The 286,221-nt window shown below is 43.3% G+C and overlaps 4 protein-coding genes across 8 annotated transcripts in view; 2 read left to right on the top strand and 2 right to left on the bottom strand.

Moving 5' to 3' along the window:
* LOC109647737 (rho GTPase-activating protein 7) overlaps window positions 1-17,054 on the bottom strand; it is a 49,887-nt gene extending 32,833 nt beyond the window's left edge. For both annotated transcript variants that reach the window (XM_069510185.1, XM_069510186.1), the window contains exon 1: window positions 16,896-17,054. In XM_069510185.1, coding sequence (XP_069366286.1) covers window positions 16,896-17,004 — 109 coding nt within the window. In that variant the 5' untranslated portion in view covers window positions 17,005-17,054. The remainder of the gene's footprint in view (window positions 1-16,895) is intronic.
* Window positions 17,055-34,322: 17,268 nt separating this feature from the next.
* LOC138404862 (uro-adherence factor A-like) lies at window positions 34,323-39,950 on the top strand. The gene is made up of 2 exons (XM_069510184.1): window positions 34,323-34,872; window positions 35,016-39,950. Exons 1-2 carry the CDS (start codon window positions 34,505-34,507, stop codon window positions 39,619-39,621), a joined length of 4,974 nt encoding a protein of 1,657 aa, XP_069366285.1. The 5' UTR covers window positions 34,323-34,504; the 3' UTR covers window positions 39,622-39,950.
* Window positions 39,951-44,074: 4,124 nt separating this feature from the next.
* LOC138404863 (fap1 adhesin-like) lies at window positions 44,075-46,990 on the top strand. The gene is made up of 2 exons (XM_069510189.1): window positions 44,075-44,649; window positions 44,795-46,990. Exons 1-2 carry the CDS (start codon window positions 44,282-44,284, stop codon window positions 46,683-46,685), a joined length of 2,259 nt encoding a protein of 752 aa, XP_069366290.1. The 5' UTR covers window positions 44,075-44,281; the 3' UTR covers window positions 46,686-46,990.
* Window positions 46,991-52,168: 5,178 nt separating this feature from the next.
* On the bottom strand, window positions 52,169-241,191 carry sgcd (sarcoglycan, delta (dystrophin-associated glycoprotein)). 4 transcript variants are annotated; one of them, XM_069510192.1, is made up of 10 exons: window positions 240,497-241,191; window positions 182,607-182,705; window positions 161,980-162,041; window positions 123,083-123,268; window positions 98,421-98,522; window positions 88,791-88,878; window positions 86,767-86,886; window positions 61,892-61,964; window positions 55,837-55,960; window positions 52,169-54,012 (listed from the first exon to the last, which is right to left on the bottom strand). In XM_069510192.1, exons 4-10 carry the CDS (start codon window positions 123,266-123,268, stop codon window positions 53,827-53,829), a joined length of 879 nt encoding a protein of 292 aa, XP_069366293.1. In that variant the 5' UTR covers window positions 161,980-162,041; window positions 182,607-182,705; window positions 240,497-241,191; the 3' UTR covers window positions 52,169-53,826. The 4 variants fall into 4 exon arrangements, with proteins under 4 accessions (XP_069366293.1, XP_069366294.1, XP_069366295.1 ...); XM_069510193.1 differs by lacking the exons at window positions 161,980-162,041; window positions 182,607-182,705; window positions 240,497-241,191 and adding exons at window positions 140,430-140,507; window positions 140,835-141,148; XM_069510194.1 differs by lacking the exons at window positions 161,980-162,041; window positions 182,607-182,705; window positions 240,497-241,191 and adding an exon at window positions 156,016-156,158.
* Between the last annotated feature and the right edge of the window lie 45,030 nt (window positions 241,192-286,221).

Genomic DNA, 286,221 nt, shown 5'->3' with positions numbered 1-286,221 from the left:
GCATGTGACAGCTAGCTTCTTTTTTTTTGCTAGCATCTTCCATTCTCGTAGCTAAACAACGTAACAGTTCGGACTCAGCTCAAAGACAGACTATAAAGTCAGCTCCCAAAAGTGAAGCCAAAGGATCTTGATCGTCCCCTGGTGTCTGGCTGCAGTAATGGTTTTAGAGGTGGCGTCGTTCACAAGTCTTTACTCTGCTCGATGTGGATCCACATCTGTCTCCTCACTTTCCCCTCAGACACAAAAACAGCTGCAGGCGACAAACCGTCCACTCACATCTGAAAAGTTTATTGTCGGACTCTAAAACAGTTCCAGACTGAGCTGCTGCCGATGAGCTCAGCCGCTGCACCGGTGGCATGAAGTGAGAGAACAAGTGATTCCTCTCCTGTGACCTTCAGAGAGACAGAATCAATGATAAAGATCTTAAAAGATCAGGAAACAGAGTATTTAGATTTGAAAAATATGTTTTAAAAATCAGCAATAAATTAAATCCTGTTGATGGAACGAGTGAAAAAAACATCTGAACGTGACGAGTATTGTTTTCTCTGTTGACTCTTTTGTTTGTTTGATTTACAACCTATTTCCTCGTGAGAAGAATCTTCTCTCTCTGGTAAAAGTTTGAGACGGATGTGAGACGTCTGCTGAGCATCATGGGAAATAAGATAATATCATCAGCGTGAAAAGTAAATATTATGTTGAGTAAAGATTTATGAAGAAAAAGATTCAGACTATTAAGAAATGTAACAGCTCATTAATAATTCATTGACCGCTCCTCGATTTTTCAGCCTCTGTGTTTTCTGGGGAGCGGCCCCTTTTTTCAAGGCTGTTATTTCTTTTATCATAAATCTCCATGTTGAGTTTGCGGCTCAGAGCGAGCAGCTGAACAGCAGCTGAACATCCTCCTCCTGCAAAGGGAAAACAACTGATTCATTCATGGCCGGGAGGCAATCGCTGTCAGAACTACAGAGCTGCTAATTTTGTCTTACTGACACACAAGCTCCTGCGGCTCACTCCCACTCCGCAAACTTCTGCAGTGCAGAGAAACAATGAAATTATTGCTTTATCCTTCAACTTTGCAACTATTTCATCGTGGGACCCCAAGAAATATGTTGTTGTTGTATTACTCCAGGACTAAACAGAATTAAATCATATTTTAACTTTCCTCCTCAGGGTTCCCTGAAGTAGCCATGCGTGCTGCTCTGGGTTCTGGGGATGTAACAGCAGTCAGTCCAACATTTAGAACTTTCTCCTCTGATGTAATTTATTCAAAAACAATTTTCTCACTCAACACCCAGATGAATATGTAGAATTAAATGTTAATATTAACACTGAACAGTTCAATTTTTTCAGTGACTGTTATCTAAAGATTATCAATCAGATGTGAAGGGTCGTTGTCACTGACGAACAAACAGAATCATCATCTGTCGCCTATTTTATTTCATTATTTGGGTTTTGACACATTTGCTGAATGTTTTCAGTCCAGAGACTTTAAATGAACATGGATTCAAACTGAGGCTCCAGGAAGACAAATGAATTCAGAAGTGTCTGAAACCTCTAGTGTCACGTTTTCTTCAATACACGATGTTCATTTTGTAAATTCTGATCATTTAGAGTCAAATAGACCAGAGAGCCGCGGATGTGCTGTGGCCTGGATACCACAGTGTGATTGACAGCTGGCACCGTCCAATCAGTGCACCTCGCAGGTGTAGGTGTCAGTGTCAGGTTGTGTTTTGTCGTCTCTTCTATACATCATATAATAATTATCTGTCTAATCTATGGAAACGATTAATACTTCACAGAGCAGTCACATCCAAACTGAACGTCTCCAAAAACAAGCTGCTCGAAGACAAAATGAGCTTTTACGAACAAATGAGCAGACGGCTGAGACAGAAGAATGAACACATTTAAAAATGTCTGATGTGCAGAGAGCAGACCAGCGACCGCTCTTTCAGTGACAACAATAAAACGGCAGGATGTTACAGAGCTCGTTCCCACATTCCAACATCACAGCCATCGACGGGGAGCAGCTCATAAAGAAGTGAAAGCTGCATCAAAAATCAATGGTCAAGAGCTGCCAGGCCTCTGTGACATTTATAAGATCCGCCTGCACAGGACGACTCTGAAAATAATCAGTGACCCCTGAACTTTTTGTTCCCCATCAAGAGCCGAACCGCTCGTTTCTGTAATGGAACGAAGCCTGAGGCAGCGAGGGCCTTTAACATCATCAGCTCAGTCCACGGACTCACATTAACTGTCTCCTGCTGGTTTTATTTATGCTCCTGGTACTTTTACTTACTCTGTCGGAGAGAAACAACACTGGGAACAAGATTATTTTTAGAGTGAAGGAACCAAACATCCCATAAACCATTGCAAATGATCCCTTTGCTCTCGCTTCCAGCTTCTTCTTCTCGACTTTAACCTTTTTGTTGATATAGTGTTGTAATATGACTCAGTTTGTATCTCGTATGTTTGTATATAGTGTTTTCACATAGTGTGTAGTGTAGTAACAATATGATCCGAGCTCTACCAATCACAGACGTCGCTACTACACCTGGGGATTGTGGGTAGTGTAGTACTTCTCCTTGACATTGTGAATAAAACACATTTTTTAAAAACATATTTATATAATAAATCCTACGCATACTTCAGTCGGTTGGAGCAGGTGGAGACGTGTCGTCCATCTTTAGGAATCAACTCGTTATACGTGGATTCATTTTTGTTATTTCTGAATAACAGTTTTCCAAAAGTTCCCCGAAAAGTAAGAAAACTCCTCCAGCAACAAGTTTCCAGCAACAAAAACAAACTGTGCCTCCGAGGTTGAAAAAACGACTCATACATATAATTTACTTTACAAACCAGCAGGACTTTAAATTTGATCCTGAGACGGTGAGCTCCCTCCGAGCACCGAGCTCGACACAAACAGTTTGTTTTTCAGTCTCCTGCGTCGCCCCGCTCGTCCCGTCCACCCCGCAGCGCCCACAGAGGATCTGAGACGCCACATCACGATGTAATGAGAGGCAGGACTCACCTCGGACGTCCCTGTCATTCTCACTTACAGCAAAATACTGCTCAGTGTAAGAATACATGTTTGTGTTATTCATCATGTCCAGAGCAGGAGAGAAATCAGTGATGTTAGAAACCAGAAACCAGGGAGGTCATGAGTCTGGGGCCGCGTCACATGTGGATATTTGTCTTCATAAAAAGTGATGTTACCACCTGCAGGCAGCGTCTCACACTGAGCTGGACGAGGAGCTCTTTCTGTTTTCTGTCCTGACGTTAACCCGGCGAGACACTGTGATTCCAGGAGTCATCGTCAGTTCAGGCCGTTACCGACACCAGAACAACATCAAGAAACAATCCAGGCCTGATAACCGAGGACACGGAGCTCAAAGTGCGTGTTTGTCCTCAATTACGACGCTTGTTATGTTAGAGACAAACTCCTGAAGGTGAAGGACGATGCTCATCCTTCAGCGAACAATATCATCACACGTGGACAGAAGTATGTGGACACACAACACAGGTCCAGATCTGTGGAAAAGGTTTTAAATCAAAACATCAAGTGTTTTACTCCAAGTTATATTTTTCATGCATATATTTGGTGGTTTCGTTGTGTTCGTATAAAAGTTTTACTCAGACTAAATATTCTAACTGATGCAACCACACTGAAGCATTTGGTTCCTGTTCTCCAGCGATGTCTGGAAGCTGCAGCGAGACGATGCTGATTCAGGTGGAGCACCGGCAGCACAGAGACAAACCAGTGAGAAGAGCTGGGTCAGGAGCGCCTCTGTGGACGACGTCTCACTGGAGTCAACAAGTTCCTGTTTGAGTGACGTGGTCAGAGGAAGGAGGGAGACGGTTTTAAACTTTAAGCGTCAGCAACTAAAAGTTATTTGAAGAACCCAGAGTCTGGTTTTCACTGTGAGTTTGGATAAACATCTGATTTTAAAGGAGCAAAACGGTAAAAACCTGAGAAAAAAAGTCGAAGACGAGAGGAAAAGTCAGAGAGATAGAGGTAAATGTGAACTGAGATAAAAACGTCTCATGAGGTCACCTCTGGAGACGCTCGGCTCCTCTCACACCGCCTGCTGCAGCTCTGCCTTCACACAATAACAAACTCACTACACATCATACTCTAACAGCTACATTCAGTCATTTTATTTTGAAATTCTCCATCAATTGTTGGATCCATAGAAACGTCTGAGTGTGGAAATGTGAACAGTTGCTCTGTGATGAGATGAGATTGTTCACGCCAGCGATGCAGCGTCGCATTTATTATTATTATTGTCAACGTCTCAATTTGGAACAAAACTATGAAGCAATTTCCCCCCCGAGTGAAAAGAGAGTCACTGAACAGGATCCAAGACGAGCTGAACTCACACCAGGCTACCGAGTAATCACAAATACACACATCTGCATGTTGTTAACTGTATTATCATGAACACACACACACACACACACAGGGTCATGTTTGAGGTCATGTTTTCGTGAGGTGTTTAGCAGGATAACTCTGAATATGTTATTTACAGTGACTCGGTTCTCGTTGCAGCTTTTCCTCCTCGTTCAATCAGATTCATCCTGATAAATGATTTATTGATGACAACAGGGATCTCACTGGATCTCAAATATTCACATCAACAGGCTCAACAAGACCTCGTCGACAAAAAGAGCATCACAGCGCTTCCAAACCTGCAGGAGGAGAAAAAAACTCCTGAAATCAACAGGAACTTTCAACCAAACTTCTCATGAGCAGATTCTGGCTCCACCAGGGAAAAGTCTAAGTAATGAGGCTCCGCGACGCCGACAGCTCGACTTCACTTTGCTCCTCACGTCCCCGGAGTCTCACATTTAGTCAACTAACTGCAAATGGAAAACAGGCTAACTGCAAATTGAATGTCGCCTGACGGAGGGGTCGAGTGTGAGCGACGGTAAGAGTAGCAGGTTAAACCCCCCCCAATCCATCTCCTCTTAAAGTTCACGATATGGGAATAATCTGTGTGTGTGTGTGTGTGTGTGTGTGTTCTTGAGATTTTAAATAACACCAGAGTGACACATCTTTATTTTTCTTTCTTCCTTGTGGCTCAGATGGTTCATTAGAGGTGAGTCTGCAACACTATGAGTGTGTGTGTGTGTGTGTGTGTGTGTGTGTGTGAGAGAGTGTTTGGCTGCAGTGCGTTGTGTGTGTCCATCCCCTCCCCTGGCAGATATGGAGCCTCTTGGCTGGATTCTCTCTCTTCTTCTCTCCCCACATCTCAATCCCCTGCAGGCCTGTTGTAGCAAACCACAACAAACAACACACACACACACACACACACACACACACACACACACACACACACACACACACACACACACACACACACACACACACACACACACTTCAAAACAAACCCATAAAACAACATCTGATCATTACCACACACACACACATCTCGTTGTGTTGTTAATAAAGCCGTTGTGAAGTCGTGTTGGTTTTCACACACTCTTCTGTCAACATAACAGAACTACAGATCTATGGAACCTCCCAGGGCTGCAGGTGGGCACCCTGGGGGTCTTCCAGGGGCCCCCCAGGGTGCCCACTTCAAAATGAGAAATGACGCAGGATGGAACATTGTCTTCCCGTCCACCAAAATATTCTGGACTCAAACTCGTGATGACGTCATGCGGAGTCTGTGTGAGGTCCTGGAGTGATGGGTGGATGAAGAACAGAGGGTGATGTGGGTGATAAAAGTGAGATGCTCCAGCGACTCGGCAGCATCACTGGCTCTGCATCCAACACCCCCCCCCTCTAACCCCCACGCCCACTCTTTCCTCCTCCCCTGCCGAGAGGAACAGCGCCGGCGCTGCATCTCCCGCTTTATCAGCAGCGACCACATTCATGCTGCATTAAGATGAATCGGTGGAGGGGTCCGCAGACGCCATGACGAGCGGCGGCAGCCAACAGCGCAGCAGGAGACGAGTAATCCGCAGCCTCCAGTGTCGCACGACTCGGAAAAGAGCAACCACACCGGGATTAATGTGGGTGCCAGATTCTCCGGTTTACAGATACAGTCGTTCAACACCATCTTCTCTGTGGCTTTAATCCTTCTCCATTCTCAACACAGATAAATAAAAACAACGACTTCTTCTCCTTCATCAAGGAAATACACAAATTAATACGAGAGCAGAGACGATGTTCTGCTGAGAATCATCAAAATACTTCACCTGAGCTCAGGTCTGTTCACAAATGCTAGAATGGAAATGGGCCGCAGCTCGTAGGAGTTGAAAAAGACTCGTGGTTAACGTTTGCTGAAAGTGAACGTTTGCTGAAAGTGAACGTTAGCGCTGCGTGTTTGTGTTTGTACCGTCACTGTGGAACTGCCACACACTGAATCCTCTTCAGTTTCCACTGGTGCACATTTAACACAGCGGCTCCACTTTCCTCACGTTTAAACTGCAGCAGCACAATCGATACACTCTCACAGCACAAATGATCGTGATGGTCACCTGCAGTGATATTTTTGCTCAGCCCTACAGGAGAGAGCTCTGACATAAGAGTAAGAATGTGACTCGACCCGTGTCGAGGAATCGACACAGCTGGCCTCAGACAGGTAGACGACGGCGTCCTCCAGGTAAGTGACGACCTTACAACCCCTCGCAGCAGCTCTGACCAATCGTCTGCTGGCTTCAGAGTAAACTCATTATCGCAGACGGATGATTTGTAAAATCCGGAGTTACAAAGCAGCAGGTTTGTGATTGAGAAGGGAGAGCGATGTAATGGAGGAAATGATCATCTGTCTTCTTTAACATTAAGGAGGGAACATATACAGAGAAGAAAGGTTTAATCAGGACACTGTGGGACAGACAGAGCTGTTACCAAGATTTATAAAGCAATCTGCATAATGTCTTTTTAAAGGACCATACCGCTGCTTTCTGCATGATTTAGCAAAATAACTTCTCATAACGGAAAACCATTTTCAAGACACTTTCTGGACAGATTTTACAGCTTTCAGGTCGACACTGATTTTCATCATATTTAGAGCAAACGTTTCAACCCCTGATTCCCGGAATAACGGTGCAAGACACTAGTGACCCCCGTTTATCTGCCGAGTCGGTTGAAGCAGAAAAACTATATTGATTTGAGCAACGTGCACAATACGAAGTGATTCATGACTCAAAGATGATCGTCATCATACTCAGGTACAATCAAACTGTAAAATGGTTTGAGGAGAGGAGACGGGCATCGATCTCACTACCTCTCACATGCTAAACGAGCACTGTGAGCTCATTCCCCATTAATGTCAGTGGTAGCAACTATTCCCGTTTCCTCCTGTGACACAGGATTCTAAATACACAGTAAATAGTAACAATTAAAAATACCACGAAAACCAATGTTTGCTTTGCAGTGAAGTACTGAGGCAGCGGAGGAGACGCCACAGATGAAATTAGCTCGAACCTTAAAATAAACACCTTTTTAACGCTGTCCCTGATCTGTCAGAATCACCTCAGGGGGGAATTGAGACTAAAATATAGATTTTCTAATAGTTTAATAAATTCTTTATTCCTGAGAATCACCTCATGACCCCTGCTTGGTGTCATGTGTCACGACCCCTAGTTTGGGAAACAGCTCGAAGTGAAAAGTGAATTGAATTACTTCATAGTTACTTTTCTCCCACAAGATTCGTAAAAATTCTAAATAAATGTAGTCTCTTGAAAAATGACGGATTGATAAGACGCCCTTGTTAAAGGTGTCTGATTTCAAAGGTCGTCATAGAAATCGAAAGCGTCTCAAACCAGTCGACCTCCGGAGGAACGACGCCGGGTAAAGCTTTTGTTTTGAAGGTGCCAGGTTCAGGAGGGAATATTCATCCAGACACAAACACGAGCGTCGACGTTTGTCTTCGCCCGATGGGACGAGTCCTTTTAGGGCCAAAAAGCTTCAGGCTCTTTGACGTGAGCAACTGTACTCGAGAAATTCCTTAACAACAGGGCTGGCAGGCAGGCACACACACACACACACACACACACACACACACACACACAGACGCAGAGTGAATATAGACGCTCACTTACTGCTTCTCGGAGCCGTTTAGCAGCTGCTCATCAGTTAGCGGTTTGTGAACGAGGCCATAAAAGCCAACAGGAGTCTGTGATGTGATGATGGGACTGACGGAGACTCAGGCAGGTACGAGCTTCAGTCACAGTGAAGATGCTCCTCAAGGGGCTGAAGCTTCAACAGTTACTGTGCAAAAACTACACAAGAGTGTGGAGTCACACCCTGGTTTTACTTTTACAATGTTTATAGGGGAATTAAATGGAATTAAATATGTGTTTCCGTCCAATCAGAATGTAAATAGTTGTTTATTTAATGCATCTAGCAGAGCTACAGGAATCTGTTCAGTGGAGGACAAACAGACACAGATGAAAACATAATGTCCTTGGAGGACGTCGATGATTCCTAAGACGTCTTTATCAAACACTTGTGACAAAGAACCTGAGGTTTGATCATCTATAGTTTAACCATCGACTTTATTATAAATAAAATATTAAAGATAACAAATCATTTTTAATTCTCATATTTCTGCCAATATATCCTCCATGTTTTACTCCTTAGCATTGGTATCCATAGTGGTTAATAATATTCACACATGTATATAATGTTCATATTGAGGTTGTAATATTCGTATATACGCATCACCAGCTTTCTCTTTCTGCCATCTGGTGCTGAGCAGGTTCTGTCCCTCCGGCCGCATTATTCTGTCTGAACGGGTCCAAGAAAACTAACTAAGCCTGACCCCCGAAACCGACAGACAATCTGTGTTGAGTCCAAACTTGACCCAAGTTTGAATCTCATTTGAAATGTTCGTCTGGTTCACACAGAACTCGTTTCTGTCACAGATTCTTTATTGATGGTGAAACAGAAAACCAACGAGATGAAAGACTGAAACTCTTCATCGTGGAGTCAAATGATGTCAAAATATTGATCCGTTCAGTTTTAACAGTCCCGTCTTGATTCTGCCTCGTTTGAGTCGTTATCAGTCGACGTTCAACACAATGAGACTCCTCCTCCTTCGCTCTATAGTTCGTTAACCGCTCTGCTATCTGTGTCTTATACATTTTTCATGTCCTCTGTCTGCCGCTCTGATTGGTCGCTGAAATGTGGATAAACTGCAAATGAAAACATCTCGTCACTCACGAGCTCCACTGCGCTGAAATTATGGGTATTTTGGGATTTGATTGTTCACCGGCCCGTCGGTAATGGGTTTCAGGAGCCGGGGCTAACCTCATTTTGCTGCTACATTCAGCACCAGTGTCTTTGGGTAAAAAGCATCGACATCGTGCTTAAAACATAAAAATGCAAATGACATTTCTCTCAGTACATCTCTGGTGCAGGCTCCAAGGGTTCTGGGTCATTCTGGGATTTACTTCTGCTCATTATGTGAGTCAGGAATCGATTCTTGCAGCGAAAAAGACTGTCGGTCGTCCAACATTTCTAAAAGTTCCCTTCCCACTTTGGCACCGGGGGGAAAAACAAGCGAGTGTGAGGCTGTGGCTCATACATGTATTCATGTGTTGTAAATGTGCAGTGAAGTGAGGGTGTTTATCTCTGCGGAGGTTCCCGCTCACTGATGCACATCTCTCTGCACCGCTGCAGGATTTACATGTTTACAGGGCGCTAGTCTGTCACGGTACGACTCCAGCGCAGGTATTACTCAGGATTATTTGATCAGACGTCGACTTACATGTGTGCGAACAGGAAGGGCATCAAATGTGTATGATGTTCAGCATCAACAATGTAGAAGAGACGGGGAGATGGAGAGAGACTGAGTTTGTTTGGAGGAAACTTAGAACTGTGTTGTTAATAATTACACCGTCAGTTGACATCTGGGCTCCAGAAATTATCTCCACCATCAGTCTCTGGTGTTTGTGTTTCAGAGTGTGAGGCCCGTGTTTTCCTCACTGACGTCGCCACCCATAGAGCCATGATGCAAACAGTCCTTTCTTGAACAGGCTGCTGGGCGCCAGAGGAGCCGATTATCTGCCCAAATAATCCTGATGTGTGAGAGTTTACAAAATAATCGTGATGCTACCGATTGAAAACCTCCCTGATCTCGAATCAGCTCTGACAGAAACCAGCAACAGCCAATGAGAGCGAGCTGACCGGGGAGCGGCACCAACCAGATGTAGCGTACTTGTACAGCTGCGACAAAAACCAACACTTATTTCAAACTCCCCTCCATCTCAATGCAAAATACATAAACCAATTCTGCTCTCAGCCATTATTTCATACAAACACTTTTTACACAACGTCGTCCTCCTCCATGTTTGTTTTTCTTCTGAAGTCACTCGTGTCTAAAACCTAATGAAAACACTGAAGAAGTAAAATACTAAGAACTTCTGTGAGATTCTGTGAAATCGTTTCTGGTCTGACATTCTGTCCAAATCGTCTCGTGTTTGACGATCATAAGCTTTTAAATCTAATCCGTCCTTATGTCTGTGGGCTCCCTCGTTTTTGAACGTCAAGAGTTGAAAATCCTCACGTGTGCAGCAGCGTTACACAAACAAAGCAGCGGAAGATAAACAGACATGTCTCAACATCAACCTCTGTTCAAGCATCATTCATACGACAACATATGAAGCTGCACTCGTTCGAAATTTCGACTTCTTCTCCATTAACTGCTCAACTTTTCCTCCACCTGGAAAAAGCCTTTCTCGACCGCCATGTTCCAATAAAGACCGAGCAGATGCTGAGATCGGACACATTCCGTGAGTCGACTGTTGGGACGAGGTGAAGATTCTCAGTCTGCTGCGCTCGGATAAGAAAGACCAGAGCATCTGTGATGTGAAGCACTTGATGAGATTTTGGTCACAATCAATTCTGGAAAGAGACGAAGGTGAAAATCCACAGTTTGGACTTTTTCTGATGAAATTCTTCGCGGTCACGTCCACTGACGAGTGTCACTGTCAGTCTGAGACTTTGAACAGACACAACAATACGAGCAGGTGTCACCTTTAAATGAACACGACGGAACTTTTTAATCAGCAGCTTGATTAAAGTGAGTCTGATGTGTGAGTGTGAACATGGAGAACGTTTCCTCCTTCGCTGCCTGAGCGTCTGTTCTCTGTAACGCTGCTGAGTGGGTTCATCTCCTGTGAGAAGAAGTGACTGAGAGTTTGTCACAATCAGCTCCAGTTGAAGAGTGAAGCTGAACTGTGATCAGTTCAAAACACTGAGAAGTTTATCTCCAATATTCAGCAGGAAACTTTAAAACATGAAGCAGAGGATCATGGGTAATATCCAGCGTTCAGTTGTGTGTTTTTCCCTGTTATGTGTTTTTTGATTGATTATGATGAAAGACACCAATAACAACCAATTCAACCTCCGCTCAAAGAAAAGTTTTAGAGAAACCAACTTCAAACCTAATTAAATCTAGTATTGTTAATATTGAAAGTTGAAAAAGTTTGTTTTTCTGGAGTGGGACTGAAGCTGCTGTGTAAACATACCAACCAACAGAGGAGGAAATGAGGTCTGCTCGACGCTGAGCGAGACGACACTGCTCCTGTCTCACATTGTCCCAAACAATGTGTTCCCTCGGTCTTTATCATGTGTCGTCCTATACCAGATTGGAAAAGTAGCAAGAACGAAGTAAACAGCCACTTTTTTCTGTTCCTGGGTAAATGTTCAGGAAAGTTATTCAGCCACAGAAAATCAAATGATAATCCAGTGGAGTTGTCTCAGATTTGAGAATGGACACACACGCTGGAGGAAACAGCTGTCTGTCAAACACTGAGGAGGAAGCTGCTTCTCACTTTGTCTCTTTTACATCAGATGTGAACAGAAACTTCTGCAAACATGAAAACATCGACACAAATGATGAGTTAGTTTCTTCAGGGGCCTCCAGCAGGAAGAGAATGATTAAAACAACACGAGCCGTTTGGTTCACAGGTTAAAATGTTTCTGAGACAAAAAGTGATAATGTTTTGAAATGAAGATGATTTGAAACCATCGTGGTTCAGTTTGATCCACCTCTCGGTCCGTTGGTCTGAGGAACCTTCACACCTGATAATAAAAAGTTTGAAGGTCTGAAACAAACCAGGTGTGAAAGACGTCCCCAGAGAAACTCCTGGACAAGCTTTATTTTAACCACGTGAGCTACAGCCTGAACATGTGCCTGGACCTCGACCTGGATAAGTTATGAAAATGGACAGATAAACAATTCAGCGACTGGTGAAACGTCCCAGATTGTGACTAGAAATGAAAGCTGAACAGTTTATAGTTCTAAAGTTTCCTTGCTGCTAAGACTTTTCTGGGGTCTGAGTCTGTGATTGGTGCAAAAACCATGAAGGTTCACTCGATGCTAACAAGCTCCTGAACGTCAAACTGAGCCACTTTCTGACGGATCAGCTGCAGCGTTAGAGACCCGCATCGTTTCTCATCTAGAAAGTCAGTCGTTCTCATTCTGGACAGGAAGACCTACTTCCTCCTTTTTCTCCATCTTCTCCCACTCACAGATTGCATCTTCAGTAATCAAACAATTCCTGATAAAAATGATTTAGGTAGGCGGTAAAGATATTCATGGATTCTGAAAGAATGTGTGCAGCAGGAAACGGCACAGTATTTAAATATTCTCTTTTCTGAAGCTGAGAAACCTGAAATTTGAGTCTTTTACTTTTATTTATTTTTATATGTTTTTCTTCTTCAGCCAGGAAGTTTCTTGCACATCTGGAAAGTTTTTTTTTTTTTTTTTTTTTTTAGTGTAATGCGTTAATCAGAAAAGTAGAACTGCCTCACACACAAACACACTTTACTCCCCTGAGCCTGTCGCATGAATACAGTCAGAGAACAAACAGAGTGGGAGGAAGGGTGGGTGGGGGGGGTGAAGAGAGCGAAGAAAGGGGGAGGATGAGAGGTTGTTAAAGGAAGAGAGGATGAGGTAATAGTTCTGATGAAATCCAGGCACCTGTGACGAGAGGGAAACAGCAGGGAGGTGATTAAACCTCCATGTTAAATGGGGCCAACGCCTCAGATTGTTCTGCACACACTTCAGTCAAATCTTAAAAGAGACATAAGATGTGTTTTCATTTGTTTCTTTCCTCTGTAGTGTTTTTTTGTGAATATAAAAGTTCTACAGAGTTAAAAAGTAAAAATGTCTGAAGTCTGTGGTGAAGGGAGCTGCTCCACTGACGCTCCTGAGACACATCGTCAGTCGCCCGACCCTCTGCGTCTGTGTGTGAGTTTGTGTTTGTGTCATCCTCTTTCTAGCAAAGCTGCAGAGACATGCAGAGGAAAAGTGTTTTTTTCACACTCTCATTCCTATTGTGTGTGTGTGTGTATGTGTGTGTGTGTGTGGGCAACAGTGTGTGTGTGTGTGTGTGTGTTGGCTGTTTATTTTGGTCTCTGCAGATTCAACAACAGCTTCACATCGATTCTCTCCGTCACATTCAGCTCTGAGCCTCGTTCTCATTTTATCATGTTTATTTCGTTATCTTTACTAAAATAACCCTTTTGTTTATGTGGATGAACAGAAGTCACTTTCAAAACAAAAACACTGACAGGAAATTAAGCACTTTCCGTTTTCAGCTCTCCAGTTTACTTCTGCTGGAGTCACTTCAAATCTTTAAATGAATCTCTCCTTCCAGTGTTGGTAAACACATACAATTCTAATTAAAAGCTAAACAACATTTTTTAAATATAAAAAGCCATAAAAGTCAAAGTGAACTTTGTCCTGTTTCTGTAGTAATAATTAATTAAACCACTAAAAAATAAATTGAGTTTGCTGTGAAAAAGTCTATTTCTGAATCTATATTTATTTATTTGTGTATTTCCATATTTATTTATCTATTCACTCATTTATACAATTATTATTGTTTTTTAGAGAGCACCTGCTGCTCTGTTCACAAAAAACATTAGGAGGGAGAGAGGAGCAGAGACATATTTATATTTCGAGATATTTTGTGAACAAGAATAGGACGGACAGACAACCCGGAGACATAATGTCTCCAACCATTCAGACTCTTGCCGCCACAGAGGCATTAAAGTGTCGTCACTGGAGGATCTTCTCTCTAGGAGAGTTTAAAGAGTTCATCAAAATGTAATTTTCAGTTGTTCATCATCTGCACGCAACCCACCACTGATCTCCACCTCTGGTTCAATCCCCATTTGCATCTGACGTTTGAATTTCTGCCGGACGTCATTGTTTCGTATCGATGACGTGTGCGTCCAGAGGAAAAACTTACAGCACAGTTTACAGAGTGCGTCTGGCAGAGAGAGTGTTTGGAAGACGATGCCTGTGAGGCCTGAACGGACGACCATATTTGGGTGGTGAGTTATGACAACTTTTTAGCTGCGGCGTAAATATTAGGACGGGCTAATGAGGATGGGGGCGGAGAGGAGAGGGTCCCGTGGTGGTGAGCCGGCGTGTGATGAGAGGAACGTGGGGGACAATGTGAGACGTAGGAGAGCAGCGACTCACTTCACACAGGAAGGAAGAAGATGACGATCACGGTCTGCCTCCAGAGAAAGTCTGAGATATGATGTAAACAGAAATTGAACTGAGTCACTGCGTTTCTTTCTCTTATATGTGGATAAGCATCATCACCATAGACCATAAATAAATAAAGACGGACGACTGATCTCCACTTCTTCCCACTGCACAAAATCAAAGCTAAAATAACTGGTACAGGCACGCTGCCACCTTCCGTTGGTAAAATCAAGTTTGGTTCCAGAAGTAAAAAATCTCATTCATTATTTCAAGAGACATTTTGATTATCAGCCATAATATTTTAACCATCCAAGGTAGACTCCCCACACAAGATTGTAAAACAAAGTTATAAGTCTGGATGATATCAACTGCATTTTCTTTTTCCTGCAATGTCAAGGACAAGTACTGCACTACCCACAATCCTCAGGTGTAAAAGCACAGGTCTGATTGATGGAGATTGCTGCTGCCATGAAAATGTTTACCACAACCACGAAATAATGTCTGCTACGATTTGATTGTAGCGTTATTGCGCTAGTTTACTACATTATTTAAAATGCACCAACTACAATATATTACAACACTAAATTAACAACAAGGTTAAATTAAAGAAGGAGCAGCAGGAATGACGGCACGTGGTCGGTTCCCTCCTCTTTGCCACATCTGGACCACGAGTAAACCATAGCAATACCAAGTGTCCACCACAGGGGGCCTGAGTATGTTTTGTCCATATTCACCAATGATCACATCCATTTTGTCCCGGCCACATAACTCCAGAAGTGTGACATCATTGCTAAGACTGTCACATCGTTTCACCCTTAAATTAATTATGTTCACAGTCTTGTATCTTTGCATTTTGTTTGCTTTCCAAAATTATTTTGCATCAAATGTTTGTCACCATTCAACGATTCCAGGATTAAAGAAAAATAATTTTCAGAAATGTCATCGGAGGAAATGAAGGAGAAATGTACCTCCTGAACCTGTCGTTCTAAAAGTCACTATCACGCTGTGCAAGTAGGATCCTGAAAAGTTTATTCAGATTTCAAATTTTCACATCACCCCTGCAGTTCATATAAAAATCCACATGCTGCTGTTTCTAGAGGTTTCAGTGACGTCACTTCACACCTCCCCCACTTTACATTCACACCATTCCTCAGCATTCGGCCACAGGAGGTGGAGGTGAGGGTCACCTTTAAATTTTCTCCACCAGTCAAACACACACAAACACACACCACACATCTACCACTTCAGGAAAATAAACCAGCCTCAGTCCGTTTTCTCACCACAGCTCTGAGTTCCCGGGCGAATCTGTTAAAACACTCTTGGTGTTAATGGTGATGAAACCCTGCCAGACGCCTGCTGAGGAGGTTCAGCACCGTGAAGCTCTGGGACCCTTTGACCTCTCAGATGGAGGGAAAGTTCACAGTGTGGAGAATGAGATGGATTCCCTGGAAATCTAAAACCAAGGACGCTGTTTAGTCAACATGCAAGTGACCTTCAGCGTTGGAAAACAGTCCCAGCTAGCGGCTCACATGGTAGTGGTTTCCAGGTCAATGTACAGGTCGTAAATGTGTTTGGTTCTTGTCCAATCTGACAACAAGGAGGAGACGGGGTTTATGACCTACCCTGCACGTTTATCTACCTACAAATTCTACAAACATCTGTGTGTCTGTGTGTTGAACCTTCCATCGTTACCACTTCATTCTTGACATGCGTTTTGTAATTTGCCAGAGAAAGTGCTGTAATGAGTTTGATGCTATCTGGAGGGGTCAGTGGGGGCGGGGCTCTCTGTCTTCCTCTAGGTCCTAAGGAAAACCACAGCAGCGGTTATTTCACCATATTGGACAAATAAACACAGACGGACTGGGATGCTGATCTCCTCACAAAATTCATAAAAGAACTTTGGCCTGAAGATTTTGTCGGTTGTTTAACTCTGAAAGAGTCAACATGTGATGTATGAAAAAATAACATCAGTAAACAATTCAAACTTATATATAAAAAACACACGTGAAGAGTAATCAAGAAAATTCAGTTTCATTTGATGAAAAACAGTGACGATCAAATCTTCAGTGCAAATCAACCAGGTAGGATGAACACAAAGTTTTCTAACTTCACTCTGCACACAAACTATGAGAAGTGACAGAATACTGTAGAAGAGTTTGAGGACAACTCACTAATGACGAGGAATCATTCTGAAGCATTAACACAGTACAAGAGAACACAAAATTACACACACACACACACACACAGGGACTGAACTAGAATAACCGCTAAACAATTTCTCAACACCACCTCCAGAAAATTCAATTTCCTAATATTGGCACTGGTAACAATTTTTGGAACAGAGATCTCTCTTCCTGAATAACAACTTTTTAAAACAACCGTTTCCTCCACTGATGCTGCTGTAACAAACTAAATAATCTCATCATCCCTACTCACCCCACAGCCGCTGCTCCCTCACGCCCCTCCAGAACACATCCCAAGCCTTGTTGGTGGAGTCTTTCACGTGCTCGCTGAACGATCTCCGCAGTGGAGCTTTCACCGCCATATTCCACACGTTCAACACATATCCTCAAACCTGCCTCTCTGCAGAGCTTCTGACCCATGTGCGCAGAGAGTTTCTATGACGGCTCACACTGAGGAAGGAGGAGGAAGAAGAGGAGGCAGGACGGCTGATGCAAAGAGTCTGTGTGTAATTTGTCCTCTTGCTCCCAACGCCTCCCTCCTCAGAAAACTCGGCTGCACATGTGTATGAAGAAGAGTAAGAAAAAGAAAATGTGTGTGAAGCCTCTAACTGTTGATCTCTGTAAAACATCCATCCATCTGGGTCTGGACTCTCTGCCAAAAGTTGTTCATATGTGACTCTTGATGTTTTAAATTAAAGGATTAAAACGTATAGATTTTTAACTTAGTAAGTTGTTTTTTTTGTCCGCTGCCCCTCCACATCCTGTTGTCCTCTCTACATCGTTTCATTCAGTTTGACTCTAATGATGATGGAGCGGCTGTTATCAGACGTTTATCTGGGCAGTAGAAACAGTTTCAGCGTCTCTGGTCACCTGAGAGATCATTTGGACTAATTTTCATTTCATCAGCAGACTTTCTGTTAACTGAAACTGTCAATTTGAGTTTTCACTTCTAACGTCTTCTAATCTGAACGATGGCAACAGAAACCAAATTGTACAAGTGTGGTCCCCGAAGTCATTTAGTCAGTGAACTCATTTACATCCATTTACTGTAAATAAAGACGGAAAACATGACGGCTCTAGAAAGCCTGGGTTGCTAGATCGCCCCCTGGTGGTTGAATAGGTCATAACTGAGACTGACACTCGACTGGTCGAGGGCCATATTCACCATATATGGTATCGGCTGGACCTCGATACCTTAGCTGAAAATGACATCATCGGCACAAGATGGCAGCGTTCGTACCTGATTTTGGCTTCATTTCTGGACAGGAGATGGAGATGTGTCATCCATCTTTATTTACAGTCTGTGGTCAGAGAGCTTGTGGGTCTATTGCTGGTCATTCAGTGGTGAAACTGCGCCCCCTAGTGTTATAACCACAATGTCACTGAGCTTTAACTTTAAGAGGAAAATGTTAATTTGTGCTAAACTTCACACAAAGTTTGAAAAAAATCTGAAAACATGTGTTCACATTGGAAAGAACCTACTCCCCACCCGACGGTGGAGTTATTCATTGAAAAACAATTGAAAGCTCTGAAATCATATGTCCGCCGAAGCTTGAGACCTTCTCTGCGTAAAGTATCTGTCAGAATGAAAGTTGACATTTCATCTCGCTCCTGCAGATTTAAAAAATACCAAAGAGACGTTTGCGTCCTCAAATGTTTCAGAACAAAACTGTTTAAACAGCAGCACAACCTCTGTTGATTCAATGCAAAACCTTTTATCGTCACCGTGACTGAGGCCTGAGATCCCCAACGACAGCCTCTTATAATATTTCCGACAGGAAGCAGCGCCTCCTCCTCTGCAGGGAGGGCGACGCGAGACGTCTTCTGGCACATTTGTTTACCCTTCAAACACGACCTGAATTAGTTGCACTCCCAGAGCTTTTCTAAAAGCAGGTGATTAAATATCGCTCGGCACACAACACTGTGAATGTGGAGCGGAGGTGAAACACCAGGCGCCCGACAAACAGAAACACAGCTCGTGATGAAGCATTTTTAAGAATCTGACAGATGCAAACATTGGACTCACATTTTCAGATCCTCGCTCGGTGACGGAGTGACAGGTTTGGCAGCTGCAGGACTCGACTGAGCAGCTTCAGGACTCAATGATGATCTGCCAAAGCACAGAGACACAGTCAAATTAAAGAGATGTTCATGCGTTCAGGCCAGAGGAGGTAAAGTACCTCAGTTGTTTTCAGACAGGAACTCAACTGAAGTCTGCACATATACATCATGTCCTGCCTCCTGCTGCTCAGGCTCCACCTCTCGTCTGAATGTTTCCCACATTTTCTTACGGTTGTGAACGAGTATGACCTTGACACCAATTTTTTCAAACCTTATTTCCAGAAAATGAATTTTTTCTACTCAGCTCAGTATCAGTTCTGGATCCATTAATGTCACTGGACATTAACATTTTTCAATGTTGAATTCCAACACAGTTTTGTGACGGTTTTGTTTCTCTGTTTATTTCCCACTGTGAAAACAATTACAACTGATGAGAATTCAAGCTGAACGACTTGGCTCCAATTCATTTTCTTTAAGATATCAGAGCTTTTACAATAAACTCCTGCGTCAGGCTTCATGAGATAACATGAATAGCCTGAAGAAATGCCGGCGTCAGACGCTCGATATTAAAAGATTTGACGTGATCAGCACAGACTGCAGAATGAAAACCAGGAAGAAAATAACAACAAAGAAATTGTATTAAACCAGAGGCTTTGGGGGAAACAGAGTTGGAATGAAAGTAATGACACCACGCTGTGAATTTGACCTTAATCTCTGGATGTGGAGCCTGATGTGCTTCTGCAGGCAAACTGAGGCCTGATGCTGCATAATGCAAAACACCTTCAGCCATTGTTTTCTAACACCCACAGATTTGCTGTCATGCTTCATATTAACACAGTTTGATGCAGCTCTACCTTCACCTGGAGCGACCTGGCGATCACGTGGTGTGACCTTCAATTCATGATCCTGTAAAGAAAACACCTGCAACATCTGTAAGTCGAGCCCGCCGGCCCTTCAGATATCGACCTCAGATGAAGATGACTGTACTGCAGCTCGACTCGTCTCAACGTTTGATCTGGATCTCTTTCATCACATGACCTCAAAACCACAGATCAAAGCTACCTGCGGCTGAGTGTAACAACCAATCATCACCTGTGTCCATCAGATATCTGGGAACCCGCCGTTCGACTTTTCAGCAGCTGCACGAATCTTTCGGATCCGTTTAGACGTGGAAAATGTCGACAAAACTATGAAAAGCCTGTGAGGATCAAAGACACACTGATCCCTGTGTGTGTGCTGCTCGACAGAAAGTTTCACACACTTTATAACACCTTAGAAAACACACACACACACACACACACACACACACACACACACACACACACACACAGAGCTGTCAATGCTCAGTCGTGATCAAAGCCTGAACATCTTATCAATCTGATCAGGATTTTCTGCTGCAGCTAAAATAATCACATTTAAAAGAGGCAGTATGGGGAGAAAATAGAAACTTAGATATGTGGGAAAAGAAAATCATTTCATGCAGGAGTGGCCGGGCAGATATTTACCTGGGGCCCCAAGCTGAGAGACGGGCCCCTGAGAACAGCTGATTCTGTTAAATTCTATGGTCGGCTCCAACAACACTGTGGTCAGACATTCCCTAATGACGCCCAATGTCTGGGACCCCCAAAGAACCTTAAAACTTCCCCCACTATAAAAGAAAGTTTGAAACCACTCATCTGCTGCTGATAAATAATCAATAAATACTGTTTACATCCATTAAATTAAATCTGTCTTGCATCTTGAATTGAACAGTTTCTGAAGCATTAAACCAAAAAGTGCACAACAGCCTGCTCCACCGCTCACCAGGAAGAAATCAAAAACAAAATTCATTTCAACATTTCAAAAGGAAGTTTTGTTTGCAGAAAATTACGTTGGATACAAGGTCACAGTTTCTCAGACACTCTTACTATAACCAGAACATGAAAACCACACAAACATACATCTCTATACAAACATGATCAACCGTGATCCCTAAAATGTTATCAAACCCTATAAAAATGTAACTGAGGCAAAAACTTAGTTCTAAATAACTATAAAGAAAAAGAAAACCAAAATACAGCCAAATTTATAGAACTTAAATCAAGTGGTAAAGTTGGTTCCCCAGTGAAACATGTTTCCCTAATGAGTTCAGATTAAACAGATGTTGGTATAAACTGGTTTCCTTAACATCTGTCCACACATCTGTCCTCTGACCTCACCACTTTAAAGCTGCACACACTTCCTGTTCGAGCTCAAAGCTTTGCTGATATTCTGTGATGTGTTTTTTTTTCTTTCAATCACAATCAATCTGAAGTGAGTCCCAGCTGTCAATCATGACGTCTCATTCTGTTTCATATCATCAAATAATTAATTCAAATTATTTTTATGAACTAATAACTAATTAAAACCAAACTTATCAGAAATATTAACACTTGATGTTTACTTTCAAACACATACTTTAACATGGAGGTGTGGCTTATGACCTAAATTGCAAGGGAGCTATCAGGTTTTATTTACGTTCTATGGTTTGAATTTAAAAACGATTTGAGGGATGAGAAGAGATAAATAACAATAACAAGAATAATAATGATAAGAACATAAATAATAATAATAAATAATAATTCACCTTCTCAGCTCCCCCTAGTAGAGGATGGGGTTGTTCCCCTCCTCTATACTGAACAGCCTCTATTCCAGCTGGAGAAAGTGGAGGGAGGAAAATCTAGAGAGGATTAATAAAAAGATAGATCTTAACTTTCTGTTCAAACCAACATGTACTGACGTGCTGAACACAGCTGAGTCAAACTGTTGAAGTAAACTCACAACCAGCCACCTCCTCGTCTCACTTGATTGACAGTCCTGACTCGCCTGCACACGGGGGACGGACAGGAAGTGTTGTCTGGATCGATACTAAATACAGTTCATCCTCCCATCAGTCTGAAGGCCAGCAACACAACAGAGGTAAACTGCAAACACAAACGTGACAAACAGTGACATATGACACACATGTAGTCTAGAGTTAAGTTGAGCAGTTTTCTCAGATTCATCTGATTCTTTACATTATTCCCTTCTCAAACACACACACACACACACACACACACAATCACACACCTCTCAGGGACGATCTCCAGGTATGGGAAGTGTTTTCTGCAACAGCCTGACAGCGCCTGTTTTATTTTTCTGCCTTCACTCTCCACACTACTTTATTTTGAAATCCATCACGTCTCTTCCTGTTGTTTCGCCATGACGATGCGCATTGTCGAGAGGTGGGGGGCGGGCTGGGGTCCGGGGATGATGTCGTGATGTCGACCTTAGGACCTCAGGAAACTGGGATCCACATCAAATGGACTTCAGCACGAATAAACCCTCACACTCATCCCTTCAACTGCTGAGATTACATCTGACAAAGGTAAACACACAAACACACACACACACAAACACACGCACACACACACTTCAGTGCAGGTCTAAAAACAGCATGTGCTGTAAATTTCAAACACCTCCACCACCGTCAGGCAGAGTTCTTCATGCACCTTCTCATTCTGGAGTCCACACATTTCCAAACGTCCACTTGGGGTATTGGACCCTCTGTTGTCTGCTCAGCCCGTTTGCTCCCTGTAGCGTCGGAACCTTCGGCCCAGCAGAGGGGCCTGCTGGAGCTCTGCAGGAAGCTGGAAAGTGTCTACAAAGTGATTTCAGCTCAAACGCTCGGCCTAAAATAAACCGTCCTCATTAGCAAAATGATCCTGAGATTATTCTCTCCAGGCCAGAGACACAGGTAGAGACGTTTGAAGAAGAATGACAAACAAAGGAGGATAGCACGAGGATAAATCCCAGACAGAAAAAGTGGGTCAGGAGTCTGGACAGGGAGAAAAGAACTTCTTAAATGATGGAGAAAGTAAAACACACACATCTTCAACATCTCAGTTTCGTTTCAGCCTCTGTTTATAATTTACAACACGCTGGCTGTTTTTTCTTCTCGTGTTTTCTTTTGTTTCGTTTCAACCAAATAATGTTTTTTATAACCGAACCCCCCTCAGCAGTGGTGATGACTCCCAAGATGCACGGCGCTCATCAAAACTGAAAATTGTTTTTGTGACACAAATTTTAATCAGGAAGCTGCTGCTCTAGAAGTTTTTTTCCTGCACGTTGATGAAACACGTGACAGCAGAGCAGTGGTGATCACTGCTGAGATGGTGATGAAGCTCAGTTACTGTTTCTGCAGGTAAACACAAGAAATGTTTTACAATAACAGACAAACTTTTATTTTGAGACATTAGCAAATATTTCAGTTTGAAAATCCTTTTAAAGGTCGAGCGTGGAGGATTGAAGAGGAAAAATAAAGTAGCATGATATTCATGCACATACGTATACACACACGACGCAATACTGCCCTAAAAGTAATCTTCATCTCCCCCTGGTGGCTGGCTGCAGTATAGGTCAAAAAACCCACCTCCTCCATGTCAGCAGATGGGACATGGGCCAAAGTACAAAAATCAAAGTAGACGTTAAATACTTTTTTGTCAGAGATGTTTCTGTCATTTCAGGTCGTTCTCATCTCACCGATGTTTGTTCAAGTGTTTCTGATCAGTTTCGTTTGATTAGTTAGTAATTAACAGCTGAGACTGACTCCTGATTGGTCAAGAGTGATTGAGTGCTGCGTTGAAGAAGAATTAAAGTGTATAACTTGACCTCACTGTTATTTTCCGGATGCTCATTACAGCACATTGTGTAACTCAGGTTTGTATCCACTGACCCATTTTATCTCTCTGTGACTCATGTGTGGGCACCACAGTCACTGGAGCAGTCTGCTCTGTCCTCCCCCTTCCTCCCTCGTCCTCCCCCTCTCATTACCCACATTCCCCCGAGCTGACGTCTCCTGCTGTTGTGTAACATCCATCGCCTCACAGAGGCCGGCTCGCTGCAGGGTCCTGACAGGTAAACTCCCCAGACGACTATTTGCCTCCTCTGGCAGAAATTAATCCCACGCTCTGCTCGTAAAAATAAAAAATAAAGCAAATAGCTCCTCAGTGTGGAAGCTGTTAGGTCCGGAGGAGACGAGCAGACTTAAAGTGACATTCCACCATAAAAATCTCTTTTCAATGTCTGAAGCTCACCATGTGTGGATTCTTCCTGCAGCTTTAGAAGGTGGAGAAACTCGGCTTCTTTGAGGAGACGGCAGAAATTTAAGGCAGTTGTGGCTCCAGACTTCTCAAACCAGTCCTGTAACATAAACCACTCATTTGTCATCATATTGAACATTTAGGGAATGAGTTTAAGGACGTCTCACACTCCTTGTTTGGTTCAGAATTTCAGATGCTTCAGTTTAGTCTGAACCTAAATATCAGGTGTGAGTGGTTCCTCGGACCACGGTCCAGACCAACGCACCAAAATGTAGTTGGACGAGTCATTTAAAATCAGAGTCTATGTAGAGCTTGCCGTCAGGCCAGTGTGGAGTTTGCATGTTGTCCCCATGTTTGCTCTGGTTTTTTTTCCTCCCAAAGTCCGAACACATGCAGGTCATGTTAATTGGCGACTCTAGGTGGGTGTGAATGTGAGCGTGAATGATTTTAATACACTGCCCATACCCTGCGTCTCGCCCGATATCATCCAGGATCTCTCCATCCCCCCTGCGACCCAGAAAGAATAAGTGTTATAGATAATGGATGGATGTAAACAAAGCAGCTGTAGAAAAAAGGACGTTTCACCGGCTCGGTCCACAGTGATATTTTCAGAGAGCTCATCAGTGCTGTGTGCACCTGTGCTGCTGTTGCCTCCAGGCGTGCTGAGCATCTGAAAGTTTTCAAGCCACAAGGTCAGACAGGCAGTGGCAGCGTAAAGACAGCTCCTGCACACACAACACAGATGAGGGAGGCTTAAATTATTCAAGAGTGGACAAAAATCCAGACCTGGTAACTTTTCAGTGTGAAAGGGAAGACTCGTCTGTCAGCACAGTCCCTCGGGTTCACAGACACAAACACTCTTCACAGTCTGAACGGCCAAGCTGAGTTTACTGTCGGAAAAAGACAACGCCGGTCGTATGAGAAGACAAACTGCGCCAAAAGAAATTCATCTGACCAAGCGAGGACAGAAACACAGTGGGAACGGCAGAGGTTTAGATCTACCAAAGTAGTCAGACTCAATTTAGTTTAACGGCTTCATTGAGGGTTAAAATAAGAGTCAAAGATGCTGCACAGAAAAAGAGTGCTATCAAACTGAACTAGGGGAATTGGGGAAGCCGTGGGTCAAGGGGAGGGTTAATTTGGACGTACACTGTACAATTTCTGAGAAGGGAGACTCAGGGGTGCTGGAGAAGATTGGCAGGAAGAGGTTGAACGGTTGCTCACACCTACAGCAGATGACAATGCCTCCACTACACAATTCTTGCACTCGTCAACAAAATTTGAAACTGGACAAAAGCCTCAGATGGATCTAGGATGGATCTAAATTCAGGGGGCAAAATTTACACAGAGTGGCCAGTATATCCCTTGTTTAGTGTTAGCTCTATTACTTTCAGCAGAGAGGCACTTCACCAAAGGTCAGAAAATAAAAACTCTTTACAAACGGTCATGTTTATAGTTAGTATTGTTAATAACTTCCTATTTTTCTAAAGATTACTGACAGGTACTACAGGGGCCAATCTGACTGGCATTCAATGGTCACTGGTCGATTTTTATATGTGAACTGTTCAAAAACATGATTCCGGAGCTTCGCCTACATCCTTGTTTAAAGTCTATGGTCTGGAAGGACCAGGACGTCGTCAGAAGTGGCCACTTCATACTTCCTATCTAACAGGATGTTTGTGCGTCGTTAACCAGAGTTCAGCTAATGAGCCGATAATTTCCAGTGATATCTTAACTCACAGCTAGTTAGAAACTCTTCACACTCTCAGCCTCAGAAAGTCCAAAATAGAAATGCTGCTTCAGACATTTTTTCTGGCGTAAAGACAACGGTTCTTGGTCAGTCACTGAATAATGAATGGGTTGTGGCAGGACACACTCTGCGGCTCAGACAAACACGCATCATTACGACAGGTTCACTGAGCCTCAGAATCTCTGTGTTCGTAGGCGGGATCATTAAAATGCTGACGCTCTGCAGGTTGTCTCTTTGAATAGCAGCATGTTACTGTGAGCTCAGAGCTGCAGCTTGTTGTCTCCAGATGTGGAGGTTTATTTGTTTTGGAGCCACATGTATTTACAGTTTATAATCCAGCTTTAGATAAACTGAGCTATAATTCTGAAGAGGTTTTAATGAAGTGGTGGGAAAAGCGTGTCCAGGGTCTTTGGGGGCAACAGGCAAAAGCGGCCTATGGGGCCCTCACTTGAACCAAACCCAAATCGCACATTGGGGCAAGTGATGATGATCTGCTGCTAGGTCTAGTTAAAGGAAGGGTTGGTCATTTGTCTCTGGAACATTTTTTATCTCATTGTCAAGGATGTCGATTTGACGAGAGGGCCGATGGGAGTGCTTTTGATTTTCCAGAATCACCAACTGCACTTCAAGATCATCTGGAGTATTTAGTTGACGTATATGTCCAGTTTTCCCCAGGTTTTCAGAGGGTTAAAGGCCAATGATGTCAGAACATTCCAGATTGTATTCACAGAAATTATTTTTACTGAATTTTGTCCAAGTATAATTAATGTTGACATGACCTGTATTTGTTGTAAAACGTCCCCAGAAACGATGTCACGTGAAATTTAGAGGTCATAACAAACATATTCCTCCGTATATCTGAGCATGAACACGGACCATAGACGTGTAATTGGTGCTGTTTATGCTCCACACAGTTTTTAATAGATGATTTGATGGTGGCAGACTGATGCCATAGGTCAACGTCAGCACCTGCAGGAATATGGAAACTCATAATCGCTGCTGCACCATTGTTTGTTTCCTCGGCACCGTCACTCGCAGCTTCTTCATTAGCTCTCGGCAGCGTCGTCACATGCACCAGGTTTTTTTTTCTATTTACATAGCAGTTTCAATGAATAATAATGAGAGCTGTTGTTGTTGCTCTGTTTGCTGATGACCTTCTCACTCTCTCCTCACACACATTGTACTCTGCCCCAACAGAAATAAGTTGCGTCCGTACACACGAGCCATCAGCAGTTTTAATGCAAACTTAATGGGCTTTCCTGCATTTGACATACACCGCCGCTCGCTGTCGCCGTCATTACAACACGGCAGATGTACAACATACATACATTAAGGAGATGAGTGCCGTTTGTGTAGAGCGCACACAGCGACACACTCTCACACTCAATGTGACCCTTGTTCACACACTTGTCAATAACAGCATATGGCTCCACACAAAGAGACGACGCTAAAACATCCCTGAAATCCTGAGAGGAGACAGAGATGATGGTTTATGGATACACTTCAACAGAAACGCTGCTCGTGCACAAGAGCAAATCCTGGTTGAGATAGAGCGTGAGGCGGAAAACACCCAGTTTCACATCCCACCCTGACGTTCAAAACTACAGGCCAATTCCAGTCTCCAGCCTCACAGTCCGATGACCTGCAGATCGTTTACCTTCATCGTAACGGTGAGAGGGTCGGCTGTGTAAGATCGGACTGTCGATGACCTTGCTGTCAGAGAGGCACAAGTATCAGGATTATTTTCCTCTTTCTCTGAACTGAGTTGGAACAAATAGGAACTGTCCACTGAACTTGATTCAAGTGTATCATAATTGTCTATATTGTGGTTTGAGGTTTAACAGTGTTTCATTTTGTCTTCTGTTTAGAAATTGTGTAATTGTTTCCTTACTCGTGAAAGGAAAAGAAAAGAGTGAAAATAAGACATGACCTCTGGAGGATGTCTGGAGAATTGGGTCTGGACTTTCAACAAAGTAGCTGAAAAAGCGAGGTGTTCACAACAACAGAAATATCTGGAGTGTTCAGGTGAGGGGTGGAGCTGTTGCTGTGCCTCGGTGCATGCCATAATGATTTTAATAAACTATTTGCAAGTAATACTGCTACAGCTAAACCTCAAAGGATTTAACGGGCATCACCGAGACATTTAATGGCTCACATGCTTTGTCTGCCCTCCCTGTGGACGCCTGCGGAGCTGACAGTCACTCTTTTGACAAACAGTTTGTGCTAATTGCAACCTCACAAATACAAAAACAAACCACATGCAGACATGTTAAAAAGAGAAGTTCAAACAGTCCTGAGAGAGCTGCATATTTCATGAGCTGCTCATATCAAACAGTGGGTGGTCGGAGGAGCAGCTGAGCAGATACAAGGTTGTGTTTTTACAGTGGTGATGAATGGAGCGCAGACATGCTCAGAACAGGACTGAATTGATGAATAATAACTAAAACCAGCCCCTGTGGTCCTCTGTGTTCCCTAAAGGCTGCAGTTTAAACATCATTAGCTTGAATAAATAGCTGCTGAACTTGAAGCCCTCGCTTCTGTCGGACCCAGATCTGCAGAGTGTAAACGTTGAGCTGGAAACAGACGTAGCTTCCTTCTCTGCAGTGAGGACGTTCAAGACGGATGTAAAACACCTTAAAACTAGAAGCAGGAGCAGAGCTGAGTCACATCCACTGAAGACTAGTATCATCATGAACACACCCAAGAAAGAGCAGAAAAACAAAACAAACTATTATCGCTCACTTATGTCTTGATTCTGACCATAACTAAAGCTACATTTGGTCTTAGCACTTCATCCTTTTATTTCACAGCAGAAGTACCATCGTTCCACATGGCTAAACAACCCAGAAGTTAAGAGATATGAATTTCTCATATAAGAAAACCAGAGTATCAGTCGTCTTCCTCGTAAACTGTAGGCCTGTTTCAAGTCAAAAAAACAATAGAAATTGAGGAGAAGACACGAGGGTTTAACAGGATGAGATTTTTCCATCTGATCTGCGGCACAGTTCCATTTAAGGTGCTGTTACCGAAACGTCCAATGACCAAACTGCTTGTGATTTACGTGCAATGGTTCTCTATGTGTTTTCTGCTGTGTCAAGCGAACAAAGCAGGGTCAATGATTCCAATGATTGTGAGGACAGACTGTGAGTCTGAAACCTTTAAATACATTTGATAGAGTAACTCAAGCCCCGAAAAACAAGTTGAGAGAAGAGAACCATCAATCTCTCTGCACCAAGATTTAAACCGCTACCTCCTTGCACTTTATTTACTCAACATGTTTGAAACTCTTACAGTACACAGAGGGAACAGATCAATGCAGCTTAGTAACCGATGGAAACGCCGGTGCAGGAAAGAGGAAATTGTTCTTCCTCTCGCATCCTTGGCCGCTGGCTGTTCCTTGCTGATTTTGGACGATGAGATTTCTCAATTAGGTCGTTTCAGAGCTGATTATTTATCTGGCTACATGATGTGATTCAGCTAATTAGAGCACGTCTCACCACTTTTCTCTTCACCTCCCGCTCTCATCTTTCCAACACTCATCTGTTAATCCTGTTCCCTGCTCCGTCCTTCTCTTCTCTTATGTCTTCATAAATAAAACTGAAACTGTCTCTATGGCTCTGTCTAGAGATAACAGATGAAACATACTTTCTTTACTTAATATTTAGGGTTTAACTCTCCTGAGTAACAAGAAATCCCACAATGAGGTGAACAGAGCAGCTGAAATAGTTATATGAAAATTTTAATATGATTTCGCCACACAACAAGACGTTTCTGGGTTCACACCATGGACTGTAAATAAAGTTGGCCAATGCATTTCCACTTGCTTCTATTGCTTCTATCCATCTATATTCTGGATACAGATGCCACATCTTGCACTCTTGACATAATTTTGAGTCTGCACAGGACTGATTACGGTGTGCAGCCCCCGTATGGACGTCCTGTAAGTGTTTGACCAATCACATGTCAGTCTGAAGTGTCAATCATGACAACCTGCTTTTTAAAAAACATTAACTGACTAATTAGAACTACTTTGATTTTGTTTGAGGTTGTCCCATCTGCTATGACCTATACTGCAGCCAGCCACCAGGGGCAGTCGAGACACCAGGCTTCACTATTAGGTGCTTTCATGTCGTCCATCTTTATTTGCTGTCTATGATTAACACCTGTCAGTAAAATTTGTTTTGTATGCGAATCTGATTTTAATCTGATTTAATTTACACCTGGTGCAAACATGCATCTGCACCAGGGCGTGATAGAATGCTGCAACAGAATCAAATCCAGATGATGGATTAGTAAAACATAAATTTGGTATAAAAAGTAATAAAGCAATACATAGACAGAGTAAAAAGTAACAGGGGAAATAGAGATGTTTTTCTGGTTGTTTGTGTTTGTTCCCTCAGAGCTGAGCACGCTTGTTGATGAGATTTATCGTTGTCATGAGCTGATGACAGCGAGTATGACGGGACGGGCTATAAAGGATTATTACACCAAGATGAAAAACATTGTCTGAATGAATTGAAACCATAGAGACTCAATGTGGAGGAAGCAAAAGAACTTCCACAAATCTCTGACAGAAATCTTTACATCTTGCTCGGCCTCAAACGTTTGGACAGTGATGTTACCTGAAAATTCAAAAGATTGTGGGTCCTGAGAAAGATGTAGTATGTTTTTATTTATTTATTCCAGAGCGGAGTCTTTCAGTCTGAGACAAGAGCTGTGTTTCAATTCAGGGGTCCACATCTTTCAAATGCTGCATTTTAAGACCAATTAAGGGATTTGCTTGTACAGTTTAATCGCTGGTGGTCTACATCGGATGTAAAAACTTTTCAAGAGCTGTGTGATGTAGAGGTTCAACTTTCAAACTGTGTCAGATAATATTGCTACTTACATAAATGAAAAAAAAACTTAAAATGGAAGCTGTAGTTTTTTTAATTTGAAGCCGCGCCAAAGACACGCTGGTAAATGAAATCTCACAGTTTTCGCAAAATTCATCATTATTGTCTTGACATTGTTGTGGCCAATGGACTAGGACAAGTACATCAAAGTGTAAGACAGGTAAAAATCAGGACATTTCCTGTTGCCACCAGGGGGCGCTGTGATTTTAGGACAATATCTCTGTGTATATGTCATCAGACAGGAACTCTTGTTATATATGTGAAGTTTGGAGTGGATTGGACTATGTATGTCTGAGATACAACAACCTCCTGTTTTGATAGCGAGTGGTTTAAATTTGCCAGCAATTGTGACAAAAACTCAAACTTTTTTTAACTTTCACTTTCCAGTGTTAAGATGACATTGTATTTGAAGTTGATCTGATAAAATCACTAGGAGGAGTTCGTTACCATACAACATTTGTAAATCGGCAAAAAATGACCAACAAATTGTAGTCAAGGATAATGGAGTAGATGTCTTGGAGACATTTTTGTTTAATGGTCATGATACATGTGTATACCGACTTTCCTAAAGATCTGTGAAACCAGACTGATGGGCTGCGTTTAAGGGGGCACAGTAGAGCTTTTTTGTAACGCACATTTCAAATTACTACAGAATGCGAAAATTTCGAACAAGTTTTTGAGCATGTATAGGCCCTCAAAACCACAATTAATATGCCTGAATTATGATTATAATCAAGGCAGTTCTAATCAAAAGTCCCCCTCAATTCTCTATTTGTTCTAATTCTCTGTTTAAGTTCCAAAGCACATTTCAAAGAACTGAAGGTTTTTGAAGAGTTGAAAACTCTCCCCATTTATTCAAAAAAGAATAATTCTAGGAAGATCTTATTTAAAAAAAGGTTTATATTGATCAAAAAGCTGAGACAAATCATTTGAACATCGACCTCCTGACACAAAAGTAAGTTCATGCTGGAGTCCAAGTGATTCTATCTACCAAAGTTGAAGAAATTCCCTCAAGGCATTCTGGAGAAATTGTGTTCATGAGAATAGGATGGACAACCCCAAAATAGTGCCTCAGTCCACTGACTGTCTCCTTCTTCTTAGTTTGGTTAATTGGCAGGTGGTAACCAACATCAAGAAGCATTACCACCATCCACTGTATCTCTTACTACCCTTTGTGACAAATGTGATAAAGGTAGTTGACCACTTCCTCCTCTTCCCCTTGGTCCATTGTCAGGTGACAACCAATCCCAGGGTGCACCACTGCAGTCTTTGATGATGCAGGCTAAGATCAATGACACATTATAGAATTTCATCTCATTTGAATCAAATGCTTGTTTGAACTGATGTTCTAATATAAAAAAATCCTTTAATGTTGATTATCACCTACTAAGAAGAAGAAACGAATTCAAAGCAATCGCCTGAAGTTCGTAACCTAACAGTTCAGCCCACTGAAGAAGAGATAATCATGGCAAACGAGATAAATGACCCAAATGAGAACCAGCAGCTGTCACAGTATCTGAAAACCCTAGATGAACTGAAGGAGAGGGAAAGTGATGAGAAAGTTAGACAAGAGCTGCAGATGATTAAGCACTTATTAATAGTAGGCTATAGATGCATTATCAAGCAAATAAAGTGTGATGCCTGCATTGGAATCTGTCAGCAGAACACAAGGCGTGAGCAAACATTGGAGGAAACAAATATTGTGGCGTCACAGGCAAAGGAGAATGCAGATGAAGTCACACAGTTCAATGTGGAAAATCGAATTCCGAGCTCCAAAACAGATTCATCTGATTCTTATAACACTGACAAGTCAGTTTACTCTCTAGAGTCAGATGAGTACGACACTCCGGAAAAAGTCAATCAGGACCTTAGGAAGAATGTGGCAGAGAAGGCGGCAGAAATTGCTACGCTCATGATTGAGGCCTCTAAGATGAAGAAGTCTCTGCTGAGTCTTCAGATGGATCAGACAACACTTAAGGAAAGCTTCAAGGAAGTGAAAGCACAACTAGAGCCAGAGACCAGGTCAAATATTGCATTGCGCTCAAAGATCCAGCAGCTTAAAGAATTATTAGAGAGCAGCCAGAGCACAGGACAATATAAATGCCAGAAGTGTCTGGAGGAGGAATCAAGCACTGTAACATCACCTGAGCCTCCACAGGTGAGCTGTGGAGGCACCGATGAGCCTGAGGAAAAGAAGAAGAAGAAGAAGAAGAAAAAGAAGAATTTGTTGAGTAGGATTATTGACTATTTCCCTTCTGTTTGAGAGGGTGGGACATGTTAAAGCTGCTTTTAGTGATATTGTCTCAGTTATAATAATTTTTTTAGTGATTATTATCTCTCTCTATATTTATTAATTTAATTTGAAGACTACCTTGGTTGCAGCCACCTAAGCATGGTTGTCTGGCTTACTTATCACATTGCATCCTGCTTGCTGATTTTTCTTTTATATTTACTTTTCTTACTTTGCTTTGAAAGCACTTTGTAAACTTGTGCTTTATGAAGAAAGTTTTTTTTATTATTATGGTAAAGGTAAGGCTTTATGTTTTTTTGTGTGTCAACAACATGTCAAAAAACATAATGATCACTGTGGCATTTTTCACATTCACCTTCTTAATGTCTATAGTCATAATAATAAAAAAACAATAACAATACGTTAGCATGTCAAAGTTTTGTTAAAGTTTTTTAATGAATGAATGAATTATTGTCTAGCTGTTGGCAGCTGATGGTGGATGATGATGGTGGATTGTGATCTCTACTGACTGTTCGACAAGACTGCTTCTCAGACAATATGTTTCATCAGATATTCTACCATTGCTACAATAACTCCTCAATTAATTTGTCACTTCTGTATTTGATATGATGCCAGTTGCTTTATAAGGTTGAAAACATAAGGCGGATTTCATTATGTGTATAATCGTGTGGTTACGTAATTAGCATTTTCCTATTGTTGTTGTCACATACACATGACTTCACTGTAGATTATCAAATAATCTTCAATTTAGATTATCAAATAATCTTTACTGTAGATTATCAAGTATAGTAAAAGCCCAGAAAATGTATTTTACACAATAAAGGCCATTTAAAAAAATTAAGACTCATGGGTCATGTATGCCTTAAGCATCTTGCTCTACAAGCAATGTTTTCTCCACTTATTAGGTCTTTGGGTCAGAGAGGCTTCACATGTATCTCATCCAATTAGGCTAATTAAAGGTAAATGCATTGTAACGATGTACAACAAACAAAAAACTATCTTTAGCACTTCCACAAATTAAATAATATACTGAAACAAGTATACAATACTAAAAACACAGAATAGGACAAGGACACTTAAAAAAACACAAGATAAATAGGTAGATAAGATGCAGTGGCAAGGTGCAGATGGTAATAGTACTGATGATATGATGGTAATGTTATTGTTACTAAACAGTAAATAATAATAGTACAGTATATATATTATAATATATATACATAATACCAGTATATAATAATAATAATAATAATAAGTATATAGTATTAATGGCAGGAACAGTATATAATAATAATAATATACACATAGAAATGTGTCATATATTCAGCCTGTGCTAGGTGTGCATACGTACATAACTGCAATATATAATATGTACACATGTATAAATATATGTATATATATACACAACCCCGGGGGGCCCCGATGTTACTGATCAGAGGATCAGACACACAGTTCTGTGATCTCATTTTTGTAAAGCTTCCTCCAAAGCTGTTGTCATAGCAACTGAGAGAATATTTAAAATATGTCATGTAGCTTGTTAAAGGACACGGTAATATAAGTTGTCCTTTGATCCTTTGTTGCTTTAAAAGAGACTGTGGTTCCTTTAAAATCTAAATTACTTAGACACAGTGATAGACAGTGCTCAGACACTCCTTTGATCCTGTCCTTTGCTGGAACAGTATATACAGAGATTCCATCCACCATTAAATCTTACTCCACTCATTGTATTATTGAGGACAAGACAACGTAGGATAACAACTACGGAATTACAGATATTAATTACAGCATATTACCACATACGGAACAAATATGACTGACAATAACATGGATTCATATAGAGAACAGATGTACTCTCTTGTCTCCAGCATCATGGAACAGGCAGAGGTGGACATTAATGACCTCAGACGGGCAATCTCCGGCTGGAATGCAGAGGAACGTGCCATGTCTAACGTTCCTTATGATGAGTCCACACTTGGTCCTGTCACACTACAGAAGGTGGATGAATACCTGGAGAGTTTTTTTGAGAAGCGGCGAATGTCTGCTGAGCCTCGTGGGAGGTTGCAAGTTGACGAAGATGCCACACAACGTAGTCAATCTGCCACAGTCCAGACATTGAACCTGACTTCCTCTGCCATAGCTCCTGTGATAAGAAGATTCTTCGACAATCTCACAGAGGAGTGAGTGTTTTTTTCTCCCCATTGAAACTCTAAAAAAACTTATGTATTTTGTTTTGCATTATTCATATTTGTAATTATTACAATAATTAATTGGAATGTAATTAGTGTCCCTGTTTAAACCTTTGTTTCTGTTTATTTTTTAGGCAATGGAGAGAACTAAGTGAAGGAGAGTACAATGTAGATATGAAGGAGTTGCTGATTTCTATGTGTGTGGATGTGATGAGTGTTATCTCAGAATCAGTCATCAGAACCACTTTACAGTCAAAACCATGCAGGACCTCTCCTGCTATGTCACAGAAAGATGAAGATGACCCAGCCAGGGATGACAACAGTATCTCTGGGCTGACGGCATCCTCATCCTTCTCCACAGGATCAGAGAAGAGCATGAAGGAAGTTTCCTCTACTGACTTAGAAGGCTCTCAGGACTGTAAGAAACTTTCAAGTTCAGATAAGGAGGACATGAAGGAATTAGGTGGAGCGGATGAGAAAGAAATGCTGGTTGCGGGTGTGGTGGAGTTTCTCATGAAGAAAGATTCGCTTAGAACCTATTTATTTTCTTCCAAAATGTTATCCAACACTTCCAGCAACTTAACACCAGAGAGACCCTCTTCTTCTAACAGTGAGATAAAAAACAAAGTGGAAATCTGTCTCAGTCAGGCTTTCTGTGATGTCATCGGTGAAGATATCCCTGGGAGGATTTCACCTGAATTCACAGAGGCCATAGTGACTGAGGTAATTGATATGGTCAACCCGGCCCTTTCCATGGTCACACAACAGTCACTGGATACAGAATCGTTAAGTACCCTCGATCTTCCCAGCATCCAGGTGTCAAGGGTCAGAGCAGCCAAGACCCTGGCAGGTGCTATTTTGACCATGCAATCCTACCTCACAGGAGGAGGCCATGAAATCATGAGAAGGTTTATTTCACAAGGGAGTGAAAACATCAGTATCTCTGAGACAGAAGCCTATTCCAGCCCCTCATCAGAGGAGATAAGTGAGGCAGTTTCCTCTGAAATCTTAGATGACATTTCAGAAGAGGTTGAGGCAGACAACAGTGAAACAGCTCCAGATTTCCATGAGCAGATGAGGCTTGATGGGGCTGAAGAGAAAGACGAGGAGGCAAAACCGGGTAGCACCTCTCCTCCAATGTCAGAGGAGGATGGAGATGACTCAGATGGGGAAAACATCAGTATCCCTGAGACGGAGGCCTATTCCAGCCCCTCTAAAGCATCAGAGGAGATAAGTGAGGCAGTTTCCTCTGAATCGTCAGCTGACATTTCAGAAGAGGATGAGGCAGACAACAGTGAAACAGCTCCAGATTTCCATGAACAGATGAGTCTTGATGGGGCTGAAGAGAAGGACGAGGAGGCAAAACCGGATAGCAGCTCTCCTCCAATGCTGGAAGAGGATGGAGAGGACTCAGAAAGGGAAAACATCATTATCACCGAGGCAAATTCCGATTCCAGCTCCACTACAGGATCTGAGAAGATAAGGACGGCAGTTTGCTGTGCAACCTCATACGCCATCTCAAAAATGTTTGGGTTAGACAACAGTGAAACATCTTCAGATTCCGATGAACAGATGAATCTTGATGGGGCTGAAGAGAAGGACGAGGAGGCAAAACTGGATAGCACCTCTCCTCCAATGTCAGAGGAGGATGGAAATAAGTCAGATGGGGAAAACATTGATATCCCTGAGACAACGGCCTATTCCAGCCCCTGTCAAGCATCAGAGGAGATAAGGGCGGCAGTCTTATCTGGAACCCTAGATGACATTTCAGAAGGGGTTGAGGCAGACAACAGTGAAACAGCTCCAGAATTTCATGAGCAGATGAGTGTTGATGGAGCTGAAGAGAAGGACGAGGAGGCAAAACTGGATAGCACCTCTCCTCCAATATCAGAGGAGGATGGAGATGACTCAGATGGGGAAAACATTGATATCCCTGAGACGGAGGCCTATTCCAGCCCCTCTAAAGCATCAGAGGAGATAAGGGAGCCAGATTCCTCTGCAATCTCAGGTGACATTACAGAAATGTCAGAGGCAAACAGCATTGAAACAGCTCCAGATTACCATGAGCAGATGAGGCTTGATGGGGCTGAAGAGAAGGACGAGGAGGCACAACTGGGTAGCACCTCTCCTCCAATGTTGGAGGATGGAGATGACTCAGACGGGGAAAACATCAGTATCCCTGAGACAGAGGCCTATTCCAGCCCCTCTAAAGCTTCAGAGGAGATAAGGGAGCCAGATTCCTCTGAAACCTTAGATGACATTTCAGAAGAGGTTGAGGAAGACAACAGACAAACAGCTCCAGATTTCCATGAGCTGATGAGTCTTGATGGGGCTGAAGGGAAGGACGAGGAGGCAAAACCAGATAGCACCTCTCCTCCAATGTTGGAGGAAGATGGATATGACTCAGATGGGAAAAACATCGGTATCCCTGAGACAGAGGCCTATTCCAGCCCTTCTAAAGCATCAGAGGAGATAAGAGAGCCAGATACCTCTGGAACCTTAGATGACATATCAGAAGAGGTTGAGGCAGACAACAGTGAAACAGCTCCAGATTTCCATGATCTGATGAGTCTTGATGGGGCTGAAGAGAAGGACGAGGAGGCAAAACCAGATAGCACCTCTCCTCCAATGTCAGAGGAGGATGGAGATGACTCAGATGGGGAAAACATCAGTATCCCTGAGACAGAGGCCTATTCCAGCCCCTCTAAAGCATCAGAGGAGATAAGGGAGCCAGATTCCTCTGAAACCTTAGATGACATTTCAGAAGAGGTTGAGGAAGACAACAGACAAACAGCTCCAGATTTCCATGAGCTGATGAGTCTTGATGGGGCTGAAGGGAAGGACGAGGAGGCAAAACTGGGTAGCACCTCTCCTCCAATGTCAGAGGAGGATGGAGATGACTCAGACGGGGAAAACATCAGTATCCCTGAGACAGAGGCCTATTCCAGCCCCTCTAAAGCATCAGAGGAGATAAGGGAGCCAGATTCCTCTGAAACCTTAGATGACATTTCAGAAGAGGTTGTTGTGGCAGACAACAGTGAAACAGCTCCAGATTCCCATGGGCTGACGAGTCTTGATGGGGCTGAAGAGAAGGATGAGGTGGCAAAACTGGGTAGCACCTCTCCTCCAATGTTGGAGGATGGAGATGACTCAGACGGGGAAAACCTCAGTATCCCTGAGACAGAGGCCCATTCCAGCCCCTCTAAAGCATCAGAGGAGATAAGGGAGCCAGATTCCTCTGAAACCTTAGATGACATTTCAGAAAAGGTTGAGACAGACAACAGTGAAACAGCTCCAGATTTCCATGAGCTGATGAGTCTTGAAGGGGCTGAAGAGAAAGATGAGGAGGCAAAACTGGGTAGCACCTCTCCTCCAATGTCAGAGGAGGATGGGGATGACTCAGACGGGGAAAACATCAGTATCCCTGAGACGGAGGCCTATTCCAGCCCCTCTAAAGCATCAGAGGAGATAAGGGAGCCAGATTCCTCTGAAACCTTAGATGACATTTCAGAAAAGGTTGAGACAGACAACAGTGAAACAGCTCCAGATTTCCATGAGCTGATGAGTCTTGAAGGGGCTGAAGAGAAAGATGAGGAGGCACAACTGGGTAGCACCTCTCCTCCAATGTCAGAGGAGGATGGAGATGACTCAGACGGGGAAAACCTCAGTATCCCTGAGACGGAGGCCTATTCCAGCCCCTCTAAAGCATCAGAGGAGATAAGGGAGCCAGATTCCTCTGAAACCTTAGATGACATTTCAGAAGACGTTGAGGTAGACAACAGTGAAACAGTTCCAGATTTCCATGAACAGATGAATCTTGAAGGGGCTGAAGAGAAAGACGAGGAGGCAAAACTGGGTAGCACCTCTCCTCCAATGTCAGAGGAGGATGGAGATGACTCAGACGGGGAAAACATCAGTATCCCTGAGACGGAGGCCTATTCCAGCCCCTCTAAAGCATCAGAGGAGATAAGGGAGCCAGATTCCTCTGAAACCTTGGATGACATTTCAGAAGTGGTTGAGGCATACAACAGTGAAACAGCTCCAGATTTCCATGAGCAGATGAGTCTTGAAGGGGCTGAAGAGAAAGACAAGGAGGCAAAACTGGGTAGCACCTCTTCTCCAATGTCAGAGGAGGATGGAGATGACTCAGACGGGGAAAACATCAGTATCCCTGAGACGGAGGCCTATTCCAGCCCCTCTAAAGCATCAGAGGAGATAAGGGAGCCAGATTCCTCTGAAACCTTAGATGACATTTCAGAAGACGTTGAGGTAGACAACAGTGAAACAGCTCCAGATTTCCATGAACAGATAAATCTTGAAGGGGCTGAAGAGAAAGACGAGGAGGCAAAACTGGGTAGCACCTCTCCTCCAATGTCAGAGGAGGATGGAGATGACTCAGATTGGGAAAAAATCAGTATCCCTGAGACGGAGGCCTATTCCAGCCCCTCTAAAGCATCAGAGGAGATAAGGGAGCCAGATACCTCTGCTGCTGCCTCTGAGAAGACCCATGGTGTGACTTCAAGGATTAGTTCAACATCAGAGTCTTTAGAAAATAAGGAGAATCAGGAATTAAGTGAAGGAGTGGACGATCAAGATTTTAGGGAAAGGATGATTCATCTGTCTGTAAATGTGATGAATAAGATCGTCAATGAATTATCAAATAGCGCTTCTTCAGAGTCAATCTTGAAGTTAAGCAACATTTCCAGAACTTCCCCGGGAACCTCTTCTTTTAGGAAGTAGGTAAACGATGTTGTCAACTGTGTCACTTCCACAGACGCACAACACTGATTGGACACAGGATCCTCCACCAGAAAGGACCCACCCTTCCTGACTATCAAAGTGATCAAGAGGTCTAACGACTCTGGAAATACTCTCTTCTCCTTCTTCTTCTTCTTCTTCTTTTTTCTGGGGGGAAAGTAAGGACATCTCTCTCTCTCTCTGTCTTTCTTTTTACTTCTGTATTTCAGTTATATTCCCTCTCTGCACTCCTGAAATAGATACAAAAAGCTACCTTTGCAGACACTCTGTAGAACAAAAAAGTTGCAGAAATAAATGAGGAATTGAAAATACCGCCAGTGAATTTTGTGTCCTGCTTTCAAATGTAATATTCTGCTGAAAGGAGCATTGGCTGCTGGGAGAAAATGATGTTATGTGTCCATTTGTAATTATAGTGAACAGCAGGGAAGGTGTTAGAGGAGAATGAGCTCAGTCTGTGGAGGCTGGAGTGGGATCACCAGGAGAGATGAAAAAAAATGAGATTTGGTTGTGTGTGAGTGAAATCATCAAACACACTTAAGGCAGCGTGAGACTCAATGCGTAATCGTAGATTTATTTCATTGTGTGTCCCTGTGAGACAAACACATCCGCCTTGAAAGCCAAAAAGCACCAGGAACTTTTTTTCTTCAAAGAACTAAAAGGTTCCTTCTGAGCGGTAGAAAATTAGAGGCATTTAACATGCAGTTCACTTCCAGTCAGGCAGGTGTCAGTAATGCACCTGACTAAACAATAACAACAATGACTGTTCTGCTGTGAGAACAAGTAAAAATCATAAGTAAAAATCATGAATATAAAGTCCAGGGCTTCATGGTTGCTTATTCTGTTTTGTGCTCAATTCTATGATTCTATGTCGACGTGTTGAAGCCATAGATGCTAAATAAAAATAGACGGCTCGTCTCCACTTCCTGCCGTTGTACAAAACTAGTTGAAATTGCCGCCGTATATGGAGGAGGCAGGGTTAATGACCAATGCTGTAGCCAGTAGATGATTTCTGGATATCAACTGTTAGAAATAGAACATATAGGCATGAGTGACATCTTCATCAGTGTCTTTATGTGGCTCCACTTTTTCCATCCTGAGATATTTGTGTTGTATTTGTTTATTGCATTTTTGCATCTGTCATGTGTAAGAAACACCATCAACACGCCCGCTCACTCATGTGATGACGATCTTCTGCTGTGCTCTCACATAGGCTCACTCCGGAGATTTTAGGGGAGCTGGTAGGAGGAACTCCAAAAAGTCTGGAGTAAGTAAGCAAACAAACAAAAGGTTCTGCAAAAAAAAACTACTAGGGACGGACTTACTGAGTTGTGCATTACATTTTTTGGAAAAACTTCTATATCAGAAAACTCAGACAGTTTGCATCTGTGAATAAAAGTGAAGAGATCCATTTATATTGTTCCTGAGTTGAGGGATTGCAGATAGGTTGAAAGCTTTGTTTTGCCCTTGCAGGAAGCCGATGATGAATGTTTCACTTCCCTTTCATTGCTTAATGTTGTAACAGCTCAGTTAATGGATGTTTTAAAAGGCTTATTAAATGATGGATTTTTTTCCCTCCTGATCACAACTCAAAGCTGTACATCTGTTGTCTTTAATCTCCAGGTTTGAATTTTTCTCTGTGTGTTTGTCTGAAACCTGCAGGTTTGTCAAAGATCAGAAACTTTTGATACTCCTGCACCAAATCATCGACACGGCCTTGGAAAAACAAAGCAAAGCGACAGTGGCTTGACTTCCTTGGTGCTCTAAAAAGTCAGGTCACTGATTGTGTGATCAATGAGGCATAAACTGGCACTTCTGTCTCCAACCAGCCGTTTGTTCTGCTAACGACAGAATGAAATTAGGTCTCCCACATGCCGCCACCGGATGCAGCAAGCTCCAGAAAATACTAAAGAAAGACAAAAGATAATTTAGCCAACTGCTGGTTTGGAAGAGACACCACAGAGATTTCTTATGAAGCTGCATGAGTCATGAAAACAATCTGGCTAACATAAAAAACAAGTCACCAATATCACAGTGTGCTCAGCAAATTACTTTCAGCCAATTAGAAGCACAATACTCATCATCACAGACAGAATTCTTCTACAGGATTTAACAAATTGCAGGTTTAACACCTCAGAAGTGTGATGGGCCACAGATAGATGATCAGACCACACACAAGGCCTGATGGGAAACAAATAAAACTTAACAAACAAGCAGGAAAATACTGCTTGCCATGATATGAGAAATCTTGATTTTAGTCCTGTAAGAAATGGCTTAATCAGTCATTTACTCCCTACACTGACGTCAGGTTGATGACTGGTGCTCGGGCTTGTAATGAATATTCGCTATTTTGCAAATATGCTTGCCGAGGCTTTAAATTGAGAAGATCATCACTCATGACAAACACTGGACCCTCTGGGGAAATGACTCATCTATAACAATGGACTCGAGATTTTCATAACGTGCACAATCACAGTTTCATGATTCGGACACACAACTAAACCAGCTTGCGTGCTAGCGTGCCATGCTAGCTGTCAACGCAATGCTACCTATACTACCACAGCGAGAACAACATGATACAATGGGACCCAGTGTTGGGAGTAATGCGTTATGAAAGTAACGAAAGAAACGCGTTATCGTAATATATTACATTTAGGCAGTAACGGAGTAATATAACGCGTTTCCAACTATATTTTGGTAATATTATTTCAGTTACCTAGTCCGGTAACGCGTTACAATCCGAGCTGTCACACAGTTAATATTTTGGTGGAAACTCTCCTGAGTAACAAGAAATCCCACAATGAGGTGAACAGAGCAGCTGAAATAGTTATATGAAAATTTTAATATGATTTCGCCACACAACAAGACGTTTCTGATTTCACACCATGGACTGTAAATAAAGTTGTCCAATGCATTTCCACTTGCTTCTATTGCTTCTATCCATCTATATTCTGGATACAGACGCCTCATCTTGCACTCTTGACATAATTTTGAGTCTGCACAGGACTGATTATGGTGTGCAGCCCCCGTACGGACGTCCTGTAAGTGTTTGACCAATCACATGTCAGTCTGAAGTGTCAATCATGACAACCTGCTTTTTTAAAAACATTAACTGACTAATTAGAACTACTTTTTACAAATTTTGTTTGAGTTTGTCCCATCTGCTATGACCTATACTGCAGCCAGCCACCAGGGGCGGTCGAGACACCTGGCTTCACTATGAGTTGCTTTCATGTCGTCCATCTTTATTTGCTGTCTATGATTAACACCTGTCAGTAAAATTTGTTTTGTATGCGAATCTGACTTTAATCTGATTTAATTTACACCTGGTGCAAACATGCATCTGCACCAGGGTGTGATAGAATGCTGCAACAGAATCAAATCCAGATGATGGATTAGTAAAACATAAATTTGGTATAAAAAGTTCTAAAGCAATACATAGACAGAGTAAAAAGTAACAGGGGAAATAGAGATTTTTTTCTGGTTGTTTGTGTTTGTTCCCTCAGAGCTGAGCACGCTTGTTGATGAGATTTATTGTTGTCACGAGCTGATGACAGCGAGTTTGACGGGACGGGCTATAAAGGATTATTACACCAAGATGAAAAACATCATCTGAATGAATTGAAACCATGGAGACTCAATGAGGAGGAAGCAAAAGAACTTCCACAAATCTCTGACAGAAATCTTTACATCTTACTCGGCCTCAAACGTTTGGACAGTGATGTTACCTGAAAATTCAAAAGATTGTGGGTCCTGAGAAAGATGTAGTATGTTTTTTTTTATTTATTCCAGAGCGGAGTCTTTCAGTCTGAGACAAGAGCTGTGTTTCAATTCAGGGGTCCACATCTTTCAAATGCTGCATTTTAAGACTAATTAAGGGATTTGCTTGTACAGTTTAATCGCTGGTGGTCTACATCGGATGTAAAAACTTTTCAAGAGCTGTGTGATGTAGAGGTTCAACTTTCAAACTGTGTCTGATAATATTGCTACTTACATAAATGAAAAAAAACTTAAAATGGAAGCTGTAGTTTTTTTAATTTGAAGCCGCGCCAAAGACACGCTGGTAAATGAAATCTCACAGTTTTCGCAAAATTCATCATTATTTTCTTGAGGCCCTTCTCACAAAGTTTTACATTGTTGTGGCCAATGGACTAGGTCAAGTACATCAAAGTGTAAGACAGGTAAAAATCAGGACATTTCCTGTTGCCACCAGGGGGCGCTGTGATTGTAGGACAATATCTCTGTGTATATGTCATCAGACTGGGACTCTTGTTATATATGTGAAGTTTGGTAATCTCATTTCTGTAAAGCTTCCTCCAAAGCTGTTGTCATAGCAACTGAGAGAATGTTTAAAATATGTCATGTAGCTTGTTAAAGGACACGGTAATATAAGTTGTCCTTTGATTCTTTGTTGCTTTAAAAGAGACTGTGGTTCCTTTAAAATCTAAATTACTTAGACACAGTGATAGACACAGTGCTTAGACACTCCTTTGATCCTGTCCTTTGCTGGAACAGTATATACAGAGATTCCATCCCCCATTAAATCTTAGTCCACTCATTGTATTATTGAGGACAAGACAACGTAGGACAACAACTACGGAACTACAGATATTAATTACAGCATATTACCACATACGGAACAAATATGACTGACAATAACATGGATACAGATAGAGAACAGATGTACTCTCTTGTCTCCAGCATCATGGAACAGGCAGAGATGAACATTAATAACCTCAAACAGGAAATCTCCGGCTGGAATGCAGAGGAACGTGCCATGTCTAACGTTCGTTATGATGACTCCACACTTGGTCCTGTCACACTACAGAAGGTGGATGAATACCTGGAGAGTTTTTTTGCGAAGCGGCGAATGTCGCCTGAGCCTCGTTGGAGGTTGCAAGTTGACGAAGATGCCACAAAACATAGTCAATCTGCCACAGTCCAGACATTGAACCTGACTTCCTCTGCCATAGCTCCTGTGATAAGAAGATTCTTCGACAATCTCACAGAGAAGTGAGTGTTTTTTTTTCTCCCCATTGAAACTCTAAAAAAACTTATGTATTTTGTTTTGCATTATTCATATTTGTAATTATTACAATAATTATTTGGAATGTAATTAGTGTCCCTGTTTAAACCTTTGTTTCTGTTTATTTTTTAGGCAATGGAGAGAACTAAGTGAAGGAGAGTACAATGTAGATATGAAGGAGTTGCTGATTTCTATGTGTGTGGATGTGATGAGTGTTATCTCAGAATCAGTCATCAGAACCACTTTACAGTCAAAACCATGCAGGACCTCTCCTGCTATGTCACAGAAAGATGAAGATGACCCAGCCAGGGATGACAACAGTATCTCTGGGCTGATGGCATCCTCATGCTTCTCCACAGGATCAGAGAAGAGCATGAAGGAAGTTTCCTCTACTGACTTCGAAGGCTCTCAGGACTGTAAGATCTCTGGTCTTATTTTCAGGAAACTTTCAAGTTCAGATAAGGAGGACATGAAGGAATTAGGTGGAGCGGATAAGAAAGAAGCACTGGTTGCGGGTGTGGTGGATTTCCTCATGAATAAGAATTCGCTTAGAACCTATTTACTGTCATTCACGAAGTTATCCAACACTTCCAGCAACTTAACACCAGAGAGACCCTCTTCTTCTAACAGTGAGATAAAAAACAAAGTGGAAATCTGCCTCAGTCAGGCTTTCTGTGATGTCATCGGTGAAGATATCCCTGGGAGGATTTCACCTGAATTCACAGAGGCCCTAGTGACTGAGGTAATTGATATGGTCAACCCGGCCCTTTCCATGGTCACACAACAGTCACTGGATACAGAATCGTTAAGTACCCTCGCTCTTCCCAGCATCCAAGTGTCAAGGGTCAGAGCAGCCAAGATCCTGGCAGGTGCTATTTTGACCATGCAATCCTACCTCACAGGAGGAGGCCATGAAATCATGAGAAGGTTTATTTCACAAGGGAGTGAAAACATCAGTGTCTCTGAGACAGAAGCCTATTCCAGCCCCTCATCAGAGGATATAAGTGAGGCAGTTTCCTCTGAATCGTCAGATGACATTTCAGAAGAGGATGAGGAAGACAACAGTGAAACAGCTCCAGATTTCCATGAGCAGATGAGGCTTGATGGGGCTGAACAGACGGACGAGGAGGCAAAACCGGGTAGCACCTCTCCTCCAATGTCAGAGGAGGATGGAGATGACTCAGATGGGGAAGACATCAGTATCTCTGAGATAGAGGCCTATTCCAGCCCCTCTAAAGCATCAGAGGAGATAAGGGAGGCAGTTTCCTCTGAATCGTCAGATGACATTTCAGAAGAGGATGAGGCAGACAACAGTGAAACAGCTCCAGATTTCTATGAGCAGATGAGTCTTGATGGGGCTGAAGAGAAGGACGAGGAGGCACAACTGGGTAGCAGCTCTACTCCAATGTCAGAGGAGGATGGAGATGACTCAGAAAGGGAAAACATGATTATTGCTGAGGCAAATTCTGATTCCAGCTCCTCTACAGAATCAGAGGAGATAAGGGCGGCAGTTTGCTGTGCAACCTCATACGCCATCGCAAAAATGTTTGGGGCAGACAACAGTGAAACATCTTCAGATTTCGATGAACAGATGAATCTTGAAGGGGCTGAAGAGAAGGACGAGGAGGCAAAACTGGTTAGCACCTCTCCTCCAATGTCAGAGGAGGATGGAGATGACTCAGACGGGGAAAACATTGATATCCCTGAGACAGAGGCCTATTCCAGCCCCTCTAAAGCATCAGAGGAGATAAGGGAGCCAGATACCTCTGCTGCTGCCTCTGAGAAGACCAATGGTGTTACTTCAAGGATTAGTTCAACATCAGAGTCTTTAGAAAATGAGGACAATCAGGAATTAAGTGAAGGAGTGGTCGATCAAGATTTTAGGGAAAGGATGATTCATCTGTCTTTAAATATGATGAATAAGATCATCAATGAATTTTCAAAAAGCGCTTCTTCAGAGTCAATCGTGAAGTTAAGCAACATTTCCAGAACTTCCCCGAGGACCTCTTCTTTTAGGAAGTAGGTAAATGATTTCGTCAACTGTGTCACTTCCACAGAAGCACAACATTGATTGGACACAGGATTCTCCACCAGAGAGGACCCACCCTTCCTGACTACCAAAGTGATGAAGAGGTCTAACGACTCTGGAAAAACTCTCTTCTTCTCCTTCTTCTTCTTCTTCTTCTTCTTCTTCTTTTTTCTGGGGGGAAAGTAAGGACATACTTCCATATTTCAGTTATGTTCTCCCTCTGCACTCATGAAAAAGCTGCCTTTGCAGACACTCTGTAGAACAAAAAAGTTGCAGAAATAAATGAGCAATTAAAAATACCGCCAGTGAATTTTGTGTCCTGCTTTCAAATGTAATATTCTGCTGAAAGAAGCATTGGCTGCTGGGAGAAAATGATGTTATGTGTCCATTTGTAATTATAGAGAACAGCAGGGAAGGTGTGAGGACTTACTGAGTTGTGTGTAATATTTTTGGGAAAAACATCTATATCAGAAAACTCAGATAATTTGCATCTGGGAATAAAAGTGAAGAGATCGATTTATATTGTTCCTGAGTTGAGAAATTGCAGATAGGTTGAAAGCTTAGTTTCGCCCTTGCGGGAAGCCGATGATAACTGTTGTAACAGCTCAGTTCATGGATGTTTTTAAAAGCACATTAAATGATGGGAATTTTGCAGCAAGCTCCAGAAAATACTAAAGAAAGACGAAAGATAATTTAACCGAATGGAGTCTAGAAAATGCCTGCCCTCAAATTTCTTTCTTTCTTCATTTAATGATCAGGGATATATCATGCAAATAACTTCTATGTTTTCAAGGTTTGATTTTTGACTCAGGGATACAAATTAGATTTTTTCAAGCTTTATTTATTTATTTATATTTATCATAAGTTAAAGTTTTGCACTTTATTTATTCTTTTTTGTTTAATCAAGAGGATGGAGAAACCTTAAGTTAAATGTGAAAGTGATGTTTTTCCCTTAATCCCAAAGGGATTTTTCTTTTTTTGTTTACAACAAGATAGCATGGAGCAAAGCCAGGTGGCAAGACTTCATTGATTTTTCTTTATATTAATCCCTTGAGGGATTTTTTGTTTAATAAAGAGCAAGGTTTGTACTCTCATCCCAATGGGGAAATTATTTGCAAAATGTTCAATAAAAAAATTAAAATTTGAAATAATTTCTTCGCCTTTTGTCATTTCACAAAAAAAAATGTTAATCGTAAATAGGGTTTTGAAAGAAGAAAATCGGCATTTTATTTTTGGGCAAAATTTAACAGCCCTACTTTCAGCCAATTAGAAGCACAAAACTCATCGTCGCAGACAAAATTCTTCTACAGGATTTAACAAATTGCAGGTTTAACACCTCAGAAGTGTGATGGGCCACAGATTTATGATCAGACCACACACAAGGCCTGATGGGAAACAAATAGAACTTAACAAACAAGCTGGAAAATACTGCTTGCCATGATATGAGAAATCTAAAGTGATTTTAGTCCTGTAAGAAATGGCTTAATAAGTCATTAACTCCCCTACACTGACGTCAGGATGATGACTGGTGCTCGGCCTGTAATGAATACTTGCTATTTTGCAAATCTGCGTGCCGAGGCTTTAAATTGAGAAGATCATCACTCATGACAAACACTGGACACTGTGGGGAAATGACTCATCTATAACAATGAACTTGAGATTTTCATAACGTCCACAGCCATGCTAGCTGTCAATGCAGTGCTAAAGAAAAGTACATGGTAACTTAAATCCACTCCAACAGCGAGACCAACATGATACAATGGGACCACAGTACGGTTTGGGAACTCATGATGTCATCGCAAGTGTTTCGGTTAAAGTAGTAGTCAACGTACTAATCTACCTTCCTACAACAAAGTCATATATGAAACATTTCACCTTTTAGGAAATGTTTACGCTTGTCTCTAAATAACGGTCAACTCCATATTAGTGCGCTTTTAACAAGTGTCTGCATTTTTATGTAGTTTTTATATCTGAGAATCCCTAAATAAAACGAAACTTACACTTGAACAAAAACTACTGAATCATGGTTTGGAAAAAGCGTGTTTTGTTTTTTTTGGTGGTCCTATCCCATCTGCTAACATGAGATGCTGTTTATGAGCTATACTGCAGGAAGCCACTAGGGGGTGATCGACATGTTTTGACCACTTTTTTACAGTCATGTACACAAAAACATATTTACTAGACGTTTTTTAATGAGCCACCATGTAAAAATGTGTGTTTATATCAGTAGGTCAGTTTTTTTACTTTGAGCAGAGCCATGCTAGCTGTTTCCCTCTCTTTATGTGCTCTGCTAAGCTAAGCTGAGGCCTAACATTTATTTTGTCTTGGATATTCTACAGAACTTGGGTCCAAAGTCTCTGTAAGAAGACCACATCCTGTCTAACCACCCATAATACTTAATAAAGTTGTGATTCAACCAGCGAGTGTTTGATTACTGTCAGTTTTCATGGATTAACGTGTTTAACAAGCTGCATTTTTTATAAGAAATCTGATTTCATTGTGTTCACCAGAGACATTTTAAAACCAGACGTAAATAAATGTCCTCTAAATCACATCGGGACACAGTGTTGAGATGAATGTCGGCTGATATTAAAAGGCTCCTTTGTCTCTCTCTGTTTCCAGGAAACCTCGGCGGGGCTCATCAGTCTCAGCACCATCTCTTCCCAACTCCACTCCTTTTCCCTCCATTTGTATCATCATCATATTCTAGATCATCTCACACGGAGAATCTCCGTGTTCGTCACGTGTGAAGCGCAAACTTACCTGAATATTCCCCCTGAATGACAGTGTGCTATGTGGCTATGTTCACACAGCAGTGAGCAGATTAGCGGCTCATTAGCTAACTGACTGTATATTTACATCACAACTTCCTGATAGTAGCTATTAGCTTAGCTTCTAGGCTATGTTCACACAGCAGTGAGCAGATTAGCGGCTCATTAGCTAACTGACTGTATATTTACATCACAACTTCCCGATAGTAGCTATAAGCTTAGCTTCTAGGCTATGTTCACACAGCAGTGAGCAGATTAGCGGCTCATTAGCTAACTGACTGTATATTTACATCACAACTTCCCGATAGTAGCTATTAGCTTAGCTTCTAGGCTATGTTCAGACAGCAGTGAGCAGATTAGCGGCTCATTAGCTAACTGACTGGATATTTACATCACAACATTCTAATAGTTTCTCCACATGAATTCCTGAAATCAACCAAAACGCAGTGAACTCACCTGAATAATCCTCGTCTTCAGAAGAGCTCAGTGGAGTCGGAGCCATCAGGAGTCTGTCAGCTAGTTTACAGCTTCTTCACTTTGTGAGTCCATCATCACAAACTGTTGCTCTGTGTGTTACTCTGTGTGTTGCTCTGTGTGTTACTCTGGATTTTTCTCCAATGAGGATAAATCATAGACTGATATAATATATATATATATATAAACCAGATAATAATAAAGAAGAAGTATTATAAGTCGGCCCGGCACAGAAGCCACACCCTGGCCCCGCCCCCGTTGTTTGTCTGGTCAGGCAGGATCCAACAACCACTGCGGTCACTTTGAACAACGCCTTTTTATTTTGGCATCTTTGAAAACTACTCCACGAGCGGCAGTTTCAGACTGAAGAATGGAGAAAAATGTGAGTGTCCAGGATGGATGAGAAACCTCAGTGTGTAAGGGAAAAAAAAAAAAGGAAGCACAGAGAAACTCAGAGTGAAGAACGCACAGGGTTGGAAGAAACGTTTACAGAACGTGATCCGGTCGATGTTACTGATCGAGAAGCTGCATGATCAGAAGTATCAAATGTCATTTTGACTCCAAAATATGCAGAGAAATTCTGAATAAATTTGTATTCATAAAATTTGCAATTATCTTTATTTCAAATAAGTGTTATTTATAAATGTAGAATCGATGATAATATTCATTATTCTTATGTCAAAGTAATGCTTTACAGAAATATTTGAGTCCAGTCGACGATGTTGTTCTGATCATTCATCTGATTATTCATCATTTTGTTTTGTAGTATTGTGGATTTCTTCGTGTGTATTTTGCTTAGTTGATAATTGCAGATTTTTACCTCTTCAACCCTGTGCATCATCTCCTATGTGACTTTTTGTAATATACTCTTTTTAGTTTCACTTGCTGCGTTTGTTTCTCTGAGAATCATTCAACACGTTCTGTGGAGCAGAAGAACAAAAACAAAAGAGTTCACTCATAGTAGCACAACGTAGACACAGCACACTCGGAGAGAATGCAAAGACCTCGGGCCCGACACCACGACGACAACAGAACAGAAAGGAAGCAGGTTTGTGTTTGTATGAAACATCTGAGCTCAGCAGGAGGGACGAGTACAGGGAGGAAGCATAAAACAAACCCAGCTTCTTCTCCACCGACAAACATTGTATACATCGCTGTACATGCTAAATCAATGAATATCCTCTAACTGTATTTTTTATAACCTTTTTGTACAAAAACACATACTGATGTACATCATAGAAAAGGATTTCATTGTTGTAAAAGAGCAGTGTTTCTCTTTCGTCGGAGCGTATTGTCTGACGTGTGGTTTTGTGTACAATATTTACATATACAACTGTATAAAAAGATTTATTTCTCCTGTGAACATATATTCCAAAAACAAAAAGCATCAGATAGGTTCAATTAGTTTTGAAATATCTCTGAAAGTCCTTCAATATACAGTGAGTGAGGCGCAGAGAGGCAGCAAGAAACTTGGTGCACCTGACTCTGGAAAAGGATGTGACACTTTAAGGTGGTCAGCACCACCTTGGTCAAAAACATCTAATTTTTTACAGGTGTTATATTTATATATATTTCTCAAAGATAAAAACGTTTAATTTGGCTCCATTATAATGATAATTCACCATCTTCACATGGCCGCAATGTCCCATGATGTCACATTCAGGGTGCTTTGATTTTAGGAGTTGAAATTCGACCAGTCGTTATTTTTTCACGTTACCTGAAGAGACGTGCACGGTAAAATTTCTGATTGATAGCGTTACATTGGAAAAATAATTCAAGTCTGAAATATCGATGCACTCCTTGGAAACATTAAACTAAGCATGAAGGTAAAATTAACTAATTGTAAACAAGCTAGCAAAGTAACTGTCAACCCCAGAAATATTAAGTAACGTCATGTGACTTTATGCTCACTGGAACATATTTCCATGTAACGTTAATACCGATGATGTCATGTTTACTTTGCTCATCGGAAGAGTCTATTCAAACACCCCCCTCTAGTGGTATTTCTGACTTTGGATTTTTCGTTGGATTAATAAATCTAATATTTTAAATCTTATATCTCTAACATTTAGAGATGATGTATATTTGCTGCTGAAATACGTGGCTTAATCACTTTTCAAATATGTTAACAAGACCCTTGACCGAGTAGTTTGAGTTGTTCAAACAGAATTAAAGAAAAAATCATATTCAAGTCATGCTTTAGTCACCAGAATCGCGGGGAACTAAAAGACATGTTTTTGTGCCAGTTGATTTTTATTCAGCAGTGATCAGACCCATCGGCGCCTGTTCAACTCCACAGGATCACGTGTTAACAGCAACACATACATGTTGCCACACAGGATATTTGCTGATGAAAAATAAGCAGCGCAACAAACTGGGCAAACTCGGGTGGTGAATTCAAAAGAGGAAAGTTTCACATTGTTTTTCCAGAATCAGCTGCTGACAGCAGGAGATGGAAGCTACAGTCAGATGTGGTTGAAGGTCTTTGCATTCGCACAGAAGGAGAGACGACTGAAACGAGGATGAGACTGAAATCAGAGATCATGTTACTCGCTGATGCCAAAGAAAGTCTGTGTGATGTGCTTCTTCTTGCCACAAGTGCATCGACATAAGGCACAGGCACAGTTCCCCTCTTTCAACAGAGTGGCTCGCATTAGTGTGTGATTTTTGAAAAATGTCCCAGTGCAAGAAATTAGTAAGGTGACCATCGCCCAGGTCCGAGCAGCGTTCTCCGTGGGTGTCGCCGAGTTTGTATAATTTTCTTCGTTGTCAGGACGGTGATGCTGATTTGTCAGGAGGACACACGGACGGAAGAACAAAACGTCAACACCATCTTAGTCACTGGAGTTTGTTTGAAGTCAGTGGTGCCATGTTCATGTCATATCACAAGAAACAAAGGTAAAGACCCACTGAACGTTTTCAAGTTTTAAATTTGAAATTGAGTGGCTTCTCAAGGCATTATGGGATAGCAGAGTGCGGGGGACTGACCATCGCTGTGTCTCGATTCAGTGGCTGCATCGTTCGGCGGATGCATTTGAAGACCAATATACTTTCCCATCCTCCAAATGCTTTTCAATTTAAATAATTCCCCTGATGCTAATTTAATGATTCAAGGTAAATGTGATATGATGTGACCATGGCATCGTCAGTTTTCAGCCTAATAATAAATAATGCATTTTCCTTCTGTCTCACATTAAAAAAGAATGAAAAGAAGAAGAGGAGGAGGAGAAAGGAGGAGGAGGTGATCACCCTAATGATTCTGGTACTGAAAACTTCTTGAGGGAGAAAAAGGGAACAGATCAGTGTCTTCTAGGTTTCACCAGGAGTGTGAGTGTGAGTGTGTGTGACCATATCTGTTGTGTGTGTATATGCATGTCTGTCAGCTTTGTATGTGTCATGTATGACTGTTTGAGTCAGACCGATATCGTCCTTGATCACATGATCACTGTATTTTCGTATTAAAAAAGTTGTTAAAACCTGTAATGTTTCCCTCATCTTCAGTTTAAAAGTCTTATCTGTTCTGATTTAGTGTGTGTACAAAGAGCTGAGACGTTAATGAGACTTGGAGGAGAGTTTTAATGTCCCATGATGCTCTGAACGCCGTTTCAAAGACTCATATAAAATATTTTTAGCAGTGAAATATTGGCACAAAGTTGAAAATGTTCAGTTGTGGTTCTTTAAAACGGTTCAGTTGAGCCTAAACATCAGTCTGAGTTGTTGTGATTGTAGCATGAGTGCGTCGGTGTATCTGTGTCGGTACAGTATCTGTGATTGTTCATCCATCAGCTCTGGAAGTCTCTGCATGTGTCTGTGTTTGCTTTGAATCAGTCCGAGAGGCAGGCGATACGTGTGCGTCTGTCTGTCCTTCAGGATACCTCTGTGTTTCAGTCCTAGAGGCAGACGTTGTTGCTGATCTGGCAGGTGGATCCGGTGCCGGCCTGGGAGAGGAATAGCCTCCCGTTGGGGCAAACGCAGACCTCGTAGACAGTCTGCCTGGTCCCAGAGGACGAGGAGCTGGTGGAGGCCTTCCCCTCCGGCAGCCGCATCAGGCGGATCCTGCGAGCGTCCAGAGAAATCTGAGGGGTGAGACAAAGTGGACAAGAGCAGGATCATTTAGGACTGACGCAGAAAGTAGAAGGAGAGAAATGATAACGCAAGTATTTGTTGTGCTTGTCAAGGACGGAGTGATGGCACTTGGGTGGTCCACTCCTGTTTTGCCAGATGTGGGACATAAGTAAGCCATAGCATAGTTTGACCAATGGACGACAGTAAAGGAGAATGTGATTGTAAATATACGAATTGACCTTCATGAGCTTAACGGCCTAATTTTTGACCACACAGCGTCACATCAGCCACTTTCACTGGACTCAACTGAATCCAAGGGCACCTTCCTGCCTCCTTCTCTTCGTCCAGCTCACATCAGCAGCCTGTCTTAATGTATGAAACTGTTTTTCTTTTTTGTGAGAAACTTTTAAACACTTTCTTCTGGCTAATCCTGCTGCGTTGATTTGAACAGATCTGACATGACACGACTGGTGCAACCTAAGGAGGAAATCCTTTTATCAGCGCAGCCGAGTGTGGTGAATGTGAGGACTGATGCGCGTAACGAATCAGGGGATGGTTGGAGGAATTCAGGAGCGGGGAGGAAGAGGATGAAAGAAGGAAAGAGGATGAGGAGTGGATGAGCAAACCAAGGGAGAAAAGAAAGTAAATAAGCAAAGTTGGAGACAGAAAGAGGACAGAGGAGGGAGGAGGCTAAAGAATGGAAAAGATGGAGGGAGCAGTTGTTAAGGCGAACATGTAAAAGGCTTGAAGAGGAATTAGTGAGTGAAAGGAGGACAGACGGAGAAAAACAATCCTCATCTGTTCTCTGTCTTCCTGCGTCTCTGACAGATTCTGGTGGACGGCCAGTGTGTGGGGAGGCCGTCACCAGCCGACAGCAGAACTGCTGCTCTGTGTTTGGCTGACGGAACGAGCTATTGTTTGGATTGTTGTTTGCTAAAAATACGTTTGGACGGCAGACACGGTGAATTTGAGATGGAGCTCCATCAGCCCAGTATGGCCGCAGGACAAGAAAAGTTAATTTTTCCGCCAGTGAACAGAGTGGGAGGTTTTTTATTTGTGCAGGAAGCATGTCTGAAATAACACAACTGCTTCTAATGAAGAGAGTTAATTCTGAAGAGCCCTCGTTTCTATTTTAACCAAATTTAGCTCATTCTGCTTCAACACTCAAATAAACAACTTAATGAAGGGTTGGATGTAAAAACTATTCGATTACACATTTTCTAAAAACATCTATCAGAAATAAATAAATAAATATGGAGAGCGGCTGATTCGTGATGAGCTTCGGAGACAGAGCGAGAGTCAATTAAAAAACGAAGGAGAATCACTGCCCCTCCTCCACCAACCAGAGCAGTTGCAGTCTGTACAGACTTTTATTTCAGGACTCATATGAAGTCAGCGTGAAGTTTGAAGAAATTCTCTGAAGACAGACGTGACCTATTGTCTTCAAGAGGACACCTCAACTTTGACCTTTGACCAGCAAACTCTCATCTGGTCGTGCTTGAGTTGAAGTGGGCATTTGTACCAACTTTGAGATTCCCTCAAAGTGATGTTGAGATGGTTTGTAAGGCCGTGACCTTTGACTCTGACCAGTTTGTGTTACATTTGAGGAAATTCCCTGATGGCGTTCTTGACATATGGTTTTAACTTGGGCTCATATAGACGAACAACCCGAAAACATAACATCTCTGGCCACTGGCTGTTGAAGGTGTGGAGGAATAAAAATAATTTTCTGAATAATAAGACTTCTTAGATAATGTTGTTATGATCAAATCTATGAACATAATTTGGGCCAGAAAGCTGAATTAACCAGTTTGTGCTGTTGGTTGAAGACGCACCTCTCCATCTTTGGACTCCAGTCGTAGTTCGTTCCTGCAGATGGCCTGGATGTCTCCGGCCTCGGCCAGGATCTGGATTCCTTTAGGAGCTTCCATTATCAGGGAGCGAGTTGGAGACTCCAGCCTGGAAACAGAACACAGACAGAGCAGCTGTGTCAGCGATCACTGCTTTTACCAGACGTTTGGATGAAAGTAGAAAAACTACAAGACATCAAATGAAAGAAGAGGTTTTGGCTGTGGACACACTCAGTGTTTTTCTGCATGATGATCCTTAAAAAGACAAGTTGATTTCATTTCCTTGTTTTCACCAGTAACAAAAAGCTCCACTGTTTTTAGATCCATGATCACCTCAACAGAAACACCTGATAAATACACTTTCCACTTTTCCCACAGTTGAAAAAAACCCTACACCCACTAACGTCTGGCTGTCGTCTGCAGTGGGAATGGATTCGATCAGAATTCACTGCGCAGGAGACGCAGGTTTTTAAAGTGAGCACCCGAGAAAATACGTCAAGTATCAACACGTAAAACGTAAACATGTCGTCACAAACACAGACAGGAACACACACACACACACACACTTCAGGGCCCACCACCATGACCGGAGCGTAAATTAAGCCGATCAGACTTTGGAACACTACCTCCCAACTTTATCTGCTCACAAACGTCTGTACGAGGATTAAAAACCAGCCCACTGCTCTTCACATCTTCACCTCCACCGGACGATCTTTGCCGGAAGCAGGTGTCAGAATGCTTCAGTGGATCCAGACTTGAGGTCTCTGTAGACGTCCTGTCTCCCTGTCACTGCGGCGGCTGTGTGCAAAATACATGATATTGTCTCCGCAGGGTTTTCGTTGACGTCACACACACAGAACTTTCATTCTGAGGGAGGTGAAGATATTAACGGTCCCGACAGACAACATCTTCAGTGTCTGAGGATGCTTCGGTTCATAAAGTCTTTTTTCTGGAAGGTTTTGATTTTTTATTTGTTTGTAACAAAGATGATTTTATTCTCATCAGTTTATACAAATGTCCTGACTTGATTCTTCAGTATCAATGTTTTACTTCACAAATAAAAACAAGGACCATCTTCTCTTCGTTTTTCTGGAACATGATGAATCTAGAGCTGCAGCCGAGTTGAGTGATAGATTATTACAAACTGTATCAGCCTGTAAAACACTCTGAGAGATTCAGGCCAGCACTAAATATTTAATGATAAACAACCATTTGCATAACTTATTTATAACCGTCGTTAATTAACTAGCCGGAGTAGTTTTTTTCTAAACGGACTCCGGCTTCTTTGCTAATTTACAAGAACAAATAAAATATGATCTCAGTCACATGTTGGTCTTTGCTTTCTTTGAAACACTTAATCTCCAATATTCCAGTCGACAGCATCAATGAACCACGTCACAACAGACACAGACCCAGAGTACGAGCAGCTGGAATGAGCGTAGACGCCTGATTGGTCGAGTACTCCAGCGTTTTATATCCACTGGTTAATCTGAAATAGCTTCGGTCGCACTAAATTTCGGTGCGTTGGTCTGGACCCTGGTCAGAGGAACCTTTCACACCTGATACATAGGTTCAGTTAAAAAGTCTGAGAAGGTGTGAGAACCTTCATCTTAGCAGCCTCTGACCCGGTGCGTCTTTTTATTGGAGGACAGTCTCGGTCAGTCAGATCGTAGAGGACAGACGGGAACCTCTAAACATTGTTTGGTTAAAAGACCGAATGAATGAAATGTTTCAGTGAAGCCTGTTAATCCCACAGAGTGAAATAAAGGCTGGAAACTTTACAATTAGACGGTTCTGGGTCAAACGATTCTGGAGGAAACAACAGGAAAAGCAGATTTTTAGATTTGATGGCTTTTGTTCGAGGTTCCAAACAAAGAGGAAGAATTTTCTCCGATGTTGTAACTCTAACTTTTCTGTGGTTGTGGATGAGAAGTGTTGCATCACTCCTTCACTCGGCCTCCCTCCTCTTTCATCCTCCCTCGTTCTCTCAGGTTTGCTCCGCAGGGAGTCGGCCGATGAAATATTTCTCTCACATGGTTAAATCATTTCAATTTTTCCTCTTTGCTGCAGCTTTGTCTCATGTTCTTTTGACTTTTCTTTTACACTCATACTTAGACACGTTGTTGAATTTAAAAGCAAAGCATGTCTGTATTAAAGTTTTCTTTCCATTAATGTTGTAATATATTTACGCACTTTAACCTTGTGTCTACCTGTTTTAACATCATATCCCTTTGTCTATTTTCGTCTTTGCTTTTTATTTTTGATCTTTTTTCCAATGTCGTCACACATTGCTTTTACTGCAGCCACGGCCTCATTTCCCCTCAGCAATCAATAAAGTTTCGTCGTCTCGCTCTTGTTCTCTCTTCCTCTTCTTTACATCCTCTTATCCCCTCTCCTTTTCTTGGCAGAGCTTCATATCTACAGCTGGAGTCAGAGGTTAATAACTTTTCATGCGTCGTCCTCGTGTCGTCTGCCTTCGGTAAACACTGGAGTTTTTTGACACGACAGAATTTGTGAGCTTGCTCACCCTGAAACCTTTGAGCAGCTTTCTCTACTTTCCCGTCTGCGTGTGACTCCTTCGACCTTGACGACGGCGCCTTCTTTCAACTATTTGCCACTTTCTTTTCCAAACCGTGTGAACAGAGTGCAGAACGTTATAAATACATAAACTATGGAGAGCTGAAATAGGCTCCTGTCGTGCCACGCAGCAAATCATAGGTTAAATGGCAATCTCGGCCCGCGCGGGTGAAGCTGATTGCTGTGAGCGTCCTGGCGGACGACCTGTAGTTCAGCTAGGGAACACGCCATCCTCTCAATTACAGGGAGCAGTGTGAGCTGGAGGACGAGGGCCGAGCAGGGGGAGAAGAAAGGAGCAGCTGTGACATTAGAGACGACAGAAAGAAGAGGAGGATGAACAGAACCCGAGAGAAGATGGTTTGTTACTAAGATAATTTTCCACCTGTTATTTATGCTTTTTATTTCTGATGACGCTCGGAGGTGCAGGGAGGGAGATCGGCCATCTTGAGTGGTGATCTCTTTTGTTCTGATGCCGCAGCTTTGTTTTTTATTTGGTTTCTGCTCATGTGGACCTTCGCAGTTCCATGTTTGAATAGTTGAAAAGCAAAGATTAAAATCTGAGATTAATGTAACGTGAAAGAAACAAAGAGGACAAGGACAATGAAGAGAAGAGGACAAGATGAAGAGGATGGTGTGAGACAAAGAAGATGAAGAGGATGGTGTTGGGCTGATGTTATCTGGTTTCTTACTAATAGTATAAGAACATGAAGTAGTACTATTACTAATACTCATAGCATTAAAAGTAAAAACAGCAGCACATCTGTTGTAGGAATGATTTTATAGGAACATGCAGAGGAACAAGAGAAAAGATCTCGGTGGAGCAGCTTCATTGTTCTCAGTTGTGTAACATGTTGTTGACATTTCGCTCGTGTTGGATCATTCTGAGCTTCGTCTCCTGCTGTGCGAGTCCGACAGATTCAATCTCAGCACCTCAGATTGTAGAAGCGCTTAGAAACACAAAGAGAGAATCTAATGTGAGTCTATCAAACTTTTCATGAGGGGGGAAACTTTCAGCTCCTGCAGGAAGTGAGGAACACTTCACTTCTCATTTCACTTTAAAAAAAAAAAAAGATGTTTCAGCTCCTTCATCCTTCACATACTGATTCCTGGTATCTCTGCTCTGACTTGTTTGGGACACGATTTTGTGTGTGTGTGTGTGTGTGTGTGTGTGTGTGTGTGTGTGTGTATCTCAGCTCGTTTGTATTGCACAAGTTAATTATTCATCTTGAGTTAATTGAGCTGGTTTTTTCTGATCATAAAGGTTGATTCTTCTTCGATTGTCCTCGATGACGATGACTGATCACACTGTGTGTCAGGATTTGAGTTATTTGGTTCATTTGAATCAAACCTGATTCAGGCTCGTTGCAGAGCTTGGTGAGGATTTAAAAACCAAGTCAGGGAAAGTCCGGGCGTTAAAGCTCAGGTTACATCAGTCCCTATATCCAGGTTGCAAGCAGCTGTGTGTGTTCAGGCACTTCACTCCCTCACAGATGTTTCCAGTTGTTCTGGTTGATTAAACGTCTGCTGAGGTGGAAGGTGGGCGGATCAGAGCTGGGATTTATCTCAGGTTATGCTGACGTCAATACACTGCAGAGCGAGGGAGCTGTCAATAAAACACACCCTGTTGCCGCCCACTAAGTCCTGCGGAGCGAACTAATCAGAGCAGAGGTGTGAGTTAGGATCTCAGACAAACACACCGACTCTACAGACATGTTGTGTATGTCAGTCACGATCAGTGTTGTTGTTTACAGCTCGTCCACACCGGCGTCGGCCTTCATCACCAAAACATCTGGAACCTCCTCGTCTTCTACATGTACGGCTCCTCTTCTTCATCCTGAGACATTTGTGTTCTTCCAGTTTCACGTCCGTCACTCTGACATTTTACCAAGAGGCTGCGGGAAAAGTTCCAGAGCAACTGACTCGCACATTTGTGTCCTCACATACAGAACATGTCAGGAACATGTCAGGAACATGTCAGGAACATGTGTAGACTTCAGTATGCGTGTGAAAACAGCTCATGTTTACATTTCCGAACGAAAAGTGTCTCAGATTGATTTCATGCATTTCCCCCTCGTCTTCCTCCTACATGTATTTCTTGGCTCATTTGAAATGAGTGAAGCTGAATATAAAAGGATGAAGAACTGAAAAAAGACGTGTTTTAACTGCAGCAGCTTCTGTTTTCAAAACGCCCAAAGTCCGTCTACAAACAGATGCTGTTTCACCTGAATACACATCCTCCTCCTCCTCTTTCTCCTCCTCCTTCTCCTCACATCTTTCCGTTGTTTCGTTTGATGTCTGTTCAGCCAAATCTTTGCTCTCTGTCCTTCCTCTCTCGTCTTACGCCTCCTCCCTTGTTCATTTCCCTACGACACAGGAGGAGCTGCTCTGAGGTTTTGCTGATTTGTAGACGGAGAGAGAGGGACTGATGAAGAGGAGGGTGAAGATGAGGAGGCGTAATGCATCTATTGGCAAAAGATGGAGCCAGTAATCTCAGACGTCGCTGGACGGACGAGTTAATTACCCATGAGACATTGCTCTTTCCACCACTTTATAGATTTACATTCTCTTCACCAGCGGAAGGTGCTGGGACAAATGTTTAATTCCATCAAGGCGTTCCTGAGATATCGTGCACGACGGACAGGCGACCTGGAAACCTTCTGTCTCTACAGGACATAATAAATCTCATCGGGTCTAAATATTTTGATTTGGAAACAGTACAAACTTTTCCTTTGGGCCAAATTATATCAAGAAAAAAAGAGCCAATAAATACATTTGACGAATCCATTAGTGAAGCGTCAGTGATTCAGCAGTTAGTCACACATCATAAATTTAAATATTGGCCCAATAATGTAAATGTTTCCATGATTAGAGCTGAAAATTAGACTCAAACTGTTTGTGTGAAAAAGACACAGAGATTTTTATACTTTAATTTAATTAAATCTGTAAAGCAGAAAAAAAATAAACTGAATATTTATTTTAAATCACGACACCGGACTGAACCCTGGAAAATAAAAACCTGCTGAAGCAGAAAAATAAGAGAAAGTCAAGTTGTTTCATCTGCAGGTTTTTTGCATTTGTTTTAATTCTGTCAATTAAGTGTTTTCGTCGCCTGAGCTACTGTTTAATATGGATTTTAATCAGCTCAGTAGATAAACAGGTCGGAGGCTGCAACCAAGTTATGGAATATTTAAGATTTTTAATCTAAGTCTTATTATTTTCCTGATTTACTGGCTTAAAGAATAAACGTATTATTAATTTAATAGCGAGTAAACATTCAGAGTGTGTTCATGTTGTGTGTGAGGTGATTTGTTGGTTTAAGTGTTTTATTGCATCACATTAAAATTGTATTTATGAGCTGCACATGTGATCGTGAAGGCTCAGTCTATGAACACTACACATGTGCATGGCCTCACACAGAACCTGTGTGTTCACTGCACACGTGTGTTAACAGAATAAAACTCACCGCAGCTCTTTGGACGGCTCGGCTCTGACGTGCGGCGTCTCCACTGATTTGCTGAACACGGCTCCTTCAGCCCCTGAAATCACAGAAACACAGTCAGACGGGAGGCGTGTGCGTGCGTGTGTGTGTGTGTGTGTGTGTGAAACCACAAACCCCTTCTGTCTGATCAATGAACATAATCTCTGAGTCTCAGCTGATCTATACAGCTCCAGTCAGCGAGCACAGCCGCTCCTCAGCCTCATCGATAACACGTTTAATGAGCAAGGACACACAGATGGAATATAATGAGGCCGTTTTTAAATTAACAATTGTATTTTAATCACTTTAAACCTGCAGCTCAGAACAATGACACAAAAACATGAAGTGAAAAATAAGCTCTGTGGGTTTTTTGTGCCAGAAAACATCTTTAAACATTGAAACCAGCTCCTGTTCACACTGAGTCTCAGTCAACTTTAACTCACTGATCAAAAGTTCCAGCAACAGCTCAAAGAACGACAATCAGACAACAGCAATGAGAGGACGAGCTTCTTTAACCCAGAAAACAGACGATGGCGTTCACACTTTATTACTGAAGTTCAAACACAGACTGTGTTTACAGAAATTGTTTTCAAGTGAACTCCTGCTGTGTCACAGTTCTGATAAATAAACTGCAGCCTCTGTTTCCATGTCAACTAAAAATGGGTCAAATCTCATCGACAGGATCCCGACGTCAAAATGAACAATGCAGAAGCTCTAATTTATTTTCAGACTAAACTAAAAAAATCTGGATAACTCAACATAGATTAAAATATCAAAGTAAGACCAAACAGTAACGAAGTGGACGGAAACACGATGTGAAACCCGCAGAGCAGCTCTCGTTATTTAAATCCCTGTCTTCACAGAAAAACTCATCATTTACGTTGAAGCCAGGTGGACGGAGACAGGACGAGGGGGACACAAATTAAACAGAGTTTAATGCTCGACTCTCCCTGACGTCTGGAGATGTGCTTCCTCCCGGGAGCAGGACACAGCGCCACCTGTCTGAAAGTCACAGATTAATTATCTCTATGTGAAGTGGAACTCCGTCTGGTCCACGTGGGATAAATAACTCTTCTCCTACTGACGACTGCAGGTGGAGACACTTCTCTTCTCCTTGTTCTTTTTTTTAGACTGAGGTCGTTGAAGTTTTACTTTCTTAAAAACACACATCAACAATCACCGAATAAAGTACAAGTACACTGTATCTCAGTAGAACTCATATTCAGGTTTGTGCGGTCGTAGCTCAAAGATTATTGAGGAAACATAAATTGCTGATTCTCTGGTGAATCCCTGACAGTTCTGAAGGAGACACCATGAGAGAGATTATGACAGATAGAGTGTCGGCGTTATTCATACGCGTGTCCTGCATTCGTGATCATCTCTGGAAAACATATTTTCATTCATTCACGAGGAACAACTGTCTTATTTTCTTTTTAATCAAGTCACAGCAAAACTGTAACATGAGTCAGATTTATGGCTTTTAGTTTTAAACATCAATAATTCAAGCAATTACACAAACCAGATTTTCTCTGTCCTCACAGCCGGACACAACTTGTACCCTCTTTATGAAGTATGTAGCTGTAGCCCTGTTCGTTTAAGTCTTAGGTGAGGACGTCGTGATACTTTAACTCTCAGGCAGGTACATGAAGAGGTAGTTGGGAAAGAACAGGTCAAAGGGAATCAAACAGAGCTCACAGAGACAAAGATCTGTCCACTGGACGGGCACAGACGGACGGTAAATATCCTGTGGGCTGAGGGGACGAGGGGAACAGGTGTGTGATCGGTCGGGGAGGATTGTGGTGATCGAGGACAGTTGAGCTGTTTGGTGGAAATCGGAGGAAACTCTGAGGACTTCTGGTGTGATCGTCCAAAATAAACAGAGATTAAACTCCCGTCACAATCCTCCCGGCTGCCGAGTTCCCTCGGAGAGCGGAGACTCCTCCAGCAAATCTAACACAACACTTTGATCGTACATATCAAGGCTCTCGCCATTTATAGCAGAGAGAAGAACTGTTCTTGTTAGATCAGGTATTCACTCACTGTTCGGTACTGTACGGTGTAAATTCACTGTGCTGCATTTAAATGTATCCACACACGTTCTACATCATGCATGAATATTTATGTCACGTTTTCCCCCCCCGTCACATATGAGCTGGATCAGCATGTGCCCTCCGCTCCGCTCACTGTAACTAATTTACTGTAAACTGCATAATGCAGCCTGCACACTGTGTGAAGTGACGATAGCTAGCAAACGCTAATAGACGAAGTCCGGCTGGAAGCAATTAACCACCACTGACACGTGCATCTCCATATTCAGCACCACTATAATCCACAGACGTCAAGGAGCACACGACCAGAACCTGTGAGTTCTGCGGGTGGAGGCTCTTCTGCTGCGATGTGTGAAATCACGAGCGCTGATTGGACGTCTCACCCACTCTCACCCTGTCAGAGAATATCCCTCTCACACTGGAGTTAGATTTTAAATGATTCTGTGATGTTCATCGTGTTCTGCAGTTTCTGGTCATGACTTGTAATTTTCCGTCACTGCGTGTTCCCACTTTTCTTCCGTCTCTCAACGACCTCGACTGGCGATTAACTACATTTCCCAGACGGACTCTGAGAACTCGTCGACTTTATGACACAGAAACAGAAACAGAAGAATGAAGCAAGTATGAATGTGTCCGATCTCTAAATCTTTAAAATAACAATATGACTGGAGCATCTACGCCCCCTAGTGGATTCATTTTACTTTAATATTAAAGACTTTCAGTTTTTTAACTTCATAGTATGTGAATGTTTAATGTTTAGCATGTGAGCATGTTAATGTACGTGCATGTTGATTGGTACGTTAACACTGAGCTTCCTCATGTGCACGTGCCTCTAACACTTTAAACAAGTGAGCAGTCAGCCTGATCTGTATTTGAATTAAAGGAGGATAAGTGAGTAAGTAAGGATCATTAAAGTTAATATCTATAGTAAAATATATTCATGGTTTCTTGTTGTCCTGTTGACGCCACCCTCCTCCCCCGCAGATCCACTGAAGGACTCTACATTATGTTCGGTGAGACGGGAACACCGAGTTCTTTCAGAGTCTCATCTTCACACTTTTCAAACACAGCAAAACTTTTGCACTTTTGGGTCCAGTCATCACAACTAAACTCCTGGAGGTGACTCTGCAATATCCTGAAGACAAAGAGAGCTGCCTCCCAAGGCCCCGCAGGACCACCAAGTTAAATGTTCACCCATTTCATATTTTTCTCTCTCTGCCCCCTATTATCCCTCTCCCTCATTCCATAATTTGATCGCTCTCATTTTCTCGGCTGCAGACGGTGTAATATTCTTCTCTTTCAGTTTTTCAGTCAGACTGGAGGTGTAGCCAGCAGCCCTCTCTAATAAATAGCCAGCACTACCTGCTGAGACCCTTTGGCCTTTCTCCTCCTGAATGCTTTACGGAAAGCAGCGGCTTTTCAACGAGGAGCGATTCTCCACCTCAACAGTAAGTTTCGTCTGTCAAACAATATATATATATATATATATATATATATATATATATATATATGCAAGCAGCGGATTAGAGAGAGTAAAGCAAGAGGAGCAAGATCAAAGTGAGAAAAGAAGAAAGAGGGAGCGAGAAGGAGGGATGGAGAAAAGGAGGTAGAAAGCAGGTGATGGAGCAGGTCAGAAAAAATAAAAAGATGTAGCCCGGTGACACGTACAGCATGCGGCCGGCGGATTACAGCCTGGAGCAACGTGACAAGCCACCGACAATCTCCGCACACTGCAGGTGAATTTAAATCATTCGCCCGGGGTCGGATCGCTTCCTTCTTCTTCTTTTTTTTTTTTGCCTCCTGCCTAAATATGCTGACAGAGCGCAGAGACGCTCTGCCAGAGTGACAGTGATCGGCGAGAGACATTTTAACAACGCCGCTGTGGCTCCGGTGATACACAGCAGCCGTCCACGGTGTCATCTGCAGTGTGCGTCCCGGCCTGAGACGACTGACAAGCTGTCATCCCGGCTGGAACAACAGGGAAACAAGGAGGCGTGTATCTTGGAGGGCACTGCTGGAGGTTTGGCTGATTACAGAGCGATGTCTGATTCTGATCAACTGTCCGAATCCTAACAGGAGAGTTTGTCAGGACTCGTTGGAGCGAGGACCCGGGTCGAGATGTTGGTTTACAGACGCGAGGGGAGGTTTTATTCTAACAGCAGATTAACGCCTGTCTGCTCACCACAGGTTAACATGTGAGGCTGCGCTGAAGGGATCTGACTCCAGATCTGTGTTTGTCCTTCATGCTCTAAAAACAAGTAACACGACTGTAAATAAAGATGGAGAACACGTCTCCGCTTCCTCCCATTAACCACAAATGAAACCAGTCATCTTCCTCATTTGAAGACATGAGAACAATGAATGTCTCAGTCTGAGTCTCTGGACATTTTCTGGATCTTTTCCTGCAGCTTCCTGGTAAAACAAGACGTCCACGTGGAAAGACGAGGAGGTTCCAGATGTTTTGGTGATGAGGGCCGACGCCGGTGTGGACGAGCTGTAAGCAACAACACTGATCTTTACACAGCAGAGTCATCATGTCCCGCCTCCTGCTGCTCTACAGGCTCCGCCCATCGCACGAGCTGCGTACACACAGCCTCTGAACCAAATATAAAGTCACATGCAGACATCTTCATTCACATTATATCATTAGATTGTTTGTTTTGCTGTCACAGTTCTGAGAAGCATCTTTAACACACACGATTAAAGTCTGCGTCAGCGTGTGACCTTCTGAATAATGAAACGCTCTGTGACAATGGAAGGACTGAGCGAAGAAGCTTCGTGTGTCTCTGATGACGAGTGACGGAGATATGGAGAGACGGAGAGGAGGTGTGGTGGAGAGACGGAGAGATGGAGAGACGGAGAGATGGAGAGACGGAGAGACGGAGAGACGGAGAGACGGAGAGGAGGTGTGGTGGACATGATGATGATGATCTCCTCATGGAGTCACTTTAATCAGCTGACTGATTACCTTAGAGTTCTGAAGAGTGATGATGATGATGATGATGATGATGATGACTGTGTGTGTGTGTGTGTTTCACTTTTAGTTTTTATTCGCTTCATATTTTTTATATTTCCTGAAACCTAAGTATTACTATTATGCTTAAGTGCTGCATGTTACTTATTATTACTTTTGACTCTTGCTGCTGTAATATTGCAAATTTCCCCATTGTGGGACTGATAAAGGATTATTTTATCTTATCTTACATTCGTCTAATCATAGGGATGAAAAAACATGTTTTGTTGTACTTTCATGTACAAAAACTAACGTCCTACCAGTGATCACATATTACTAGTGACTAAATCATATGTTGCTGTTTCTGTTGAGTTTATGAATGAAGTAGAAACTTGAATCTTAAACTCACCTCTGCTATAATGTCTATTATAATAATTCTATAATTAATAATCACATACGTGTTATATTATCACTCAAACCACGTGTTGATAGTTTGAGCTGTTCAATCATAACACGCTTGACCACCGACTTCACCTCCACACGTGTCATCGTTAATGTCACATGACGCTCAACACGTGGTCACAATGATGTCGTGCATTACATCACACTGAGTTTCAATATGTGCTACTGTTTAAAAACTGTGCGTCTGTATCTGGGATGTTTTAGATTCTTTACGATGTTTCAGTGAACGTCTGAAAACAGCCGAACATCTATTTTTCTTTCAGTTTCCGTGTCTTTACTTTTCCTCTGCATGCGTCCACTCATCATCCCTGTGAATCCCCGGTGGCAGTAATGCTGATCAAATCGCAGAGAGGGAAATACAAATCATCGGCCGCTCTCACAGGAGACACAGACAGAAAGGACGAGCTGATGCAGTCGAGATGACAGCGTGGACACAGGGGTGAGGGACAGGACGTTCAAGTGAGACAGACGGAAGCAGCTGAATGCATTTAACAGAGTTTTGAAAGGCCTGTCTCTCTGTCCATCTCTGTCCTGTCTGTCTGTCTCTCTGTCCATCTCTGTCCTGCCTGCCTGTCTGTCTGTCTGTCTGTCTGTCTGTCTGTCTGTCAGTCAGTCAGTCAGTCAGTTACGAGCTGGCAGCCTGCAGGGCGTCAGTAATGAAGTCCTGAGCCTCTAATTGGAACGAATGATAGTGAGCAGGACGTTTGATATTCCTCTGCAAATAGGCCTGGAGGGGACATCCACTTGAAGTGTTGGGCCAAGCTGATTAGCCAGGCAGTGTGTGTGTGTGTGTGTGTGTGTGTGTGTGTGTGTGTGTGTGTGTGTTGAACTCAGTTCAGTCCTTTGCTCTTTGTGTGTCCTCAAACCAACATGTGCGTGTGATTGTGTGAGCGCTCGCAGCGAACATGTTTTTAACGAGTGTTTCTCTCTGACGAAGACATCAACACACTTTGCAGAATCAGAATCAAGGAGTCGTGTGAAACAAACAGATGAACGATGTCGTCATTTCTAAGAATATGTTTTTAATTGCTGTGTACGACCTGGCCAAAAGTATGTGGACACCGTCGACCATTTTCTTTGTGGGATTCTGACGGGGACGTTTCTCATCTTCTAATCATCTGAGATTCATGAATATTGTTTTTGTGACACCTTCTACTCTCTAACACTGTAAATAGATTAGGACGATTCGTCTCCACTTCCTCCAGGTCAACAAATACGAAGCTTAAATCTCCATCAGGACTCAGTCTCAGCTGTCAATCATGACGCTCCGCCCGTTTTTATATCATCAAATAAAAACTTATCAGAAACATGAAAACTAATTAAAATTACAGAAATCATTCTTGGGAAAAGATAAATTTACACTTATTTCAGTTTGATCCACGTCCCATCTGCTAACAAGGAGAATTTAAAACTATATTATACTACAATACTGCAGCCAGCCACCAGGGGGCGACCCAGCTGAGTTCAGCCAAAACATAAATCACATGATCCAGTGGATAACGTCTCGTCACAAAGAGTCGGTTAAACCAACTGAAGACTTTCACAGAGTTAAACAGGATCCTGCGTCAGAATCTATTTGCGGTCGAGAGGAAGTCGAAGCTTCTGCGAACAATTTGATCAAAACTGAGATTTTTTTTTAAAAAACAGTCCAAAGCAGGAACTCCACATAATCAGAGTTTGATGAGCGGGAACGAAAACGAGGCTCTTAACATGTTTAATCAGAATCTAACTTCACATCAGTGACTTCGTCAGGTTGATTAAAACTGATATAAAACCTTTAGAAAACGTTTCCGTCGTGCACAGAAAAACAAGCGACAGTAATTTGACAGTGAAGTAGAGCAGGGAGAGGTTGATGAAAGGTGCGTTCAGGTCTCGGAGGTGTAATTCCCACCTCATCTTATAATGAAGTATTATACTTTAATGTTATAGCCCATTAACTATGACTGGTATATACTTTGCATCAGCACCGAACCATTCTGCAAAGCAAACTGAACTTTAGATTGATTTTCTTCCCTTGAGGCAGCGGCTCGTTTTCATTCTTGTCACTTCAGAGTGAAAATCAACTCGCAGACATTTGAATAATTAAAACAGTCACAGTTGAACATTGAGCTTCTGTTATTTTTCTGTATTTTTGTTTCATGTTTATGCGTCTGAAGCTGCACTCGCGTTTCCAAAATGATTTTTTTTTTTATAAAATCAATTTAAAAAAAATGTGTTGTGAATTCTAAACACTTCTACTTGTGCATTAAATTCAAAGTGTAAACGACTTGTTTGGATTCAAAATACACATCGGACCATTTGACGTAGTTCGCCTCTCGACCAAACCAGAATGTGACGTGGTTTGTTTACAAAAATGAGAAAAACATTCCAACAAATAACGTCTCGTTTGCATGAACGCACACTTCAGGACTCTGAGTGACAGGAAACAGACAAAAGAGTGAAACACAAGTTTTCATCTGGGAAAAAAAAAGCTGCGTCACATGACACTTGATGAAACTATGATGTCCGACTGTGTGGACGGTAAAAACTTTACGGACGAGGCGAGCGACGCTGAACACAGCTAGTCAGAAGATGTGTTATGTTTTTATGAGAAGTGTATTAAGACATTTGTTATTGACTCTGTGGTCAAATTAGAATCATTTCTTCACACGACAGTGACGACAACGAAACTCTTCAGATTCTTCAGAACGTTTTTTGTCTCTCGTCTGAAATGCTCCTTTAGTTCTGGACTGACGGGAAGTTTGGGTTTGTTCAGATTTGGAAGAGACGTTTTGATGAAATGTCTTTGAGAGATGATCAAATTACGTTTGACAAATCACTTCTGAAGTGTTGGTTCTGATTCATCATGACTCCTGGGTGGATTAGGAATTTGATATTTCCCCCTGAGGCCTGAGGACACCTTGGGATCACCCAGGAGGAGCCGGAGAGCTTCTCTGGGGAGACGAACATCTGGAACACCCTGATTAACCTGCTGCCGACATGGATGGGGGGGGGAGGAAATGGTTGGAAGTACTTCCAGATACAGTAAATCCAAACAGATGCCTCTGAGATGTCTCGTCTCAATCCAAACGGCTCGTGCAGCTCAGGAGCCTGAGAAACAGATCGTGATCAGATTATTCAGAACCTCCGGAGGTGGTTTCGGGCAGATTCTCGCCAGATGTTAGATTCTGAAGAAGTGCATCTGTCTGATACGTGAGAGCGGAGACAACATCCTGTGCTAATGAAACGATCAGTTCGGTTTGAATTGTAATGATGATGTAAGACGTCGTGACTGACAGCTGAGGCTGACTCATGATTGGTCGAGAGCGTGTGTGTGGGTGGGACCTCGATACCTCAGCTCCACCCGACGATCACTAGTCCGAGATGGTAACGTTCGCATCCGGGACATTTGTACAGTCTGTGAGATTCAGACGAGTGTGTTTATCGAGCCACGAGACAGATGTGATGACTGAAACATCTGTACGTGCGTTTGCGCTCGATTTGACGGCCTCTCAGGTCCGAGACGGAGCGGCGTTAATGGTCACAGAGGGGGAGGGGGGAACTGCTTGTGCTTCTTGACTCTGCTGTAATCAGCCCTCAGTCGATGAGGAGCCTACAGACTCCGATCGATAAAGCCCACCTGCATTTAGACGCCGCTCAGCACCTCCACGCTCTCTGTCCTCCACTCCTCCGTCCCTCTCTCTCTCTCTATTTGACTCACAAACGAGTGTAAACCGGAGATCGATAGAAACTCATAAAAACTGATCCCGGGTTTTATTCCGACTTCCTCCAGTCAAAATATTATTTCTTCTCCTCTGTAAAGATTTCATCTGTTTCCAAATGTGACCTTCGATGACAGTCTTACTTTCTTCCTCTTTTTCTTTCGCCTCCCTTCTTTTCTTTTCTCTTTCTATTACCTCTTTTCTCTTTCTATTACCTCCTCACTTTCTCTCACTCCAACCTTGTGATTCACAAATTTTACTTCCTCTCTACATTTTCTTTTTCTTATTTAGTCCTTTTCACGCTTCCACTCTTTCCTCCTCTTTTCATCTTGCCTTTAACACTTCCTCTCCTCTCTCTCCTGCATCAGCTTGTGATTCCATCCCTCCTTTCCCTCCACCACCTCCTGCCTTAAATCCCCTCTTTATTTCCAGGGGTGTTTCCTCACCTCTCTCCTCGGTTCCCATTCATGCTTTCGCACCTTCTCCTTTTCTCTTTCCTCCTTTCTTCCCTTCCTCATCTCTCAGTTCCTCACCTCTTCCTGTCGTCTTTCCCTCATTTTCATTATTTATGCTTTTCTTTCCACCTCCTCTCATCTTTAGTCAGTTGTCCATCTCTTCCTCTTTCTCACTCCTCCTACCATCTTCTCGTGTCCTCATCCATCCCATCTTTCTTCGCTTCCCTCTTGCCTTCATCCTGTACCTCTCCTTTCCTCAATCATTCCTCGTGCCCTCCTCTCATTTTATCTCCTCCCTCATCACGTCTTTATTTCTTTCTTTGCACATTTACTTCTCTCCTCCCTCCTTAATGGTTTCCTTCACCTTGTCACCCTCTCCCTTCTTTTATATTCCTTTTTCTTTTTACTCCCTTGTTTCCTTCCTTTCCCTTCCCTCAGACTTTTATCTCTCATCCACATTCCTTTATTTATTTTGCATCCTCCTCTATCCCCCTTCTTTTACGTCACCTTTCCTTTTCCTTCCTTTCTTTCCGTCTTCCCTTGCTCTCCTCCCTCTCTCTGTTTTTTTTGTCATCCATGTCTCCCTCTGATCTTCTGAAGCGCGCAGGAGGATGAATCAGCTGTTCGGCCTTGTGAAGACTCACTTAGCTGTATTTCATGTCAGTGGGCGAGCGCTACTGATAAAGAACAGATTGAGAGGGTAGGAGAGAGAGAGAGAAAATGGGGGCGGAGAGAGAAAAAATGGTGGATAAAGAAAAACGCCCCGAGTGAGGTGAGTAAATAAAAGAAGAGAAATTGAAGAGGAAAGATTAGACGTCTTTATAAACTCTACAAACTGAGAGTTCACACTTTCAGCCCATCTGCTGCCGAGACGTTATTCTGCTTTTCTAGACCTAAGCCGTTTGGTGGCAGCGAGTTACGGGCATTATGGGAAAAAAAGAGTATTATGGGACCTGCAGACATATTACTGAGCTGGGGAGAGGAGGGGGGGGGGGGGGCATGCTTCTGCTGAGCCGTCACACAAATCCCACCTTTCCCAGGGTTTACTGAACGTATGTAGTGTGAGCTCCTGCAGACGTCAAGCACCGCAGTCACATACTAATACACAGAGTGAAATACTGCAGCGCCCTGAGATCCAGTGATTTATTGCTCGCTGGGTCTCGGGGCACAAATGGCCGTGGAAGTTTAGAAAACGCCTGTATTATTAAAAATGAAGGGGGGGGGGTGGGGGAAAGGTGCTGACGATAATGTTTGAATATCACCGGGTTTCAATTCTCCGCTGATTGATGGAGCGCCCGCTCGCTCGTAGGACGCCGTTGACGTAATTCATGGACGTGTGTGAAAAATGAGAGAAAGTGATGTTTGATCAGAAAACAACGAGGACGCAGCCTGAAGCTGGAACAGATCCGAACCAAAAAATTAACTATGCCAACGTGTGTTCATCTGTATAAAATACTACAAATATTTGAGCTCACCATTAAAACCTGTTTTACATTTTGATGCATGAGCCTGTAAATAACGACGCATCTCCACATCCTCACCTTGAACAAAAACAAAGCTGGAACATTACGAATATGGACGTCGCCATCTTTTTGAACTTGGTGAACAGGAAGCAGTAGAAAACGTTTTCAGAGGTTTTGTACGTTACTTCCTCATGACATCATAAACCAACTATAGACTCACATAAGATACGACAACTTTAAGCTGCGATTCTTAAACACAAGGTCACAATTACCGCCACACAAACCAATTATTCACATAGTGACGTTCTGGTCTCCAGGCAGCTGCAGTTTCAGTTTCTATTTTTCTATCAGTTCTATAACCAAACCAACCATCTGCTGCAAAAACTCTCCTCTGGGAAAATGTACTGGGCCATTAAGACCAAAACTACCAGCACCTTAAAGGCCTCTTCACAAGGGCTGACACACACACACACACACAGACACACACACACACAGTACATGTTACTGTAAATCGTTTTGCAGCACCGTCAGCACAACTCTGCCGCTGTTTTACTTTGACGAGGACGTAAAGATAAAAAGCAGCGCTCACATTAAACTCACGTGATGATTTCTCGTGACGATACAAACTGTGACTTTGTGTTCGCACACTCACAACCTGTCAATTTCAAACGGCATCCGGAGTTAAACGATCTGAAAAGAAGGAAGAGTGCGAGGAAACGTCTCCTGCAGCCGCATCAGGAACGTGGAAAATGTCCAGAGAATTCTCAGTGAGTGAGTGAACGTACTGAAGATCTGCTGCCGCTTCACATGAGAAACACAAACTACACAGAAGGTCCAGACAATATTCACCAGAGTTCACGTCCGAAAATGATCATTTAGAAATGTAACTTATTTTTGTGGTTTCTTCCACAGAAAAAGAACATTTCAGGAGCCCGTAAAAACCTATTTCCCCTCTATTGGTTGCAGCTCTTAATTAAATACAAAGAGTCCCATTAGGCCTCAGGTCACCTCCTGTGAGCGTCTGCTGAAGAGGCAGGAGGAGGAGGAGGAGGTTTAATGCCTGCTGCCCTCCGTCTGCCTGCGGAGCATCTTCATCCATTTACCAACAAAATGACAAACATTTGTGTCTGAGGAGGCAACGAGAGTGAAAGTAAATAACTTCAGGTCAGAATCCAGACGTACGACCTTCACTTCAGTTTCACAGACCTGCCCCTCTATCTGCACCTCCACACAAAATCCTCCTCAACACATTTCCCTTCCCTTCTTCCTCCCTCCTCTCTCCATCTGTTTGTCTCCCTCCTCTTCAGTTCTTTTTCTCAGTGCACTGATTTACTTTCAATCACCCTGGTGGTTAAACCCAGAAGAGAAAAGCAGGAGGATGAAGGTGAAACGTACGAGGGTCCGTCTGGGACTGGACGAGGCCTGGGGGAGGTGTCAAACCGTGCGGTGGGGGGGCTGGGGTGTTCAGGCTTAGATTGCACATTATCATGAAATATATTTAGCCGTCCTCCATCTCATTACAGCGGGTCAAAGAGAGCTGGAGGAGGATCTGGGCAGAACAAAGCAAAATGAGCCACTGGACACATTTAACACGGGGGGTGGGCTGACGGGGGGTGGGGGGTGGGTGGCGGACCAGGAGCCTGCAGCCGAACAGACAATTAAACTGAAAAGACAAAAATGTCTCGTTACTACATGAGGACAATGAGATTTTTTAATTTAAGAGCCTCCTCGTGTTCAGGAATCTTTCAGCAGACTAGTCTGAAGCAAATTAACCAAACTGCTTACTTCATGTCCCATGTACATTATTTTATTTGCCAGTAAAACACAGAGGAGAAAGTCAAACTCACAAAAAGCACGATGTATCAACGCGCACTTTGTCTACAAGACATTTTGATCTTAATTTCCGTGCATCTGAAAACTTGGCCTGGATCCACGGTGAATTTTCCCTCATTTACTTCTGGTGACGTCCTCCCTGCGTTCCCCTCCCGTTCCATCAGTGCCTGTTATAATGGTAATGAGCGAACCATATGGCAGACACAAGCACAAATGAGGGCAAATGACAACTAGCAGAGTGAGTACACACACACACACACACACACACACAAAAAGATCCATCCTGACAATTAGAACACGATGTGTCTCGTGTTCGTCATGTTCGTGTTGGTCCGCGTCGCGTGTGCGTTCATCAGCTCCTCTGCAGCTGCTCCGAGTGAAAGCTGAGAAACAAACGGACGTGGAAGAGAAAAGCGAGGAGCTCATTCAGGACTCACTTGATTTGATCTAGTGAAATAAATGACGGTTTTAAAAGGTTCCGCAGAGGTGGAATAAAAAGACTGATGGAAACAGACCCTGATGAAGTGAGTTAGTTTGGCTGCTTCAGGCCTCGACTCCACCGCAGGAGCCAATAACTACAAAATAAAAATCAACAGGGTGAAACCGTGTAAATCAAACAACACATGGTTCGTGTGAGTCGGAGAAGGAAACTGTATGTTAGCGTTTAAAGAATCCTCGTTACTGCTTCAGCTCCATGACGCAGCTGTCACATGAAAATGATCCGAAGTTGAGTTCAAACCTCTGCTCCGCCGTCAGTCTCCCGATCAAACCACATTTAAACTCAAACTCCAGATTTTAATTGAGATTCAAAACATCAGAGTAATGAGAACTACCAAAACTTTATTAAACTTCCTTTAGTTTGGTCGATACTGCAGCCAACCACCAGGGGGCAATCCAGATGTTCTGGCTTATATTTTGGGGTGATGTCATGTCGTCCATCTTTACATATATATTGAAATGTACATTTACTCTGAGTAAGTGTTTCTGTGTTTGTGAATCTGGATCCTTCATGTGAGGGAGCGACCAGAGAAACGTCCCGGTACATAAGATGAGAGTGAAAGTCACCTCAGAGTCAGTTCTTCCATCGGTGACGACAGGACGCCATCATGGCTGTTGGTTATGCCTCCATGTTATGACGACATTAGCGCTAACTGCAGTCGCCTCTCAAACAGATGGTCCGTTAGGTGTTGAGGAGGATAAAGACAGAGAGCTCTGCTGCTTACGGGACGCTGCCTGTCACTGATGCACATCTGCCTTTGGAAAACAAACCACGGCTGCAGGGATCTTTGCAAACGGCTTCACCACGGCTCTGGAACGCACTTTTTTGTTTGTCAGGACGCGGCGCCGGCTGCAGGCGCCCAGAGCGCACCGAACGAGAGCGAGCGAGCCTTCCCTCCGCCACGCTTGGAATCTAATCCGGCTTCATGACCGCTGAGGCCTGGATTTATGTCAGCAATGAAACTGCGGGAGATGTCCTCGAACCCTGAGGCCGGTCAGGTGTGAGGTGCACAAACTGCAGCTACAGTACATACGTGGAGGAGAAACTTGTGCCTCAGGGAGCAGTGAAGTGAGTCTATAAAATAATATAGTTCCCTTCAAGATAAAGGTCTTCACTCAGTTCTGAGGGACAAAGACTGGACGTAACTCAGGTCTTGTTCCTGTTTTCACAAGGTAAGGACAAATTATTTAAGGGAAGAGTTCATGGTCTAACAGGACAAATCATTTTTGGATTTTAATCTCAATCAGTGCGCACCCTAGTGGAGACAGATGGATAACGACGTGTCTGTTCAGGGACCAATTAGAATTCACTGCAAAGAATAAATCTGCCCGATCTGATTTTATCAAAAAACAAGACGGATTACGTTGAAACTTACACAGATCTCAGTTTATCTCTGTTTAAAATCCAACACACACACACACACACACACAGTTTAATGGACTCTTCATCATCTCCTTAACGTGGGCAGCTGACAGGAATCCAATGGCCACTCGTACACCAGCACATTCTCTATACACTCCAGATAAAACCATGAATTGCAGACCGCCTCCTTGAATAAATTCCTCGGTGTGAAGCCCCTCCCTCCTCTCGCTGTAACTCTGGAGAGTCTTTTATGGTCTTATTACGGCTTAACGGCGTCCACTCGGAGCCGGACGTAAAAGCCCGGGGAGTCGGAGGCTGTCGAGAGGATTTACGATCGCAACAGGTTTGACGAAACATAAAGACGAAGATCAGTTCCACGAGGAGACTGACATTTTCTCAAGAGCTGAACGTTTCCTGTTTGTGACGCACTAACTGAGCCCAAACAGTCGAGTGACGCTGCACCATCCCTCCGCCGCTACAATGGAAGGTCGTCATGGACGCCACATCGTGCTGCCGTCGCTGCCACTGTCAGTCAGTTGTGCTAAAATCGTTATTGCAATTAAAAACAACTAAACTTTTATCGGTCTTGACAGATGAGTGGGTCTAAAGTTAAAGCTCTGACATATGTCTCCTGCTCGCTGCCGCCTCAGAGCTGCCACTCAAACTCTGTAAATTCAAATATTGGAGAGCGATTCCCAGAAATCTTTTTTTAACCGCTCAGCGTGAATCAGCAAACAAACCTGAAGCGCTGCCAATTATTACAGGTTAGATTTATAGTCATGTTTGTTTGCACAGCGGGGGGGGGGGGGATTCTGTTGCTCGTTAATGGACACAAAGATCCAGAGCTGCAGACAAATTGCTTCATTTTAGTAAATAATAAAACAGGAAAGTCAGAGCGGAGTGGTGGTGAGGATTAATTATTAATACTTTATTAATGGATTCACACTCAAACCTTCAGATTTAGAAACAAACATGGAATGGGTCGTGACCTCATGTCCTGTTTTGGTGTTAGAGTCTTGAATGTGTAAATTGCTCCGGCAGCCGTCGCTTCACTTTTAATATCTCATTTCCCCAGAAAAAGAAAAAAAAACACATTCCACTTCTCCCCCGCTGCCTGAGGATGTTTAATTCATTCTCACCTGCGGCCCGACCCAGGGCGAGACTCTGGGTTAGGATGAATTCCAAATCCTACACCAAGTCTTAGAGTGCCCTTGACTGCGTAGTGGTCCTTGGGGTTGGAATCTTTACCCAGGACATCGCAGTATTCATTAAGTGCATTCTGGGACTTTTCACTCTGCATCTGAAAATGCTGCCTTTAGAGGACGAGCCTCCCTCGATCCCAGAGACACTCGAACACAAAACTGAGGAGCAGGACCAAGAGTTTCTTCAACCCAGGGCAAAAGAGACAATTGTCTCAATGGGCTCAATTGGCTTGGTTTTACTCGCTGGCTTCAAAAAATTGTGACTGCGATCTTTGTAGCCGTTTACTCTCTCGCTCTCTCTCTCTCTCTTCCGTCCCTTCCTCCCTGTCTGTCTTCAATGAAAAATGATCCGGTACATGAAAAAAGGAAAAGGCATTAAAAGTCCTCACAGGCAGTTCTGAGAAAAGGAACTCTCCCAAGGGCAAACGTTTCAAACGAGGCTTCATAACATCCGAGCCGACCCTGGAGCCAAAAGGCTGATGCAAGCTACAGGCAGTAGCTTCGGGCTACCGAGGGTCCACAGGGCGAAGACAGAGGCGGAATAATACCAGCTCCGTCTCAGCAGCTGAGAGGACAACATCAAAACACAAACACACTCTCATTACAAAACAGAAAGGGCGAAGCGGGTCAGGCCTCCTGGAGCCAACGTGCAGAGGGCGGCTGATCTCCGAGCCCTTTTCGGCCGTGACCCGGTGATCAAGAGTCCGGTGGAGGCTTTACTCACAGTGGCTGAAGTTCGGAGCTGGTTAAATAATGACAGAATAAATCAGAGCCTGAAGACCAGCAAGCCGAGGTCAAAGGTGCAGGTTTAATAATCCCAGAACTCAACTGGAGGGCGCCGCTGAGTTCTGCTTGTTAGTAGATGGTTTTTAAAACTTTCCAATTAACTTCCTGAAGCTTCGCTCTCTGTCTGACGAGGGCTTTTATGACGTCTTCTTCTTTTCTCGGTGATAGATTTAGCTTTGCCGGGCCGTGACCCCAATGATCGCACAAATTCAGGTGCTGGACTCGTTCAATGACGCTTGAACAGGTGAACGTTAATGAGCTGAGCTCAAAATGATTTGCCCTCAGAGTTCACAGCTTCAGCCCCAGAGCTTATTCATGTCCCTGCAGAACTTCAGGCTTTAGAGCAAAGAATGAACACGGTAGAGAAAAGGTTGGAATATTGTTTTGTTCTCATTTTGCTCTTCAGTGCGAATACGTGGAAGAGGAAGCTGCCGCTGTTCGTTTTCGTATCGTAAACTCCTCAGTGGACGTGATGGAGGCGGTGCCACAGGCTGCCACCTAGAGGCTCCAGGCTGCCAGTGCTACTACGAAGATCCTCCACCTTCAGAGTTTCAAGTATCTTTCAGATTCATACACACTCAACCCACAGGCTTTAAAAAAGACGGACTTCATTTCATATTCTCATAGCGTGGGTGTATGCTAATGTATTTATATACAGTACAAGTACACAGAGTATTACTCCTCAGCTGTAAAATGAAAACAATTGTCTAATGAGTAAATGGGAGTTAATTTATACAGTTTATTTATATTTAAGTGTGTAAATGCTTTGTCCTGCGGATATATGTGCAAGTGAAGTATCTGTACTTTCACTCTCGAGTCGTTAGTTAATATTTAATGAGTTTTTTTCAGTTTGGAGTGTTACATTATACAAAGAGGTTGTTAAAGACTTATGAGTTTGGCACAGTTCCGTCCATCTGCCATCTGAAGCTCTGACTCTGCCCCTGATCCCACATTCAGGGGATCATCCTCAGACGAGTCTCTGAAGGACCAGAGATGCAGATGTTGCCTCAGTGCACGTGAGTTAAACTGCTGCTGTAATCTGGCAGCAAGTCCTGGACAATGGAGGAACTGAGTTTTTATTAAGAAAAGAATCCGTTAAAAATGAGAATGTGGAAAATCTGCACGAGATAATGTTGATGCTTTAATGAAAATGTTAAAGGAGAACTCCAGCGATCAGGGTTCGTCCTGGAGCGACTCACCACTCTTTCTCCTCCTGGCCATAATTTCCAGTTCCCTGATTTCAGGTGGCATCGAAATATACACCCTGAAATAAATATCGGGACTATCATGTAAAAATGAATGATCTGCATCTGTGGAGAGGATATTTTATCTTTTGTACGACGGGAAGGTGAAGCTGCGTCGTCCATCTGATGATTCTCAAAATAAAGTTGCATAGAAAAGTTTGTAATGGCGTTAGCAGCTAACGCAACTTTCTGTGACAAAGAATAATCCAATGAAACGACGACTGACTAGCAGAGCGTTTCACTTCATCGTTAATTAAAGCAGAGACGGACAAAGAAGAAATGACGCAATTAAAAAGGCGAACCAAAATTCTACGTCCTGACATCTTGAATAAAACTGTGGTTTTGTTGTTGGAAACATTTTAGAGGATGTAATTACACACGTCAACAAAGTATATAAGAAAGGTCAGGTAGTTTTTAATGTCGGATCAAACCGCTTCTTCTTCTGTTTTCACCTCGACATGTGTAACATCCTGAAGCTGAATGTGTTTCGAGGTTGTAAATTGTAAATGTGACTGCGCTGATAGTGTTTTTTTCAGCTGCCGGGCTCTGATCTCAGTCGAACACAGAAGACAAAGTATTTCCACCGTGAGCAGGATTCATATGTGAACAAGAAAGAAAACATGAAAATGTTTTTTTCTCCTGCGATGCTTTCCTGTGATCACGCAGCCATCTTTGATTTGACTCCTCGGAACATGAAAGAGACGGAGCGGCGTGATGCGCAGAGGTAATAACTTAGTGAGAGCAGCTGCTGATAGCACGTCACATACAGACGAGGAAGAAAAGGAGGAAGACCAACTACAATTAACTCTTCTCCCCTCACTGCTCACTATCTCCCCCTACTGTCACCTCTTCACAATCATCAGGGGCCGAATTCAAACCGAACGAGTCCAGAGTCAATGGGACGTAAATTGAGGTAAATGAAAAGAGGATAATTAGAATCAAGGGCAGAATAAAAAGTATTGTTATCGGCTCAGTTTGAGTGATCTGGTTTCCAAACACAGAAGGATTACATGAGCTCGAAGGGTTTTAGTTTTTGATTCATGAGCAAATGTACCTTCAACTCTGATGAGTTCACTTCTCATCTCAGGCTAATTAGTTTTACTCCTAAAGGTTTGAGATCATTACTCCGTGTTTCAGCTCGTCGGGCGGCCGGAGGTCTGGAAAAACCTGCTGCCGGGCGAGAAAGTTAAATTCATTTACAGCTCATCTGCACCGGCTGATGTATTTTTTAAGAAACCTACAATAACGTTCACGTCGAAGGTTTCAACAAGGTTTTCATGGTCAATATTTGCATTTTCTCTTCTGGCAACGAGAAATGTCGAACCTTTGTTTCTGTGTTTAGTCGGTGAAGCTGTTTCTTGATCGTGGTGACAATCGTTTCTCAAGAGCTTCAGCCACTGGTGCGTTCAGTTATTAACTCTCATCTATCAATGTCAGTGGTGACTTGTAATGCTGTATGTATGCCGGAAACCCCGCCTCCTCCATGTTAGTAGAACTAACAAAAACAAAGCACATGTGTAGATTCTGAAATGTAAAGTTTGTGTAGCGGCGGAAAATCTAAAAGTTTCAGGGGCCAAAATCATTTTCAACAACAGGAGGAAGCAGCGATGTCCCTAGTCGATTTCTTTACAGTGTGAAATGCAACTGCTGCATTTTACAGACAAGCAGTAATTGTGTGAATAATAACCGTGAATAGCACAACAGCGCCTCCTGGAGATCAGGTCAGGGATGTGTTTGTGACTCTGTAACTTTGAGACCAAGTCACTTCAGCTGTTTGAAATGAACCAAACCCTGACCTGTGAGTGAACTGCTCTGTTTGTAAAGCATCGACTCGGTTTATCGTTCGGACACAAGGACGCCTCCGCTCCAGCAACACAAGAGATTCAAGTCATAACTATATGCTACGTGCACGTGTTTATCTGTGCATGTGATGTCCAACACACACGAGTGAAACAACAGCTGTTAAAGTGCAGATTAGACCTGAGGACGAGCTGCAGTCTCTTCCCTCGTCTCTTTGACGTATGACGGCACAGCGGAGGATCATAAAGCCGCCACATGTCATTACCAAAGCCATCGTTCCTTCCCCGCCAATAAAATACATAATTATACCCTGCATATAACTTTAATTGGCCCAACTGAGGTCATTGGAAATCCATGATACTGCTATCATTGGCTTCATTATGGCTCCTACGGCTATTTACAGTCCAGTCAGACACGGCGGCCGGCTCCCGGCAGACAGGCGGTAAATGGGAACACAAACAGGGGGAATGTGATGATGGGCGGAGTCAAATCGAAGCTGGAATACTTTCTGTTGTGGTTCGACCAACGCAGACGATCAGAGAATTGTCACGTCCAGTTTGGTTTTGTTTTTAATTTCGTAACGATGCTCGTGGGGATTTTAAACGCGTCGGAACAATTCGGAAAGTTTACGAGTTGCAAATGTCATCACTTATAAACCAATTAACATAACTGTACAATCGTCAAATGTTTTATTTTTATCTTTTGCAAACTGAGCATTTATCTCTCACAAGCACAAACACCACATTTCAGTCAATAGAGATGTTCTTATGATTAACGTCCACATTTGAAATGTTTTTTCTTTGCTCTTCATTATTATGCAAATATGTTAAAGTATCTCACAAATAAGCACAACACGTGTTGTTTAAACTCTAAATCATATATTTTGTTTTTTAATCCCGAGGGCTAAGATTTAATCAGGGTTTTAAAAAATGAAATTGCTCATTATGCCATTAAACGTATAATTTAAAAGTCATCATGTCCAGGTGAGTCCCACTGAGATTTTCAAGACTGAAAAATATAAAAATGAAAACAATATATAAAAACTTTAACGAAAAGAAAACTATCTTGAATAATACAAGAGGAGTAATTCTTAGCATTGATTATAATAATATAAAAACCTGTAGTCAGATCTGCATTATAAGCAGCAGCAAAAATAACTGTTTTGTTATTGTCTAATAATTGTTGTAAATACTTCGAGTCTATTCATCAGAATCCCGGAGTGAATTCATAAAACATTTTAATAGAACGTCGTGTAAATGTTCTCTCTCTGATGGACGTGAGCTGAGTAAGAAGCGAGCGGCAGCGGGGCGGTCACTGTCACGGGCCTGTAAGTCACCGGGTCAGCTGATCTCCCCTCAACATATTTTCCTGTGAGCCGCTCACACACCAGCCTGGAATCAAACCTTGCTTCCTAAATAAGCGCTGCTCAGCCATGCGATGTGTTCATGCTGTTTTCCCCTCAGAGCTCCGGAGGAAAGTGCAGAGCGGCCGCCCCGGCGCTGATAAATACAGTAGACGGCTTATGGCAGAGAGCCGACGAGGCCGGGGGTATTTAAACTTTTAGAGGCAGCGAGCGGAGACGTGTCACCTTGGTGCTCGGGATCAGAGTCGAGTTCACAGTCCTGCGTCCACGGCCGAGTATCGTACAGAGCAATCTGTCCATGTACCCGAAGTGACTGCTTCCTCTGTGGCTGCCCCCCCTCTGGATTCCTAGTGTCAACACAACCGACTCAACTCAGCTTTTCTGACTCAAATATTCAAAAACAGCCGCACACAGAAACCTCCTGGTTTAACAAGCGGCGGCATGAAGACCCATCAACCCCGATTCTTTCAGGAATCACAGACCAGATCTCCTTGACATGTCCGTTAACCCCTGACTGAGGAACCCTGTGGATTTCTGTGACGTCCACATTTTCCCGTCAACACCTTCCAGGCGTCCAAGTGAGGATTTAATGGACACATTAATGCTCCCAGAGGATGAACTCTGACCTCTGTGCTCGCGCCCCCATCAGGAAATAACATCTGCTTCAATCTTCCACCGTCACGAGGCAGATTGCCATGAAATCTGAAGCCAGGAACCAAACTGTGAGCGGACATTAAGAAAATCAGATGGGCCGTCCTCCAAGAGCCTTAAGTGCAGCATTTTAACACAAACACAACAGAATCCTCAGAAACTCCTGATGGAGGACGACACTGTGATCCACACACACACACACAGACACACACACACACACACAGCTGGCAGACACAACGGCAGCAAAGTCAAACAAGTCGCACAACAAACACAGATGCACAGGAAACAAAGACAGCAGGAAAAAAAAAAAAAAGGGGGGCTCAGCCGCCAAATCAGCACAAATCTCTTCACTGATTCAGCTGCACAGTAAAACACGTGACGCACAATCGACTGAAACAGACCGAACAGCAGAGACAAGGGCCGCAAACACAAAAACACAACTCATGACACATTCAGCGTTTGTAAGCTTGAAACAAAAAGACTCCAATCAAAGAGCGCTTTGGTTGGTTGGTTTGTTTGTTTGTTTGTCTGCAGGATTACGTCGATTACCAGAAACAGAACTTGTTCAATTTCAGTGTCTTTACTAATTATTCGTAAATCCATGTTTTCAAACCATCGATTGATTCATTCAGAGTCTGAGTGTGATTCTGTGTTTTTATAAGTTGTGGGTTTTTTACCATCGACCTGCCAGAGGCTGCAGATGTAAACTAGCATACGTGGCTAAATCTGGCACATTTACAGGTAGGACTTCAGATCACGTGTTAATTAACGAGCAACATCACTTTTCAATTAATAAACGTTTCGGATGAATCAGTCTCAGGAGGCGGTTTCCCGGAATTTTCACTTTCTTGACAATGTGACATCATTTATTGCCATTTTCATTGAATTCTCAGAGAAAAATTAATGGATCTGATTAAATAAATGATTGATGATGATGAAGATGATGATGATGACGTCACCATCTTTATTTACTAACAAACACTGCGACTAAAACTGCTCCTCTCTGCTAAACCACCGTGGACACCACCCGTCCTCTCCACCTGACTCCCTCACCTCCCTCCCCCTCTGTGTCTCGCCCACTCTGCCGCGGAGGGCGACAGCATGAACTCAGACTCACTGAAGCTGGAGAGGACGTAAATGAATGTAGACGAGGATGAGGACTAATTTGCTGGAGCAGAGGACGTCGGCTCTGAAAGGTTTGAGTCAGAGAGGAGTGAGAGGGAGGGAGGGAGGGAGAGAGAGCACCCATGGGAGCTGTGATGTGGAAACACAGGGCTCAGTCAAGAGGGAGACACTTCAGACCTCTGTTTATCTCATAACCAGACTGAATGGATGGACTGATGAACGGGTGGGCGGGTGGATGAGTGATGTGAACGATGGCAGATGGAGAGATAATGGTGAGGGACGTGAGAACGGAGAGAAGACATGTGAGGAGGGAGGGAGGAAAGAAAGGGGGTAAAATAAGAGACGGAGAGGAAATGAAAGAAAAGGAGCGAGCAGAAAATACGAGCGTGTTATTTTGATATGGAGCCGATTCTGTGATATTTAACGTCTTCATTCCGCTCAGCGTTGTTAGCTCCCTGCTAATTATCCTGCTCCGGAGAAAATACATAAACAAGCGATGATTAAATCTGTCCTCGTGTGCACCGTCAGCACTTTTCTCTAAACCTAATTAACATGGAGGAGTGTGTCTTTACTGGTGCTGCTGGACGGACTCCAGCCACATGATGCATGAGACTTTCAACAAGTTCGAGATAAGAGTTTTCAGAGCGTAATGAAGGAAATCTAAGATCTGGGTCAAGTCCCACAGATGAGAAGGAACATCAGAGTCTCACAGGATTAGTGACACTTCATCATATCGATATGAAATAATGAATAATGAGAAGAAATACAATTTAAACCTGTTCAAACCCATTTAAAACCAAGTGCCCAGAATAATGTAACACAATTTAAACTTGTAGAACTTTGTATTTTTATCACTGAGAAAGATCCACGTGTACGTTTTTATTAACTCGTTACCTCTTCGCCACAGAGGTTACGTTTGTCTTTTAATCAGCACGATTAAGCAAAAACTACGGGACGGATGTGATTTTTCGTCGCTCTCAAGCCGAGAGATTCTGATTGACAGGTTCACGAACTGAAGAGCAAACGCAGCTGAATCTCTGAGGCTTGTTTGTGTGGACGGTAAAAACTTTATGGGCGAATAAACGAGTGGGCGAGTGAGAGATTTAGTTTCATTATAAAACCGTGGCGGGATCTTTTAGAACATGGCGGCTGTCACAGGTGAGATCATTAATGAAACACTTTTGAGTTTGACGACATTAAAAGGGGCGGAGTCTGACTCATGATTGGACGCGTCCCATTTCTGATTTCCCATCAGACCTTGCCCTGGGTCTTTATCATCAGTCCGCAGGCACGAGAAGGTTTTTAATTTCACGCGGCTGCTTTGTGTATGTTTTGCGTTCATGTTTTCGCGGTGGACTGATTTGGTGTCACAGGGAACGATCCGCGGCAGTGACGTGACTCAGAGGCGGAGCGGCCGCCGCTGCAGCCAGAACTGCTCTGTCACTTCTTATCTCCCGTCACCGGCACCGAACTCACTGGTCTAAGGACGACATGTCACCTTCTCCCTGTCGAGTCCTGTGGGCAAATACCAGCTCTCCTCCAGCTTGTCATTTTCCTCCCTCGTACACGAGCTCCACCCGCACAGATCTGCTCTCCTGCTTATGATGCTAATGTAAGCACTGCTCTCTGCTGCTTTGCATTTACTGTATGTCAGCCTGACACATCACACATCAGCTCAGCTACAGACGTGTGGTGTGTTCAGCTGCAGCTGGAATCTGCAAAGTGACAAATTTCCATTTGGTGAAATGGACAAATGTGAGTTTAAATCACATTAAAACAACTTTCACTTCACCACAGAGAATCTTCATCAAAAAAACTAAGCAAAGCCGACGTCACAAATCTTCAGCTCAGAGAACAAGACGTCCTCAGTCACACACACACACACACACAGTGGAGGTCGGCCGGTCACTCACCCATCACTCTGAGCCGCTCGGCGCCCACCACCACCTCCTGCTCGTCAGCGGAGAAGAGGAGTTTCCCAGCGGTGGATTTGACTTCAAACATCTTGCCCTGCGCTTTAAATCCGTTGGATCCTGGAGCGAACACACACAGCGAAAGAGGGAGGAGACATCAAAGAGGAGCGAGCGGAGGCCCGAGCTGATTTCTTACTGAATCAACTCCTGATATGTGAAAATGTGTCCAGGACCTGATGACATTTTAAAATTAATGCTCCGAGTTTACATAAACCATCACATGTTAATTCTTTCTGAAGAAGTGAAGGGGGATAATAACATCAAGTGAGAGTTACATTAAAGAACCAGATATCACGTGTTATGGTGTTTTATTATAAAACAGATTCAGGTTTCAACTCATTTTATCAGAACATTAAATTCCATATTTACACGTCCAGTGACATCATCGTTTTATTGTTTCTGTGACTGATTCTTGTTTTGGTCCCAACAATCTCCTGAAATCTAAAAAAAACACTTTGATATTTTCACTATTTATCGACAGAATCATTCAATTATCCTGATGAAACAATCGTTATATTTAAGGGACTGAGGGATGATGTGAAATTATTCAAATGGGACCTTTCATGCAGGTGATCAACAACATGATGATAAGAAAAAAACCACAAGAGCAAAGAAACAATTAGAATTTAAAAACTATTTGAGCCTAAAGTAGTAAAATCAAGAAGATAAATAAATGAATGAACAGCAAAATAAAAAGTGATTATTACAAAATAAGAAGGGTTAATAATAAAATGGGTGAATATAATATAAAAACAGAAGACAATAAAAATAATAAAAAATAGAGTTAAATAAAAACTGTGAGATAAAAGAGAAATAGTAAGAATAATTAAAAGTAGTTAATGATAAAATACGTGTATGACGTCAGTCAACACGTCTGACTCAAGTTACTGAGACACTGAGAGAAACTTGTGGAGAACCTGCAGCTGTCCGTCCAGATGTGACCCGAGGTTTTCACTGTTTCTCTGAACGTCAGCAGGAAACACTGGAGCTGCCACGACTGTGACAAACAAGTGAATCAAAATGAAGACAGGTCCCTTCCACTCAAATTGCTTTGTCTCACACAACGGCCGAAAAAACACCCGGCGCCCGAGGGGCTGACTGATCGACGGACGCACAATGGATCCTGTCATTTTGCGCCTGAGACGAAAACCGGCGCCGCTGAGGAACGTCGGAGCAGACGTCCTCCTGCATGTCGGGGTTTAACATGAGAGACACTTCCTGTGTTTACAGACAGTGAGTTTCATTCAGACTGTCGTCGCTATCAGAGACTGACGGGAGGAGTGAAGACAAGAAGAAGAAGAAGAAGAAGAAGATGGAAGCAGAGAATTCATCATGTCCAGAGTTTCATTCTGGAAAGTCTTTTAAATCTTTGTTCAGGACTCGTTCACACCTGGTTTGTTTCAGACCAGAAGAGGAGTTCTGGTTCTGGATCAAACTGAACCATGGTTCTGTTGGTTCACAGTGAAAACACTTTGTTGGACCAATCACAGGAAGTAGAGACACATTAAACCATAGAAGAAGAAGAAGAGGAGGAAGCAGCGGCAGATATAATGTTTGAACCACGAGGACGTTCATCTGTCAGACAAACTTCTTCAGTCCCTAAATTCCAATGTGAAACTAAAACCACCCAGATAAAATGAAACTATGAACAAACACGTGAAGCTTCACACTTTCAAATGAAAACGTTCTAAATCAGAACTGAAATAAAATCTTTAATTCTTTATTCTTTAAAAAAAGAAGATTTGTTTCAAAGGTCAAGAAAATGAAGAACGCGTGTGAGGGAAACTCTGGGACGATGGTTTGTAAAAGAAAAACAGAAAACCTCTCTGAATAATTGAGCAGATGCTTTTCTACACGTGTTGCAGCCGATGTCGTCAGTGTTGTTGCTTCTGATGTTTGTGAGGGATGAAAACATGACGCGGATCAAAAGCGAACGTGAACAAGCACATGAAAGTGTTTCTCACCTGTGACGAGCTGCGTGAGGAGCTGGTTGTTGCTGCCCAAGATGTTGACCGACACGTTTCTGGACGACTGCAGGAACAGCGGGCGGCCCTGTGGACACACAGAGCGCCGTCTTGTTACGTCAACTGTTGTGTTTTTATGTTTTAGAACAAGAGAGAAACACGACTCACAATAAACCCAAGAGTTTATACTTTAAATGTTTTAATGCACTCCTCAATATTGAGATTTCTTTTTCAGGTTAGTGGAAATTTAACATCTCAAATATATTTTAGTTTTTTATTTCACCTCGATTTGTCTGTTTGCATCTGCAGATTTAATCACAACAGAAGTTTTAAAGGTCGTTTTGTTTTGTTTAATCCCTCGAGACAGATTTCACGACTTCAGTTTAACCTTCACCAAACCTTCCAGTTTTATTCCTGTTTATACTCGGAAGGTTTTTACTTCACACTCGGATTTATGAAAGATTTTATTCCCACAAACATGGAGAGAATCACATGTTGTAGATGCTGTTGATTTTGTGATTATTCAGAAAATAAAAACGAGACATGAAAAGATCCCGTCTGATAAAACCTTTAAGTTTAAATACGTCAGCAACATGAGACAAGATTTGTTTAACCATGTTCAGATTCCACAAAACTTGATAATAGATTATTTATCAAATTATTTATTAAAGACAAACTGTACGTGATGGATGGAGACCACGAGTGTGATTTGGTTTTTAAAAATTCACTGATCGAAAAGAAACCAGGAACATGATGACATGTACGACTCTACCTCAAAACACACACACACACACACACACACACACAGACACACACACACACACACACACACACACACACACACACACACACACACACACACACACAGCTCTGATGGCTTTGATGGCTCTGATGGCTCTGATGGCTCTGATTGGCTTTAATGTTGAACATTATATATACATGAGACCGCAGCTTCTTACTCACATCATTTCCAACTGGTCAGCGTGTGGCTAACCATTGTGAGTAGGAAAAGACTTCAGCTAGCAACAAACAGCTAAGATTGCTCCTGATTCAAACTGATTGTCATGGCCAACAACGGAGGAACCACCGAACCTAAGGTTCACTACAACTGCAAGGATTGCCGGAAATTTCAACGAGATGTCAAATATCTTGAACATCTGTTGGACAACGAGAGGGTCCGCGGTCGCGAACAACGAAAGTGGAGACTCACTCTTTGCGAGGCGCTAGATGAGGCCAATGCAAAGTTGGCCAAACGGCAACCTCATGAAGAAAACAACTGCGACAGGCATGAAGATACATGGCAGCCTGAGGAGGGTGACTTCAGTGAGGAAATGCACCAGTCTGAGGTTTGGGACGAAGACAACGAAGCCCTCAGCACTGCAGAGGTCCTCACTGAGACCACCATGCAGAACCAGGAGACCGACCTCCAAAGATGTTACAAGGAGCTGCAGGAGGCTCATAGAATCAACCAGCAGAGGTTTGCTGTGGAGCTGCAGGCTGAGAGGAGCAAGAATGAGGCTCTCATACATGAACTGGAGAAATTGCAAGCTTCAAACAATGAGATGAGTGACAAGTATGAAGTTGACCACCTCCGAGCCAAGCAGCAGATCATCAACATGACGACTGAGCTTAAAGAAGCAGGAAAGTCTAAGATTGACGCCTTGCAGGCTAAGCAGAACCTTGTCCGTGCACGAATGATGGAGGAGATGAAATGTCTCCAAAAAAATGCTGCAGAGGAGAAAATGCTTCTGCAGAAAGAAGTGGAGGAGCTGAATTCTCAACTCTCACTGATGGAGAGAGAGAATGAAGCTCACACAATCAACCAGCAGAAGTTAGCTGTTGATCTGCAGGCTGAGAGGAGCAACACTGAGGCTCTCCTGGATGAATTGGAGAAACTGAGAGCTTCGAACAATGTGATGAGAGAAAAGTTTTTAGCTGACCAACTCTTAGCCAAGCAGCAGGTCACCAACATGACGAGTGAGTTTGAGAAAGCAGTCAAGTCTCAGGCTGAGCAGAAACTCGTCCATAAACGGATCATGAAAGAGATGAGATGTCTCCAAAAAAATGCTGCAGAGGAGAAAATCCTTCTGCAGAAAGAAGTGGAGGAGCTGAATTCTCAACTCTCACTGATGGAGAGAGAGAATGAAGCTCACACAATCAACCAGCAGAGGTTAGCTGTTGATCTGCAGGCTGAGAGGAGCAACACTGAGGCTCTCCTGGATGAATTGGAGAAACTGAGAGCTTCGAACAATGTGATGAGTGAAAAGTTTTTAGCTGACGAACTCTTAGCCAAGCAGCAGGTCACCCACATGACGACTGAATTTGAGAAAGCAGTCAAGTCTCAGGTGGAAACCTGCCAGGCTGAGCAGAACCTCGTCCATAAACGGATCATGGAAGAGATTAGATGTCTCTGCCAAAATGTTGCAGAGGAGAAAATGCTTCTGCAGAAAGAAGTGGAGGAGCTGAATTCTCAACTCTCACTGGAGGAGAGAGAGGATGTCAAGCATCAGGAGTGGCAGAAGGAAAAGGAGGAGGAGAAGCAAGAGGAGAAAGAGGGGGAGGAAGAGCAGGAGAAGCAGAAGAAGGAGGAGTCCCCCTCTGATGCTCTCCCTGCTCCAGAACCTGTGGAGACTGAGGTGTCTGACGAGACGCCCAAAAAGAAGAAGTGTTCCATCTGGAAAAAAATCAGACGGTGTCTGGGACTGAGGAGGAGGAAGCAATAAGACACTGCAGCTAACAACTGATTCACAGCTGATACTTGTTCACCTGTGCTCCTCCTGCATGAAATCATGTCTGAGAGGAGGAAATGAAAATGTTATATAATGTATATGTGATGTTATGTATATATGTAATATGATGTTCACAAATATTAAACATTGTATTATCTCATCCATATATATTTTGCTTCATTTATTAACAGTTCATTTGTTTTTCAGTCAGGTTTTCAACCTAAACTTATCTTAACATAAACCTGAACTTCAACCCAACCTCACAGACTTAGGTCCTCACAAAAGCAGCAATACCTGGACTACACACACACACACACACACACATACACACACACACACACACACACAAATAGTCTCACACACACACACACACACACACACACACACACACACACACACACATGGCTTTGATGGCTCTGATGGCTTTGATGGATCTGATGGCTCTGATTGGCTCTGATGGCTCTGATGGCTCTGATGGCTCTGATTGGCTCTGATGGCTCTGATTGGCTCTGATTGGCTTTAATGTTGAACATTATATATACATGAGACTGCAGCTTCTTACTCACATCATTTCCAACTGGTCAGCGTGTGGCTAATCATTGTGAGTAGGAAAAGACTTCAGCTAGCAACAAACAGCTAAGATTGCTCCTGATTCAAACTGATTGTCATGGCCAACAACGGAGGAACCACCGAACCTAAAGTTCACTACAACTGCAAGGATTGCCGGAAATTTCAACGAGATGTCAAATATCTTGAACATCTGTTGGACAACGAGAGGGCCCGCGGTCGCCAACAACGACAGTGGAGACTCACTCTTTGCGAGGCGCTAGATGAGGCCAATGCAAAGTTGGCCAAACAGCAACCTCGGGAAGAAAACAACTGCGGCAGGCATGAAGATACATGGCAGCCTGAGGAGGGTGACTTCAATGAGGAAATGCACCAGTCTGAGGTTTGGGACGAAGACAAGGAAGCCCTCAGCACCGCAGAGATCCTCACTGAGACCACCATGCAGAACCAGGAGACCGACCTCCAAAGATGTTACAAGGAGCTGCAGGAGGCTCATAGAACCAACCAGCAGAGGTTTGCTGTGGAGCTGCAGGCTGAGAGGAGCAAGAATGAGGCTCTCATACATGAACTGGAGAAATTGCAAGCTTCAAACAATGAGATGAGTGAAAAGTATGAAGTTGACCACCTCCGAGCCAAGCAGCAGATCATCAACATGACGACTGAGCTTAAAGAAGCAGCAAAGTCTAAGATTGACGCCTTGCAGGCTAAGCAAAACCTTGTCCGTGCACGAATGATGGAGGAGATGAAATGTCTCCAAAAAAATGCTGCAGAGGAGAAAATGCTTCTGCAGAAAGAAGTGGAGGAGCTGAATTCTCAACTCTCACTGATGGAGAGAGAGAATGAAGCTCACACAATCAACCAGCAGAAGTTAGCTGTTGATCTGCAGTCTGAGAGGAGCAACACTGAGGCTCTCCTGGATGAATTGGAGAAACTGAGAGCTTCGAACAATGAGATGAGTGAAACGTTTTTAGCTGACCAACTCTTAGCCAAGCAGCAGGTCACCCACATGACGAGTGAGTTTGAGAAAGCAGTCAAGTCTCAGGCTGAGCAGAAACTCGTCCATAAACGGATCATGGAGGAGATGAGATGTCTCCAAAAAAATGCTGCAGAGGAGAAAATGCTTCTGCAGAAAGAAGTGGAGGAGCTGAATTCTCAACTCTCACTGATGGAGAGAGAGAATGAAGCTCATGCGATCAACCAGCAGAGGTTAGCTGTTGATCTGCAGGCTGAGAGGAGCAACACTAAGGCTCTCCTGGGTGAATTGGAGAAACTGAGAGCTTCGAACAATGAGATGAGTGAGAAGTTTTTAGCTGACCAACTCTTAGCCAAGCAGCAGGTCACCCACATGACGAGTGAGTTTGAGAAAGCAGTCAAGTCTCAGGCTGAGCAGAACCTCGTCCATAAACGGATCATGGAAGAGATGAGATGTCTCCGCCAAAATGTTGCAGAGGAGAAAATGCTTCTGCAGAAAGAAGTGGAGGAAATGACTTCTCAACTCTCACTGGAGGAGAGAGAGGATGTCAAGCATCAGGAGTGGCAGAAGGAAAAGGAGGAGGAGAAGCAAGAGGAGAAAGAGGGGGAGGAAGAGCAGGAGAAGCAGAAGAAGGAGGAGTCCCCCTCTGATGCTCTCCCTGCTCCAGAACCTGTGGAGACTGAGGTGTCTGACGAGACGCCCAAAAAGAAGAAGTGTTCCATCTGGAAAAAAATCAGACGGTGTCTGGGACTGAGGAGGAGGAAGCAATAAGACACTGCACCTAACAACTGATTCACAGCTGATACTTGTTCACCTGTGCTCCTCCTGCATGAAATCATGTCTGAGAGGAGGAAATGAAAATGTTATATAATGTATATGTGATGTTATGTATATATGTAATATGATGTTCACAAATATTAAACATTGTATTATCTCATCCATATATATTTTGCTTCATTTATTAACAGTTCATTTGTTTTTCAGTCAGGTTTTCAACCTAAACTTATCTTAACATAAACCTGAACTTTAACCCAACCTCACAGACTTAGGTCCTCACAAAAGCAGCAATACCTGGATACACACAAACACACACACACACACTTAGACTTAAGCCTACCGCTCTGTTCGCAAACTTCCATTTCCCAGAGTGCCCTGCACCGATGTGAAATGCCGATCACGTCGGACACTCTGCTCTTTCTGTGCCCGACTAATCTTCATGCCTCAGTCAACTTCTTAATTAGAGATAACGGCCTGACCATTGTGGCGCTGTGGCGGCCGAGGGGGGGACTCTCCTCGTGTGTATATTACTGATAACATTATGGCTCTCGACAAACTTACTGCAGTTCCCACAGTAAACTCAGGGAATGTGTGATACACAAGCAGGAAGTGATTACAATAACAACGAGCTGTGAACTGAAGAAGTTTGAGACACAAAGAAGAGACGATAAACCGACTGTGGAACGTCAAGGTGTGTGTGTGTGTGTGTGTGTGTGTGTGTGTGTGTGTGTGTGTGTGTGTGTGTGTGTGTGTGTGTGTGTGTGTCATCAGGATGACACATTAAATACTAAACATCTTTCAGGACTTGCTGAAGGACGGAAAATTATTTTTATTATTTCTTTTAAATCACTTTCTTGACGGAGCATCGTTTGACATTTGCACTGATTTCCCAGGGAATGAATGATAATGATGATAATAATGATGAATTGTATTTCATAGAACATTACAATATGAAACAAAAGGAGAGGATGGTGAATATGCTTCCTTTTACATTTGAAGGTTTTCAGATCAGGAGACATAAACACCAGCTTCAGATCCACGTAACAGTTTCATTAATCATCAGTTCAGAAGTAAAACCATGGATCTTGAGATAAGAGGATTTCCGTTTATGACTCCGTCAGTTACTTGTTCCTCCGTCCATTGTCCTCCACCGATCAGAGGTTGGGTCACGGCAGCTGCAGACTCAGCAGGTTGTTCTACACGTTCCTCTTCCTATGGAGCGTTCCAGCTCCTCCTGAGGGATCCAGAGGCCTCTCCCAGGCCGGGTGGGATTTATAATCCCTCCAACAAGTTCTGGATCGACCCCGGAGTCTTCGCCTGGTTGGACGGATCCTGATAAGACGTCTGAACCACCTCCACAAGATCGTTGAACACACAGAAGCAGCTCCACTCAGAACTCCTCCTCCATCTTTAAGACTTGTATCCCCGTTCTTTGGGTCACTAACCAGAGGCTCCGTCTCCCCCGAGCCCTGAGAGAGCGATCCACCGTCTCCAGCAGAGAATCGCAGCCTCGGCCTTGAAGGTGCTGATCCAGTTAATTAGCCAGAGACCCTGATGAACAGAGGGAGTCTGGACACCGAGCCGCAGATTTACTTTGATAAAAGCAGTTTCTGAGCGAGCTGCTGAAAACCTCCTCTGGCTCAACTTACCGAGCTTTAATTCAAAGAGTGAGATGTCGGAGCCTCTGGAGCTCGGCTCTGCCCCCAGGACATATTTCTATAACCAGCTCCGATCCGGGTCTCTAACTCCTCTTCTCTCTCTCTCTCTCCCCGTGTGAGAGGCGTCCTGCTGGGAGTAATATGTTCGGCCGCATCAGTAACGAATGGAAGAGCGAGGCCGAGCGGATCAGAGGCATCACACTCGACAACAAACTAAACACGTGTACTCGACACAAACAGCCCCACAGGGCAGCGGCAGGAGCTGCAGTCTCAAGAGGCTGCAGCCGGAAGACGGAGCGAGGAGCTGCTGCGCTCAGAGGTGACGGATTCACAGCTCGAACCTTGAAGAATATCATCACGAGTCTCAACGCGCTGCCTCAGACTCAGAATTCTCCTCAGGAGACTTTATCTTTTTATGTTTTTAATTTGCTTCGCCAAGGACGATTCCTCCGAAACCACCGAATGGATTTCAAACTGTAAACAAAGATGTCATCTCCACTTCCTGCTTCTGAACAACAGTGAACGCCATCTTACAGTCTGTGCCTTTGTGGACAAATGGATGCAGCAAAAAAAAAAAATCTTCTCATTGAATTTTTATGTGAAATAAACTTTCTCACACGAGGCTTGTTTTTCCTCCAGCCGAGCGGAGCCTCCGTTCTTCTGGTCAGTTCCTCGGTCGTCTGTGTTCCAGCAGCTCCTCTTGAAGATCCTTCTGTTGTTTCTGGAGAGTTCATCAGAGAAGAGCTTCCCTGTAGCTTTCGTTGGATCCCAGTTGGCTGGTTTTTAACTGTGTCACTGGAGGACGCTCATTGAAGCCGAGTCTTGTCGAGTTTGTGCACTCGTGAGAATCTGGAATAAGCTTCAAACGTCTCTTATCCAGAAACATTTAACGGAATTTCTGTTGAGCTGAATTGACCGAATGAAAAAACTTTAAACCTTTTGACTTTGACTCACAGCTTCCTTCATATCGCTCACAGAGAAATGGTTCTAATTTTATTTTAACATTTGTGATGTGATGACTAACGACTCAAACACCAAAGAAAAAACTGTCTGACCTCGTAAGATGTTTTGAAAAACTTGTTTCAATTAGAATTTGACTTTAACAGTTTTAATCTCTCATAAAACTGTTGATTTTTACATTAATGAGCAAAAGCTGGAAAAACAAAATTCTCTTTGATCTGGATTAAAGACGACGAGTTTACACAAAAAGTTCAAACTTCAAATCTCCTTTAATTAGGATCTGAGATTTAACACAACATGTGTTTGTTCGTTACAACATGACACAAAAACACTTTTGATTCCCAGTAAACTTTTCTTTTGCAGCAGATTTATGAATTTTAAATCTCTCTCTGTCTCTTTTCACTAATTTCTCAAAGAATAATTCACGGATCCGTCTCTTGCTTTGAAGGGGACTGATATTTATGAGTGTGTGAAGTTTCACGCAGACTGACCTGGCGTAGGTGTGTTGTGTTTTTATTTGATTTTGCCTGACTGAGGATTCTGTGCTGATCTGGATATATGTCAACACACGGATGTGCAGCGTGTGGGCGGAGGTTTGCGCTCTCCGAGTGCTCTTCTACTTTATGATTGTTGTTCTAGTTTTATTTCATTTTAATCATCACGCTCTTTTTCGTCCTCCCTCTGTGAGGCAGCCTCAGAAGATTCTGTACAAAGTAAAAGATCGTTATTACTGTTGTTGATGTATGTTGCATTTTGACGTCATTATAATAAAAGTAGGATTGTGTTTTCGTGGCCGTGACATCACGGCATCGACATGCTTGCGCTCGTTTGAGTCGACGTTGAACTCGGCCGCCTCCTGCCTGTCAAAACATCCCATCTCTCTCATTCGAATTCAGTCCTCCTGCATCTGTCTTCCTGTCTCCATCTCAATTACTGCCTCCTCTCCCTCATCTCTCCTCCCCTCCTGCTCTCTTGCTCCTTCTCTTCGCTCCTCATCCCTCATCCTCCCTCTCGGCTCACGTAAGGTCCCAGACAGAAGAGATAAAGCTCGCCGCTCCCTCGCATTATCCGACTCTGCGTCCTCTACCTGCGAGCAGCTGTTATTACTGCGACGCTACAAGAGACGCAGGGAGAGAGAGAGTTGCTTTATCGTGGCCATCTCTCCGTTTGGCTGACAACTCTGGGCTCGGTTCCTCCTCCTGCAGTCGTTGGACGGCTGGAAGCTGCTCTGAATGTTAAATTGTGAGCAGGACGTACCTGGGGACCTCAGACAGACATTACGCTCAGATCAGTAAACCCCCAGAAGGTCTGAGGGAGGAAAAGTGAAGTTGTGGCTGCGAGCAGCTCACTGGAGAGTGCATGTTAATGAGAGTACGAGGCTGCGGGCTGTTGTACGCGTTCGTTTCCCGCTGAGACCATCTGCTCTGGAACAGGTGCAGCCACGAGGATGTACAGCGTTTATCCCGATGACGGCTTTTCCTGCTTTGTCACGACATGAAATTACAAGACATGACGATTGTTGTTAGGATGTAACGTGACACGTAATGACATGACAGACGTGATGTCATGATTTGTCCCGATGGTGGCGTGGTGACTGCAGGAAGCTGCTCAGTGAGACACTTTATTTCAGTTTATAATTTACATTTAAAGTGTATATTTTATTATATATATATTCACTAGAGTTAGATTTCATGTTCAAGAGGTCAAAAACATGGTGGGGCCCCTGTGACCTTGACCTTTGACCTTTGACCACAAAGAGACGACTCTTCTTCCTCCTCGTCATCAAACTTTATGTTCCTTATTTCACTGGGATTAAAAATCACTGCTGATGTTATGACAGGTTGGATTTTGTCTCTTCTCATTATATTGTGTGTCAGTGTAAGATGAACACAGCGGGTGTCGTGTGTGTGTGTGTGTGTGTGTGAATGAGTCAGTTAGTTTGTGTGTCTGTCGTTGTGCGACTCACTGGTTTGGACTGGATTTCTTTGGCATAGAGAGGTTGGAGGAACTCGGAGTCTCCCTCCAGTTTCAGGCCCTTCTCTGTGATTCGGAGGTTCCCCATTCCATCCTGTGAGGAACACACACACACACACACACACACACACACACACACACACACACACACACACACACACACACAGAGTTAGTTTCATATGCACGTAAACACAAAGGCAACAACTCGAAGGATTTTCCAGTTTTTCTGCATCGTTACGTAACATGATTTGATTTAAATAACGATTTCACACACCTGCAGTGTGTGTGTGTGTGTGTGTGTGTGTGTGTGTGTGTGTGAGAGGAAATATTAACCTTATAATCACACACACACACACACACACACACACACACTTAATCAGATGCTCTAATCTCTTAATCTCCTGTTTAATGCAGTGACTGAGGTTCATACTTGACTCCAGCTTCAGTTTTACAAACGGCTTCATTGGCAAACATGTCGTGTTAGTTTAAATGGAAACTGTTTTCCATCATGAAACAGAGAATGTGTTGTACAGAATATCAAAACTGTTTTCAGTAAATCTTCATCATCAGCACGGAGCTGCTTCATCGTTCTGTGAACATGTGACTCAGATCTCTGTGAGATCAATTCTTCAGTTTAAATGAGACGTGTTCTGTTTATCAGTTGAGTTTAACTCGTGTCATTACTGAAAATGTTTACATGCTGGAATGTTTCATTCATTAAATATCAACAACATTAAACTTATCTGTGAATCCTGAAATGCCACAAAGTGAACTGAGCTCATTAAAACAGCTTCACGAAGCCAAAAGTAACAGCGACTGTGACCTTTGACCCTCAACCACCAACATCCAATCGGCCCGTCTCTGATTCCCTCGAGGCGATCTGGAGATATCGTGTTCACACGTGAGACCGAAAAAACGAAGCCTCCAGCCACTAGGTGTCACCAGAGTGGAGACATAAACACACGCAACACTTTCCTCTCACTGTCAATTGCTGCAGAGAAGAAGAAAAACCCAAACAGAACCTGGATTCAAACCAAAAACACTCTTGCCATGAGGTGACCCACTGTACCACCTCGCCGCCCTGATATCATCCACAGTCTTAGATTTGAATGTCACCTTCCTCGGGAGTCTTGTTTTCAAACATGAACCTCTGCAGAAGCCAAAAATCCTTTTAAACTCGTTTTCAACTCAAACGCTGTGTTTGTTAAATTAAATTATTTTCAGCCGACAGCAGGAACAGAAGATTCCTTCGTTTAAAGATCACAGCAGCGACTCCGAGGCCTGAACGGTGGATTTGTGACTGAAATTCCTCGGCAGTGAAGACGCTTCTCTTGTGTTTCACGTTCTTCGTTATTTCATGATTATTTCATCCTATGAAAACATGCGACCGCAGCGTCAGAGCTGCTGCAGCCGAGTAACAGACGACTCCAGCGTCTCTGTCTGTGTGAGAGGAGAATCCACCGTGACGCGCTCAGTCATTATATATATTACATGAGATCACCTGCTGGATGTTTCCACAGATAAGAGACGAGTCAGAAACAGAGCGAAGGAGAATCCGTCCGTTTATCTGCCTGTTTGATCTCCTCCTGCAAAGACTTTTTTTTTGTTTTTTTTGTTTTCCCGCCGTCGTTTGATCCCTCGGGCTCCGACGAGCAAATGGAGATCAAGACCCCTCCAAATCACAAAGTAACCGAGGATGGGTTTCAAGCCTCCTCCATGTAATCCCTCCCCCCACTGTGTATAACATATTAAAATTCTAGGGCTGTTATGGCAGCGGGGGGTTGAGTCGCGGACGTGCCGCGCCTGTGAATCACCCTCAGGTGGAAGTCGGGCCCGTCAGCGACTTCAGACCTTATTCTGAGTCAATTTCCGACTTTTTGATGACGAAAAGCGACTGTAAGAAACGAGAACCATATTTCAGCGCCGCTCTCAGGTCGTCGTAGACAGACTGATTTCTCTCGGAGGCGCCGGCTGATACATGCAGTCCATCTTCTCTGGAATATACAGTACACACCGAGTGAATCCTCCCGCCGGCTACTTCATATCTTCGTCTGGATTATTGCTGAGGATGCGTAATGGCTGAAAAGTTATGTTGTGCGCCTCAGTCCATATCTTTCCCTCCGCGTTTCACCCCCCCCCCCCCGAGGAGATAAGTCACTTACAAAGGAGCAAAGTTTTAGAAATTCAGCTCATGTGGCCTGAAATTCAAACCTAAATTGGTTCCATTCCATAAAAAGAATTTACCGACAGCGGAGAAAGTGTTATAATGGAATAATGTGAATCCATTAAGAGACAGATTTAAGTTTCTCTAACAGAAGAGACAAGAAAACCTCGTTGTGAGGTTCGTCAGCGACGGAGGCGAAGGAATTTAATAAACGAGTGTGAAATGAAGCTGAATGTTACAGAAACATCGTCAGGTTGAGTAACTGGATGAAAACTGAAGCTGATCTCAGATCTGTGTTAATAAGAATCAGTGACGGATACTTGAAATGAAGATGCAGCACGAGAGAGACGAGAGACCAGAGCTTCATGTGATATATTATATTCATCTTCAGTTGTTCCCCAAAGGAATAAAATTCATTTGAAAATTATTGATCGGCGACGCACTGATGATCACAGAGTCTTAATTTACACAGACCACATGTCTCGTTCATGCTGCTAATTGGTTTGAAACCGGTTTAACAAAACATAAACTTCCTAAAACTAAATGTTTAAACTAAATGTAAGTAAATGTAAGCCTCTGATCTTGTTTAAATTGATTAAAAAAAAAAAAAGATTGGTTATTAACGATGGTTTTTAATCAAAAATCAATTGGATCAACAAATTTAAACTTAGAAAAAAGCTTCAAATTGAGTTAAAAACTGATTTAAACTGGTTCAGAGAAACAGAGACATTTTATATTGAGACACAAACTTCCTCCAGTTGTGTTTTCATGAAGGTTGTTGGTGTGTGTGTGTGTGTGTGTGTGTGTGTGTGTGTGAAGAGTTGCGATCGATAAAACCAAAACAAAGCACTTTATAAACGCAGTTGATTTCTATATAAATTCAGTCCATTCACTGCCCACTACAGTAAACTGATGTGTCGAGGGCTTGAATGAGTGAGCGAGCTGCTGAGCCGAGTTTGAATGAGTCAGCACCGACGAGAGTGGAGCAGATAGTTTGTCACCGCCCGGCTGCCACATGCAGTAACGGCAGAAACGAGCGCTCCTTTATTTCTATTGTGTTAAGATTCCTCGTGTTTACGTGAGATGAGAGATGAAGGGAAAAGTTGGAAGAAAATATTTAATCGTTCTTCAACATAACATCGACAGCAGACGTCAATAAAAGAACAATTTCACTGCAGCAACTGAAAGAGCACGAGACGTGTGTGTGTGTGTGTGTGTGTGTGTTCTTTTCTAGTCCAAATTCTCTTCTTTTCATTCTCTGCAATGAGCGTCGAGCTGCAGCCGGCACAGCGAAGCGAGACGAGCGTCCATGAATAATTCAGGGCGACTCTCTCCAGGACGGAGGCCTCTGAACACTCAGGTGTTTCTCTTCACCTCCACTCTGGCCTCTCTTCTCCTCTTCCTTCCTCCCTTCTCTCCCTCTGTTTTTCATGTCCTTAAAGACCTCTCGCTTGTTCCATCCTCCCTCGCTGATCAACCTCTTAGATTCCTCTTATCTCATTATCTTTTTCTTTTCCCTCTCTACGTTCATTTGCTCTCGTTTACATATTTTCTTTTTTGTCTCAGCACCACGGACAGAGACACGGAGACGGTAAAATAAAGATGGACGACATGACGCCTCCCTGAAAGCGAAGCCGATCATGGTCGCCCCCTGGTGTCTGGCTGCAGTACATCTTCTCCATGTTAGCAGATGGGACATGCACCCAACCAAAAAATGACGACGTCATAGTTTACTTCACACGTGTTCAATGATCACGTGACAGAAACAACAACAATGTAAACGGTGGCTATTTACTGGTTTCGTTTAACAACGCTAGGTCTAATTACAAGTTAGCGGCTACATGTAGCATCACTGCTCTACATTACGGACACTCACAGACGTGGGCCTTCCTCTCTGGTATTTAAAGGAGCTTTGATGCAGACTTTATCGCCACCTACTGGCCCGGAACACTTTCGTTGTAGCGTTTGTTCAGGTGGAGAGAGATATTTTCTTTAACAGGCTGGAAAATATCAGTTTAAAAAAAAAAAAATCTGCAGTTTAGTAGAAAAGTTCTGTGGAGTGCCCTCTGGTGGAATTATGTCTCCGGCCTTAAACCACTTGAACGCCTCATAAATCTTGTGTTTAACTTCCTGTGTTGGAAATATTGTTCGGTTCACTTCAGAATAAATGATGAATCCTGAATCCTCTCTGAAGCTCAGATATACCCCCCCCCTCCCCCCACACTTTAATCCATCTCTCTCTCTCTCTCTCTCTCTCCTTTCTCTCTCTCTCTCCACAGCGTTCGCTCCAACAAGGACTAAATTGATCTACACTCGACGCCAGCGTTGCCTCCACTGTCACTGCTGTGTTAGCTTGATAGTTATTGAGAATTTATTGTGTTTGTGTGTACTTTGGGCTTTGTGAGTGTGTGTATTTGCTCGATGTGTGTGTGTGTGTGTGTATGTGGGACTGGCTGCTCTGTTTACCTGGCAGTTTGTGTGTGTTTGTGTGTTTGTGTGTTTGAGCAAAGGAGAAAACGTCTGTCTTGTAAATAACATTTGTTCCTTTGGTTCCCTCTGTTATTCTGCTGATTTATTTGGCCCAGCTGTGCTATGGTGTGTTTGTGTGTGAGTGTGAGTGAGAGTGTGTGAGAGTGTGTTTGTGTGTGAGAGTGTGTGAGAGTGTGTGAGAGTGTGTTTGTGTGTGAGAGTGTGTGTGTGTGAGTGGGGGGTGAGTGTGGCAGATATCAGTACTGCCGTGGATCTGTGAATCACCTCTCTCGTATCAGTCATCTCATCCATATCCATCTCTGTTTCTCTATCTACACCCCCCCCCCCCACCCCCACCCTACTCATCGTCCGCCTCCGTCCCCTTTTCTGAAGTCGACGTCTTCAGAGAGCTGCGAGTCGCCGCTGTCAATAACGCGGAGCTCCCGGCCCATTATTGAGCGTCTGCATCGATATGCATCAAGCCGCCACCCGAGGCTAAAGCAAATATAGACGTCTTGACGCCGGGTGGAAAATATCAGAGTCAGACTGTTGCATAGCAGACACCTCATCATCGTCTGCTCGGGGGGGAAAGGTAAAATCTGTGCTTGTATCCTCCCACACTGAAGTGATCCTGGGACGAACACGTGTCACTGAGGTTTTACACTTTAAACATAAACTTCATGGTTGATAACTTTAAATAGAAAGAGAACTCAGGTACATGAGAATCTTTGTTTTACATCAAATCTAAACATGAGTTTCTTTTTCTGTGAAATAAAAGTTTTCATTTTGCAAGATCAACGTCTGTGCATTAATCGTCAGGGTGTTTTTGGCTAATTGACAAATCTAATGTTAAATCCATGTCCCTTTGTTTTCTGATTTTCATATTTCTATCATATAAGAAAATAACGGTGGAGACGGAGCTGCAGCTGGGACACCGACCATGAAGAACAAAACATCCCATGATGCTCTGCAACGGACATAAACTTTCCAAGAAGATAAAGCTGCAACTTGACACTTTCACGACCTCCAGACGCTCAGTGGTCTACAAACCAAATCAGAGGCCGAGTCTGAACGACCCTGCGTCCAGGTGTAAATCCTTCAGAGCACGCTCAGAGTAAATGTTTCCTTTGGGTTTAGCAGAACTTAATCAGTCAAGTGATGATTCTGACGCGTCCTGATGGACGAATCACAACGACGAGACCTGAGGAGGCTGTAAACAACACATGCTAATATTCTAATGATAATACTGACGAGTCCATAAACAGCCAAACGTTCATTTCCTCTGATAAACGAGAGGAAATTCAGGAGGTGGAGGTGAAGAAGTGTCACCGACTTTGATTCACAATTAAAGATGCTGTTTCTTTCCTCTATGTTATAAAGTTTTTGGGATTTTAAAGTTCTGCGAAGTCAAACCTCTGTTAAAATGCTGCCTCCTCAAAGTCAGTTTTCATAATTAGACGACTGTGATGACTTTAACCATAAAACCAAAACAGCTTTTTGTTTTAAGATTTAAAGTCTCGTGTGAGGAGACACATGTTTCTTTCTTTTACTTTGTTCCGTCGGTTAGTTTGTGCATGTAAAAGTTCTAGAAAGTTCAAAAGTCATGAAAAAGCATGAAAACATTTCACGATCGTATCACTCTGAACCATCACCACAGACACATGCACACGGGTTCTTAAAGCTGGAAGCTCCGCCTGTTTCTACCCAAGATTCTCTCGTCAGACCACAAACAAGATCCTGTGATCAGAACAATCTGAACGAGGTTAAAATTCAACCCACCGAGGACTCGGAGACGAAACTGACCCAGAACTGAGTGTGAAACTATTCAGGACGATCAAGAGCTGCAGTCGTCCGCTGCATCTAAAGGACTTCAGACAATCCCGGGTCGGACTGGGACACAGGACCGGACAGACACTGTGGTGGTTTGGAGTAAAAACCTGAAAATGAGTCTCCACCACGAAGATGTCAAACGTGTCATCACTGTCGTCTCTGTGCGACATCCAGCGACCGTCTTTGTCGGGGGATTCAATTTGGCAGAGTCAGCTACCATGACCACGTCACAATCAGGGAATATGAATTGTAAATAATACAGCATTGCGGATTACCACATTAAATTACAGCCCGGGTAAATCTCAGCCTCCAGGCAGCTCAACCATTTCAGCTCCTTCCAGCTCACGTCAGCAAATAATGACGAGCGGCTCAGAGGTTGAACCGAGCTGCTGCGTGTTTTCCACAGGTAAACACGCAGCAGCTCCGCTCTCGTCGTTTATCAGCGTCTGCGTTTCAAATGCAGATGACTACACGGGAGAGCTCCGCGTTTAGCACAGAGCACTCAGAGAGAACGTGCAGCAACATCGAGTCCTGCAATCTATTCTCTCTCCCATGATGCAACACTGAACGCTCTTACAATCAGCCTCCATCGGCCCTGTGCGGCTGCCAGAACCCCAAAAAATGGCCGAACTCCAAACTAATACATTTTCCAATTGATCCATTTGATAACAGGAACAACAACAAGAAGAAAAAACTTTTCCCCGTCGTCCCAAAGCAGCAACTCTGAGAGTCCGCTCTCGCTCCACAGGTGAAAGCTGCAGCGTCATGTAGCAGAACCCTGTGATGGCTATCAGCGGAATTGGCTCTGAGATTGCTCTTCACAGCGAACCCCCCGCTCCTCTGATTGAGGCCCTCGACGCAGCGCCGCATCATCCATCAATGGGATGGGAGAGCAGATGTGGAGGGAGAAGGGGGTTTGGAGGAGGGAGAACATGAGAATGAAGGATGAAACAAAGGAGAGAAGGAGCGAGGGAGGAGGAGGAGGTGTCAATGAAGAGCAAACAGATGTACACACAGAGAGCAAGAGAAGCGTAAAGAGAAAATGAGACGAAAGAACACGACCGAAGAGTGAAGAGAGGAGAAGAGAAAAGAGGAGAGGGAAGAAGAGAACGTAGAGAAACATCGATCAGAGAGTTCAGGTCCAAACTGATGTGGATCATTTAAAAAAGATTATTTCTCAGTTCGGGTGAAACCTTCACTTTAAGAACCCAGAGTTGATCTCAAACACTTTGCAGGTATGATCCTGAAAAGACTGATGTCACATCAGAGTCTGGAAGGTTTGAAAAACTCATTAAAAAAATCTGTCTGTCTGTGGTTTAACTATTTTATTATGTTTTAATTATTTTTAAATAGATCGATTTTTATATATCTGGGGAAACAATTTATCATCAGAGTTCTCGGTGTTCAGAGTTTTATTTCAGGACTTCGTAAAAGTCTCGGTTGCACTTGGCTGCGGTCCTCCCTCCCTGAATTTATCTTTTCCACCAACACGAGCACATTATCTTGAACTGTCTCCAGCATTTCAGACAAATATGAAATATTTGTTCATAACCAAAAGTTCTCAGCAGAAACCAAAACATTAGGTCTTAAAATGCAGACCACGAAAACATCGGAGTCTCCATTTTCGTCTTGTGTTCCTCGTGAGCGAACTGTGTTGGATTCACAAAACTGAAACGTACAGAACTCCAGCAAACTTAATGATCCGAGAATCAAAAAGCACACGAACATAAACTTTAAATCAGGAACCAAATATCTGGTTGAGATGTATGTCTCCGTGGCTCCCCCTTCAGGTGATGAGTCAGTTTGATTTCTTCTCATTAAAAGATGAAGAAGAACAACAGCAGCAGGTTTCACTGTTGTTCTCTGTTCAGAGACTCCATCTCTTCCTCCTGAGCCTGCAGCTGCTTAATGTCAGTGTCACAGGTCGATAGATTTCCTATTAAATTTCATCTTCATCTGGGACAGACGCCGCCGCCCCCGGAGGCCGGCGGCAGCGCGGCATCAAGGTCTTCACGCCGGCAGTGATTGACGTGTGAGAACAGCAGCCCGCAGCCTCACTGAGCTGGATGAGAGACACGGAGGAGTGTCAGGTTGTGTGAGGGTTTAAATGTCGGTCTGTAAATGTCTGCAGGTGACGACGAAGGAATCGGATCAGTTTGTGATTGTGTGAATGATACGGAGCAAATACTGAATATATAGATATACTACATGTACATATACTACATTTGTAGTCACTTTGTAGTTTGGCTCTTTTGAAGGTAATGAACTGACATGACTCGTTCTGGGTTTGTTCCCTCGTGGTCGATGCACTTATTTTAAGGATTGGATGAAAGCATCAGCTAAATGAAAAATAATGTAAACAAACTAATCTTGTGTTTATTTTCCTGCAGAAAACTCTTCCAGGCTTTCAGGACAAAATAAAAGACAGAAATCACCTTGTGCACAGGAAATAACAGATTTCTTTTAAGTGTGTTCAGTCATTACCGTGCAGCTCTCCGTGTGGATTTTACTCTGAAGGTCACTTTGTGTTTTACATTTCATTACTCAGCTCAAAGTAAATACAGTGTCAGAGTGAGCTGGGTTCAAAAACCAAAGAAGAAGAAGAAGAGATCAAATAACGAAGCGAGGGTGAGAAAACTGTGTCACAATCCTCGCATGCACACGCACGATAAATTGTGACAGTGGTCAGATTGGTGCAATCATCTCCTGATTATAAAGTAATTACCGAGGACTCATTACGTGCTAATTGTTTTTTATGGTTGTTGGAGCGGCTTCGTGCTGAAACAAGTCACAGTCACATCTGACCGCTGCAGCACGAGGCGAGAAACGTGTTCACATCCTGTTCCGAAGAAAAAACTAAATGGAAAAACACGTACAAATTTAAATTGGCCACTCAGGGTCTGTCGATCGAAAACAACAACAAAAGACTCCGATTGATGACGCAGCGAGGGATCATGGGAGTTTTCGCAAACGTTGCAGATGAAAATCGGCATCATCATGTTCATTGATGAGCTAACGTAAAGAATAATCGTGATGGTGACGAGAGGTTCACAAATCAACGAAACATAAAACCCAGGTTGTTTCATATTTCATTGTTGATATTATAAAATGCTGCAATCCATATTTCAGCACCTAAAGGGATTAACTCCGATCTGTTGATTCACGTTTATTCTGTAGTTTGATGTTTGTACTTTTTGCAGCGATGCAATGACGTAAACTTAAGAAACTGTAAAGATGCATTAGCTGTTTGTAATATTTAAACATTTTTCAGATGCTTAATCTTCAGTTTTCTAGAACAAAGAAAGTGAATATTGGATTTTTTTTTCTGAACTTGATTTAAAACAAAACATGCAGCTTGAACTCCGCAGCTCTAATTCACTGGGAAGATTCCTGGATCGAGGTGTGGAACCAAACTGCATCTAACACTGAGCCAAGTCCATCCAGGGCACTTGAAGACCACGAGACGAGACTGAGAGGTCTGGAGGAAAGAGAAGAAGTGGCCCCTGAGTTCAAAGCATCTAATTCAGCACAGTTTTAGTCCTTCCTCAATCTCTCTGACAAAACTGTGCAGGTATCGAACTTCACCTCGTCGACACCCTGAGCCGAAGAACAAAACACAGCTCAGTCTTTGATCTACGCCTCCTCGACTCCTTTCTTCTTTGGATGAGACTTTTTAAATGAGGTCTTTGTGCAGCGCTCGGAGCCTCAGACAACTTCCAAGTGGTCTTCAATAAAAATGCCGCCCTCCTCTGCACCGTGTGGAAATTTACTGCGCACAAACTTTCCCCGGATCGCCCAGGATGAACGACCTCGTCTTCAAGGCACGAACACAGACGCCCGGTCGGTCTCAGTTTCAGAAAGTCCAGAAAGTCACAGACGGGACAATCTGACTGAAGTTTTAGTTTTTACATCCGGGTATCAGACCACCGTGACGTCAGCCTCACTTTGCAATGCGTCAAGCGCCATCTTGGTTTTTTGAAAGCAGAAATATAGTTCTAGTTTCTTCTTCTTCTTCTTACACGTTATGTTTTCTCAGCCACACGATCACAGTTGAAAGTTTGTTTAAAAGGCTGAAAAATAGACGACTAGATAAGAAACCGCCTTTAAATCTGAAGGATCTGGATTTTCTTCACACTCCTTCAGATATGTCCCATTTATTTCAATAACATCCATTTATCATTTTCTGGGCGATTAGTTAAAGTTTCCCATCGTCCCACCAAGTTCTGTAGAAATGTGCTCAGTGGTTTTTGCGTCGCGTTGCGTTCTCACTCTTCTCTGGATGAATGAAGTTAAACAGCGGAGAGAAAACAAAATGTCGTCGTCTTCAAGCGGAAGAAACGAATGTCTTCATCACAGCTCACATCTGAGGGAGAGGAAGAGGAGAAATATTCACTGTGTCCACCTGTTTACGTATTCATGTGTTTATACCCATCATCCCTGTGGACTGATTTACCATGTGGCTCCGCAGTAACACATTTATTTCTAGATGGAAAATACACACATGGGCCATATTTCTTGTATTTTCCTTTTGAAGTGCCAACGAGTTAAGTCCACTTTCCTCCCTCGCTTCATTTTAATATATTTTTTTCCATGAGTCTGAAATGTGTAGGTTATGCATGAAAAATATTTTCCTGGCAGCTACTTTCCCCTCAGTTCGGCGCGCCGGGTTAAGCGGTGAATTGTGTGCACGCTCTCCCAGTGTTATCGGCCATCCCATCCCCCGACTGAAAAACGTCCGTCAGTGTGGCTGGAAGTTGTCGGATTTATCTGCCACCTCTGCCTTTTGATCTCTACCTTATGGGGCTTTACTGAATGAAGCGGAGTGATGCATAAACACAACGCTGCACAGCAGAGGAGAGAACACAGACACACACACACACACACACACACACAGAGGAAGCACAAGCGCACATACACTCACAATATAGTCAACACACATATCCAGGAATACACACACTAACCTCAACCTTCCGTCCAGAATAAATGTATCATCCATCCATCAGACCTCCAGTATAATACACATATCCATCCATCCTTCACCCCCCCACCCCCCCACCCAGTATAAATATACATCCCTCCAGGATAAAGGGGAGAAGAAGTTGCAAGACGCCATCAAAGTTCACTGACGGCTGCGTAACTGTGAAACGTTTCTTCATAACCACTTTTTTCGAAGGTGGACGCTGTAAAACCAAAGACCCAGAGGACCCTGCGGAGGACAGACACTCTCACAGCGGGACGCTCTGTTTCAGAACAGGCTGGAATCCACTGATTTCCTCTAAACTATATATTTCCCTCCTGAACCTGACCACTTAGACATTTTGTCATTGACTCAGACTCCAGTTCCTCTGACGGCGCCTCCTGTTGAGCGAAGCACAAAAACGGCGCAGTCGTCTCCTGCTGGTCCCGACATCATAGCTGTCCGTCCAAGTGAGTATTGATCTCCACAGCGGGCTGAAGGAAAGACGGTGAAACAAGATCGCAACTGTGACACGAGGACATCGGACCGACAGAGACGAGATTCCTCTGTCAAGAGTTCCTCACTGCTGCATGGACGACAGAGCAGTTTGTGTACAGGCCACAATATATGTACTATGTTTGTGTACAGGCCACAATATATGTACTATGTTTGTGTACAGGCCACAATATATGTACTATGATTGTGTACAGGCCACTATATATGTACTATGATTGTGTACAGGCCACTATATATGTACTATGATTGTGTACAGGCCACTATATATGTACTATGTTTGTGTACAGGCCACTATATATGTACTATGATTGTGTACAGGCCACTATATATGTACTATGATTGTGTACAGGTCACTATATATGTACTATGATTGTGTACAGGCCACTATATATGTACTATGTTTGTCCAACTAGTGTTTCCGGATTATAATAAAGGTTTTCACACAACATAAAACATATTTTTTGAACTATTCTTTCATTTCAGAGCTGTGAACAACGCTCTCCATTAAAGGTTGATCAAATATTTCTCACTCTCTCTTTTTCTTCTTCTTCTTCAAATCCTCTCTGGTTGAAAAACCATGAATATCTAGAGAGAGCTCCATCTTACAGCTGCTAACGCCTCATGTAGTTGTTGCCACGTCAAGCTATGAATGTTTCAATGTTTTTAAGTTCCGTGCATTTTCTTGTTGCTCTGTTTAAAAAAAAAAAATCATTGCACAACTAAAAGGAATGGAAACAGAAAAAGAACAAACCTCCCATTAAGAGTAAAGAGCGCCGGAGTCATCAGGGAGCACAACACGGCTTCAAAGAACCTGACCTTCTTCTTTCCTCTGCTCTTTATTCATCTTTAAATCTCTTCAGACTCACTTAATGACTCTTAATCTCTTGCTTTCCCACTTCTTTCCTCCTTCTTTTCAAGCTCCCTCTCTCCTTCACTCCTTCGCCCTTTCCCTTTCTTCTTTTTGCCCTCTACTTCTAATTCTCCCATTTTCCCTTCTTCTTCTTCTCCTCCTCCACTTCCGTTCATCTTCATGTCAAAAATATTAATCGATAAGAAGATGGATGTCCGCTCTGCAAAAAGAGCATCAGTGAGGTTTCCAGAGATCAGAGCGCTCGTCTGTTCCCCAGAAGCTCGAGCGTCTTCAATCCTGAAACTCTCCCTAACTTCTGTTGACGAACACAATTGAACCCTTTCACATCATCAAACAAAAAAATGAGCTGAACAAAGCGTATTCTTTGAACCACAACCTCACAGGCTGATGTAACCACATCATCGCCCGGGAAGCGAAAACACCAAACAGCTGCAACCCAGTGAAACAGAGGAACCTTTTGAAGTGTAATGATGGAGAGGAGACGACGTCAGAGGAGACGACGTCGGAGAGTCGCGTCCTTGGAGTCTGCGTCCATGACTTTGCAAATTCAAGTGTTAAGACCGGATTCATCTGAGGAACTTTTTCACTGAGCCCAGAACTTGGTTTGACTCCCTGAGGAAAGTTTTACCTCGAAACGCATCAAACTTTAGGTCTAATAAGATCAATTATCTGTATCTCAAGCTTGTGTTCATGTATTTTGTACGAGAACAGGTTTTCAAAGTCGTGATTTCCAGCGGCTGCAGAAAGTCGGTGACACAGGTTGACCAATCGAGTCTGACGTGATTCCGCATGTGGTCGTTCATGTGTTCACGTGTCATCGTCGTGTCAGGAGCGGCGGTGAAGGACCTCGGTCAAGGACACGGCAGCGGCAGTAATTATGGGAGCAATTTTCCTCTCTGACATCAGCTGATTGATGCCTCATTAGCCCAGTGTGTGTGTGTGTGTGTGTGTGTGTGTGTGTTTTGTGAGTATTACAACACTAAGATCAACTTGTAAACACCAAAGTACAACAAAGTATTTGTCAGTTAACCTTTCAAGCAGAACATGTTTTTTTCTTTCAGTGTCTTTTTCATTCATTGTTGATTTCAGGCCCAATAAAGTTTTAGAGGCAGAGCGACGGATGAATCATTTCTTTGTTTGAAAAACTTTCAAACGCTCGATGAGGTTTGATGCGTTGTCAGATGTTGAACTCGTCCTGAACCCACCGCAGCTTTGCTCTAAGAACGTCTGCAGTCAGCTGCTGGACTCGGACCTGGAGGTAGATGTAACCCACTTAGACACACAACTCGTACTCAGACTCATCCGTCATGAACACCGACAGGACGGGCGAACACTCAATAAAGGGAAGAAAGTGGAGGGAAGTTTCCAGAGTTTCTGAACAAACTTTTCAGGAGACGTCAGCGAAAACATTTTACTCTCCTGGTCACTGCAAATAATGATTGCTGACGTACCTGCACCCATCGGCCGGGACAAGCTGTCAAACTCAATCCACTCTAAATGATCATGACTGATAAATGAACATCAGCTGTGTTGACGACGAGACAAAAACTCCTGAGGAGAATGTTTACTGACGTTATGAAGTGGAGACATTTTCTATAGACTTCTATAGTCGCCCCCTGCTGGTCATTACACAGAAGACAGGTTTCCATATTGGCTCCACTTTCTGGACATGTAGCGTATGAGATATATTTATGCTCTGTTTACGTACAGCGGCAGTGAAAACACGTCATCTTCATTCACAGTTGATGGTTGCAGCAGCGAGAAAAGACGCTGACGTGTGAGTCACTGTGACGTAGTTCAGGCTCAAACCTTCTCGATTTCTCCTCCATCTGTTCCACTTGGTTCGTGAATGTTCTGCACGGAGCCTCGTAGATATCAGGGGACGTTATTTCCTCTTTGGTGACCATGAATTACTCGGACTCATTTTGTATTTGGAATGCGTGAAGCCTCACATTAACAATTCCTTCACACCGCACACTGTGAATGCTCACACAACGCAGGCTGCATGTTAACATCACCCACACGCTCTTATTCTAATTTAAACAGTGGGCTGATTGTTTAACATATTACTCGTCTCAGGACATTATGCTGATCATAATGTGCTGCTGCCGGACAGATTATACGACGGTTTGAAACCTCTGTGGCTCGTTCCCACAGTGTTTCAGTCTAATCTGTCCGGACATGATTTCTTTTACGGCAGGTTGGTAATTATACTTCCAGGAAAGTTCACATTTACATGCACTGTTGCAGAGGGTGTAACGTTTAATCTCTTTACGCTGCGTTAGGCAGGTAGGATTTATCAGGTTGCACGGAGGGACAGCGCTCTGCAAGTATCCTCAACCAATCACGTCAGTCTGTGATTTCACTGACGAGTCTCCTCCGTGTGTCTGAATGTGTGTTGATCATCCGAGTGAAATCAAACCCTGAGCAGACGAGCGCAGTGATTGTCGACCGACGTCATCAGGACACAAGACGACACTGATTTCTGCTGATGACACCAAGAGTTGGATCAATGAAGAACCTGATGAGCCGCAGCAATAAACCAAAACTGTGGAAAACTGTCGGATGTGCATGTTGTTCAAGTGGTGAAGAAATAAAATGATGAGGAACAACGTTAAATCACATCAAAACGTTTTGAGAAAAATGTTCATATCCCAAAACCAAAGAAATACGAGTTAAGAAATATGTTTCTATATATTTAAAACATTTTTAATCAACATGTTTACTGAGCAAAATGTATTAAAACATGTCACATGTTTGTATTGTGTTTATTTCTAACAGTTTCAGTATCGTTCCGGTTCACTGTAAAATCTGTGGTTACGTCAGGTTTTAGAGACATGAAGCTTTTGAATACTGAAAGTCAAGAATACCACGGACTTGTGAACACGGTAAAAAGTCAGAATCTTCTCCGCCCCCCCACAGTCAAATGTTTTTAATTCCTCACCCACGTCCTCCTGTTGTCGGCCACATTGTCCACTGAGCCTTCTCTTGATTGAAAGTGTAAAATGTGTATTATAACTTTAATGTGTTGAAATTTCAAAACTTATTTCACATTCAGCAAATGAACTGAACTCATGAAACCCAATTACTGTGATATACACCAGTAAAAAGTACAAATCTCCATTTTGTTTGTTTCATTAACCCCCCTCCCCTGATTGTTAATTTGTGGACATTTAACAGCGGGACAAAAAAAATCAAATATTTCCACAGCTAAATTTGAAATGTCCCTGACAGCGAGATCATCGACTGTGACTCTGCATGTTGCAGTGTTTTTATCTCATCATGTTTTGTAATTATGCGTCTTGTTGGACGCCTTGCAGCAAACTAATTTTCCCATTAGGGACAATAAAATGTTGAGGTTGAGCTTTATAAGTCGTCCCCTGAGCGCTGGATTCATGAAGTTAACAGACTCTGCCTCAAATGTAATTAGTGTCTTCGGCTGTAACTCCATTTCACAGCTCCGAAATGCGCCGCGCGCCGATTGTCCCGCGCTCATTATTCCTTTCATTCTGCTGAAATGAATTGCAATGTGAACTCTGGAAACAGACTGCTGATGGTGTCCCTGTCCCTCCGTCTCCTCCCCCCGGCTCTTTCTTCCATCTCTCTCTCTCTCTCTGTTGACCTTTCAGTAAAAGGCTGTTGGAGGTACGCAGCTTTAATTGTCCCCAATGAGAGCCAGTAACTCCCATCTCATCAACAGCGAGGGGTTTAATGTCGCCAGCAGCCAATTCTGCATTCTGTCGGCCGGTGGCTGGATCGAGTTGTTTGGACGCTTCGGACTAATTCACGGGGGATGAAGATGGACCTGAATGAGAAAAACTGTCGGAGCTTTAACCGATGATCCCTCTTTCTTGTCTTTACCTCGGCCAGAGAAGGAATGTTTCCACCCTGTCCTGTTTGTCAGCAGCAAAAACTATATATCACCACGAAACTGACGGACGGATGGAACATGGGTCAGGACAGATCTCATTTCATTTTGGGGCCGATCCAGTTATTTTTTTTAATCCTTTTCTTTAACGTTTGCGAGATGCACTCTGCTGAGAGCCACTCTGTTTATCCGCGCCGAGGAAGTTATGTTTTCATTTTGTTTCTCTGATAGTTGGCACGATTACACAAAAAACGCAGAACAGATTTCCACACGACTTGGTGGAAGGGTGCATTATGGGTGAGGGAGGAGCCTGTGCACTTTTGGTGTGGATCCAAATAAAAGGGAAGATCGGGGAATCTTCTTCAATCCGCGGCAGCAGCGAGGGTGCACCTGCTCAAATGTCGCTCTCATGACAGATTCTACGCAGACTGAAGTGTGAAGGACGAGTTGTGGCATCAGAGAGGAAACTTCATCGACGCCGCTTGTAAGTAAACACACAACCGCAGCTGAAACTATGACGTCTGCGTGGACGGGAACAACTGTGAGGAGGCAACTGTGAGGAGTTATGCAGAAAAGTCAAATTAATGACCTTTTGTGATATTTTCAGGTAATTGAAACAGAACTAATTAAATAAAAAGGTGAGGAAATGAGTTTGCGAATTCAAACACGGCAGAAAAAGCCTGATCGATGACCCCGTCTTTGAATCCTGGTTATTTCATGGAGTCAAGATGACGACTTCTTCAGAGAAGAGATCCACAACTATGCAGGAAAATAAAAGTTTTCTCTTCCTGCCACGAACACGTCAACTTTTCTCAAGGTCACTGTGATGGATGTGAAGTGTTCCGCTGACCTCATTAAAGCATCACTGATCCACCTCTGCTTTCTTATTTACTTGTTTAGACATTAAATGAACTACAGGTTTACACGGCGTCATCAGGGTGACTTCATTAGCAGCTCGTCCAAAAGACATTTCATTTACGAACAGATAAAACCAAGAAGCAAGTTTAAGAAGGTGCTGATGTTAATTAATAGAACTAATTAATGTCGGTGTTAAAACCCACACATTTGGAGGAGTAAAAAACAAACCTGGTATAACTAAGTATAAAATTAATTTACAGTTTTCCATGTTCCTGTTTATCCACAGTCATTTTCTTTTCTAACATTCATTCCTGCTCTGTTCCGTCCAACGTGTCGTCCTCCTGCTTGTGGTCGTCCATCAAACTAATGTGAGGGAGAGATGATGAGTTGATGAACTGGACACTTGTTTCGAACCGGCCCCGCAGCCTCTTAAATTCAACCAAGCTGCACAGAATCGCACACGCTCACAAAGTGCGTCTCAGTTCATCGTGCGGAGGCTGCACTTGAAGCCCGACCGCATCACAGCGGCACAACTCGTCCGCTCCATTTCAAACGCAGCTGAAAAACACGTCCGTCCCTCTGAACCAACTGAGGATGGAACCTGTCGATCCTTCTGAGGTCAACATGTCTCCTCATGACAATAAGATATCGTCGACATCGTCATCATCATCATCAGCTTCTTCCTTCACCTTCTGTCTCTCAAACCACTCCCACTTCTCCACGAGTGAAAACCACAGGTTTCTTTCAGCAGCTCATCACCGTTGCTCGGAGGACGACAGGCTGCAATCAGAGGGAAGATTACTGCTTCTTTTCCACAGCAGAGCCGACGACGTGTATCCGTCTTCAGACGCACGGAGACGCAAAGTGAAATCTGCTAAAAAGGAAAGTCCCCCAGGTTTCCATGAAACGAACTAAATAAAGAAGAATCAGACTGAAGTAGTTTAAAAATCAATACCCCTGCTTTTTGGGGGAAATGCTGCCTCCTGAATTTCATCATTCATAATCTGGAAAAAACTCAACTCGATGACTTTCACAACAAATCAAGTTATTCTCAGGAACGATTTCCAAGTTTGGGTTGAAACCCCAATTTCCCTTCACTTGAAGGAGACATATGGTGTTTCTGCTTTTATTGAGAATGTAAAAGTTAAAAAGTCTGGGAGCTTCTCTCCACAACAAAAAAACAAAAAAGGGTCTTAAAGAGACAGGAGCTAAAACCAAGAGTTTGAGACAGAGGCTGAAGAGAGGAGCTGCAGCGACGGACAGGACGAGGACAGAGATGTTATCTGAACATTAAACATTTTCAAATTAATAAAACTCATTAAATCTATGGACCTGAATATAAATCTATAAAAGGAAAAGCCCCCCCACAGGTGAAACAAGCAAAGTGATGCCTTCAACAGATTCATTTGCAATATGCAATTTAACATATCCTCATATATAAATATATATAAATATTCATGACTTGTGACGACAGCATTAATAAACTTCTTTAATATTCTGACTGCACAGCAGGGAAACATCACGATCTGGACTGACCCCGTGGGATTGAACGCTGGTCTCTGGTGTAGTGTTGATTCTGAGCTTTGTGCGCCCACCACCCACCCCCCGACCGCCTCCTGGTTCCCGGCAGCTGCTAATAAATTTAACGCTTCAGTCATTCAAACGATACGTTGCCTCGGAACATCTGCTGCTGCACGCCACTGATTGTGTTTTTTTATTATTAGTGTGGAATCATAAGTTGTGGGACACGAGGTTTGGAGTGAAAAGAGAGAAACAATGCTAACAGTTTGCTTCCCGGACACTTTAAACAGTCTCACCCTGAGGTTAATGGAAAATGACACCGTTTTAAGGCTGAGTGAAGACTCTCCGGCTGCCACCGCTCCGCAACGGCCCAAATCACTCCATCCCATAAAGCAGCACAACAACAAGCTCCACAGCTCTTTATATGACAGGCCACATTTAGCTCAGCCCTACGAGCGAGCGAGGACCAGACACCGGCGGCGCTGCGCGTGAGCTATAAATACGGGTGGTGCTGCTGGCTCAGATTACAGGAGGAGGAAACCTAACTCACTGTTTATAGAACAAACCTCAGCTCTTATATCAAACTGCGTCTCGTCACATAAAGGCTCCGAGATGCTTCACGTTCTGACTCGTATAAGATTTGCCCTTCAAGAGCCGCTGCTGTCGACTTCAGGCCTGTTAACTTTTTCTCCATCTCCATTCTGACACTTCTGTTCTCACATTCGCTATTTTGAGTTCATGAGTACGTCTGCACTGTTACGACCGTGGACTCGCAGTTTAGTTTTCTGAGATACGCCGATAAGGCTCAGTCTACTTCCTATCTAATGTTAAATAAGACTTAATGTGCAGTAAAGCGACTCGTCTCTTTTTCTTCCAGCCTTCATGAAATGTCAGATGACGTAACACAGATTCATCAAGTAGCTGCAAATTAAGGCCCCAAATCCCCGGTGACGTCTGATTTGAGTTCTTAGGTCGTGACTCATTGCTGCGGGTATATTTAACATCCCTATATTTAGTCCGGGTTCGTTTTCAGCGTTATTTCTATGAGAGGTCGGAAAGAGAAGCTGAGGAGATCTCGAAAACCTGCACAGATAAAATGAATGTATTTCTGCAGAGGGAAGCAGGAAAAACACAGTTTTGACCATTAAACTCTGTGAATGTCGAGCACATCGTGACCTCCCAGGCTCTAAAGTACAACCTCACATCGTCAGCGGTTAAGAATCAGACCTCACCGTGACCTCGCCGAAATTTCCACGCTGGAATACAAACCAGGAAACACTCGTCTGGAGGCTGTCGGGCGAACTGGCGAGTGCTGGAGTGTTGGCTGAAGAGGGGAAGGTCAAACGCCCCCTAAGGGCCCGGAGAGGAAGAGCTGCTGGCCCTGTCCGGCCCCGGTTAGCTGCGCTCCCTCCTGGGATCCTCTCACTCGCCTCCCATCCTCGACCTGTGGGTTCGGGCTCCGTCTCCCAGGAGCAGGGATCCGTTTCACGCAGTCACAACAGTTCACCTCACTTAAAGTAGAAGCTGTGGTTGGATCCCAGGTGGAGGAAATGGACTCCCCCCCCCCCCCCGTCATTAATCTCCTCCTGGCAGCACAGAGGGGACGGACTGTCCCTGTTGTTGTTGTGTGTCCTGTTAAATTGCTCCGCAGCAACAAAGTTCACTCCCATCACTTCACATAATGAAGTTTAGTTCCTTCACTGTGTCGCCTCGATGATTAATGTCCAGATTAAAGTCTCCTACATGTTTTAAATATTATCTGGAAATTCACCTTTTTTAGGTTTTCGGTGAAAGTTTGAATATCTTGGAGGAAGTTTGAATTGTTTTAATCGATTGACTGAAAGTGAAGTGCGTCTTTCTCCCTTTGTGTCCTCACATCAAGGAACAAGTCGTCAAATTAACTGTGGAGAAAGTCCTGAATGATTCCTACAGAAACTCCGGTTAGCATCTGTGTGCACACATGACGTGTTCAGGTGCCATCTAACGTGTAAAACAACGCGTGGGGCCGTGTTTATAGGCGTGTTTATGGGCGTGTTCAACACAATAACACGGGAGCCTGACTGATTCAAACAGAACTACACCTGTTCTGTGTTCAGATGCAGTGCCCCCCCCCCCCCCCTCACTGACTCAATCAATACATGTAATTAGGTTTTTAAAGGGAACACATGAGTCCAGAGTGAGGTGATGTTACTTCTGACTCCAGGTTCAGCAGAAGTTCGGCTAATCAGGAGGAACGCTGACACTTAACAATATTCAACTCTCTCTTTACAACACTTCCTTCCTTCCTGCAGGGAGCTTCTTTTTAAACTGGCAAATGGGCCTGGTTCACTGGAGTGGAAGGACCCGGGCACGGAGGGAGGCGGGGCGGTGGTTAATGCATCACTCTCCCGTTTTACTCATTACCGCGGCGACTGTGGAGCAGCATGTACACGAGGTGCAGCCGCTTTAATCTGCATCAATCTGAGGAAAAAACCAGCCCACCGCCAAACTCTGCAGGGACAAGTCTATTTAACGTGATGGGGGGAGCTGCAGACACACACACACAAACACACACAGAGCTCGGAGACACTTTAACTCCTCTGTTCATTTCTGATGCAGCGCGGACGCCACGGTGCAGAGTTAACTTCAGGAGGTGGTCGTTCTGAATCAAGCCTGATCCCAAGCAGAAGCACTTTAACCCTTTGTTGTAAAGTGCAAACTGCGGCAATATGTCGATGTCTTGTTGTAGACGAGGGCGGTAGTCGACCAAATACACACAAACTAGATTTATCTCACAAAGCGAAGGCCGGCGGTACACACTGCTTTTCAACCACGTGTACACATGGCCAAGCGGCTGTGTCACAATTACGATTGTTCACGTACTTGCTGAGGTTCATGTTCCTGGATGATTCCAGAGTCGTCTCACAGAACTCAGACTAAAGATCTGACTCAGACGATCCCTCGGCCACTTCTGGATTTGCGTACGGTTATTATGACGATGATGCTTGATGACTTCATATAAATACACGTCTGCAGTTTCCCTATTCAAGATGTCGTCTTATGGTCACGAAATGTTTTCTTGATGAGAGTAAAATCATCACATTGTAAAGTTCTCCATCTTCTCGTCCCTCTCACGCACCAGTTCTGTGTTTTTTTTTTGAATTCGTGTTTTGAAGGAGGATGACCAACATGTTCAAAGAGTGACAGAGGAGGAGACGTCAGGGAGGCAACACGAGCTGAACATGGGCGGAGCTGGGGGAGGAAGGAGGTGCGTCCTCTCTCTCTCCGTCGGCTTTGATTTGTCTTCCTTCCTTTTCAAACACATCTACCAAACACTTTTCCTCTCCCACAGTCTGCAGGCAGACACATTAGGAACATTAGAACGCTGCGAGCGCTGTGCTCTGTCAGAACACACGGCTCAGCATCTGAGGAGCCGCTCTCTGATTTATGTAGATCTCATATTAAAGCCTCGCTGTGAAGCAGACCTCATGTATTATTCACCGCAACCAGCACGTGCTCGTGTTTTTATGTGAGTGTGTGTTGCATCTGACTCATCAGACACAGTGGATTACTGAGCAGAGGTTCGGAGGGAGCAGTGGAAGTAAAAGTAGGAAGACGTTCATGTTGGAAGCAGAAGTGCAGGAGGAATCATTTGATCACAGACGTCTTCATCTTTAACGGAACGTTCGTGTTAGTTTTATGGACGTAAATGTCTGTTTTGCTCGTTCGTTGCTCATCAACTGAAGAATTAAACCGACTGAATCCACCAGTTCATAAAATCTCAAACACCTGAGGTCCGATGCATGAAACATGAGAAACATGATGAAACATGAGAAACATGATGAAACATGAGAAAAATGACAAACATGAGAAACATGATGAAACATGAGAAACATGATGAAACATGAGAAAAATGACAAACATGAGAAACATGAGAAACATGATGAAACATGAGAAACATGAGAAACATGAGAAACATGATGAAACATGATGAAACATGATGAAACATGATGAAACATGAGAAACATGAGAAACATGATGACGGATGTAAATGAACGACAGTAACGACTGCCTCAGCACCAACCTCCAGTATATACAGTACCTACTGTATATACTGTATATACAGTATCTAGAGTACCTCCTACAGTATCTACTGTATCTACAGTACCTACAGTATCTATAATACCATATAAAGTATCTACAGTACCTACAGTATCTATAGTACCATATAAAGTATCTACAGTACCTGCAGTATATACAGTAGCTACACTTTATAAAGAATCTACAGTATGTACAGTATATACAGTATATAAATAATCTATAGTATTTACAGTATAAACAGTACCTACAGTATATAAATAATCTACAGTACCTACAGTATCTATAGTACCATATAAAGTATCTACAGTACCTGCAGTATATACAGTAGCTACACTTTATAAAGAATCTACAGTATGTACAGTATCTATAGTATATACATAATCTATAGTATTTACAGTACCTACAGTATATAAATAATCTACAGTACCTACAGTATGTACAGAAACCATCTCAACATGTTTCTTCTCCTGGTGATTTCCATTCTTCACACATTTAGGAACAGTTATAATAAAATATTGTAGTTACTCGTAGTTACAGAGATAAACTTTAAAATAAGAAATAAAAACATCATCCTCACGATTCACAGATTCTTTGACCCTGAGGAGATTGTGACAGATTCACTCAGCTCCACTTTCAGATTCATCCTGTAACTGTGCTGTTGAGCGACGACGTGCTCTTTCGGGAATCTCTCAGCAGTTGTTGTTGTTGGTGTGAGTTCATTCGATGTTTCATCAGAAGAAGCTCAACCGTTTGTCCGGACTGAGTTTGATCACGGAAGCCGACAGGAGGAGACACAGTGAATCTGACTGATCCTCCTGCTCCTCTGTGACACTTCAGGCTGGAGGAGGCGAAACGCTTCAGTGGACGTTGTAAAGAATAGAGTGAAGCTCAGGTCGCATTCTTCTGTCTGAACCCGTCCGGACCAGAAAGAAAAGTAACCGAGCCCGATAAGTTTGTGTTTCCCCGTCCCTCACACTCAGGATTATTGCTTTCCACAGATTCCCTGAGCTACTTTTCTCTTTGTGCAATACTCTGACGCTGCTGTAACTCAATCATTTCCCAGTTTAGGATCAATAAAGTACATCTATCTATCTATCTATCTATCTATCTATCTATCTATCTATCTATCTATCCATCTATCCATCTATCTATCTATCTATCTATCTATCTATCTATCTGTCTATCATTCTGTCTAATCCTGTATTTAAAGATTTCACACAGCATTGATCAGGGGATTTTTCCTCCAACTTGCAAATCAGGCTTTAAGAAACAAAGTGTTTGAAACCTTTAAGAACCAAACTTCCACAAACGGAAGCAAACATCAGCAGGAAACGACGTCAAACTCCAAAGTGAGGAGAAACAAACCTCAGCTCCAACCAGAGGAATCTGAGTATCGAGCGTGAATGTTAAACTTAATTCCTCCGCCTCTCTCCCGTGAAACACAACAACACAACTAAAATGTGTGAGATCGACATGGTGACTCCGTCAGCGGCAGAGAAAAGAGGAAGCAGCGGACTTACTATGGTGAAGTTCATGACCTTGAGGATCCAGATAGTCAGCGCCAAGTTGATGAGGATCAGGATCATCAGCAGCAGGACGAAGAAGTAAAGGCAGCGTTTCCTCCAGCCGTATATTCCCACTTTGTACACTTGTGGTTTCTCTGAACTCTGGACATTGTTCCTATGAGTGCACTGTTCCTGGGTCATCTGAGAGGAGACAGAGAGAAGCAGCGTTATGATTGTGGCTCCAGGGAAACGTCTGGATGTTACTTGCTTCATCTTTCAGACACGTTTGGTTTGAGCGACTGTATTATCTGATTGTACTCTTCTGACTGTCTGACTGGGCACTCGCTCCCTCCGGGCTGCTGTTCAGCTACAGGGCATGTGCATGAAGTTACTTTATTTATTTTTTAAAGCAAACAGAGCAGAGCAGCTGATTTACATGATATCAGTAACGTCACCAGACATTTTCCCGTGTTTGGTTCAGACCCTCAGACTTTTCCTTGAGTTAATCTGCTGGAATAAAAATGTTCTCAACTCGAACAGACGAGAAGCGTCAGTCTGGTTGGAGGTGAAGTGGGTGAGGGGGAGAGGCCTCCTTTACCTGCCGCCCCCCCCGTCACACATCCAGACTGTACGTAACACGACTGAGCAGCTCTCCACACTCATGACGATCAAACACTTTGACACATATTCTCTGTTTTGCTTTGTCATGAGGTTCTGACGATGCAGATTTGCATCTCGATGGTTTTAACATGACGCGTTTTGACTGTGACCTGGTTTCAGTCCTGTGTGTGTGTGTGTGTGTGTGTGTGTGTGTGTGTGTGTGTGTCTTTTGTTGTTGAGCTTTGTCAAAGAAAAAAAAATCCTGTTTCTTCATGACAAACAAATTCTTATTTAAATTAGACGATTAGGTTTTAAAGGCTTTAGGACTTTCCACAGTTGTCGCCCGGCTTATCGCGGCTTTGGGTCTTTGCACCTTTAATGCTACTGTGCCCTTGTATAGCAGGTTTCCATTTAAAATGACGACCAGCAGCACACACATCTCCTTATCTCTCTGTAGCTGCATGAACGAACAGGGGGTTAGAGACAGGAAACAATCAGAGAAAGGCTGAAGGATTGAGAGCGGGGGAAATCACAGAGTCTAGAAAAACAGAGAGAAGACGACGGGAAGTTTTAGCATCTCATGTTTGAGGTTTTTCCACAGATTCAAGAGACAGATGACGGAATACTTTTTAATTTATTGATTAATTCATAACAAAAATAATCTGGAAAAGGTTTTTTAGCAAGAAAATGTGAAACTGGAAGAAAACAAATATCTCAATTCGATTAAGAGATGGTGGGGGGGGGGTCCCAGCCAGAAAAATAGAAACAAAAGCAAATGCCATAAAAACTTTCTAAAACAAACTCTGGAGACGAAGCTCTTCATTTCTCGTTCTGTCTCAGACTTTTAGGAAACATGGTATAAAAGTGTCTCAGAGGAAAAATAATCACTCCCGTGGTCTTTATTTACGCTCACTGCTCCGACTCCCCTCTTTTCTATCAGCCTGAACCTCACAAAGATGTTTCCTCTTCATCTCCTGTCAAACACAAATGAAAATCCAAACACAGCCCAGGACATCTCCATGTTTCTGCTGACAGAGTCTCCCCTGCAGCTCCTCAGCCTCTCTCACACCGTATCTTTCAGTTAGTGTGTAATGTGTGTGTGTGTGTGTGTGTGTGCTTGTCAACAGCGATTGGCTTTGGTGGTCCGACGTGCACGAGACAGTAAATTGCATTTTTCCAGAGTTATTAGCCGTTATTATGGCGGGAAGCGAACAATGCCTCCTCGTCTTCGCGGCCAGACAATTAGAATCATCATTAATCGGCACTATCAGCAGATCAATGGGGCAGAGGGGTATAATAGAGTTATAGACCACTTATGGGGCAATCAATCAATGTGATTGCTAACTAAGCTGTGTTTCATTGTGCCGGAGCTGAGTGGCTGGTCACAGGCTCAACAGTCCTGTAGTGGAGTATGTGTGAGGAATGTTTATGGCGTGTTATTTGTCCCGCTCACGTGCCTCGTCTCTTCTAATCACTTCCTGTACGGAGGCTCTGCAGCTGCATCGTGAATCTCAGAGCATCAGCGATGGACTGAATAAACAAGAGAAACAGCCGGAGCACATGGCTGTGGTTATTATTGTTACCTGCAACCTGTGAGCTTATGATGTCACTGTGACGCGTGTTGGTTCACTTTGCCGCAGCGACCAATCAGCTGCAGCGATCGCCGCAGATTAAGAAAACGCAACTTCAGAAAATAAACTGAATCCATTTGACGTTTGGATCACATGTTGAGAGAAGGTTCTTCAGTCTGAATAAAGATGGACGGCATGACAGCGTCACCTTGGTCGCCCCCTGGTGGCGTGCTGCAGTCTAGCTCATAAACCCCGCCTCCTCCACATGCAAACGAAAAACGTCTTTGACTTCACATCAAGTCAATTATTCTCAAATATGACGTTCATCATTCCAGTGACATTAATCTGTTACGTTTGGTTTTAATTTGTTCTGTGACGATATTAAATCAGGCTGAGACAACATGATTGACAGCTGAGACTGATGCACGATTGGTCGAGTGTGTGCGTCTGCAGGAGCTGGGCGTCGCCATCTCTCACTTTTGACATAATCTGAAGCCGGGGCTTGTGCAGGATTGATCGTCAGTCACAGGTCCCTTCGATATATGTGCTCGACCAATCAGGAGTCAGTCTCAGCTGTCAATCATGGCGTCTCAGCCTGTCTTTAGATCATCATATAACCTGATCCTGCTTCACGCTGTCCGTCCCTCAACCACCCGATAGAACAGAGCGTCCCGAATGTGGTCGTGAGTCGCGGCCGACACGCTGCGTTCAAACCTCGTCCAATCACAGGATCCGGTTCAGCTGACAGAGCTGCTCTGACATTTGTTTACACCAAGAAGCTTGATTATGAAAAAAGATTCAAACTCTGACAGGCAGGTTTTCCATTTCCTCTCTACCAGATTTGTTTTTTCTTCTTCTCTCGTCTGCTGTGACAGCCTCAGATAGCTGACCCCCGAAACCGATATGAAACTGCAACTTCAAAATGAAACAGATCATGTCGGGAAAAATTCGCTAAGCCGGCGGGGCAGAGAAAATTTAAAGAAGTCACGGAACATTAAAGTCGTGAGACGGAGGTTCGGAGAGAAAAGCAAAGAGTGAAAAGAAAAGTGAAGTGAGGTTAAAACTCTAAATACAATTATACTTATTTAATTATTAGTTCGTTAGTTATTAGTAATTAACAGTGTGAGAAATGATTTCTGTTTGAGTCGTCACCTTTTCAGTTGTCCCCTGTAAACTCGGGCAGGTGGGAACCAAAAGTGAGAGGAATGTAAAATTCTAAAAAAACCAAAAACTAAATACCAAAACAAATTGAAAATAGTTTTAAAAGTTTTATAAATGTAGTTTGTTTGATTTGTGTTTATATTTTGTAGTCTTACACATACAGTGTTTTACATTATGGATCCACTCCCCCTCACAAAGTGCATCACAAACAAAATGAATGTTGTGTAGTAGTGAAATATAATATAACTGCTCTTCCTCAGCCACCGCTCACACACACAGACGACTGACGAAGTGTGTGTGTGTGTGTGTGTGTGTGTGTGTGTGTGTGTGTGTGTGTGTGTGTGTGTGTGTGTGTGTGTGCAGAAAGCAGAATCGAGATGAAGGGAGGAGGAAAAGTGGCAAATTGGAGGCAAATCAAATCATTGGCCTTTGAGTCTTTTTCCCTCCACAGCTGCTTTTGTTCAGCCAACTATTCACCGAGAGCCCGAAGAAAAGCAGACGGTCCAAAAACAAAGTCTGTCTCTGATTAGAGAGAGAAATGAGCTTTTACAAAATGTTATTGGTTATTCCCGCTGCCAAATAGCCAGGCAGCTCCCCATTAGCACGTTTATGGACAACATGTGGATCGGTACCAGGACCCGACGGCTACTGCCAATGGATACGCCATTACCGCGAGTCGTACGACTTCCAAATGTATGAGTACACAAGATGGCCGACAGCCAGAGGCGCTTTAACGGCCGGTGCAGTTTGTGGGTAAACAGGCATGTGGAGAAATGTGACCGAACATCTCCCTGACTTCTTCTGGTTGAGGGTGATTGAACATAATCTCCATTAGCTGCTGCTCGCGTTCAGCCATTAGCTCTTCTCTAAATGGTTGTAATGTGAACATCGTCCATTCAAAGCCTCTGTTTGTGTTTCTCTGTCCCGTCTTCATGTGTATTGCTTTTCTCTAATGCACCGAGCTCCCACCACAGCCATTAAGCAGCACTGAAGAAATCCAGCGGCCACTGTCCTGAATTGCTCCCCACCGCTCTTCTGTCGCTATTAACTGTCCCGCTCCCTCGTCTGGAGAGCCCTCGCAGCAATTCTTCCTTTTTTCACTGCGCAGCTGAAGCCCAGTTTTATTTTGTTCTCTTCATGACTCTCGGCAGCAGAAACAACAGAGAGGATCAGTGATGCAGCGCAGGCCGCTGGAATCTGACGAAACGCTGATGAAAAATAGACTCTGCACAAAACCCACCACGTTTGTCTTCACATCCATTCACCAGAAGTGTCGACAACATCTCATCAAAGAACAAACTCATATTTAGTTTTAAAGCTTCTGTAGCTACTTCTACCTTTTTATCTTTATTTAAAGTCTTTACAAGGAATTTTTCATGTTCGTTGATTTTAGCCACCGTGGACAGAAGTGGGGCTTCCACCGTCTCCTGTCGTAAAAAACACACACAGCTGTTTGCAGGATAGTAACGAGGTAATGATTACAATTCGTGAATACCTCCCGTCAATACACCAAAGTGAAAAAGAAGAAGGAAGAGGGAGTATGTTACACTATCTGAGGGAGACAGGATTGGATAGAAAGATTTAATATGGCCTAAATAACTCTCTGCCATCCATCATTAGACCAAACGAAGAAGGAGAAGCTGCGAAATATCAAATATGAACCGTGAAGGAATAGGAGGCAGACCCAGTGGATGGTTGTGGTGCACCTCGGTGTTGATAACCATCGTCCAATAAACCGAACTAAGAACAACACCAATTTAAAAAATCTTTGTTTTACGCATAATTATCATTTTCCCAAAAAAGTATATTAAAAAAAAAAAAGAAATAAATCATCTCGAAGGCAAATAGATTATTTTGAAAACATTACAAGCTCTAAAAGCTTTTTGAAATTAAACTAAACACTGATGGACACAGTTTAAATGCAGCTTCATTGTTCCTGCACCTCTGTCACTGAGATGAACACTCGCGTGTTTATCGTTCTCTGTAACTACACAGTTATTCGAGTGTTATTCTGAATTGCTCTGGCTCTTCTCCTCATTAACAGCGGGGCCGCGCTCTCAGCTCGGTGTCGTGTGCTGCAGCTGCTTTCTGTTCGTTACGGACGAGACGTGTGCAGTTCACACTTACAGACACTGGAGAGGTCAAAGAATCACCGTCGACAGTTTAATGAATCTGCTCCGGATCTGACGACGCTGCGTCCCAACGATTATTAATTCTGAAATACTGACGTCGGACCTGGACACTTTTCTTCCTGTTTTCCTGCAGAACATTTCTTTTTATTCTCCTGTGTTTATGTAAAAAGTTGATTTACATGCACAGGATGAGGGATAACTGTTGGAGCCTGTGTGACACACGATGGAGTTTAAAGCTGCTCTGTCACTGCTCTATGAAATCCAACATTCAGGGTCTTTTATCATAAAGAAGAATTCTGGTTTGGTGCAACTCAAGTCTACACTTCATTTGTTTTTATAAAGCATGGATTGATTTGGGTCTCGCAGCCCCTGGTCTAGTCTCAAGTGGGCAGCTCAGAGTTCTGGTGTGAACGCGCTGAGGATGGATTTGAGATCCAATCACACTCAAGTGGTCTGAGACGTAAACTTGGTGGAATGAACAAATTAAATTTGAGTGGATTCAGGATCATTTCTTACCAATTTCTCTGAGAGTAATTCTCGGATGTTCCAACATAGAAGAGAAGTGATATCTGTGAGTGTTTGTGATGTGGTGCAGCTTGATTGAATTTAAGGGGACAACTGGGCCTTAGTGGAGACATGAGCTCTACTGAGTGACATTCTACTTTCTCATTTATTTTTATTAATGCATATATACACTCAGCTCTTGTAGTTCTAGTTTTATTGCCACAGGCCTTTAATAGTTCGGATTCCCATCAGCTGCTATGATGCAACAGCTTCTATTCCTGGGCTCCATGTTAAACATGTATGAATACACATACTGTCAAATACAGACACCACCCCCAACTCAAATTAAAATGTTTGAACGTGATATAAATATTATCAGAACCAGGTGGGACCTTGGTCTGGATCCTCATCACACATCTACCTTCTCTGCACTAAGCCTGTAAACCCTGAGGCGATGCTTAGCAAGCGTAATTGACTTAATCTTTAATGTCACCAGAGCGAACTGGCTCCTCTGTTTGCACGACTTTATTATCGGGTGAAAAAGGCTCAATGACACTGGATTTAAAGGGAGCGGGACCACAGAGGGCGTCATCGCAGAGAGAAAAATACACCTGAACGCATCACTTTCAGCTGGAGAGACGACGGGGGAGTGACAGCGCTGAGCTCCGAGCCCGGATCGGCACCCTGCGGTGATTAAGAAGCGTCGGACTTCAACCAGGCACAAAAAAAAAACCCTCCAGAGCTTACTCAGAGAGGCAGGAGAGATGAAGAGGGTTTAAGCATTAAGGACAAGGATGGTAGGGGGTGTAGTATGAAGGGAGCTGAGGACTGAGGGGGTGGAGACAGGAAGCCATGGCAGAATCTGGACACAGTATGGAAGCAATCGCTCTTCTCAGCGTAAAGAGGCTTCAACGTTCGCAAAATATATTCTGTCACATGAGAAACATGTAAATTCTCTTTGGATGAACAAGCTACAGAAGACGACTCTGTCTTTGTGCCATGGGACGATATCCTGCTGGAAGTTGCACTAAAAGGAAGCACATAGTCAACAATATGGAACCAGGCTGTGGTGTTCAAACGAGAAATGTTAAAAAAATGCCTCCAAAGTTTGACAGGAAAACGTTCACCACACCACCGCCAGCAAAAACCGCTGATCCAAGCCCGGTGAGCTCCAAGGACCCGTTCTGGTGATGTGTAATTCTGAGCATCACCAGAAATCCAAAAGACAAGGGCAGTCTTCAACTTCTTTTCCACAGCTACAGAACATACTGTCATTCAGATTCCACAGCAGCAATTAAAAACTGGGAAAAGCAAAAACTAGTAGCTACTCCTACTTCAGTAGTTTTTGCTTTTCCCAGTTGACAACTCAACTCAAACCAACCAACAGGACGGGGTGTCAACATAACCTCCTTATATCAACGGTGACCATTTGTTTCACTCAGCAAACAAACAAACTTTCTTACTTTGCTCCAGTTATGTATCATTGGTCATTAGAGGTAATAAGCAGCTGTTCTAACAACCTATAGGGGGCGTTTCCTCCTTTGAGTCATCCGATGGCCCCACGAACACTTCACGAACACTTCACGTCAGCTTGTTCATTTTAAAAGAGCTGAATCTGTAGTTTTTGTATAATCCTGAAAACAGCGTATCTCTGGCTTGTGTAATTAAATCCCTGTGTGGTCTTGTAACATGATTCACTGCTGTGGTCTGAACTGAAAATTATTTCCTACCCTGAAAACAGTGATAGCGGGACGTCCACGGATTTTGACACACGAGTTCAGTGGTCCAAACCGCTGAACCATAACGAGCCGTCACTCCTGAAGTTACTTATGTTGAGTTAGTGAAGTTCTTAATGGCTTTTTAATAGACTTTTGTTTCTGTAAAATATAGAGTAAAAGCAGGAGAAGCCTGTTTCCATCGTCACAGGACATTCCTCTTATGTAAATTGCTTTTCTTGGTGAATTTATGGAAGCGTTCATCACGATCCGTCACTCGACTCTTTCCCTTTAAAGTGTCTTGTAAAACCCACACGGCCGGGCACCATGTGAGAAAACACACTTAAATCAATCAGTCCACCAGTCGGTCTCATTAAAGGATTCGGTTATCCGTCATTACTCAAGAGGAAATTAAAAAAAGAAGAAGTTAAAGATCTCCAAATGCTTAAATCAGCTGGTGAGAGAAGAGGGACGGAGGCTTTCCGAATGTGTCGGAGGACGAAACAGAGAGACTGAATGTTTGTGTGAGAGATGTAGAGCGTCCTCTTAGATCAGACCCAACACAGTGACAGGTCAGCGCTGTGCCGCTCGCCTTTATCCCAGCAGAGAGACACTGATGCTAAATTGCCTGTCTCTTTCCCTTGCTCTCTCTCTTTTTCGCCCTCTCTCTCTGTTTTCTGCTCTCTCCTCTCTCCATCTCCCTTTATCTCCCTCACCCCCCCCCCCCCCTCCTCTGCTATGAGAGAGGCTAACAGCTTAATCATAATTGTGTCATGAACCATAAACACTCATACGCTCGGCGGTGGACGAAGCCCCGGGGGGGGGGAACTAATGGTGCTGAATAATAACAACCATAACTTTATTTGCAGAGTGTTTCTGTTCAGAACTTTTCACAGATAATTTCTGTTCACATACAATTAAGATGATAAATACATTTTTTTTTTTTTTTTTTAAATCTAGATTTTCTGTAATTTTTCTTTACACAGATTGCTTGGAAGCAAAAGTTAAAAAAACATGACTCACTGAATTAAACTAAATTAAAACAGGAACATTAACAGGTCCTGATATTCGAGTGGTTATAAAAACACGTTAGCATCAGCGGCTCTATCAGAAAGTTTAGTGTCACACGTCTTTCCTTGATGTGTTGATTCCAGTGATTCAACACACGTTAGGTTTTCTCTCGTTCGACTGTTCATGTGTCTGATAAGTTCGGTTTGGTTTCGGTGAGACTGATAAAGTGCTGACTAATGATAAAGCTTCTTTGCAGTGATTCTGATCTTTATGTTTTGCTATAATAAATTCATTAAAACCCACAAGTTGCAGTTTCTTCTTAAATCAACACGACAATGAAAAGAGACGTCTCCTATTCTCTGAACTCAAGGAAGCACCAAACAATGTTGGGCCTAAACCAAATCAAGACTTTCCCCTAACTGTGTGTTTAGAGTTTATACATCTTATAGGTCACCTCTGTCTTTTTAATAAGCGCAGCCTGAATTTTTAAAAGTGCTATTTTTTTCTTGCAATATTGACAGAAAACCTAATTTGCAAACACTCTCTGTTTTTCAATGTGGGTTTATAGACAAACAGAACCGGGATTTAAAGGCTGAGGGATTGTTTTCGGTTCGAACCCCCTGCTGAGCTCAGGAGAAGTATAGAGGCACGCAGCAAACACAACACTCGCACTTCCAAGGATCCGTCTCCAGAACGCTGCCTCAGGCTGTGAGATTAATATTTATTTACTGTGGTTTTGGAAGGAGAAGTTGTATGCCATCTTGCTGAGCCACTGAAAATCCACAAGCTTCCTCTGAAAAATCCCCCACGAACTCGTCCAATAGGCAGAGAGATCCAGCCAAGGGACGGGCAGCTAAGCCAGTAGTAGGGTTCTGATATTTTCTGGATCCCCGTCAATCCCTGTGTAATACCAAGGAAACACTGAGAAGTGCCGGAGAGCGAGGCAGCGGAGCAGCGTCCTCGTTTTCTCTGAGCCAACAGCTCTTTTTTCCAGGATGTAGTTTTAGTCGTGTTGAAGTGGGACACAGCTTTTACTTGAAACAGGGCCTGCATCACGGTGGTGTCCAGAAAAACGACTTATAAGCTCAGAATAAAGAGTCTGAATTTATCAAGTAACCAGTGAAAATTACTTGAAGATGCTGCAACTCAAACACAATTGATTTCACTCGATAAGGAAAGTTAATAGAAGCGAAGTGCATTAAAAGATGTAGATATTGTTTCTTCCTCGATATAATCTTATATATTCAACAGGAACCGTTTCTTTTTTCCCTGTTTGGAAACTGTTGCGTATCACAGATTATAATGAGAACAGAACGACGTCAGGGGCAGTTTCCTCTTTCCCTTCTTGCTGACTGTTCGTTCACAACCACATGAAGAAGCTAACTGTCCCCCAGGTGTTTTAAAAGTTTACCTTGTGTTTCTTGGTGATTTGATTTACATGAACTAATTTGATTTACGCCACTAAATTTTACTAAGACGTGTTCTGCATTATTTATTGTAGCCCCGCATGAAATCCTCTCCTGTACAAAAACATCTTGTTTTACGAGCTTAATTACTTAAGTGCATCTTGTGCTCACATGGTGCATATTTCTAAATATTTAATGTGTTTAATTTAATTAACTGCAAAAGCAAAGGAGAAGGTCATTTTAGCGAAGCTTAAAGATCCTGGTTGGTCTCTGGATGTGTCGTCATATTTTGATGGTAAATTTCACCTAAAGAGGTTTTTTTCTTGAACAAAGTTTGTCTCTTCTTGTTTCATCAATCATTCATTTCTGTATCACTGAGACGTGCATCCTCAACCATCTACTGATCCAAACATCTACTGATCCAAACATCTACTGATCCAAACATCTACTGATCCAAACATCTACTGATCCAAACATCTACTGATCCAAACTACTACTGATCCAACCAGCTACTGATCCAACCATCTACTGATCCAAACTACTACTGATCCAAACATCTACTGATCCAAACATCTACTGATCCAAACTACTACTGATCCAAACATCTACTGATCCAAACATCTACTGATCCAAACTACTACTGATCCAACCATCTACTGATCCAAACTACTACTGATCCAAACTACTACTGATCCAAACATCTACTGATCCAAACTACTACTGATCCAACCAACTACTGATCCAACCATCTACTGATCCAACCATCTACTGATCCAAACTACTACTGATCCAACCAACTACTGATCCAAACTACTACTGATCCAAACATCTACTGATCCAAACTACTACTGATCCAAACTACTACTGATCCAAACATCTACTGATCCAAACTACTACTGATCCAAACATCTACTGATCCAACCAACTGCTCAGCTCACTCTGACATTTTACAGATGTTTTCAAAGAAGTTTCCAAACATCAGTGCAGGTCTGAGAACATCTCATGTGAACTTCTGAAGAGTAAATAATTCATTGATTTCAGACACTGAGCTCCACTGCTGGAATGTGAAAGCTCCTCCTCCTCCCTCCTGCAGTCACGACAGAAAAAAACTTTTATAATGACAGACCTCATGGTCCCCGATTCATTCAACAGAAGAATGAGTCTGAGCTGAAACTCTAACTATCGACCAGCATCAACCTTCCCTGTGCCTGCTGCACAGAAGCTCATTTCATTTATTTTTCAAGAGCACTTTTATCCAAAGTGCTACACAGCGACAAGGGTCCTTCGGTTTGTGGCACAAGTGGCAGCAAATAAAGAACCGACTGAACCCGCAGCGCGAACAGCAGCAAAGAGGAGGAACTCAGTGCACGATGGAGGGAGTGTGACGCTCGGGAAAAGAGAGGAACAAAAATGAAAGATGGAAAAGAACAATGGAAGAATGATAATGATAATCCTATCATGAAATAAACACACAGTTAGAGTGTTTTCAGGGGTGACGAGTGTCCTTCAGGATCTCAGGACGTCTTTAGATGAAGGTGAGATACTGGAGCCGTGGAAGTTACCACCCAGGGTGAGCGTCTGTTCTATTTTTAACCATTAGACGACACCGGGTCAAAGGTTCGGACACCTCTTGACGTGGGATTGGAAACCAAGTGTGAGGATTTGTCTGCTAACTTTGAAGCTCTGGAGTTGAAATGTGGAGCGAGAGAATGAAATCCGAACCCTTTGTCTCTGTGATGATCGTCTTCGGGTCAAATTGAACCTGTTTGCATGTTTTTGATGTTTTGAACAACATTCAGATTTGCTCTCTGTCGTATTTGGGAGTTGCTTATTCAAAGAAATCCACGGTGCTCGAATAAAAACATGTAATAATGATAAAACCCCACATCAGCCGGAATTTAAACACGTTGATGTGGGTTCAGTGATAACTTCTAATGCATTGGGAGATAATGTCGTTCTAATGATGAAGGTTTATACAGTTGTTCTGTATCACGGAGTCGAGCCAGCAGCGCATCGTCATCAGCATATTGTCGGACCAAGGTCAGACTGTGCTGAGCTGCAGCTTGTGTAACTACACGTTCGTGCGGAGGTCAGAATAACTCAGCACCATAACGACCAATTCTCTTGTCGAAGTATTGATATTTTTTATGTAATGTGTTATTTCACTCGGGATTAAACCTGGTTTGCAATAATCTCCTCGTCCGTCAGGTCACGAGCCGACTGACTGATGGAGGCTTTGACTTCTCTCTGCACTTGAAAGACGCTGTTTCCTGTAAACATCTGTGCTATTTACTGCTCAACACGCTCATCCACCGCGCCGTTATAGGTGCTCAGCTGCAACTGTCCGTCTTCTCTCATGCACATTCCACGTTCATCTGTATGCACGCCGCTGGGTTGTTTGGAAGTCTGGGACTATTTAGAACAACAATTTTTATGGTAAGTGCCAATCGGTCATGCCGGAGTCTCTCAGGGACGTGATGGTTTAAAAAAAAAAAGAAAAGAATAACAGGGTAAATACACAAAAGGAAGAAACTGAGAAATGAGAGACAAAAGTGGAAGAGACAGAAAGACCGCAGATATGTTGAAGGAAAGTAGAAGAGTAAAAGAATGGAGAGAAGAGAGCGAGGAAACAGAGGAAGATAACCCAGGAGATGAAGTGAAGGAGATAGTCTGTGTGTTAGGGAGGAAAGTGGAGGAACAAGGAAATCTTAACCTTGAGAGGAGGTGGAACAAAAAGGAAAAGGTTCAGATTGATCCTAACAGATAATATTCAGATTTCCTTTGTGCATTGTAAGAGGAGATTGCTGTAAATTCCTCCATTTGAAACATTTAGAGACTTTTTATTGTTTTAAATGCTGCAAACAAACTTAATAACATTTCAGGAAACACTGATTTCTAGAAAAATCAATCAATTTTCTGAAATGGTTCTGAATTCTGCCCCTCGTGGCTCCGTAATCCTGTTTAAAAACACTTCAAGTAAAATGAGCCTCAATTCAGCCAATCACAGAAACAGTGTTTGCTTATGACCTCAATCCATTAAATTAGAGCTGATATCATCTGAGTAAAACTTTAACTGCCACCGTGATCGTTTCCACTTGTTCAGAATAAATTCATTGATAAACAAATCAAGCTGCACAACCTGCAGCAGAACGTGTGTTCACACAGAGCAGATTGAAACACACATTCATCTGGACGTCAACTGTGGAAATAGATTTTTTTATTGTGTGTCAATAACGATCCTTTGACACAGGAAGACAAGAAGTTGATTGCTGAGAGTTTGAACTTTACAGAACTCAATTATCAGAACTGAGAGGGAAGCGAACGCTCAGAGAGATTTGTTTTTCTAAAATACAGAAACGTGATTTGTTTTATTTGTGGTTGCAATCATTGAACAATCAGCGAGGCAATAGAACAGGAACCAACGAATCAACACCTCAAGACAAAGAAATCAAAGCGCGGCTTCCAGTACAGAATCAGTTCTTATTGAATTCATTCTGAGTCAGAGTGCACATTTACAGCAGAAGCAGTGATTGACCCCTGGCTCTAATTATATTTGTCTCAGTTTAGTCGACTCTGAGGCAGAGGAGCTGTAATGATGTGAAATGACAGCGAGAAGAACTTTCCCCCTTAATTGACCTGCCTGATGTCTGGATCACACGTCAACAGAAAATAAATACTGAGCGGACTGTGATGGATGGACCCGCGGGTGTCCGCTCCGTTTTTCAGATGCAGCTCATTACTTGGAAAAGAAAACAGATGCAGACAGAATTGAGCAAACACACACGTTTGTGCGTCTCCGTCGATAAAATTTCAGCATCTCTCTCTCCACCTTAAGGGTCTTTAACAAATCCCTCCGGTTCTCAGCACTCAGGCGGAGTTTACCCTCCAGCAAAATGGCCACAAACATGGAAATGACTTTGCCGAGCGAAAGTGGTAAGAGCTCGGCTTCGCTCGACTCCTGCTCTGACGTCTAATCCCCAAATTATCACTCGCTCAGCAAATCCCCCCTCTTCCTCTCCTGCATCACTTTCCTCCCTCTTTTCACCTCCTCTCCTCAAACTCATCTGCCTCTCATTCGTCCTCCCTCCTCCCGGAGCTTTGCCACCGTCTGTCTGAAGGAGGGTGGAGATAAAATGAATAATAGAAACACGGCATGGAGGAAGATTTGATCTGTAAAATAAATCCCCTGCAAAGATCACAGCTGTTTCATTGAATGTCATTATGACTCAGCTTTAAAGTGTTAGCCTCAAATGAAGAATATAACAACACAAACTTTTCTGAAGAGGTAAAGGAAGAGTTGAGGAAACTAGGATGAAGGTGAAGGGGAGGGATCACAGAGGTTGCGGGGGGGGGGGGGGGGGGGGTTGTAGTTTGTGGCATATAAATATAAAATGTCTTCTGTAAAATTAGTTTTAAATTAAGATGGCCGACGTCCCTTCTGCTTCCTCCTGATGTCCAGAAATAAATTCAAAACGCTGCCATCTTGTGCCAAAGACCTGATTTAGAGTCGATCGTGAAGACGGAGACGCAGCATCAAGAAAAACTCACTAACAACAATTTACATCAGTAGCTTCAGTGCCAACAAACACAAGAGCAGAAACAACAATTCACAGGATGTTAACAGGGAACCACTGCAGATACAGGAAGGAGACAGTCCTCACCAGGAAGTAGTCCTGGTTCACAACCACAACCAAATACTGGGCTTAAATAAAGCAGCTGCACATTTTCACTTCTTCTCAATGATCGTTCGTCTTTTACTACATCGTCTTCTCTTCTTTCACTTTCTGTCCCTCCCTCCCTTTTGGTAACGCCTCACGCTCCTTGCTCTCTAAAACTACAACGTTGTTTGTCATGAAATTTTAAAACTGTTTTAAAATAATCATCATCATCTGGAGGAAAACCTTGGTGATGCTTTAACCACAGCCCGCTGCTCTGTCGGCCTGGTGTTCAGCAGCGCAGCTAGAAGTTACTTGGTGGTTTTGTGCTCAGTGTTGATCTGATGAGGAACAAACTCGTCCTCCGGAGCTCGTGTGCAAAACTGCTGCGGCTGCAAAGACGTGTTGGAAAAGGATAAAATCTCAAGAGTCTCTATGTGAACAGGGGACAGACTCTGCTGATGTGTCGCGAGAGAGTCAGAGAGAGTCAGAGAGTCTCAGAGAGTCGGAGAGAGTCAGAGAGAGTCTCAGAGTCAGAGAGAGTCTCAGAGTCAGAGAGAGTCACAGAGTCAGAGAGAGTCAGAGAGAGTCACAGAGTCAGAGAGAGTCAGAGAGTCTCAGAGAGTCGGAGAGAGTCAGAGAGAGTCTCAGAGTCAGAGAGAGTCTCAGAGTCAGAGAGAGTCACAGAGTCAGAGAGAGTCAGAGAGAGTCAGAGAGTCGGAGAGAGTCAGAGAGAGTCAGAGAGTCAGAGAGAGTCAGAGAGTCGGAGAGAGTCAGAGAGAGTCAGAGAGTCACAATATCAGAGTCAGAGAGAGTCAGAGTGAGAGAGAGTCACAGAATCAGAGAGTCGGAGAGAGTCAGAGAGAGTCAGAGAGTCACAATATCAGAGTCAGAGAGAGTCAGAGTGAGAGAGAGTCACAGAATCAGAGAGTCACAGAATCAGAGAGTCAGAGAGAGTCTCAGAGTCAGAGTCTCAGAGAGTCAGAGTCTCAGAGTCTCAGAGTCAGAGAGTCTCAGAATCAGAGAGAGTCACAGAGTCAGAGAGTCACAGAATCAGAGAGTCAGAGAGAGTCTCAGAGTCAGAGTCTCAGAGAGTCAGAGTCTCAGAGTCTCAGAGTCAGAGAGTCTCAGAATCAGAGAGAGTCACAGAGTCAGAGAGTCAGAGTCTCAGAGTCAGAGAGTCTCAGAATCAGAGAGAGTCAGAGAGAGTCAGAGTCTCAGAGTCATAGTCAACATGTCTGAACTGAACCAGTGTTTAATGAAACCAACATTAAAACACAGCTGACGCCTGCAGGTTTTAGAAAAACCAAGGATCCTGAAAATGTAGTTTTAACTTCACCTGGACGAGCGTTTGTGTGTCAGCGTTTGTGTATCAATGTTTGTGTATCAATCTTTGTGTGTCAGTAATAATCTCCGTTTGGACTAACGCTGCACGTCACATGAACATTCCCGTACACTGGTCATGTCGTGTAAACAGGAAGTAGATTACCTGATAAACAGTTGGTTGCTTAGTCACAGAAAACAATGTCAATGTCAACAATGTAGAATCTGAGAATTACTTCAGCAGAATTCACTCTCGTGTATTTTCATGTGTTTGAAGTGAGAATCGCTGCTCGTGAATGTGTCGCTGTTGTATTTGTAGGTTTGACTGCTCTGAGCTAACAGACACTCGGACTCACAGAAGAGACAGTGAGTCGGGGGGGTAGGGAAGGTCGGGGGAATATTTCAGCTCCTAAAATAAGCATGTGGAGCGACAGCTGCCGTGTGTCCTGCAGCAGGTGGGCTGCGTTACATGTCAGTCACAGTGGAGGGAAATGGGCCGAGGAGTTTTCCTGGCGGCCGAGGCATCTTCAGAGAAATGTGGTGAATGTGTAAACATGTGAGTGGCTAAAAATATCTGCTGGACGCTCACAGGAAACAACAGCATCTGTGAATTTCTATTGTCTCCTCCCGTTGCTAATTAACTAAGAAAAAACAAAGCTCATCTGAGTGAACTCGTGAAACTCGAACTCACTGCTGCAACATCTGTTTTATTATAAAACCAACAGATTTAAAAATGAGATTTGCAGCTTTGTGCTATTATAATATTTGATTATTGTTAAAAAGCTCCTGATCCATGAACACTGAATGAGTCCTGACAAGGAGACGCTGACTGGAAGAACAACTCCCATCATCCTGTGCTGCTCCACCACGAATGAAAGTTACACGTTCTGTGAAGTGTAAAGAACTATAAAAACTTTATATGTTAGAGTATTTGTACTGAAAGTGTATCGTACTAAACTGCCGCTACTTTTAAAGACTTTTAAACAATGTCCAGTCTAACAGTCCAGTCTAACAAACCTTCACTGCTGCTTTAAAATAAGAAATTACTCATTGAGCTCCTCAGACACAGAAGCTAAAATAAGCCCCCCCCATCACATAGTCTGCAGCCGCTGACCCCTCCCACCGGGGGCAGTATCACACTCCTCCTCCACACTGGAACCTCGTCCGTCCACACTCGGCTTCTTGTTACTTATTTATAGCAGCTTGTTTCCCACAGGGACAAAGTAATTGAAACCAAATGTGTTGCCGGGACTGATTCGGGGGAAGTGGGGCGGTCAACCCAACCTTCTTCTTCTTCTTCTGTGTACACAAACCAAACGTTGTGCAGGGAGGCAGCGGGAGACTCTCAGTAATTCACTGTTCCTGCAATTTCACAACAATTTCATTACTGGAGGCAAAATGAAAAAAGAAAAGTTCCTGAGCTTCATTTCTGCACAACTTTCTCAGTTCACAAGAAATAAATGAATTGAACTGCTCCGGTCTCTGGGGCTACGAACGTGTAAAGTGGGTTTAATGGGTTTTTTCTTTGCTCGCCTTCCTCAGAGAAAACCAACAGAAAAAACTAAATCCTCTTCCAAAAGAATCTAAAAGAGGAGGAAGCTTTAATGTGCTCCACCTCCAGAAGGAATGAAACAGCTCAGGCCACCAGCAGCGTTAATGAGTCCAAACCTTCAGCAAATCCAAACTCACCATGTTTGCTTTCTTGTTCCCTCCTTATTTCTCTCTCTGCCTCCCGGTGAGCTCGGCACAGAGTGGAGTGGTGTCAGGCGGATGAAACAGGGATTGAGTTGTTTCTGAGACGCTGCGTGAGGCCTTCACTGACCAGCTCAAAGTCACTCTCTCTCCCCACTCTCCCCTCCCTGCTGCCTCGCTCCCTCGTCAGCTTTTCCAATAACAAAGTGCTCCCCGCCTCTTTTGGTCGAGACCCTGAGTTGCGGCTGTTTCCTGGACGCCTGGTGGACTCCTGTGACCCGGCTGCTGTCTTCCCTCCCTTCCTGCCACATTTAGAACCACAGACACATGTGGGCCTCTGGTTTGAAGTTTGAAGAGGCGGGACTTGCCTGAGAGTGTTGTGTTGTCATGACAACCCCTCCTTTTCCTTTTTTTTTTTTTTTCCAGCTGTTTGAGTCCGGCCCCGCTGCAGGGTTATTAGCATGTGGGGGCGTGTTTGGATATATTTACTTTTTCCATATGTGCAGTCGCCTGGATCTGTTGTGAGAACAGAGTTTCATTCAACAGTTTTTCAAATGAAGGGATTTTTTAATATTAGTATGTTTGTTTTTTCTTGTTTCCTTGATTCAAATATTCAGAAAGGTTCTTATTATTATGACATTATTAGAATTTTATCCGACTTGTTTGTTTTTATGAGTTTCTTGAAGGAACTAACATCAGCAGCTGTATTTTATTAAGTTTAGAATAAGAACTTGTTGCGTGCGTCAATACAGTTATTCTCATTACTTTCTATTCAGATCTATCGCTCTCAAACACAGACTGTATATAAGATGGATGACATGACAGCCCCTGGTGGCTGACTGCAGTAGCCTTTAAGTCATTAACCCAGCCTCCTCCCTGGTGGGACAAGAACCAAAATAAATAAATCAAAGTACTGTGGTACTAGTACAGTACTTTGTCTTATAACATGATTACAAAGGCGAGCCAACTAACCTGCTAACGATAATGTCAAATACCATAAATGGTCAGTGTTGATTTATAGTGAGAAAACCTTTATGCAAGCCAACAACAACAATAATAATTATTTTTATACATACATACATATCACCTTTATTTTTATCTTTTCCACCAAACGTTTGCTTAAAACTGTTCAATCTCCTTCCATTAAAAACGTCTGAAGCACTTAACCTCCTCTAACCGACATTTAACCCAAACAGCTCTTTTCTTTTTCTGCCTCCATCCATGTCTCCACTATCTCCTGCTTCAGACGCTTGTTTAAAGATCTGTCTGTTATGAAATCTTCTGCCTCTCCTCCCTCCACCACATCCGTTACGAGACGTAGCCTCCTTTTGTGCCTCTTCTCTTCACCACAAGTCTATTAGGGATTTCCCTTTTTATTTATTGATTAATACATCATCAAGTGGAGCTGCAGCCGCAGCCCGGGGGACAACAGAGAGTTTACGCTGGTGTCTGCGGCCTTCGTCCCCGCCGGCTTATTTAACATTCAGGACCTGCCTCATCCATTAAGAAACGTTGGCCATTATTCTTTTTTGTTCTAGCGTTGCTGGTGACGGAGCGGCTGCATTTTCAGTGTCTCACGTGGGATTGAAAAACAAAGACTCAGAATCAAATGAATGTTTTAATTTGAAATCTGCAGCTTAACCTGTTTTTGAGGATATAAAAAGGAAGTTGAACCTCTTTAGTAAAAAAAAAGATGCCGTGCACCTCGCTTTCTTCTTATCAAACGCACGGCGCTGAGAAACTGCTGGATGTAGCATCAAAGCACGGAGCCTCCCGCTAACCTACAAAAATCAGCCTCACCACAAACAAGCAGGCAGAGAGAATGGGATCAGTGTGGCTGTGAAGAGACGGAGGAAGAGTCGGGAGGAAGAGAGAGAGAAGAAAAGAAAGTGGAGCTTTGTGCGAGGAGCTTTCAGAGGCTTTTTCCTCCCTCGCCGACGTCGACGTGGAGGAATTTGCATTCTCTAAATTGCTCCCCGTCTTTCTGCCTCACACGTTCACCCACAGCTCTCTCACGCTCACATGCTTCGACTGATTGACTGATTCTCTTCCACCGTTTCAAAGCAAACGGAGCGAACATTTAAATAAATAAACACAACAAGCAGTCAGAGATTATCCAGACCCTTCACCTTGTTTGAGATTTTCTTGTGTTGCAGCCTTGTGCTAAAATAAATAGTTTCCGGAAGGACGACCACATCTGAACATCACGTTTAGGACAGAACCTGCGTTAAAAACTTTCAGGGAAATCTATTTAGTAGTTTGTTTTTTATTTAATCAGTTGAAAACTGTTACGCAAAGGTAATAATGAGACCGCTGTGGTTCTTTTCTTTGCTTCCCCAGTATCGGTGCCTCGACATATATATATACGAAGAACAAATGCTAACTTAATATTAGAAATGTGAGCTGAATCTCTGTGAGGGAAGCAGCAGCACAACTAAGAAAACATTCCTCCAACAAGAAGCTGAAGCAACGAGCTCTAAAACAGTTCCACAGATAAAAACTGGACAGGCAGGATTTATTGCAGGGCAGCTGTATTACACTAGACACTGGTAACTTAGTGTACTCTGGAAAGATAAGAAGCACAAACAGCTTCAGTATCAGAGCAACGCTCGGGACGCTGGAGTAAGAAGGTGCAGAGTCGAAATCCCTAAAGAGTCAAAAGGTTAAAATAAAAATATTTAGAGATAATGTACTGGAGTAAAGTACAAGTTCGACCTCTCAGTACTGCGTGTGACTGTTCACTGATATGATCCGGGTGTTGTACAAGAACACAACGTTTTCTATAAGTTTTTATTTTACTCAAATCACACGATCCGATTGCTGTGTTGTGATCTCGACATCTTTGAGAAGTTGAATCCTCCGGTTTGTTGTAAATAAAGAAGGACGACATGACGGCTCCATAAAAATGGATCATCTTGATCACCCCCTGGTGGCTGACTGCAGTATGGGTCATAAGCCCCCCACCCCCCCAATGTTAGTTCAGGAACGTCCAGCTCTCTATCTTTATCCATCACACTCAGGTCGACAGCTGCAGTATGTGCAATGAAGTACATTTACTGAAGTACTCCAAATACAAAGTGTAGTATTCTTCATTTAAATAAACTTTATATTTCTGCCTTTCAGACGGAAATATATTCATTTTCGAATCCAACCTTTCATGTCCAGTGGAAACCACATCCTCCATCTGCCAGGTTTTAAAATGTGAACGGCTGTGAAGAACCAAACACTCTGTTTCCTTTTTATCGTGTTTCTTATACAACATAAACTTTTTAAAATCCTTTCTGATCATCTGGGAAAATACAATCAGGGCTGTGTAGTTTTAGCTCTAAGTTGTAGACGTGTGGTTGCGTGAGTGTGAAGCTACAGATGATTTTATGGCGACATGATGCTGTAGATAAAACTACCCCGACTTACTACAGTCGTCTATAGAAAGTAGTTAAAACTCTCTCGAGCTGAAAATGTGTACAGCAGTAAAATGCATCATATACATTAATGCTGCAGGAACACTACTCCAAAAACATCCCGTGTAGTAGTAAAACACAGACTGATACCATTTTACTGCACAATGAGGATTTTACTTTTATTTTTTAGTTAGTTTTTGAATTTACTGAATACAAATGTGAATGTTTACGCTAAAATATATGTATTTATTTTTGATGAAAAGGATTACATGCGTCCAACAGCCTCTACCAGGCACATGTCATCCAAAATACACAAACAGCACTAATTATATTTTCACTGCATGGTATTGGTACTTTTACTTGAGTATCTGAATACTTTATATTCCGACTCCTGTTGTGAGATCATTTAAACGCTTCCACCTTTTCATGTTTAATTCATCAAATTAGATCATTTCTGCTGCGGAGAACCGCTTGAATAACAAATAACCAATCTGTCTGTTTTTTCTGTCAGCCAGTAAATCCATGTGTCTCGCTGTGTGTTAGTGTGTCTGTCTGTGTGTGTGTGTGTGTGTGTGTGTCTCTGATTGGATGTTGGACACTACACACGACTCTCTGTTTGTCCATCATTCAAGCGTCTGTCAGTTTCTTCCTCCGTCTGTCTGCGTGTCTCTGGGTGCGTCCCGGTCTAATACATAATGAATGTTATTGTTGTTTTTTTGTTGTGTGAGTCGTCCTCAGACAGAAACCCCCCCCCCCCCCCCCCCCGACCTGCCTCTCATCCATGTGTCTGCATCACTCCCAGCATGCTTCACTCTGCGGATGAAAACCAGCCAATTACACTCCTGCGATTCAGAGCCAAACGCAGGCAGACGTGGTCGAACATGTTTAATGAAGAAGCTTCACCTCGTTAGAAACTGTTAATCGATCGTAACGATCACTTTCACCTAAATCACCGCGTCGGTAGCAACTGACGATCGAACTATCAACACAGACACACAGACACATCGACCAGACGTCAGTGAACCTGCGTCCAAAGACCACTCCCTCTTTTCTCATGCGTTATGATATTAAGTTTAATTTCTGCCCAAAAGTTAAATGTTCCGTGATCTTCAACCTTCTTTTAATTGTTTCTAATGTTTGCCTGTAGTTCTTCATGTTTATCTTGTAAAACAGTTTGTTCTCTAAAATAAATATTATAATTCTTGATGTGTGTTTAGATGTTTAACATGAACATTTCCTCCAGCGAGATACAAAAAGGGTCTGAAACCGAAAATACCAACAGACATGAATATTTAAAAATCGACCTAAATATGCATCTGCACAAGTGTGATGTTGGAATAAAATGTTGTTGAACATTTAAATCAAAACTAGAATCATGAATGTTGCTGCTTCTTTAAATATGACGACGTTACACAGACTCCTCCAACGCACGTCCATCATTTCTATTGGTTTTAAAAAGCAGCTGTTACAGATGTTGAATTTATCAGTGGGGACTTTCTTCCTTTTCTCTCGTCTCTGATTCTCCAGCGTCCTCAGTTCTGCTGACTCAGCTGTAAAACACCAGCAATTAAATGAGTCGGTATTTTCTGCCCCAGTTTCACTGTTAATGAATCATTTAGAAAATCACCACAAAACACGAGTCTACGATTCTCCTGAAGGAAAACAAACCTGTACGAACATTTCTCACCAGTTTCCCTCTTTTAAAAACTTTTGTATTCTTGATGTTTATTTATTAATGGTGGTGTATTATTAACAGTGGGTATGGATATAATATACTGTTCCTCCCTCAGGTTTCATGGTTCTACGCTCTGCTGTGTTTCCTCTTCCTCCTCTTCTTCCTCTTTGCCCGGAGCCACGTCGTTCTTTATCTGAGGAGGTGAGCTCAGTTAAATCACAGCGATCTGAAATCACTATCCACCAATCAAACTGTCAGTCACCTCCAGCCGAGCACGTAGGTTCCTTATTTTCCTTCCTTCCTTTTTTTTTTCTCATGTTCTTTTTCATTTTTTACTTACTTCCACCCCTTCCATTTCCTTTCTTATTTCCTCCCCTCCTTCCTTCCTTCCTTCCACATCCCCATCCTGCCAAATTTCCTTCCTAGCCTTATGTTTCTTCCTTCCTTATTTCCATCTGTAGTTCATCCCTTATTTCATTCCTGCCTTCACTCCTCATTTCCCTTTCTTCATCCCTTCCTTTATCCTTCATTTCCTTCCTCCCTTTCTTCCCTCCTTCCACAGTCCATCCCCATTTCCTTCCTTCCTCGTACAGTTCCTTCCTTATTTACCTTTTATTCCCTTCCCTCGTTATATCCTTCCTTGTTTTATTCCTTCCCTCTGAGTCATTCACCTTCAGCTTCCTCCATCACTGTGATTTATAAATATATTTGAAATTGGAGGGAATAGCTTTTATCTTTATCGCAGCTCAATAAAAACTATTCTCATCCATTCTCACAAAACCTTCGCTGTGTGCAACAAAACACCGGGTGAGTCACATTTTAGTGAATTGCGTCAGTAAAGTCTCTGCACATGCATTTTTAACGAGGTCCAATGGCCTTTTGGCTGGATGTGCAGTTTAAGCTGAAATAGTGAGTAAGTCATCATAATAAGGTTTATTAAGGTCCCGGAGAGCAGCCGCAGATACACTCACCCACAAGGTGAGTCCGCCTTTACAATAAAGCTCCATCGTGTGGAGCTGAGGAATCTGAACAGACTCTGAACTAAAAGAGTTCAGGCTCAACTCAGCTGCAACAAATGTGCATTTAGCTTAAATATGGGACCAGATCCCATTAAACTCTCGTTAGCTGCAGAGCTGTGATGAGCTCAGAGACATTTCACTGCTGCAGGACGAGGCTGGAGAGGAAAGACCTCAGAGAAATAAAGGAACCGTCATCAGGAAGTTTCCTCACGACTCCGATGTCCAGAACAAATGTATGAATTTCAACCCGCGTGCACGTCACACGTCTGATTTCCCAGCAACACTAGCCTATCGCTCCTGGCTTTGCTAACACACATTAGCTTTGAAACACGACGAGTCTAAAACATCGATGGTCTCTGCATCGGTTTAAAGTATGTAAACTACTTTAAATTCATCCTACATAGACAAACAAACCGTTTTACGAGGACGCTCAACAAGAAGTCCAGAAAATTCACAGTGGACGTGTTGATGAGGTCTCTAACACGTGACGGACGTGAAACTGGAAGAATCCAAATATCTCAGGATGAAGAAGAGGAGCCGTAGAAGACGAAGACAAAGACATCTGCTTGGAAAGACGAGGAGATTTGTCAAACTCCTGCTTCTTCTTCAAATGTGAAAAAAAACTGCTTTTAAACTGATTTTGGACCAGATTTGAATTTCTTAAGAATTCAATCAATCACATTTTATTTGTTTAGTCGATATTCACAAATCACAATTAGCCTCTCAGATCTTAACGAGGTGCAACATCGTCTGTTCGCCGGCCACATTATCATCAACCTGAAGGACAGACATGTTCATTACATCCTTGTTCTCGTGGACTCGAACTAACAAACAGGCCTCGTGTTTGTGGAACCTTCAGTTCTCCAGAGTTTGGGAGTCTGGGGAAGTTTTGACATGTGGGACCGGAGATCTGAATGAGAGGAGACGAGGTGCACATATCAACGAGCTCAGCAGGTTAATGATCGCTGCGCCTCCGCCAGGCTCCGACCATCTGCTGGGCTTGTAACGGAAGCTGTTCCTGCTCCTCACAGATGAAGCTACAGAGGAGGTTGGAGGTAATTTGACGGCACAGTGGCCAAGAGGTGGGAATCTGGTGGAGAAGCTGATTAGCTGTGAGTGTGTGTGTGTGTGTGTGGTACTTAAGATATGAGCTACAGGCGACAGTGATGCTAACGACGACATGTTTTCTCCTCTTGCTGAGCTCAAGCTGCCAGCCTGACAGACAGCAGGTCTGTACGTCCTGATGGTAACCAAGACACGGAGGAGACAGAACCTCGGCACAGTAAACACAGAGTTCAAACGAGGGACGGCAGAGTCAGGAAACTGAAGCTGATTATTCTAGAGTTACTTCAGGTGTTGACTTCCACCGACTGTTTTTCCCCTGAATGTCTCCTGAAACTGAAGCTGAGAAAACTTGTGCCCGTAAAGTTTTGGATTTGAAAAGAGACAGTCCTTGAAGTCAGACCCAATAAATACACACAAACTATTGTTCAATCTGTAAACTAAAGGTTTTCATTTCAAACATAAACTATATTCAACTGCAAATTAGGGCTGTCAGAACATTTGTCGTGGCAAAAATAATTCTCAACAATAATTGAGATATGAATGTTAATATTAGTGAATCAGAGGAGCAGGTTAAATTCAGGGTTTCTGTGGAATTAAACTTAAAAACCTTTTATTCTCAGAACATGACTACAGCTTTTTATTAAATCGTCTGTCTGAAGAAAACAGGCGGGAATTCATCAAACTAACGAACTGACTGTTTTTAATCCTACAGTAGATGTTAAACTCCGGAGCAGGAGGAGCAGCTGCTGAGTTTCTCCATCGGTCCGTTTCATTCACTCTCCTGTGGCCGTTCCATCCACGTTGTTTGAACAGAGACAGAAGAGAAACATATTGCTCCTGTTATTCTCTGGCGTTTGGTTTTTCCATAGAAGGCAGCGATTGTGCTTCCGTTGGAGCGCGGTGATGTAGATGATGGCTCTGGCAGGCGGCAGACAGCCCCTGCTCTGATGAGCTAACACTCGGCTGGAGGAGAATGGGACGGGGAAAAAAGGCATGAAAAATGATTCAGCGTTTAGCGTCGCTTGGCACCGGCGCCGCGGGTTCACTGAGTCAGAAACGAAGAGGCTGTCTTTGTGGGGTGTGACTGTCACCGCCGGATGACGGATTACATTCCAGGTCCTGAGGGAAGAGCACGAGGATGAGATAATGGTCATGAAATAAAAGTCTCCCAGACAGACAGAACGTAAAAACGACCCGTTTAAAGTGAAATATTCTGCAACACAACAAAAACTCTCAGCAGCCTTTGAGCAAAATGTTCAGTTTCACCCTCACGTCCTCGACTGCTTTGTCCCTGAAAGGTTTTGTCTCCGAAATGTCGTATCGATCCGTCGGCAAATCTTTTTTGGTTTGAAACGTCACAGCTCTGCACCTCGAGGGAACAAGACGACAACTTGGCCTGAAGACGTCAATAAGAAGGACAAACAGCATCCTCTCCCTGAGACACGAGAGCCGTTCATTCCCTCGTCTCGTTGTTTGGTCATCTGAAGGGATTTCTACCTTCAAATCAACGGAATTCAATGATGTGATTCAAAGAGCAGGTGTTGGAGAGAAACCCCTGATGATCCGTCGTCTACGCACGTTCAGAAAATGTCTGAAACCAGAACTGGTCCTGAAGCTAAACTGAGAAATGTGTTCAGATAATCAGTGCACAGCCAATCCTGAATAATCCAGGATCCAGACCATTGAGTTTCAGATCAGAGCTGCAGGACGACGCTGCCGAAAATCACAAGATTTACAAGCTTTCAAATGTTCGGACAAAAAAAATAAACCTTCAAAAAGTTCAACTGTCAGAACTTTTTTGGGGAAAACTGCTTTTTGTTGTTTAAAGTTTAAAATCTACAGATGGAGCAACCGTCATGAGACATTAGTGTAAATAGAATAATTATAATTATCTTATTCATAGAACTCTTTAAATTATATAAAAAACGCTGTAGACAGAAGAAAAATACCAAATAATGTCAAACACTAAAAGCCTTAAACCACAATATGTACATTTATAATTTAAAGCATTAGCTTATATGTCTTTTCTTTTACACGACTGCTTAAATAAACTTTATAATCCATTAGCAAAGTTTACCTAAAGTGCAAAAGCAGGAGGAGAAGCTTTTATGGATCTGGAGCCGCTGCATATCAATTATGTTCCATCAAGGGCGACCGAGACAGAGAGCACTTTCCAAAACAACGCAGGAAGTTCTCAGCGTGAAAGCTCCAGGCGACTAAATTGTCGTCAAACTACGACTCAGAGGAACCTTCACATGACGCAGAGTGACACTGACAATTGTCACAGTTTGTCTGGATCAGGAAAGTAAGGAGGTGGAAGGACGAGAGAGCAAAAAGCACGAAAAAACAGAGAAACCTTTTTGTCACAGGTCGACAGAAACATGCAGCGGAGTCTTTACCGCAGCGAGAGGAAAAGCAAAAGTAACGTTTCTGTGTTTCTGTGCAGCAAATGCAAGGAGACACTGAATTAGACATGAAGACGAGGACAACAACTGTCGGTAGAAACTGACTCGATTCTTTCTGAGCATTTTGCCTTTGGCTAGATATTCCACCTCTTACGGAACACAGTGTTCCACAACAGACGCGTAAACGGCACAATTTCTCATTTCTCACATTTATTCTTCTCCACGGCACACAAGAGCAGGGTGGGGGGGGGGGGGGGGGGGTCTGGATAAGGTCAGCGGAAGACGCGTTCTGACGTGAGGGAATCAAACAGTTACACGATGAGGTGAACGTCCATGATGCAGATTTAAAGAGAAATGAATGATGTCAATTTTGAGAAACCTCTGCAGGTTGTTCTCTGCAGGGATTGGTCGACCTCCGCTCGTCCTTTACCTGGACACGAGACGTGCACTGTGTCTCTAGACGTGCACTGTGTCATCTCAGAACTTTTAAAACCTTTAGAACAGACGGAGGAAACAAACACACGTGTCCTTTAAACAACACTTCAGCTTCTCATTTAGCGTCAAGGATCAGACTCAGTCGATTCAAAGCAAAGTAATCTTTACTTCAGACCAGGAGTAAACTTTTACATCTTCTATTTCTGAGTCGCTTCATGTCTCAGGCAGCGTTTCCATAGTAGATGATACAATTGGAATGAACAACACATTTTACGTCCGTGTTGTCTCATTTTCAGAGATCGATTCTAATTTTCTGATTCAGAAATAAAAGAGTTGCTGAAAACAAATGTGTTTTGCAGCTGGTGCTCGTCAGTAGAAATGACCACAGCAGCCGACGAGTTAGAAACAATATTATCTTGAGATTCAAATCTGTCTTTTTTTTCTTTTGTGCCATGTGGACGTGTTCACTCACTCGGTTTGGTGTTTGAATCCAGACGATGACCTGACTGAAGCACATTTTCCATTTACAACAATCGAAAAAGAAATGACCTGAGATGACCCTTCAGCCAAATGGTCCAGAACACACACACAGAGAGAGACAGACACACAAAGACACACACACACACACAGTGTCTCCATCTGCCCATCTGCCCATTAATTCTCCTCAAACTCCTAAATCATTCCTTCAAAAGCGATTTCTGAGGACTAATCCACAATCTAAGGATCTTCTCCTTCTTTTTTGCTTCCAAATGCAAATGGAAATCCTTGTTCTGCAGCGGCTTATTGAACGGCTTAGAGAGGAGGCCGCTGCTTCTCATCCATTTCTTGCACAAAGACAGCTGAGCGAGGACTCCATCCATCGCTGGCGAGTCCTCACACGACCCAGAGACGCTCGTTTCTCAACTGACGCTGAAGCCCGGAGAGGAATCGTTAAAACAACACATCGTCTTCTACAGCCGCAGAAAACCCGGATCATCTCCTCACGAGTTGGACCACAGAAGTCCTATTTCCTACAAACATGGCGGCCGGCAGCAATATTCTTCCTTCCTCGGTCTCCGCAGCAGCTAATGGTGACTTGTACCATCAAGTGTAATGCCGCTGGTTAAAGGTGCAGGCGTCGCTCAGATAATTCTTCCCACCACTTTTACAGCCTCCATAAAGCAGAGTGCTTAACGCTTCGGCCAAAGACTTGATGTTTTCGGTGGCGTTCATTTGTCAGCAGGATATTCCAGAAACCTGTTAGCAGATGTTAATTAAAGCTGGAGGAAGGCCGGGACATGGGCCAACGGACAAGTGATTAGTTTCTGGTCCAGATCCATAAAAAATATCAGTGAGCACTTCAACGTGGAGCGTTACTGAGATTTTGTCATTTTTAAAAAAAATCCAGAACATGGGTCTGATGACTGTTCGTCCGTTGAACGTAAATAAAGATGGACACGTCTCTACTTCCTCTTGTTGTGCAAAGGTTAGGCTAAAATATCGAGCGTCTTCATTCAGACAGTGGACAAGAGTTTTTTTTTTTTTTTCCTGTTGTGCACGAGATCGTTTGAAAACTTAAACGAGATAAAACCCACATCCTGAGTTTGGATTTCAGAAGTTTCGACTTCAGATCACTTTTGTCTTGAGCTCAGCTTGTTCCCCTGCGTCCCACAATCACAGAAAAATAACTTCAGGACTCGTTTCTTCCGGAGCTGAGGAACGCAGTGAATGCATTCGGTTACACTGGGCTGACGTGAACGGAGTCAAATGGAATCAAACGGGCCCGACCGGGGTTGGAGTAAACTCAAGTGCCATTGAGTTTCCCGTCTATTGAGATGAACGTAACATGGAGAGAGTTCAGACCTGTGCTGCTGGCTGCTGATAAGCTGCTCGCTCCGTGTGTAAGCTTTATATCTGCTGTTTGATCAGTGTTGTCGGGGGGTTGTTGCCACTGAATGTCAGACACTTCCACGCGCTGCAGATGCCAACTGAGCGACGACGTGTCAGCGGCTGGCAGTCGACCATCGGAGATGTGAGAGTGGAACGTGTGCGAGTGTGAGCGAGGGAGCATCTATCACAGGGGGAGAGAGAGAGAGAGAGACGAGGGAATGACGAGGTCTGCACCCCCGAGTGTCGAGTGTGAACACAATACTTTCACACCCAGTGAGCAATAAAACTCCATCACACTTGGAACTCTTCAGGTACGAGCACAGAGCGTGAGTAAAGAGAGGTTCATCTGTTCAGTTCAGGTAAATATAGAGCAACTGAACGAGGATCAGGAATCAGGAAGACACACGGTTATCTCCTATAAAGTGGGAAACAACAAATCAAATTCATTTACAAAGAAAACTCGTCAAACACATTCGTCCGTCGTGTCGCTTTAAATTCACCACATCTGGATTTTCATTTCTCTGCATAGAGTCGATTATATTCCTGATTTATCTTCGATAAACACTTTCAGGAAGTAAATTCGAGGTTTGCATGGACCTGGACTTTCACACAATGATCCTGAAAGTTCTCCTTCAAACCAGCGTCACAGAGCTTTTAGTTCCTCTAGCGTCAGTAACGCTTTCATATTCTGTCTCGTCAGGATTCTGAAGGCGAGCAGTGCTGTCCACGTACTTTTGGCCTCATGGAGCTCATCATAGATTATTTAGAATGTTCTAATACGTCTGAATATTTAAAGGAGAGCGTGTGAACATTGAGGTCAGAGTTAGGTTAAGTTTCCACACTGAATGGAAGTCAACGCTGCGTCCTCACAAGAACAGCTGTGTGTGTGTGTGTGTGTGTGTGTGTGTGTGTGTGTGTGTTTGTGCGTAAAGTAACATCGTCTCCATTCATCCCAATAAAAGCTTCAGTCGTGTCACAAATCTCCTAGCAACCTCCTCCTGGAGTCATCGAGGAGCCTGGGTTAAGAATCTGCTCCAATTAAGAAAAGTCACAGCTGCCAATCAGAGCTCAGCCGAGAGGTTAATGACTAAAGTGAACTTGTTCTCGAATCTTTAAGTGAGAAACAAACAACGGAGGGATTGTGGATGTGATTCAGTTAAGGAATAAAACTAAAGAGTACAAAAAACCTTCCAGCAGATACAAAACAAAGGCTGATGAACGACAAGCAAGAGGAATCCACGTCCAAATACTTGACGAGTGAAGAGAGACAGTGAGTTTTAACAGATCAGTGAAGGACAGAGAGACGAGCTCCAGAGACAGAAACGACAGGTAAAGACTGTTTGAACTTCACGACCTGAGAAACTTAGACTAACAGACATTTTCTACCATTATCAGATTTTTTGGGAAATTTCAATTGACTTGTTTTTCCACAGGTGATTTGACAAAACAACTTTTTAAATGTGTTGCAGCAGGAGGACGTTTCAGCTGAAGACACAAACAAACATTTGTGTCCGACGTTTGATCGCCCGCTGACTCAATTTGCCAAAAAAAAAAAACCCTTCTTCTTTATGTCGATTCTTTCAGCTGTAGGATTTAATCTTTTCAGGTTTGTCTCTGCACAGTCGCTGCCCGAAGCCGCAAATTGATCCTGAAGACAAACGTTACCATCAAACCCTGAGTGACTTCGGCCGCTGTCAGAAGATCATCGTGTTCTGAAATAAAACAAACGCTCTGGATTTCAGGAAGAACTTTTCAAAGTGACCATTTTCAACCTGAGGTCTAAAAAGCACGTGGATGTTTAATCATTAACTAAACCAAAACCAAAAACGGTTTCGGACCCTGCAGAGTCCAGGTATCGCAGGAACGGAGAAAATAGTTTGGGAAAATCTCGATTATGACGCCGAGACCTTTAAAGGGGCGATTACACAAACGATGTCACCAGTACAACCAGCGGAACTTGGATTGGGGATATTTAAGCTTTTTGTGCAACATAAATCAACACAAGTTCACGTTTTGTGTGAACACTTGATCTCACAAAGCACAGGCAGCGCTCTGGAACTCTCAGCTACGTATTACACAACTGTGGAAAATGTCCTCGCAGACCAACACACACACAAACACACAAACACACACACACACACACAAACACACACTTAGCATCCAGAGATATTACAAGACAATGGATGTAGTGATCAAACAGCTGCTCCTGTGGGAAGAATAGAAGGAGACATTGTGCAGTCAGAGTGAGACGCACACGCACACACACACAAACACACACAGACAGACACACACAAACACACTCTCTCCAGCGGCCTCATTACCGATATCATATAAATACACAGCCTGGGACCTCGATTTGTTCAATAATTCAGCTTATGCTTCTCCGCCCAAGGCAAGTCTGGAGGAAGGTGTTCGTACAGAGCGGAGACCACAAATCCACAAAGTGTGTGTGTGTGTGTGTGTGTGTGTGTGTGTGTGAGTAATAGAGTTGGGCACTCAGATGAATACATCACAATTCACCGCTGGACTAAATCCGCTGCTGATGAAAATTCCCTTGATTACTCAGATTTTTAAAGGAGCTGGATATTTGTCAGCGCACTCGACTGTGACACACTGACGAACTGTGATGAGCCGATAATTCAACAGAAACAAACAGTGATAATAATAAATGTTATTCATATTGAGCTTGTGACTCGCAGAAACAGGAGATGCATTATTTAGGAACATTGAGACGTATACATTCAACAGCACTGAGCCCATAAATACGCGAGTAGATACCAGGAGAGGGAGGAAGTCCTCAGCTATAAATAAAGTGAGGCTAAAGAGGAAGTTCAGGCTGCGTGAAGAAAACGATGCGTTCATCAAATATGATGAAGTGAGAATAAACTGTGTTTACGTGAAATGTCAATAAAAGTTCACGTGGAAATTATGAAACAAACTCTTTTTAGGTTTATAACGTTATGAAGGAAATCTAAAACTCGTTATTATAAGAGAAGCATAGTGACGGCCATCTTGTAACGTTGAGTTCTCGGCCGCAGTAGATTTTGTTTGTGGAACACTGAGGGAAGAGTTGTTCCAGACACAAGGGGCAGTAATTTAAAAAGCTCTGGTTCAGTTTGTAATTCTTCTGATCGGATTAACTTTAAAGTACATGAATCATTTTGTGGAGCAGGAAACTTTTAAAGTTGAGCAAATCTCATCTTTATGAGTAATTCACCTGAACTCTTTTTGCTCTGGTTTGGTCTCCACCGAGAGCGTGAGGAGGAAACACGGAGAAGAGGCCCACATGGTTAAATAAAAGATTCTTACTCGGAGATGATTCAGGCAGCAGATCAGAGTCCTGAGAAGAGTCCACGAGGCCGGGACGAGGCAAGAACCAGAAACACCAAGAACACAAAGAAACTTCGTACACGAGGAGAAAACACGACAAACACACTCCGACAACTGGGAGATACGAGGGGTTTCTGATGGGGAAGTGCAGGGACACAACTGGTCAGGTGCAGGTGAGTCTTAATCATGTGACCAGGAAGTAGGTTAGCGACATCACCAGAATAAAACAGGAAGCCCAATAAAGAAACTTTACACGAAAAGATCCTCAGAGTCAAACCAAAACTATGAGCTAAAAAAAAGTTTCAAAGAATCTGGAAAACAAGCTTCAAGAATCTAAATCACGATTAGACAAAGATTTATTGTGAAAATATATATTATTAATGAAGTTGACAAAATACTTTCTTTTTACAAACTAGTAAATGAACACATCAGCTTTTAGAGGCTGGAGTGAGCCCAGATGTTCTGAAAACTGAGGAAGAGGAGGAGGAAGAGTAAGATAGAACACGATGAAGACATTCAAGATCCTGCCAAAGGTGATAAGTTTATTTTAGCATCTGCACTTTAGTGTTTAGTTGTTTTTTTTACGAGGAAACAGGACATATCTGTTTGTCTCTCTCTGTGTGTGTGTGTGTGAATTTAAAGTTGTACAGTGTTTTGTTTCTTTTTGCAGAGTTTAGAAGCACACGTGAATAATTCATAATCTTTATCGACCTCTGTCAGGGACCAGCAGGGACTGCAGCAGCAGCAGCAGCAGCAGCAGCAGCAGCAGCAGCAGCATCAACTGAATATGAAGCTCAGCTCGTACTTTACCTCCTCAGCTCCTCGTCATCCTCTCCAGCTCCTCAGATGTAAATACTCACATCTGTCGCTCCCACAGCGAGAACGATCCGGCTCAAACTTCGGAATGATCTCACTAACGGTGAGTCGTACACCTACGTGCTGCTGAACGGCTCAGAACCAGAACCAGGAAAAGTAATATTAAAGAAAATGGGAGGTTGAACGACCTTTGACCCGAATCAACCGTGAGTCAAGTGAACATCTGTAGAAATCATCTCCAGGTGTTCTCTGACCTCGATCCTCAAACCTCCGTGTCCACGTCTGTGTCACGTGACGGCGCCGACAGAGACGACGCGGATGCTCTCGTCGATGGAGCGTCTTGTTCGATGATGCTTCAGGATCATCAAGAGCCGCCGACCAGGAAACGTGGAGATAAAAAGAGTCTGAAATCTTTCATGCGGCGCGATCAACTTTACATCCATCCATCTTTTAAGCTGCGGGCAGGTTCATTGCTTTGGTCCTTTGTCGGCTCGCAGCGGCCCTGCCGGCCGCTCCTCGCTTATTCTGGCTTCACTTCCTCCCTCGCTCCTTCGCTTTCATTCGTCACCATCAGGAGTCGCCCTCTTCTCCTCTTTCCTCCATTTGTTCCCCTCTCTTCTCTTTTTCATCGTACCTGTCATCACTCTTTCTCTTTCCATCAGATTCTTTCTCCTCATCTTCCTCACTGCCTGCCTCTTCCTCCACCTCTTCCTTTCCCTCCCGTTCTCTCGCTGATTTGCTTCCTGTCTTCTCCCTCCCTAATTTGCTTCACCTCCTCTCTTTGTTTCTCTCTGTCCTTCACCACCCTCCCCCTTTTTAATCTTCCACGTCTCCCCTCTCGTCTCCCACACCTTCTCCTCACTCCCTTTGTGTATTCCAGGCGACGACACGTCCAATAGGAAGAGTTAGAGATGGTGACAGACTTCGGTCGACAGTAAATCCCCCGCTGACCTCCCACCGCATTTAAATTCTCTAATCTAGTCACTAAAGGAACAAGGCGATGAGCTGGTGCCTTATGGGAAAGGTCAAATTGTTAAATAACCACCCTCCACCCACCCGCTCGTCCCTCGCCGCTGCTCGCCGCTCTGTAAAAATCCTGTGTCATTGCACCCGTGTCTGGAGGTCACTGTACTCCGCAGCGCGACCTCACAAGTTTTGTGTAGCATTTAATTGGCATCGCGGCGGCCCGGCACATATGGGCCTATTATCATAAGGCCTCATGGGATGTTTCCTGCAGCCATTATTCCGTGGGAAGTGACAGGGAACGTTTTAAAATGCCAACAGGATTTCTCTGTGGCTGCTCACTCAGGCCGGAGATGAGCTGATGAGGTTTGTTGGTTATTTTTAACAGCGTTTGTGTTTCTCAGCGACGGCAGAGGAGGAGAAGAGGGACGAGGACGACGAGGTGCGAAGACGAGCGTCCTTATTCTCTTATTCCCTCCTGCTACACTCACAGCACGTTTCTGAAAAGTCTGAATGAAGTGAAAATATCTAATACAATATATAAGTCACGAAAACGTTATTTAGATTTTCAAAAACTCGTGAAGATGTAAAACGGAGCGTTTGGGATTCGATGACGTCACAGTTTCACATATTTCCTCTGTTTCATTGTGTAACAACAACATCGGTTTCTCTACGCGTGATTAGAGATTCGCTCATACAACATTCACAGATGTCCGCCTCGGAAATATTACTGAGAACCACAGCGTCCCTCTCTGGTATTTGTCGGAGTCTGAACCGAACCCAGCAGGTGAGTGACAGAGGGTGAAAACTGTCTCTGTGTCATCGTGAGACGAGAGACGTCTCATCGGCCGTCGTCTTTTTGAGATTCTTTGGTCCGACCTCGACGTTGCTTTAAACCTAAACCAACCTCCTCGCCACCACTTTCACTTTCACTTCACATCCTCGTGTCAGACGTGTTTAAGCTCCGTGTCTCTGCCGCTCTGGAAAATATGAAGATTTAAAAACAAAATGTTAAATCTCTAGATCGGAGCATCAGACTCAGACTGGAACATTCACCACAATAATTATCACCTGTTTAATCCTCGTGAGAACACGTCAACTGTAAAAAACATAAATCCAGCACAGATGGAAACTCCTCCTGGGGTGAGTCACAGTTTTCTTCTCGTTTTATTTAATTTCCACTAAATCGAAATTCAGGCAACAATTTAAAAAAGGAAACGACGGAATTATTCAGTGTTTAGATTTTAAATGGTTCATCATCATCGTCCGTCACTGTGAGTGTCTTTGTTTGACCTCCGTGTGTCCTGCATCTCTTTTGTCTCTTTCTTCATATTTCATTTGTCTCTCTCTCTTTTACGTTCCCTCGCTCCTGTGCCCCCCCCCCCTCTCCACCTTAGCCTCTCTCTGCCTCACTTCCTGTTTCGCTGGCACCATTAACAGGCTTTTTCCAAAGTGGCCTTCAGAAGCAGCTGGATCGCCGCCGGGATCCTCCGGAGATGTGCCAGGTCGTCATATGCGCCTCTCCACTTCATCCTCCTCCTCCTCCTCCTCCTCCTCCCACCTCTGCTTCTCCTCCTCTACACATTTTAATCTCTTTTTTTTTTTTCCTCCCTCCTTCGCTCGGCCCACTTCTTCACTTATCTCCCCACTTCACTCTTCTGCATCTGTGCATCCTCTCGTCCAGCTCCCGTCCTGTCGCCTCTCGCTGCTCCTTTTCTCCACAATCCATCATGCTGTAAAACCACTCTTCAATCTCTCCTGACCATCACGCTATCACAAACCAAATTGGGATTTCATGAAGATAAACTGTTGCACCTCCGTCCTCGCTGCTCCTGCCTGTAACTTCTCTCTGACCTGTTTTTATCCACGTGTTTCTCCCCGAGGAGGAAAACAAAATACCACTGTTGTCCGACATTAAAGAACTGGGTCTTTACTCGCTCGTTTACTTTTTTTAATCAGGTCCTTTTTGGCTTCAGCACTCGATTAACTTCAGCTTCTTCTTCTGCTCGTCCATTCGTCCACCTGTTTCTCGCCCTTCATGAGTTTATCTGGGTCGGACCAGGTTTTGCGTCAGGTCTGTCCTCAGGTTCTCTCGTTCGTTGTCTCTCTCTTTTAAAAATACATCATGAACATCAGCTGCAGGCCTCCAGTGGAGTTTTAATGCTTCAGATTCTGAAGTGAATCGTTTGTTTAATTCATCACATTTCTCTGTTGATTCACTCGTGATGATGAAAACTTTACATTCTGAAAACAACCGTCTGTTTTCACTGCGTCTGGAGATTTGTTCGAGTCTGTGAAACAAAGTGATGTTGAAGTTTTCTGGATGTTTTATCAGCTGAAAGTCTGAACTGAGCTTCATGTGTTTGTCGATCTGGTTAGTTTTGGTTTCACTTTGTAATTTGTGAAAAACACAACAGACACTTCTGGTCATGGTTTTATGTGTAGTAGTAGTAGTAGTAGTAGTAGTAGTAGTAGTAGTAGTAGTAGTAGTAGTACTTTGCCCACCCTGCAGGTTTCTGTTTAGTTTTTGTCTTTTAAAAAATATGAAAATAACAAATCCTCAAAACGAAAATTAACAGATCCTGTCTCTCACGTGTCGCTGCCTCATTCATATGTGAACAAATCTGTTATTTCACTGCAAAAAACAGTTCAGAGCTTGTTTCATGTATTTTTTTTTTTCTCTTTAGTTGTTAGAGATCCTGAAAAATTCTCCTCGGACAAAAATGCACCGAGAGAAAAGCTGCCGTGTGTTTGCCTCTCCGTGCGTCACATTCATTCTGAGACGTTTCCTGGCAGGAGAAATGTCACGAACACTCCCCCAAAGAAACATGTTTACTTCAGCGAGGGAATCAAACATCCTCGGCTTCATGCATCAACCTGCAGCTCGTGCTCTGTGGTGTCATCGCTGCCGGGTCGTGTGTTTGTCTGGTAATCAGTGACCTCAGGCCCACATGCAGTCTGTCCGTCAGAGTCCGGGTCCCTCCCAGCTGTTCCCTTTTCACTGCTCTTCTTTGTTCTTCTCTCTTTTTACCTTCTCTTTGTTCAGGATCATTATCTGACACCAGACAGTCACACGAGTTCAGCAGGTTGGGACTCACTTCATCCCTCAGTGTTAAAAAATTCATATTCTCAGATTTTTAAGAAAAGTGCGGAACCGGAAGAAGCTTCTTGCTGGAAAACACAGGGTCAACTTCCTGTGAGAGTAAAGCTTAAAATAAAGAGCGTCTGCATGTGCAAAGTTTTACACAAACTTCAACATACATTCACACGTCGGCTGAATTTTAAATGCAGAAGTTGAAGAAGTGTTTTCATCCCCGGGGAGAATGATTTTCCAGGTTTTGGGAAAAATAAACATCTAAAGAAAAGTATTTTCAGGTCTGTCGCTGCATGTGTGCAGCTGAACACACGTATAGTTCTGGATATGAATGTAAATGAGAATTTAAATAAAGTTGTTTGTCAAAATGACCCAGATTTGTGTGAGAGATGTAAACGCAGAATCTTTGAGTCTCTCAGATAGAAGATTTAACTTCAGGGTTAAAAAATAACAACCAGGTCCTTCAGTGTGTCACGTTCTTCAGAGTGTAACCGTGAGCGCTCACTTTCAAAACGTCTCCTCGGGGCGCCGGAGAGGTCACCTGGTCGAGCTGCCACCGTGACGCTCCACAGGCCGCGGTTCATTCTGTGCGTCCCTCTCTCTCTCCTCCTCTCTCACTCGATCGGTCACGTCGCAGCTTAAAATAATAAAACATTGCTCCGGTTCAGGAAATCAATTCCTCTTTAATTTTCTCCACTGACATTTCAGACAGTCCTGATTAAAAAAAGTTAAATCCAGGAGCCCTAACCTGAATCTGCGTTCATTTTCAAATCTATGCTGAACGAAACCTCCAGTGTGTGTGTGTGTGTGTGTGTGTGTGTGTGTGTGTGTGTTGGCGGAGTATATAGGTGTGTCTTAGCCCCGCCTTCTTCAGGTATTCTTTGAATTTTCACAAAAACAAGAAAAAGTTCCTTCACGGTGAAGTAAACGATGTGACCTCTCTCCGACAAAGTACACAACCAAACATGCACAGAAAGCTTAATGCATGCAGATAAGAGTATTACACACACACACACACACACACACACACACACACACACACACACACACACACACACACACACACTTACCTCAGTGTATGAGTGTGCTGATTCAGAGTTTCTGACAGGGTCCGGGGGATTTCTCTGACCACCTGAGAGGAGGAGGTAGAAAGACAGGGTCAGCATGTGAGGGACGGCTCGTCTCTAAGCTGATCATCTCCTCGCAGGCCCACATCATTATTTCCCAAGTTTGTCCAATTAGCTGATGCGGGATCACACATCTCCTACAGTCATCGCTTTCATTACGAAGAGAAAAGGCAGAACCGCGAAGGGCCGAGGGACCGGATCAGCAGAATTCCCCCCCAAAAAAATCCCTCACAAGTGAAGTTTGTTTGAGCTCAGGAGACGGTTTCTAGTCTCCCAGCGCTCGTTTCAGCCCAACTTGTGCTGCTGTGTGGACTTTTCTTGTGTTTTCACGTTAAATCACTGGGCGGCGTTTAGCAGCGTCTGCAGCCGGCGGCTGAATATTAAAAAAAGTGACATCATGCAGCTTTATTGAGTAAAAATAACACTGATAAACACTTTCATTAAAACTCTTTATGAGGTAAACTGTTATTGTTGTGCCGCCGGTTCTAACGGACGGGATGAGGTGAAACAGGAAATGTGAGGAGCTGAAATAAAGGAACGTCAGAGTCTCTGGTGATTTCAGTTCTGTCAACACAAGAGAAAAGGGAATAAGTGACTTAATGACTTGGACGATGCTTCGATCTAAATTCTCTGTGAAACAGCTCCAGCTCTAATATCCGGCGTCCACAGCTTCTTATGTCATTAGACAAGAAATGAAGCACCGAGCGCTGACTGCAGCAGTTTCCTGACTTTCCACTCAACTTCCCTCAACTTTACACAACTTTGTTTTGCCCCAAATTATAAACCAGAATCACACAAAGTTATTTTTTTTTCTCTCCTCACTGCTCAAACTAGATGTAAACATAAAAACCTGCGCTGCCATAAAGCAGAGTGTAATGACGCCCAGCGGGAGCTGGCAGACGAGGCATCGGGGCCTCGACAGGTGCCAGAAGACGATCGATGGGATCGATGTCCTGTTGAGACCGATGCAGACGTATAATGTTAGAGCTGAGAATTAACCTGTAGAGCTGATGCAGTTTCACAGAGCAGAGTCTTTCTGACAGGTTGTGCTATTCAACTATTTAAAAAAATCCAGATTAAATACTTCCACGAGGAGTCTTCACCCCCGTTCATGTGTTCGTTTGCAGGATTATGTAAAAACCTCTGAAGGTATTTTTATGAAACTTGGTGGAAGGATGAGAAATGGGTCAAGAAAAAACCCACTAGAATTCAGGCCTCGAACAAACTCTCCCTGAACTTGGTTCCAGCTCTAAACTCAACTACATGTTCAATATTAACAAGCATTGAATAAACAGGCGACGCTGGGACTCATCAACATACGTGACGTTGTCGATCACAACAACTGGATGTGTCCACATTTACAGATCTCCTGGTTCCATATCCTCACAACGACTCCTCGCTGAAACTAAAAGCTTTCCTCTGCCGCTGCCCACAAACTGTGGAACAGCTTCACGTTCATGAAATTACAAAACGTCACTGAGTGACTGTGGTTTTGTATTTTTTTCCGTGATCACGTGTTGAAGTGACAAATATAATCATTCTTCTCATAAACGACTCATTCAGATGTTGTATTTGTAATTTAAAGTCCAAGCAGCGGTTCTGTGGTGCGATGACACTAAAGCTGCCAAAACATTTACCTTCAGTAAATCCAGTGTCAGCGGATGCAGAGCCTGTTATTGACACGGCGACACACCTTGATTGAGTCTTTAATGATCCGCCTTTAGGTCGGGGAATAAAAATACTGTTGGAGGAGTTAGCGGCTCAGTGGAGAGGAGCCACGCAGCATATGGAGGTTTAAAAAATGTGGGCGAATCAGCAGCTTTTACTTAACGGCAACTCGTGAAAACACTTTGAGTCTTAGTGGGTGTGAAAGGAGGCGACTGTGTGGATTTGGAAACTTTAAACTCTGCTCATGAAAATATTACGAGATGATGTAAAACAGTGTGTTCTGCTCGTTGTGTCCAGTTTTCTGTCACACAGTTAATAAAGGCTGTGGATCCAACGTCACAGAACAAAACCCTTTTACAATTATTCTACTATAATTAAAATTAACATTTCCCACTTTTAAGTCTATTATGATTTAGTACCTATGCTCGCGGATGTTATTTGCAACCTGACACAGTTTAAGAAAATGCAATTTATATCTACCGTTGTTTTAGTAATTGCTGTTAAAAGCTGCGTTGATTGAACTGTTCATTTAAAACCTGGTCCCTGAGGTGGAAACACACAGTTCCTGGAAACGGTTCCTGCTTCCTGGAAACGGTTCCTGCCGCTCTAGACTGAACTATTCACAACGAGCATCGGTGTGAGAGCAACAAGTGGGTTTTACCTTCGACTGCACAGTGACTCACTTACTTCCTGTTCATTCAGAGGAAACTTTCTTCACCTCGACTCTGAGAGCAAACAGAAGCAGGAACCAGAAGTGATAATGTCACTGCTCGTTAAACAGGAACTTTCTCACAGTCATTAGAGCCACAACAGCAGCTGCTGCCACAACAATGTCAGGACCTGCCACGTTTGACACTTTCAGTCGCAGCTCCAGCTCATCGCCATCTCCACCCCCGACTTCTTTCATTTTCAGAAAACAGCCTGTTTCCCTGCGTTCGTCTCGTGATCGGATCGATGTCACTCTTTTCTTTTTACACTTTTCAAGAATACGCCGTCCATTACACAGGCCTCCGCCCAATTAGAGCAGGGACGTGAGTTAACGAGCGGGTCGGAGCAGGTTAATGAAGGGCGACGCTGAGCTGCTGAGAGCCGAAATTAAAAAACTCTACCCCCCCCCCCCCCCCTCCCCCGTCCCAGTGAAGTTTCTTTGGACGCTGCTCCCCCCCGCTGTTTTCATGTTAGTGATGTTTTGTGTTTGTGCCATCACAAATTATCACAAAGCGCCGGGCGGCTGCTGTGAGAGAGTGACGAGTCGTGTTTTATAGGCCGCCGTCAGCCCGCGGCTGCCGCAGCCTCCTCCTGCACACGACTTTACTTCCACCGTTTCATGCAAAGAAAATTAAATAACCCAGTTACAGCAGGAGGAGGCGAAGAGGCAGAAAGGAGCCAGAGCTGCTCAGAATAATTACTAATGGACGTGTTTATTGGAGAATTTTACGACTTTTACAAGTGATCCAATGGTTGTTTATCAGTTTAAAAGCGTCACCGCCTTGAGATGGTTTATTATTCTGAAAACACACAGTTTCTCACTGTCCTGTGTGTGTGTGTATACAAAACACCTAATTTTACTATCATGCAACTGCAGAAAACTGCCTGTGGTGTTTCCTCATACACTTTATTTATTGGCTTATTTATCGACTGTCAGTTTCAGCCCAGGGGGAAAATTTACCTCGTGATAAAAGTCAAACACGACGACGACACAGAGGAAACACGCAGAAGACGACGACACATACAAAAACATCTGGATGAGACTGCATGGAAATTATTATTTATGATATTTGTCATCACATCACATCTGCTGTGTCTCTCTGAGCCGTCTCACATCTGTACTCTGTGGCTGGAACGTTTGTTTCTATATTCAGGTGCAGATTTATTAAAAGGTCATGAGGTCGGATTAAGAGAAATGAATTAAAATCATTTTTTTATTCTCTCTTGTTTTCTCCCTAATTTAGTTATTTAAAATAAAAGTTCACTAAGAACAAGTACACTGGTCTTAACTTATAATATTTTGTTATATCTCAGGATGAAGAAGAGGAGGCGTACACGTAGAAGACGAAGACGTCCACTTGGAAAGACGAGGAGATTCCAGAGCTTTAGGTCAAAAGCACAAGATGGCGGACAGGAAGTGGAGACACGTTTATTTACAGTGAACCTACTGAACTTTTAGCTAATGATCCTTTTAAATTTAAATATCAACGCGTGGCAGCTTTCTCTTCTCGCATCGTATTTGCATGTTATAAAAGCAGCTTTAAATCCCACCTGCTCGTGTTTTTTCCTGAAAGTGAAAAGCTTCGTTGAGTTTTCGGAATCTGCCAAACATGTAAAACCAGAGTCTGACGATGCGCTGTTTGTCTTTTGATCTTTGGCATCTCTGCATCCGGACTCAGGTTTCTCAGTGATCAAAGTAACCTTCAGAAAGAGCTGCGGCGCTGGTTTGTAGCTGTTAGTAAGAGTGTGTTGTTCGCTGCGTGTCAGATCAGGGTCAGGGAAAACAACTCAAGAGAAACATCCGCAAATCCTCACACTCTCATGACAAGAACAAAAAACAGCTGCACAACAGAAACAAACCAAACAAGCAAAAAGAGCAAATGTTTCCAGTGAGAGACGGCGTCTGTCGGGGGGGTTGTAATTCTAACTGACACATGATTGTTCAACCTAAAAAAGAAGAAAAAGAAGAAGCAGAACTCCGACTCTTTGGGGAGGAGGAAGGCTTCAATTTCCTCAGAAGCTGCCGGCGCCGCAGAAGGACTCAGAAAACTCCAAACTCTGGAAATGTTTTGCGGGAACGCGGCCGAGAAATGAGCTGGAAACCAATCGAGCTGAAGAGGAGAGGTGAGGCGCTCACCTGGAGGGACGCCTGATACCAGAGACGGAAAAATTCACCTAGCAAGAAAACCTGGTCATCATTTTTTCTCTTTTCATATTCACACTTTGAAGTTCTCCTTCCTCTGAGGAGATGAGGTCGATAACGTTGATGGAAACCGACGCTGCAGGACGGATCTTTGTTTCATTTTCAGACAAACTTTCACTGAGAGTTTGAATTAAATCTGTGTGAGGAGAAGACAGAGGAGGAAAGAGGAGGAGGGAAATGAAAAGACTGAGGGGAAAGAAAAAGAAGAAGCCTTGGAAAGGAAATGAAATTATTGTTTGTTGTCGTCTTAACTGATAAACATAAATCAGCAGTGACGCCATGTTCTCTGACACTTCCTGTGTTTTCACGTCTGACCTGATTTCCCTTCAAACTCTCAAGTCTTCTCACAGTTTTTCTCCTCGTCCTCCCTCACATTTCCATCTAAACCTTTATTTCTTTCTCTCCCATCCTCCATTTCTGGGTCACTCTCTCTTTCTCTGTTTCAGTTCTGTCTTCTCTCTCTCTTTCTATTCATCTCTCACTCCAGCTAAGAAAGATTAAAGTGGAGGCAGAAGTCGTGTGTTAATGACCATCAGCTCATCCCGTGCTGGCAGCTCCACCATCTGCACCACCTACCTGCTTAATTAGTCCAGAGGCCAATGAACCCGACACACACACACACACACACACACACACACACACACACACACATCATGTAGCGAGGATAGAGGACGTTGCTGTGCAGTGGACAAGCGAAAGAAAATCCATGAATTCAGTTTTCCCTTGACCTTTAGCTGAAAATGGAAATACTTGTTAAAGAAAGAGGACATGTCAACATCTTACTGATCGTGTGTTTGCTCCGCTGCATGTGTGTTCGTGTGCATGTGCAGGGGCGGGGGATCGAGTGCATCTCACTTATTCACTGTGCAAAAGGTCGTGAGTCTGTTCGACTGCTCGGGGTAGAAGGATCTACCTGTGGGAGTTTCTCCTTTGGGTTATTAGAACTCAATCACCTGGTGAATCACCAACATATTAGAGTCGAAATGTATTTTTGTCGTTTCTGTGGCAGGAAATGTTCCCAGAGAAAATCACTGTTATCACGTCGGCAGTAAGCAAATACTTGTAGATTAGTTTTTTTTGCTCGGTCCCCTAACACCAGTGTCTTTTCCACCCTGGTGCACATATTAACTTTCCCAATTCATGCACCACAGTCTGAGGACTAGATCCAGGTAGACTGCAGAGCCCAAACCCAAATTTATAGATCTACAGATTTCTTATTTGTGTCTTAACCGTTGCATCGTTGTTCTGAGTCTCTGCACATGTGCACAGCCGCCAGTGTATCCAACTTGTCGGCCGTTTCACCGGTGCTCAATGCATCCTGGGATAGGTTGGCCTGACTAAGATCCACCCGTTCTTCAGGGCTCAGGAATGGAGGGACTCATTTGTCGTCTGTATTTAAAGAAGCTTTCACGGAATGGAACAACCTCATCGTGTCACTGTGACACAATCTGTCCTCAAATGCAGCCTCTGAAAAATGTGGCCACAGCTAAAGTGAATATAACAACAGAAGCATAGCGACCTGGAAAGACTCGTGGTCCAGCAAAGGTTAAACAAAGTTTGACAAAAGATTAACCTCAGAGTTCCTCAAGCTTCTCACCCACAAACACTCTCACAGGCTCATGAGTCAGCGTCCGCTGGCAGAATGAAGGCTGGTGATCCCCTGAGCGAGAGGAAGGAATGTAACAACTGAGAGATGATGGAGGGCGAGACAGGAACGATGAGCGGAAAGACAATGGGAGGAGGCTGGAAAATGAAATGATGAGCAGTGGGAATGGAAGAGACGTAAGTGGAGCGAGCGGAGCGAGAAGGAAATGGAGGAGCTTCTCAGTTTCTTCCTCTGAGGAGATTTACGGGAAAAAAAAAAAAAAAAAGCTGCAGCTCCAATCAGTCCCAATCCAGTGCTAATCCCTGCATGGCATTGTGGGTAAGTTACAGTGTGTAGGTGGATGAGACAACGCTCCCCCCCCCCACAGTGACCTTTAAGATGTGCTGTTCTGATCTGTCATGGCATTTCCTGTCTGACAGCATCTGTTCACCGTGTAACTGAGAGAATATTCTGGAGTCGCAGGTTCAGCGGCGTTGACAGACAGAAGGTCGACGGGAGCTTGCGCTTCATACTTCCTGTCTGCAGGTGAGAGGACGAGATGTAAACAACTCTTCAACCCTACAACTTCAGCCAACTGCACACACTGCTGCTCCTCAGTGCTACAGCTAGTGCTAAGTACTGCAGTACTGTTACTGCTTTGACTGGGGCTAATACTACTGCTACTGCAAACTATTACTGCTACTTTGATTCACTGTTGCTGCTGTTAACCTTTTTGATTATTGTTATTGCTAACTTGTGCCTCGATGCTATTGCTAACTCCTTTTGCTTAAGGACTCTTGCTCCTGCTAACTGCTGTTTCCATAGTTAAATACTAACTTCTTTTGTTACTACCTACAGCTATCACTACTAATTGCTTTACCTGGTGCCAACCATTGCTACTGCTACCTGCGGCCAATTAACTCCGCTGCTACCGCTAACTGCTCTTCGGAACCCTTGCAACTGCTAACATCTAATGCTATAGCTAAACACCACTATTGCTGTTTGATAACTGCTTTAGCTGGTGCTAACGGCTACAGCTAACTGCTGTTGTTGCCATCACTATAGCTACACATTACTGCTGTACCTCACTACTGATGCTGCCAACTGCTAGCACCGTTGCTGCTGTTAACCTTCGAAGCTAACCACTTTCAACTACTTGCCATTAACTACAGTGCTGTTGCTAAAGCTAACCACAACCGCTGCATTAATGTTCTGACTCCTGGTCTCACTAAAGACTGCTAACTTCTATAATTGATGTCAATTAACTACTATTTCTTTATTGCCCGTTGGCACATGCTGCTGTCAACCACTGCTGATGTGTTTGATGCTGCTAATTACCGTTGTTGCAGCCAATCATTAATTCTTTATTACAAGCTGAAAAGCACACCCTGGCTGCTGACATAAATGCGCTGCACTACAAAAGAGGACAGGACACTGTCTCTGGATCCCTCCACTGTTGAACTACCAGACCGAGTATCTCAGGCATCCACAGTCCGAGGCTTAAAGGCCCAGTGAAAGAGACGAAGTTGACCAGAACAGCCTCGTCTGGCCTTGCATCCTTCTGCAGGGGTGTTGCCATCGATTTAATTTCATTGGCAGAACATTCACAACAAGAAGACAAGTCATGTTATGCGTATCATTATTCATTGTACTTTTAATGTTGATTTCAGACTTAATATTCAGGAATAGCAAACAAAGTCAAGTAAAGCGAGTGACATTCAGTAAAGGTCACAAACTGGATGTGACTCCACAACCAAAATGAAGCTGCAAGGAGGATTCAAGATCACCCGTATTGATTACTTGTTTTAAATCAACTGGAGTGGTGGAGACGTCAATGTAGGGTCCAAAGGACAATGAAGGACAATTCATTCCCTGAAACAGAAACAATACTGTATTCCTAATGTTTTTACGACTGTATATATTCGGGGATAGTGAAACATACTGTGCAGTTGGTACTCCCAGGCTTGGCAAGCTCGCTTTTCCTTCTGGTATCGCTGAAGCCAAAACGAGGTCTGCCTGCTCTGCGTTCTGGGGTTTGCATTCCTGTGAATGCAAGTTATTTTGGATGCCAACATTTATCTCTTGGAAAGAAATATTTGAAATGAATGCTTGTGGAGCTCGGGCTGCAGCGAGTGTTCGGGTATTAGAGTGTTATCTGGGTTTAAAATACATCCAGGGGGGGACCCAGGGCAGCTGCAGCAGAGCGGGGGGGTGGGTGGGGGGTAGTTACTGCGGGACAGATAAATGTTTAAAATGCTGACAAAATGTTATTTGTTGACATTTACCCACAGAGGGCCCCAGATGTTTCACACATGAGAGGGTCGCATTCAACAGATTTGTGACTGGTGCCAAAGAGAGAGGAAAAAGTGATTAAAATACTGTCTTCAGCAAAGGGCACAGGCCAATGTTCCAGAGACCTGCAGCTAGTGCACATGAAACCAAACCAATTATTCCTGCCAACAGCCAGTCTCATATGAACAATGGAATATACAGAACAAGAGGATTGCAAATAAATCCAAGAAGAAATGTCCAGACAAGTGGTCACAAAGAACAACAACGTGTTCTCACTTAACTATTCTGTCTCACTATTTCTGTTTGGAAGGGGACAACACATCAGCAGTGACCAACACGTCTGTCCTTTTTACAGACGTGTTGGTCAGGGAACACAGATGTGGTCGGTGGTAGTTCAGAACCAATGAGGGGCGTAAAGATTCAATGTCTTTAAAACAAACCGTGTACGCGGGTGTGTACAGTCTTAGGGTTATTTTCCATCATGAGATAATTAAACTTTTATGAGTGTCATGGACCAGAATGGACACGTGATGTTTTGAAGACAATTACTTGTTTTATCTATTGTTTTACTTTCCCAAATTTGAAATAAAAGAATAATTTGGTGATTTACGACCATTTCGTATGAGATTCTATTGTGGTTTCGGTCTTGGTTTCAGAATGGTTACACCCTGACGAGCTGTTATTGTATATTAGTAACAGATTTATTAACGGCTTGTGGTTATGATCTGCAAAGTCGGGAAGACGGCGTGATTAAGAGTTAAACTGTAAGAGCGCTGCTGCTAGGCAACACCAACATGGACACTTATATCAATGTTACCGTCGGCGTCTAAGAGCCACAGAGGCAAACAATTCAACACGTTAGCAGGCGCGCAATTCAAGACATAATGGCCGAGGTAAAAGATGAAAACATTTGATGAGAGCTGTCATAAAATTATGATTAAAAACAATAAAATAAACTTCCACGGTCTCCGACACATGTCAGCAAAGCACATCACGACTTGTGAACGTGGTCGTATTTGATGAAATGGTAAAGTGCTTGCAGAGCTACATTAGAAGAATTCTCTTTCACCAGTTTCTGAGGGAAATATCTGAGTGTTTAGCAGCTTAACGCTCAATATTTGCCACCAAATAGTCTCTAACTGTGTCTGAATCTTCTTGGTGCTGATGGTTCAGTGGATTTAACAGATCTCAACATAATCAATATATGATTATACTTCACACATCACAGCGGAAACACTGGACACAATTCTACTTAACAATCCAGTGAGACGTCGAGTGAAAACATGATCAATGTTAAAAGTGGCCTGAGAGTCATTTGTGACAGAGACCGATCTGCTGCAGACGGAAAATGGAAAAAGAGTGAAAAGTAACAAAGCAGCCGAGTGAAAGTAGAAAAGAGCGTAAACGCTGGATGGAGTGAGAGAGACAGCAGAAGAATGAGTGATGAAGTTAAGAGGAAGAAAGCAGAGAAGATCACAAATGATAGCGAAAGCACAACAAAGAACCCAACCCTGCTGCAGGGGTTTCTGGGAAAAAAAAACGCATCAATATTCTCTTTCTTTTCTCCCCCTCCACCTCTCTTTCTTCCTCCTCTCCATCCTTCATCCTCGGGATGTTTTTCTGACTGCGAGCTCGGAGGATTTTATCATTCTTCTCCCCGAGGGACTTATTCCAGTTTAAAATCATTGATACTGATTACCCCGGGCCCTGTCGTATTGATTTTTGAGATTTGTTGTTGGCCGACTCCCTAGCAGAGGTCCCTGGCCCCTGTGTCCACGAGCTGGCAGTCATTTGTTAAACACTCGCCCCGTCTGACAAGGGACAGGCCGATCTATGGGCCAACACACACACACACACACACAGGTTGTACATAAACAAACTGGACTCACAGAATGTGAGCGGTTTGATAGATGTGTTGATCTATTCTATAAGTTGGTTTACAACATTTAAGGTTCTAGTGGTGACACAGCAAGTTGACGTGACTTCACAGAGACAAAGTTTAACCCTGAACTCTGTGACAGAGGCTGAGTAAGACTCCAGGAGACTTCGGACAGCGTCTCACGAGTCGGTTGTCGCGTTAATTGAAAAATTCCATCAAGTATTTGTGGACAAGCAACACGAGGAGATGATGACAAGGCAGCTTGAATGTAACTGGAGTGACTGGCCCTCAGTAGAGCAGGTTCCTCCAGCCAGGATCAGCCCCTTGATCCAGATCAACACCAAACTCCGGGGATGAAACTAAACCTCACTGGCAGAGGCAATTCTGTTTCTCGCACCATATCAGGAATAAACTAGCAAACAGCCTAGTGAGGACTCAAAGTATCGTACATTTACTAATTGGACAAAAATAGTTACCGTAGTTTTTCTTTGCCCCAGCAGTCGTTCGTACCTGCAGACAATTTGAAATTTTAAAACAGAGAGAAGACGTTGCAGCAGCAGCCACTGAAGCCCTGTTTTCTCCTGTTATTACCCAACTCAGTGAGTTCTCCTCACTATTTGACCTTCATGCACGGATCAGTGAAACCAGGCCAGCTCCCTTCGCTCGTTACTTCTTCCTCGCTGCTGAAGGAGATGCAGAGGAAGGAGAGCGGAGTAAAGCAGAGAGGAGCGTTTGTTTCACAGTCAAACGAGGTTAGAATCGACCACATATCCTGAGTACGTTTACCTCGAGCTGTGTCTCGGCTCAAGGGCTGGATCCACCAGAATAAGGATGAAGGAGGGTCCTTCAGACGACGAGAACGCTCCATCACGTCTGCCCCTCACCCCTGAACTGGTGCTGCATTCAAGTGCATTCATGTTTGTCATCAGGCAGTTTTCCTCCAGTGGCCAACGAATCATAAACACGAGTAGTAAAGTGACAAGGTCCGGTACGAGCTGTGAGGATTTCTTTAAGCACATGATGGACATGTTATGTCCTCGTAAAAAGGGGACAGCATTGAACTAAGACCCTGTTCAGACCTGGTAATAACATCCGTCCTGAGACACATCTGTATTAGACTGAAACAACATCACTGAGCCTCAGCAAAGACAACTTTTTGAGATCTCCTTTAAATTCTACGATTGACTGAAACCACACCCTGATCAGAAACCTGCTAACGAGGCCCCGTGCAGCTAACACTTCCAGAAACTTAGCAGGTGAAGACCAGAACGTGTAAATGTGTATGATGAGCCTGGACTGGTGGCCCGAGTTTGCACTAAAACTAAACTACTTTACTATCGGGCCCCAAGGCCTGTTTAGCATTGGGCCCCCAAAGTCCCTTGAAACACAGTTGGACAGATCCCTCATTGCGATACAACTGGTATTTACATTGAGAGATACTGTAGATTAATAATGATTAGAGCACAGCTTTGTGAGTAATAAAAACCAACTGCTGTTGTATATTTAATGTGTATTAATATTTGATTGTGTTTCTTTGTTGTGGCTGTCAGATTAGAGAGCGGAGGAAAATGCAGTCATTAGGAATAGTTCAGTGTTTTTCAGCTTTTGCACACGAGTGTGTTTCTGGACACACACGACAGCTGAGGGGCCGAGAGCGTCGTGATGCAGAGGTCGAACCTCAAACGTGTTTCAGTCTCAGCGACGAGCACAGTGTTGGAACACGTGTGCAGGGTGCAGAGTGGACGGCCTCATGGTGCCTGAGCAGAGAGTTAAACAGGCTGTAACAGATGCACAGGGTTTGTTCAGAGTCGTCATCGTGATGCTGATGTGCTGTGCGAGGTCAGAGGAGCAGAAAGGGACTCTCCTGGGAGCAGCGTGACCTAAACCGCCCGCATCACACCACAACCTGCATGACTAATGAAAAACAAGAATAACGAGCCAGGTCTTCCGAGTACCCAGCAGGCATCTGGTGCGAGACCGCGTGGGGCCGGTGTTCAGGGGGTGACACCGAGAAATAATGATAATACGAGGTTTTATTTTTTTAATAATTTAACATTTCTATTGTTAAAAGGTGGAAAATGAGTTCAGTTCATGTCACATCACTGATCTGGGATTCTGGGTCACGTCTCCATCTGTGACTGTGCAGTTTTTAGACAAATGAATAATTTCCCACAGGCACCTGAAGGCACCATCAACAAGGATTTTTGTCCATGAACCAAACGGCTGCTCAGGAAGACGACGCCTCATCATCCACGGTTTTTAAAGCAGGTTTTTAAATCTGTAAAAGTGATGAATGCACTGAGGAAAACCAAAGCTTCTGCTGTTGGGTTGATTTCTGTTCATCTGCTGTAACGCTCGTTATTTTAACCATATTAAGAATTTTTTTGTGAGACATTTGCAGGTTTCTGAAAACAAAATGCTTCGTCTTTACCAATTATGATATTTTTATGATCCGCAGTAAAAGTTTCCATCTTTTTTAGAGATAAGACGACGCAGGGAACAACACATTTTCTGTGTTAACATTAAAACTGAATGTTTAGAGGAGCGAAGCTGTGACTGAGCTCGTCTCTTTAAGTGATGTGAAAGTTTTGTCTTCACTTACGTTGACGGATGATCAGCCTGATGAGGATGTGAACGAGATCATCATGTTTATTGGTAATTTAGCAGTTTTACAGTTTTAATGAAAAACATTCTTGATGAAACGAAAAGAACTGAGATGAATCCGTCCCAGTGAATAAATGATCCTTTCACCCAGGTGAAATAATGAGTTGTTGTGTTTGTGCATGAATCATCAGATATCGCTCATATCACATAAGTCTGAAATATATTATTAAAGTTCCAGTCTGCATTTACAACGATGACGGGACATTGAACAATCTGAGGACGTCCAATTATCTGCAACATTATTATATAGTTTTATCAAGTCTGATCTGAGTCATTCATGATTTAACCAGCACTAATGTCCTGACGTGTTCCTGACGTGTTCCTGACGTGTTCCTGACGTGTTCCTGACGTGTTCTAGAGGTTCTCCATGTGAGAACAAATGTCTCTTTACCTGCAGCCTCCGAGAAAAATATCTGGACAATGTCAGACTGAGGATAAAGCAGGAAAATGTCTGGAGCCACTTCAGCTTCAATTTTCCAGAGTTCATGTCCCAAAACAGCTTAAAGCCGTTTGCGCTCTAAAATTCAAACTTCCGGCTTCAGCTTCAGTCTGAATGTAGCTTGAATAACTGCAGCTAAAGTGAGAGCTCAAGATTTCTTTGTTGCTTTTGTGGCGTCAGAAACACAGAATCAGACTCAAAGTCTATTCATCACTGATGATGGTGAAATATTCTGCTGGATCAAAAGAACGTCGTCAAGAGTGAATATTGTCTGAATGTCTGTGTGACAAAGGGACAGAAGTTGGTAAAGAGACGCGACGGAGGACAAAGGAGAGAGACGTGCTGACAGACAAAGACAGAAAGATAATAAGAGTGAAACAGAAAGAAGCTGAAGCTTTGTCCTCTTTTTACATCATGATAACGATCCCACGCTTCTGTGAAAGACATCAGTGACGTTAACACTGAGATACAGATGTCAAAGGATTTCAAGTGGGTTTTTGGTTTTGTATTTTTTGGATCAGAATCTCACTCAGAACTGAATCTGCCTCTAAAGCATTGTCCTCCGTCACAGGAACGTGTCATCGGGCAGCGTGTCAGTCATTTATTTTACTTTTAAATAAAAAGAATCTGTTATTTACCGAAGAGTTTATGTGTATTTCTCTCCGGATGCTCATTCTCTTCATTTCATTTCATTTCCATGTCGTTAACGCAAAACAGTAATAAAAAAACACCTCCTCTGTGAATGAAACCTGTTTCTTCTCCTGCGTCTTCGATTATGATCAAATCAGTGACAAGAGAAGATTTGAACAGAATTTGAACGTGTTTGCATGTGTTGACTTCTGCAGGAAATCTAGAGGCTAAGCTGCTCAGGCTGGTGGTATGAAGACATCTTTGTTCCGTGCACTGTGGCCGATGTGATCAGCCCACATGACATTTCTATGACCTCATTTACTCCTGAAATGCATTTCCACCCCCAACTGGAGAGAAGCTCACAAGCGTTTTTTTTTCAAGATAAACCATTTTGGGTTTATCGTTTCTCGCTTAGAAATCGTTTCAGAATCAATCGTCTTCGCACTGAAACTCACGAGTCGACCTCAGCTCACCCGTGAAGCTGCAGTTTGACATGTCCAGCGCCATCTTGTCTTTTTGGAACCAGAAGTAACCATATTTGGAGGAGGAGGGGGCGGAGCCTGACTGACTGCTGTATCCCTTTACCGTTAATTTGGATGCAGATATTCACGTGTTCATGAAATCGTCATCCTGCAGACGAATGGAGATGAAGAGTCGATTGCGGACATCATCAGATCCCTCGGATGTTCTTGAATCTGTTCACAACTGTCAGCATCATGTGACTAAGTTTGAAAGTTAATCTGAGCAGTTCAGTTGTCACAGTGGACCGTGTTCGGCCGACAGCACATTTGTCATCGTGGCGTGTGGCCATGCGGCCTCAGACGCCCTGATGGATTGTGGGACAGAAGGCCACGATGGTGGTCTGGGATCCAGGCTCTGCATCCCCCCCACCTCTTTTTTCTTTCCTCTTCTTCTCGTCTTCCTCCCCTGAACTGGGCCGAGAGCAACATGGGCCTCCGCTCTTTTCTGTCAACCTCCTTCTGCCCTGAACGCTGTCGATCAGAAACCCTCTTTTCTCGTCTTACTTCCCTCGTCTCTCCGCAAGTCTAACAAATGAATCTAACAATAATCCAATTACATTTTCTTGCAGAAAAGATTCAGTGCATCATAAAGTCTCATATTCACCGCGTCACTAAGCTCCTGGTTTTTGGATTCCTCAAGAAGAAAAACCCGAAAAGCGAATAAAAAAGTTAAAATCAAAGAAAACTCCAAACTATGGGTGTTTTGACTCTTAAACTGCAGCTCAGTGAATCTACATCAGAAATACTCTAACATTAAAAAACGGATATTTTTCCTCAGGCTCAATCAGTTTCCCTGGAAACATCCAAGAAGCTGTACAGATAAACACTGTCAGTGGGTCTGAGATACAGAGACGCTGGTGAACCGACGCCAGCTCGTTGAAAACCTGTTCAAACTGGAGCAATTCTCCAAACGGCCTTGTTCTGATTTTACACAGTTAAAGTGGTTCCAGAAGTGAAACATTTATATTTAAAGGAGACATATGATTTTTCCCACGTTTCTTTCCTCTGGCGGGTTATTCACGTTTAAAGAGAAGCCGTTACACACCTTGTAAAAAACGACTGCCTTGTCTACACTACTGCAGATATTTTTTTAACGGATATTTAACCCTGAGTTCTCACAACCTTCTTTTTCCTGAATATCCAGACAATAACACAAAAACAACTACAAATGCTCAAACAAGCAAACTGGGTCCCGTAGGTGGCGTTATCCATCAAATCCTACAGAAGAGTGATGTGGATTAAGAAGTATTGGACAAGACAGACGTTTTAAAATCTGTTCTTTCTTCATTTGAGTGACTAAAACGCTGTTTGTTTGAGGATGAGAAGCTCAAACGCAGAAGAAAAAGCTTGTTTTTGCAATAAATTTGCATTAGAGTGGACGAGGTGTCCGTCAAACCCGCGCTGCCTGGACACAAAATCATTTAAGTGCTCGGAGGTAAAATCCAATCAGCACCTTAAAGTCAAACTTTGAAGAGAATAATTTTGTCTCGAATCATATGAACTGTCACAATTCTCTCTCAGATAGAATCACGTAGCTCAAGTGGAAGAAAACGTTCGACCTGACACGGTAAGATTTCACCCATTTGAATAATTAAACCTGGTTAAATTGAGTGCAAGCGGGTTTGACTACCACTTCACCCACGAGTCCTCTCGGCCTCGAACACATTTCCTCAAAGCTGTCACTGCTTGACTGTCAGTTCTGCTTTGCTTTTATTTCTCGCTGATGGGAACAAATTGCTGAATGCCACTCTATTGAATCCCTGCATTGTTCGCTGGCCGCGGTCAGGGACTTTTCTTTTAACAATCGTATACGCTCTCTTTACTCTATATGAGCTTTTACTCTTAATTCCTGCTGCAGAGAAGCAGAAAAAATCCACTTTGTCCTCCTCTCTGCAATCTGCCTGGTTACTCAAACGCTTCCCTCCCTCTATATATTCACGCTCGTTGCAAAACGCCGCACCGTTGGTCCAACTTGGCTCATGTCACCGGGGCAGAGAGTTGTCCTGGCACAGAGCGGGTTCACAGATGGTTCACTGCAAGCTATGAATATGCTGACATGAAAATACAGGACGAGACCGTAAACCCAGCGGAACAAGGTCGGGACGCGAAGCACCTGCTGCGACAAGCGGAGAAAAAAGAACAATCGTTTAAACCTCCACAACGTCAGCGTGGTCAAAACGAAGATTGATGTTATGCAGCGTAATTAAAACCTCTGGTCGCACGGAGCTGACAACCAGCTTCACTGACAGGAAACTGCTGAACAGAGTATAACCAGGACCACCACCACCACCACCACCCGCCTACCGTACTTCATCACTTATTCACAGTGAGACCATCTGGACTGCGTCACTGCAGCAGGAGGAGACTCAGAGACAATTCCTCACCTGGGCCCCATCCGGTCCCGGTCATCCAGAAATCACATTTTCTTCGCTGAACATGTGTTTAGAGGAAATTTTAAATCACTTCTCCCGTGGAATGATATGCTGCAGTTTTTCTACTGGTCCAGGGGGACAGTGGGGGTAACACGTTCAGGGCCGAGACGGGTGTTCAAACCCTGATCTTTAATATAAACATAACGAGGAGAAATATGTTTTAGTTGATGAGGAGATATTGTAGGAAATTGCTAGACAATTTAACGTAAACTAATTTAAAAGTCGTTCCACTGTGTCTCCGTTTTCTCCCATTGAACAAAAACAAAGCTGACACATCTCGGAGATGTTGACGCCATCTTGTTCTTTTAGAATCACATGGAGCCACAGTTTGTGCTGCAGCGATCCAGAGCCAGTCTCAGCTGTCAATCATGACGTCTCGTTTTTTTGTTTGTTTGATCGATGCCCCATCTGTGAACGCAATGGAAGCATGGGTTTATGATAGCCCACCACCAGGGGGCGATCTAGATAACTCTCATACATGTTATTTCAGATATTTCTTGGCCAAACTGGATTTGTCACGTGCGTTTTTAAGATTCATGCGTCTACAGATGCTAATTAGCATTTTGCCTGAATCTGGCACATTGAGATTCATGATTTAACTTCTGCGTTCCGTCCCTAATAATTAATTAAATACAAGTTTTCTATCATTTTTCTTTCTTGTCATTGGGTCGGTTGTTTTCTTTTTATTAACATTGTGAATCGGACATTAGACGCCTTTGTGCTCTGCTATCAGTCTGTGTTCACGTCTCTGTGTTGTCACGTTAGCGCAGCAGCTTCACAGAACATTTTCTCTCCGTCCGCTTCCTAATCCTCTGCTTTTCTCTTCCTCCCGCCTCCAGCACAATAAAGCATCATTAAAGTGATAGAAATCGCTGTGTTGCACGTCGCTCTCCGTGAAGAAGGGAGGGATGAGAGTGTGTGGTGAAGGGGAGGAATTAGAAATGAGCCGACAGGAGGGAGGTAAAGATGAATGGTTAGTGCGATTATTGTGTTTGGCTTTTGTTGAACACACGAGTGAACCTGAGCTGAGGCAGGAACGACACATGCTCGTCTCTGACGCAAAACCCAGCAGAAATCTGTGACAGCCAATGAGAGCGAGCCGGCCGGGGAGCGTCACCAATCAGGTGACGACTAAACACAACGACACGTTTCCAGCTCCTGCTTCGGAATTTAGAAGTTTATTCCGACTTTTCTTAGTGTGCACAAGGAAACACCGTGTTTGTTCGTGAAGCCCTCGTCCAGTTTGTCTTTTCGAAGATTAATCAACAGTAACACGTTTATACGACGCTCGTCTCACTTTGCTTCTGACCAAAGTTACACTGGAAACTGTCTTCACAGCCAAGTGTAGTGGACCATCTCGTGTTCACGAAGAGCAGCCGCACGCTGTGTAAAGACGAGACGGAGCCCGAGAAAGGATAGAGGCCCGAGAAGCTGCTAAGCTAATGGGTCGGAAAACAAATAAACATCATGAGGTGAGAGGGGGAATAAAAATGAATGAATTCCTTCCAGGGGTCAGGTTATGCCTCAGTGTGTGTGAGTGTGTGTGTTTGTGTGTGTGTGTGTGAGTGTGTGCGTCGGTTAATGAACCCTCCAGAGCTGAAGCCCCCTCCACTCTTTCACAAGATCATTTTACAGCTGCAGTGAATCTCAGAAAAAGCCATCAGTGTGAGTCTGAGTGTGTATAAAGGCATATGTGTGCTCCCATGAGGTCGTGTCGGCTTGATTTATATGCAGTGTGTGTGTACGTGTGCGTGTGTGTGTGTGTGTGTGTGAGAATACGAGTGACCTGAGATGGCGCCCTCCCATTTCACTGCAGCGACGCTCTCCACACCAAAATAGAAAAAGACAAAGTGAAGAACAACAACAAGCTCAAACCAGGGCGACAAACTGAGTGTCAGCGTTCTCTGAAATTCAAATACAGAACAATCTAGAAGTGTTGTGTTCACTCATCCAGGAGACAAAACAAGCGACGTGACGTCCCACAGGTTTTCTCAGCTGCGTATCAAACCAGCGGTGACTTTACTTTTACTGAATGACTTTCACTTGATTGTTTTTTACTTTTAATCCATATTTTTTAATTATTGTCTTTGATTCCAGATTTTCTAATTTAAATCACATCGTATTAATTCACTTGTTGCCTCTGGTGTTTTATATCCTTGTTTTTATTTCTCTCTCGCTGAAAGTTGTGTGGAAAGCTGCCATATAAAAAAATAAATGATTAATATTATCATAATTATTATTATTGTTGATGCCACTGTCTGTCGCCTAGCAACAGAGCCCTGGCCTGAGAGGATCCACCCACTGGAGCCGTCGTCGCTGTGGGTTGAAAGAATCGTTTGTTGGTCACATTCTTTAAATTCAGCCTCTGGACGGAGACACAGCTCTCGTGTGGACGCAACTTCCACGTTTCTTCATTTTCCACAGCGTTTAACTCGAGAAGCAAATAAATAAATATTCCTTTGAGGGGAAATCTGTTGTAATGATCATTTTGAACTTAATTCCAGCTGTGGGTCTGCTGCTGGCTGTGGTCATTCACTAATAGATGTTTAATATGAGGTCATTCTCTGCAGCAGATGGGAGGGAGGAGCAGAAAGAGGAAGAGACGTGGAGAAAAACTCCTCAAAACCTGTGAAGATGAAGCAAAACTCCTCCTCCTCCTCCTCGTCTTCTCCTCTGTCCTCTTTAATCCAGAGCTTTGGGATATGTTCAGCTCAATCATAACGTCTGGGTTCGTCCACCGGAGCAGCTGCAGGTGAAGCGCCTCTCTCGATGACGCTCGACAGGAGTTTAAAATAAAGCTCAGAGGAAAGTGGCACTTGGTGCTTCTGCACGTTAGATCTTCACACTGAACGGGCGCAGCTCAGCCTCGAGAGATCTTTTTAAAACCAAGGTTGAAAACAGAGGCTGAAATCCACTTTACACCCACAATGCATCTCTGCTTCATGCTGCAGCTGCACTAACACACAGCTATGATGAAGAGTATTATCTCTTTTATATAATGGACCCATGTGCTATAAATACCGTGCACAGACGATAAATAACTAACCGGAGAACAGTCACCCACTCGTATTATCATTAGCCGGCGTTGTAATGGCACATTAACGGCCATGTTGGCCGCTGCCCCTCAATAAACACAAACAGCGGCACTCGGGCTCCGGCCCCTCGTCACCCTGCAAAGGTTAAGTGGGTGGAGATAATGGATGAATAACCACAGTTACCATTTCAAACCACATGAATCTTCAGCTCAGCCTGAAACATGTGAAACTAAACTTTGTTCTCTGTGAACCGGGAAACACACGTGAAGCTGCGTCGTCTCTGTAAGAACAGTTAGTTACTGTGCAGAGCTTCTGTTTGATTTAATTAATGTAAACTAGATTTAACTTTACTTAAATATAAGAAATTGTTGTTTTCTAGTTTAAAAAATGTTATTGCAGCTCTTTGCTTAATATCTAATCATCACCTGAACTGAAACCTTAAAGATGAAGAGCTTTGTGTGTGTGTGTGTGTGTGTGTGTGTGTGTGTGTGTGGCTGGATTGACAGAGACTCACCAACGCCGCAGCAATATCACAGGAAATCCAACTCCGGACTGTTGTTGAATGTCATCCTGTCTCCCATGAACCTCCTGACGATGTCCTCCTGCACGCCGCCTGATGAAACAGAAAGGTCATTGAAGTGATGTTAAAAAATGTTTCTCAACATTTACCCACAAAGTCTTTGAGAACTTTCAAAGAAAGTTTCCGTTGGCAGGTGAAGGCAAAACCATTAAAGCGGCACCGGGTTGAAACATTTGGAGGTCGTGATTAGACGTTAGCGCTCCGCTGTGATGAGCGGGAGCGAGGAGGGGACGAGGGACTTCAGTTAATTAGACTTCGGAGGTGGTTTCTTTTCCTTTGTACACGAGAGGAAGCCAAGAAAGAACTGACACCAAAGAATGCAAAGTAAGAAAATAAAAGATTTAGAGCTCATGTGTGCTCAACCTTGGAGACACGAGTGGACGACTCCACCTGTTCGTTCGCTGCACGAAGCCACAGGAACTAGTGGGGGGGAGGGGGGAGCTGTTCACTTCAGTTATTGTATTTTCGTCTTCTGATGTTTGTTAAGCTGCAGTTTAACTGAACATTATTTACCTCACATTTATTTTGTAATTTGATCCCTGGATTGATTTTCCAGCTCATTGAACTCCTTCTTCAACTCATAAAGTTATTTTCTTTATTTCTATAAAGTTTGCATGAAGCTGCAAAACCTCTGAAAACTTTCAGTAGCGCAGGAAGCCTCATTTATCTCGATGCCTCTTCAACATGAAGGATCCGGAAACTTTCTAACTTTGCTCCACTGTTCGGTGACAGCGTCCCCATCGGCTCTCGGAGAGCGAAGCCACCGCCGAACGCCACGTGGCTCGCTCGCTCTTTTGTTCCTCTGTTCAGATATAACGAGTTTAACAAGAAAAGTCTGTTCCTTCTCTTCATATTCTGTGATTATCGTCTTAATGAATATTAATTTCCTACGAGGCCGGAGCTGCAGTGGTATCTGTTACCTTAACCATTAAATATTGAATCACAATCTTTATTACTATTGTTTCTTCTCATCTCACTTTTCTCTGCTGGTGCATCACAGCGTCAGAGAAACTCTCCAACTGTATTAAATCTTTGCACCGAGACGGTTAATAAGTGCGACTGTTATTAATCTAACTAGTTAGAGACGGCGGCCATTTCATCTGCAGAAATCAAACTGTAATTGCTTGATTAAAATTCTGTCATCGGATTACATCAAGCAGTATTTTATTGTAATTACATTATGACCACACAGAAAAGTGCGGCGCAGCAGATTTCTTTAATTTACTGTGATGTCCTTCCACCGCTCGCAAAATTACGAGTGACAGTCGGACTCCACAGATCCGTCATCTGAAAGTGCGAAGCGCCGGCGGACGAGAGACGCTGATGACAGTCAGCGCTTTGAAAATCTCAATTCAGCTTTGATTTTCGCTCTTTGGTTCAGTTTCCTGAATAAATATAAAAATTGATTTTTGACCCTCGCTGTTTAATATTTACAACAATCCATCATTTATGTTCTCCATCTTTGTTTTAGCTGCAAAGTGAAACAGGTCACTGCGGCTAAATGACGACGTGGATCCTCGTCCATGTTTGCTTTTCTTCTTTAGTCACGTTTGATCACAGGAGTTTCTGCGAGATCCTAAATCTCTGGAATCACCGCAATCATTTCCTGCAAGTTATAAATCCTCTAGTTTGCACCGGGCCTCGCCAGATTTCTCTTCAACTGTTCGCTTTACAATAAATGTTCATACCTCATAGTGTTATAGTACAATATAGTACAATACTTGCTGACGTGTGCAAAACACACAAATCAAAGCAGTTTAATGCCAAAAAATTGCGTGGTCACAGACCAGCAGTCACTGTTCCACACTCGGAACAGCCACACAAACAGCCTCCCTCCTGGCTGGATTACTGGCTGGCTTATAACGCAAGCCGCTGATTTATGGTGTAATCTAGTTCAGGGAGGAAGAGCTTCTCACACTCTGAGGCGAGCGAGCCACGCCGACCTTTGGCGTTCTGCTCAGCTTGTCAACGAACGCTCCGCACCACGAGACAGAGAGCGATACTGAATGAGAATGAGCCGAGCAGGTGAATCACAAAATTTAACTCATTCGCGCTGAATGGAGGAAGCGTCAGAAATAAAACGACTGAATCAACAACAGAGATTCTGGAAATTCAACATCGACCGCGAGGAAAAATGAATCTCATGGGAATCTGTCGTCATGGCGATGTGCATGTGTCGCCATCTTGGAGACCAGAAGTAACCATATTTGAAAGAGCAGTAGGTGGAGCTTGACTGACATCTTAAAGACACGCCCACTTACACCTGCACCCATCGGACGGTGCCAGCTGTCAATCACACTGAGGGATCCACCCCCCAACACATCCGCACTGAGACATAAACTCCTGAAGACAATGTTTATAGAAACTACCAGAGGAGACGTTTTCTATAGAAACTACCAGAGGAGACGTTTTCTACAGAAACTACCAGAGGAGACGTTTTCTACAGAAACTACCAGAGGAGACGTTTTCTACAGAAACTACCAGAGGAGACGTTTTCTACAGAAACTACCAGAGGAGACGTTTTCTACAGAAACTACCAGAGGAGACATTTTCTATAGAAACTACCAGAGGAGACATTTTCTATAGAAACTACCAGAGGAGACGTTTTCTACAGAAACTACCAGAGGAGACGTTTTCTACAGAAACTACCAGAGGAGACGTTTTCTACAGAAACTACCAGAGGAGACGTTTTCTACAGAAACTACCAGAGGAGACGTTTTCTACAGAAACTACCAGAGGAGACGTTTTCTACAGAAACTACCAGAGGAGACGTTTTCTACAGAAACTACCAGAGGAGACGTTTTCTACAGAAACTACCAGAGGAGACGTTTTCTACAGTAACTACCAGAGGAGACGTTTTCTACAGAAACTACCAGAGGAGACGTTTTCAGTTTCAGGATGTGGAGTTCATTTTTATAAACATTGAGTTGGTAGCTAAGTGTAAAATGTGAAATACTGTGCCTGGTAGATATCGTCGATATTACAACAAAAATAAAACTACCTCTGTAAAAAAGCATCTCGAACGTCCTGAGTCTTTATAGAAGACGACGTCAAGAGTTCCTCGTTATGATGAGGAACATCTGGAAACACAGTGAACCTTTCTGTGAACGTTTCTGTGGCTGCAGATGAAAAGTGACTGGATACAGTCGTTATGTAAATACTGAGCGGCCTAATCGCTGACACCGTCTTTCTAAATGTGGAGCTCACACTCAGCCGAGCTCTTCACACTGACACTCGCAGACAAATTTATTGGAGTTTGAAAGTGCTGATAAATAATCCAATTATTTATTTTGAGCACAAAATGGGTCGCGCTGTTTTCTGGAAATATTACTATAAATATTTTTAACTGCCACCAGAAATACTGAAACTGCTTTCAGTGCGTCTCTTCTGAAATTCTCCAAATCTTCATCCGTCCTTGGGCCGACCCCGTATGAGTCGGAGTCTCCCTCTCAGCCCCTGGACACTCGATGTGACGAGCGTCGGCCTGACGCCATGTTCCTCTAACGCTGAGTTGGATTTCATCTCTGTTTGAACGTCTCCATCTCTGAACCGTCTCGTCTCTCGTGATCACTTCCTGCCAACGTCCGATCCGCCTGCTGATTTGCAGGATTTGGTGTTTGTCTGTTCCGGCGTCCAGCAGATGTAAAACTCAAAACTTCTCTTTTGGAACGTTCAAACTTTCTCTAGCTTTGCCTCAGTGTCGATATTTGGGTCGATTTACTGAACTCTGCATGTTAAAATAATAATAATTAAACTTTATTTCAAAAACAAGTTTACAAAGTGTTTCACAAACATAGAAACAGAAGAAGACGCAGTGACGTGGTCCTCAGCTCATCAGTGCTCTGACAGACTGAGATCTTTGATATGAGATATTACACCACTTCACAAGTGAACGGACTTCAACCCGAACATCTGTGTTGCCACCACCCTGAACTCCGAGACGTTCAAACTGCAAACACCTCAAACTTCATGAACTCCAAGCTGCAGCAGTCAGCAGCTCACACTCATTAACCCGACGAGAGGATTCAAACTCATTCTTCTTTCTCCTTCTAATCGTTCTCTTGTGTTTTGGCTCTTGACATCTGATGCACACGTCCTCCGACATCAAATCTTCACTTCGGTAAACACGACCAATTTGACACATGTTAATTTGAGGAGATGAGAAGCTCGTCTCTAACGAGGAGTGCCTTTGATTGAATCAAAGCCAGAAGTGGGTCGGACAACAGTTTGTTGACAGGTGAGTGTTTTCTTCGTTCCACAGGACGAATCAGTATTTTAGCTTCTGTAGTCTTTGTAAACTCTTATCTCTGTGTGGGTGTTGGATCCATGCTCCTGACCTTAGTTTGAGTATCTGAGGTGATGTCTTACTTCCTCTGAAGGATTCTCCATGTTCCCTGGGTTCACCCGTCACTGGGTTTGGTGATATCCGGTGTAAAGGTGCAGCCAACGGACCAAAGTTCAGTCAACGGACCAAAGTTCAGCCAACGGACCAAAGTTCAGCTCCGTCAGAAGAGGTTTTTTCTGGTGCTGAGCTTTTTTGAGACGTGCGTCACTTGCTGGTTGTTAATAGGACGCTGTAGTGATGCATGTCGCTGAAGTGGTTTTCTCAACAGGAGCAAACTTAACAGAATAATAATTAAACTATAAGTAAGTGTATTTAATTAAAAACACTCTTGGTGCTTTTAAGACGACAGAGAAACTGTAATGTGCTTAATGGAGTTAGAGCAGAGAAGTAATCTGCATTGATTTATAAAGAAATATGATTGAGTCTGACAGAATCTGTTGTCAGCGGCTTTATATCGTATGAAAAGATTCTCCTTCAGGTCATTAAGTCTCTGCAGTCATACAAAGGCAGCGCTACTGGTCCTGAATGTTAATGTACAGCACAGACGCACTGCAAACACACACACACACACACACACACACACACACACTCGTTCAGAATTGATGTCAGTTCACTTGTCTGTGTAAAGGTTGATTCCCACTGTCTCTGTCTGTAGTTTGAGAGATGACGTGATGTTTTCAGGTTTATTCTCTACTTGACTTCTTCAATTTAAAGTAATTCTGGAACTCTTGTATTTGCACATATCTCACGTTGAATTCATTTAGGTCCTGGAAGATGGTGGAACCTGCAGAAACAGCTGGTTTGACCTGCAGGATCAAGCAGCCTCACAAAATGTGTCAGACGTGGCTCAGGAAAGGAACATTTCAGTGAAACTAGGAGTGAACCAGCCTCCACATGCGTGAAGCTCTTCCTGTCAGAAATAAAATCTCCTTTTGAATTTCCCTTCAACGTCTCTGTGCAATGAAGACGAATTCCCTGCATCATCGCGGGGGCTCCGAACCGTCCGCTCGCTCAGCCACTTCCCTCCGCTGACGCCGGGACTCGTCCTCATCTACACATGAAGCACATTCAGTGTGGAGCGGCAGCCTGATGGATGGGCCCGCTTCAAACGCAGCAATGAAACAATTATTCCCGTGCTCCATCTCTGTCAGGACTCTGTTCAAAGAGTTCACTGTTCAGAAAGAAAAGAGCCCATAACTCAGCCCAGTGATCATTTGACTAAGAGTGTGTGTGTGTGTGTGTGTGTGTTCTCAGCTGTCTGGACACTTCAACCATACAGACAAATATTATTTACTGTAAAACAGAAGACAAGTTCAGAGGCTTTAAATAAAAACTGAAGAACAACACAACCGCTCAGCGTTGAGAACTCAGCCTCCTTCTCGACTTAGCTCCTCCCACTTTACAGAAACGAAGCCAACGTACCTCAGAAACGAACGCGGCCGTCTCACGGAGACGTAGTGAAAGTGGGGAGGAGTCGCGGTATCAAGGTCCCCAGTGTAACACACGCTCGTCCAATCGTGGGTCAGTTTCAGCTGTCAATCATGGCGTCTCATTGAAAATCCAAAACACTGTCCCGCTCGGTCCATGTCCCCACGTGGTGGACGCCTTTTAACACTGGATGTCTTCTACCCTTTTTAGATTCACGAAACATTGTTTGTGTTTCATTTCAAGATAAAAACCACCGGATCAAAACACACCGAGTGATTCTGAGCGAAAAGTGTCATATACTCGTGCTGCTGAGACGTTTTTATCGATGCAAAAAGAAATAAAACAGGTAGAATAAAAATGAAGGTGAAGAAGGAGAGGGAAATGCCTGTGACCTTTTTTCTCGTCTGGTTTTGCAGTGACACAGAAAGAGTTTTTGCGAATCGAGTTGAAAAAGAGTGGCTTGACTGAAGCGCTCTGAATATCTGCTGATGTGAAGCCTTTGGCAGAAACTGGGTCTGCTGCCACTTCCTTTCACAGATGATTGTTCCAAAAAAGCAGAGAGCAGCATTTTACTCAAACCGTGTCACCGCGAGCTCGTGCACGCTCCCACCGTCCTGCATGAATAACTCTGTGACGCCCGCCCGTTACCGTGGAAGTGCAACGTGTTCATTATGAGTCACTGTCAGGTGTTTGTGGTCAGCGCCGCGTCCGAACCACTGGATTACTGATGCCACGTTAAACCAAAGGTGATCAGTGAGTTAGGGGAAGTGAAGAGGCCGAGGGCCGAGCGTGACGTCACTTCACACTGAACTCAAACCAAGTAACACAAAAGGAAAGTTTCCTCTTTACTTTTCAGTCTGTTCAAACGAAAAGAGTTGGATTCACTCGTTTGGTTTCTGAGTGTGTGCGTTCTGGAAACTGCACCGTGTGTAATCACCTGTGCTTCCAGGCTGCAGCTTCTCGTACTCTAGTAGTTAAATCAAATTTACTTCACGATTGACAACGTGACATTTACCTTTCATGAGTCTATTAGCAAATCATGCACAAGTTAAACTTATATTTTGATCATCATCCAAATTGAATCGGCACTGACTCAGTTCACTCTAATACTTTTACCTCAGTATTTTACCGAAATACTTTTACCTAAGTATTAAAGTGAAAAGCTGTTAAATTATCTAATATATTGTTTAAGGGATTTAAATTCAGTTTCTCCACATTGATGCCAGCCGCCCTCCACTTCACGTTAAGAGGTTGTTTGCCTTTTTTTAAGAGCAGCTATATGTACACGTGTTTTCTTTGCATAGCCAGCGTTAGCGTTAACAGCAACGAGCCTGACTGGGGTGACACGCCCACCTACACCTGCCACCTGCACCCATTGGACGGTACTAGCTGTCAATCACACATTCATTTTGAGACATGGTCCGAGATCGACAGCATCAGAAACGTTGCAGGTTCCGGTTTCTCCTGAATTCCTGTCTCACATTAGCAGAAAATGAAATCGTGTTTTTCTTCTCTTTGTACCACTTCTTTGTTTCCACTGACGTTAGCGCGCTAACAAGCTACTTTATCTCCTCTTTCATTTCTTAATCGTCCAACATGCATTCATCTTGCATTCGTCCTAATTTAATTATACAGAGTTTATTGCTAAAGTACTGATCTGACTCTGTATAATTCTCCCGTGTCATACGAGCTACTTGGTTACCTTGGTTAATGATTCTCGGGGGAAATTAGGTTTCTGCAGCAGCGATCGGAGAACACAAATCAAACACAGATTAAAAAATAAAGTTAGTGGCGCCACAGAAATCCCTGGAAACCCTGATGTTATGAACTGGGATCGGTATTGGGGGAGAAAGCTTTATTGTGCATCCTGAAAAATTTAAGAAGTTTCCCATTATTTTGAGTTACTATGCAATAACACTGGAACTCAATTAGAAATGAAGACTTTTATTTGCTGTTGAAAGTTTTGCAGAGCAGCGTCTGAGGCAGGATTAATGCACGAGGGCAGGTTTTTGTAAAGTGGCTGCAGCTGCTCTCAGGTCAGGCAGTGAAAGCACAAAATAGATCCTCAGTGATGAATCCAGATCTTTTTTTTTTTTTTAAAAGAAACAAAAAGGTGAATGAGACAGAGGATCGTTAAAACAGAACTTTGTCATTTCTAAGCTCGAGTCTCGTTAGTGTCCACGAGACTTTCATTCATAGGACATTTTCACCGTCTCTACGCACGGTGCAGAGATAAGAACTTGAACTCACTCGCTCATGCTTTGAGATTAAACATGAACGGACAACAGTGGGTGGCAGTGATGCATGAGACTATACAATGATGACGCCATTTATAAATTAAAGATTCATATCATGCTGCTTCTTTTAAAGTAAGGAAACAGATTTTATTTAATTAACTACTGCGAAGATATAAACTCAACCAATCAGCAGGAACGTTTGTGGGTTAAAAAAAAATGTCCCTGGAACTTAATTGAGTCCCTGGAACCTGTCGTGGAAACACTGGTTCCTATTTCCTGCAGTGGAACAACAGCAGCAGGGAAGAAGCCAGATGTACCATAACATGTAACATGTAACGTGTAGCATGTAACAGAAAGGTCGTACCAGCACAAGTGAGGCTGCAGAAGAATCTCTCTCAGTCTGCAGCCGAGTGACTTCAGTTTGATTGAAGCAGCAGAACTCCCCCTCCGCTCAGTCTGTGATTATAAAACAAACACGTTGCCTCACCACACCTGAAAACCTGCGTCTGGGAGCTGGGGTGTCACACTGGAGCGTCTGAGCGTGTCACTGAGCCATCGAATCATCAGAAACTCATCACAAAGTTGAAGATGTCTCCTAAGTGCTGCGCCTCATTCAGTCTTGTCACATCCATTTCTCCCCTTTTCACATTCTGCCGATCTCGTCGTTCTCTCTGTGTCGGTAATTGCTTCTGCAACCAGAGACTCCTGACTCCTCACCTCGGACACAGGAAAATATTACGTCTCAATCGACGCACGTCAAGTCACATCCGGCTCACGCCAAAGACAAGATCCCCCGCTTTCCCTCCTGCTTTATGAAACCAGATATTCAGGGGATGATCCTCCTCCTGCGCTCTGACGACCTGTCGCTCAGCATGAGAGGAGCTTCTCACTGAATCGTGTCTGAGTGTCAGGATGAAACCAAAGTGCTGTAGGTGATAAATGTATTGGAAAACAAAACACGTATTAGATGTGAGTCTGTGAGATGTGAATACGACTTGTCTCCATGTTTTGTTGCAGGTTTGCATCTAAATTATTATGAACGGTTAAAGTTTGATCTTTGACGGACGAGGACAAACTTCCGTGAAGGAAAGTTTGGCTTCTTCCACATTTAAAAACCTGAACTGAGCAGTAAATCTTTATTCACAGCAGAATATGAGCTGAGGACGATTTGAAACTGCTGACTTCCCCCAAACGTATTAAAAAATATACATATATATATATATATATAAGTTAAACTGAGCCCTCTCATGCTCGGTGGTATCTGTGCCTGCAGATGGCTTCTCTCTTACAAAGTCTGAGAACTGTCAACAGCTTCTTCTGAACTTTATCCAAAGAAACAGACAAATTACATAAGAAGATTTTTTTTTTTCCCAGGTGCTTTAGAGGAAGAGGATTTAAGAAGAGACGCACATCAGAGCTCCAGAAACTAAAACACTCTGAATCCATTCACAGATCAACAATCAACTCCAGCACTGAATGCAGATTCTTGATATTCTTGTCATTAGGTTCGGCAGTATAGCTCATAAACCTCACCTCCTCCATGTTAGCAGATGGAACATGGACTAAAACTCAAAGTAGACGTTAAATAAATGTTTGTAAAGATGTTTCTGTCATTTCAGCTCGTTCGTATCTCACCGATGTTTGTTCAAATGTTTCTGATCAGTTCTGTTTGAATTATTTGATGATATGAAAACAGGCGGAGACGTCATGATTGACAGCTGACACTGACTCAGGATTGGTTGAATGTGCACAATAAATCCAAATCTGGAGCCAAAGGTCTGGAGAGTTTTTTACAGGATAGTTTTTTTTCCAACTCTAACAAAAGATGTGGTTTGTTCTTAACATACTAAATAAAGTAATTTGTCATCGACAGGTTCCTGCAGCCACATCTTCTGCTGCCGTCACAACACAGGAGCATAATAAGCTGCTACTCAACATCACCTTTGCTGAGCTCAACCTAATGAGATTTTTAAACTCAAGCAAACTACTTTACAAACAACACAGAGCTGATGTGAGAGCGTCAGAGTGTTTCTCACAATGTGGTTCGTAAACACCAAAGTTTTTATGTTTCAAGAAAAGCTGGATTTTTTTTTAATTCACATGATAAAAGTCTCAAACCGAGCAACAGGGGAGGATTTCAGAATGTCTCGATAACAGAGGACGGATTCTATTAAATGTTTCATTTTTTTCTTTCCTGTCTGTTCAGTGTAATTTATTTCTGTAATTTATCACTGCTCTTGTTGGTGCATTTTCCAGTCTGTAAATAATAAATTAGGCTGCAACTGTGAAGCCTGAGACAGAAACAAATATTATCTTGCGCGTGCTGGCTTCACTCTGGATATTATTATGAACGAGCTTCACTCTGAGATTATTCTGAACGCATCATAACATATAATGAAATGTGCTTCGTGTAGCTGTGAGCTGGAGTCATGACACTTCTTCAACATGTTGTTCACTTGGACGGTTAATGAAAATGGATGAAGGCTCCAGGTCCAGGAAAGTGAAGAAGTGGTTTCTACAGAAAACGTCTCCTCTCACTTTCTAACGTCAGTAAACTTTGTCCTCAGGAGTTTTTGTCTCTGTCTCTAGTTTCATTTTCTCAGTTAAGATCATTTAGAGTCAAACAGACCAGAAAGCTCCGGATGTGTTGGGGGGTGGAGACCACAGTGTGATTGACAGCTAGTTCTGTCCAATGGGTGCAGGCGGGCGTGCGGTGTCCTCGAGCTCAGAAACCGATGTGTGACGTCTCAGTGGGTTGATCCTGGTTTTCAAACGTTTGGGGAACGTCCTCTGTTAAATGAATACACAATATATTTCCTTGATTGTTAAAATAAAAGCTGCTCCTGGGTCTGAGTGACTCTTGCAAAGATGAACTCCAGGTAATGAACCTCCTCGTAGATCTGCACCACACAAGGTTCATCCTCTGCCGGTCCCAAGGTTACTTAAATGTTAAGATATGGAAATGATATTAAAGGGACAGGAACTTGGAACAAAAGCCTTGATGAATAATCTTTGACTAAAATGCAAATGACCCTCCCTTTGGAAAAAGAGCGATCGCTCTGCCAGGCCACTCCCCCCACTGCACCGCAAAGACGCCAAGGGCAGAGACACAGTCCAGAGGACCGAGCATAACTTATCTCCAACATATGGTCCGAGCTGGAGGAGGCTTCTGTGAGAATAAAACACGAGGACTCGGTGTCCTAACTCATCATTGTGTGTTTGCATTGACTTCTCCTCCCGGATCATGATTCATAAAATGTTCCTCGATTAAAAACATTGATCCACTTTTCATTCTGCTTATTCAGGAGGTGACTTCTGAGGCTGCATTTAAAGACGGAGTCACAGCAACTGGACCCTCCCATTTCAAAGTCTCCTTCAAATGCAGCCGACACATTCGTCCTTTCGTCCCCGCGCAACAAAGGCCACCTCAGGCCAACCTGTCCCAGGATGCATTGCACTTCAGTGATGGACTGCTGTTCATGGTTTCTACTCAACCGAACATATGACAGCACACGTGGAAGTGGGCGGCCCCTGAACTGAGACACAGCTCAGGTCCGTAAACAAAGATAAAATCTCACAAAGGTGAAGCCAAACCATCTGGATCGCCCCCTGGTGGCTCGCTTCCCCAATGTTAGCAGATGAGACATGGACCAAACTAAAAAAAAAAAATCAAAGATGTTAAACAAATGTTTCTCCAAAATGGTTTTATTCATTTTAGGTTGTTCATGTTTGTGATCAGTTTGGGTTTAATTAGTTAATCGAACAGGGTGAAACGTGATGATTGACAGTTGGGTCCAGCTCACTCTTTGATTTGCGTCACTCAGCGAGAGAAGAGAAGAGTTTGTCTGTGTGTGTGTGTGTGAAACACCGGAGTTAATGTTCATTTGGTTCAGATGTGTTTTGTATTTTCTGCAGTGAAGTCGTTCTAAAATGGCAGCGAGGTACCTGCTGGGCCTGGGGCTCGGCTGAGCCTGTAATTAGGGACTGCACATTTGTGTGTGTGTGTGTGTGTGTGTGTGTGTGTGGAGGACGGGGGGTAGTGGTCGAACGCTGTAAGCAGGATCCAGAACATCTGTCAAAGGATAAACCTCTGTCAGTGCCTGCTGTGCAGTTAATAAAGTCAAACTGTGACTAAATGAGCTTTACCTTCACTTTTCGTTCTCATAACAACCTGCCACAAAAAGCTTTTTACTTCCTGTCTGCAAAGTCGGAGGGAAACAAGGATACAGGTCTTTACGTTATGATGAAAATAAAATTAAATCAGTGTTGTTCTGTAACGTGGCTGCACAGCTGTAAGTGAGGAGGTGGTGTCGCAGCCATCTTTTTGTTAACATCGGAAAAGAGAAGAGAAAAAAAAACCCAAGAGAAGTGAAAAACAAAAGGCCGAAGAATGAGAGGGGAGACGAGCGGAAATGGAAAGAAAGTGTTTAAAAGAAGAGAGGAAACACAGAGGGAGTGAGACGTGGCGAAGCGGAGCAGGTCTTTATTTACACTGTAGGATTTATGGCGTCCTGCGTATGCTGTGTGGCATGGGAGCCATCGCCTCCCGGCCCAAAGAAGCAACATCATTTCAAGCTCGAGTGCCCGCTGCGCCGTCAAGTGTCCTGCCAAAAAACTCCACGGCTGCAGAATACCAACACAGTCCCCTGACCTTTTCCCCAACAACCGCTGTGTTCATCGAGTCTCAGCACAGAAAAGGCCTCTGTCTCCCCCCCTCCCCCCCCGACTCCGAGCGACTCTCCCGTCTCACCCGAGCATGTTTACCTCAGAAAGGCTATTTCTTTTTGTCACGATACCATAAAGATCTCCACACGTCTGAGGCAGAAAAACCCAAAACACCGCCTCAGTTATCACAGAAGTGAAAGGAAACCTTGGTCTCCTGCGTCCAGCTGATTCCAGATGTGTTCTTTTTTTTAATCTCGCAATGAGAAGCTGCTGACGTTAATAACGGATCTGATCCACGACAGAGAGCCAGCGAACATGACACCAGGAGTGGAATCCAGCCATTAATGTTATCAGCTCCACCTGCGCTGCACCAGTGGAAACCATCCATGATCTATTAACGCGATTAGAGCCGAGACGTGATGGATGCTCAGATTTGTGTGATAATGAGGTCGGCGGCCGCTCAGTCAATAACATCACATCAGACATGTTTCCCGCGTCTGCCTCTTTATCAAACCAACATTATCTCACCGACGAGTCCGGCTGAATTAAAGCTTCAGAGGAAAAACACTTTGAACGTTTCCTTTAAAAATTGTTTCAGAAAAACTGCACAGAAATAAAAACATTAGTTTTTCATGATAAAAGAAACTTCAAGTAGCTTCCAAGAGGAATGACAGGAATAAAATACATATATTATTATTATTTTGTGATTACAGGAAATGTAGTTATTCAAATGTAGAGATTTAATTAATGATGTGTCTGAAGTCCTGGTACTTGCTGAAGTTCAAAAATGATTATTGGGATTTTCCAACAGTTTTTCTTGTTATATTATTTATTTTCATAATATCCTAATTTAATTCTCAATGAAAGACTTTTTAATCTTATAATATCACAACTTTGTTCGCAAAATATTCTGACTTTTAATCTGAATAATAGTTTCATCACCTGATGTCAGTTTCACTTTCAAGTTATTTGTAGAACACGATTAAATAAAGTCACAGTGAAAACCAAAATCGAGAAAATGCCAAATTCTGATTATTTGAATCAGAACAGAGTGAAGCTCTGACATCATCGCCTCCCTCTATCACATGACTCGAGTAATGGCCGCCTGATAAAACACAAGCGACTGCAGCGCTCCTGTGGAAGCGTCGTCATTCTGCTCCATCGACATCGTCTGTTCCTGCGCAGCGGCTCAAAGACGCCTGAAGGTCACGAGTTCAGGACTAAGTGGAAAAGTTAAGAGGGCGTGATGACGAGATTAAATGTTTCACCACAACCAACCAACCGGTTTCCTCACCACAGTGTGTGCGACGCTGCGGAGCCCGGTGGAGGCAGTAGACCAGAATACCCAGGGTGCACCGCGTGAAGTGACCGAGATTAATGCCTGGCACCCTCGGGTGAGCGCGCCTCTGGTGGGTGAAGCTCTCGCCGTGTTGCCAGGGCGGCTGCGAGCTCTCTGGAAGATGCCGTTCTGTCCTTGAAGTGACTGATTACTCAGCGTGGCGCTCGGCGCTGATGAGAGCGAGAGACGGAGCGTCTAATAGAGACTAACAATCGCCGCTCGCTCAATTTTAGACCCATTATTCATGCAGATGTGTCCTGGGAACGTCCCCTTTGTCAAATTCTTTCCTTTCGCTGCAGCTTTCGCTGTCTTCGTTTTTTTTGTTTCCACAGATTGACTTTGTGTTTGACTTTGCTCCCTTTTGATTGTGCGCTGATGAATTATATCTTGTTATGTAATTCCACTTCTATTTATTTGTCTGTTTGTTTGTTTGCCGGCTCGCTTGTTCATTTGCGCGGGAAGGTATGGAGGGGGGGTGAGGGGGGGTGGGGGGGCGTGTGCGGAATGGAGAAGCAGCTAGCAGAGGAACCGCTGAGAGAAATGAGGAGATGAGCTGATGGACAGAGACGAAAGTGAAGAGACAAAGATGTAAAACTTAGAGAGAAGAAGAATTCTTCTTCTTCTCCTCTCTAAGTTCTTTCTGCCCATCGCAGCCAAAATTACTTTAAAATCCAAAAGCAGAAGTCTTGATTCCCGTCACTGTGGCTGCTGAATACAGTGACGGGATTAATTCACGCTGCAGTCCGCTCTGCGAAATTGAAACTCTTTGAAAGTTTCTAATAAACGAACACGGCTCGCTGTCGACTTCCCTCCGCTCAGCCGTCGCCCTCCGAGAGTCTGTTCATGCATACTGAAGGGACACGGCCGAGCAGGGAGGGAGAGAGAGAGAGAGAGAGAGAGAGAGAGGGAGATGCAGAAAGAGGTGTAGCTGAGGAGGAGTGAAAAACATGGTGAAATAGAACAGTGGTGCAAAGATGGATGGATGAAGACGAGGAGAAAAATATAATATGTTTCTGTAAAGTTATGAACGCGGTGCAGAAACAGAGCGGCGCTCCCTGCAGACATCAGTCATGTCGATGTTTCTGTGAGAGCAAAAACACAAAGTCCGATTATTTTTCTCTACGAAGCTGCAGAGGAGGAAGAAACAGTTTAGTTTGAAAAGTAAATATCAATCTGTCGGAGATTTTCAGTATTTTTTCAAGTTGCAGCTGTTTTGGCTTTAGGGTGTTTATTAAGTTATGTGACAGAAAAGGATTGTGGGAGCATCGTGGACCTGAGATGCCACTTCCTGTTAAATGTAACTCTGTGACTCACACCGACCCCTCGACGGTTCCTGCATCAGTCACGTGTATTTAAAAATTCATGTGCTCCGTTATTCCTCACACATCCTGCAGGGGGAGTCCGTTTAAGAGAGAGTGCTAGTAACTAAAAAAAGTCTAGTTTCTGAAAATTTTGATTGGATTTTTAAATCTGCTCAACTCCAAACAGCTTCTCTTCTTCGTTTCCCTCCAAACGTTCTCCAGACGCTCGTGAACTCTCGGCGCCGGTCGACATCTGAGTTATGTTCCGCAGAGTGGGGAAACTACTGTGTAACTTTTAAAAGAAAGAGCAGTTCACAGCAGTGAACCTGCAGAGCAGCAGGAGGAATGAATCAGAGACGAGCTGCACACCGGCTCCCGCCGCCAAACCTTGTTTCCACAGTGATGTAGTGATTCCTTTCCCCTCACACGCAGCAGTGTAAGCCTGCGGATTTGTCAGGGTCCCTATAGGTGTTAGCTGCTGTTCTTATAGGATTCCAGTGCAGCAGTGGTCCTGCAGGAGCCAGGTGAAATAATCCACTTTCAATTTGAGCCCATTGTGATAAAGCGCATAAAAGCCCCTTTACAACGTGTCACCAAGGCAAAGCCTCCCTCGACTCGATTTCCATTCCCAAACGGAAAATGACACACACACACACACACACACACACACACACACACACACACACACACACACACACACACATGCTGCGGCTGCAAAATTACTCAGCAATAAATCTGGGTATTGTCAAACTAAAGGAAGCTGGAAACCAGAAGCTGCTCTCTGTGCTGGGTCTGGAAGCTGTGAAGCTTGTGTATCTAACGGTGATTTCAGTCTCTGTTACTCACAATAACGTGAAATCACAAAGGTCAACGCTGTTTATGTGAAGATAAGAAATGTTTAACTTTAACACGTCTCATAAAAGAGCAGCACAATGAAGCTAAATGTCCTCACAGGAAGGTTCTGGGACCGAAAGTCTCCACGGACGAGTCTGTGAGGGTTTGTGAGACACGGGGGATGGATGGATGGATGGATGGATGGATGGATGGATGGATGTGTTGTCATTCATTCATTCATAAGCGTCCTTCAGCAGAAATAATATTCAGTCTAAAATAAAAGTCGTGTGTTGAACTGTCTGATAAAGATTTTTCGTTCTCCAGCAGAGACTCTGTTTTTCATTTCCACGTTTTATCTCACGTCTTCTCTTCAAGTAGAGCGTCTCTCTCCTACAGTTACATTTCACTGGTTTTACACTTTCGTATAATTCTTCACTGTTTCAAAAGGAAATTCGTCGTATAACTGAAGGAGAGATGTCATTTTATTGTATTTGGGATCACGGACATTGATGCACCTGAAGTCACAGCCTGTGGTTTCTGTATCTGTATCCTATCATATCTGTACCATACATTAGACGGATCAGCTGACCGGACGCTAACGAGCTTCGTCCGACATCATGTGGATTTACAGGAGTTAATGTTTGAGTAAATTCACGGGGTTCACACAGACGTTACACATGGATCAAGATTAATGTCCCTGTGATAAATGCTAGTGGCTGTTTACAGATGCTTTCCATTCCGCTCCTGAGTCGGCGAGAACCATTTGTCACAAACCAATATGCTGAAGATTACCGAACGAGCACGCCGCTGATTTCAGGCAGCGGAGAAAAAAAAAAAAGAAGCTCATATTTGTGAGGTGCATGTTTGTGCAATAAATTTCAGGGGGATTGCATTGTCACCCAACGTATTGGATTCAAATACACTTAACATTATTAACATTAATATCCATCTGACGCTAAGTATATTTTGTCTCCGTGAAGCCGACCTACGGGGATTAAATTATTCATTAATGTTTGCAGAACAGAGGAGAAACAATCGGTTAGGGAGGAAAAGAAAGAAGCGACTACTGGGTGAAGAATAATTTGTCATCACTTATTTATTTCCTACAAATATGAAACAATTCACAAAGACTCATGAACGTCCAAACACGACAGGTCGTTTTTTTTTTTAAAACCTCTTCATGTAAAAAATCCTCCCGGAAAAAAAATAGTTTACGTCTGCTGTCTCTTTATATTCAATTTAATGACGACATTTTATTTTAATCTGCCAAAACTGTTGAAAAGCAAAAGAGGGAGTAAAATCTGACTGAGTGTGATTCTGTGGACGTGCAGAAAGTTTAAAGTTTCAAATGAATGAAGTTGACGTCATCGTTCTACGCACAGTTCCCGTAATAAGACTGGAACGATGTCTGAGACCGAACCCACGATAATTCAGATGCATCTTCTCCTCAAACGCTTCACTCCACCTCCGTTCAGTTCTCCTCGATATCAAAATACATGGTTTGAAAACCATTTGAAGACAATTCAGCTTATTGTCAATATCCCATTAAATCAAATAAAAAAAAAACCAGATTGAAGCTAAAATAATGTGATTAGATTAAAGTAAGATTGTTAATGAGGAATATTTAAAAATATGTTTGTTTTAAATTAGGGCTGAAGTTTTCTGATGATAAATTAATTTAACTAAAGTTCGTCTGAAATATGAGAAGGAAGATTCAGCTACTGCAACAAGAGAACTGTGTCCAGAGCACGACGGGAATAAATGAGCTCGACTCCAAATCTGAAGAATCACAGATAAGTTTCAGTCTCCGTTGAACAGAAGATAACTCTGCAGAAATGAGTGAATATTAAAAATACTTTTTATATTGAATGAAAAAGTTATTATTACTATCGCTGTCGGCATCCGGTGCAATAAGATCTGATCCTGTGGTAACACACGAGCATCTAAACTGGTTGGAAGAACAACACAATAAAACTAAGTTGTGTTATAACGTCGCATCGTGTTTTCTCTGCTGATAAAACTGGAATCAGAAGAAACGATTATTAAAAAAACACACGCGCGATGATTCTCGGCACCAGGACACAGATTCAGTGAGAAGCAGCTGAGTAAACACAGACGCCACCAGAATCCAGTGCCTCCTGCACAAACTGAGCCTGACGTCCATCGAAGAGAGTTTCTCGCGGCTCATTCATACAAAAACTGCAACTACACGGTGGAGAAAGTAATAATACTTTAAAAAGTTTCAATTGATGAGGATCCTGACTGAAAGGAAAGTTAAAGGAAACCTTCAACATCCCACGCAGGAGATTTAAAAAAAATTTTTTTATGGTCTCCTGACTGTTTACTCCAATTTGCTCCAATTCAAAATCAACTAGCTGTTACCACGGAAACCGTTTCTCCAGTTCACAGATGAAGAGTCAGAGAGCGACTTTGATCTCGATGGGATAACCTGAATAAATCAAGTTAATTGACTAACAGCAAAACACGACAGCAGAATCTCCGGTGAGTCTCATGTCCCTGTAGGATTCAGAACCAGTCGAAATACAGATTCATCATCTAAAACACACTCGAGTCCTGAGGTTCAGAGTTTCTGGAGTTTTAACGAATCATTCGAACGGAGGGTTTAATTATTATCACGACAGCGAACGAGCAGTGAGAGATTCTTTGACACTGTCGCTTTAAAAAAACCAAAACAGATTTGCGTCATGTGAGAGGTCAGAGGTCAAATCCATCAGCACGACTGAGCAGCTTAATGGTTCACATCGGAAAACATTGCTCTAATGAGAGATAATTGCTCGACTGCACCATTTCCAACCACCGGCCAATTACGTGAGCGACGACACGGCGAGAGAATCGAAACCCTGAAGACGTCGAGCTGCATCTCAGAAATATTACGTGTGAGATTCAAGCCTGAAGAAATCTACGTGACAAATATCCAGTTACAGTCAAACAAGAAGTATTGTGATTTCTAATTTCAGGAGCCGTGGTGTTTCCCTTTGCTGCAGACTTTTTAACTCTGCAGACATTTTACAAAACATCTCGAGGGCCAATCAGAGAACTCGTACCTCCTTCAAGACTAACGACCTAACTCGCAGCGTTATAGAAATCTAAATATTTCTCTTCTTGGTCCGTAACCAACCCTTTCACAGAGTTCTGAGAAAATCTGTCCGGTAGAGAAAACTCACCTGTTGAAAAAAAAGCCAGGAGGAGAACGAAGCTCTCTGTCTCAGGACATTCACTCCAGAAAACACATTTTACCACAACAGAGTCACTCAGAGTTCAGAGCACAAAGCTTTCTAACAAAATGATTCATTTCTAAAGACACGGTTCAGGGACTCAGTTCATGGAAAAGTCAGATGCGAGTGTTTCAGATTCGTCCGAGAGCTTTTTTTGAAGTGAATCGTCGTTCTCGTTAGTATTTTTCTGGGAACTAAAAAAATAACCATGTACAGTATGTGGGCATCAGTCACGATTATTCATCCTGCAGACGACCTTCAACGACACATCAGGAGCTGGTCTCACACAAAACAGCCAGTCAAACACTGAGATGAGACGGAGGACGACTTAAACTGCGCCTCATTATAACCACCGGTCGTCAAAACAAACCTGCACTCAAGAGCTCATAATGATTCAGCAAAGAGCTGCTTTTCAATAACAGGACAATCATCAGAACCAGCATCGACTCAACACGATCAAACTCTGCTCACCTGGATTTTAATACTTTTCCTCCTTCAGACCGGACTGCTGCAGTGAATCGTGTGCGTGTGGACGTTCGGAGGGATCCAGGTCCGAGCACATCGTGAGACTTGTCTCTACAGCTTTTATCCAGTTCCCCGATCTGGGTCTTGAGCCAGTTTAACACGAGAACACCTGAAAACCTCCGATTCACGTCAGAGCATTTTGTGCGATCTGTCGCTCGGTTGTTGGAGTTTCCTGATATCCTCGGGTTCTCAGAGCAACAGGGGAAGTTCACACGCCGCAGCATCGAACCGTTTCTTCTACCCGTCTGTGCTTCGACAGTTCAGAGGAGAGACGTCACATGTTCATCCAATCACGTTCATTTGACTCAGGTGGAGACCAATTAAGAAAAACAGCTGCTGTCAATGTTAAATATAAGAAATAAATCGTACGATGAAATCTTTAAATCTAGCGGAGCCACGTCTGCTTGTTTATTGTGAGACATGAAATATTACAGGTGGATCTTGAGGATTGTTTCTCTGCAGCTTTGAATAAGTTTCAGAACAAGGAGACGCAGAAGAAACATGTGATGTTACATGAGGACAGATGAGACTCAGTGCGTCTCGCTGCAGAGACACGCGGGCGAAGCTCAGCCTGAGATTGTTTCTGAAGACGTGTGATGACGTCAGAGCGTTGCCATGAGCGACTCCGAGCCTCCGAGGTTAAAGCCCACATGCAGTGGTGGTTGAAACTTCTCTGTTGGCCGCTTTGTATTAAAACTAAAAAAATTAAAACGTATCAGCGCAGCACGACCGAAAGGTTTGATTGAAGACGAGCCAGAAAATATCAAACGTCTCACTCACAGTTCCGTAGAGAAGCAGCAGTTTGTGGAAAAGTTATCTCTCGAATCCTCGTCCACATCAACTTGGATTTAAACGGGTGAAAACTCAAACACTTGCCTTTAAGACCACAACAAATCAATAGGGGGCGATATACAGTGACACAATCTTTAAAGCTATGAAAACTTGTGAGTTCAGCAGCTCAGTGTTTTCCTGTGCTCAGCAAGTTCTGCTCCGAGCCGCAGAAAGGAAGCGTCTCAGTGGCAGAGAAAACGTACATGAAGCAAAAAGAAAAGTTTGCTTCTGCAACTCGAGTCAAACTGAGTGTTTGGAACTTTTAAAAGCTCATTTCAACTTAAACATCAGATTTCACCAGTAAATACACAACATTTATTTAAGTACACAAAGTTGTATTGTTTTTTTTGTCCTGTAGCAGATTTTGTGTTTGTCTGAGTTTCCCTCAGTCTGTGCATTAAATAAATGAATAAAATCAGCCAACAACCAAAGAGAAGATGCAGGATGAAAGCAGGATGGGAGGTTTTGTTCTCACACACACACACACACACACACACACACACTTTGCCACGACTTCAAAACAACAACAGAAAAAGAGTGTGAGCCCCTCCAGCTGCTGGTTGTTCACCAGCTCCTCTGTGAAGTGGAGATAAACCTGTGAGGCCTGCAGCTGCTCGGCAGAGAGACGCATGAATGTGAGCATCAATCGCAAAGTTCGGCATCAAACCAGCGCGGGAACCACGACCTGCACCCCGCTGACACTGATCCGATGTCGAGCTGCAGGTCGGCTGCTAGCATAGCATCGGTCATTCGGTGCTGAGGCATGCTGGGAAGGCAAATCAGGATCTACTGATAATACTTACCAGGTAATAGTCTGGATAAGTTGCTGCCACGTGAACGGCATCGTCTGATCAGCTCAACACGAATACACTCGGAATAAGCAATTTTCAAATGAACTAAAGAAACAGAACAAACTTTCAACTGAGACAAAAGATCTTAATTAATAACTGGTGGAGTTTTTTACTTTACGGCATCAACATGTTTAAGACACAGGCTCGTTGTTTCTGTGTTTCTACGGTAAAAATAACGAGTTTAAGATCTAAATTAGAGAGAAAACCGAAATAAAACTGGAATAAAAAGTGGAATATGAAGAGAATATTCTATTAGCAACTTGTAAGAACGTCATAACCAGAATAAAGTGATGGTCAGGTTATCGGTGTCCATGGAAACGGAGTCAGTGATGCCGTGTTTCCCGTCTGTGGTGTTTACTCAATAAAATCAGTTCACTGAACACGAGTCTGACGATATTGTGCCGACGAACGTTTCCTCGTAAGAATAAACCCTGAGAAACCGGAGGCGCGTGATGAATAGATATATTTTAATCTCAGAGACAAACACCTGAGCAGCTTCGCAGCTTCATCCGACCGGGGTGTGAATGTAATCACAACATTTTGTAACTTAATGATGCAGAGTGAGATTTTGTTTTCCAACAGTTACCATGTTGGTTTCCCAGGCTCAGGTGTGCGTCCTCTCAACGGCTCCAACGCTCAAGAATCTGTGTCAAGCAGAAATAATTCCATTTCACCTCATTAAAAGTTAATTTTATGGCTTCATAATCAGAGCCTCCCGCTGAGTTAATGTGATTTCAGCCAAGTCGAGCAACTCATTGTGTTTTCAGAGCAGGCGTCGCTTGACGTTTTCCAATAAGCGCCCGTTCCCCCGGGTTTCAGATGTTTTGCTGGAACATGAGTTGCTGCCAATGATGATGATGATGATTATTAAGTTTAATGAAAACACTGATGTTTTTTTTTTTCTATAATTGGATTAAAGTTCAGACGCAGCAGAGCAACAGAAAATCTTTGGGTTTGATTGAGAAGTTAATCGTAAGTTACACATCAGGTCAACAGTTTTGGTTTAAACCAACTGAATCGTTATTTAAGATCTTTGACTTTTTTTTCTCTCCAGTTAAAAATAACTGAGTTTAAACGTAATTAACATTGAACATTTATCTGCATTACACCTCACTGCCATGCAAACTACCTCATTTATCATTATGACTTCATATTTTTAAGCAAATTACACTTTCGCTCAACACAACTTCAAGATCTTAAATTTGTTTTTTCTGGGTCCCTCATTTTTTGGATTCAACCTTTTTTTAAAAATGGCTTCACGTTAAAACACTGATGTAGGTTGTTTTTTTTACACGGTGACAATTCACAACATTAAATTAAGTTTCTTGTGTCCTCACGTATCTCACTCTCAGAAAAACATCATGATATATATTAATTATCAGTGGTTGAATCCAAAGATGGACGACGTGGCGGCTCCTAATTAGTGAAGCCAAATCATCCTGATAGCCCTCTGGTGGCTGACTGCAGCAAAGGCCTCAGACCCTGCGTACTCCATGTTAGTAGACAGGACATAGAATTAAAAAAAACAAATACAAATCTGCACAGGATGGCAGCGTTTGTACATTTTGCTTCATTTCTACATGGTGAAAAGAAGACGCAACACTCTGTCCATCTTTAAATAAAATCCGCCTGTTTCCAGAAGCTAAAACAACCGAATATTCATGTTGAAATATGTGTTGGTGTGTGTCACCGTTAAATCCTTGTGGTGTTTCCTCACTAAAAACCTGCACGAGGCCGCGAGGGTAAAGTAACTGAGTTCAAGTGCAGGAGTTGCAGACAAACGACCACAGGGAGACGTGAATCCACCGTGTTGCTCAGAGCTCATGGTGTTAGAAAATAAAACGTCCCGGCAGCGAGCGCCCGCCGCACCACAGAGTCATTAATTCTGCATCATGACCTGCCTGTCCGCCGGCTGCGGCCAGCCAATGTGTATCCTGTGGCATCATTATATTAGGATCAGAACCACACCACATAACGAGGGGGAGGGTGGCGTGTGTGTGTGTGTGATGTCTGGATTCTTCCTGTGAAATCCTCTAGTGGAAACTCATAAAATCTCTGAAGTGATGTAACAGGAGGATGAGGAGGGATCCACACACACACACACACACACACACACACACACACACACACACACACACACACACACGCACACCTCTGTTTTAAACCGTAACACTTCCTGACAGGTGACCCACAGCATTATTTCACACTGCGGTCGCTCAGAATAACAAAAGCTGCACATTTGACCAGCTCGTCTCACTGGGTTCAAAGTGTTTCGCCAAAAGAAAAAAAAATACAAACCCGCAGTGAGGATTAAAAGAACCCACCTACAACAACATCAAGAGGAGGAGGAGGAGGAGGAGAACAAAGTTGCAGCCCACACAAGTTTCCGTCTCACAGGTCTGAGTGAACTGATCCAGGAGAAGGTCGTTAGTTTTCACAGTGTTTTCTGTTTTCAAATGTGTATTTTAACTTGTACTCACAGAATGAAGATCAATAACTTAACAGCATGTGACTCGGCTCTGTGTGTGGTGAGGATTCAAACTACTGCTTCGACTCTGGATCTGGAATTCAACTGTTTTTTTCTTGAGAGAAAAAACAAAAACAAGATTCAAATGACACAAGTACCAGTTGCAGTACTGAGATTTCAGGAATATCCGATTCATAAGTACTGTATGAATCTGGTAAAATATACGTGAAGGCATTCCTTTAGTTACTTCTTCTCATTCTAATAACTGAGACGTTCTTCGAGAAAAGGTTTTGCTCACAGTTCAGCCACCAGAGGCTCCAGGATCTTTTCTGAAGGACGATAAATAAAGAACGAGAACAATACTCAGTAAAACACATACATCCACCAAGGCTGAACATCCTCCCCATGAGCGTCTCGTTCTTATAGTTTGCAGAACACATTAAATATATTATGAAACAGATAGATAGACAGACAGACAGACAGATAGATAGACAGATAGATAGATGGATAGATAGATAGACAATAAATAAATAAAACTGATATAAAGAATTCAAATAACTCAAAATAGAAAGTACTATGTACTAGAAACTGTACACACTCCCTTATAAAATAAATAATACACAATAAAGTATGAAATATAATAGAACAACAAATAACCTACAAACACAAGATGAAACAGAGGAAAACTATGAACAAGAGACGAGTGAACAAAGTTGCAGTTGTTGTTTGCAGTTAAGTAAAGTTGAGTTCCGGTGCTAACACACACACTATGACTCTGTTGAAACTGAAACATGCTTCAATCCTTCGCATGAAGCTGCTGAACACCGAGAGCTAATGAAGAACCCTGATCTCCAAACCTTTGTCTTCTGTCGCCTTTCATTCCACCGTAACCGCTTTATTAGCGATTCCAGCGGCGGCTACTTGAAATCCCAGTTACAAAGGCAGCTGCACGGGTGAGTCAGAGCAAGTTAAACACCAATTAGCACTGTGTGTTAACGGACCTCTGCCCGTCACCATTTCTGCGTGCGGTGGTAACTCCGCAGTCTGTGAAAAGGTCTGAGAGACGGTGACGATAAGCAAAGAGAGTCAGTGGTTACGAGAGGAGTCAACCTTCACAGCGACTTGTTGTATCACAAAACTTGATCTGCTCCTGTCACAGTCTCTCTCCTGGCTCCTCCTGTTAACTTCGCATCAGAAGAAAGACATGAGATACTCCATCTGTTTGTTTCCCGCTGCGAAGTCCGTAACGACCTCCGACCTTTGTTCGGTCGCTGCTGTTCTCACAACCCGCTGAGACAAACAGTCGGAGACAGGAGGACATGTCCACACCAGACTGAATATAAACAAAACCGGCCGCTCTGTCTGCTTTCAAATATGAGCCCAGAGTTCACACGGACACTGAAAACTTTAGACTCTTCATCTTACAGGCAGAGCGCGATCGGCGGCTGCGGCTCAGGAGGTAACAGGGCAGTCGGTGGTTTGATCCCTGGTTCCTTCAATCCGTGGGCCAAACCCTGATACCATACAGATGTGGGCCAGTTTCAGGCAACGATGGGGCTCCTCTGGTCTTCTCGTGGCCCGAACACAACATTTAAATAAAGCCTGGTGAATACGGTGAATATGCCCCAAACAGCAGAAAACACATTCGGGTCATTGCTCTGGCGTAACTTTGGCCCAGACCTGGCAAACAGGAGCGGACCACCTGAGTCCCACAATTCCATGCGGCATGTGAGCTGGACGACAGTTTGGCTGCTACGTGTGAAGTGCCTTTGGGAAAAACGATGAACGCCACGACGCCCCTGACGCCTGCAGCAGCAGATTGAAGACAGACAGACATTTCATTGCATCTAATAACCAACTGAAAAACCAAACTCATGAGAAACGTCTGTGTGAGAAGAACGAACTGATTTCTCTGATGTGTACTTTGATGTTTTGGTTGTTTCCATCAATTCGTATAAATACTTGTGGATATTAGACTTGTACTTGAACTTGTCAAATGTATATTAATACTCCTGCATGTCAAAAACATCTTGAAGCTCAGACCCATGAAGTAAAAGTAAGAACCACCCTGAGTTTGTCCCGCAGGCAGCGAAACATAACTTCTCTGAATGCTGGCAAATAGACCTCGGCAGACGTATTGTTACACAGAGCTCAAGCCTTTCAAACCACTGGTTGCCGGTTCATTGCCTCAGTGCCTTCTGGCAACTGAAGGAGCACAGAAAACATTTGATCTGCTCCTGGGAGTCGAGCAATCGTGCAGGAGCAGCAGCTTCAGCTGTGAGTTTTTCTTCTGAAGGGTCTGAAACTTATCTATGTCCATTGTGGTACAAACAGATTTTTACTGGTGAGATGAAGTCATTCGCTCTCACTCTCACCCACAACAAGTCTCTGACGCATTCACTTAAAACATCATGAAGATTAAATGCCCCCTCCCCCCCCCCCCTCGCTCTGTCGCTCTGAGGCGAGTGAAACAAAACAGGCTTTTCTCACAGGAGCGTCTCGTTTGTGTTTTCATTAAAGTGTGATGACGTTTACATTTCAAATCCAGAAGCTTCAGGAAACAGGTTGTGTGAAATCTTCTGAGGCTCAGGAGGAGCTTCGAACGCCATCATGGAAATGTCATGTTTGTTTGGACTGACTCTTATCAGTGATGTGGTGATAACAGAAACATGTAAATAACTCGTTTGACTAACTGCTGCAACTTTTACCAACATGTCTGTCGGTCGGCGGAGGAGAAGTGAGTTGGTTGCAGAGCTGCTCTCCGACTGAAGCTGCAGTAGAATAATAACACGGCCCCTCTGTGTGTGTGTGTGGTTCTGTGTGTGTGTGTGTGTCTGTGTGTGTGTGTGTGTGTGTGTGTGTGGTTCTGTGTGAAGCTTCTCTCTTCAGCAGCGTCCTGACGATGTGATGAAGGGACAGTAAAAACAAGCGGGAGCAGTAAATAGCAAACAACAATAACGGCAGCGAGGACAGCGATACTCCATCCATCCTTCTCCCTCTGACTTCAGAACGATGGCAGAGTGCAGGTGCACCATGGGAAATGCAAGATTAAACCAACAAAGACAGATTGCCCGCATTGAAATGTCATTTCCGAGAGAAATCCCAGCGAAGGCGACTAATTCAAACGGCAGGTTTCTGATGAGAAAGAGGCTTTGAGCTCCCAGCTGACGACAAAAGAAACGACGGAGCACATGAGCTCGGCTGAATCTGGGAGGAGGAGGAAGAGGAGGAGGAGGAAGAGGAGGAGGAGGAGGAGGAGGAGGAAGAGGAGGAGGAGGAGGAAGAGGAGGAGGAGGAGGAGGAAGAGGAGGAGGAGGAGGAGTCTTTTGGGACGGAGGGTTAAGAGAAAACGACTTCTGTCACTCTGAATGATGATGTCTGCTGTTTTACTTTTTCTCATATGAAGTGTTGTTTTAACCTGAAAGCGAGCGACACTCATCTGTTTTTAAAAACCAGAAGAGTCTGAACCGTGACAACGTTCAGTGTTGAGCTGCAGAGAAGAAAGAAAAGTTAAACCAACGCACAATAAGAAACTCTGCGCTCACGCTCAGCTGCACGACTGCTGTTCATGACTGTTGTGTTCTCGCTCTTTGCTGCGACGTCAGATCCTGGTTGAACAGTCGGTCGTCACATGTTCGTCACATGGTCGTCACATGATCGTCACATGATCGTCACATGTTCGTCACATGTTCAGTCTGCAGCAGATCTGCAGTTTCCAGATTTCAGTTTTACAAATTGTCAATGATGGCTTTGACATTTAAAGGTGTAACTACTTTATGAATATGATCTGGAATAATTGGGGCATAATTAAAATAGATAAAACAAACTAGAAAGAAAAAGGAATCTGAAATATTTAATGGACTGATATACTGAATATTTATTAAAGTTACTATCTGTATTATTTAACACTACAATTAATGTTAATAATATATTTATTTCCTTTGTGACGGTATTGCAGGATTATAAAAAATGATTTTAATGAAAATCCCATATGAGGAAAATTGGACATATATCGTATAATATATTCATATTTTTTTAATTTGGCTAAAAGAAAATTAAAATAAAATGCCACGACGTTGAACTACAACTGTATTGACCGAACTTTACTTGTATAAGTATATATATATATATATATATATATATATATACATGTCATTATGATTAAATGAAATGATGAAATGAAAAAGTACGATAACATACAAACATGTATTTGACTGTAGAACACGTTTTATATTAAAGACTTTTTATCGGCTCAGTGTTGATGCAGAACTTCAGATAATTCACTTCACTGTGCTTCAGCTGAAAACTCCTCTGGTCTCCTGACGAGCTGAGCTGTCTTTAATTATTCTGCCTTTTTTCACCCTTAGAAAAATGTTAACATTTCAGATAAATGACCGAACCCCAGCTTTTATCTCACGCTTCTTTTTTTGGAAGTTATTATTTTACACACTGCCTCTCGGCTCACGCTCAGACATAAGCAAGGATAATGGAAGCTGCTTTATATTTCATCCTGAGGGTTATATAACCCGTTTATGACACGGGCCTTTTCTTTCAGACGGCCATCAGGCACCAAAAGTGTTGGAGGTCTTTAATCAAAATTTACTGGAGTGTCCGATTATATGAGCGGTTTTACTGATGCATTAGCAAAGAGATGAATGTCTTCATTCAGACGGACTTGAGGGATGTTGGCGTGACCCTGTCTGAGGAGAGTCCTGGATGTGAAGTCACAGAACAGATGCCAGGAGGAAGAGGGTCGCTGACGATACTGAGTTACTGTCGTGATCGGAGGCTTCAGCAGCTCTTTGCCAAAGAGGTAATCAAGATACTTTTATGTGTTTTTATACATCGCTCGTCTTTCTGAGGGGAAACTGAAGAAATGCCAACGAAAAGTTTTCATCCCTTTCACCCCCGTCACTGTCGGAGTAACGATATATAACCTGTGACGCTGTGTGAACCCCGATACTTCCTAATGACGTCATTTATACCAGAACATTTCTACAGAATGAATAACTGGTTTAATATCAGTAGATCAAGTATTTTTCAACCTGTATAAACTTCTATATTCTATAAACTCAGACGTACAGGAAGCAGAGACACCTCATACCATCCACAAAGTAATTATGACGTCACTGATCATTTGATGTCACATGATGAGGAATCGTTGTACGATTCCAACCTGCTCTGGATTGTTTGTTTTAAGTTCATCACCCGGAGATAAAGTCCTCAGTTTGGTGGAAATGTCGTGTAGTTGAATGAGTCAGTTCATGTGTCTGCTGCTGTTTGTATAGAGAGAAATGTTTTGTTGTATATTTTGTATTTTACTGATGTTTTTTCTTTGACCTTCGCTGCAGCGCCGTCGTCAGACGAGGGACATTTTTTAAAGATGGTGGATCAGACAGGAATCAGAACCTCTGCGTCGTTGCCAAGTGTCCACTTCCCTCGTCCAACTGGACATTCTGCTCTTACACGATCCCACATGATAAGATATAATTGAAAACTGACCAACACTCAGTCGCTGGTCTCAAACAGACCCCCGGAACCCACACAGCCCCCTGAGCGCCCGCGGTAATGGCTTCGTAAACAGCCCACTATTCTGCCACGTAATGACCCGTGAAGGAACCCTTCTGTGAGCCAGGAGCTAAATCTAGCTGCCGGCTTTTGGCCCACTCATGAAATGCGCTGTGACACTGACAGAGTGGGACAGGTGGCGGAGGCTGGAATGGAAGCCGCGGCTGATTGATAAAGCGCCGCCCACTGCCGCCGTGACCTGCGACCGAGCCGCCGAGGAGTCGGCCGGGTTCTTTCAGGTCACCTCCAGACCCCGCTGACAAACCGCAGAGCCCAGACGACCGGCGTGCGAGCTAATCAGTCATCCATTCATCCATTTGCAGGTGGACGCAGGATAAGCTGCATTATTGTGGAGCGCCTACATATGTTCATACAGATCATGTCAGACGGTCCATCCATCAAGCGACTGCAACGAGCAGCCGGACGCCACCGAGGGTTTGTCGTCCGGGGAGAAATCTGTTGCGTGTGATTGTCGAGGCTCTGAAGAAACGCTGCACACACAGGTTATTATATTCACAGCACTATAACCACATTAACCTCTATAACACCTGAAACCTTTGAATGTATAATTTGGTTTGTCTGAACTCCGGGTGTAGATCCTGTCACCAACGTGTCACGTCCACAAAAAAAACAAATTGAATTTTCCTGTTTGCTCTTAATGTTATTATTTTATGATTTAATTATAAAGTGGCTATATATAAAACATGATATTGATATTATACATTGACTATGAATGAAAAGATGGAGACAACGTGTATGACAAATACTTCCATTGTTTCGAGGACGTTAACGACGTCAATGTTTTGATAAAGATGTGAAAACAACATATTCTTTCAATCGTTTGGAAAAATCTGAGAATGTTTTCTTGTGTAAATACGACATTAGTTTTTTTATGACTGTGTAATTATAGTTTTTATTTAAATGAAGCTGCTGTGATTATTAAAATAACTAGCGTCTCTGTCCTCATCAGGCCAAACCGCTCAGGGAGAAAATACAGATCTGTAAAAACACAGAATCTCAAAAACAAGATAAAACTTTTATTATATTATCGACACTATTTAAAATAACGGAGCAGGAAATGTTTCACATGACAAGTTTTTTATTTATTTAGTAAAAAGAAGCGGGAGTGAAATGAAAACTGTCAGGTGAGTATAAATTACGTGTCAAGCTCATATTTCTTTGATTTGAGATTTCTCATCTCAGATTATGTTTCCTTTGCTCTTCTCTCTCATCTCATCACCTCTTCACGTTTTATATATTTATGTATTTTCACACGTCAGAGAACAAAGTAAACACCGGATCAACTGGTTTTTGATACAACTGTCAAAATGAACATTTCAATGGGATTTGTTGTTTTTAAACTGAGGTGAAAGAAAGGTTTGATGTTGGATAAGCAGCATCACGATGGATCTCGTAACTCTGTCGTACTTTAGTGGATTCTTGACAAGATGGTTGTCTCCAACCAATCATGTCGGAGAACCGCACACAGAGAGGCTGGGATTCAACCCAGTGACCTTCTTATTTTACTTTTTACTTTGTATATACACCAACAGTTCCATTAAATTCCGCCAGGCTGCACCAAGTTGCTCTTAGATATTTTTATTCCATGGAAATTGAATAAAAAGTTTTTTTAAAAAACAAACATTTTATCTCAAAATGTTAAAGAAAGTGAAAAAAAAAAAACCCAACCCAGAAAGTTTATCTTCTTTTTTCTTGTCCCAGATCTCATCCCTCCTCCAACTGCTGCCAAACAATTCACCAGACCGGGCTGAGAACTCATCTGCGGAGGTAATGATGATCCAGCAGCTTCAGTTCTTATTCAAGATGAAGTCGAGCCGAACGCCCACAGCTCAAGTCTGTTTACATGTCTTGCGAGTCCTCCCACATCCTCGCAGCGGATCAAAGTGAGACCAAGCGAAACGGCAAACTCTTGTAGCGGCAGAATCAGGGACGGGGTCAAGGATGAAGGCGCCGTCCCGCTGCTAAAGACAAATGCTAATTTTTAACAACACATATTAAACTCCAGCCGAGCCGGCGCGTGAAGGAGTGGCTGTTAACAGAGAGAGGGTTCACTCGGAGGAGGCAGTTTATTATTAACGATCCAGAAGACTTACGCCGACGACTTCAGTGTGGGAAATAAATGGAGGGGAAGACGAGAGAGGAGAGGAAGCCTCCTGGCATCGTTCTCCGTTTGCATTCGAACAAGAGGAACATGTCGTCCCGACCCAACAGTCAGACAGAGGATGTGATGATGATTTTTAATGATTTACATTTTGTTTCTCAAACCGAAAGATGAGGCAGAGGTGACGAGGTGACGTCACAGTCGACCAGCGTTTGGCTGCAGCTCAGATTCTTAATTGCACATTAAAGCTTTTTTTTCAGACCTGCACTGAACGCTGGGTATTCTCCAGACGTTTTCCTGAGGTTCCGTATGTGAGGAAACAAATAAGGAAATGATCTGGAACTTTACCTGCAGCCCTCTGGTAAAACGTTCAAGTGAGAACACAGCAAAATGAGCTGCTGGCTCAGGAAAATCACGGAAATCACAAGATCAAATGTTTTGATTCAAGCTCGTGAAGCAAATGTTGTGAATTTCTCTTTTATATCGAACTCGTCATTCAAATCTTTGCATTGAATCTGTTTGTGATGTCATCACATATAAAAAAATCACCGTACACGTACAACTAGAGGAACACAAATATCTCAGGACGAAGAAGACGAGCCTACACGTAGAAGACGTCCACTTGGAGAGACGGGGACATTTTCTCATGTTCCTGTTGTTGCGAACGTGTCGGACAATCTCCGGCTTCACACGAGGAAGGAAAACGTCCTAAAGACAGATCAACACATTGAACATGTGAAGCCGATGCCGTGCGTCTCGAAGTGAAACAGAAACCAACAGAGTGAAATGAATATTTCAGCTACGAGAGTTCGGGGAATTTGAGGAGACGTAAATTCAATCAGAGCACCGATGCATGTTGTTTGTTTTCATTGTGATGCTGCTCACACCACATCAGTCGTCTGCAGTTAAAGATTCTGAGGATTAAACAGCTGCAGCAACTGAAACAACAACATTCCATGATTTGTATGATTTTATCTTCTTTACTGATCAAGTCCAGTCGCGCTTTAAGGCTTTAATTGTCCGTCTCTTTCATTTTCATGCAAGAAATTGAGCTGGACTCTGATGCACTGCACATTATTCTGTATTCAAACTACATCATTTTGTAAAACAAGCATATTTATCACTCCCAACGGCTGAGAGCAAAATAAAGCTATCGGAAAGCAACCCTGCCTTGAACCTCGGAGACAGAGGCAGCTTCTCTCTCTCTGCAGTGTGGAATATGAAATTAATTTCCCTGTTTGAGTTTTTTTTTTGCTGTAACAGTGATGAAAACACACACTCACGCACAAAATCACACAACCACCCCAGACGACGACTAAACCAATGTTTTCTGTCTGAAAATGAAATGTTGCTTCGTCTCCCAGCGGGCCGCACTGGAGATTTACAAATACAAATCCGACATAATTAGTCAATCCACAAACGCTCAGGCACAAAATGGAGGCACGACGGAGGCTGCGGTGCTTTTAATTTCAGAGGATTACGGTTTCCACGTGAAGGTCGACTCTTAAAATAGACGAGTGATGGAACGACACAAGTCAACAGGATGACACGTGAGCGAAGCAGCAAACGTCCGCCACCCTGAGTTTGACCTCTGACCTTTTAATCGAGGCTTTAAGAGAATGTTGTACCTACATATTCTATTCCTCTGTCACACACGGGCTCCTGATGTGTGACGACAGACAAGAGGAGCTAATTAAAAGTGTTTACAAAACCTGGGGTGAGGAGACGACGCATGTGTGGTGAAGTGTCCAAAATGTCCAACCAAACCAAACCAGGCAAACCTGGAAGTGAGCGAGAGACAATAACCAATCCCGTCCCGATTCAAAGGCTCATACAGCCGACAAACTACCACAAGGCTCAACATATCCCATCATTCATTGCGCCTCTGTTACGAACTGTGGTTTAAAGAGACGGACACAGGTGCTTTACCCCCAACAACCTTCTTGACTTCCTGCAGGAGGAGATCAGCTGATCCAACCTGAGGAAACTATTCAAACATGACGTTCTCGCTTTTCTGTCCTCTGACGGTTTGTCCACAAAGTGGGAATCAGAAAGTTTGCACTTTATATTTCAAGTCGCAGAGTGAGTCACCCGAGAAAAAGCACAGATGCAGATTCGGGCTAAAATATTTATTAGGTGAAATGAAAGTTGTTTATTTTATTGTTTCACTGTTGGTTTTTTTTTTTACACTTGAGCAACAACCTGACATCATGAAAAAGAATCTCAACATAACGAAACCCTCGTTGTTTGTACCGCTGGGCTGGTGATACTTCTTCAGACTGACCGTGAAGCTGTTGCTAAGTAACCACCGTGCCCACGAGTGCACATCACATTAAAACATCAGAAAAACAAGTCTCCACTTTGGATCTGAACTCTCACCGGCCACGTTTCAGCAGCAGCAGCCTGTTTTCAACGTAAACAAACCCAGCCCCGCTTCAGGTAACACGGAGACGAAGTTAACGATCGGTAATCAACGAACTCAAATGAGAGTTATTATCGAAAGAAAACCAAATATTTCACAAAATAAAAGTAAAAAAACAGAAGATTAATAAACGGACAGCAGACGGACATGTGGCCTCAGGACTCCAGTCACCATAAGGAAGCAGCAGGCGCACACGCTGCTCACGTTCTCACTACATGACGGTCTGACAGTCATCGGCTGACCTGTGGCGCGTCGGCTTCACTCTCACACATCTTCCCTGCCACTCTCTAATTAAGCTCAGCACCGTGATGTAACAAAACAGCGGTGAGTCGCCGGCTCGGAGTCTGGACGAGCTGACAAGACGACTGAGTGCTCAGACTGACAGTTTTCTATCACGCCAGAGGAGATCTGCTCCTTCAGCCTGACACGCGTCCCGGGAGGAGCTGTCAGCGCCCGCTAATGTCGGAGAGCTCGCCGACTCTGCGGAGGGGGCGCCTGCCAAGTGGAAGCTCGACCTTGTCTAAATGGGATCTTGTAGGGTCATTAGCTGGAATAATTGATTATTTATAGTCAGATCAGAGATGCCCTTGATAGCCAGCACTGGGGTGGACAATTGCTCCGCTGGCCCGTGGCCATGTATAAATCAAACTGTGTTTTGTTTGTTTTCATTCAACCGGCGGAGGCGTCCCGAGCTGAATCCAGAAGTAGGAGGTGGCGTTAATGATGCAGACAGATGTGGACGAAGCTGAGACTGGCTGGAATCACTGCTGGTCATCAGAAATGAAAAAAACTGGTTCCTGTGTGCGTTTCTAACAAACTTTTGAATCGGTCTCGTTGATCGTCTCCGCCAGCAGCTGCAACACAGCAACAGTGGCTACAATGATATCTGGTGCGGCGACTGCGACAGGAGTGGAATGTCCTCCAGTTGTTATTCCGGGTCTTTGCAAAGAATTCAGCAAAATCACAAATGTCTCGTTCAAGTTTTCCTCTTGTGGGACGGCCAAAGCTTTGTCTGATGTAAAAGAAAGAAAGAAGAGCAGGTGAATGTGCAGAGGAGGAACAACAGGCTGATGCACAGTTGATTTTCTTGTTGAGCGAGAGACGTGTGGACTGTCGCAGTTGCCCCATTAGATTTCACTGCAGCCACTGTCGTCGCGATGCAGCTGCTGGATGAGACGATCAATTGTGAAAGTTTTCATAAGCACCTTTCATTTATAAACTCATAAACCTAGAAACACAAGGCCCTGGTTGAAATACACCAGAGGTCCCCTTAAAGAGTCCACTGCTTCTTGTCTGTGATTTCAAACACACAGTAGTTTATGTGGACGCATGTTGGACAGACGCTTCTTACTTTCCCTCAGATTTCTCTGCTTAAAAGAAAGAAGCAAACCTGCTTCTCTGATCCTCCAGCGTTCGTCTGCACGTGTCCGTCCTCCCGGTTTCACCCTCCTCCTCATCAAACCGAAGCCCAGGGAAGGACAGAGTGGACGGGAGGTGCCACGCTATCTCAGGCCTCAGCATGATTTTAAACGACACCATTAAACGAGGTCGTAATTCTCATTTTTATCTGGGCCCACACGCGTGCTGGAATGATGACCTCCTGGAGCACACACGGACACGACTCGACCGCGAGGGCCAGTGGGGGAGCCCGAAATTAATGCAGATAGCCAGAGGGCGCCGTTATTAGGGGGCAGAGACGGCCTGTTCCAGCCCGCGGTGGGTGAGCACCCCCAGCAGCAGGATGTGGTTTATGTTGGTTCGGGTTATTTCAGACAAGATGAATAAAACATGTTTCCACTGAGGAAGCTGATCAGACCCGAGCAAAATTCAGAGTCAAAAAAGGTCAGAAAGTCCGAGTCAACGGCTTCGTCCACCGATAATCACCACTTCATCTTCAGCTGCGAAGGATCAATACTTTCCTTCATGGATTCATCTTGAACGTTCATCTTGAACCTGCTGGAAAATACCCAGCACACAAAACAGGAACAATAATAATATGATGTGATGTTGCAAACAAAAAAGAACAATTAACTTAAGCTTGGTTAATTATTTTTGTGCAGATTAACCAATAATCATTTCATCACATGCTGCATCATGTGATCTGTTAATTAATGCTTTTTGGATTTACAGCGTTTATTCTCCTCCTGAAGCTCTTCATGCTGAAAATATTGTGTTGATGGAAAGATTATTTATCTTCTGAGCTAATGTTGAATATTTTAAGTAATATTTCACCCATTTTATTTCTTTTTTATTTATCAGAGCTCAGTTCTTGTAATGTTCACCTCGGTGCTCTACACTTTCATCTATACTAGTTGATCGTCCTGAAGTCTGGTTTTTATCTTCACGTCCGTATGAGAGATCTAAGTTTACTCAGTCAAACTTTTAAACATCCACTGGCACAAATCATTCTCACTTCTGAATATAATATCTCAACAGATGTTAGATTTCCAGAATATTTGCTGCGGACGTTCACGACTTGTTATCACTTTGACTTTTCCTTGTTCCAACATCCGGTCAACTTCGACGGATTTTAACCAAGAACTGTCTTTAACGGACAATATAAGATCGGCCACTAGGGGGTCGAGACAGAACGCAACTTATATTTTAAACCTCAGCGAATAACGCTTCGCCACCTGCAGGGGGAGCCTGAGTGTAGTTGAGAGCTAAACAAAATGTGTCCCACAGTTGTCAGTGTTTTTCTCTGCAGTGAGTTGCAGCCTCGCACACGGATTCTCTATTAAATAAAGAAACAGTATATTATTTTTACACGGCTCCGACGTGACTCATCACTGTGCCAGAGGCTATGCGTGCTAGCTTGACCGATGAGTCGTCCGTGCGTCCACAGCAGAGCTGAAACGTCCTGGAGCACAGATTTTTCTGGACGCTCAGCACGTCTGGGTCTGAGGAGACAGCGAGCAAGTTACAGCAGACAATTAAACCGTGACCTTTAACAGCCGACAGTCTGTTGTTCTCGCCGCTGCAAGGACGCGACACGAAAGGTTCATGAAAACACAAACACACATAAATGTTCACGTGCATCTACACTCACACACAAAAAAATAAACCTTCACGTTTTTTTTTTTTTACACACCAACAGTCGTGCAACCGAGAACTCACACGTGTAACACACTGCAGCCCTCCCTAAGTCCTCCTGCTATCGTCTGGTGACAGGGTTTGTTCTTTCTCCCCCTGCCATTGTCTAACCTGTCAAGCCCTGCCAAAATATGTTTTCTGTCTCCCGTGGCTCCGTGCACACAGACGCTACCTTCCAATTATCTGAAGAGAGAGGCTGGCTTGATAAATCTGAGGAGCTTTTGACAGTGAGATGTTTCACAAGGTGATTCAGTTCCCTGGGTTTTTTTTTTTTTTCTTCTTTTCCTTACGTCTCCTCCTCATGTTTCATTTCTCCTGTTCCTTCCTCGTGTGTCACATAACTCAGCCCTTAGTTACCAGACTGCTCTTTCCTCTCAGACGTGGAGGCTCATGCTACAGCGGAGGTTTTGAGTCTGACTGAGTCAAAAAGACAACTGGGCTCTAATTATCAAGACTGCAGCATCACGGCTGTTTGACTTTGTACGAATTCTCTGCATGGATGCGGATGTGCAGGGTTTGATTTCTGTGCGAGTGTGTGTGTGTGTGGAAATAACAAGTTTACATCGTCACGTGGACGAATCAGCACGTCCCCATGTAACGTAGAGACACGTTTAAAAGGTTGTAGTCTGCAGGAAATGAATGTTAGTTAATGTCATGTCCTCTGGAGTCACGGAGACGACTGTGTGTGTGTGTGTGTCTCTGTGTGTGTGTGTGTGTGTGTGTGTGTGTGTGTGTGTGTGCGTGCATTTCTCAGGTCTCACCATCTGTCATTCCTCAGCATTGTGCAGGGGAACAAAGCCCCGGTGAATCTGAGCACGGTAATTAAGCCTGAGCTTCCTCTGACTGTTACAATAAAAAACTGAAAATCGTCACATCGTCGTGAAGCAGTGCGGAACTTCGTGTCTCCGCCCCCTCCTGGCAGTGAGCGTCATCACCGCGGTTTCAAGACAACAACCTCGTTATCTTGGTTTAAGTAAGAAAATGTAAAAGAGAAATAACAAACTGAAGCTTCTGTGATCTTTTTTCTAGAGCTCTGCAAAAGCCGACGTGTTTGTCCTGAAGACTTTCTTCTTGTTGTTCTACGTTGTCTCTCAGCTCATCACTTCATCAGCTCAACATAATTTGTTTTCAACAATTTTTCCCAGTTTGGGATCAATAAAGTTCATCCATGTGTCTGTGGAAGTCACTACAGACGCCAGATTCAAAGGTTCACTTTATCACTGAACACAGAGATTCACTTAAGATGTTTTGTTATTGTTCGGAGAACTTATTTGTCTCAGTCATAAAGTAATATGTGATATTCATATACGTCTGCTTTGACTCGTCATCGTCAGCTGTGAGGCGTCGCAGGTGGTGACTGAATTAACGACAGGTGGATTCTAACGAAGCTGTAGACGTGAGCTGAAGTGTCAAAGTAAAACACAATGTGACATTTCAGTTTTCACAAAAATGACGTTGTGTCGATTGTTTAATCAGATTTAATGTTCGATGATCAACTGATTAATTGTATTAATGAGGGTTGACAACGTTTTAAAGGCTGAAACTTAAAAAGTGAAAACGTGCCGGGGTCTGAAAAGTGAATTCCCTCTGCGGCTCCTCAGAGGCTAGGCTAATAGCGCAGAGCTTTTACAGGGTTTCAAATGACGCCACCAGGGCCACGCTATCGTTTTCAAACCAATTGGGACGTTTGCCAAAGCACCAGCGGCGAAGGTGCACTTTTCTTACTGGGTAATGACCATAAAGTGAATATACATCTCCTCGCCGCTCTGACCACTAAATCTGCACACACACAAAAAAAAAATCATGCTTCTCCATCATGGCGGAAACCCACAGCGGAGATGATATAAAGTCATCGTAAAAACGTGGTCGGGGAGAGGCTGAAAATCTCACCTCTTTTTCCATCAGTGATAATTTGTTTTCCCCAGGAGGTCCCCCAGCTCAGGCTTTACCCACCGCCTCGCCTGCTTGGCTCCCAGCATGCAGTTGGGTGTGATGAGCGTGGCGCCCTGGATCATATCCGTCATTGTAATGGTTTCTGTTCTTACTGGGAGTCCTGTGGCCCCCGATGAACAGGAGAGGAGTCGTTTATTTTATGTTGCCTCCATTATCATATATTCTCAGTCGGCTCTCGTCGACAGTGAACATTGACAGTGCGTCTATATGCGCTCCATCTTTACGTGCATATACACGTCTGTGCTTCTTAAAGTCATCCAGGAAAACACACAAGCTAATGCTCTTGAGCTGCTTTGGTTATGACAAATTGAAATGTATTTTTCACACGTAATCCCCCGAACGGTTCCCTCAAGAAACCACATTTAAATCCACCAGACAAATATCAGTTCTCAAGATCCATGAATTATTCTCAACTCAACAAAAATGTTGCAGTAGAAATAAACGATGCTTTTAAATATTCAACAGAACGCATTCCTCTACACCACTTCTAAACTGGAGTCAGAAAAGAACGAGTTGTGCATTTGAAACTTGACTGTTTCTATGATAATTGTGTATAAATATAGTGTTTGTCCGTGTATCGAACGTAAATACTTTATTTTCTGCAGAATATTGAAAATATTATAATACACACGATGAAGCTGCAAAGCTTTTGAGCTCCACAAATATTGACTCTTCTCTAAAAATGATTTTCACTGCACGTAAAATGATATATTTATATATATATATATATATATATATATTATATTTTGCATGTTTAGATTTGTAGAATAATGAACGTAACATCATCAACTGTGGCAGAGGGAAACGAGTTCTGTGTGGAACTGTTACTCTGGAAAGAGTTGCTCTGGTGTTGTAGATATTTAAGTCAAAGTGATAAAGAATTAAAGTCTTTTATGAAACAGCTGCTGCTTTTTTTAACTTGTTTGCGTCAGTTATCAAAACCAGTTCAAGCAAATAATTCAAATTGTCCTGTATGAGGAGTGGGGGACTCCAGACTCAAACTTTGGAAAAGGACGGAACACGCGATTTCAGACGACAGAGCGACTTCACTCGAGTTAATCGACATCCAGAGTGAACTGTTAAAGTTTTAAAGAGCGACATTTTACCTTTGAGGGAGTGAAAGTCTCCCGGGGAGTGAGGAGTGTTTAATAAAACACGAGTCAGAAAAACCATCACGCTCAGTGTGTGTTTCCTGTCATTTAACCTTCAGCTGGAGGAAGTGGAGCGTTAGCAGGTGGCGCCAAGAAGAGCTCAAAGTGCCTGAGGAGGTTTTTGACGTTATAGAGAATAAGAGAAGATGGAGGGATGGAGGGATGGAGGGAGGAGGGAGGAGGGAGGAGGGAGGAGGGAGGAGGTTACGGCGTCTTGACAGGAGATTTGAAATCTTTTATTTGTTTATTTTTCCTGCTTTGAGCAGTCGAGGTGTTTCACGCTCGTTAGCCTCGTTACCGTCTCCACTTCACGTCTGACCCTCACGTCCACGTGCTCCTGCTCACAGCTGATGACGGAGTTACCATGGTTACAGACTGCACGGCCGTCACATCGTTCACACCAAACATGTTGAAGATCTCACAGCGAGCAGCTCGGAGGAAACAAGTTCTCTCTCTTCACAATGGACAAGATCAGAAAAAGACCTGAATGAATTTTTACAGCAGACGTACATTTCATTTTAAAGTTTGTGCGACAAACACAACGTCCCGTCCACTTTTGATTTGAGTTCACTAGCTCCTATCTGACAGTCGCCAGCGGGACTCTCCGTCCGTCTGTTCTGCTCTGGCAGTGAAAAGCTGTGAACTAAAGATTCAACACATATTTAATCTGACTTAATGCTAATTGTAATTTAATTATTCATGTGAACTGGGCTCAACTGTCAGGACCTTGGTTTCCACATTTAATGACAAAATGCTGATTTGTCTGACAGGAAGGTCTGAATTTCTTTATGAGCCAGTTGAGGTGAGTTGGACAGTGAAGCCTCGTCGGTGCCACTGACACCTCTGGGTCGTCCTGGAGGAGCTGCGGAGAGAGACGTCTGAAACCCAAACACCCAGAGAACTCAAACCCATCACAGCTGCCGACGAAAAACTCAACAGAAGCTGCAAGATGAGTAAACGAGGCGCGTTCAACGGCACCGAACGACGGCTTTGTTGTGTCTCGCTGCGTCTCCGGCACCAGGAGGCGACCTCAGCTGCAGGCGACGCACTTTGAAGAGCGACAGCTCGTCACAGCGAGCGACAGGATGAGTGACGGGATGAGAGCTTCACAAAATGAAGGAGAACTGACAGAAATGTTCATATTGTTTAAACAGATTCTGATGATTTTCTCCAGACTTCAGAACCAAAACATTTACAACCGATGATCTGAGCGTGAGACGTGTTCTCCCTCCACAGTTCAACTTCTTGAACTTTGGAAACAACCTAAATATGCACTTTGAGAACAAATGTTCACCCACCAGCTCCGGTCTGACAGTCACTGATGGAACTCTGTCTCCGCAGCTCTGGCAGTGAGAAGCTGTGAGCTAAAGGTGGAGCGCGTCTTTCTTTATGACTTAATTATTCATTTGGCTTCAGCAGTGTCCCCAGAAAGAAAATTAAATCTAAATGCAAATCTAATTCTTCTTTTCTACCTTCAACCTCATGGTAAATAGCATATTTAGATTTTTGATTAATGGTTGTTTTTTGTCCCTAGGGGGAAAAAAGACACGAACGTTCCAACAATTCCATCAATTTCTGGCACAAATCCGTCTTATTTGACTCATATTTCTTAGATACAGATAAATTGCCTGAGTTTGACTGAATCCACATGATCTCATCTACACATCGGTGAAGGCTACAGGTTTCTAGCCCTTCTACCCCCCCCCCCCTACAAGACCACATCTAAATCTGCTAGATCCAGGAATGGATGCTCCCACTTCCCTGAAGAGGCTCAATTCTACTTCCTATCTCACATGTGATTAGAAAACTTCCCGCTTCTCCGGATCCACACCAGACTGTGTTTTTTTCTTAGCTCATCCCTCCACCAAGATTTATTGAAATGTGTTCTGTAGTTTTTGGGGAAATCCATCTGACAGACGAACAAACGTAACCTCCTCGCTGGAGTTTGTAAAAACGGCTCCAGAAAAAACAAGATCCATGATTCACGGTGATGGATTCTCTTCCTCGTCGGGGTCATTTGTTCCGCTCACAAAGACGCTGTGGTTTTAACACACCTACGGCCTCATGCATCAGGCATGAAGCGCTGACACATTAATTTGCGCATCGGCTCCAGGCGGAGGACAAATGAAAGTCAGGAGCCGAACAGCTCCTAACAAGTTTATTTTCCAACATCCGGGGAACAGACAGCGCCGTCATTGATGCTCTCTTTCTTTCTTCTGTTACAGAACGCAGTGTTTCTCTGAGGGAACAAAGACCCACTTCAACACAGCGACGCAGGTTTCAGACGCATCCTCTGCATCACAATTGTGCTGCATCTCTTTCACATGCAGCACAGTTTATGAAGTGAGTGCTCTGAAGCTGTTATCTACACCGGCACCGCCACATGCATAAAAGTCTCTGCTCTCCTCCTCTGGATTATTGCAGCCAGAGGAGTCACTCTGTTGTTCTTAACGGCATCAAACACTGTGTGTGTGTGTTTGTGTGTGTGTGTGTGTGTGTGTGTGTGTGTGTTTGTGTGTGAGGTTTACAATAAATGATGATATTTATGTTCCTGTAGTTTAATCATTCTTCAGTTTATGTCATTAATTCCTCTCAGGTAAAGATTAACGAGGTGTCGACTTCATGGATAAAAAATGAAACCAAGGAGCTTCAACAGTGAGATTCAAACATCTGCACAGCTCAGACCACATCTGTGAAAACCAAAACTCCTGCACTGACCTTTGTGAGTAGAAACGTCTGTTCAGTGATGGAGTCGGTCGTAAACACGTCTGAACATCACAGCTGCACAGACGTTGCTAACAGTAGATGGCGCTAGTTTGCATGGAACACCGTGACCGAACAACGTGACCGAACAACGTTGGGTATTTAAACTGTGGGAGCGACTTTAATGAAGCAAACACATCAAAACAACACGAGAACACACCAGCTAACAGCTAACAGCTAACTCGCTGGGAGTCCGGACTTCCAGAGGGGTCACGAGACCCCGGGGGGGGGGTGGAGTCCTGCAAGAGCATTTACAGAAATTGAATTGAATCGATCTCCTCACACGATCGCGGTCAGGAGACATTGTGCACGTGGGTGATTTACTGCGAACCTGCTCAAATCAATGTCCCCTGGGGAAAACAAATCGTTAGTCTCTGGCTTCGTTACTTTTGGGGTTAGAGGGTCAAACATTTGGGAAACTCTCTTCAAGATCAGAGTTGTGACTAAAACCTTGTCCAGAATTATGTCACATTTGACACGTAAGAGTTACGACCCCCGTCCCTTCCAACCTGACGACTGATTTGAGTGTAACATTAAACTTAACGACTCCTCAGAGGAGCTGTTTTCAGTCGTTGACGTCACGTTGAGATTTCAGAGCACAGAGTGTTTGTCGTCGCTGCGACACTTTGTTATTACGTCAAACTGTATTTAATGTGTCGAACTGACCCGTCTGATAACACGCAATCACATACTCTGTGATTTTCTGTTCTCGACGGCTGCTTCTTCCTCTTTTGTTTCTGTTTTCGCTTCACGTAGAAACATTTCACCACATTACAACGTGTCACAATATTTCCACAGGTAAAATCAACGTGACAGATGACGTGTTGTTTCTATGTGTTGCTCCTCACATCATGCTCTCATCTATTCATACAAACAAACTACGTTATGTAGATACACAAATAATGCATACAACGATAACTACATTATTTTGGTCCAGGAATCAACGTCTGATGGAATAAACGGACTCGGAGCTGCTCACAGTGTCGACGCCCTCGTCATAATCTGTTGGACAACACGGCATTTAAATAAAATCTGACATGGATATGAAAAATATATCCAATCTCAGGCCTTCTGCATGAAAACAGCTTTATATAACCTTTTAATGTGGTGTAATGGATGATTCATAATCTTTTCCCATGGTTCAGTTTGCTGCACGGCAGCTGGTGGCATGAAAATCTAAGAATAAAATGAGACGTCTCACACTGAAGTGGATCCACAGCTCCAGTAAATACAGGTGACAGTTCCATTAGATTAGTTTAAACCAGCTGTAACTGGAACATTACAACTCTGACACGATGACAAACACAAAACTAGTTTTATTACAATTAAATATCTGTGTGGTTTTGTTATCGCTGCGTTTGTGTTGAATCATTCACACAGAAAAATGTGGGATAAAAGGTTTTTCTATCAACTCGACCAGTTGAGTCTGTCGGATCTGCGTTAGTTATAAAGGAGCGATGGTGACGTGTGACTCATCCTCTCTCCTCTGAATGACTTCCTGGATCGTTCGCCGCCGACTCGCACCGGCGATCGATTCGGAGTCTGTGATCGTGAGCTGCGAGTTATTGAAGTCGGTGAACACACGTGCTCGAACAATCAGGAGTCAGTCGGAGAAGAAGTGAAAATGAACATCTATGCTTCACTGGGCCTGACGTGAACCGATACCACATCTAGATGTTTGTCCGAAACCAGACCCGCACAAATCAGAACTATTTAACATGTGGTGTTTATTTGTTTGTCAGGTCCACGTCCCATCTGCTAACATGGAGGAGTTTATGACCGATACTGCCGCCAGCCACTAGGGGGCAATCGAGATGACTTGGCTTTGTGGCGTCCATCTTTATTTACAGTCTATTTTGATTTTAACATACTTTTATAGTCTTTAAATTTAATACATACTCGTAATAAACTGCAGACACACACACACACACACACACACACACACTTTCACACTTTATTATTCCAAGTGTTTTATTGGTCTTTATTAGATCTCGTGCGGCGGCTGAATCCTGGCTCTCAGTTTGATTGTTCTCCGTTACTGAACTCCAGCCAATCAATGTGACACGCCCGAGGCATCATCCACTTCATCTTCAAGGCTGTGATGTGTGTGTGTGTGTGTGTGTGTGTGTGGGGGGGGGGGGGGGGGGGGGGGGGGGGGGGGTCAACAGATCCTGATGCCTCCGCTTGTGAAAACCTTTTTATTTTCCATAATCATTCCTCCCTGGGATGCACAGACGTCCCTTAATTAGAATCAGAGACTGTTTCTCCCTCCCTTCCTCCTTTAATTCCTCGATGTAAAAATTCAAAGCAAGAGCCTCAAGATAAAAACTTGCAGAGCAGCTGCGCAGGTCGAGAGGCGGCTCGGAGGCGGTGGCGCTGCGGCCGCAGGCGAGAGGCCGTGAGGAGGAAATGAGCTCTGAAGTGTTTTAATAAGAGCTCCTTGTGGAACACCTCGGGCCTCTGTGCTGCAGAGGTGAGAGGGAATCAACCCAGCGGACTCCGCCCGAACAAAGAGGATCCTTGTACACTGTGACCTCACATGCTCTTAACGTCCAGCTGTGATGTTTCAATGAGTAAGGCGTTGCCGTGTTTCTCTATATTTTCTGAATGGATGTGAATCGTAGCGAAGCCACTTCAGCTGTTTGGCTCTAAAAGATGTTTCATCAGCGGCGTGACGGCAGAACATCGGTGGTTTTCTTCACACGATGTTTTCGTGAACCTTTTTTAACAATAACAATTTGTAATACCGGTCTATTTGTATGTCTACATTGATTTATGACAGATGCATGTTTTTAGTAGAGGAAAGTTCTTTTTCTTTTCCTCTAAATATGAATATTTGTGCTGTGTATTCTTCAATAAACAAATCTGTATGAAACGTTTCTAGGGGCCAGTCAAATTCTCTAATATCAGTTTGATATATTACTTTTTTTTTAATGCTCGACATTATTCTAAAAATTAAAAATTTGTGAAAAACGTTTCTTCAAAAATGTATTTTGAGTGTATTCTCGAATATAAAATAAACCCTAATACGTATTATTTGTATCCATCAGAAATAAAGTTGAATCAGTTTTGTTGTGTAACAGCAATTATTGAATAACTTGTTGTACAAATATGATAAATGCATTAAGAGGGATTTTCCCAAGATTTTGCTCACAAGTGACAGAAGACGCACACACACACACACACACACACACATCCACACAAATTCAACCCATTTCGGGGAGACAGGCCCTTTTGTCCTGCTCTTCTTCCGGAACAAAAGCAGCTTTGCAGCCCACAGCGGATTTGTACTGTTTGTAAAAAAAAAACTGGAGAAGCTATAGAAGCTGAGCGGCTCAGTGACTCAGGGTCGGACAAAGTGTTTGAGCGTGAGGACAAAGTGTGTGTTCACTCAGACCCCGATGATGTGTGACAGGAAACTGCTGCAAATACAAATACAGTACGATGAAGTGAAATAAAGGATCACTGCTGAGGCCGTTTGATATCAGAGATCCTTCATCATAACAAGAGCTTCTTTCTAAGAAGGCAAAGGAGTAAGCACATCTACTTACTCACGTCCAGGGGGCGAGCTGTAGATGGATGAGGGGGTTCAAACAGAGCAGCATAGAAAAGAACAAGAGGACAACTCTGTTCTCGCTCTGCTGCTCTGTGTCTCAGTCAGATTGACCATCAGCAGCACCAGGACAGAGTCTCCAGAAAGATTTCACCATCTTTGGCAGACGGAGGATTCAGCTCAGTAGAAACCACTTTGGCTGCAAACGCTGATGCAACAAACAGCTGCTGTAGGGGGCGTGGCCCCCACTCCCCTGACCAATCAGCTGCAGTAGTTAATCATCAGGAGATAATGAAACCAGCTGCCGGCTGCTCACGTCCACTCGCTGCATCTAGCTGTTTAGAAACATGTCCGATCCGTTTGCCCTGTTTGTTTCTTGACGTGATTCAGGGTCAAACTCTTCATACATGAGCATGAGGTCATGTGACTCATTGACTGACGGTGATGTCATATCCTGCCACAAAATTCACTCACCAACATGAGTTCAACTCATTTTCTTTCCAAAACCTTTTCCTGACAGTCCAGCTCCGCGGACACAGGGACGTCATGATATCGACATTTTAACCATGAAGTTGATATTTTTAACTTTAACTTTAAAATACAGTTTCAAACAAAGCTATTTCTTACATCTGTTCATCTCTCTTACTTGTTGTTTTATTTTTTTTTGTGAGCTGATTCCTGATTTGAATCCTTTGGGGACATATTGAAAATTTGAAACGGCTCAGGGGACCCAACCTCTGACTCACCACTAAGCCTCCATACCACCTACATCCACTACGGAATGAGCGAAGCTGGAAATGTCATGTTTGTTGATGTGTTTCTGCAGCAGCGTAACATCGGAGGCGATGAATGAAGGATGGAATAAAGAGGATTAGGTATAAAAAAAAAACTCATCTGTAGAGCTGCTACTATAAACGATGTTGGAACAAACAAAACCACCATCGGGGAAGTTTGGTAAAGTATTAAAACCTTGTATTGTTTAAATGTAAAGTTAAATACCTGGAGAGGGAAAAGAAAAGTATTGAGAGATTTATAAAGAAAATTATAATTTGTGCGCTGCAGCTCATGGAAAACACTAGCATCAGTTCGGAAAACACGACATTTGGGGCTTATGTTCATTTGAGTACTCGTACAGTGAAACAGGTAAACAAGATATTATTCCTCTACTTTTCCAGATTCTACGAACTCCAGCGATAAGTTTCTGACTTTCTAGTTTTGTTAGGAAACACCAGTGGTTTAAATAGGTTCTACTGTTAGCCTATAGCTGCTAGTCCGGCACACCCGCTAGTACAGCCGGTTAGAGTGAGAGCGGAGGACGATCTTTCCTACGCATGCAGGAGGAGGTTGACCAATCACAACAGAGTGTTCCAGCTGACCACGGGGGTTCTTAAAGAGACAGTGTTTGAGACGGAGGCTGAAAGGAGGAGCTGCAGCAGTGGACAGTTTGTGGACAGCGGTGTTTTCTGAGCATGAAAACATTTCCCAGTTATAGAAATGTTAATTGTCCTTTAGTTTAATTAGCTGTATTATTTCCGACAGTATTGTGGGGAATGATTTCGTAAGTATCGTTTAGTGTTGGCACACACCACCGAGGCTCCTTTATACCTGCAGAGCTAAAAGGGAACATTAACAGAAACATCAGCTGTGGATGTGATTTGAGTGGATTCTTCAAACCAAACCTCCGTCACAGTGAAGTCTCACTCGCTTGTCACCACGCTGCTGCATTCAACTGGCTGAGTTCATCACATCTGCTCTCCTGCAGCATCTGTTTCCTGCTCGTTCTCGTCCGATCTGGTTTGTTGTAACCGAAGACGCTTGATCCACAGAACTCGAAGGAAATTCTTCCCGACTTGGCTCATGAAGAATAACGTTTAACTTCACACTGAAGTGAATGAAGCGACAGGTTTTTCATTTGTATCGTCTGTGAAAGAGACACTTAACATTTAGAGTTTACGTAGCACAGAGCCACAAATACCTCAAGCACCTCTGGTCTTTTTGGAAGACGACTCATCAATTAATGTCCCGGGGGATTTCCAACTCAATGACCGTGAGTGACAACGTGATCAGTTGTTGTTTTGTCGTCCTGGATGTTTGTGAGAAGGACTGCCCTCCCTCACAGCTCCTCTCTCCACCAGCGCTCCGACTTCGCCATTTATAAGAAAGTGTAAATACAAAATCGCCCTCTATAATCCATCACCATGAATTTCAGGGGGTTCTCTCCAGTCTTTTTGTCTTTCGACTAAATTTCATGGAAATCTTTTCAGTAGCTTTTGCTTCATCCTGCTGAGAATAAACCGACCAACCAACAGACGGAGCAGAAAACCAAACCTCAAACTCACATTCGCTCCAGAGTTATATTTGCCCTTGCTGTAATCCGTCATTGACTGAAAACTAGAGATTAAAACAGACAGAAGATCGGTTCTGTTGGTGAAAGGAGGCTGGAGCAGGACCACGAGAAAACTGCAAACACTCCCCACACATTTGAAATATTCCCCCCGTGGGATTTGTGGATTCCCTCCCCCCTACGTTTCTTTTAATTTACGTCAGCCATCCTTGGAAAAATGGAGGAGTTAAGAAAATGAAAAATCAGGCCGTCATTAGTCAAAGCAGCCATCCATTCAACAGGTAAATATGACCATCACTCATGCAGTCAATATTAGCTCACATAGCGCTGGGTGCTGCAGTTCAGGCCCTCGGGTAAACAATAACCACAGAGACACACCGGAGGGAATCCGTGCGTTTGCACACGTACATATAAATAAACATATAGAGGACACAGATCCATGACCAGCCAGGCTTTACAGCAGCTCGTTCATTCTCCACCAGGCTCTGGAACATCTGCATGGAAATGCTACACCGGTGTTATTGTGCACTTACCGCCGCACGCCAGGGGCACTTGTGCCGAGCCGGTTGCAGCGGGGGGGGGGGGGGGGATTCAGTGGCCGGTGTCACGAGCCGGAAATCAAATAATGAATAAATTTTACATCCTGACTCATTTAATTTTCTCCGTGGCTCAGAGAGAAGACGGAGTCTTGTCTGGAGGGCTGCAGCGATTTACTCTTCCACCAAAATTTGAAAGTGCTTGTGTGCAAAATGCACACACACACACACGCACATTCACACACACACGTACAGTCACACACACACGTACAGTCACACGCACATTCACACACACACACACGTACAGTCACACACACAAATCATGTTCTGTAAAGAAGCTGAATATAGTTTCATGCCCCAAATAGGTTTTATATGTTAAAGAGACATTAAGTTGATTGTTGAAATATTTTCATAGTGTTTTATGAACACATGATGATCGTGGAGCAGTTTGATGTGCCAATTTAAAAATAATTAATAAAAGAGTTTGAGAAATAAAAGCTGAAACTGAGACAAACTCGCTGAAGCTGCTCTTATAACACGAGACACCAGGTGCAGACGAGTCTCGTCCTGCTGCTGATGCTGCAGCTGAGAACAGCTTGATTCTGAATCCCTGAGACGTTCATATGATTATAGAGCTCGGATGTCATCGACTTTTCCTCGTTTTTCATCATCAGTCTCCTTCTTATCTTTCATTCTTTGACTTTCTTCATTTCACCTCCTCTTTCACTTCCTCCCCATTTTCTCAGTCTCTCTAAAACAATAACCCTCCTTCACGAGTCGCTGGCCTTCTCACAGTCAAATGCTTACGTTGCGCTGATTACGCAATACTCACGCCTGGAAACAGTCGGCTGCTCCGCGGCGCCGTGCAGCCACCAATGCAGCTTTTCAGACGGTGAAACCATTTGGGAAACGGAAAAATAAAGTTTCCGCTCTTTTTTGTAAGTGTTCAGCAATTGTGTTTGCTGTGCGCTTGTCAATATAATCCTCCGGTGAGTGATGAGTTCAACATCCAGGCAGCAACGTGCTCATTTCTCAGGGCCTTGTTTCAAGGTTCAATAATCATATATTCATCATACAATCTATCAGCAAGACGCAGCTGCCCTTAACCAAGGTGACTTATGTCTTGATGTACAACAATCAATAGCTCATCAGAATTATTCACAAGCTTTGACAAACCAATCAATGCACGTTCTTTAGCCGCACACCGACATCCGAGCCCAGTGTACGAGCTTGCCGTAACTCAACGCCAAAAAGAGGCCCGTGTTGCCGCAGACGGCTCCCTGGACTCACATCAGTTCATCGTAACGCTGCTCGCAATTAAGTGGAGAGGGAAGGGCGGGAAACGCTAAGAGGCGTCAGGAAGGAGAGGGGGTGCACGGGGAGAATGACGAGAGAAATCTTCAATCTTTAATCCATCCAAAAGTGAAGAAAGTAATGATATAACTCATTCATTCATTCTCAGCAGGTCCAGATTGTTTCTCATTAAATGTGGGTGAAACAATAGTTATATGTTACCACAGATGTCTAGCTTTGATTATTAGCCACAGTTTGAGTCACCGTCTGAGTTTCGACTTGTTTCACCTGCAAAAAGCTCAAATCTGAACCTACTGACCCTTTTCCAGCAGCAAGAAGCTTCACATCACAGTGCATCGTATCACACGTGTTCAATAACACATGTAAAAAGCCCATCAGCTCCCGGGAGCAGCTTCCCGTCCGTCTCTCCGTGTCGGTTCCTTCACGTCTCCGAGTCTCACAACTTTCAGACGGACCTCTGCTTTGGCTTTTGTTCTCCACAAGACAAATCAGTCCCTCGAAGGACCCAAACTCGTGAGTGAAATCAGTTCCAGTTTGCTAATGCGAGCTGTCAGCATTGCTCAGTGGAGCGTGGAGATAAAGCTTCTTATGAAGCCAACGGGAGACTCGCTTTGTCTCTACCTGCCCGTCCCCCTCTGAGGTCCACTGACCTCCATTTTGTTCAGGAACAGATCTGAGGACACACACACGACGACCGCAAGGTAAACACAATCAAGCCTCATCTGTCAGCAGCAAGACAATATCCACACAATCTTTATTTACTATTCATTTGTTTTCCCTCACATTAAATATTCATGTCAAACTGCGTCTCCTTGTTTGTTTTCTGATGTTTAGCTTCAAGCGTCCAGGTCGTCGTGGTGCTGTCGATAAAATAAAGGTCCAGGCTCATGCATTTGTATTTCCTGTATTAGTGTAAACAGCAGCAGCCACTGTAGATGCCCTTCTTGTCTTTAAACCTGTTTATTTTGGTCCAGAAAATAAAGACAGATTTTTATTGTGCCGCAGGTTTAAATGTGCAGCAATTTCACCTCTGTTCTACGAAAAGTAATTTAGTTTTACTTCTGTTACTGATCAGTGATGTGGAAATAAAACCGTGTTATATCAGCTTTGTTTGTTCACTGAATAAAATAAAAGTATTGCATCATTGTAGTCAACTACAATCAACACCCTGCGGTTGTATGCCTCCACCAACCAGTGCAGTTGTTAAGCACATGTGAGGTAAGCAATGACCTTTGACCCCTGAAGTCGAATCAGTTCGTCTTTGAGTGAAAGTGACAACTGGTAAATTAAAATAAAAAAATTAAATTAAAATACGAAGAAATTCCCTAAAGTCAAGATATTGTGTTCGAGGAGCCAACAGCATGTTTTGTTTGAGGCCACGTGATCTTTGAAAGTTCAAATCCGATGAGTTCATCCGTAAGTATTATATAAATATGAAAATAAAAAATCTCTCTCAAGGCAACAACAGCACTTGGCACAGTGAGCTTGACCTTTAAAGGTACAGTGTGTAGAATTTAGTGACATCTAGTGGTTAAGTGTTATGTTGCAGCTGAATACCCCTCACCTCACCCTCCTCTTCCAAAAATGAAAGAGAACCTGTGGCAGCTTTCATTTGTCATTAAAACATTGATTCATTTTTAAATATAAAGTATTTAAATACTTTATATTTAAATATAAAGTATTTAAATATAAAGGGCCTTTTCTGGGGTAAAGAAAACTACAATTCAGAGAATTTAGATGAAAAGAACAAGTGAAAACATCCTGAGGATTATTATATTATACATTTCTGCCAATAGTTCCCTTTCACCTGAATCTTACACACTGGACCTTTAACCCTTCACCACCGAATTCAATCATTTTATCTTCAAGCGTCTTCGAGCGACTTTGAAGAAATTCTCTCAACGTCTTCCTGAGAAATCTTATTCAAGAGGTTATTATTATTATATAATACAGTTTTTTTCCATTTTGTCACAAACAACTTGTATAAATACTTCTTCAAATATCCCTCTTCCATGTGTTTACATTATATCATCTCTTCTGTTCGGGTGTCCTCTCACTTTTCATTTTATATGTATATTTATACACATATTATATATATATAGTGGATTTTATGTTGACGTTAAGCGCTGCACCACAGACCTCCACTCCCTCCTCCTGTCTAATAAACACACAGATCCTCTGAGGAGACGCAGCCACAGGTTACCGCTTGTACTCGACTTCAAAGTGGATCCTCTGACCTGCTTTGTTTTGCCCTTTCCTCCCTCTCGCCATTTCCCCGCTTCGTTTACGTGGCTGGATATTTAAAGACACGGAACACATGTGAGGCCCTGACAATTAGCGAGGATGGTTGCTGGGTAATTAGTGGGAAGGAAGTGAGCCTCCAATTTCCCCCTGCCCCCCAGAGAGCAACGCACAAACACACACTCACAGAACAGGAACACACATGCACACACTCACCAACACACGGATTTACTGAGCTGCAGATCTTCAGAAATGCATTTGTGTGGAGAGATGCATGTTGTTCTTGCTCATTGGGCAGAAGAGTGGACAAAAAGAGACAAGTACAGTAGAAGCTCTTACATGCAAAGAAACTACGTATAAAGAAACGAGGAAGAGGAGAAGAGAAAATAAACAAGAGGAGCAAATAGGACAGAAAATAAAGAAGAAAATGAAGATGAAGGGACGAAATGAACAATAAGTCTCGTCCAGACGCTCGTCACATGCTCGGGTAAAGTACCTCGAAACCGCTGAAGGGTAAATGTGAAACTTGATGTTTGTTTTGAATCAAAGAAAGAAATATACTGATTTATAATCGAAGGATAAAACACATATGGCACAACTACAATCACACACACACACACACACACTCAGGCTGAACGAGGACAGTGAGGACCTGTCATCAGCGTCACTATAATGACTTGATTTGCTGGAGGTGCAGAGATGCAGGAGGACGCAGCAGCTCCTCCTCTGGCTCCAAATCAACTCTACTGACTTTTAGGCGGCCTCCTCTGTGCTCTAATGCAGTTATGTATTGTGTGTGTGTGTGTGTGTGTGTAATTGAAGTTTGTACGGGCGAGCTTTTAGTGTAAGTAATTCATGAGGTGGAGCGGGTGTCGTGGAGAGAAAACGCCTCAGAGCTCCTGCAGCTCGCTGATGCACAATTCATCACCACACCTTCACTGAAAGATTCTGTATTTGGGATTTGATTTTGTTTCCGTCATCGCCGTCCTGACAGTTGGACAATCGATGGACACCCGAACTTGTCCCTTCATCCTCCGAGTGTCTTCCCACGATTTTCAGTTTTTTTAACGTCCCCCTCTTCCTCTCGTTCGCTTATTTCCCTCTTTCATTATGGACATTATTCTATGAAAAGCAGCAAAGCCATCACATCAGGTCGTGTTCGTGTCTCAACAATAGTTTAAATTAAACAGAAAAATCTCCGCTGATCTGCCTCCTCCTGGTGTAATTGGCTCGTACTTGATTGAAGGTGATGGAAACAACCCAACGACTGTCACCATGTTGTGATTCATATTGTGTTTAAGACTAATTAGAGCGCAAACGTGGGTGAAAACAACCAAATGTATGAATCACTGAGAATTTCAGACCAGTGGAAATGACTCAGAGAAAAACACACATTCAATCCATTTCTCAGGGGGAGGACAAAAAACTGTTGTTTGGCAGAAAATGTGTTTTCCTGCAGGACACCGCCGCTCGCTAGAAGAACCTGACGGAGAAAATACATTTTCACAGTCTCTGCAGACACGTGTGTGTCCTGGTTTGAGCCTCAGAATATGTGATTCGTTTGTTTTGTGTATTTAATGTCAAAAAGAAACTAGACTTTAAATTTGACAATAGACAAAAAGGCCATTTGGTCCAAACACTGGTTCCTGACAGGATGAAGTTTAATTAATGTGGCGATGCCCAGAATCGTAATTTGTCCCATTCTTTGATGTGTGAAATAAATTGTAAATCAACCATTCGTACTTTTCATTTAGTGCTAATTAAAAAACCATAATAAACAAACATGTCAAATCAGAGACTTTAAATAAAGATGGATGACAGTTCCCAAAAGAGAAGTGAAATCATCTTGATCTCCCCCTGGTGGCCTGCTGCAGTGTAAGTCACATATTCCTCCATGTTAGCAGATGGGACACGGACACATTGAAGATGGTTTCTGTCATTTTAAGTATTTCTTATCACACTGATGTTTGTTCAAGTGTTAATGTTCCTCATCAGTTTGGTTTTAATTATCTTTTTGATGACAGGGTGTGGTTTTCATATCTGAGATATTATAGCTTCATTTCTGGAAGAAGTGGAGACACGTCGTCCATCTTCGTTTAAAGCCGAAGCTCCAAGCATCAGCTTTTAATGTTGCTGTTGTCGTGACTCGACCGCTGCTCAGCCTCGTTTGATAAATCACTTTAATGATTAATCAATAACAAGAGCCGTTCATTATTTTCTCCAAATTTAAAGTTAAGTTTGTTTGCCCAGGAAAACCCAATAACATGATTGGAGCCTGAAATAAATCTGCTTGTATTTATTACTTTTAACTAATTACATTTTTGGTGACTTTTGATTGACAAGGAAATTCAATGACACGTCTGGGTGAACCATTTCCTGTACACGACAAATACTCTGGTACAAGAGCTTTGTGTGTCACAGGAGGACAGGATGTGCGCTGTAGGTGGCGGGGGGGGGGACGAACCACCAAACCTCCATTAGTGTTTGACGTCTAGTGAAGCTTTTCCTTCATCCTGCTGACAGCCAGCGTTGAGCCTGCACAGCTTAGTTACAGGTTACTGTCATTATGGTCAATATTTCATCAGAAGTGCCAGAGGAGGAGACGGACAAATGTAAACGTCTCACGGAAAAGGTCAGATGCAAAACAATTCTGAAAAAAATGACTCCACTGGTGGTTTCTATAGAAATTGTCTGTACTTCTCACTTTAGCACCGGATGTGTTGTGGGGTGGATACCACAGTGTGATTGACAGCTAGTACTGTCCAATGGGTGCAGGTTGCAGGTGTAGGCGACGTGCAGTGTCCTGGAGCTCTCAATCAGGCTCCACCCCCATACTTTTGGTTTCAAAAAACCAAGATGGCGCTGAACATCTGACAAACACTTGCTCCATGACCTCAACCTCCATCCATCATCTGCACCATCGTCCTGTGAGGGTCGCAGAGGGAGCTGCAGCCAGGCGGGCTGCACCCTGGACAGGTCACCGGCCTCCATAACCTCCTGAGTTATCATGAAAGGTTTTAAAGTTGGTCATATTGGGTTGATTCAAGCAGTTAACATAACTAAAACACATCCGCCGGTCAGCAGTTTGATATGTTTGATAAATCATTTAAAAAATCAAACTGTCTGATGATTATTGGGTTCATTGTGATACAAACTGAGACAAACGTCTGGGATGGTTTGAAAATCATGACGATATCTGCCAAGAAAGAAGAAATTGAGCTAAAATCAACAAATGTGCAGCTGAAGATTCTGAGTGTCTGAGACAGAGTGAGTCACCTCTGAGGTGCCTTTGTTTGCTTGTTTGTATTATTTTGTCTGTAAACTGTCGAGCCTCGTCTTCGTCTCTAGTGTTCGGCTCGGAGCTGTGCACACAGACGACAAAAGAAGGGAAAGAAAAGTCAACATGAAGCGTCTTTGTGCGATGATGTTCCTCCACAAACCTCCACAGCAGCTTCAGATACACGTCTGGAACGTCTCCGAGTACATGCATTCACGTTCCATGATGAAGATGATGAAGACTACAGTGTAAGTATAGTAAGTCTCTCTTTCTTCCAGCGGGGGGGGAATGCATCTACTTTGATCAAAACAAGAGAACAAAACCATCCAGCTGATTTCTAAAAGGTTCAAAACTGTCCGAAGTCTGAATTTGTGACCAAATCAATTATTTTGTTGTATTTTTTTTTTACAGTGATGATTTTAATTTGATGCATTTTCATCAAACCTTCTTCTGAAGCTTTATTGGTGAATGTCCTCACTCCAGTCAGTTTCATCGCTCACGGTGCTGAAGCAGGACGGATGGAGCGGAAAATAAATCTGTGAGCATCTCGTCTCCCCCGACTTTCATTTGAGCAATTTATAAAACGAATGCTGGGAGAGCAGCGACGATGACGATGATGCTACAGACGACCTGGATATGCAATCACCCTTAAGTCTTAGATCCAGTAGCACCATCTGAGGTGTGAACGTCTCACTGACAAATATTAGTTCAGACAACAGGGCGTGATATCCTCAGTCCTTCCTGCGTCTTCAGAAGAAGAAGATGAAGAGCAGATCTCTGTGAAACCCAAAATTCAATTACCCCACATCTGGAGCTGTACACATTCCATGCAGTTATTCTATCTGACAGGGAATAAAACACGCACCAATACATTTATCATATAGCAGATTTTCAAATACGTTGCACAACCGGCCAACCAGACCCTTCACATGCAGCAGAATGGTCTCGAGCCAGCGCCAATTATTTGTGCCAGCTCATGCAGATGATGAGCACGATGAAGGAACCCAGTAATAGTCCATCAACTCTAAAGCATCTTCTCCTCCTACATCAGAATAAACCAACACATAAGAGAAGAGTGTCTGATATTCTGCAGGACAGAAAATAAAAACCTCATGAACCTGCAAACAGAGTCAGAGAGAAAATGACTCCGGACTCGTCATGACAAACGGCCGCTGGATGCTGAGTGGTTCCAAGAAATCCACTTGACATTAAACACCTCTGGCTCCGCAGCTGCACAGTGAGACACATTGCTACAGACTCTGGATGATGCAGCGTGAGCAGGACGCAGCGGAGCCGGTGCCGACCAACCCGACCGAGCTGAGTGACAGTGGAGGAGTTCATTTCAGAAACGAGCATCGAGCAGAACAAGAGAGTGAAAGTCAAAGATAAATCTGAGCCATGAAGAAGTGAGAGTAAAAGCAGCCCTACCTCTTAGTCAGATGCCAAGATGCAGCCGTGGGTAAGTCAGAAAACCAAAGAGCTGGTTAACAGCTGCTGCTGCTCCTCGATATAAAGTGACACAGGAATTTCTCAGCTCATCAGAAAGGAAATCCCAGGATCCCCAATTTATTCAGAGCCTTTTGGCGATTTTTGGGATAATCTCAAGTCTGGGTCTTAGAAGCTGGAGTCCAGTAGAACCACAGGCAGACGGCTCATTTCCATGTGCAAAACGGGAGCTTCTGACATGCCTCTTCCTCCCCCGAGGGGACCGGGGCTGCCTCAGACTGGGATCTTGCCGGGGTGGCGGCAGCAAGAGTACTGACAGTTGTGGTAGAAATATTCCAGACTGTGGCAAGAACTGAGCATCCTTCAGTAGAGAGATGAAGACGAGGAAGAAGAGAAGAAGAAGAAGAAGAAGATGATGATCCACAACCGCAGAGCAGAGCGCACAGCCAGCAGCAGCACTCTCTGTCGCTTAAATCCCCCCGAAATGGGCAGATTGTAGGCAGCAGGCAGGCAGATCGACACGGCACAGAGGAGAGAAGAGGTGCTGTTGCATCAACATCGCTCTGAGTCTAGTTTTCTTCCTCTTTTAAGGACGAAAAAGAAAAATCACCATCAGAGCTCCAAGAGAAACAGCAGCAGGATCATCTCGTCCCCGGGTCTCCTGAAGTCTGCACAGGACCGAGTGAGACTGAGAGAGAGAGGGGAGACAGCGAGAGAGGGGAGAGTGTATGCATGCATGTGTGTGTGTGTTAGTGTGTTAGTGTGTGTGTGTGTGTGTGTGTGTGAGTGTGTAAATATGTGTGTGTGGAACAGAGGGGGGGATTAGGCGCAGAGAGGATAGAGGAGAGCGGCGGACGGGCTGAAGGCTGCGAGCGCAAGTGGAGCCGGAGAGCGATGTGAAGGAGTAAAGATGAGATGTGAGAGAGGAGGATGCTCGGAGAAGAGGAGGAGGAGGAGGAGGTGGAGGAGGAGGAGGAGGAGGAGGTGGAAGGTTTGGGGCGAGATGCCAGGGAGAGAGAGAGGGAGGCACAGAGAGAAAGGAAGAGAAAGAGAGCAGCACACACTGTCAGTGACTACATTAACAGCGCTGAGTAGGTGGAGTTTTCCTTGCAGCAGTGGAGGGGAATCATGATTTGAAACCCAAAAGAGAGAGAGGGAGAGAGAGAGAGAGAGAGAGAGAGAGAGAGAGAGGGAGAGAGAGAATCAGGGTGTTTAGAGGTTAAAGAAACCTGTGAGGAATGACGACTGCTGAGGGGAGAGCGAGCAAAGAGAATTAGTGGAGAGAGAGAGTGAGGGGAAAGGTGTGTGTGTGTGCGTGTGTGTGTGTGTGTGTGTGTGTGTGTGTTTGTGTGTGTGTGTGTGTGTGTGTGTGTGTGTGTGTGTGTGTGTGTGAGTGGTGGGCCGGCAGAGACTCCAGCTGCAGTGACGCTGGCTCACTGACAGGCCTCCTCTCGCCAGGGGTCGTAAACATCGATTAGAATATTTAAAGACGCACAAAAAGAAAACACACGGACACTTAAAGGCTCTGGCACACACACACACACACACACACACACACTAACACACACATGTTGTCAAAGCTTTACATTTGTTATTTGCAGGATTTTACTTGGTAGAATGATTAGACATGAAAAAAATAATACATACAAATAAAAGAAGGAGGATCCAGAAATGTTTCTTTAACATTGTGATATTTGTTGTTTCTGGATTCTTGATTCTCTCTGATTTCCTGGAGAATAATTAAAGGGATGATTGGGCCTTAGTGGAGGTTTGAGCTCTGCTGAGAGACGTTCTACTTCATTATATTTCCCCATGTACGTTTTCTGTTGCTGTGCAGGTATTTAAAATTCAAATATACGGAGTAGGTGGCACAGTGGTACAGTGATTAGCGCTGTTTCCTCACAGCTGGGTTTGAATCCCAAGACATTTAGGTGTTAATCTCCAGTCGAGTGTGAATGGTTGCTTGTGTCTTTACGTCAGACCCGTGGTTGTGAGGGTGAACCCTGACTCTCGCCCACTGTCAGCTGGGATCGTCTCCACCCCCCCGCTACCTTTAAATGATACCCTTTACAGACGACAGATCAACGGAGGTAAACACATCGAGTTCACTTGTATTGAAATGTGTGTATATAAAAATAATTGACTTGTCATTTAACGGTTTCTCATGTTTGGTATTTCAGTATTTCATCTCCTGTCAAACAACAAATATACAAACGTCGGAGTATCTGTGTTTTTCTGTCTGTCAACATCGAATGGGAATAAATACAAACCCACATGAAGAGCTGCTTCACACTCACGTGCTGCAAATGAACCTTAAAGCTTTGACAGAGATGTTATTTTTTCTCGTCCTGGTTCAGTGCAGCAAACCGCTCGTCTGAACGGTTCACGCAATTACAGAGATGTGCTTCCATGAGCGGCCGTCGATATGAACGGCTGAAGCCGCCGGTTGTCCACTGTGGATCAGGACAGTTTATGGTTGAAGGGACGGGATCATTACTGGTGACCTTTAACCATAACTACACAATAAACTGCTTCGTCCAGACACGAGACGCATCGTAGCGACAGCAGCTAACAAAGACATGTGATGATAACTGACATCCTGACCTGGTCTCCCGGCTCTGAAGCGAACACGAAGCATTTGTTCGTTGTATTGAACATCAATAAAATGTTTTTGTGATACATTTGTACATTTGCTCCCATTACAGACCGCTCGCACCATCGCACCATAGACTGTGAGTAAAGATGGAGTAAATCAATCACCCCCTGGTGGCCGGCTGCAGCATAGATCCTAAATCCCATCTCATCCAGGTTAGCAGATGGGGCGCAAACTCTACGAGAACTTTTTAATACTCAAATACTGATGTATAAAAAAACTGGTGTTCATGGTTGGTAGGGCATGTGTGTGGGCGTGACCTTGATACTATGAGACTCCGTATCCTGGTATTTTGGCTTCATTTCTGGATAGAGGGGGGAAGTGGAGACGTGACCTCTATGACCTCTGTGTCGCTCAGACAGTGGCCTCAGGTGGTGGAATGGATTAAATACGATGCTTTGTCTTTTGCTGGTGTGAGCTGACGTTAGCTAGCTGGACTTAACCGATGTAAACAACAACTGTGCGAGGACGAGAAGGTTCCAGGATTAAATGAGTCGTGTTCTTCTGCTCAGCTGAAAAAAATCCACTTAGTTCTTGTTTGAAACTAATTGACGCCTCATTAAAAAAGATGTGATGGTGAATAAATGTTTGCGAGTGTTAAAGTTTGGCCCTGGGTACAGATATTACGTACAATTTTAAACAAGTGGACAACCTTCCGCTTCGAGTTCATCTTGACCCAAAGTTTGACCTGGAGAAAATAAAATGCCTTAACTCGTCCGCTGATGTGTAACTAGCGACAACAGAACAACGCAGATGAATTCTCTAAACTTCCGACTGAAGTTTATTTTCTGGAAATGTCAGAAACATCTTTATTATAACTGACCCTTCGCGCTAATGTTGTTCAGACACTTGGTTTCTTCACTGAGATGAAGCTGCAGCAGCTTTGGCTCGATCCAACAAACGTCAGAGCAAAGCTGATGCCAGTGAAAGTGTAAATTACTGAAGCTAATCACCTCATTTTTTACATTTGGCACCGACACACAGACTTCTTCCTAATTGGAATTTTATGTTTCACCGACTTAATGAAATAATCGAATGGCTCAAAATCAAGTGTTGGATCATCGCTCATGAGTCCGAACCCAGAGGAGTCTGGAGCGAGGCTCGTGTGGTGATTCTCACTGTGCGTCAGAAAAACTTCAGTTTACAGTGAGAGGAGGTTTGAAACTTCTGTCATTAAATCTTAAAGCTGATAAACTGGTGAACGTCAGTGTGTTGGCCTTGTTCAGTGATCATGCTAGCGTGCTAACTGCAGCATTTAGCTCAACTCGAGCCTCGTTTAGCTTTTGCTTTCAAAACCAAGCCAGCATTTTAAGAAAAATGCAAATAGCTGTGCTGGTGTGGCTCTTTTACACACTGACACACACACACACACTCACACTGACACACAATGGGGTGATTAAAACGTTCTGTAAAAACTATAAAACTATAATGTAGCTGGAGATGAGTCATAAAGCTCTTATACACGTTCGCTGTTAGACCTTTTGAGTGATTATGCAGAAACCTTGACGTTAATAACATTTGTGGTGTTTTGGTTGATTGAAAATTGCCGGAAAGTGTTGTCTGAGAAAATTGGACAACATCGGCCTCTGTGCAGTCGACAGCCGCCTGATTCTCAAGGACTTATCCCCCAAGGAGGAAGCCGAGGACACAAGGGGAGGACGGCGAAGAAGCGGACGCCTGATTTAAGACCTGGATCATTGACAAGGTCCGACTTCTACATAGATCAGTTTGCTCCACGGCTGCTGGACTAATATGTGCTCACTTCAAAAGCAAACAGAACATTTAATGCAGGAGTGAACAGAACCTGCAAATATTCACCTGTCTGCTGCCGACCCAGCTTCCTCTCTTCCCTTCACTCAGAACACGGGTCCCTTGATGCTTCCATTTCCTCCTCCATTCAGTTTCTGTTTGGTCTGCACGCATCGTTAATGGTTAAGTAAAGCACTACGTTGAGAAACAAATTACTGCTACTCTGTAAAGACGTCAACATATCAAGTATAAGTACCAGATCCAGGAGAGAAGTATTATTTGACATCAGAAGCTTTGACATGGTTACCTGAGGTAAACAGTAGAAAATACTCGTTTCATCACAGATCTTAAATATTTGACCGGGTTAAAGTATTTATTTGTATTTCTATATAATTTGGTCTTTTTGTACCAGAACCCTGTGGGGTTACGCCCCCTGCTGTGCCACCACACTGCCCTCATTTAAAATATGAGATTTCATTTATTTCATTTTCCGCTATTTTATAAATAGTACTTTTTCCCACACAAAGCCAAACTGGGTCTGAATAAAGTCTTATACTCGGAATGATCCCTGTGGTTTAAAGCTCCGCCTCAAATAAACACTAAAAACTGCTTTATGATTCTGAATATGAACAAATACAACTGCTGTTAAAAAGTGAATGTGCTCCATAGTTCATGTAAAAAGCTTATTTCCTAAAAATAAAAATCTGCTCAGTTTACTGTTGATGAAAAATGGATTGTGGGTGTTTGGTTACGTGGAGGAGTTGCGGTGTCGAGCTCCCTCCTGTTTGTGTTTGTCACAGTAACCGACACATCGTTTGCTAATTCCTCTTCCCTGTCAGAATGGACTTGGCAATTGAAAGCGGGCTGCGACGGCTGATGGTGAAACAGAGACGGATAAACACAGCTTTGTACCGAATGGAAAGTGTGCCGCTTCAAAGTGGAGACAAAGCTTCCTCTCGTTTAAATTATGCATGTATGTTTGGTTTCCAGCGCAGCATCCCGTTATTTTCATGCTTTCTTGGAAGAAGTGAACAGAGATGCTATAGGGGGGAAAATGTATATGTTCTGTTTGTGTGTCAGAATTCACCAAACGGCACGAAAGCAAATCAAACATGAAAGTCATTTCCATATAAAAAGACGTGAGTAATCTCACACAGTTGATTGCAGTGTAAAGTGGCTCTTGATGAGCACGTTCTGTATCAGCACAACAAGCTTTTTTTTTTAGAAATGATTGAAAAAATAAATGCTTGTCACAAGTGATTTAACATCTTTTTAATTTCCCGGCCCAGGCTGCAGGGATTTTATTTAATTCTTTGAAAACAAACACCAGCACTGATTTATTTGTCAGATTTGGGCTGAAGTCGTCACTGTTGCAGGTTTTAAAGCAGCAGGAAGTTAAATCACTGCATTTTCCAACAGTTACACGACCACTTTAAATGAGTTTATTTATTATCTGTGTAAAATTATTTCTTACCCACTTAAAGGAGATTCATTTATTCATTTATAATGCGAAATTTAATTTTACACTATATATTTCACTTGGTCAAAGACTCCGAATCCCTTTAACATGGTTTGTGTTTGTAATAAAAATATTCTAACTATTAAAATAAAATTCTGATCACTCACTTTGACAGAATATCTTACAAAATGCATGAAGAGACAAAGATTGTTTTTCTACTGAGCTGAACCTGGGAGCTTCACGAGGTAAAGTGGGTCGTCCACTAATGAGAAGCAAGTTCATGTCTCCGAGTGTCCTTGGGCAACATACGGCTGCTGATGTCTGTTACAGACACGGATAGTTGGGTGGTTGTTAAATGAGTAAAGCAGAACATTAATGCAGCACATCCACCATCTTCTCTGTAATTATTAAGATCTCAACCTCAATATGTTGTGATTCGGTGCCTAGAATTCAAATGAGTTGAATGTGTCCCTAACATCTATTTACCAATTTCTGCTTTCATTCATTTTATATATTTTTTATTTTTAGTCACCACGCTTCAAAGATGTTGAGATTTCCGAATGTAAATTAATAAAACACAAATATCTAGCCTTGCTTTTATTTATTTTTAATATTCACTCTTATTATTAAAATTTGGTTGTCGTTTTATGATCCTAACTTTCTCTTGTCGTCGATTGGTTTCGTCTCTAAATTGAACGTTTCAAATACATTTTTAACTTCCTATTTATTTCTTGAACTGTAATTTTCATTTCAGAATAAAAATATGTAGTTTAACAATCCGACAGAGACGGACTGAAGAATCAGCAGATGGAGAGAAGAAGGAGAGAGAGAGAGAGAGAGAGAGAGAGAGAGAGGCATCATGGGAGCACAAAGGAAGGAGAGATGAAGAAGAAGTGAGTTTGTTGAGGGTGAAGCGAAGCAGCCACAGAGATGATGATGAAGAATGAGACAGATCAGCTGTTGGCAGCCATGTTCCCACGAGAGGGATGTCGAGAGATCTCATCTGATTTCACGTCTGCACTCGAGGTGGAGAGTGTGTGTGTGTGTGTGTGTGTGTGTGTGTGTGTGTGTGTGTGTGTGTGTGTGTGTGTGTGTGTGTGTGTGTGTGTAGTAGAGACATTGTGTACATATGAGGATGTATTATTGATTAGATGATTTAAGTTGTGGTGTATGTGCAGTAAACAAATGTGCTGCTGTGTATTTAACAGTGAAATCTAGTTTGCGCCTTCATGCGTGTGTGTCCACGACTGTGCGTGTGCTTCAATGTGTGTGTGTGTGTTGTGTACATGTGTGAATTTATGCAATATTGATTACATCATTTGTAAGTTGTACTGTGTGTAGTAAACACATGTACTGTTGTGTACTTCACCTAAAGACTGTGTGTAAAACTGTTGTATTGATTAGGTTGTTAAATTTGTGGTATTTATAATAACATGATACTGAATGTGTGTGTGTGTGTGTGTGTGTGTGTGTGTGTGTGTGTGTGTGTGTGTGTGTGTGTGTTAGGGAGAGATTGATTACCTGTGAGTCTATGTAGTACTGATTAGTTTCATGATAATTGTGTTATGTAAAGTGATATTGTGTATTTATTGACAACACCTAGTTCATGTTTGACCACACATGTTAATGTTTGTGGATGTGCTAACGTGTGTGTGCAAGTGAGGAAGAGATGTGTAAACGTATTTTACTGTCATATTAACAAGAATATATTACATGTGGTGCTGTTGTGTAACAGATTGTGCACACGAGTAAAAGTATGTCATATTGATTAGTATATGTGATTAGTATGATTGGCTGTGGTATGTACATGTATGTAACCTGCAGGAGTCCGTCAGCTCTGACTCCGCAGCCTCAGGAGACACGAGGAAAAACTCTTAAAATGTGCGTCACAGAGGATCAACTACTTTTTCAGCGTGAAAATAACAAAACTCTTCGAATCACAGTGAATTTCCCAGGATCATGAACGGGATTATTTTTTACAGCACTAGAGAAGAATCAAATTAATTCAGTGTAATTATGTTGTATTCAAAGCGACTCTCACACGAGTGAATACAGGAGACGGAAGCAAACATGACGCTTAAACAGCTCGAGCAAGCGGAGAAGCATGATATTCATTCCTCAGATACAACTGCATTATTCATAAACACCTTCCCGCATCCAGCGGCCAGTAACACAGGAGCCTTTTAAATTCAATTACTCTCCCCGGGAAGCAGAATGAGTTGTTTTGCTGTTTTCTTTGGGGTTTGATGATTGTGATGAAGTTGTCACCTTCATCATCATCAGCCTCGGTGCTGTTTTTGATTAGCTGCTTAATGGGTTCACACGTCATTATGTTCAATCACTGAGGGAGTCCCCTGCGCTGGGGCTGAATTATGCAGCCGCCCCCTTCGGCTGCGGAGGGTGAAGCTCTGCCCGTCTGCACTGGAGCGACAATACAAAGAGGCCCGTGGGGACTGTAGGGCGACACACACACACACACACACACACACTAACGTTTGGAGTGCCACAACACGCATGAAACCACAAGCTGGACTCACACTTGATGCTGGTGGACACTGTTTTCCTTCCTTCTGCAAATGTTAGAGAAGTGAAAAATACAGTGTAGATGTTAAATAAACAGCAGCAGAACAACAGGAACTTAACATATCCAATGCAAGTGACTGCAGGACTGTTAATTATTGAAATACAGAAAAGACTCACAGGAGCAAGAACCTGAGGAAAAATCATGAATCATTGATAAAGACATGAACATTTACACGCTGCTCTTTTAAGGTTGTGCTCGTCACAGACAACAACAGTATGACGCTGCGCTACATGAGATTTACTAATTAAAGAAGCAAAACCTGATGTCTCATATGTATTTAATGACTTTGTTCAATTTCTATAAACTGTATTTACGTCTGTGTTTGTGTGTTTGCGTCTAATTGAAGAAAACATGAGCAGACAACAACAAACAGGTTTAATATCACAAGCAGCAGGAGCAGGTTCGTATTCATTTAAAGGAGGAACATCATTATTTTTCATGTGGACGTTTTCCTCTGCGGCAAATTCATTCTCTTTTTGTCTGGAAACCCGGGATGCTCAGAATCTGTCTCCAGACACACATGAGCCTTTGGGTGTTTCCTTGTGTTCTCGCCCCAAAACAAACTACACAACAACAAACGATAGACAGACTTGAAAATAACCTCCACTGTAGATTTACAGTATTTGTACAGAGGCAGAGGAAGTGGGCTGCAGCTGAACGTGTACAGTACGAGACTGTAGCTCTCCAGCCGCGCATGTGAGCGCTGTGCTGGTGCTCAGCGGGATGGAAATGCATGAAATTATTCTGAGCCTTGTGGAGAACTGACTCAACTGTGAATAATCAAAAGGAATCAAAATGTAAATGCAAATCCAATCCATATATTATATCTATTATACTGTATCTACTCAGTATGCACACACACACACACAAAGCACACACACACACAGCCAGGTAACAAACTCGGCACCCTCACACACTTCATGTTGTATTTATAGAATCTAAACAAAGCTGCAGGTTCCTGCTCCAGGATGTCGAGGATATTGTGGAGGATCGGTTACCGTGTTTTTGAACAAGGGTCAGGGGATGTTTGGAGGTTGCACTGACTCTTCTGGAGGTTTCACGGGTCCTTGGGGAGTTTTGGTGGTTTTGTAAAATGTCTGCGTAGTCGTTCAGGAGGTTTCTATTCTATAGAAGCTTAAATCCCCCAAAACACTGAAAGAGATAATAGAAGAAGAACGCCCCCCCCCCCGTCCCTTACATTCATCTGGATTAATGTGAGGTCATCAACAGGAAGCTTCAACAATTTGAATTGTTTAATTACAGTTTTATTGCAACTCTGGTTTGTTTTCGTTCATATTCAGGTCGACGTGCTGACGTCATGTCCACTGCTGCAGCTCCTCTCTTCAGCCTCTGTCTGAAACAGCTCCTGTCTCTTTAAGGCGCCTCTCAGTAAATAAATCCCAGTCTCCTCTGATTGGCCAGCTGAACCCGTCTGTTGTGATTGGTTGTGCAGGAAATCATCGGCCTCCGCTCTCTCTCTCTTTTTCCAGTGTTCTGTGCAGGAGATTAGCTTTTCGCAGAAAAGCTTTATCACACACCGGAGGAAAGAAACACTGAAAAAAAACATCATTTTTTAAATACATAAAGAGTAATAAGCATTTTCCTAACGCTGCTGAACAGTACTCCTAATATACCCTGCAGTAAATCATGAAGTTAAAGATCATTAACTCCTCAGGTACGACCACGAGTCTCATCAATGTTACATCCTGAGTAAAATGGAAACAGGTGACGATGTGTAACTCGCCCTGGAGTCAGAAATCTCTCCGACAGAGGACCGCGGGTCGGCCGCTCCCGCGCCTCTCGGTGCCAGAGGAGTGTCTTCATTTGACTGAGAGCGGCAGCCTCGTATCAAGGCTTCCAGCAGCACCATCCTTCAGATCTCAATTTTCAAGATTTGTGAGCCAGAAACAGAACGAGGAGGAGGGAGAGAGGAAAATCAAACTGAGGGAGGCGGAGGGGGAGAAAGAGAGGATGATAGGAGAGTAATATGAAGGACATGCAAGGGACTATTGTAATTGTATCAGGGAGCATCTGCAGAACATTATATTTGATGATAATGAGTTAACTAACCTTTTGTGTGACTGGTTTACTAACGACGTGCTTGATCCAGACTCTGCAGAATTTTACTATTTTTTGAAAGTCACTTTTTTGTGGCTTTGCTGTAATCGTATGTTTTTTTTTTGTTTTTTTTTTACCCCGTTATCATATTTCTCTTGATTTTTATTTTATTGGTTCTCTAAACCATTTAGCAAGTGATTGATTTTTATGGTTTTACAATTTGCTTTGTGCCTCAGTGATGTATAACTCTGTGCATTTACGGGCTCTTCTCTGCAGCTTCTTTTTTTTCGCATAAATCCATAAAAATTCTGCCAACTAATCAAAGACTAATTGCTTTCAACTTCTATGCAATTAGAGAACGTTGAGCTGAGTCAGAGGGAGAGAGAGAGAGGGGGGGGGGGGGGGGGGGGGTAGAGGAGCAACACAACAACACTGTGTCACTTTCATGTCAAACAGGAAATCAGGAAACGACACAACTGAGTCGAAGAGAAAATTAGTCCTGACTTTTCCCTGATCTGAACCCGAACATCATTTCAAAATGTTTTTCTAAACCCGACCTGACTCGTTACCAATCAGCTCTGGTTGGATATCAACACTGTAATATGCTAATGATGATGACACATCGCTCAGAATAATGTCGACATCATCATCATCATCATCCTTTGGGAGGAAGCTTTCACACCTTCCTTGTTTGCTCCGGACCGTCAGACTTTTCAGTCATGCAGTTTGGACTTTTGGAACAATCACAGGAAGTAGAGACAGCGTTAAACAATAGAAGAAGAAACAGAAGAGGAGCAGGACTGCGGCAGTCTTCACCGCGGGCAATAAACCCCAACGCTAGGTTTGAATGAGGACGACCTTCATCGTCTGTCATCTCCCTAAATCACAATGTGAAACCAAAACCAGATCAAATGGAACAAAGCTTGGTTCAGACCTTCAGTTGAGAAAACACGTTGGTTTCAGGTTTGTTCCCCAACACTCACCATCTTTCGACAAGCATCCACTTGTTAAAATTCAAATCCTCTTCCTCCCCTCGTCGCTTCTGTCTTGTTTTGTTGGGATCTCTCTGCTTTGATGTGTGTGTGTGTGTGTGTGTGCCCTGTTTTATTTGTGCCTTTGTGATACATGCCTGTGTAGACATGGCCTCAGTACTTTAGCATTATTGTGTACTCTTGTATATACCCCTGGATGTTTGTGCATGCCTGTGTTGTGTGGATTGTGTGTGTCACAGCCGGAGGCGGTGGTGGAAGTTTAGAGGTGAGATGAAACCGGCTTTTCAAACCCCAGGGATCAACCTGGACATCAACAACATCAGCCTCCTCTCCCTCACCCCGAGTCAGTCCAACTCGAGCCTCCAGCCCAGACACTGCCAAGTCCAGGGATCACGGGGGTTTGGCACAGACACACACGTGAACACACCACCTCGAGCCACAGCTGTACACTACATCCCAGAGTAACACACCGCGGTGTGTTGGCGCTGCAGCGAACTACGACCACCTTCTATCCAAGAAGCTTTTCAGGTAATAACACACACCGAGCTCCTTCTGTTTCCTTTGAGTTGTTGATGTTTGTTCAACACACTGGACTCATCATCAGGAACACATCAGACACGTTCTCACACTGTTGCACTGTAACGAACTATAACAGCAGCACTGGCTAAATATCCTCATTGTTTAAATCCACTCAACGTGATCCTCCTTCAAACACGTGCACTCGTATAAACACACACTTTCCCTGAAGAGATGCAGTAGCTGACTTTCAGTAACTTATATAAATAATATAAATTATATGAATAAAACTATAAATAACCCAAACAGCCTTAACTGAAGCACGTGAAACAAACATTCATCGATGAATTCACTGGAGACTAAACATGTCTACATCAGGATTAATCATTTAACAAACTGATGCTGCATTATTAATCAATTATTAATGTGACCTACTACTATGTTTTTACTTTGCTGATCACAAGATTTCCAGTATCTGGGATATTTTTGACTTGCGCAAGAGGAAGTGGGGACACATCGTGAAAAGAGCAAGAAATTGGGAATGATATGCAGCAGAGTTCCTCGTCAAGATACAAATCAGAGACTCTGCACTTTATTATCAAAAACCCAAATAGCAACGGCAGCTCACAACGAATCATGCACAGTCACGTGTCACAGTTAGAAGGATCTGCCAACGGTCACATTTGCAAATGATGCCAATGCATGTGTACATTGTGAAAAGGTAGATGACAAATCATGTAAATCCAAGCTCACATTATCCCACAGACGTAATCCAGGGAAGGAGAGTGAGGGAGAGCGAGAGAGAGAGAGACTTGGAAACAATGGGAATTGAGCGAAAGATGAAACAAGAGAAAAGTGGATTCAAGTCCCTCCACTCTCTCCTCCTCCTCCTCCCCCACCTGAGAGTGGGGAGCTGTCACTTCGCTCCACCCCGCTGGGAGCAGCCCGAGGACATTTCTAACAACCAAACCATCTGAGAATTGAGAGCAGAGGACTGTTGCCGGCCCCAGCGGCGGAGCTCCTGACCTTCGGCTCAAGTGCCTCGCAGGATCATGGGAGCCTCGCCGCAGCAGGGATATATCGCTGAGGAGAGATGAAGATAATAACGGCAGCAGAGCTAAAGTTAAAAATAGCTTCGGTTTTGTGTGGTGGTTGTACTTCTGATCCCAGAGAACATTTTCGTTTTTTTCTTTAAGTTAGACGTGAAAAATAAACCATGTAGTAACCGTGACTTGTGCAAACGTTTGCAAACCCTTCGAGGGCGGTGCTTTGCTCAACAAACAAAACACACTGATTTGTTGGTTTGTTTGTTTGCAGGATCACACAAAAGACTTCTTGACAGCTTCCATGGAACCTGGAGGAGGAGGACGGACCAAAACAGAAGTCCTCACATCAAGGCGTCAATCTGGACGAAAGGGCAGAGCCAGGATTTTTAAAAATTTACATTAACAGTGGTACAAAGAGCAACATTCAGTTCTGACAGTTCGGAGACCAGATCAGTTGTTGTTGGACATTTTTCCTTCAAACTCAGAAACATCCTCTCACCCGTTCGGACTCTTCGTTAAAGCCCTGAGGTTTTGAAAAATCCGACGACCTCCTCGTTCTGGGTCACTTCAGCGAAACAGGAGTTAAATGATTTTTCTTGCAGATCAATTAAATGAATTGTTCTGTGGCAGCAGCGAAAGGAAAGGTAACTCCGGGCAGCTGTCACTCGCTGCCTTCTGGACAAAGTGGTCCGCTCCCAAACAAACACAATATTTAACAAGATGAGGTCACATTAGAGTCACATCATTTTTTATAACCCGATTAAGGATGCGCCGCGCACCAGCCCTGCCTCCCCAGGATTTATGGTCATATTAAGATGCAGTCAACAATCTACATCCATTCCCAACACGCTGAAGCAATGCAGCAAGTCGTAAGGCCTTTTGCTGCAACAAGAAATTAGGGCATAGACGTCAGGGTTGTGGTTTGTCATGTCGGCCTCGTGCGTCACTGAGAGCAGAGTTCACTTCCTGTCTCAGACCCACAGTTCTGTGTGTTATAGGATAACAATATCAAACGTATTCATGTTTTCTATCATATAAATAACAGAGACTTGTCAATGTAAGCTGGAACAGAGGTAAACAAGAAAAACAGATTAGACGAGGCTTGGGTCAAGAGGCCACTTCAGGATTTAATGGAGTTGAATATGACCTTAGTCCTCTGCTCGGCTGGATAACAACACAACAGCAATAACCACAATTCCAAACATAGCATTCTGTAGTAGTAGAGATACGTTATAGACCAACCCTGGCATGAAGGTGTCGGCGGTTGAGTCAGAGCACAGGTGGAGGTGGAGATGATGAGTTTCAGCATGCATCGGAAAATGAGATTCTGACTGAGAAAATACGATTATTCCACCGCTGCAGAGTTCGGAGAGGAGAGGACCGTACCGAGCAATAAGAGGTGAGAGACGGATGATCACCTGCTACCAGACCTCCTTGGTTTGATTCCCGGGAAGTGTGGTCCAGACTACTGACGAGGTGCTTCAGGAGTGTCAGGTGGAGCAGTGAGGCAGACTTTGAGCTTTTTTATCTTGCCAGGACTTCACAACCTAAAATTACCATCTTGTGAAACCACTGCAGTTTCGGTCTATATAAATTACATCAGACTTGAGATGTGTTCAGCTGCGACCTTTGACAACACAAATCTAACACAAAATTTGAAAGATTCTCTTGAGGCGCACTTAAGACGAAGCGTTCGCATGTGACGGAGGGAAGAAGAAACCAAAGACATAATGAAAAGGCAAAAAAAACTGTAAAAAGCATCATGCATTCCCTTTACTTGAGTTATTATTGTGGAAAGATTTAAACCATATTTCATTCTGCACTTAGTGAACTCAGAAGAATCCACTTCCAATAACTTTAGACGCCAGTTACCGAATGTCGTAGCTTTTGTAAAATATCGCACCTGTCACATCACTGCGTCTCTCAGGAGTTCTAAATGTCATTGTTCGTCAAAAATCCTCCGGCTAATGACGCAATGGCCGATCAACCACGAGCAGAACAGAGCATCAATTCAGTTCCGGGAAGCTTTACTCAGCCACATTTGTAGATAAAGCTGAAAAAAGTAATGTTTGACATTGATGTGAGAAAAAACTGATCACACAATAACAGAGAGAAATGACAAGTCGAGAATTACAGATGACGGCGATAGAAGTGGAAGGATAGAGGAAGCGAGCGACGCATCGAGAGAGTGGGGTGGAGAAGACGAATGTGAGCAGATAAACAAAACTGAGAAGAGAATGAAAATGAGAAAGGTTAAAGAGCTGGAGAGAGAAAACAAAAGAGACGAGACAGGGAGATGGTGAGAAAGCTGCTGAAGAAAAACAAAAAAGACAGATAGAGACGTTCGGCGGAAGCGAAAACAAGATGAGGGAGCTGAAGAACAGATAGGAGTTCTCCCAATTTATTGTTTGGCTGTTTTGTATGTTTGCAATTCCACATCACCTCAGTTGACTCAAAAGTTAACCTCGAAAATGTTTCACGTTTTAGAGAAAGTAAGATTTGCACCGAACAGAATGATGATGTCCGCGGCAGAGTTGATACGTTTGATCGATAGCAGAAGCTCGGCCATTACTTTCACAGATGGAGCCAGAGATTTTGTTCCTCCAGAAGTCGCCAACGTGTCTGTAAATCCTTCCAGAACAAAATGTCTGAGCTGGAGATAGAAACACACTTACGTTTATTTAACCACGGATCGACCTGGAGTGACCTCGAGCACAAACGAGAACTTGAGTAAAGTGTACAAAGTAAATTTGCTCTTTATAGAATTAGCACCCTGACGGTGGGAGCTGCAGCTTTCTGCTGGAGCTCGGACATTTTGGCCAAAAGGTGTCGTCTTAATCGTGTCGTTACCTCTGTTAAGTTTTCCTCCCTTGGATCGTCAAGAAACGTGGTGGAAGGATAATGTGCGGGTCAGGGAAGGACTCATGTCAAAACCCAGTTTTCTAAAGACAATATTGTGAATTAGCTGATCTAATTAAATTAGCGTTTACATGAGATGCCACAGGAAACATTTTTTGCCCGTTACACGGATGAAACCGTAAAGGAGGCTCAGTAAATTGGTGAAACCTGTGTGTACAGATCAGCTCCAGTCGAGCAGCTCGCAGAGATCGATGCTCGCTCTCAAACCGCAGCAGCCTCTCCTCTTTTCACTCGGTGGCCTTTTGCTAACCTCCACCTCGAAATAGCCTGCTGCCACCGCGCCCCTGTGTAGCAGAGCAGATGAAGTCCCAGTTGGCCAGTCTGTCGGCACACTCAAGCATGGTGATAACTCCTGACAGCTGGCTGGCTCCGCTTCCTTCGCTCGCTGCGCCACCACTGCCGTAATGACTGGAGACCTTTAAACCCCACAAAGATGGAGGCCTTCAAACGCAGCAGAAAGGAAGTGCAGCAAGAAAAGAAAAGATGAATGGTGGGACCCGTCCAGTCAAGTTTCAGCTGACAGGAAGTTTCTCTCTCTGTGTGTGTGGTGATGAAGATAAAGTCAAGAAGTCAGGAACAAAACAGAAACTGAACTTGCAGCCGTATTGACCGTGTCCTTGAGGTCACTGCGTGAGCTCTGGCTCCAGTGAAACTTCATGCGGCGTCCGTTTGTTCTCTGATCGCTGACAAAACAACAAGCAAACAAGAGGCGAAGCCAAGGTTAACAACTACTTTTCTCTGATTGTTGAAACGACTGTTTGGCCTCCAGACACGTCACATCATTGTCAGGGCAAACTCATGTTTTATTCAACATCAAACCACCGAAGCGTCTGTGTTTACTGAACTGTCTGTCGGAGCCGGGAGGTGTCAGAGCCGCGGATCTGAGACTTCGACTCAAGTCAAATTTCAAAAAACACTTTATTCTTTATAAATTCAACTTCATTTGAAACGTGAAAACTCTTAGCTGCCTTCTGACGCTACAACTCAATGAGCTCCTGAAATCATCCCGAGGAGCTGTGTGTGAGAATGCAAATGTCCGTGTCAGATGTCCCAGACGTTCTCAGGAGTTCGTCCTGTCAGAGCCCTGATACAAATGTCAGAGTGAGAACTGAAGTGAGAAGACATTTCTAACACGTGAGAAGAAGAATACAAAGATCTCAGGATGAAACTGAGGAGCTCGTCACTCAGAGGACGGTGACGAATTCATCAACTTAGAAAGACGACGAGATTCAAGAGCGTTTTTACGATAAAGGCCTGTGTTGATGGGCTGTAAAGGAAAAACGTGATTCTGCTGCTTCCATCATCTGAATGTTTAAAAGTCTTATCAATGAATCTCCTGCTGCGTTCTGCATATTTGAAAAACAAACTCGGCCCAGACCCCATTGAGTTTGGGGGGAAATGGCCTCCCATGACCTCCCCTGCAGAGGTAATTACCCATGCTGCTTGGTGGTGGAAGGAAGAAGACGAGCAGAATAATTTGTTGTGGATTTCATACGAAATGAAAATGTTTCAAACGCGAAACAAACCAGCGAATAATTTGTCATCAGCATCTGGAGACAAGAGGAGAAACTAAAGGTTCTCAGAAAAGCCTCATCGGCTCACGCAGTGCGATCATTGAGAGGAGCAGCTAGGCAGCCTGGGTAATCAGGTGTGAGCCTCCTCCTTTGATCGACTGCTGCGTTGAACCCTCCTCGATTTGTCGTCGATCAGAAAAATCTCGATGGCCTGATGTCGCAGCTGCTTCCCTGCTCGTCTGAAGAATTCAAAACACGCCAACAACACAGAGACGAGGAAATGTTATGCAGCAGACCCGGCTCCGCAGAGGATCGTGTTTCTCTTAGGTCCGTCTCACATGTCTGCTTCTCTACGTCCGTCACTCCTTCCATTATCTGATCACCTGAACTCCTCTGCTCTTCTTTTCTTTCTCCACTCATCCTTCCCCTTCATTGAGATGAGGAGCACAACGTGGCGCTGTCGCAAACGTATGCAAATTAATTGATTCTCACCTGAGAAGAATTTTATTAAAACAAACACTACCATCATGTGAAAGTTATTTATTCCATCACTCTGGTTTCATCAGAAGATTGTTAAACCAATTAAAAAGCTCTTCGTCTCTTTGCATTTGAAAATTAATCAGGATATGAGAGCATCGCATGGAAAAATGTTCATGTGCTAAACTAAACCTGCAAAATCATCAGGGTGCAAACAACATTTCATATTTTTAATGTATTAAATAACATTTTCTGGTTTGGTTCTTTATGACTGAGTATTCGGGAAATTTTAAAGACGAGATGTCGAGAGTAAAGTTGAAATATTACGAGAGAAAATTAAGTAATTAATTCAGAATGAAGTTTTTTCTTCTTTCAAAGTCCTGACGCTCGTTACGAAGTTATTCTCACGACTTTAAGAATTTATTCTTGTCTTTATCCGACTCAACGATAACTGATGCAGGTTATTTGTGTTGCCTCTCACAGCTTCACCTCCTCTCCTCCACCCTTCCTACTCCTCCTTTCTCCCCCCCCCGATCATAGTGTTGACATCTGCATGCAGGGACTGTGCTGTCTGTTAGTCATGGGACTGTTGGTTTGACTCAATGCAGACGTGACGTGCAGGACAGAATAAATAAACATTGTGTGTGTGTGTGTGTGCGCGAGAGAGAGGAAGACAGGAGGAGTAGAATTTATTTATGTGTTCCTGAATCCAGTTTGTCATGGATTGTGTGTGTGTGTGTGTGTGTGTGTACGTCCATCTTTGTGAGGACCAGGTTCAATTTCAAACCAAGTGAGGACATTGTGCGTTTTCTTTCATACACCTTCCCATCGAAAATTTAAAGCAACACTTTGCAACTTTGACTGAGAAACAGCGCCCTCTGCCTTCACACATGATTACAAAATACTGCTGGGCTCCAAGTCTGAGCAATTGTCCTGTAACTGATCTCGGTTCAGCTTCACTCCTCAACCGGCTGCAGCTGATTGTGACAGTTGAAGCTGTGACTCTCAGTCAGTTCTTCTCACCAGAGCTACAGAGAACGGACGTCAGTGAAGGACGGACAGACAAATGTGTGAGTGTGTGTTTATGCACATCGTTTGATGCATGAATTATGTGCAGCAGCTGTGTCTTCACAGATGTGTGCATGAAATGTGTCTTTTGTCCTCTCTTTAAATTGGCATGTACGAGAAATGTAGAGAATTAGTTGTGGTGACAGTTAATCCACGTCTCACGACGTGTCATGATACGAGCACAATGGGCAGAACATTACATCCCTGTGCAGAGAGAGGAATTCAATTCCCACCAGAGAAGGATTACATGAAGCAGACGCTGACATATTGGCTTTGAACTGCTGCAGGCGTGTGCAGGGATTAAACACAGACACATAGAACTTTGTGTTTAATTCACTAAGTTGCGAAATCATTCTTTTCAGTTTGTTTTCTTCTTGGAAGTTTTTTCAACAACAGAGAAAAAAGACAGAAAACGATTGAGAGTGACAGAAGATTTTCTGGCCGTCAGGTTTGCTTTTGTCCAAACGAGGCCTTGGCAGGACGGCTCCATTAATCTGACTCGTCGATAACCTGGGAAGCTCGAGGTTTGCTCTTCAATTTCTATCCTCTCGACTTTCTTCTCCACGTTTTGGGAAGATGTGAATTCCCTTGAGCTGTCTGCCCGCGAACCAGGTGAAGGTCAAGGAGAAGAGAAGAGAAGAGGATGAGGAGGAAGTCTGGTCTACTTTAGAAAAGAGGGTAAAAATGAGACGAGGACGTTCGCTCTTATCTCTTCAGCTCGTTTCAAGGAAAGGAGGCCGGGAATGAGGGGGCGTCAACATTTTTTCTGCCGCGAGGAGACGTGAATGGCTGCCGGGGAGAGAACAATCAAATCATGAAGACGTGCAGGGGAGAAGGCGGAGGAAGGAGCGACGTAGAAGAAAGAGAAGACGGCAGAACAGAGGAGGAGGCGACCAAACAATGAAGAGAGACAGCTCACTCATTAAAGCCGTGCCTCCTGTTCCGCGGTGAGGGAGATTAGCTAACGTGCACGGCGATGGCATCAGAAGGGCTTTTAATCACAGTGTGAAAGGTGTCAACACATATCACCAGCATTCATCATTTCCCTCTGTGTTGCTTTGCAGATAACGGCAACAATACAGCGAGTCATTACACCGTGCAGAGATAAAACCTCCAACAGATTTCCACACCTCACCTGAGTCACTCCGGAGCCAGACGCGTTCAGATCAGGCGGCTATCGGCCGGTGGGAATCTTTCGGCGAGGAGTTACACCGAAGTGAAGTTAAAAAGGATCAGAGTTTACTGTTTATTCTGATGCAGAATTTAAAAAAAAAAAAGAACAAAGTTCCACTGTTGACCGACCGCGTCTCCGCCCTGCTCGGGCAAATGTGAAGAAAATTCAAGCCGATAAAAAAACACAGAAAAGTTGCTGTGTCTTTGCATCCCCCCGCTCTGTTCCTCTTCCTGTCGCTTACTTCTCGATATCACTCCCCCCCCCCCCCCCCCCCTGCTGCCACCTCAGGGAGGTAAATGACTCTGCTGTGAAGGTAGAGTCGAGGCTGCTTGACCTTGATAGCAAACCTGCATTTCCTAAATAAATATTCAGTGGCTCAGGAGCGATGGTGTGTGCCTCCACCGCCCCTGATAACGAGTTATGTATGAGGCAGATATTTCAGGTTTGGGTCCAGACAGCAGCACAGAAGAGGGGAACCTCAGGAAGCTGAGTTATTAGCTTCCAAACAGCCATTCAGAGGTGATGTGGGTGATTATGTCACTCGGAGTTTAAAACACCAAAATATTAATGATCAAACTAAATTTGGGTTTAAATACATTTGTAGGTCACGTGTCATGATTATTTCAAATCTAAAAAATCAAAGAAGCTCGTTAAGAAGAGATTAAATAAAGAGAACTTCACTCAGCTCCGTTTTTATATCAGCAAATTATTAATTAAAACCAAACTTAATCAGAGACATGTTCAGTTTGGTCCAAGTCGCTAACATGGAGGAGGTGAGGTTCATGAGCTATGTTTTATATATTCTGTAGAACTTTGTGAGTTTGTCTCTGACACTGAAGAAAAACTACAAACGAGGAAGCTAATTAGCCGAAGCTCTACCCCAGGTGTGTAATTGAGACTCATTTGTTTTAACACGTCTGTCGATACGAGTTGGAGGCAGCGACAAATAAAAGGAGCGAACTCTCAAACTCTTTTTGTCAGCTGGAGAAACAGAGAGTGAGAGTTTTACAGAGCGGCAGCGGGTCACATGGTTTCTCTCAAACATTAACTACTCTGATAATTAACCAGGAAACTTTCACATCTTCTGTCTCTGTTTGGGCACAAACTTGTTTTTGGATCAATTGAATCCCTTAAAACTTGTAAAATACCAACTAATCAACAGAAAAATGTCGATGAGGGTCGATTAGATAAAGCAAATTAAATGAAGTACATTTGATTTAGATAGATTTTGAGTTATCCTCCTGAAAAAACACACAAATGGAAAGTGGCGAAAACATTAATTACAAAAAACTATATGTTTAAATACGTGTGAATATGTCAACGTCCGAATTTAGAGCGACAGAACGTTGATGCTATTATTTTTGGTCCGGTCATGATTGGTAGTAAATTGCGGGCGACTTCAATTAGTAACTGAGATCTCGTACGGCTTCATTCAAGGGACATTTCCACAAGTTTAAACAGATGCAGGAATCGAACTGTGGCTCAAAGTTCTGGGTCTGTTCCAAATGGAAACACTTCAACTACACATATTTACAGATGCAGATATTTAGAGTATACCTTTATGATTTCATCCACCACCTTTAGATTAATTGGTTGGTACGCAGTAGAGCACAGATCCAGGTCCTGCAGCCTCGTACACATAAACACAAACTGATACGCTGTTTTTCTACCACTTTAAAATACGTCCCTTCGTTGCAGCGTCCCAATAAAACACCTCCGATTTCCTGTTTTTATTATTTCCGTTTCTGCCGTGAACCTCGTCAAACACACGCGAAATCCGAGCACAGGAGGTGTGAGGCGTGAAAAACAGAAGAACGAACATCACACCTTCCCTCCACGTTATTTCACCTGGAGTGTTACACGCACCTGGGAATGTGTAATTCCATATTTCAATAACTATCTAGGGTAAATTTCTCGCTCCCAGAAGAAAATTTGTCTCACGCACATCCAGCCGTAGAATGAATCTGAAAATACAGAGCGACGCGTCCGTTATTGCTCGACGGCTCAAGAGCTGCTGCTTTAACGTACAAACAACAGTTATGCCAATAACTGCTCTCAGAGGAGTGTCCGTCTCCTCCAGGAAACCAGTGATGACTTCCTCTGGGATCGAAGTCGTACGACTGCGAGCAGAGCGACAGAAAACAAACTTGAAATTTTCATTTTTATTCCCCAGTTTATCCGACTGGATCTGGATCCCACGGGATCTCAGCTCGGTCTCAACCACATGAGGGGGGTGTCTTCCATTTTGACCTCGGGACTTCCTGTCCATACTTATCGTGCAGATGTTCGGCCTCTTGGTTGTTGGACGCTCGCACCGCGCTGCTCTGTGCATCTCACCGAAAGGACAACTGTGTCTTAATCGTAGCTGACGGGCTGAAGAGTTGGACTTCCTCCATAAATCAAGAGTGAAAATCTCTTTACACTTCAGCTCTTGATTCCGCTCACTCAGCTGTCACTGCTCGATGTGGACTCTCGAGCGGTCGCACCTCGTCCTCGCCTCTGCGCCGCAGCGTCCCGCAGCCTCGTCTAATTTGTTTTCTCACCCAGTAATTAAAAATGCAGCATGGACGCGTCGGCTGATCAATGACACCTGGCAGCTACGGAGGGAAATGATCAGTGTGTACATCACAGTCACATCATTGTGTTTGTGTGTGTGTGTGTGTGTGTGTGTGTGTGTGTGTGTGTGTGTGTGTGTGTGAGCACTGAATCAACAGGGGACATTTTGTCTCGAGCCGTCATGCTCTCCATACTTTAAAATTAATTTGATGAAGGTTTTAAGAAGTGACACTAGATGTTGAGAGTGAGTTCAGACCCCAGGCCTGAGGAAGCACATTCATAAAAAAAAAGTGTCTTCAAGAGGGATTTAAAAAGAGTCCACCACTCAGACGTCCTCAGGGAGGTTGTCCCACAGATTCAGGGAAAACGTCCCGGTCCCTCTCCGTCCTCGTCTGACACTGAAGCTGAGCCGCTCACAGAATCCAGTTAGCAGACCACCTCCAGCAGCTCGGAGGTTCAGTGTGCACAGATGGATCGCTCCATACAGGAGCCATATGCTGCTCTGTACATGCATGTGTGTCGCTGTGTGTTTCTGCATGTGTGTGTGTGTATGTGTCTTTAGTGCAATTAGTGGCTCATGTAGAAGAACTTCTGTCCGTCCCCGGAGCTCAGTGATTAAATCTGTGTTGATGAACCTGATGCTGCAGAATATTACAGTTTGTAAATCGTGGGTTCTGTTAACAGCAAAACCTTATTTATTCATTTAACTCGAGTATCAGCAGATAAAATCATTTATATCCTCAGTGTTTCTGTCTCTTCATAAAAGTGACCAGGTGATTTAAAGAGCTTCGTTTAGATCGAACAGTTCTGAGGACGCTGGGTTGTCCCCTCTGCAGCCAACACAGCGTCTCAGTGACCTCTCGCTTCCTTCTGCCTTCTCGTATCTCCTCCCTCCCTCCGTCGCCTTATTTTTCACACTATGTCCTTCTCCCTCATTTTTATCACTCTGCTCTGCACGGGAGTAAATAATTAACACACCCCAGGATACAGACATTTTTTTCAATAGCAGCTTGTGCTGAATTCATTGTCGTGGCTCATATAGAGTCATAGACTGTTATCAAGAACCCAGACCTGCACACGACCTCAGCATCGATAATTCTACCTATGTATTAAAACTATATATATTTTTTAAATTAAACTCTCCTCATTCAACAGAAGCCTATCGAGTAGAATCACGGCTGTTTTCTTTCTTTCCACAGACGAATCTTTCACCATCAGGTTCGAACTCTTTCCATTAAATCTCCTTTTACTTGCAGCTCAATCGCTTACGGTGGCAAATTGCTGATTTCTCACAGTGATGGCAAATAATCGTATTGTGCAACGCCATCACCCGTCAGCTGCAACGTGCCGATGATTCAAGATGTTCCAGATTCAACAAAATTCCATAAATGAGTCCTTGTCGAGGGGGAATATTCTTTCCTGACACGACAGGTAAAATCTTCCCTCAATTATAATTTGTCACTTTCACTGTTTAATCAGTTCAGTCACACGACTCACGTTGGAAATGTTCCCGGCAGCAGAACATGGTTAGTTTGGCGTCTAAACTCCGACTTCATCACTCCCCCAGATACGATCACGTAGATAAAACGGGAGTGATGAGCAAATATTCATAACTGTCTGAGCGTACAGGTGCATGCTGGGACGGTGGAGGGGCAGCAACACTGACGCAGCAGCGTGGGCGGAGCAAAGGGAGCGATGGGACATTTTTGCAGTTTGAATAAACCATCAAATGACGTTAGTTATTAGAGGATTGTGTGTTTTTGGTCCAGACGACGTGTTGCATCACTTATCATGAGCAGATTCACAGATTCTGTTTGAAAGACAAGAAAAAAACCTGTTCAGGTCATTTCACTCTCTAATATTTGGACGGAGTCACGACGACATCTCTCTGGAATAGACAAGGTGCAGGGGGAAGTATCTGTAAGACGAGATGTGGCATCAACCAGACAATATGAATAAATCTGATCTTCAACCCTCAGTCTTCATGATGTTATCGACGATCTGATCTGCACAGAGAGAAAATACCAGATGGAAATGAAATGGGAATAACTCCACGCTGTGTTCAGTTTGCTTTGATGATGCCTCCTGCTTTAGTTTTCAGTCTCCAGCAGAAAGAATCCAGGACACGGGTTCTTCACTGACTCGGTTCAGGCACATCAAAGGGTTCCTCGTGCACGGAGGAGAGTGCACCAGCGCTCGGACCTCAAAAGGTTCTAATGAATCAAATCATACAGAGGGAGGATTTTCATTCTCGTCGACCCCTCTGCTGCTGCTCGATGGAAAACTCAGGTGTTGTGTTCATGCACGGGAGTCACCGCCACGTCTGCTTCAGTCGTGATAAAGAAAAAACTAACGTCACCACATTTATCAAATGAATCAGCAGAGACAACTCCACCATTGATTAATTCAATTATCGAAAAACAGCAGATCACAAAGCTGAATAAAAGATAAATGGTTCAATAATGAAAAATCAGGTCGGGATTCACAGATATAGCTGCGGGACGAGTGTATCTGAAGTGTGTGTGTGTGTGTGTGTGTGTGTGTGCTGCACATTATCCTGAGGGGGAAACCCTGAACTGCAAGGTTTCAAATGAGCCCGTGATTCTCTGAGTGAAGAGACTCTCATTACCTCTTCCCCGAGAGGCCTCATCATCTCTGCTGATGAATAGCGGCGCTGATGAAGCCTCTGGGACGAGTGTGGGCGAAGCAGCTTCAAGACAAAACCAGTGAATCCATGTGTCACCCTGTCACACTCGCACATGTCTCTGCGGTGAGATGAGAGGGACACAGCGCTGAGCTCATCACAGTCTATGGCGAACGATTAACACCCTGACACGTGTGTGTGATCACAGCCGACATCACAGGAGCAAAAACCTGTGAGTGTAATAATAACAACTACAGTTACAGCAGTTAGGAACAAAACATCAAGACAAGAAGCGAATTAAAACAATGTCATTTGAAATCAAAGACAACAGATGAAGAAATATATCAGTTAATAGAAAAGGATAAAAGATGATGAAGGAACTCCATCGATGACTTGTTGCTTTATCAGACATAAAGAGCTTTATAGAATAAAAGTTATACACAACAACTACAATACTTCTACCTCTAAGCACAGAGCAGGTACATACTAATGAATACTGAGGAAGCACTGCCGTTATTCTGAAGTCTGAAGTGTCGGGAAAATAATAAAGTGAGAAGCAAAGTAAAAACCACAGGGTAAATAACTGAATAAATAAATCAAACTATTAAATAACACACTCTTACAATAACGCAGACAAGTGAGACCACATACTACAATCTGGATGGATAAATAAATATATAACATCCATTGAAGAAGTGGATGAATAGAATATAAGTCTTGTTTTGCTCGAGTCAAGTTAAAGGCTGAAGATTTTAAAGTATAGTTGTTCAGACTCTGCTCCTCCGCCCTGAGCCACAAATCTCCCTCCTCACTCCACGACCTCTGCTCCACACACTCTGCTAATCAATAATTGATTTGACCCTTTCTTTTTGGAGCAGTTAACCTTAAGTATCAGCGTTCGATTCCCCGCTCATCGACCTCCTAACAAAACACACTCCTGTGGGAAAAGTGGCTCATCCGTCAGCTGGAGGCAGAGTGAACTCTTCTGTTCCAGCGCTGTTTCTATTCCGGTGTAATTATGCGTGCATTGATTAGCGTCATTGACGGGCTTACAGTAACAAGTGGAGCTAAATTAAAGAGGTTAATTATTATGACTGGGTTTCGGCACATGCCAATATGTGATGATACAGGAGAGGCTGAGCGTGTGGAGCAGTTGATTATCCTCCGAGAGGAGAGTGATTTCACAGTCAGCGGGCTTTCCAATTTCTCTGCAGCTCATGACTCCTTCCCCTCCTCCTCCTCCTCCTCGTCCTCCTCCTGTATCTTTACATCTCCATGTCACTCCTTCCTCCTTTCTCTGTGCCCTCAGTGTCGTCTCGTTCCGGCCCCCTCCGCCTTGCGTGTTCATGGATCCTGAAGTCAGTCAGTTGTTGCCCATATTCACAAAGTGCTGCAACATCCTCCGTCCTTAACTCTCAACGAAGTGCTGAGCGCTCCTCCTTTAAAGAGGAGGCCATGTTGCCCCAATTAGACGGACAATTTAATCTGAGGCGAGGACAGCGGTGCGTCCCACAGAGATTTCACGCCTTATCATTTGAGGAGCAGCAGCAAAAAGTCGTATTTCTCTCTCCCTCCCCAGAGGCGGCGGCAGCTAAACGCGACGTGCAGCATTATGAACAATCTCAATTTAATTTCTGCAGACAGCATTTAGGCTTTAGAGTGTGATTGCTGCTGTCAATCACGACTAAGCTGATTGAAGGGCAGAGAAACTATGATTCTGAAACGACCACATGCATCCGTTAGTTTTCCCAGTTTGCTTATTCCTGCTCAGGATGCTGGAGCATGTCCTAGCATGCACTGGAAAAAAATGCATTTAAAAAACCCTGCGGATTGTGGTCGGATCACGTGCACGTAAGACGACACAGTACATGAAGAGCCATCCGTGGTCCAGGTCGTCGGTCCATTAGAGTATTGGAGGATCTTCATCCATCTGTCATCCTAAAGGACAAGAGTAATCTGATTACATGTGACTTGTAATGTTCAGAAAGATAATTTAACCTTAAATTAAACCACATTCACCTGTTTGTTCTGTTTCAAACAAGATTACTTTAAAAAGAACTGGACCCTAACATGAATATTGGTGAAAGGTTGTGAGTCGGGATGAACTCATTACATTTAAATTTATTTTCAACACTTTCTTTAACATCGTTCTTGTCAGCCCTTATCTCATCTCTTATAAATCTCAGAGAATAATCAAAGGATCTTGAGGAATAACATGTTTAGGGGACTGATGTGAGCAGTTCGATAAAAATCCAGATCTGGTGAAGGTAAATGTTTCAGGGGACTGTTGGTGGAGGTATGAGCTCTTATTAGTTCCAGTCGAGCACAACTTGAGAAAATAAATACAAAGACAAATCTAATGGAGCCGAATTTTTTGTAATCCATTTACTCAACTCTGATGATTATTAAGAACACAATCCAGAGCTGGAACTGGAGTTTCCTGGGTCCATAGTCCAAAAACAAATCTGATCCTATAATCTCCAAACGTGCATTTCATTGAAGGCAGCGTTTCCATGGATTGCCGCGTCATCAGCAGCTGTCATCATTTATTCTTTTCACAATAGATGTGACTGATCAGTACAAATTCTTAAATAATCACGTCTGTAGTTAGACAATCATGTTTCTCTGATTTATTCATATTAACATACATTTTAGTTCCTTTACACAAACCACTTCTGTGAAGACTTTATCTGAGTTTGGTGGTGAGGTCACGCAGGTTTGTGTCTTATTAAGGACGACAACAGTTATGGTTTGAGCGAGGCGCCTCGATCCATTAACCTAACTCCCCTCCGCCCGTCCGCCGACGTGCCGCTAAGTGTTTGGGGAGGAAAACACAAGCAACGAAGATCCTCTGTGGCGCCGGGCCTAAACCGCCTCGTCCCCGCGTCCCCGGCCGCTCACCACGGTGCAAACCAGTAAACAGATATGACAGCTCTCGGCAAGACGGGCCCTTAGTCACAGATTTTAATCTCCCCAGGCGAGCTCTGTCCAGCCGCCTCACCTCGCAGTGTTTGCTCAGAGAAAAGCCCGGCAGCTCAACACAACCCCAGAGGAAAGCTTAATATAATTCCTCCACTTTCAAAGATCTCATCTTTTTAAATCTCTGCTAAGTGGAAGTAGGAATGGAAGGAGGAGAAGAAGAAGGCGAGGCGGCGGTGGAGAAACAGTCATTCGCTTCTCTTACCCTCAATCTCTGCCTGTTTCACTGTTTGTCTCCTTTTGCCTAAATCTGCCGCCGCTCCTGCAGTAATGAGCAGAGCGCTGCAGATCTGCAGCATCACTGCTCTTCATCCTCCTCCTCCTCCTCCTCCTCCTCATCGGAGAAGAGTCTCTGAGGGAGAAGAAGCTGTTTGCCTGGTTTTCACTCTCATTACCGGCCGAACCGAAGGTCAGACTGTCAATACGCTCGGGCATGTTCATCGTCAGGAGCCGGGGCTTTCAAAAGCAGTGAATATAAACAAAAAGAAAATGCTGCTCGCTCCTTAATGTCAAGTTTCAGCCTCAACAAGTGAAGTTTCGCTCACAATGTGCTGAGGTGGAGCGACTGTGGAAAGGCTGCGTTTTGAATAGGAAAACAGTGGACTGACGAGTCGCATGTTGATGAGCTGCTCATCCACCGGTGACGGAGTTTGACAAATATTTCAAATATCATCTTCTGCATATTTATAACTGCATTTAGTAACTTTTCTTATCATTTTCACAGAAAGTTGAAATACTCGGCCCTGAGACTCGAGGACTTGTCTCGTTCGGCTGAAAGATGAGTTTACTGAATCTCCTGCTCATTTGTCATTTGCAAGGACGTGAACACATTTAGTATTTGTAAAATAAATATGCCCGTTCCTCTTTTCATTTAAAACTGGGACCAGCAGCTCCCAGGTCTGATTGAACTGGTGCAGAGTAAAGATCTGCACGGGTTCCAGACGTCGTCCCGCTTTAATACTTAAAGTAAAAGCTTGACGCTAATAAACTGCAGTATTTTCATCTTTTCACAGAAATAACCAAACAAATATTAATCTGTTTGTTTTTTCCAGCAGGATTCAGAATTCTATTGAACAGATTTCTATGAAACTTTTCGTTAAAGATCCCGTTTTTAATTTTCCAACAATTACTGGATTTTGATGAAAAAATTCCATCATGATTCATCACCTGTGGTTGGTTTGAGTTTCTGCCACAGAATATAATGTAATATAATAATATTCTCAGACATGACTTCAATAGAAAAGTCAAACTCATGGTCGCCTGTTGTGATCAAACATTTCATAAGCAGACTACATCCCTTCACATTAAATAACATCATCTCCAGTCTCACACGGTAAATTCAGATTAGTGAACTGCTTCAGAAATCATTAGATCTTTTCATTGTTTCAACATTTCTCTCGACGAGTCACACAGAGTCACACAAAGGTTTGTTGTGGCTTAGCACCAATGATAACGTTGGATGTTCGAACTGGTATTGATCCAAACCAGATGTGGCTCATGTGTGTTAGCATCACCATTGTACGGATTTAGAGTTCAGCCTCAAGGTGGCGCTAATAGCTGCAGACTTTTGGCCTTTCTGCAGCAGAACAAGCTTCCTCTGACATCGAGCGGTGACACGAGGAACTGTGCCGCTAACATTCAGGTGGATGATCACATCCCAGCAGGCCGACGTACCGGGGCGTACAAATGTCAGTGTCACTTAGAGCCGCGGCGTCCTCGTGTCGTTCAGTTTCTCGCCGTCTGTCCGCTGGAAAGGTCACCTGCTCGGGACGATCACAGCCCTCGCCCGCTGATCTCGTTATCGCACAGATCACATCAGTAAATCCGTCCTGACCTCGTCCTGCGAGTCGCAGGGAGGAGGTGGAGCGGCTCCTGGTTTCTACTGTGTCACAAACAGGAAACTGAGGCAGCGTAAATAAAACTGTGAGAATAAAGAGTCAATCGCCGGAGTTACAGCCTCCACGGACCATTACACAGATCTTTACTGTGTGAGCCAATAACTGTTTTCACTGTGAGGTTGATTTTAATCTACTGATCATGACGACGTGTGAAGTTACATCTATGTTCTTTCTTGATCTCTGTTTATATTGAGGCTGAAACCACTGGTAGAATGAAACTCATCAATCAGGAACCAAGTTAATGAGGTTCCCCTGCTTGTTTACAATAAATGAATAACTCCATCTATAGAAGGAAATCTCTTGTACATTTTACGCACTACATTGATTTAACAGCTAAGAAGCTTTTTCCTGTGAATGTAACTCTCCTGCAGCTTCTTCAGGTGTGAAACACAAACTCAAACTTCTGGATATTTTCAACATCAAATGTTTCATGTAAGTTCTTCGCTCGGACGTTTAAGATAATTTAACCAAAATAGAAGAAAAACATACCACAATATTAGAAGCTTCTGAAAAGGACTAAATAAAAAGAGAAGCTTGTGTTTCCTCAGTTGTAACTTTTAAGTAAAGGCTCTGAATGCTCCTGCTGCATTTTCCATTAATTCTACAGCAGAGCTACAGTAAACAAACGGGACAATAACTGTTAAGTGCTTCACCGGCTCCTCGGGGCCGCAGCGCCGCATTTTACAGTGTGTCCCAATCTATTAGCTTTTGTTGCTACATCTGCTGGGTTTTAAACATGCAACATTTTTATAACTTAAGTGCAGTGATCCTGTGTCGCAGCAAATCTAATATAAAACCTGAAATTCGTGCTTCTTTTCAAAATAAAATCTTCTTCCTCTGCTGCAGCTTTGACCCCGTTGTGAATGCGAGTGAGAACTCTTGACATTTCTATATTTTAAGAGGTGATCCCGGTGCGTTAGCAAACACTCGAATCGTTGGGAAATGTAAAGTCTGAATTTTAATGATATTAAATGGTATAAAAAATGACATGGATGGAAACTCAGGGGTGAAGAGGAGAAGAGCAGGAGGGAAACAGAAACCCCGAAGGATGAATCATTATTTATGAAACAGCTTCGTGTCTTATGTGCATTAGTGTCGAATAGAAAGTGAGCTTCTCTCTCTTTCCTCAGGCGGACGGCATGAATATGAATGACGGTGTTTCACTTAAGAACAACACACGTTCAAAAGCACACACGTCAGTGTACACACACATAAACGCACACGCTCACAAGAAAGACAGTATTTGCACATAAAGACACAGAGACATACCTAGTTATACAAAGAAAGTGCTACACACACACACACACACACACACTGCCTCCGGTGGAGTGTGTGTGTGTGTGTGTGTGTGTGTGTGTGTGTGTCTCCCCACTGAATCTGAAGATGAAGAGCGGTCAGACTATCATCACCACACTGACACTGTCTGTCCACTCGTCTTTTCCTTCCTCCTCTTCTCTTCCTCTGCGGTTCATTCACCTTTAATCTTTCAACAGATCTTCAGAAGTTAATAACCCGGCGTTTTAAAGCCCGGAGTCCAAACACTGAGGCGTTTTCTGATCAGTACTTAAGAGTTTTACGACATCGTTAATTCCCACATAGATCCACCTATTTTCACCCTGACCAGGTCTGATGGGACGGAGCCATTAAAGGCACCTGTGGGTTCACAACGTGAGGAGGCCTGGAGGCAAACTGACCCGCTGACTACCAGTCCTCTAAAGAAATCACTACGGGAACTACTCTGTTCTCAGTGAGGGAAAATGTGAATGAAAAATGTGAAAGAAAGCGAATGATTCAAACCAAAATGTATTAATAATATATAAAAATAATATAATCATAATTATTTCTAGAGCACTTATCCAAATAAAATTACAAGATGCTTTTCAAAACTAAAGGAATAAAACAACACGGACCAAAACAGAGATAAAGAAGGAAACATAAAGTCTGTGATGTGGATGTGAAATATCTGACAGGGGAAGGATTGTCGTTTACGTATAATTATAAGGTTGAATGTTTAAACTGCAGGATCGTGACACAGCGGAGAGAGGAAGTCGTCCCTCGTCTCATTTCACTTCTTTCTCTTGGTTTTTATCATAAATTCCTTTTAGCAGCTAATTCCTTCTGTAATTGTTTTAACCTCTGTGTCCACCATCTTCACAGCTCTCAGTCTCTGGAGTTTTTAATCATTTTTGAAGAATATTGAAGAATTCTCTCACTCTCCTCTTTATTTCAATCGTTCCCTGCGGCTCGCTCTCTCTCGGCCTGCGTCTCGTCCCTGGACGGACAGAAGAGTCACAAACCACATTAACCTTTAAGAGCTAAAAATCAATGTCCTGTTGTTAATTTGTGCTAATTTGCTTCCACTTTACTTTTACAGCAGCCTTCCTCTCTTTTCTATTTTCCTCCATCCTGAATTTTCATATGTCTGCAGGAGAACATATGGCAGCTCTGCAGCCTCCAGACGTTTAATGTCCGTCCTCCACGTCTTCAGTGCGTCTCTGGAGACAGTTTAAGCAGCAGTTGCGATTAGCCTTTTCCTTCAGCGTACAGTTGGAAGGATAAACACGCAGGAACCTAAAGAAGACGACTCGCTGCAAAACCTGTTTCTCATCAACTCGCTGCAGCTCAACATTTGGAAAACACACTTTAACTTCACACACTGTGGCTTTGACTGAATCATCTGGTGCAGATGCTTTTTACTTTAAGTTTAAATGTCAATGACTGTGTGCATTAATGTTTGTTTCAAAACTAAAACTACTGGAATCGAATTGGTTCTGACTTGAAGTCCTTTTTTATTTCGGCATGAGATACTTCAGTGTGTGTGAGGCGCAGCATTTTAAATAAAAACTGCAATCACATTTTAGAAAACACATTTTTTCTATTCTATATGTGAGAACCAACATTTTCTCTAGAACCCTCAGCCGCAGCAGAAACAAACCAGGACTCTGCAACTGAATCATTTCTCTCCTGTGATTTCTTCAGAAACGATTGTTCTGGTTGATTGTTCAAGAGAAAACAAACATTTCCAGATTAGCTCTGTTACAGTCGCACAGTTCAGGGAAACAGCACAGAACCAAACAGGAGCCTGGACGACAGAGTCGAGGATTTGTTGAAATCGGCTACTTGAGATTTTTGGAGCATCGTTGACCCGCGTTTCTCCCTCAGCCGCCGGCGTCTGTGATGTCGGAGAGAGAGAGGCCTCCTCACAGCGTCTCAGAGCAAACGCTTGTGCATGGGTGGCTGCATGGTTATCATCGCTCAGCAGTGTGTGTGTGTGTGTGCGTGTGTGTTTGTGTTTCTGTGTGTGAACTGCTTGAGAATCTGAAGCTGTGTTTGTCCTCTTGTTATTTTATAATCTCATGTAGATAAATCAGTCAGGAAATCCATAATGGAACCGAAACTCAAAGATTTCAGAGGTTGTGTGTGTGTGTGTGTGTGTGTGTGTGGTGGTGTGTAGGTGTGTGTGTGTTTTTGTACGTGCATACTCAAACCTGAAATTCTCACTCAGCCAGACAGACCTCCTCAAGGGGGAAATGCATTATGGATGGCAACATGTCGCCATCAATAGGCCACTGGAGTTGGGGGGAAAAAGCCTTTAGGTCTCCTGCCTTGTTCAGAGTCTATGAAAGGTGAATGGATGAATCAAAGGGTCCCGGGTGGAGAGATGAATGGAAGGAGCCGTAAACAGGTGGAGGGATGGATGAGCAAATGGTGTGAGTGAATTAATGTATGGATAAATGAAAGGATGGACTGGAAGACAGATAGATGGAAGGATGGTGAAGTGGAGGAGTGGATGGTTGGTGGAATGCATGAATGCATGAATGGATGAATGGATGAGGAGGCACTTGATTTCCTCACCACTTAAACATCGTACAAACGATTTACTGCATCTCGGCCCAAAGCAAAGTTTTCAGCGCTTTGATCGGTGAATATTTCCAAAAGTAGCTTTCATTTAAAAACACAGGGCGCAGGATGAAAAGTCTCAGGAAGCTGCTCCCACGTCTGAAACAGAAAAAACTGAATCAACTTGTCAAAGGTTATTTAAATAATAATAATAATAATATTAACCACCAATGTTCATTCAAACTGTCTCGAGCATTTTTCATCCCTCCAACATTTAGTTTTCCTCCCTCACTCCCCCCCACCACACACCCACCCACCCACCCACGTCTCCCACCCTCCGTCTCTGTGTTTCCCATTACGACTTCTTGGCTAATACTCGAGTATCTGCCTGCGACGCTGATGAGACCCATTAGTGTGAGTGAGCCGCAACAAAGGAGGATCACAGCTCTGCGGTGTAATGTGATGAGCTTCCTCTCTCTTATCAATTCCAGGAAACATTAAAGTGAGTGCGGCGGGAAAAACTCTCATTTCATTCACCCATAACTAAATGACACAGACGGGTTGATAGTCCCCGGACTATTGTGAATCCAAATTACACAAAGTAATGAAGAAAAGCACTTTTAAACTGGAGGTAAGAAGCCAGAGACGCTTTGAAATCATCTTTAGGCTTCTTTCAAGTTCGCCTGCATTTTGCACGGTGAGTCGTACTTTCACAAAGTTGCCGGTGTAAATTCATCAGCCGGAGAAAAACAGACATATAAACCTGTCCCGGGTCTTTTAATTACCACTCGCTTTGATGAATCCACGCTGGTTGTTAGTGGAGAAGGTTGTTCAGAGTCCGTGTCCGCGCCACAAACGAAGCTTTCCTCACTGAAAACGTCGGGATGCAAATATCTCATGCACGTAATGTGACACTATACAGACTCATACAGACAGATTAGTTGTGGTTAATGTGCAGGGGACGTGAAAAACATCCACATATCACAAAACTGACTCAGAACTACACAAGAAATGATCCAGAAACACAAGTTTCTATATTTAAAAACGACAGCAACCCTTGTTTTCTACTGGATTTATATATAAAAGCTGTAAAGACGCAGCGACTCGATGATGTTTGACGTTATGTTCTCAAACTAAATAGCGGTATGAATATTGTTGTAGTGTGACAACATGTATTTGTTTCATATCAATTCAAATGAAACTTAATCCGAAGCGACAAAACAAACAAATCCAGCTTCAGAAACAGATGAACAGACAATTTCCTGTCTCTCGGTGCAGAAGCAGATCCAGACTCTAAATTCATCCTCATTAGTTTCTCATGATGAGTTTAATGAGCACCTCAACGGGACGGCTTGGCTTGGCCGCTGTCCTCTGGGTCCTCTGGCATCACAGGCCTGAGCGTCCCCCCGAGAGCAGAAACCGATGAAGCCACATCCATCATCAAACAGAGGCGAGAGGAGACGGAGGAGAAAAGACAGAAAGAGGAAACAAAACAGACACGGGGAGGAAACGAGGGAGGACGAGGAGAACAAAGCGGAGGGAGTTGAGACAGGGTCTCCTGGCGGATGAGGGACAGACGGGGAGCTCACAATTAGCAAAGCCACATCCATCATCCTGCAGAGGAGAGGGAAGGTGACGGAGGAGGAACTGAGAGTCAGACACACGTACTGGAAACAAACACAACTAAACCTTTCAGGGTTTGAGAACTTTATATTTTGGGACTCTCTCGTCCTCGCTGGTCGTCCTGCAGCCTGAGCTCCTCGTCTCCATCTCACCTGCTCTACTCTGACTCTGTTACTGTATTTACAGAATAATCTCACTGACGATAAGGAAACATTCAAATGAATCCTCGTGAATCTTCCTGACTTTGATGATCCTTTGATAACATGTACCAACTGTATTTATTCTCTTCACCACCTTCATGTCAGAGTTTGAGTGAAATTCTTTGTTAACGATCTTTTTACCTGCAAGAAATAAACCAACCGCTTTTTGTTGCATCGTTAAATTTACATTTTCATGTTCTGTTGCTGCCGTTTCCTGTTTCCTGTTCCTCAATCGAAACCTTTTCCTTAACCCTATGTTTTTACTATAGGGGGCTTTTATTGTGAAACAGAGTTCAACAATAACATCAACACTAACTGATATCAGTGAAGTGTTTTACAATCACACAAAATGTTATTTGTCCTCTCTGTTACTTCCTGACTGGCGTGTTTGTTTGTTGTTTAAAATATTTATTTTATTGTGACGCACGGAATTCAATTTGCTCTGAAACATCCTGACTGTTGGTCCATGCTCAAGAGATAATGAACTTTTTGCAGATTCCAGTGAAAGGATGTAGAAATGTTTACTCACAACCTTTAAAAGGAAGTTATAAAACGGAGAATTGCTGCCACCATCTCCTCCAGTCTTGTGAGCCCCTGGTGCCTGATACAGAGTGAACACCATCACCATTACGGCTCAGGTGGAATACCAGGAGATGTTTGTCAAAGCCCGTAAAGTCGACCATTTGCTTAGTTGAGCAAATTAAATTCACCCAGTTTCCCGGCATCGTGACGCCTGTAGCACAGAAACAAAGGAGGAGAAGACGGGCTGCTGAGAGAAAACCCTGCAGGAGGTTGTGTAAACTCCCACGTCACAGCCTGACAAGAAAATCCAGATTCAGCTGGAGCACGTGTCTTCTCCCTCCTCACCCTCAGCCGAGTCCTAATGCGCCTTGTTATTCATCTCCAGACATCCGCCCCCGGCCATATTTTCAGAGAGGGAAACATCCCTGAGACGCATCAGGCAGCGAGCGGTGTTTGCTCTGCAGCTCGGTCCAGAGGCGCCGCCGATCCCTGCAGACGAGCAGAGCCCGACAGAGCGACGGAGGAGGTGTGAAATAACATTTGTAATTGATGCAGGACATTGAACCCACCGTGTGATGCTGAACACGCTGGATCTGCTCAACACTTCCTGTGACTCTCACCTAGAGGAGGAGCTCCGCAGCGAGAGAAAGAACAGCAGGAGATAAAATCCTGCAAATTATAGACGGTGTAAAATATTTCCCTTTAAATGTAAATGTAGAGCATTTGATCAATGTTATTGAACGTGCGAAATCCGTTTTCACTTCCTGTGTTCTTGCAGACGTCACCGTTGTGCTGGTTCTCGAGGTGACTGAATGACTGAGGACGTCGTAAAGTGTGAATCTGAAAACAGGACGATTGTGGAAGCGTCGGTGAAACACTGGTTTGGTCCAGAAAACCATTATTTCTCCTCTCGTCATATTTTACAACACAGAGTCGTTTGTGACAACTTAACCTTTAGCTGAGTTAGTTGTTGCTAAATGAACTCTGGATCATCACATCACTAGCGGCATAGTGGAACAGTGGTTAACACCGTAGGCAAGAAGTTTCTGGCTTTGATGGCTTTGGTGGAGTTTGCGTGTTCTCCTTGTGTCTGTGTGGGTTAACTCCAGGTTTAACCAGAGGTTTCTCAGCTTCATGTTGCTTGTTCTGACTCGTATTTAGCGAAATACGCAAACCCGAGCCTGTGAACGTCATCTGGCCGACGCGCCACAAAAAAGTCCAGGACGAGTCTTCAATGTAAGAAGCTGCTGCAGCTCCTGTTTTTAGGGCAGTGAAGATATCACACAAGCTTAATGATTTAGCTAAAGAGCTTCCAGACGCAGGCTCTAATTCAATTTCCTCTCCTGCTCATTAACTTATAGTCCAGTCATTAGATAAAGGCAGCGCTGTTTGGGTTGGCTCAGCGTTTCGGGGAAATGTGGAGCTGGAGGCGTCGCTCGGCTGATGTTTCCCGAGATGAAACCCTCCGAGGTATTTCACGTTTCTCACGAAGCTGCCAAACATGTGTTTTTTAAATGACAATCTTATTTTTACAACAATTTATGAAGACGTTAAAGAAGAAAAGAAATAAATGTTGTATTTGTGGTTTTCCAACTGCAGCCTCTCCCATCTGTTTTGCATAAAAGCAGCCTGGCTATAATTTCAGTAATTCTGGTTTATTAAATATTGATTATGTCACTTTCATTTCTTGCCATTTAAAACTTTTAGCGACAAAGAAACCCAGTGAGTCACAGAAGAAGACAACGTCCCCATTGTCTCTCTCTGTTTTTCTGAGGGACTTTGTCTTACTTTCATAACATAACTTAAAGTTCTGGAAAGACTTTCTCACCATTAATTCATTTATTCTCCTGTTACCTCGGCCAAAATTATTTATAATTTCTGACAGAGCGAGTGGGAAGCGTCTCCTGGCAGGGGGGGAGACGAGGAAGAACGCCAGGGAGGAAAGTTATATCTTTAATTAATTAACGTGGACAATGTTATCTCCCTGACGATGTGGAGCGGATGTAATATTAGCTCAGGTGGAGGAGGAGGAGGGGAAATCACTGGAGGTCACGAGCTGCACTGTCAATGCTCCACGCAGCTAAACATGAAGTTAACAAGACGAAGCAGAATATTCAAGATATAATATCGAACAATTCTAAATGAAAATGTCTAAAAATAACTGAACCTCGATTATAAACGTTGCTGACTTGGCTTCTAACATTTTCCAAAAGATTTCCAACAATTTTCAAACCAGAGAAATGTATTCAAGGAGACAGGACATTTCATTTTGTCGTCTTTAAATTGTTGCCTATGGGTTTGTCCGTCTCTGCTTTGATTTCAGACCACGCATGATGGAAGTGAGCTGTTCCTTTCCTTCTCTTGTTTGTATCAATTCATTATTTATTATCGTTTGCTGCGTAATGAATAAAACTCAAATAAGTTACCTGATTCGTAACCATGATTTTATGTGTCAACGCTTGCCGGCCCCATTACGTCTTTGAAAAAACGCAATGAATGCTGGGAAAGGCTGGGCCAGGAAGGATTCACCAATTCTTCGGCGGCGACCTTGAATTCTAGTCACGCTGCTGTGACTCAATCTGTGTTCGAATGCAGCCGCGGAAGCATGAAGCCCCTTAAAATGAAACACAGCTGAGAACATGATTTAACATTCTGATGTTCTGGAACCAAGAACCAGCAGAGTTTAGAGCAAACACACGATGTGAAGACGTTTCCTCACTGAGCTGTTTGTCACCGTTTAAAAGCACAAATGGTTTGTGTTGAATAAATGATTCCACATTATTTATGTTAACAGAGTTTGGACTCTGCACTTTCATCCGCCTCCAGATGATTAAAGTCGAAGCGAGATTGTCAGCGAGTGTGTGGGCGTAATTTTTCTTAAACATTAGCTGATGTTCACGGAATGCTTTTTATTTCTAACCTTCTCCTAGAGAGCCCGGAGTTGTCACACCACAGAAACTGATTTGTTTCTTCATCTTCAAAACACTTTTCATACACTGTTGATAAAGCTGCAGGAAGTGACGGCTTCCCAAAAGTAAAGCAGAATAATCTTGAGCGCCCCCTGGTGGCTGGCTGCAGTATAATTCACCTCTGCCGTGTTAGCAGATGGGACGTGGACCAAACAAAAAGTAGGCGTTAAATGTGTTTTTCTTTGAAATTGGTTTTAATTAGTTATGTGATGACGGCTCCGTGTCATCACTGCAGACCCCTCGCTCCAAAAACACAAAGATGGCTGCGTCTACTTAGAAAGAGGAAGTTATGTCGTCCTTCTCGGTTTTCGGACTCTTGTCCCGTCAATAGAACATTAAGCAACGTGAGCGTATGAAGAATAAAATCCTCGTTGAGGTTTCAGATATTTTTCTGGTGTGAGGTTACTGTTGCATTGATGATTCCGAATAAAGGAGGTGAGCAGAAATAATGTATTGGATGGAAAATGCAACAAAAATAAAGCGATAAAGGTTTTATTTAATGGGGTGAGTTTATAAAACTCCTCACACACACACACACACACACACACACACACACACACACACACACACACACACACAGTGTATTGTACTATTATGAAGTGGGAGTTTGATTATACCGTCATAAAGTTTCTCACCATGGAACAAAGCAGCCTTTAATCCGCCTCAAGGCCTAAATCTAAACTTGTCTGTCTGCCCTCCCACATGCAGCTGTTAATAAACTCTGTATGTCCAGCATATAGGGACTGATTACACATCACTACACTCTTACTCACTGCACAGAAAATAAACAGAGATTTCACACTTCAGTCACCGAGGAGGGAAACAAATCAAGAACAGGTGGGTTCATAAAAAATGCTCAAAGGTCTCTGAGAGACGCAAACATGCAAAATACTTGATTTTTTATTCACAGGAGCTGCAGATGAACCTCGGCCGCTGGTTCCGCAGGAAGTTAAAGATGTCGGTGGGACAGTTTGACGTCCTGACGGGGACGTTACAGCCGCAGGTGAGCGGATACAGGATCAGACCAGGATCCTTTAGAACCAGGGCAGCGTCTCGTCTGAGCTAATTTATTGAACGGCCTAAAATAAAGTGGTGCACAGTGACTGTTGATGCTTTTATTCACCGTGTGAAAGCTCAGAAACACTCAACCTCCACCTGGTAAAGAGAATATCATGAAGCTTTGAAGCTGATTGTCGTCTTCTGTTTGAAAGTCCTGCTTCACTAAGAGCTTCATTCAGACTAAATGAAAAGAAAAAGAATTAGCAGCAGAAATATTAAATCAATGGAAAGTCATGAATAGAATCTTTTCAGAGGCCTGTGGGAAGAAAATCTGAGCTTTTTGATTAGAAAACAGCAGGATGCATCACAGAGAACAGCCTGAGGAGCACACACACACACACACACACACACACACACACACACACATTCACAACAGATATAATGATGAATACTTTCAGGGGCTTTGACAATATCTACACAGGCTCCAGTCGAGCGTTTGAACTGTTTGGTATTTAAAAGATCTGTTTTGTTTAAAACTAATTGAATGAATTGTGCATTAAGCATTGAACAAAATAATTATTTTAACCAAAGGTGCAGCTGCATCATGGGTAAAATCTGCAGGAAACGCTGCAGGAAATCGCATGACACAATGTTTTAATGCATTGCTCACAACTGATCATTTGATAAGTCGGACTGAGCCTCTCGCATGTGTAACGTCCTCCAGGTGAAGGTGAAAATCAAAACTCTGGTGACAGCATGTCTCTTCAAAGACACATTGACGAGCTTCTATCGAGCTTCATATCAGCGAGAGGAGCAAAGAGAAGTTTATTACCTGTATATTTATTCATGCAGGGGAAGAAGGAAGCAAACACGACGATGTGGAGCTCATAAATCAGGGAAGTTTAAGATTCACCTTCACCAATTTGCTTTGGTGCACTTAGTTGTGATTAATGTGCACTAGTTACAATGTGAGATAAACTTGGGGATGAATTATTTCTAACCTCTTTGTATTGTTGAACACGGATTCATTTATAATTAAGTTGTAGGTTAATCCTAGAGGTCCCTCCTCCTTCATATCCACCAGTCAGACGACTGACTCACAGATCATCTGGACGAGAAACATGTTCCACTGAATTTCCACAAATGAGACGTTTGGCGACGAGCGATTTGACAACATATATACGCAATTTTTAAAATATGCTGTAGTAGATTTGTAAGCTGTCAAATATGTGAAACACACAAAGACACAGGAACGATCGAAGACAAAGTCCAGACAAAGCAACGAGCTGCAGCTCTGCAGAAACAAATACAGGAAGTTAAAAAAATCACACGTTCATTTCCGATTTGTTGCTTTAGAAAAACCAGAGAATCAAAACTGTCTGTGTCCAGCATCGTATTCTGTGCGTTTATTGTCTGTTGGTCACAAAGTCAGCTGACCACTTCACGCTCGGACAAGTCACCGAGACGTGACGAGGCGCAGAGTCGACGGCTCCATGAGCATTTTCACGAGCGACCGTAATGACCGTTGACATCAGCTGTCATGTGAGCTGTGCATCTACATTCCTGGCAATAACAACATCATCACACGCCCGAGGGGCCGATGAAATTAACAGCATTTAGTGGCACGTCTCCGATTCAAAGTCTGACGCCGTAAAGCCGCTGAGTGAATGTGGCGAGGGAGCGGCGCTAATTCAAAAGTGATTCAGAGACAATCTGTTAGAAATGAGGATGAACAGGAATAATGCAGTGTTAATACAAGAGTTATAGTAGTGAGAAGTGTTTCTGTATAAACACATTGAAATTGATAAAGAAGCTATTTCCTGTCGTATATAAACCAATGACCATAAACTGTATGAATGATGTGACAAGACCGAGAGGGAATTTACTCTATATATAGCGCACTCATTGTTTCCCACAATGCATCATAGAAAGCAGTGTACAACCGATGGTCACTTCCTGAGCAATAGGCTACATACCATCATGCATTGCACTCGTGGTGGAGAGACGAGAGGAGAGAGAGCAGCAGGAACAGTCTGACCTGTTGTTCAAGCATTTTTTAGGCATCACAGCACAAACAGGTTTATTTCTACATTTAACCGTTCAGTAAATATCTATCTATATATAGATTATTGTAAATATAAAGATATTTATAAAGATCTTTTCAGGACTTGATGACAAAAGAGCTTTACAGTAGTTTTTCCATTCACCCATTCACACACACATTCATACCGAGCATCTCTCTGCAGCACTTTTTGTTCAATGAGGGGCAACTCGAGGTTCAGCATCTTGAAGTGTCCTTGGGCACTGAACTGCCGACCTTCTGGTTGGTGGACCGCTCTACCCCTTAGCCACATTGTTGTTGTTTCTGCTGCATGATCATTACGCGAAGCAACAGTGGGCTAGTGTGAAAGATCAGTGTGTAAACGTGTTAAACTAATATTGAAACTCTACAATACTTTACGACCTGCACTGATGATGTAAGCTGCTCCGGAGACAGATGCACCTTCCGTCAGTGTAATTACCAGCAGATGAAGAAACCACGCACCACACTCCACCAAGAGCAAGAGAAGGAACGCAAGGAAACATCTCGAGACGTCTCTGCTTTGCTTCCCACGCTGTGTAAACAATATTCACTCAACACGGAGAAGAGGTTTCTCAGCTCACGTTCTGTCTCCGAGGCTTCAAGTCGTCTGCACTGTCTTCTTTTCCTCCTGTATCGGTATCAACCTCCCGGGTGGAGCGCCACCGCGAGTTCATCAACTCCACAATATTCACGTTTCCATGGAAGCAAACTACACTTGTTGGTGTTGTTACACAAATGTATGAAGTTTCACACATCTGCAGTCGTGAAATAAGAAAATACACGATGTCCATTCTTTACGATACAAACTCTGATTGTTCTAAATAAAAGCAAACAGTGAATGAATCTCCAGCTCTAATTATTATTGATGGACATAATGTATGTTTCTAAGGATTCCTGATCTTTCTGAGGTTTCCATGTCTATTATGTTTAAATATTATATTGTGGAGGGTTTTTATTAATATCACTGTTATTATGGACTTTTTGTATTTGTTTTATTTCTAATCATGAGAGGGAAGAACATTTGACATGTTATTAATAATTGAATTTATAGTTTATAGTTTCTTCCACAACATTTGGTCATCTTCCTTCTCTCCGACGCTCCTGTCACCTAAAACCAGAACCTCCACGACCGAAAGAAGAGGAGCTGAGCTGGGACAGAGGAGGTGGCCTGAAGGCTCCTGGGCCAACAGGGAAAATGGATCCGTGACACTTTTCCTTCCTGTGACAACAGTTGTCGAGGTTTCCTCCAGTCTGCAGCGTAAGTTTGGTCCAAAGTGAGAAACAAACCTGTGCAGCTGAAAAAGAATAATAACGTGAAGTGAGTGAAACTGTTGTTCTGGTTTGCAAATGAGGTCTGAAAGCATCCGGGGTGGTCTCGACAGAGCCGAGCAGGAAAACTGTGTTTCTGTTTCATGCTCCGTGAAGTCACTGTTGTGTTTGTGTACACGTGTGTGTCTGTGTGTGTGTGTGTGTGTGTCAGTTTTCTTTTTAACAGAATGTGTTGATGGTTTTTTTCTCAGCCAGCTCTCACCCTGCCCTGTAATTAATGGAGAACTGGCAGCTTCTCCTCAAACGAACCGACTGAGCGCTCGACTTCCTCCAACATCAGGAGCCAGAAACTGGATTCAAGAATAACAGGGGAGTGAAGGGTTTTTTATTTTATTTTTTTAAAAAGCAGAAAATATGGTTGAGGCTGGAGAAACAGTAAATAATAAAAATATATTTCCGAAAAAGCAAAAGCTACAGTGACACACAGGTTTATCTGTTGATGTCTCTTTAGTAACATTCACGACACATCAGCTTTATTCGCTGAAATTTGCATTTTTCAAATCTGGTGTCGTAACTTTAGTCGTGTGTATATATGTGCAGGTCAGGTGATGTAGTGATGATACTGTTTATTCTCAGAGAGACGACGTCCCAGCATCAAGTCGTCAGAGCTGAGAGCAGCGGTCGGTTGTCGGTCTCCAGCAGAATAATGGTTGTTTAGTGTCCGTGCTCTTTGCTGTAATTGGCCTCCTCTCTCAAGTCTGCATCAGTTGGCAAACACAGAAAGAATAATCTGGACCTGAGCATCAGTCCAGGCCTCAGCTCAGTTTGTTCATTAGCGGCTGTTGGCATCAGCTGTCAGCATCTGTTTCATTTTACCCATAAATCCCTGTGTTGTTTTATTGGCTGTTTGGTCGTCAGGGACTAAAACCTCAATTTTCAGGGTTTGCTTCGTGTTTTTTTTTTTGCTGAGATATCTCTGTGATTTTGGGTTTTACAGACCTGTCATGTGTGGGGGAAGATACCTGTCTTGAGTTACACAGGAAAGACACCTGACTCGGTTTTCTTTCCAGCGAGTAAGACCCCACATTATTTCCCTGAAAGCTTTCAGAAACCTCAGTGTCGGCACCGATAAGAAATGTAAGATTGTTCCGTGGAGTCTTATCTGCTAATGTACTTCAAGAAAATGACAATGTTCATTCCAGCCAGATAATAACTGAACAGAGTGTGTGCGACAGGATGAAGCCTGAAAAAGACGAGAACCAATCATTTTGTTTCTCTTGGGTCCAGATCGAGGTGCTGGGTGATTGACAGTGATTGATGACAGGCCCGCCCACACACACACACACACACACACACAGACACACACACACACACACACACACACACTGTGCGATTAACAACGCTCCACTACATATCTCACCGTGTGACAGAAAACAATAAATTATGCATAAAAGAAGAAATCACGTGTCACCTTGTGTCATCAGTCTGTCTTTTAAAAGCTTTGGAAAATCCAGCTTTAATGTAAATGTAATTTATTATAATAGTATTAGATTATATATATATATATATATATATATATATATATATATATATATATATATATTATAATTATTTTTCTGTCAAAGCTGCTTTCTAAATAGTTGTTATATTATTATAATGATGTTCACTGTTGATCCTCCAGTGATCGATCAGCATTGTTCCAAAAATAAAACTTGAGTTTTCCTACTTGGTTCAGGTTTAGCACGTGTAAGAGATTATTAAAATAATAATAATAATAATCACTACTCGGTTACAGTCGATTTAAAACAAAAAGAAAAAAGGTTTCCAGGTCTAAAGTCAGACACTTTGACTTTCTCTGTTTGCAGACGACTCTTTACTTCACGTACCAGAATTCAAATAAATAAATAAATATGAGA

Source organism: Paralichthys olivaceus, chromosome 15 (genome assembly GCF_024713975.1).
Source record: "Paralichthys olivaceus isolate ysfri-2021 chromosome 15, ASM2471397v2, whole genome shotgun sequence".
Classification (NCBI taxonomy): Eukaryota; Metazoa; Chordata; class Actinopteri; order Pleuronectiformes; family Paralichthyidae; genus Paralichthys; species Paralichthys olivaceus.
Note: the sequence above shows the minus strand (reverse complement) of the source record. Positions and strands in the feature narration are given on the sequence as shown.

Bases quoted from the DNA above. Each gene is read 5' to 3' on its own strand.
- sgcd (XM_069510191.1), bottom strand. The intron at 98,523-123,082 runs GTAAGTCCGCTG...TGTTCCTCACAG, and splicing joins AGGTCATGAACTTCACCATA to GATGGAATGGGGAACCTCCG. The intron at 61,965-86,766 runs GTGAGTGACCGG...CTGTGATTTCAG, and splicing joins CGAGCGGCTCAGAGTGATGG to GGGCTGAAGGAGCCGTGTTC.
- LOC138404863 (XM_069510189.1), top strand. From the start codon at position 44,282: ATGACTGACAATAACATGGATACAGATAGAGAACAGATGTACTCTCTT. The intron at 44,650-44,794 runs GTGAGTGTTTTT...TTTATTTTTTAG, and splicing joins TTCGACAATCTCACAGAGAA to GCAATGGAGAGAACTAAGTG.
- LOC138404862 (XM_069510184.1), top strand. From the start codon at position 34,505: ATGACTGACAATAACATGGATTCATATAGAGAACAGATGTACTCTCTT. The intron at 34,873-35,015 runs GTGAGTGTTTTT...TTTATTTTTTAG, and splicing joins TTCGACAATCTCACAGAGGA to GCAATGGAGAGAACTAAGTG.